Source organism: Archocentrus centrarchus, unplaced genomic scaffold (assembly GCF_007364275.1).
Source record: "Archocentrus centrarchus isolate MPI-CPG fArcCen1 unplaced genomic scaffold, fArcCen1 scaffold_29_ctg1, whole genome shotgun sequence".
Lineage (NCBI taxonomy): Eukaryota > Metazoa > Chordata > Actinopteri > Cichliformes > Cichlidae > Archocentrus > Archocentrus centrarchus.
The window spans coordinates 3,779,548-4,067,905 of NW_022060258.1; the positions used below are offsets into that span (position 1 = coordinate 3,779,548).

The window sequence follows — 288,358 nt, forward strand, 5'->3', positions numbered from 1 at the left end:
GAACCTCCATCAGATGCCACGATGAGGAGGAACTCTGGACCGTTCCTTCTGCAAAAATGTTCAGATTCATTAATACAACTGCATGTCTTGATGGAACGAAGCTCTTTGTGTCATGGCAAATACAGATACAGCTGTGTTAGGTTGAGCACATTTGGTCATTTCAGAACCTGAATTATCTTCTTTTTCAAACATAGTGTTGATGACTGACTCATGCCGCTTTTCCACTGGAACCTGCTCAGCCTGACTTGACTTGGGTTTCAGGGTTTTCCAGTAGGTGGTAGTACCTGGTACCAGGTACTTTTGTAGTACCAACTCAGCCACAGTTCTGAGTGAGCTGGAGATGTGACATGAACAGAATGTATGCCACTGATTGGCCAGAGAGTGATGTCACTAGATGAGTCATGAGAGCGACTCCTTCACAAGAATCAAACCTGCTGTTTTGAAACCTGGCAACAATGGACCTGGCTGCACCCTAACCAACACAGATGATTGGAAGACAGAATCCAGAGGAAGTTAGACTGAGGGACTGTGTTTGTGTCACAAATGAAGTCAGGAGACTTTCAGGCTGCCTTGCTGAGATGGTACTCTACTGTAATGGAAAATGAACAAAACTGAGTAGGTACCAGTGGAAGAGGCGTTATTGTCTTACTTCTTGTCCCTTACATAGATGGATGCTGCCACTGTGACATCTTCCATTGGTGTCTGGACTCCACATTTTGAAGGCCCAGTGTTGGTGTTCTGGGCATCATATCAGTTTTTCTTGAGCCAGACATTACCATATTGAAATGAGACTCCTACGTTCAACTAGTTCTGGTTATCTTGGTTATCCAGCTGCACTCACGGACTGCATGGGAGCATCTTACTGATACAGATACAGGACTTGCTAATCAGTGCTCAGTAATGTCCAAACAGTAAGGGAATACTGTTAAGTCTTCAGTTTCTATGCCATATGTCAGGACAAGATCCAGAGTATGATTAAAGTGGTGGGTGGGCTCCTTTACATTTTGAGAGAAACCAATTGAATCTAACAATAGGTTAAATGCAGTGTTGAGGCTGTCATTCTCAGCATCTACATGGCTGTTAAAATCACCCACTATAATTATTTTATCTGAACTGAGCACTAAATCAGATAAAAAGCCTGAGAACTCAGGCAGAAACTCTGAGTAGGGACCAGGTGGACGATAGATAATAACAAATAAAACAGGTTTTTGATTTTCCCAATTAGGATGGACAAGACTAAGAGTCAGGCTTTCAAAAGAATTAAAACTTTGTCTGGGTCTTTGATTAATTAATAAGCTGGAATTGAAGATTGCAGCTAATCCTCCTCCTCGACCTGTGCTTCGAGCATTCTGACAGTTACTGTGACTCGGGGGTGTTGATTCATTTAAACTAACATATTCATCCTGCTGTAACCAGGTTTCTGTAAGGCAGAATAAATCAATATGTTGATCAATTATTAAAAATTAGGCCTGGCTAGCTACAGGATTTTCCAGTATGCTCCAATTCACTGAGCCTGGCCTCCACAGCTACAAACAGGCTACATTTATTACAAGTACCGTTACTGCTAAAGGAGGCTGAGGAGTAACTAAAGATCTGACACACAGAGCAGGAAAGCACAGGCAGGACGGGAGAAGAAGCCATGCTGCTAGTGAGTCAGCTAAGAGCTAAGTTAATAGCTACACTGAGCTAGCGAATCCTCAAAGATACAATAAGTGAATAATGTGGAGGTGATTCAGCAGAGACTGTGCTTTGGATAAAGCATGTAAATATTACACTATGAGAGCCAACAGTTTCAGTCAAAACTCAGTAAGACTGTAAAAGTTGGAGAACAAAGTTTAACCATTCTGAAGCCTGTGAATAAGTCCAACTGTGTGAGTTAACAGATTTATCAATATCACATATTTCATTAAACTGTTTAAAAGACAGTTTTATTGTTTATTCTCTCAGCTGCAGCCTCGGTGGTGTTTAACACTCCAGAGCCAGTGAAGGTTAGGCTAAATATAACAGCAGGCTTAGTCTGCATGTAAATTTGATATAAGGTCAACAGCTGCTGTGTTTTAGGATCAGATATTAATGCTTAAATAGAACAATAGAACTGCTGTAACAGTCTCTGGAGCTTGAAAAAAGGTGACTGGACTTCTTTAAATTTCTTGAAGACGTTTCATCTTTCTTCAGTTCCAGCTCCAGAGCTCCATGACCTGGATGACTGAGAACTACACTGCAGTCAACAGGGTGCAACAGGCCAAGTGGGGAGAAAAAAAAAAATCAAGGAATGGCTTCACGCTGGACCCTCCAACTCTGACTGCGCAGAGGTCAGAGGGATCCTCCGGGAATGATGACGGTGTTTTCAGAACTATGGGTCAGCAGGCGCTGATTTCGTAAGAAGTAGTACAGAAAACCCAGAGTTCACCCTGAACAGTGGCGGTTTCTGATATGGGCGACATGGGCAGCCGCCCAGGGCGGCATTTCATCTAGGGCGGCATGACCGCCCCCCTCCCCCCAACGCATTGCGATCGCCGCAGCAACGCCTACCGCACTGCTCCACTTGTGGGATAATGGGCGCCCTCTGCTTGCTGTGTATTGCATGTAGCTTTCTGCCATGGTCAGACAGGTTGTAACAGAAGAAAAAGGGCAGGCGGGGGATTCTCTCTCTGTCTCGCTGTCACTGCTTCACTCGATCGTCACACACACAGCGCTGCCCCGCCCCCTTCTCCTCTCAGCCTGGGGTGCGAGTCGAGTGAAGCAGTGATGGCGTGAGAGTGAGACTGTCAGCCGGGTTCATTCATTCATGCCTGTACAGTTTGGGCCTGGTTACAGCCAACAGTAACCGCTGAATTATAAATAAAGGCGACTTTTGCTGGCAGTCTCTCGCCAAACCTTTCATCCTCACGGACACTGCCATATCAAGATTAACGCGAAGTGTATGTCCTAATATTGAAAAGTTTTGCGAGATCTCGCAAAAGTAACTCAGGATCTCGCAAAACTTTTGCGAGATATGCAAAACTGACTCTTTTTTTTTTTTTTTTTTTCCTCCCATGTTCCACAGAATGAATCTGTGCGTCTAATAAAATTAGATGCACACAACTGATAGAACACAAAGCCAATTTCATTTATAATACTGTAAATATGGTCATTAAATCACAGTATTTGTGTGAACCCGAATCCTGATAAAAAAAATAACACAAATACGAATCTAGACAGTTTGGACAAATGTTGGTGGATGGCGCAGTGTTGCCAGATTGGGCAGCTTGTGAACACATTGGGGTGGAATATTATATAGATATTTCTATATAATTATAAAATTATATAGATATATAATTTTACAATAAAAACTTCCTAAAAACCTACCAAATATGGTGAAAAGCAGCCAAAATTTTAACAAGTTACCCAAAGCTTGTATATTTAAATATATATCACACCTGGTGCTATTAACATGAGTTTCAGTGGAGGTTTTGTTGTGTTGGGCTGGCAACTGTCAGTCAGATCTGACAACCCTGGGGATGGGCGGTGGTGGTGGCGAATTGTGGCAGATGGAAAGGAAAAGGTCAAAGCCATCAGGTGCACAGTTTAGGAAAAAGAGAAAAGAAGAAGAGGAGAAACAAGCAAAGATAAAGGTAAGCAGAAGCTGTGTAATATTTCAGTTTCTTCCATGTTTTTTCAAATAAAAATTTAAAAGAAATTCTGAGTGTGCCTGTGATGGTGGGGGGACCTTCTGTTAAAGCCTGTCTGTCAGACCATGGCAGAAAGCTACATACACCACACAGCAGGCGCTCATTACCCCCCCAAGTGTAGTAGTGCGGCGATCGCTATTGTGTGTGTGTGGGGGGGGGGGGGGGGGGGGGGCGCCGGCGGGGATGCTCGCCCAGGGCGCCAAACAGGCTAGGACCGCCACTGACCCTGAAGTCTAATCAGGCCTCTGGAAACGAAAAAATAAATAAATAAATAGATACTCCGTGGAGTTTATAAAATGTGAGTTTAAAAAGAACACTCAATAAATTGTGAGAAATGATGGAGCAGGAAGCTGATAATGAGCCTATTCTGTCCTATTCTTCAGTCATTCATAATAACTGCCCATAATTCAGAGCTGGAGGAGGCTGTTCTTCCTTGTGTTTGTTCGGGGTGTTTTGGCAGCAGGAACCTTACACTGATAATTACACAAACGCGCGTAGGTGGAGTGTGCGCGTGCGTGCGTGTATGAGAGAGGGAGTGGGGGGGCTTGTGGACGGTGGGGAGAGAGGAAGAGAGAGAGCGCGCAGAGTTCCGCTTCTCCGGCTCTGTGCGGACTCATTATCCCGCTTTTCCTTCTTTCATATTCGGACACTTTGTGCGCAGAAACGCGGGAAGCTGCGCTCTGCCCGCAGCGCGCGGCCGCAGACAGGTGACCGCGGACGGAGGCTGAGGGAGGGGGTGAGCAGGCTGTCACACACGGCTCGGCTCTCGGCACAGCGCAGTTATTCTGTGCACTCAGAGCGTGCGGAGCCGCTGTTTCTCCTCCCTGCCTTCAGCTACTGATTTTTCCAGGTTTGAGGAAACTATCAGACCTGCTGTCGTTTTTCCCGCAGGTGGGAACAGGTTCATTATCACATGTTGGTGATATGACATCAGACCCGCGCGTGGGCTGGCTGGGCTTTTCTCTACATTCGGAATAACGGCAGTGCCCAGAGGAGTTAACGGAGTGCTGCTTCTTCTTCTTTTCCTTTCACGCTGGTGCTTCTTTCTTTTCCTCTGAAATCCAGGGATGGGTTCTCATGCAACAAGCGGCAGCAGCGTCGCGCAGCAGCTGCGGCTCTGCGCTCTCTTCGCAGGGATAACGCGCTGTTGAGTCCGCGCTGCTCGGATATTCGTGCTCTACCTGCAGGATTACAGCTCTCTGACATCCTGACGCCTGTTTTTTTCTTTTTCTTTTTTTTTTCTTTTTTCTGTGACCGGGTGTTTTCTCTCTGCGGGGCGCAGGGCGGGGATGAGCTGCTGGATTTCCTAAACTGTCCTGAGAAGTGCCTCCTCGCGCTGCGCGGTGCTTCTGCGTTTCCCGGTGCGTGATTGAACCGTTGGAGCGGAGGCGGCGGATCCAAACATGGGCAGGCGCTCCGATCGTCCCCCCCAGCTGAGAGCATGCCTCACCCTCCGGGTCCTGTGGATGCTCCAGGCTTTCCTGGACCTGGCGGGCTCCCAGGAGATTTACGCACCGCATTCGATCCGCGTGGAGGGCGACGTGACGCTGGGGGGGCTTTTCCCGGTCCATGCCAGGGGGGTCCCGGGGATGCCGTGCGGGGACATCAAGAAGGAAAACGGCATCCACCGGCTGGAGGCCATGATGTACGCCCTGGACCAGATCAACGGCGACGACGAGTTGCTGCCCAACGTCACTCTGGGCGCGCGGATCCTGGACACCTGCTCGCGGGACACGTACGCGCTGGAGCAGTCGCTGACTTTCGTCCAGGCGCTCATCCAGAAGGACACGTCAGATGTGAGGTGCACCAACGGGGAGCCTCCGGTGTTCGTGAAGCCCGAGAAAGTTGTGGGGGTCATCGGGGCCTCGGCCAGCTCCGTGTCCATCATGGTGGCCAACATCCTGCGCCTGTTCCAGGTAGGAGGAGTAAGCTGACCCACAACACCTGAGGGGGTCTGTCTCACCCACATTAACGAATACCGTCACAGATCACCCCCCACACCTCCGTCACAAACCCACTCTGTGCGCGCGCATTTGTGTGTGTGTGGACTCTGACTCCTCCAGACAGCAGAACACGACACCAGCAACCAGCACACGTCACGCGTGTTTCTGCTGGAACGAGTCGTGCAGGGGAAGCTGCGGGAGTTTCTGCGGCTTTGTGTGTGTGTGTGTGTGTGTGTGTGTGTGTGTGTGTGTGTGTGTGTGTGTGTGTGTGTGTGTGTGTGTGTGTGTGTGTGTGTGTGTGTGTGTGTTTCTGGATGTTGTTGGTGTGAAGCTGCTGATGCAGGTTCCGGGTCTGTGTTGGCCTCTTTTCTTCCTCTCCCGTTTCTCAGGCCTGATTTTAATGTTTGGTATTTCTCTCAGTTCAGTCTAACTTCAGATTTATTGCCCGTTTCTGCAGCTGCACACTGTATTTAATCTCGGTTTAGGATTTAGAAAGTGAGGTAAGACATTCATGGAGCTTCCATTTTTAACTGCCCCCGGGGGTTTGGGTTGGGTTTTTATTACATGCTAAAAAATAGGAAAGATGTTCAGAAACTAGAAGATTCCAGGTTTCAAATTGTGTCATAATTTCTTTGCATTAAAGTTTTTGTGATAAAAGAAGAATATGTAATGTCCAACATTTTGGCAACAAGGAGACAAATAAAAATAATCATGCAATGCACAAACCCCAAACACAACCCCAGCCTATGTCTTAGAGGAAAACACACAAAAAAGGGCTTTTGTTTGTCAGCAATGATCACTTAGATCTCACAGGGTTCGACTCATGATGTTTCCCTGACCCAGATCACTTGTTCTTAGTGGCACTCTAACTCTGAGCACCTTTGGTTTGAGGCCGTGTGATGCTGTTTTTCATAAATCCATCTGGCATTTAAACGGGATGTCTCTCTTCTGCCTCATCTAGATCTTTATTTGAGGTTTCCAGGTTCTAATGTTCTCTACTCTGGTTCGTGAGTTTTCAATGAGTTTCTAGTTAGAACAGTTTTAAGTTGGTGGACTGAAACAGGAAGAATCAGTGAAATATTTTCACTTCCCCAACACTAGATGGATGCCAGTGACCTGGTGGATGTTAAGAGGTTAAACGGGCCACATTCAGCTGGCTGTGATCCCTGCATTTGGATGAATGTGGTCGGTCAGATCGGTAACAGAAGCCCTGCAGGTGAAACAGAAACAGACGAGCAGCTGTTAGAAGGAAAAGGTCAACGAGGCTGTAAGAAAAACACCAACGAAGAAGTGCCTCGCATTTGAAGAAGATGTGACAAAACCTGACAGCTGTGCAGGGTTTGAAATGTGTCGCAGTGGGTTCAGTGATTTTTGACTGGATGAGTTCAGGTGCTTTAAATGGATGATTTTTCTGAAAACACCTGGTGTGTTTGCTGAAGGGATGAGAGGCGATGGGCAGAGCGAGGGGCAGCCAGAGGACGTGCAGAGATTTAATGAGGAGGTTTTTGGATTTTGAGGATGGAGTTCAGTTCAGATCTGAAGAGAGAGGGAGGACTGGGTCTGCTTATGGTATAAATCATCCTTTTCATCAAGCTCTCTGCAAGTCCATCTATCCATTCCTTATCTGCTCCTATTGTGTTAAAGGTCTTCAGGACCATCAAAATTCAGCCTTAAAGAGAAAGTAAACCTAACAAATCACTTTACGGTGCTGTTGATCCACCTGCACAGGCTACAGCTCCCTCTTCTTCATTGATTGGTCTGTGTGTCTGACGTTGGTGTGTAGAGGAAAAAATGAACAGATTCATGCTGTTTTTCCTTCAGCTGTTTCTTAATCTTCAGGTCTGTCCTTTCTCTCTTATCCTTTGAGGATAACTGGAAGGTGTCAGAATTATTAGCTTTCTCAGTTTAACTCTGTTTAACTCCGCTTTACCTGACCCTTATGCATTATCCATTCTCAGATACGAATCAATACTAAAAAGTACTATCAGATTCTAATTTGTACCGTATCAGTACCGATGGTATTCTTCTCTTCCAGCTGATACACACCACACTGCCGCAGGCACACAGCCCCTCCCCTCATGAACAGCTGGAGCAGCTGTCGTTCACAACACTGAAAAAAGCTCCTTTTTGAACAACCTTTAAAAATTAAACAGTTATCATCAATGTTACCTGCTCGGTGCACACGTTAAATTATTAGCAATTACCCAATAGCCACAAAACCAGCCTGAAGGGGTCATAAGCTAGTGTCCTCCTACCGTCGTGAGACCATCTTTCTTCATCAGATTAAGTTTGGGCTGTTTGGTCCTGAACGTCAGCTGAGTTAGGAGTTAACACACCTTCAGCTGTCACCATGTTGGTTGTGTGGCTTTAACATGTTTTCAGCTGTTTACTCAGCATCTCTGAATCCTTTGTTCAAATCTAGCTCATCTGATCCAGACTTCTGAAACCTCCCCTGGACTACAGTCCAGATCAAAGAGCTGGACCTGATCTGATGAAGGCGTCATGTTTGTCACCGTTTCAGTCAGCTGATGCGACTGTGGGAATGTTTTCTTCTTGCTCCGATTCTTTTTAGTTCCTTCAACATTTTGCACTAACGGCTCTGCTGACTTTGACTGGGAGACAAAGTCAGCAGAGCAGAGCTGTGAGGGGGTCTGAGCACAGCTGTTCTGCCACAGCAGACTGATGGTTCAGTCACACTGAACCGTACTAGAGCACGGCTAGGAAAAACTGGTGGTTGCATTGAATTTTTTGGTGACTGATTGCAGGTAGTTAGAATGATTGTCTGGTTCCCCAGAGGTTGAAGGTGTTGTATGCTCAACCTCTGGGGAACCAGACAGTCACTCTAACCACCTGTGACCATTTTCGATCACAAGGTGATTGCACAGGTCACCTGGTGCTATCACTCAGACTCAGACTGACTGCAGTCACGCTCAGACAGACTGGTGAAGCAATAACTGCTGTCTAATTCATAAATGCATACAGATTTCCAACAGGCTGCAGTCGGTCTGCAACCCGTCTCTTTGCAGGTGACTCAGCTGGTTGGCAGCTGGTTGGCAGTATTTGAGTGCTGATGTCATTTTGCAGTTAAATTTCCTTCCTGTAGCATTTGCATCACTGTGGGGCAATTTCTGAATTTCTGTTTCAGATCTTTGAGGTTCTAATAGTTGATGTGAATTTCTGTGCACGGAAACACATTTACAACAGATAGCAACATATTTACAATTTCCCCTCATTTATCACAGTTAATCTCCACATCATCACAAACAGATTGCATGCAATTGCCAATTTCACCCCATTAAATTACAAAATGATAACAAACTGACTTTTCTGATTCTTTTTTTTCCTCCGTCTTGACAAACCAAAGTTGCTTTGAAGGCAGCGATTGACTGTGAAATTTGCAGACTTAAAGCAACCATTTGCAACATAATTGCACGTTTATTGCACATGTTGGCAGTAATTTTGGTCATGTCACCATCTCCAGTCACTGCTTCAGTGCTGTGATTGTAGCATTAGCAATGCTGGGAAACACTGGGGAACATGAAGGCTCTTCCAGCAGGAGGGCAACAAATCAGGTTAAAAGTTTTCTGCAGGGAAAGTTGTTGGACCCAGCACAGCAACTCAGATGGACGATTTGGAAAAAATGTAACTCTTAATTTAAGGTTGCATTCGATTCATGTACCACTGTCCACTCGCTGTAATGCTAATCGTTAACTGTGTGGTGGCTCCACAGAGTAGCTGCAGCAGGCAAGCGCAGCAGAGCACTGTGGAGTTTATTTCCCACTTCCAGCGTGAACACAAAGGAACGCGTGCGTATGCCAGCAGGAGAGCTGCAAATCATATTAAACCTTATTTACATATACGATGAATAATTCAGCCGACCCTTATTAGTCGACAGAATAACTGTGCTCTTTGTGCTGCACAGCTCTACAAACGCTGTGGTGTTGTTGGACGGTTAGCGGTAACAGGAGGTTAGAACGTGCTGGAGTAACAGTTTCTTTTCAAATGTTTTTAGCTCTGAAATACTGTTGGCATGTTTAAATCACAGGCCGTGCACTTCATTACACAGTCTCATTGATCATATTGATCATATTGATCGCAGACTCTGCTGTCACAGTTCCCTGAAAGTGAAACTCAGAGCCTCTCATCATTTTCTGGATGTGTTGGTTGTGTTATCGTTGATGTGTGAGGCACAGTTTCACAGCTTAGGAACTTCTTTAAGCTTTTCAGAGCTTTGGCTTTCAGGCTGGCCAAACTTCCACCAGTTCAAAACAGATTTTGAAAAGAACTTAATGGCCGCCGAGCTCAGGATGTTTTTAATAACAGACGCTGAAAAGCTGATTCTCAGTGGGAGCACAAAGTGTTTCTTCTATCTCAAACATTTCACAGCACACAGCAGGAAAAATGCCTCCTGTAAAAACTGGCCTGACCTCAAGTTTGAAGTCATGTGAAGATAAACAGAAATGCTTTTTTTTTTTTTTTAGTTTAAATGCAGCTCAAGGAAAACTTTTTCTAAACAATTTAACAGGAATCAAATGAATTTAAGTGATTAATTTGTCTGTTAGCAAACACAATTCTGCAGGTTTAGCTGAAGATAAATGGGTCAGACAGTAAGCTGACTCTGGTGCTGCATCCTTACACTGCGGCCCTCACTGCAATGAAATGGGAGGGTAATTATTTTCCCAGTGATGGAAAAGTCATCTGTTCTGCAGCTGTTTTCACTTCATTAAACCCCTGATGTTCCTAAATGGTCTAGTTGGCACCAGAGTCACATCACAAACACATTAAGGCTCACTCCCTGGACTGCTGCACCCCTTTGGTGGATCAGGGGTCACAGCTCTGTTTGCCTCGCCTTTATTTCACAGGAAACACTTAAATATAAGCACATGAGCGCGAGGAAGCTGGAGGCTGAGGGTTAAACTGTTCTCACTGAAAGTGAAGCTGAAGAACCGTAACACGATTAACTGCATATCTGTAACTGTAATGGGATTACCGAATTTACTGCAGTACTGTTGTACTGTATTGCATTACAGAAAAATGTGAACAGTAAGTTAAGGTACTGGCAGTACTGTAACTTACAACTTCTAAACTTTCATGCACTTACCGGCGGCGAGCAGCTCTGGCTCTGAGGTGCTGGTTTGGTCTCCGTGTGCTCGACTGCTGCACAGGCTTTGGTTTGTGTACTTCAGAGGTGCCGTATATGAATTATTTTAGCAGATGTTTCCTCTCAAATTAGGAAAGAATATGAAACTAATGAAGTGTTTTTACCACTGAGGCCAAGAGTACTTCCTAAGTGTTACTCCGCACTGTCTCAGAGATAAGGTACCACATACGGCCTGCTGTGTAACCCTTCGTGTTATATGATATTCATTCAGTAAGGTAAAGGTCTTATTATATTAACATTTGAGGGTTTTATATTACATCAGAAGGTATATTGTTGCTGCAGCTTCTGACATGGGTCATTAGCTTCTTCTGTGCTACCTGAGAGAAGCTAACCTGACTGTAACTGTAAAATGCAGCACAGACCGTCACACCGCGCTGAGGTGAGCACAGGTAGTGATGGTGGAAGGGGATCACTGATCTTTGTGCATATGAACGTAACGCTCTTTAATGGAGGAAGTCGTGTTCTCCTTCTCTTTGCTGTTTTTCCACAATAAAACCATCCCCTGCATTAACTCTGACACATGTGGTGGAGTTATAATACAATGCATGTACCTAATGAGCTGTAGCCTGCGTCCCACCCATTAACTCCCATTATCACCACTGCTGGTACAAACAAAACATATTTATCTTTTGAAAGCATCTAAAGCCACCTACCAGGACAATTATCGGACACATATGGAGGGCGGGTAATGATGCCCAATTAGACAAATTGTTTTGTTTTTATTAGAGGGTTCACTTTCACTCAAATTTACGGCTAACGAGGGAGGATAGTCCATAATATGCAGTGACAGAGGGATTTAACGAGCCCGTGCCTTCACTGCACCTGTGCTGACTCAACATGGTCACGGCCAGATGAAGCAGCCGAGTGGGGACAAAGAGGAAGAAGATAAACAGGAAATAAACTGAGAAAGGGGGAGCCGGGAATATCACTGTGAAACTTCCCAGTCAGGCTTCCTTCAAAATGATGCATGAAACGTAACAAAATGTCTCAAAAATCATCAAAGGTAAATATGAATATGAGTAAATTCAAAGTTTGGTCCATGGTTGGTGCCATGAAACTTCTGCACAAGAAGAAATGATGTTAAAACAGAAAACGTGACAGAAATCTGATATTTCTGCTAATTTCATGTGTTGATGAGAGGACGTCAGAGTTCCTCACAGGTTCCGTCTCTCCACACAGTCATGGCAAAACTCGTGCGAGTGCACAAACTGTGTTTTTCATACACAAAAAGTGGATCACAGGAAGAAGTTGGTCTTTGAGGACATTTTTAGTATTACAGTATCATTCAGCCCAGAAGATCACATACAGAGCATTTTACAGTTCATGACAAAGAAGGGTCAACACTTTAAATATGCTTTACATAAATTCATTTCTCTTTGCCGATAAAAGTCTTTGAAACTTATGAAATGCTTATGATTGTTTTTCATTCAGTCACAGAAACATTTAAAAACAATGTTGGACCGGATAGGTGGAGCTACCACGAGGTCACCGTGGGTTTCCATCGCTGTTTTAAAGCCTCACTGTGAATCTGTGCAATCATTGGCTAACAACTTGTCAATTACAAGTCAGATAATCTTCCTTTCTGAGTGAAATTTCGGCTCCATATTTTTCCTTTCACCCAGAATTTGAAGGAAAATTTCTTCTGGAACAGAAACTGTCCAAAATGGTCAATAATAAATAAATAATATGAGTTCAACAAGTATGGAAGTATGTAATTTGACACACAAGTCATTCCTCTGTTCCTCATAGAAAAAGGAGATGGATGTACTGATGTGAGGGTGGTGTCAGTGCAAACCCTTCTTTCAGCTGCACCCCTGCAGCTACATGACAGGAAGTTAGTAATGCAAACCTTTCAGTGAGATAAAACCCGATCGACATGCCGACACAGAAATGACTAAATTAATGCACAAGTATCTGAAATTTCTGCTTTTAGTTTTTTAGATGTAAGTCTTTTATTTTGTCTTCTGTGTCTTTCCTCCTCTGGAGTTTCTGCACCTGCTGCTGTGAGACGTTAAATTTCCTGCCGCATTGCTCAGTCTGCAGCGATACATCAACTTCTTCACCCCTTTCATTTTTCACTACATGTGTTTGAACTATATATAGCAGCAGAGTAAACAGGCAGCCCTTTAGCTTATATGAAAACACAATTTAGCATGAGTCCTCACTAAAAACTGCATGAATGTTAAGTAATTTATCATTTTCAGAGAGGTAATCATGTGTTTTTTAGCTGATGTGAGTGTTGGTGAGCGTTCCTGCTGTAGAGAAAACAGTAATTGTACTGAGTGCCACTCGTCGCCGGCTCTGTCAGATCTGAATGAATCACCCGGTGACTCATGTTGTATCATCTCGCTGTGAGCTGGGAGTTAAGGACCTCAGCTCAGGATGAAGCTGCACAGGTAGGAGAGGCGGAGGGTTTAGCTTCCAGGTTCAGGAGGAGGTGTCAGAAGGAGAGTTTGAACTGCACAACATGCAGAGGCACCATTCAAACACAGTTTGAAGTGCTTAATATGTGACCTGGGTCAAACAGTCACTCATTATTCTGTGTGGAAAACCTCAGTGATGGTGTATTAACATAAAGTGTCAGAGTTTAACCCATCAGAAAGACTCAGTGCCATTTTTTGATGCCTGGCTTGTAGCGTCACGGTCCCTGCGTCCTCACAGGAAGAAGATGTCCCAGTAACTTTAAAAACAGAGTTGACAAAGTGAGCATTTAATGCAGTTATAAGACCAAAAAAACAATACAGGATCAAACTAAGGTAGAAGACAACACAGATGGGACTTCTGTTTTTTCAAATTTTGCATTATAGAAATGCAATAATACGATTAAAGTGAATTATTCCGGCCACAATAATCACATACAGTACCTTCACAGCCCTGAACAACAGCAATTTTGTTGAGAAGTGTCTGTGTGAATGCATTTGTCTGTCAGCCGATTGTCTGCATCCAGAATCTGAACCAGGTTTGTGTGACGTTCCCTCAGTGTGCGCGTTCCACTAAATCTGTTCCACGCAGCGTCTAAACTGAAAGGAAAGGCTCTGCCACTTTCTGTGACTGTGATCGATATTTTTAGATGCCGCACAGACTCATAACTCTAAGACACAGAAATATTGAAAAAGCATCTCTGACCTATATTCACTGAAGTACCACAGCCACAGACTGCTGATTCCTTAAAATTATACTCGTGTTGGCTGTAGATGCCCCCACATTGCATCCATCTTTTATTACTTCTGCAGGCAGGGAGGAAGGTAAAAGTTTTTTTCAGGTCAAAACAAATTGGGCAGCTGTGATTGGCAGGTAGCGTCCTCAGCGTGGTGGCTTTCATCGCACAGGAAGCTCCGGTTTCCTGAGACTGCATGAAAGGAGGTTTGATCTCGGCTCACTTTGTTGCCTGTTGCTGGGAGAACCGGCCCTCTACTGTAGTGAAAAACCACGAGTAATGAATACGAATGACTTGTTTTGGAAAGTCGGTCTGTATGAGGGGACGCTGCAGTAAAAACAGAATCCTGTGGTATTATTGAACAATGCATCACATTGTTTTTGTTAATGAAGCTGCAGCAGGACTGCAGGACAAATCGTCCATCATCACAGCTTCGTGCTCCGCTTCATTAGAGCTGGTAATGAAGCCGTTTGTGTCGTCATGAATAGTGAGACTAATGAGTCATTAACATGATTTTTATTGTTTTTAATGAAGGGACAAACTCTGAAATACCATTAAGAATACCAGCACTTTGGCTTTTTTGTCATGGCTGGACTTTAGTTCAGATTCATTACCCTTCATCGAGGCTCCTCAGATAATTAGCCACTTTCAAACATGCAAGGAAATTCCCCATGTCCTTGGCACAAAGTCAAACCTTTTCAGTGGGTGTTGGACTCCACCAGGGTTGGCCCTTGTTTCTGATACTGTTTGTGATATTCATCGACTGGATGTCAAGGTGTGGCTGGGGTGAGGAGGTTGATGGGAGGTTGATGGGATAGTAGTCAGCACCTCCAAGTCTGAGGCCATGGCTCTTTGCTGGAAAATGGTGGATTGCTTCCTCCACAGTTCCTGGCTTCCCTAAGAGATGGAGTTAGAATATCTCAGGATCTTGCTGGGAAAGTGGAGCATGAGGTGAATCGTTGAATTGGTGTGGCACCAGCAATAATATAGTGGACTTTTGTGGTGAGCAGAGAATGAAGCCAGAAGGTTTCAATGTGCTCCTCACCTATGGCCTCGAGCTATGGATAGTGCCTGAGAGAGCACAAATGTGGATACAAACAGCAGAAATGAACTTCCTCTGCAGGGTGCCTGGGCTCAGATTTATGCTGCACCGAGGCTCCCCACTTAAACTTTGAGGCCAGCGACTGAAGCAACTACCGATGAGCGCGAAGGACACCGCTGTTGACTGAGTGATGAATACATTAGAGGATTACATTTTGGCAACTTGAACAAGTTTTAGGAGACAGGTTTTAGGAGACGGGGAGGAGCTCAGACAGCTGGAGGAAACTCAGGGTAGAGCCATTGCTCCTTTATTTTGGAGCCAGCTGAGGTGTGATCGGGATGCCTCCTAGAAATGTCCACTGGAGATTTTCAAGGGGCATCCAACTGAGGTAGACCTGGAACTTGATGAAGACATTATACTGTAGATCTCATGGGATGGGAGTGAAATGGAAATCATCACTGACAAAATGTCTGGAATACCTACTTAGCCTGCTGCCACTGTAACACAACTTCATCCATTGGTCGACCCAATTCCGTCAACAGAATTCCATCAACAGGAACAAAGGAGGAAAAAGTTGACTTCTTTATATATTAAATTCCAAGTTTAAAGAAACCTCAATGAGCTGTCAGTTAAATCCAATTTTGATGCAAAATTGGTGGAAATACTGAAAAAAATATGGCATAATAAATAATTTCAGGCCACTGGACTGGGTTAGGGTTGGTTTTGTTTTTATTCATACGCTAAATAGAAAAATTTTCAGAAATGGAAAGATGGTACCTTTAAATATGTTGCCTTCTATATCGGGGTATTTATCTTGCAATTTAAAGTGCCTTGAAAGGAACTGTCATACATTCATTTTAGTTTTTCTGTTGCAGTATTTTCCAGTTGGGTGCTCCAAACAGTTAGATGAAAAGGTGAAAGTTAACTGATGGGTTGATGATAATCGAGGTTGAACCCTGAATGAAGCAGCAGAGAGGCAGTGCCTGTCAGATTTCCACTCTTTGTTTCTTCCCTCTTCTCTCCTAATTTCGACCCGCCATCGTTTCACCACCACCTCTCAAAGCTGCAGCTCGTCCTAATAATCCAACACCCAGGAGAGGCCAGTTCCATCTTGGCTGCTTCTTTCTTTGTTTCAGTGCCTTTGTGCCTCCTCTCAACCTATCACAGCTGCTCACTGAGCCTCTTTCTCCTTGCCGTCTTTGGAGCATTAAAGAATTGCTGTGGTCGACTCGGATGGCCCTCGGAGATGCACGCGGGCCCAACTATTACCAGCTGAAAAGCTCCTGTGGGCCCAGACGGCGCTGTCACTCTGCTTCTTGTGTTCGTGGCTACAGCTGTGGATTAAGCAGCTTTGTTTCAGCTTGTTGATAGTGATGGCACATCGGTGCATGTTTGGGCTCACATCTATTTAGTTCAGTGCTTCTGAGTGGTTTTTCATCCTCGGGCTTAAACTGAGCAAATTAACTGTCACCACAGGGCAGACTTCTTCAAACACAGACTTAAGCTGTACACTTGTTCCTGTCTTTTCCTTCAATATATACGCTCACCTCAGTGGATACACAGGACAATGAAGACTAGATGTAACAATCATTTTTGTCTTCACTTTCCTTTTTTTATCTGTTTGGGTTCACATCATTAACCTACAAAGATGGTCCAAAATGTCAAAGTGCTGCAAAGGATTGACCTAAAACTCACCAGACAGCTTTTCTTGTTTTTACAAATGAAATTTTAACCATTAGAGAAAAAAATTATTCATAACCATCTCACAGATGTATCATTAAGTACAGCTACTCTCAATAGTACTGGTATTTGTTTAGACTCTTTCTTTCCGATTGATCATTCGGAGTTAACTTCAATAGTTACTTCAAGAGACTGCTCAAAAAAAGTCCCATTAATTAATGCTTCACTCTTAAATATGATCAGTCTATTGTTATTAATTGGCTACATACCACAGGCCTTCAAGGTGACTGTAATTAAACCTCTACTTAAAAAGCCATCACTGACCCAGCTGCCTTAGCTAATTATAGGCCAATCTCCAACCTTCCTTTTCTCTCAAAGACTCTTGAAAGAGTAGTTGTAAAACAGCTAACTGATCATCTGCAGAGGAACAGTTTATTTGAAGAGTTTCAGTCAGGTTTCAGAATTCATCACAGTACAGAAACAGCATTAGTGAAGGTTACAAATGATCTTCTTACAGCCTCTGACAGTGGACTCATCTCTGTGTTCCACAGGGTTCTGTGCTAGGACCAATTTTATTTATACTATACATGCTTCCCTTAGGCAGTATTATTAGAAAGTACATTTTCACTGTTATGCAGATGATACTCAGCTTTAAGCTGCAGGAATGTCTTAAAGACATTAAGGCCTGGATGACCTCTAATTTCCTGCTTCTAAATTCAGATCAAACTGAAATTCTTGTACTCGGCCCCACAAATCTTAGAAACATGGTGTCAAACCAGATACTTACTCTGGATGGCATTACTTTGGCCTCCAGTAACACTGTGAGAAATCTTGGAGTCATTTTTGACCAGGATATGTCCTTCAATGCACATATTAAACAAATATGTAGGACCGCTTTTTTGCATTTGTGCAATATTTCTAAAATTAGAATCATCCTTTCTCAGAGTGATGCTGAAAAGCTTTTTATTCCTACTAGGCTGGACTATTGTAATTCATTATTATCAGGCTGTCCTAAAAGCTCCCTGAAAAGCCTTCAGCTGATCCAAAATGCTGCAGCTAGAGTACTGACAGGGACTAGAAAGAGAGAGCAGATTTCTCCCATATTGGCTTCTCTTCATTGGCTCCCTGTTAAATCTAGAATAGAATTAAAATCCTTCTCCTCACCTACAAGGTCTGAATAATCAGGCCCCATCTTATCTCAAAGACCTCATAGTACCATATCACCCCAACAGAGCACTTCACTCTCAGACTGCTGGCTTACTTGTGGTTCCTAGGATACTTAAGAGTAGAATGGGAGGCAGAGCCTTCAGCTTTCATGCGCCTCTTCTGTGGAACCAGCTTCCAGCTTGGATTCAGGAGACAGACACCCTCTCTATTTTTAAGATTAGGCTTAAAACTTTCCTTTATGATCAAGATTATAGTTAGGGCTGGATCAGGTGACCCTTAACCACTGAGTATTTCTTCTTCATTCACCTCTTTTCACTCTGTTTATACCCCACTCTGCATTTAATTATTAGTTATTATTAATCTCTGGCTCTCTTCCACAGTGTGTCTTTTGTCCCGTCTCCCCCCTCTCAGCAGATGACCCCCCCTCCCTGAGCCTGGTTCTGCTGGAGGTTTCTTCCTGTTAAAAGGGAGTTTTTCCTTCCCACTGTCACCAAGTGCTGCTCATAGGGGGTCGTTCTGACTGTTGGGTTTTCTCTGTAATTATTGTAATGTCTTTACCTATAACATTAAGTGCCTTGAGGTGACTGTTGTTGTGATTTGGTGCTATATGAATAAAATTGAATTGAACTGAATTTAATTGATCAATCAAAGAGGTCACGCCTCTAATAATGCAAATTTTAATCCAAATTAAACAGGTGAGTTTTAGAAACATACTCTCCCTGTACAGCTGTTATGAAGGGGGAAATTATCCTCAGAGACCAAAGCAGTTTCTGTATCTGGCTGTAAATGTGTTTTTTTCTGCTGGACAGTTTTAACATGGGAGTCTGTGGGGCCTGACTCACTGTGGCGCCTCTGCTGTACTGCAGAGGAACTGCAGCAGTTTTCAGCCCCAGAGGTTGCTGTTTGGTCCAGACAGACTGTTTAGTAGGATGTAAAATGCCAAAACTGTGCATGAAAAGTAAAGAGGAAATAAAAAGCCTATAAAAAGGGAAACGTTTCCATTTAAGTTGCACTAACTTTCTGTAAAGATTAGTGAGGAGTTTTTATGGCTCAGGGCTGTGGCCGACCAGCTGATGTGAAAAACATTAAAACATTATTTAACCGACGCCACTGGCTCCTCCTGACAAACCCAATCAGAGTCTCTCAGTGTCTCCAAACCGGCCCCCACTAATGTGAGCGGCGAGCGCCTCAGCAGGCTGCTGGAGGTGATTTGTTGCCTTTTGACCAGCAGCGAACCTCCTGCCAGTTTACAGCAGTAAAAAGTCACTGTGGTATTTATGGTACATTATGTTTTCAAATTACTCTCAGTCAAAGGTATAAAAAAGCAGAGAGAGGTCACTGCTGTGTTCGCGTTCTTCTTCTTCTGTGCTGGAGAACCTAAAGATGCTTGTTTCCATGGATACCATTCAGCTATATCCAGTGCATGTAGTGCCAGTTAATTACAGTTCAATATATTGGTTTCATAGTGGAACAATGAACAATTAATTAGGCTAATGCTGGAAGAAATATATCAGCAGTAAAAGTACACAAGTATTACCAGCTTCCTGCAGTGAAGGTCTATTCGTCAGATCGGTATTCAGCTGTAAAGAGTGTTTTTCCTCCAAAATGAAGTGGAATTAAAGAATATTCTAGCATCACATAGAAATACTTGTATTATAATGGACATGCAGTCGACTAAATTGTGTGTATAAGCCCCTGAAAGCCTCTCACACAGCTCCCTGTTGGTGTCTTATTTGACTGTGTAGCTCTCCTGCCAACAAACTGCCTATCATCTGTCCTCCAGGAGTCAAAGATCTCTGGGCACGAGGGGCAGGGCTGGGCAGATCTGGGAAAAGATGTTTTCCTGGAGGAGAGAAAGAGGAAGCAGGATTGATGTGCTGCCAGCTCACTCAGTTGGCGAGTCAAGGTCGTTTCAGAGAGACTGTCCGCGCTCGGCCAGCTCGTCACGACTGACCTGCTGCTGCTGCTTCACCACTGCTGGGAAAACTCATTTCAGCTCAGTGTCAAACATCTGGGCCCTGCTTTCCAAAACCATCCAAACACCAAGGCGACGGAGGTGCTGCGGTGGCAGATTAATGACTTTGTAAGGGTCAGGTTCACATCTACCCATTTATGTGGATTGATTTTTTGTTACTATATTTAATTACAGCTCAATATAATCAGTAGTATTCTTTTGAGAAATCTTTGTGTTTGTGGCAACTGTCAGATAATTATAGCCACAACAAAGAAGACATCACCATTATAAACATTCCACAAGTTAATGGAAACAATATCACCAAGAATCAGAGCACCTCAGTGTACAAGAGAAACACACAACTCATGTGACCACCTCACAAAGGTGGTACCCTGTACCTGTACCTGCACCCTGAGGTGGGAAGTCGTTTCCAAATGGAAATATTATTACTGAAAAACTGTAAGACTATACTACACGTCCAGTTTCTGTGCTTCTTTAGCTTCTTGCACATCAGTTTGTAGCTGATGGTTGGCTGCTAGCGAACATTTCAGCTTTATGTGGGTAAGCTTCTGTCATATGTCAGTCAGCAGTAATCTTTGTCCTAAATGGTGGTTGCTTCGTCACTGAAGTCACTGAATGTATTTAATGTGTCTGAAACGCGTTCCCCTTTGAATACATGTCAGATTAGTTCACAGTACCACACACACTTTCAGGCCTTTGTTATCTGTTGTCCAGTCTGAACCCCAGCAAAAATTAGCCTAAATATTCAGCTGATGCTTTAAAAACCAGCTCACAGCCTCTGTTTGCAGGCAAAATTGTAAGAAGGAACTAAATATTATGACGTTTTTCCAGAGACGTTCCAGGAAACTAAAGTTTCCTTCAGCTATTTGCCTTCTGTTTAAGCTAATCGTTTTAAAAATATATTCTGCTGATTCTGTTTCAAAAAGCAGTGCAAGTTTCAGAACCTTATTTTCTGCCTTCTTTGCTTTCACCAGCACAAAATGATAGACGGTAAAACAGGGATTTCTTTTTAAATGCCGGAGCCCTCGGAGTTCCTGGCACTGTAGGAAGCACAGCCTCGGTAAGCTAACTGTGTGCTGCCACCACTTCTTACAGGTTGTATACTCTTTAATATTTAATAGCATATGGTAGCATATGTGATAGCCGGGCGACAGACTGGTGACCTGTCCAGGGTGTACACAGCTAGGGTATCAGCTCCCCCCGTACGCCCCTCGAGATCCTGAATTGGATAAGAGGAAGTAAATGGGTGGATAGACGATAGCGCCACCATCAGTTTAAAACGGCCTTGGAATGTTTGTTCACTTGGAGCACCAAGCGTCCTTCAGCTGACTGCTTCAGTAGCTCTACACCTTTTATTGGGTTTAAAATGAGAACAATCCCAGTCTGACCAAATAAATTCATGGCTGACATGAGGTTGATTTCAGTCACAGTAACTGCCTGAAACCTTTTGCTCTTCGTCCAAATGTAGACATAGAGGGTGTTTCCAAGGCTAAGTCTGATTTGATAACCTTCAAAGATGATCGTCTGGTGCTTGGTGGGTTTAATGTCGGCTGTGGCTCGGGTGGGAAATAATTTCCCCCACAAACTGTACGGCTGATGGTTTGATTTTGTGATCTTTATTGCCACAGTGAGTGTGTAGGCATGTGGTGGCGATGGAGGACAAATACATCTGTAGTCATCAGTACCTGGACTGACGATGGCCGTCCCTACAAGTTGAGATGACCTGGAATTTCCTGTAATGGAAACATACATAAAGCTCGATAGCAGTTGAAACATTTGACTGAAAAGATCAGAGGTGAGGTGAAAGTCAGAGATAACCACGGTCTGCGTGATTCTTCTGAGGAAACATCTTAACCGGCGTCCTCGCAGCCTCGCTGCTAGCTGAGCTGGGAAGCGTTTTGGATTCACAGTTGGAGGAATAAAAGCAGCCAACGTTCAGCCCTCGGCCTGCCAGCACTGCTCAGACCGCTTCACTGATTCACTGAAGCTCTTTTGCCCAAGGTATGCAGCTGCTCTACTTTCTACTTCTTTATTGTATGTTGACTTCTTCTCTGCCGAACCCCCACCAAGCCTTCCTACAGCAGTGGAGAAACGGCTGTAATCTGCGGATCAGTGTGGCGGTATCAGCTCCCGTCACAGCGGACTGGGGACGTTCCAAACCCTCACACAGCCCAGAACAGAATAACTATCTCTGAGTTTTTGCAACCAACTTCTCTCCAGTCTTTTGATCTGCATGGAAGACAAAGAACAACCAATAAAAAGGGCACCACAGAAGCCATTGTCTTCTTTTTTATTACTCCCAGCAGATATGCAGAATAATCATCGAGGACTGAGCCCCGGCTACGTGCTCTAATTAATGATTTCATTATTTCTGTGAGTCAGTGGACCCTGTCTGAAGCCTCTGTTTCTTTTCTGTCTCGCTTGCTCATTACACAGTGATGTCAGTATAATTTCACCTCTTTCTTCTTCTTCTGCAGTTTTTTTTATAGCTTCTTACATAACCAGCATTTCCAGAGCACCACAGTTTGTTGCACAACAAACACTGAAAGCACTGAGGTTAAATTTAATCTGACACCAACTGTGGGGAGTCTTTCTGTGGAGATATGGATACAGTCTTATAGGAATGCACTCAGTCACTACAGCATGTTCATCCATCCAGATTGTGGCTTGTAATTAAGTTTGAAAGTACAATCAAATATTTCAAATATTTACTGTGTGTGTGTGTTTTAATTAATTCTGATCTGCTGATTACTTGGTGATGATGATGATGATGATGAGATCTAGAATGAGTTCAGCATCAAAGAAAATGAAGAATAACTGTGAGTACTGTATGTCACTCTTAAACCTCGTGGCTTTGTTCACTTGTTTTTTTAAATCTGCAGATATTTGGACTAAACTTCAAAGCCTGAGTCAAAAATCCTTCAAGATTCCAAAAAGAAAAATTAATAGAAAAATCTGTTTTATTCTGGGAACTCCCAAATTATTTTTTCCCCTGTAAGATTTAAACTAAAACAATTATCATCTGATTCAGGCTGTAAAAGTAAATCTGTAAGTTTGTCATACAACAGTTTAAAAGGTGTGAATTTATATACTCGTATTTATTTAAGATTGTTATGAATTTCAGCTGTTACGATGTCTCAGAAGCAAAACATGAAATAAAGACTGACACCAAACTTTGTAGAGACAAGGTTTTTATGTTAATGTTTGTTCTATTCTTTTAGATTATTTAATACATAAATATTAAATAATGGCAGCCAGGGGAGCACAGGGAGGTGCAGCAGGTAGTGGATGTTAGACCTCATCACGCATGTCTTTATCCACTGTGGGCTGTAGACAGACAGCAGTCGACCCCAGCAGCACTCAGAGATACCTGCACTGCTGCTGCAAGGCACGTGGGGGGGGGGGGGGGGGGGGGGTGCAGAGGACTGCAGCACACTTTAATGAATTTTTTCAACAAAATGATTTACCGACACATGCAGTGCCTTAACAGGCCACCAGGGGGCGGCCCACGCTGAGTTTATATTCTGCTTCTCCCGTTAAAATTGAGTGATGGCTCTCAGGAAGCTGTTAATGAAGAATCAGCCTGAGAAGATTCAAAATCGATAAAGTACTCCTGTCATGGAGGAGGGGGCGGGTCTCATATTTGTTTTTCTGAAGTTTTGACAGCATCTGCTTCGGTTACACTCGCCTTCAACCCCAGCTCGTCTGTTAGTTCATTATTTTAGTTTGACTGGTTTCAGATCTGCTGGAGCCTTCAAGGGCACATCTACTCCATTTGTTGCTCACTAGCGCCCCTTTTGTGTAGTTTCATTAAAACATGGTGGCAGATGTTGGATGGATTGTGGTGAAACGTTGCTGAGATTCACGCTCGGAGTGGTCCTCTGATGTTTCATGCAGCGCCATCTTCAGGTTTTAGTTTGTCCTGCGGGGTTTTTCACTGTGAGCTGGTGGATGAAGCTCGCTGGCATGATTCGACCCTGTGGGCACGACGCCTCGCTGCTTCATCAGGCAGGATTACTCTTCACTCAGACGAGGATCGGTTGTGACCTTTGCTCTCGCTGCTACAGTTTGCTTTCACGACACACTGCAGCATTTGACATTTTTCTGTAATAATTCTCCTGAAAATCACAAAATCTGATACATTTATGGTCAGAGAGCTCCTTAATCAATTAGCAGTGATTACAAAAACATATTGCAGGAAGTGAACACACGTGAAATGCAAATGCACTCTGGAACTTCACATAAAGACACAAAACAGGATAATTCAGTTTGTCTAAAGTGCTGCCTGTTATTCTGCTAATTTCATCAATAGAGCGAGACTGACAGGTGATGTCAGCTGACAGCAGAGTGACTCAGGAAATACACTGGTCCCTTTATAGTTTGAACATGAAATATTCAAACAAATACATGAGCCGCTGTTTCTGACAGAGGCAGGAATTTCTGCATGTGCAGAAATCTGCGGTTAAATCAGAACATGAGCAGGTTTCAGGCGGCATTCAAACACATGACCGTGTATCATGTGTCAGCAGCAGGTTAGCGAGTATTATAATTTACTTTAGTGGCATTAATGTACATTTATGTGTTTAACACATTTCAGTTTTTTCTCCTATAAACAGCCGATTGTGTGTTTTGTGTTTTCCCTGTGGTGAGTGACCGTAATGAACGGGACGTGTGTGTGTGTGTGTGTGTGTGTGTGTGTGTGTGTGTGTGTGTGTGTGTGTGTGTGTGTGTGTGTGTGTGTGTGTGTGTGTGTCCTTTCCCAGCTGTTATCCTTGTGTAGAGTCTGTGCTGCTGTGTGCTGTCAGCTATGATCAGAGTCTACAGGTACAGTTATCCCACTGACACCCAGAGAGAAAAATCTTTGGCTTCAGTCAGAAAGAACAATCGCAGCGATGGATGAGAACAACAACAGATACATAAATAAATCATATTCAAGCAGCACTTTGAGCTTTTTTCTTACAAAGAGCAGATGAGTGGGAAATGTTTGGTTATTAAGAAAAAGAAGCTCCAAACACTCAGAGAGATGCTTCTGCCATCATCAGCTGTTACATCAGACAGACGCCATGAGTCAGCGGGACACAAAGACCGAGGCAATATGAAGGACGAGTGTCAGATACGCTCTCTGACTCTTTATATCCCAGAAACAGCTGTTCCCTGATTGTTGTGCAGTTATTGTGTTATCGTCCTCATTCGTACGCACAGTGTGTTTGATGTGTTTAAAGACAGCTGCAGGCCATAATCATATTTAGCTCATATTTCACTCTCAGACCAGTAAAAAGTCATGTTTTGAGTCCTTTTATTCTGATTTAATTCAGATAAAATAAATGATTTACAGTTAATCAGTTGTTCCTGGCTAATAGCATGTTTTTACTAGCCTAACCTGTCATCTGTTCACATGTCCAAAATCTGCTAATTCATTGGTGGATATTCCACTGACATGTGTTAATGCACGGATTGATCAGATGATAACATGCAGTCTTGTTTTTTAAGCCTCTGACCTTTAAAAGTGTCAGAGGTACTTTTAAAAGTGTGTCTCACACTCTGTGGAGCAGCCAACGTGTGCTGCTAGCCTCCCAGAGGCTCCGCGAGCCTCCATCACAGTAAAAAATACTCGGAGATGACACGACTCTTACCGTTCAATGGCTCTGGCTCCTCCCCCGCTAATTCAATTCAGTTTTATTTATATAGCACCAAATCACAACAAACAGTCGCCTCAAGGCGCTTTATATTGCAAGGTAAAGATCCTACAAGCTTAAGCTACCTTTCTTCTGATTGGTTGCCCCTCGTAAGCACATGGTTTGAACCCCAGCTGGGTGGAGATTCTTTTCCAGAGATTTCCACATTAGGGGTTTCCCCTCTCTGTGACATCACAGAGAGCCAAGAGCAGAGAACACTGTGTGAAGCTGAGTGTTCAGAGCAGTCTGCAGTCTTATTCAAACCCTGACCTCATTATTTGAACTCCACCACCTTTAGGAGATATGACAGGAAATAAACAGAAGCTGCTGTTTTCACGCTCGGACACTTTAATGAGAGTCTATCTACCAGCTTCCACACTGTGAGGCCGGCTGCAGCTTTGAACTTCTTCATTACAGATGTATAATTTTACAAAATCAGCATAAAGACTATAATAAGACTGCGCTGTTGAAACAAGTTAATTCCACACTCGCATCTGTTTGTTGTCTCCTCGGCTGCAATCACGGCCGATGCCAACACGCAGCCACGTAATTACATACCTGCTTTGTCTGTCATCATTTCACCTCATCATATCATCTCCGTGAGAGTCTCAGCTCCATTACACTCCTCGCTGCTGCTTTTTCTACATGATTTATTTTTCATGCTGCAAGAGAAACACGAGGCAAAGTTACTTTTACCTTTAATATTCACTCATCTGTACCTAAAGAGACAAAATGGATATTCAGACTTTACAACAGCTGAGAGAGCAGCGCGTGTACTGCATTCCTGAGTATCAGGACAATGGCAGCAGAGCTCACCTGGAAGCTACGAGAGTCAGGTACATGGAGTGTAGCTCAGTTGCAGCCTGCTCTCTCGCGTCATCTCAGTTTAAAAGGTTTCTGTCCTCGTGGCGTCGGAGTCGTGCTGGAGCCGCTCATTTGGTGATGTCAGTGATTACTGGACTCCATTTCTAAGCTAACCTTAGCTGGCGTTGCACTCAGGAGGCGTCACCTAGATTTTCATAGATAATTCGTCCTGAGTCCTTCACAGAGAAATCAGTTAGAGGCCACAGAGAGAGTCAGGGAAGGTCGCATTTTGTAAATTCCAACAGTCCATTCACGCATCAGCAATAAATAGTCTTTCCTATATGAAAGAAGTTTCAGAGCGAAGAAGGAAACTCGAAACAAATGACTGAAGCTGCCTGAAACTTCTTTTTACACCGATTTACACCGTTGTCATCGCTGATGTCCATCAGTCCAGATGTTCGTAATCTTGCTGAAAGATCACTGACTGCAGAGCCTTTTCTGCAGTATCGCAGTGATTCAGGCATGTTTCTCTGTACATCTACGATACACTGAAGCTGATCTCACTGCTTTATTTTCAGGAAATGCAAACTAATATAGACCAAAACTTAAGTCTGCTGTGTGTCTCAACTAAATGAAGATGATATTTAAGCTCTTGTGTATTACAGAGACCACAGCCTGACTGACTTAAAGGCCTCTGTCCTGTCAGACGGTGATGATCGATAACCACCTCGACCTTTTCTCATCATCGTGAGATCTCGTATTACAGGACAGCTTTCTCTTTTTTCTGAGGTCATAATTATGTAATTTGTTCTTGTTTTGTGAGTGCGGTGCGGGCGGTGGAGGTGTTTGTTGTGCAGACAGGAAGTGGAGTGTAAATATGTAACATCTGTATGCAGGCTGCAGCCTGGATGCAGTTTGGAAGTGGCAGATGGAGAGCAGGAGGACGAGGACCTGCAGGAACAGAGCCGCCATTCATACGTGCTGGAAAACGCCTTCATGCTTCAGAGGAACACAGCGGTCCGCAGAGAGGCCGCACAGAAATCTGAGTGTTATTGCTGCACACAGGAAGCAGCAGCACTTTGGATTGCATTCAGCATTAACAGAATCAGGCTGTCAGACTCACGGTTTAGTGGTAAAGCTTACTGTTGTTTAATGCTATGCCCTGCTTCTTCACAGTTTTTACTCTTTGCAAAGCCAGTGGACCATACTGGACTCTTTATCAGGCCAGTCTGAGGCCCCACACCATATGTTTGACATCCATAACCTACATTTTTATGGATCTGTGGAGTTATGAGAGCAAAGGAGGCAGATTCTCTTCTTCTGCTGTAGATATATAATTTATGATGTCAGATAAATATTGAAGTTCTACAGTAAGAGAACGTCTCATGTTGACCCATCCTGAAGCAAACCTGATGAGGATGAAGTTGGGACTCAAACTTTTCCACCTGAGGGGTCTCAGTTGTCCCAAGTTTGGACAGCTGTCTTCATCTCAAACACAAACTCATCCTCAGCCTCGTCCGTGACACAAACGGCATCTTTTGCTCGTTCATATCATAAACTTTGGGGTGCTGGGACCTCCCGTCAGCCTGCAGCTGCCTTCTTCCTCGTTGGTGCCGTAACGAGGATTCCCCCCGGGGCGGGAAGCTGCCACAGACTGTTAGAGCATCTCGATGGCTCAGCTCAGTCCTCCAGGTATCAGCTGATGACGCAGAATGACAGTGTAGAGCAAGACACTCCACACGTGTTTCAGCTTTAGTTGGGAGAGGGTCTGAAAACCTCCTTCAGATTTCAAAGCATTCAAATCAGATTAAAGCTTCGCTCTCTGTGGGTAGTTGACTCTTAGTGTTTTCAGATGACTGACAGCCTGCCCTGGGCTCCAGAAGCTGGTCAGGATGTTGAGCTTTTGTTTCCAGCACTAAATGTCATTTCATGGATTTGAGCTGAATGTGATGCGCGCTAATGTGCTTTGAATTCAAGCTGTCAGTAATCTGTGAGGCTTCCTACAGAGACGCTAACTTCCTGAAGAATGGCATTAAAGGATGAACTAGTTAGCAGGTTCCTCCCGCCTCTCTGTTCCTGCAGCTCTTCATGCACACAAGTCAAATCCTACCTCAGTAATAATAGTAACATCCATCTCTCTCTTTAAGTGAGCGTCCATCACAATTAAACTTCTTTTAACCAACCGGCCACCTCCCAGTTTGCTCCTTCTGTTTTTCAGATTCTCCTTTCAGGACCTTTGACCTCTTTCTGAATGGATTATAAAGCATGAAAGCAGCTCCGCTCTGGGTTTAGGTCAGAACAGTGTCTGAAGTTGTCCATCTTACTCGTTCTCATTCCCGGAAATGCGCGCCGTGTATTTAGCAGCTCTGATCTTCCCTGCTCTGATCTGACCTGGGATCAGCTCACAAAGACTCAGCCTGCAGTCTTTCTGCACATACACTGACCTCATTATTGGAAACTTTGGTCTTGTTTAATTTGAACATTCACCATTAGCCCCTCTGAAGAAACTCAGGAGCAGACATCAGGGTTTGAGACATAAAGGTACAATATAAATGTTTGTAAACATTAAATATAAGTAGAATTAAAAAGATCAAAGCATTAATAGATCAAAGTTATAAAAACAAAATCACTTCCTGGTGGTGTTCAGAGTGAGCAGCCATAAAAACACTGCAGATTACATAAATGTAAAAGGCCAAGAGATGGAGACCAAATTGAATTAAGCTGCAGGAAAACTCAAAGGTTCTGATTATAAACTCATTAAATCAGAATTCAGTGAAATAAGCGTAATCAGTTAGTTTGACACTGATTTTCTTTCCATGAGAGCGAGCAGAGGCCCACCTGAGACAAGCAGCAGCGTGACTCTAATCAGCAGCTTTAATGGCAGAGAGCAACCTAATTGGCTGTCGACGAGTCGGACACTGTGCTGGATTCCTCCTCCGTGCTAATGCAGATTCAAGGTTAGGTGGCTGCTGTTTGACTCAAACGAAGGAAACGAGGAGGAGCACTGAGGCAGAGGAAGAATGAGAGGAAGAAAGGACAGACAGATGTTATTTCCTGTATGAGTGTGAGCTGGGAGCTGGTTTCACTTTGAGAGTTCATTTTAAAGCTTTACACGTCGACCTTCCTGCAGCAGCTGTTCTGGGCCGACAGTGATGGCGATGGTTCATCCAATCACCTGCCAAGTAATTCTAGAAAGTGCTGTTTTACACATATTTTCCAAAGATTCTGCTTCCTGGATTGCTCATCAGGTGATCTGCTTGGACCACTCAAGGACATCCACAGTTCTGCTTCATCAGCGGCCGAGCCAAATGATCTTTACTGGGTGGATCAGAGACCAGCCTTTATTTATTTGTCTGTTTTGCACATGGAAAAATCACCATTGCAGTCAGATGATTAAAAAAAATCTATTTTACTCATTGATAAAACAGATTATGTTTGCTTACAAAGACAGTTATTTTTAAGCAGCAGTGCAATAATTCTTGCTATATTAGATAATGACAAATAAAAGAACCTTGAACCTTAAAGCAGATTAGATCAGAATTAAAATGGTAGCTTTCACTGTGAATATGTTCTTACAAGAAACTATAAAAAATAATAAAGCTAAAATATGAAAGCTTGTTTCCGCCACTAAAAAAAGAAACTATATCACCATCCGTAACTTTAAATTTCGAGTTACGTCTCTCAGATTTTTGTGTTAATAACTCAAAATTTCGGCTTAGCTCTGCCAATCAGGAAGCTCTGAGAAAGAGGTCATTTCCTTGCTACCCAGAAGCAGAAACTGCCAGCTCATGTGCACTCAAAATGGGGTAGCAGCAATATCAGTGAGCTAGCAGTTTCTAGCACACGTGAACGAATTGTCAGCATCTTTTTGACCATCAACAGTCAAAATGTCTTCTAGAACAAAACAGCTGCATAAAAGGTAAGGAATCAAGTTTTCATGTCAACCTGTTGGACAGTTGATACCTTCAGCTTCTGGTTAACAAGAAAATGATGTATGGATCACGTAGCTTCCTGACTGGCAGCGCCATGTCAAAATTTTGAGTTATTAATGCGAAAATTTGATAGGTAACTCAAAATTTCAGGTTATTTTATCGAAATTTTGAGTTGTTTTCTCAAAATTTTGGGTTATTTGAGTAAACAATGAATGGATTAAAAAAAAAACATGGATGGTGGTTACTCTATGTAACTCCAGTTCTATGAGTAGCAGGCTTCACAATTCTGTGTGTGGGGTGAACATAGGTTTGGCCTGACTTTATTCTGTAGCGATCAAATCAGAATTTTTACTTTCTTCATATCTGGATTGAAAGCAGTTCCGGTTCTGTATCTGGCCCAGGAACATGTGAACATGCCCATAACTGGAGGAGCCGGGGCTCAAACTACCAACTTTTGAGCATTGATTTGGTGCAGTCCCTGGTTTCCTGTAGAAATCAAGACTTGGGTTCAGATCAAACACTTCTATTCTTCAAAGAGTGCTTCAGGTCTACAGGTGGACTGCAGTAGGTGTTGTTCACCTGGATAATAACTCTTTGTAACCCAGAGGTGCCATCAGCTCATCCAATGAAAAAACAGCACTGCTTACAAGTCTGTGAAATTATTAAAAGTCATTTTTATTTCAATTTCTTAAAGTTTTACTTCAAAAAAGTATTTTCCTTCTTTTTTGAAGTCAGTTCTAAGTGGCTATACTATACTATACTATACTATACTATACTATACTATACTATACTATAGATATGATCTGAAGAAAAGTCTGTCTGATAAAGTTCAGTGATTGTTCAGTTTTATCCTCCTCAGAGTCAGACTGACAGCCAGCAGACTGAACTGAAACCAGCAGCGATGAGCGTTTCACAGGCTGATAAAAAAATACATGATAAATATGACCTCTTCATGCAGCTGTGGGCAGGCGCAGGCTTTCCAGTGACTGAAGAGCAGCTGCGTGGATATCTGGCATATGACAGTGTGACGTAAACTCGTGATCATGAGCAGAGAAAACGTCTCTGTAGAAACAGCTGAGAGCAAAGACTCAGCAGAGACACGTGATCGGCGAGTGAAGGCTGGAAATATCACAGAGGGCTGAGACAGGAACGTCCGTCTGTCCAGATGTTGGAGAGCAGGTTTGAGTCCACAGACCAGAAGGAGGCTGAAAACAGGAAAGATGGAGCAACTGGACCGCTTTCCCCCCTTTGAATGACACAGACCATCATTAGAAGAACATCTGCTTTTAGTGTGGATGAATGGTGATCATAAATAAATATCAAAATAAAGATACAGTAGTGGGAGAGTAAAGTAAAAAAATGGAAAAAAAATTAAATAAAATAAAGCTCAAAATGTATGAAAAGGTCAAAGAAAATCTGACAATAATAAGGGCAAAATGTGCAAACATTTACAATTTTAGTGACTACAAAAATATTTTAAAAAGTAAAAGTTAACATGTCCAGAAATACCAATGATAAAATAAATGAAACATTAAAGTTAAAAAAATTATTATATTTTCAGAAGGAAATGAGTGAGAACTGCTGATGTCGAGGATAAAATGGTGGATAAAAACATTAAAAAGTCTGATAATGAAGTCAGCTGTAGATCACGTAGGATCCTCTGAATCCAGCCTAAAAACATGTGAATGGTTTTCTGGGTGACGTCAGAGTGTGCCGGTGTTATCAGTCCGTCTTTTTGGTGGAAGACTCTATTTCCAAAGGATTTACATCCAATCTAAGAGGAGGAAGTTGCTTTAAAGGTCGAGACAGAAAATCTCCAACGTATTAAGAACCTGGTCTGTAGAAGTGCTTCTCTCAGCCGAGGACATCCAGTGAACGAGCCGCTCGCATCAATTCTCTGCGCATGTGACATTTTCCCTGAGTGGACGTCTCACTGTGGAACAGAAGGTTATTTGGTTTGAACGAGGCAGAAGTGCGGGTTCATCTTCACTCATCTTAGAAATGTGTGAGCACAGTTGGTGAAGAGCTGCTGCTGCTTTAATCCACACGTCCATCTGCAGCCACATGACCATGAAAGAATCCATGCTGACCTTTGAACCCAATTTTACTGCAATCAGTTCAACAGGAAACACAGAAAACAGGCCTCACCCTGTTTTAAGCTCCTCAAAGAACCTGAAAAGGGGAAAGTCTTCTACCAGCCTTCATGCTGCACAAAGGATGAAGTCTGTGTAATCAGAGTTTTCAGAAGCTTCAGTGGAACAAACAGCAGCCCAAAAATATGAGATACCGAGAGAAGAATAAAAACAGGCCTGATGTTCAGATCTGTGGTCCAGGCTCCAGAAACGACTGAATGAAAGCTTCAAGCTGAGTCCGCCATGTGATCGTTTATTAACTGATGGCTTCATGTGTTCAGGGCAGGCGCGTTTGTTTCTGGGCACCCGTGGAGATGATAATTATCACTTTAAAATCATGTGTTTAAAGCTGAATAACATTTTCTGTTTTTGTGTCTGCTGTGCCGTCTCCTGGCTGGGTGGGGTGGGGGCGGCGCTGACGCTGGGGGCGGTGCGGCTGGACTGTGCTCTGCCCCTCCGCCTGGCTCTCTAGGGCATCCTGTGGGTCTGTTCGCTGTCCCTTGACTTGTGCGGCGTTGGGTGCCCACTGCTTCTTGGTTTTTGCTGTAGGTTGTGTCCACCTGGGATCTCTGGTGCTGGTGTGGGTCCTCATCTCCACTCTGCGTTATGGTGTTTGGATTCTGGTGACATTGATGAAAGTGGGGGTGTCCTTACAATCACCACACGGCCTGCTTTGGTCTCTGCGAGTTTCTTCGTCCTTGTTTAAGTGTTTGGTTACTGAGTCTCACTGAAATTCATTTTGCTTCCCTTGAAGCGATTTAGATCCTGGGAAAGATCACATGCATGTCCTCACATGTCCACACAAATGCACACACACATATACATGTACAGACACACACGCACACACACACAAAAAGGGCTAATGATGTATGAAAAGAATACCAGTCAACAGGTATCTCAGCCTCTAGCTGGTTTCTCAGTTTCCTACCTGTTCCATGTGCAGGATCTGTCAATATATTCCTGAGGCCTTAATGAAAACAACAACAAAAAAAAAGCTGGATAACGTCTCATGTAAACATCACAGAACGGCATTAATGACTCCAGCTGAAGGAGACAGTCGACTATTAAACGCATCAACAGAAATGACTCATGTTTATTTATGGGAGCAAAATATAGGACATCCACTACATGATTTTAAAAGCTACGTGTGATTTAAATGAACATGTCTCTGTGATATTTTCAGAGGGAGAACTGTTTTCATGTTGCTCTGATTATAAAAGTTTTGGTGGTGAAGAAAAGTTTTAATTGCCTTTAAATGTGTTCAAATATTCGTTTTTTTTTTTTTTTTTGACCACTGATGATTAAAATAGAATAAAATTCAAGTAGGTTCGGAGCAGATTAGAAATTATCAGCAGATGGACTTAGTGTTCATATCCATTTTCTCATGATTCCAGTTTCACAGATGAGGGGATTTGCCACGTTTTCTGCACAGTGCATGTTTATTTTGCACAGTTCAGGGACAAATTATGGAAGATATAAATGTACCAGAGCCACAAAGACAAAAAGGCAAAGACAAATCATGCATCAAATCAAATTAAACTCATATTTTTGGTTTGTTTGTGTTCCTTTATTAAAGGTTCTAAGTTATTCCAGTTTTGATTCCCTTTACTGACAACGGTTTGTCCCTCACGGCCACCGTAGAGGTGGAGCAAGTCCATTCAAATCTTGTTGTATAAAACTGCCATACTTTTTTTTTTTTTTAATGATCAACGCTCAAGAGATTGTTTTTCCAAAATGTTGCAATGATTAAATAACAATTAGGGGTTTGTTTGTTTGTTTGTTAACATTTTCATGGTTTTGAAGAAAAGAATAAAAGAATACTGTAAATGGCCTAATTTACTTAAAATGTAACAATATTGGATACATTTGCATGATAACTTTTAAAGGTGTTAACATCGAGCCCACTTTAAGCTAAACATCATACACATTATTTTTTCATATTAATAAAAAACATGATTTAATAATTCCTCTGTCATGTCCTGGGCCGGTGGCCCAGTCTTTTATGTTTTCTTGGTATTGTTTCTGTTTCTCGAGTCATGTTTTGTTGTCTTTTGTATTTTTGCCCTCAGTTATTTCTGGTTCCTTGTGTCTCCTAGTGTTGTGACTAGTCTGCGTCTCTGTCCTGAGTCTGTGTGCCTGTTCCCCGTGTTAAGTCTCCATGTTCCTTGGTTAGTCACTTCCTGTTTATTTTGACAGTCTGTTTCCCTGTGCTTTGTGTTTAGTTTTGCTTCCTCTGTGTTATTAGTTTCATTTGCCTCACCTGCTGTGCCCTGCTGTTTCCTCTTCCCCTGATTACCCATTGTGTATTTAAGCCCTCAGTTTCCATGTGTTCTTTGTTGCGTCATTGACGTTTGTGCCCGTGTCTCCCTTCGTCTCCCTTCCAAGGTTTTTGTATTTGGTTTTCCCCATCTAAATAAATACCTTTAAGTTATGCAATTCTCTGGAGTCCTTCGTCTTTGCCCTTCCTCACCATGACATCCTCTGTCAGGTCTAAGATTAGGTGCAGTTGTCTTTTGCATGTGTAATGATTACTGCATCATATGCAAACATTTGAATATTAACATTTTGGCAAACTTTAATCTAAAGTGCAAATAAAAGTGCCCCAAGTATGGAGCCCTGTGGGACCCCTAATGAACATTCAAGGAGAGCTGATATGCAGCTCATATATGTCTTTTTATGCGACAAATAGGAATCCATAAATAATAGTAGATGGCATCAAATTCCTTCACTTTAGTTTTAGACTGTAGACTGTTGATCAAGCATAAAAACCATCTGGAAGTGTCACCAAGGGGGGATATTTTTCATTGATCACTGTTTCTTGATGTTTTACAGCCAGACAGCTGATCGATGAATCCAAAGCAGTATCTGTAGGTAGCTGCAGCTTTTCTTCTGAAGATATTTTAACTGATATGTTTCTCATTTCACACATTTGAAGCTTACTGGCTGTTAATAAAGCTGGCAGATCTTTTCTTCGACACAAACCTGAGTTTTGGTTTGTGCAGACTGTGAACCTGCAGCAGAAAGAAGTCTATTATTGGAGTCTTTGTGCTTTGTGTGTGCACTTAACCTGCAGACACATGTATGAACACACACACACACGTGTGTTTGGGGCTCACAGTGGATTAAACCTAACACAGTGTGATGATGATTCTCTTTGTGATGCCAGCAGGGTGCAAAGTGAAGATGCGAGGGATCATCTGTCCCATGTTTCACACCACTCGCAGAATAAAGAGCGTCTCACTGCTCTCTGGTGTCTGCGCTTCATCTCCTGGAGACGAATCAGATGGTTTCACTCTGAAAAGCTCGGGACTCAGGTGGTCGACCATGTGACTCCTTAGAGATTTATAACAAACATGATCATGGAGGTCTGCTGAAGGACCACATGAGCTCATGTATGATGATAGTTTGGTTGCATTTGTTTAAACTGTATACAAAGGTTAATATCAGTGGATTTTATGACTCTATTCTATTTAAGGGGCTCACTTTTAGAAGCGTAACCTCTGTGTTTTTTACAGTTAATCCACTAACAGCATTAAATGATAGCTGAATTTGTTACGAGCTGCTGTTGTTTGCGGTGTATCACGGATGTACAGATCTCTGGATTACTGTAATACTGAGGATTCTGAGGCAGATTTACAGACATGTTGGGCATGAGCAATGATGATAGACTCTGGAAGTCGGATTAAATCTGAAAGTATGTGTTTCACTTCTGTGTGTTCAGATCTCACTGAGCAAATTGTGGCATTCAGGTGCAAAGTAACATCACTCCTCCGTGACGTGCGTTGTGGAGGAAGCAGCAGATTTCTCTGTGAGCAGCTCCTGTTTTTAATGCACTCGTGGACGTTGAGACAAACATCAGTGGATCAATGTGAGACTGAAGGAAAGCTCAGATCAGACAGATTCTCAGGGAGGTTCTGCACCATCTTTTCCCTCAGATTTCACAGCAGATTTATAGGCGGCTATTTGTGATGATAAAATTCTCCGAAAGTGTAAATCTGATTCAGCTGGGTCACATTTGGCTGAGCTGTGACTCAGAGGAGGAGTGAGATTTTGAACACAGACTGTAGATCTTTATCGTCCTCACTGTTTTCCATTTTAAGCGCCATTCATCAGGAGTGCCTTCAGCTATGTAGGATAATCTGATCCAGTCACAATAAGCTGACATTTTACAGCATGTTTCCTTGACAATGCAGACAGGATATATGATGGTGCTCTGACCAGAGTGCGCAGTGTTTTCAGATTAAATATTAACATTCCCTTCAGCTCGCTGTGTGTTGCATTCGTATTGCAGGATGCTGCTGGAGTGAGCAGATCTGCTTACAGTCCTGCTGCTGCTGCTCCATCTCCCTTTAGGGACAATTAGGGTTGAACTTAGTCTTATCTTGTCATCTCATGTTTTCATTAAGCCTGCTGGCTCGGCACCAGGTGGCCTCGTTAAAGAGCGCGCAGTAACGTCGATGTGAGGCTCAACAGAAGCTCGACTCAGATGAAACGTGAAAGAACGAGCACCTGTCGCCGCTGCATTCGGACCGCCTGCTGCCCGCGGGGTCGCTGCTGCGTCTCAGCTCATACCTGTTTCACTGAGTCACTGTTTCAGGTTTTGAGGCCAGTTTTGGCCTAAAAGTCCCAGCGCTCCGCTTCGGAGCGTGAATTATCCTGTCAGCACTGCTTTCTGTAAGCGTGGCTGAATCACTCAGGCAGTCGTGCACATCCCATCTCTCCACGAATTCTGACCAGCTGCCCTGAGGTGCAGCAACTTTGTCAGCAGCATGGAAAAATTAATTCATGCTCTGCATGCTTTTATTTGAATAGAAATCTCCTGCACAGCAGCTAAAGGTACTTACTGAAAACCCCTGAGTTTAAAAATTGTTTTTCCAAAATGAACTTCCAACAGAATGAGAAGAAACAACAGCTCTGACTTTATGCCTAAAACATCTGTGTGTGTGACAAATATCACTTTGTTAGTTTGTGTGGCATCAGCATCAGTGTAGCCCTTATTTACACATTCTTATTCACAGTGGCAGCCTGGGAAAAGGCAAAGGAAGTGGGGTAGGGCTAAAGAGGGTAATTAGAAAAAGTACCTTTAAACAGAGCTGCTCGATCACAGCAAAAAATTAGACTCATGATTATTTTGGTCGGCACCGAGACTGTGATGAACACTCAGCTTTTGAAACGTCATGCACTATCTGGACGTGAAACCAAAGAGCTGAGCAGGTTCTTCCAGCTGCACTAAACCTGAAGCAGAGTTTGGAGTTTTAGAGAAGGACGAAGCTGCAAAACAGTAACTGTTTAGAGCCATGAGTGCAACTGATTAAAAGCATAACACAGGAAAAAAAAAACTTCACCAGACTGCATTTGATGAAAATTAATAAGTTTTAAAGCACATGACTCTGATCGGCACCAAAATCCTGCAGGTTCCCCTTTTTCCCCGTATTTCACCTCTTCACCAAAATTCACGACATTCAGCTCGATCGCTGTTGTGTGATCCTGCTGACAAACAGTCAAACTGAGCTGAAAACATGCCTCAATGAAGAAACTGTATCAAAAATAAAGAAAAGTGTAAATTAATAAGGCTGCGGGTTTCTGTCTCGCCACAGAAAGCTGATGTGGTGGTGTAAATAGTAAGACTTTCAGCCAGGACACTGAGGTTTGTGTCCTGGGTGGGTAATAAAGTGAGCTTAGAGCATGCTGGATGAAACTTTCAGCTGATCTGCAACACACACACAGGCCTGCGTGCACACACACACACACACACACACACGTTCATTTAGACGGGTTCTCATCACCTGCAGCTCTGATCACACGTGTGTTCAGCTGTGTGGTCTCACAGTTTGAGTTAAAGCATCATCAGCTTCACTTCTCTTATATGAACTTTTATTAGTTTTTATTTATTAGCTTTCTGTTGTATTTTATGATGTTTTGACTTTTTATTTCGTCTTGTTTTTATGATTCTCTTTTATTTATTCTGTTATCATCTTTTGATCTATTGTGTGAACTGCAGTAACCTGCATGAAAGGTTCTCCACAAAGAAGGTTGGCTCAGGTCTTATTATTATTTTGAATTTTTACATTAACTGTAGCTTTATTTTTTTTTAAGTTTTATCAGAGCATGAACCCATCATGAATAAAATCACCAGTCAAATCTGACAAAAAGTGCTTTAAAGGTTTTTGTAGCGTGATGGTAGAAGTTTTACTTTCAGCAACATCTTTAGTCTTAGAGAATTTTCCCACAGATCTAAATTCAGATTTCTTTAAGCTTGCTCAAACCTGATTGGTCAACACAATGCATACTAAAACATAAACCAGAAACCTCCAAAAATATTCAGTTTGACAGCATGAAGAATGACTCAGGTCTCGATCAGCCCCTCCAGCCTCTACCTGGAGAAACCGCACACACCTAAGAGGGAATGATTAAAACGTCCAGAATCTGTGCTGCATGTGTGCAGATATGTGTACTGAGACTACAGTGTGACTGTTTTATGGCCAGTGTTAATCAGCAGCCTCGTCCTGCCTGTTTACGGGCCAGCTGCAGAGTTTCTAACCGATCCAAATCAAAACTGCACCTTCTTAATTTGGATGAGAGCTTTTAATTTGTCCCCAAGGAGTGAAATTAGCCAACACCTTCAACTGTACTGCAGCTTATTCATGCAGGCTGATAATGAGCAGTAAACACCAGGGAGGACTCTTGCTATAGCTGAGACGTGCAATACAGAAGTGGCAGGAGGATCCAGAGGATTAGGAGGGAAGAGAGTAATCGAATTACACTTTCCCCAAACTCAGCGTCCTCCATCAAAGTGCCCCTGAGCAAGGCGAGCATCCCCAGTGTTAAACAGATGGTGACAAACACAACACTGTACTGTGGTTCGACTTGGCAGAGATTCATCCTGACAGGATTTAAAAGCTTTAATTGGTTGCTTGAGAGCAGAGTTACTCTGTTTTTATGGATTTCACATGCTTCCTGACAGCTAGATTTATTTTAGCTGGTCATAAGCTCTGAGCCAGCTCCGAATATGGTTCATTATCCTCAGACTGTGATATCAATGGGACTTCCTGGTAAAATGAAGGTAATAACAGCTCCAAGTCACATCTTAAGACTTTCGAGGTCAATTACAAATCGAGTCTCAATACTTTTTTATATCTCTAAGTTCAGTTTATTTATGTAATGACAGTCCTAAGATGGCTGATCCCAGGTCAGGTTTAAATGAGAGAAAACGGCGGGTAAATCATTTCAGTGTCTGTGGGGCACCTGTCACCTGTCCTCACCTGTTAGCCTGGAGCTGGACTGTCGAGGAGTCTGCAGACTGTTTGTTATGCTGACTTGGATGGACGGCACATCCAAGTCAGGACTTTTTCCTTTCCTAGAACTTCATTTAAAGCCAAGAGAAAACTACAGTAAGCAGATCCGCTCTGTGGATGTGGGTCATCAAGTCAGGTGGAGCACATTTTAGTCTTTCAAACTGGGCTTATCATAGAGATCGGGTCTTCTGCCGGACTGAAAATGTGCTGAAGACATCCATGTTTTATGTTTTCAGAAAAATACAATCTTCGCTGGTCTCATGACTAAAACTTTTCTGAGACTTTGGAGAGCGATTTGTGTGTTCATTTGTGCTCCATGATTCTCTCCACACGGGGCTACATTTCTGACATGATGTTTTCACACATTTGCTCATGCTTTGCTGGACAAACGTGAAAACAGGGACGGACTCGGCCGTTTGTTCCTCTCAGTAAACTGGTCCCAGTATCAGAAACTCCCCGTCAGCACGGATGTTAACTGCAGCTCGGCTGGTTGGTAGAGGCGCTGATTTTGGTTTCTATTCATGATATGCAGCTAATTGAAAACATGAGCGACCTGACGTGCATCTTGTTTTCGCACAGCGTGGCTTCTGCGTGTTCTGCAGACACTAATTAAACAGCAGGAAAAACACGGAGGCAAATTAAAGTGAGAAATATGCAGGAAAGGCTCACTCTTTAAATTCCGTTTGACACGCAGCTCATCGTATCACAGCACAGCGAGCCAATTACAGATCTGCGAGTCCTGACTCAGCCGCGCTGTTAGTACAGATGAAGAGTCATCTGATTAAAAGTTGCCCCGCCGTCTGCTGTGATGACTGAATGTAACTGGGTCGGAGAGGAAGAGACTGATGAAGATGGAGGAAAGAAAGTGACAGAGTGGCGGGCGCTCTGAGCGGCTCAGGAGGAGCGGGCTCTGACTCCTGCCTGGTGTGTTAATGCTGCGACTGTTTGTGAATTCAGCATCTGTTGTTTTTAGGCGGCCGGCCTCGGGGCTCGGCCTTGCATACTAACAGCACCTCTAATGATGATGGCAGAGGAGAAGAGGGAGGACAGAGGAAGGAACAACAAGGGAGAGGAAGGCCTGAGTGAGAGGAGGAAGAATGAAAAGAAGTTTAATGATGATGAAAACAAAAAGAGGCACTAATGTCCGGCAGCTGCACAGACTCGAGGGAGGACGGGGTTCTGAGACCCCGAGGAGGCTGCACGGTGACACGGTGACCTCTCGTCTCATTAGCGAGAACAGGTTGATCACGGAGTGTAAACCAGAGGTTAGTCTGAGCCGACTGTGATCATATGTGAGCCTCTTTCAGCGTAGGAGAGGAGGTAGAGGCAGGAAGAGCAGGCAGAAGCAGGTCAGGAGCTTCACTTAATGTTCACATCAAACGTCAGAGTGAGAGAACATGTCGGAGTGTTTGTAAGGCTGCTGATCTGATGATTTCAGTCTCTGGAGGTTGATCCCAACGCAGAGCTACACAAACCTTCCAGCACAGCTTTACACAGGGCTGAAAGGGAAAAGGAGGCTTTATTTTCTGTGCTACAGCCTGCCGTTCTTTCCAGCTGAGGCCGTGTTGATACTCACACAAATCACAAAGTCTTACCCCCCATAGTTCCACCCCCACACTCAATACACACCTTTTTCTCCTTCACATCCCCATCACGCTGCGGCGTGCAGACGTTTCAAATAGCTCAACAAATATCACCAAACACAAAAACTGTTTTTAATGTGCAGCTGCTGCTGGTGGAGCAGCTGAGAGACAGAACATCACTAACATGACTGCAAGCAAGCACAATGTGCTTATAAAGTGCTGTTCACAGACAGGAGGCACAAAGTGCTTTACAGCCAAAATACAGCAGAAAAATTACTGAAAGAACTGAAGTTACACTGAGCTGAGACTTAAAGAACAAAAAAATATTAAAATAAAAAACTGAAGATGCTAGAAAAACAGGACAGAGGACTCGTAGGGACTTAAGAGGATAAGAAACTTCTTGGTGAAGCCATTCGTGTGCATCCTTCAGGGCATCCAAAGGAGGATGCCTCATGAGGTATGGGCTCATTGTTAAACCTTTGCTGCGTTTCCATAATTCAATTCAGTTCTATTTATATAGCACCAAATCACAACAAGCAGTCAACTCAAGGCACTTTGTATTGTAGGTAAAGACCCAACAGTCAAAACGACCCCCTATGAGCAGCACTTGGAGACAGTGGGAAGGAAAAACTCCCTTTAACAGGAAGAAACCTCCAGCAGAACCAGGCTCAGGGAGGGGGGGTCATCTGCTGTGAGGGAGGAGAGAGCCAGAGATTAATAATAAATAATGATTAAATACAGAGTGGAGTATAAACAGAGTAAAAATAGGTGAATAAGAAGAAACACTCCGTGCATTATGGGAACCCCCCAGCAGCAGGCCTATAGCAGCATAACTAAGGGAGGGTTCAGGGTCACCTGATCCAGCCCTAACTATAAGCTTGATCATAAAGGAAAGTTTTAAGCCTAATCTTAAAAATAGAGAGGGTGTCTGTCTCCTGACTCCAAGCTGGGAGCTGGTTCCACAGAAGAGGCGCCTGAAAGCTGAAGGCTCTGCCTCCCATTCTACTCTTAAGTATCCTAGGAACCACAAGTAAGCCAGCAGTCTGAGAGCAAAGTGCTCTAACAGACACGATGTTTGGAGGAAGTAACTATTGAAGTTAACTCAAAGATCAATCAGAGAAATTCTAAACAAATACCAGCAGTGCTGAAAGCAGCCGAACATGAAGAATAATCTTAGAGATGATTATGAATAATTTTTTCTCTAATGTCTAAAATTTTATTTGTAAAGAAATCCATGAAGTCACTACTAGTTAACGTGAAAGGAATACTCGGCTCTACAGAGCTCTGACTCTTTGTCAGCCTGGCTACAGTGCTGAAAACAAACCTGGGGTTGTTCTTATTTTCTTCAATTAATGATGAATAGTAAGATGTCCTAGCTTTACGGAGGGCTTTTTTATAGAGCAACAAACTCTTTTTCCAGGCTAAATGAGCATCTTCTAATTTAGTGAGACGCCATTCCCTCTCCAGCTTACGGGTTATCTGCTTTCAGCTGTGCGTTTGTGAGTTGTGTGTGTTATTCAGACATGTTGGGAACATGTCTCTCCAGGATTCTGTTCATTACCTTCATGGATGAAGAGAGTGAAAAAAGGTGGCGTGCCCACTCCAGACTGGAGGAGAATTTCTGACCAGGAGTTCAGGTACTGTATCTTGGAGTGTTGTTCTTGAGTAACAGCATATTAGACTCCATCTGTTGTGGTGAAGAAACAGCTGAGCATGAAGGTGAAGCTGTCCAGTAAGTGCTTTATCTACATTCCTGCCCTTCACCTGTGAGCCCGACCTGTGGGTAGTGACTGAAACAATGAGACTGAAGATACGAGCTTCCTTTTAAGGGTGTTGGGGCTCTTCCTTAAAGATAGGGTGAGGCATTTGGTCATTCTGGAGGAGCTCAGAGTGGAGCTGCTACTCCTCCATATCAAAAGGAGGCAGCTGAGGAGGTTCATATGACCAGGATGCCTCCTGGACACCTTCTAGGTGAAGTGTTTTGACTCCTGCTTGGACACATCTCTCAGCTGGTTAGGGAACGTCTTTGTGTCCCACCAGAAGAGCTGGAGGAGGTTTACTGGGAGAGGAAGGTCTGAGCATCTCTGCTTTAGAGTGCACCCGAGACCTGGATAAGAGGTAGAAAATGGATGGATGAATGGAAAACTGAAAGGAAGACCAACTTGGTGTTATAATAAGAACACAGTAATCTGTTAGTTAAATTTGTTCATTAAAAACAAAAGAACAAAACACCAAGTCAGACTGTGTTAAGTCTAAAACCAGTCTGAAACAAAATCCAGGATCCCAGCATCATCAGCTATGCAGTCTGAAAGCCTGACAGGTTATTTATGTTTAAGATCCTAAAATGTGATCTTTTGGAATTTGTTCCAGTGGAGATGAAGAGGAGGATCAGTGACCTGAACGTGTTTAAACACTGAGACACTCACAGCGTTACCGTCTGTGGCTGTACTGTAGCACCGCTGATTTTAAGATACAGTCATTTCTGCGTGTTAATGCTCCCACAGCCCACTTCCTGCTCCCCCCCGCGGGCTGCTTCTCCATGCAACATTATCTTATTTCCTCTTTTTTTTTTTAAATTCTATATTTCCCTGGTATTAAAGTGATTTATCTTCCGTATTACATTTCTACAGCTGTGAATTAATTATAGATCCCAGCCGTGGCTGCACTGTGTGTGTGTGTGTGTACTTGTGTGTTTTCTATCACTGTCACTATGTTCTCTGCAGAGGACTCACCCAGAAAATCAGGTACACCAAGAACAAGTTCATGGTGTCAGAGGAGCAGCAGACCTCAGTGGGTGCAGCTGAATTTACATGAGCAAACAGAAAACTCATTTTCAGGCTTTGCAGCACAGATCTGATCCTAATGGCTGTCTAAAGTGTGAGAAATTACTTTTCTTCCCTTTTTAAATGAATTATTATGACATTAAGCTCTGCCTTTTTGTGCTGTATTATCACATCTTCATATCTGTGCAGAGGTTTGGTCTTGAATTCATCTTGCAGCAGGAGCCCAAACATCCAGACAAAAAAAACATCTTTAGCTCCTGAATGAAACACCAATAAAATCCTGGTTAAATCTAACCTGGCTGCACCAAACCCAACACCCAAACCTGTGTGTGGGTCTCCTCCTCCTCCTCCTCCTGCTTTCTGTGTGAAAGTCAGAGCGTTACCCTCATGACATCACCCAACCTCTGAAGCCTCAGTGTTAGCATTTTCACCAGAAGTGACCATACGTGGATGAGAGGGTGGAGTGCTAAATTATGAGCTAATGCTAGCTGCATCAACAAACTGTACGGGAGCATCACACAGACAGATGATGATGATGATGATGATGATACTTTATTGAGCCCACAATGGGGAAATTACAAGATACCTGCCAATCAGTAACATCCAATCAAAATCCTCAAATTTCACTCACCAATACCTGGAGCTCAGCCTTCTTGGTCTGTCAGCACAGTGAACCCAACAGCAACCGTATTATTGGTCAGATAATTGCATTAAAAAGGCTCCAACAGCACAAACATGGTCCAGAGGTCCAGTTCAGGGACTCCAGTTAGCTGATTAGGTGAGGTAATTATTGAACGCATACACACACACACACACACACTGAGTGACTGATGCTAATTTTATAAACCAAACTACGGCTTAGTGTTTCTTGTGAATTCCTTCATGTTCAGGTGTCATGTACGAGCAGAGGTCACGGTTAATGTGACTTGCTGAGACAGATCCACCTCCATAACATGGCAGGAAGTGTAACTAGACCTCCAACTAATCGATGGAGAGCTTGTGTTTGTTTGATGGCGTTGGCCTGTGAGGCTCTGAGACTTGGTGGCGCCCGATCATATCAGCGACCTTGTTGTTGTTTTAATGGTCGATTTCTGTAAAGAGGATTTGAAGTTTGCTGTAATGATATGCGGCTGCCTCACCTGCATGTGGTGAACATGCTCTTTGTAAGTCTGTGTGAGTGCACGCTAAATAACTGAAATGGAAATGTGATTGCACTCACGCATGCAGAGAGAACAATCGGCCTCGCGGTTTGCATAAAATGCCTTCATTTGTGGATGTGAGCGGCGCCCGTGGTGTTCAGACCCGCAGGGATAAACGTTCAGAGGCAATTTCACACGTCAGTCAGTGACTTCAGCTTTTCTCTCTGTTAGGATGCACGTAAAGATGGAGAGAACTTAAATACCTACAGGCTGCAGGTTAGATCCACATAGGCGCTGCAGTGCATCCATTAACGGGCAGTCAATCAAACTTTATTCATAAATCGAGCAGTACGGGTGATGAACAAACACGCAGGAGGATAAACATGGACTGGAGGAGGAAAACACGGCAATCATAAAGCAAAGTGACTCTGAAAATGCAGAAGGAGTAAATGAACAGAGTAGACAGAAAAAGTGGTTAACAAAGGCTACTTGAAAAGAATGTATTAAATTAAATACAAATAAGTAAATAAAGATGTTAGTTTGTCAAAGTGCTGCTCTCTGAACTTTAACAAACTGCTCAAAAACTAGTAAAAAAAAGCTTTAATCTGAACATTATGATGTTAACCTCAAGAAACCCTGAGACACTGAATCTACTGAAGGCAAAGGCTGATCACTACAGATATTTATCTGTTTTCTACATGTTATACGACACTACATTTTTTATTAAGTAATCCTTTTTCATTTTTTTGTGTAAATCATATTGTCATCTGCATAGAGTTAAATTTACTAGGTCTGAAGCCCCGTGAGATTCGATACATTTGCAGGTATTTTGACAAAATAGTAAAAGTGTTTCCATCCACCTGGTTTAACATGCAAGAACTCAAGACTTTGGGGATTTTAACTGCAAGCATATCATCAAAACTCGACACAAAACCATCAAGGTGAGACAAAATTAAAGACACACAAAACTATAAAGTGATGCAGAATGCAGAAAAATGTTCAAGCAAGAAGCACAAAAAGATACTGATGCAAACACACACACACACACAAGCACACGCACGCACACGCACACTTTTGGTTAAAATGACACAAATATATATATAATATTGCACCGTTGCCTCACTGCAAGAAGGTCGTGGGCCGGGACCCTTCTGTACGGCGTTTGCATGTTCTCCCAGTGTCTGCATGGGTTCAAAGGCATGCAGTCAGTGGGGTTGGGTTAATTGGTGATTCTAAGTTGCCCCATTACACTGAGTTCATGTGGATGACATGATCATCTGTGGGAGCATTTGCACAATGTCTGGGTTTCACAGATGTGTACGGTCACCAGCCGCAGACCTGAAGTTCATCTCCATCGAGCCTCATGTTCCTTACTTAAACTTGCTCGTTCCATGATTGAGTCTCCGTGCTGTGCAGGGAGATGAGCCCTCCTGAATGTGCACCCAAAACATGCCTAAATTTCTCTTATAATCACCAGCATAGCCTCCATAAGTCTCATGCATGAGACAGGAAGAAAAAAAGTGAAGACAACAAAATGTTGCAAAAGGAAGGAAGCAAAGACCTAAACTGCAGCTGCTGATTTAACGGGCTAAAAGCATCACAGGACCTCTGTGTTTGGTGAAATGTGGGAGGTAATTTGCAGAATTCTAACTTTATAAATTATGAACGCAGCAGGTTCACACAAAACAGCAAACTGTGTAATTATTATAAATGACTCAAGGTCCCCACATAGTACTGCTCCCGCATCTCTGAGGGCTTTAGTTTTCATTCAGCACAATATTTATTTTTTAACCATCATTATTTTCTTTGACGCAAACACACATTTATTGGGAAAGTGGTAATAATGCCTTCATGACTGTGGTGATTTTTATTTCAGAGCCTTCTTTACACTGTAGTTTCACATGAATTCTTGAAATGTGAGACTGATTGTCAAACCCAGATCCAGTCATGAGAGTCTGACCACTGGTATCTAGATAGCAGATCATGAGAAGAGCCCTGTCTCAGGTGAGACCACCTGACCTGCTTCAGCAGGTTTCTGATGAGCAGCCACAGCTGGACTAACGTTGACCTCATGTGTCGTTTCACTGTCTAATGATTTCAAACTGTGATAAAACGTCCTGCGCGGCTCAGCTCGCCAGAGGCCGGCTGGTCTGAGGTGTGACAGCCCAATTAAAAGGTGAGGAAATGTGATGTGTCAGAGGATGTCTAATGCAGGCCCGCTCTGACACAAACCCCCACAGCACTAATAACCAGTCAAAATGTCCACCTCGTTGCTCTGCCTCCTCACCCGTCGCCTCGTGGCTCCTCGCCATGTTTCCTCCCATCACTTTCTGACACATCTTCGCCTCTGCCTCCATTTCTCCATCACAATAAAAGAAAGACATAAAAATAACATTTACTCAATTTTCAAAACTTCTAAACATTAAAGTTGTCTACAAGTCTTCCTGCAACAGTTAAAATGCTTCATTGTGTGTGTAAAAAAGGAGTCTGAGCAATAGCTGTGTGTTTCATTGTACTAACACACCGTCCAAGAAGGCTGAGCTCCAGTTTGCTGGGTGAGATTCTGGGATTTTATTTGGATTTGACTAATTAGCGGGTATCTGTGTGTGTGTGTGTGTGTGTGTGTGTGTGTGTGTGTGTGTGTGTGTGTGTGTGTGTGTGTGTGTGTAGTGTGACACACACCCCACCCTTTCATTTAAATATGGAAACAAAAAAACAACATGGCGGCAGCCAAAACACTAACACTGAGTCCAGAAACCAGTCAGCGACATCACAGTGGTTGTGTCCATCTTTCATATACAGTCTGTGTTATGAACTGATTTAAGACACGTGGCCGAACTGTTTATGGGCCCTTAACATGAGCCTAATCACATCAGTACAATAAATTAATACAAAGAGAATCAAAATCGAGTAATAACACTAATAATACACTAGCAGGCTCAGACTGCATCGCTCCACCAAGGCTGCAAATTCCCTTCACACCTGCATGAACTGGATCTAGATCAGGTTCTGATATCCTCCCAGGAATGTCAGATAATGTCTCCTAATTCTTATTCTTCAGTTTGATGTGCATTTATGATGCAAAATGTCCCTTTTTTGTCTCCCAATTGTAAAACATCTGTCCAAAGGTTCCTGGATCCAGATCTGTGAAAGCTCATCACTACGATGACCTCCTCTGTAGAGTTAAATGTATCGTTTTAAATGCAAGTTACAATAATTAAAAGCAATGGTCAATAAAATCTCCTGAAACTTACGACAAACTGAAGATGAAATGAATCATCTGTTTTAAAAGCATTTTAAAAGCATTAGATTTTCTACTGCTTAGATGTTCAGACCTCCTTCTCCTCCGAGCCACCTCCTCAAGGTCTTCAGGTGTTCCTGAAACAGCCAGGAGACAGAGTCTGTCCACGTGTCTCTGAGATGAAGCCTGTATTATGAGAGGGTCCTGGGCCAAGACAGGCTGCTTTAACCTCATGTTTTTCAGTGGCGAGAGAAACCAGAGCTCTCAAAGAGATTTGGAGCAAGCCCGAGGAGAACATACAAACCCCTGCATGAACCAGGATGAACTGTGAGGCTAACCAGAGAGCCACCGTGTCTTCTTTCAAACTAGTGCTACACCCCTCTGTAACTCCTACTGTTCTTGCAGTGGCAGTGCAGAGTCTCTGGGTGGCACCAAGGCTGAATGGCTAACTGTCTACACCTGACTCTGGTGTTAGTCTCCACTTTATGTTGCAGCTTTTAAACAAGATGGTCTCCCCTCTGGTGGGTCATTCAACAGCTGAGAGGCCCAACAGAAATGGCCCAATCACCTTTGGTTTAAGCTGAGGGTCCAGCTGAGTCCTCCTGAGGATCTCAGGTGATTCAGGCTGACAGGAGGTCAGCTGTGTGCCTCTGTGAGCCTTAAGAATGATCATTAAGAGTTTAAAACAGATCAGGAGCTACTGAAGTGATTTTAACAGTGGTGAGATTTGTTCTCTCCTGCATTGCAATAATCTAAATGAATGCATGACTTCCTGTTTCTGAACTCATGGCAGATTAAAAAATATATATTTTTAATGGTTTTTTAACCACAGAGATGTGATTATGTGATGATCTGATGAAACTGATGTTTCTGCAGGGGACGGAAGGAAAACGGATCATCTCAGATTGTTCTGAGTTTAACTTGTGGGTGTCAGAAACAGGAGAAAAACTGAACCTGCTCTCTCACCCTTCAACACCTCCTCTTCCTCCTCACAAGCCCATCATTTTCTCTTCTTCTCCCTTTCTCCATGCCTCCTGCCGGACAGCTAAAACCAGAAGAAACACTAATAGCAGCTTATGCTGTTGACACCCCCATTATTTAATTGTCACGTGTCTACAAAGCTGACGGGCTGCTGCTGCCGAAACACTCGTTCAGCCTGAGATCTGTGCCTCAGAGGAAACAAGCAAGAAGGCGAGTTAAAATCCTGGCGTAGCGGGATGTGACGTTTAGTCCTGACACAGACGAGCAAAACAACAGTTTGAATGAATCCTCTCTGCAAATGGACATCCTTTCAGGTTTCCGAGTACGCTCTGGAGAGGCCCGTGCACTCGGAGGCGACGATGTCAAACTCGCCTGACAGGATGACAGAATCCTTTCAGTTTCAGTCAGCGCGCTGCATAATTGAGCGCCTGATAACGAGCGCCAGCATTCATTGTGTGTCGTCGGTGGCACAGTTTCACCGTTATGTGACACGGGGAGAGGTGCAGGTGAAGTGGGTGATAGAAGCACAAAAGTTTATTCGTGTAATTAGTTTCAGACGGAGCTGTGAAAGAACCGACGAATGGGGGGGGGGGATACTGAATACTTTGTAGGGCTTTATTTTTAGTGTCTATCAATTATCAAAATAAGGATAAAACAAGTATTTCTGCATTAGTTTTTCATGAAGCTCTTGTTTTTACCCTCCAGCCTAAAAGGGCTGATGGGTATTGTCGTTACCCGGGCGGGTGGCCAACCTTCAACTTTGTGAATACAATAGCTCAATAATGATGTCACGTAGGAGGTTCAAACTGATGCCATAAATGCATCCGCTAAAATCTTGGATGACTTAGTTCTTCCCATAGTGATGCTGATCACGGACAGTGACAGTATTCTCAGGGGTTTATATTTATTATGATTTCAGCATTTCTTATTCCTGGTTCTTACTCAGCCATTTGTTTTGGAATTGATCTGGTGAATAAAGTCACTGAAGCTCATACGCTCTCCATTAAGATCTGCTGAGACCTGTAATTATGGGTTTTAGAACGTACTTCAAGAGCATCCGTGCCACCTAAAAGTTCTGCTGCCGGGAAACTGAGGGGGAAGTATTTTTTTCTTGTGTCATAAATCAAGCGCACTCCTTTTGAAGCTTGAGCCAAGATGGCAGAAAGGGAGCTTTGTATCCACAAGATCTAAGTTGAAGGAACAAAGTTTCTGAAGATCAGTTGCCCACAGTTAAGGAAACTTCCACCAGGTCACCAGAGAACACTTGGGGACACAGGTTAGATTAGCCACATGCTAAGCAATCCAAATCTAGAAGACAGCAGCTCTCAGATCAGCCCTCTTATAGTGACTGTCATATAAAGGGTTGATGGATGTTAAAAGTTTAACATTTATTTAAAACAACTAAAGGCTGCGTTTGTCTGCTTCCTTGCCACAGGGGGTCACCACAGCAGTGGCTCCACACGTTTAATTTGACAGAGTTTTTACAGCGGGTGCCCCGACTGACAGCCCCACTGCAAAAACCACTGGATTGTAAAGATTTATAAGTCACCTGGATGCAGTAAATGCAGGACATGGTGTCACAGTTTGAGGGGTTTCTTGGGTGATATTGAATTTGCTGTGGGGGCTTCGTAGTTTATCCACGGGTTTCTGGAAGAGCATACGTAAGCTGCCATGACAGACTGCTGCTTCCGCTGTACGGTTTTATACTTCCCCAAAGTTACAGCCAGAGTTAATGACAAAATTCGGTTACTTTGTGCTGTAACAGGCGGCTTTATTAGTTGGAACATGAGCTCAGGTTCAACTTGTGCTGTTGTCGGTTGTCACTACATCAGTCTGTACATTTTTTAAAATTATTGTATTCTGTAAATTTGTTCTTTTCCCCTAAATTATACTACCCAGTTACACATCCTATTACCGTATGTTTTCCTTATGTTTTAAGTTTTAATGTACAGCCTCTTATTTTTTTTACATTATTTTATTTATAGTGTGACACTACAGCATACAGCCTACACAAAGCTTAAACAATGCCTGCCTTCATGTAAACATGTAGCAGTTATCAGGATGACAGCTGCGTGTCTCCCCGATCACAGCCTTCGGCCAGTCCAGTGTTTCTGTTTCAGTGATCTGAACACTCTGATATCCAGATCAGTGATTTACCTTCCACAGAATAGCTGCAGCATCACTGCATGATTTTCCTAATCAGCGATACAGGAACAGCTGACTGTGTCCTCCACTCCACTTTCCCTTAGCATGACCCACGCTAAGCGCTTAGCTTGGCTGATGCTCTGGCTCGGCTCTACAGCTGCTTTAAGGAAAACAACCTCGCCTTGTTTGTTCAGCATTACTTCATTGATTTTATTGCTTTGAAGGTAATCTGGTGCTCTTATAATTACGTGATTCCTCGCCATCAACACCTTCGGAAAAAACAAGGTAACTGATAATGTGGATGTAGCAACTTCAGGCCATAATTTCATGTCATCTACACAAGTGACGGGTGAGGCTCTGTTACCTCGCTGCTTTTTAAAACATCCTTGCAATGTCTCCACCTCTGATGTGGTACCATTTAGGCCAGGTAAAAGAAACTGCAGTGTCAAAATGTTTCAATGAACGGCAAGTGTGTAAACCCGCAACCATGAACAACAGCACAAATGGAAGGAAACTACCAGCTTCTGCTATGAATTATGGGTAATGGCGCGAAGTCAGGAATACTGTGGCTAGTTGAGCTTTTCTTTAATCCTGTAATCAGAGGTGGGAAGTACAAATAATTACATTTTCAACCAGACTCGTTACTTTAGGTTTAACACATCTGAGAAAAGTTTGTATTTCTGGTCACTGCGCTATCAAACATCAAACGATCTGAGGCAAATCCATATGATTTCTATATCATATATAGAGCTATAATCAGGGGTTACAGGGGGCCGGACCGAGTCAGAAAGTTGTGCTCATGGTACTTCAACATCTTAGCTAGTGAAGAGGAGCGAAAATAAAGACTATAACGTGTGGCAGGTAATTTTAAATGCAACATTTCTAAATGCTCAACAAATATCAGCAAACACAAAAAGTGTGTGCAGTTTGTCACACAGTGTGTCTGCTAGCTAAAAGAAGAGCTGCTGTATTTCAGGGAGAGCAAAGGATGAGCGAGAAGTTCAGAGATGGAGAAAGAGGACAGGAGAGGAAGAAGAGAGGTTAGATTTAAAGGTAAGGACTGCAAAGCAAACTGAAGTATGCTGACTCTGTGTAATTCAAAGATTGTATGAAAATACTGCATTTTAGTGTGTAATAAACAGGTCAGTGTTTTGTAATGTTTTTACAGTAATGCTCTGTGTTGGTGCGCAGAGGGTGTGTTCATGGTCAGAGTTACAGGTTACATCAGTGCAGCAGAGATGAGTTTGAATCAAAGCTGCTGATGCTGAGATTCATTCACTGAATCCAACATTTCAACAGCCTGCTACTTTTACTTGAGTAAAGAAGTTGAACCAGTACTTCAACTTTTACCAAAGTATTTTTTAACACAAGTACTTGTACTTCTACTTAAGTACAGAATGTCAGTACTTTTGCCACTTCTGCCTGTAATTACAATAAAGCTTTTATGGTTATTGTTTCTACTTTCTGTTTAATCTCTCGACTCTGTTTATATTTGCTACTTTTGTAATCTGGTTTGCTTTACTGTTTAAAATACTTTGTATTATTTTATTTTAGTCTGGCCTCCCTATTGTCTTCTGTCATTCTGTGAGTCACCATTTAGTTACTTCCTGGTTTATTTTGGTCATCTGTCTCTTGTGCCTTGTCCTCAGTTTTGCTTCCTTTGTTGTGGTCTTAATTAGTTTCAGCTGTGCCCTGTCAACATGCTGTTTCCACTCTCCCTGAGTGCCTCCTCTGTCTATTTAAAGCCTCAGTTTGCATGTGTTCGTCTAGCGCTCCTGTTGTCCTCCTCTCTGTGTGGTGTGTGTGACTTTATGCTGCCTGAATACTTGTTCTCAGAAGTCTGTGTAATGGTTTGTGATCTGCACTCTGTGACACCCAGCAGCCAGTTTGATTCCAGAGTGTTTAAGAATTTGTCAAATTCAATGACGTTCTTTGGTTTTCTGTTCCTGAACTTGACCGGGTCACCTTTTTTGTGGCCGAACATAACCATGCAGGAAGTGAAGTGTGAAACTTCTGGTTATGTTACTAAGTTACTACTACTAGTTACTAAGATGTATTTGTCTGGTTCCAGAGTTTAGTGTTTTTGAGTTCTGGTTGGACTGAATCTTCGGTTCCTATTCTAGTTATTATTACTCTGGTCTTCCGGTGTTTCCCGTCTGTCCCACTCTGTCTCATCCATGTATTTGTGCCTTTGTCTTCCTGCGATACATCGGTAATTTGTATATCCTCATTAACGCACCGTCACACCATCAGTGTCCTGACCTCTTGTTTTACGAGCTCTCGTCCAGCCAAACAGAAATGACAAATTCAAATGAAGTATTGCTGCTGCACAGCAGCACCTGCTGCAGCTGCTGTGTTTAGGAGACCTAATTAATGGATCACTGACACTGATAGTGATGAAATATTTTTATTTTTTTTACTTCCAGTCTTTGTCATTTTCACCTGCTGTTAATGTGCAGTAGCACCGATGTTTGCTCTCATATTTAGTGACTTGTGTCCATGTAAAAGGACTTTAAACTTTAAAGGGGCAAAAAGTCAACATTTGGGGTGTTGGTGGTTGAGTGAATCATTTTGCTGCTCTCATCAGGGAGCACACTTTGAGTCACACACATCACAAAATAACACTGTAGGTTGTTCATTAAAAAAAAGAAAACTGCTATAATTAAAAACTACTCTGAGCTAAGATAAAAAGGTTACCACTTTTTAATGCGCTTGTTTCTTGGTTGTCATGGTGACACATCTGCTTTGTCTGAATTATGTGGTGCAGACACAAAATCCACTTGATGCTAAAATCTGTGAGTGTTAAAGTGGTGCTGTGACAGTTCATGTCCACGAATGGATGAATGACGTATTCAGGGGTGCTTGATGTTCTGCAGGGAGAGCCGGCTGTATGGGCAGAACCTCGAAGCCTACTGAAGAGATCAGGTGTTTGGGTCGGAGGTCTCGGGATCTCCTCGTTGCTTTTTATAGTCGATGTGCTCCTGCTGTAGCTCCTTCCCAGGTTGATTTGGGCCCTTTGGCCTCATATGTTAAGCCCATAATTACAAATCTGGGCTTTATAATGGACAGTGATTTTAAATTGGAAAGTCAAATCGGTGCAGTAGTGAAGTCTAGCGTCTTTCACTTAAGGTGACTGATGAAGGTAAAACCTATCCTTTCTAGGCAGCATCTAGAAACTGTGATACATGCCTTTATTACATCTCGGCTTGATTACTGTAACACACACTATGTTGGAGTCAGCCAGTCTTCTCTGTCACGTCTCCAGTTGGTTCAAAATGTCGCTGCACGTCTCCTGACTGGAACACGTCAAAGACAGCATATTACACCTGTCCTGGCTCCACTCCACCGGCTGCCTGTGCACCTTAGAATCCATTTTAAGGTCCTTGTATTGTTTTTAAATCCTTAAATGGCCTTGCTCCACCTTACCTCTCTGAACTGCTTTGTCCCTACACTCTAGTCAGAGGTCTCAGGTCATCTGATCAGATGCTGTTACATATACAGAAATCTAAGCGGGAGCTCAGAGGGGACCGAGCTTTTTCCATCGTTGCCCAAAAGTTGTGGATTGAATTGCCTTTTTACGTTAGACAATCGCCTTCACTGTCTACTTTTAAAACTCATTTATACAGTACTCTCTGGCCTTCAACCCAGCATGAGACATTGATCTTACCTGTTTTAATGTATTACAGTTTTTATTTATGTATTTTTTTAATTGCTTTTTTTTTCCTCTTAATATTTTTACTTATTTGGTGTACAGCACTTTGCATTTGCTGTGGCTTTTTTAAAGTGTTTGATAAATAAAGCTTGATGATGATGATGATGATGCTGTGAAACAGCAGAAGACACATAAGATCACTCAGTCATGTCTGAGAGACTCTCTGCTAGTGATATATATATATATATATATCTATATATCTATATATCTATAAATATATATAGATATAGAGATAGATATATATAGATATATCTATCTCTATATCTATATATATTTATATATATATCTAGATAGATAGATATAAATAATAAACATAATGAAGCATTTAAATAACATTTGGGTTGAAGCCAAACATTTTTAAGGCTTTAAGCATTAAAAGGTTTTCAAAGGTATCAAATGCTTCAACAAGGTGAGTCATGGTCAGGTGGACTCGGGTCTAATCGAGTATGATTGTGAATATGTTTCTCTTTGATAAGTGCAGGTTGACTCTCATCTGTTACCTTTAAGCCCATTAGCAGAGAGCTACTGAAAGCTGCACTCAGGGGGGGGGGGTCAGGTATTTCTGTGCTGACTGATTTGGGTTTGGTAGAAACATGAAGTCAGACTGAGATTAACTTTCTAACTGGAACATTTCTCAAATGACAAATATATTTCTGTCTGTTAATCTGAAAAGGTTACAGCATGATGATTTAAATATGTGTCTTTGTCAGGCTGATAGGCTGCTATAATAAAGAGGCGTGAGCTGAAGCATCTCGCACTGTGACTGATCTGTGGACAAACAGCAGATCTCCTTTCTCTGAGACAAAGCCTGTAGCACACACCATAGATCATGGATCTCATTAAAAACACATTCACGCACCATCACGCCGTCGCCATTGGTGTCCTGACCTCTTGTTTTACAAGCTCTCATCCGGTGAAACACGGAAATGACAAATTTAAATGAAGTATTGTCGCTGTACGGCACCTGCTGCAGCTGCTGTGTGTAGGAGTCCTCATTAATGTATTGCTGACATTAATAGTGATGAAATACTCTGCAGCACCATCTGGCAGGCTCTAAGTCATGCATCAAAGCGGCAGGGAGGGGAAGTGGATAAGAAACACCGTTAAAAGGAACCTGTGTTTCTTAATGTGACGGCGACATGGATGTTAGAGAAGATCCGGCCGAGCGTGTCTGCAGCGATCGTGAGACTGGAAGGAAATGTCTGAGTATCCCACTGGGAGTTCTGACTTTGTTAGGGTCCCAGGAGCAAAGAGGAGCGTAAGATGCGAGACAGCACCGGGCATTTCATAGCATAGAGATAAAACATTTATTCATTTATTATAATTTGAACTATGATGCTAGACAGAGATGGTTTCTGCTGAAAATGTTCTAAATTCAAACTTCTTCAGGATCCTGGTACAGACACACACTGCTGTGAAGGCTGCACAAACATTTTTTTCCTTTAAATTTCCTTATTTTAAGTTCAGTTATACGAGTCCATGAAGAAAGAAGCACTGATGCAGCTTTAAACTAAAAATGTCTGACAGTTACACAATATTTAACATAAAAAAAGTTTGTTTTTTAATTTGTGTAACACTTTTTAAAATGTGCACACACAGTTTCACATTTAGAAAAAAAATCTACACATCAAAATTAGTGAATATGTTCTGCTGATTGGGATATGAATAAATAAATACTTCTGTACATTAGATAGTAAAACAGATGTTATTAAAATGAGTTTTCAGCCAACATTTAAAACAAAGGAAGGACGCTCCAAAGTTTAAATTTAATTGAAATCCATATTAATAGTTTTATTATGCCCCGCCCCTTTTTAAAAACTGGGATAAAACTTGACAGTTTCCCAGGAATGACTCAGCTCTTGGTCCCGCTGCAGAGCTGGTTCTGCTTCGGCCTCATGAGGAGCCCACAGCTGCCGAGTCAGCAGTTACAGCTTTGGGCAGAATTATGAAGCAGAGCTGGCGGCAGGTCTTTGGGATCACCATGAGGATTTTTCTGGTTTTGTAACATCAGGGGTGTCCGGGAGCTTCGTGGATCCACCCAGTCGAGGTCAGAGAGAGGATCTGAACTCAGTTTAACCTGAATGTTAAAGTCAGACGTGATTCAGGTCATACAGCAGTTAATATTTCACACCATTTCTTATGAAACATGTCTGTTAACACCTGTGTTTACCTGGTACTGCTAACGAACAGTGTTTGTAATGAACTCTGAGCTGTTTACCTGTTAGAATGAGCTAGAAATACTCCTGCTTAGCTATTAGCTAACACCTGTACTAGCTAACACTGTAACAGGCAGGTAAACCTTCACCTGTGTATCGACACCGTTAGCTTTTAGCTGAATTTACTCATCACTGTTCGCTGGCCTTGGCAAACCTTTACTCTTTATTGTTAGATTTAGTGTGACAGTCTTTTTTTTAAACTTTTTGCTTATGCATTATTTTACAGTTAATTATTTTCAGGGTTTTTCCTGCACAGAAATATTTTTTGGTAGATCTCAGAGGTTTTTTTTTTTTTTAAATCAAGATACCAGACTTAGTTTATTCAAGCACAGCAGACGGCTGCTTATGAAATATCAGAATGTCCTTTTCTGTCTGTTTGTGGATCAGTCCTGCATAATAAATAGATAAAATAAAAAATATTAGCTCCTGCAGAAGTTCCCATGCTGAGAAATCATGAAACAAAAACAGTTTCATTCCATCAGCAAAGACACATCGTGGTTGTTTCATACTGTATGATGACTGTCCTTTATGAAATATTTAACGTGTAATTTTCTCATAAGATGCAGGCACCCAGCTGAGGGCTGTTTCAGCTTCTTAGACATAAAGCTGTAACAGGAAATGACCCTTAACATGAAGACACGCCTGCAGTTATAATGTCCATATGTGTCAAACAGAAATACAATTTATATTAATTTACAGTTCTTACAGTTAAAGGCTTCGTCACACCTTCAGTGTGGGACTAACAGCTGCAGTGAACTTCATTATATCGGCACCTCTCCTTTGGGACTCCTTGCTCACAGCAGCAGCTGATTACTGGTGGGTTATATCACTTTAACTGTATTCATAAAACGTATTGCATCCACTGATTTAGTGAAGCTGGTGACTTTTTGCCTTCTTTTTCCTGACTTTTTGTCCTACTTTAGAATTTTGGGGTCTGATTACATATGGCCATCTATGAAGAAAATGTTAAATTTTAATCTTTTTGTTGCTTTTTTAGAGCGCTGCAGTTTGAATCAGTGTCTTTTTTGTGTGTTGCACTGTCAGTAACGTCAGACAGTTGCTGTATAAAGTCATGCTACATGTCTGCTGTTAGCTTTTACCAAAGAGCGGCTGCAGCAGCAGCAGCATCTATTCCTTCCTCTCCAGCAGTCCTCAGTGTTTACTGCCTGTTTTACCTGCTGGGGGTGATACTGGTGGCTTTCTAGCTGCTTCAGCCATTGTTTGCCGTCCTGTTCATCAGAACAGCGGTCCATCCACAACGGTATCCCCTCGTTCAGACTGACGTCATTAAACATTTTCGGGTCCACAACCTTGACGCTCTGCTGTTAAAAGCATGACGTTGACAGGATTCTTTCATATCTAGTAAAATGATGAGTGTGGCTGTTCTCCCAGCTGCTACAATAAAGTTCTGCATCCAGGTGTCCATGAAGGAAGACTTACCTGAAACCAAGAACACACCAAAGAGAACATCTGAGATCCATCAACAGCATGAGGTTAGTCATTAATACACTGCTCTGCGTGGCTTGAATCACTCACTGTGCAAAAGTCCTGATCCTAAGCTTCATGTCCACAGTGAGAGGGATTCTTTTCTGAAGTATTCAGATATTTGATGTCCGTTACACCGTGAGCCCAGAGGCTGTAGTTACACCGGGAGTGTTTAAAAACTGAGACTAATGATGTGCTGCACATGAACAGAGCTGATAGAAAGCTGGAGAAGCCTGAACCAGAGACACGGTCAGTCCATCAGCAGTCCTGGCGGATGGCTCTGCTCTGACAGACCAAAGTTGGTATTGAAATATTTCAGCAGTAGGTGAGACAGTGTACCACCATTCAGAAATCGTCACCACTTTTTTGTGACCAGATTCTTCAAAGCAAACCGAATTTAGTGGAGAGCATTGGCCTGTGAAGGTCTGTGCTGCAGCCTGTGAGGAGAACACGAGTTTGGGATACGTGCACGAGGCCTCTGCAGGAAATACCCGTGTCCGTTTGACCCCTCTGGCTGCTTGTGTTGCTGTTCGGGCTGTTTGCCACCTCACACAACGGCCCAGCCTTTCACCGCCAAAGGTCTGCAGCAATGAACAGCAGTCAGAGGGGGAATGAATAATTTAGCTGTGGTGGGTTTCCTGGCCAGCATTGCCACCACTAACCCACATAGCAGAGGTCTCAGTGGGCTGCCATCAGTGTGGGTTTGGCTGGAAGGGATGGACCTGCTCTCACAGCCAGTAAACAATTAATGTCCAGGTCTTCATGTGGTAAAAGCTGTCCTAATAAACCTTAGGACAGAGCTCTAAATGTCTTTAGCAATTTTAAACTGCTGCCTTAATAAAAATAACTTTAGTCATGTAGCAGATGGCAGAAAATGTGTTAAAAGTAAAAGTGATGGACAAATGTAGTGAGTCAGTATTAGAGAAGACAAGATGCTGTAGTCATGAGCTACCTCAGCTGACCTCAGACCATCCACTCTTGTATAAAGGACTGTGTATAAAAGATGGATGTAGCCACTGGAAGGTCAACCATGGGACATTTGACGTCTCCATGTTCACATTTTGTTGCCTCCACATTTTTTGGAACCAGCAGCGACCATATTTGGATCAGAAGGTGAAGTGCTAACTTATCAGCTAATGCTACCTAGCTTGGTTATCCAGCTGCATCCACAGACTGCATGGGAGCATCACACAGATACCTGCCAGTCAGTGCTCAGTAAAATCCTAGAATTTCACTCAGGAAAACTGTAGCTCAGCCTTCTTGGACGGTCTGTTGGAGCAAATGGCCAAAAACTTGTTCGAATATAGTTTTCAAATACTTTAAGGTTTCTACTCTTTGAACTTTGCTTTTAATATTTTTATGATTTGTTTTTAATGGGCTGTGTTTTGCCCATGTGTGGGAAAAAATGTGACATAAGATCATTTTCTGAATGTCTGTGGGTCTGAAGGCACGTCTCTCTAATGGAGTTCACAAAATATCTGCTGCAGGCAACTAACCTCTGCTGTTTTAAACCCACTTTTTGCTGTCATAGATGCCGTTTCCTTTGCATAAACCATTAAAATGTTGGTTGCGATGGTTGGGACACCCTAAACTTCTCTTTTTCCCAACTTTTATTCTATTTTAAATGTTTTTCTTCATTTCAAAGACAGCTTTTGTTGGGAAGTTGGCTTTGGTCGACTCACATGGCCTGCAAAGGAGAAAGAAGAGCGTTGTACTTCCTGGACCGATCAGCATGTATGCAGCTCCTCTGTTGGCTGTAATGTTCAAAGAAAGATAACTGAATGAGGAGAAAGACGAATGACTGAGACCCACCCCCCTGTCTCTCCTCCTCCTCCTCCTCCCCCTGAGTCAGGTGGTGTCATAGTCTTTGTGGTCTGGAGGGTTGGGGTGCAGCAGAAGTCATTAGCAGTAGCTGCAGGCTCTCCTGGCAAGTCATTTCAGTTCAGTGTGTGAAGCAGAGAAAATGGCTAACAGCCTCCTTGAAACCTCGCCCTCGACTAAAATTATGCCGCCGCGTGTAGAAAATGCTGCTCCGTGTTCTGAGCTGACAGGCGAGCGTCGGGGCTGATGGTCGGCATAAATTACCTGCGAGTGTGAGAGCCTTACAGATTCAATCTGAGCAGACGGACCCGAGCCGGCTCGACGCCGCCTCGCGGGTTAGATATTTATGAGCCCACATCTGCCACGCAGACCGTGAAAACACAGCTGAGGCGAGGCAGAGCGGGGTGAGACCAGCTGATGTTGGATCAGCTGATCTGTTGCTGATGATCTCAGAGACAGGCTTGATAAACCACTGGAGCGTGCACACTTCCACCAGCATTAAGGCTGGAGAGGGCACCATCGACTGCACGCGCTCTGAGCAGGAAATCAATTCTCACTTCCTGTCCTGGCTTTAAGTGGAGCGTAACTGTCAGTCACTGCACGCCTGTGAACCTCGAGGATTTCTGGGAGTGACATTTTTACACCTTCCTCACAGCTCAGGCCAGTTTCCTGCTCCACGGAAACCTTTGGTTGAACTCGTCCTCACACAATAAAAGCTTATGTAATAACATCTAATTACATCTAATAACTTTACCTGATTTAATTCTGCAGAATTATTAGGAGAAAATTAATGCTATTTATCACATTCATGTAGATGTGCAATAAAATAGCCGGAGACATCCAGAGGTTCTTTGAATAGTTGAGTAGAAGTGGGTCAACACCGAGGTGCCATCAAAACTACGAAGCCTGCAGAACAGAATAAATTCTTCAGCCTTTAGAAACCCTCACACAGCTGAACTGGCCATGATCCGCACCCCACCCTCAGTATAAATCCCACCCATGGGAAACATTTATGGGAGAATTTCCCCAATTATTAAATATGAATTTCCTTTTTCCTGTTCAACTTTCCCCTTTCGGTCCAAGCTGCTCAGACGCACTGAGAGGCTGCATGACGGGTTTGAAGTGTGGTTCATTCAGACCTACTCCAGAGCTGTCCCAATTCAGGACAGGACGGTTCAGCCTATGTAAGGCCGAAGTGAGCAGCTGTTAAACGTGATGGTCAGGCGTGCAAAGTGCTGTTTAGGTTGCCTAGCAACCATGATAATAGCAGCTGGAAACATTTTGTTCAGAGTTGTTTGACATAAAATGAAGGGGACAATCTTCATTTAATCTAATTTAATCTTACCGAGAGGTTTCATTGGTGTGTGACGTATCTGAGGCTGAGGGACCATAGGCCTGTAAACAGCAGACTGGTAAACCCGTCACGCTGACGCCAAGAATCCTGCGAAGGACTGCGGACGAGGGACTGCACAGAAATTTTTCCGCAGTTGGGAAATGTAAACAACCGATTGGGTGCACATTCATGTACTGTGCGTGCACCGTGCGACCTGATAGCGTGTAACACTTGCAGAAGATGTGCAGATCATGTGCAGAGGTGGAAAGTTCTGTGCAGAGGTGGCAGATGTGCGCATGCAGATGGCGGACAGTTGCAGAGAGCTGATGTGTTGCAGATGGCGGCGGATCGCTGTGTTGGTTGGATGTACTGATGTACCGAACACGTTCATTACAGAGCCATCACGTGCACTGCAAACTGCTTGTGAACTCAACACGTGCTCATCACGTGCACTCCCGTCCGCAGGTGAAATAAGGCCGCTCCTTATTTTTGAAAACTCGTTCTGCGGAGCGTCACGGAAGGTTTCTGCATGGACGGTGTTCTGGGATTCAGGCTGCGTCTCCTTAGCCTTAATTAGCGTCAACATTAGCTAGTAAGCACATTGGTAATGTAGTTCATGAGACGTCATCTCATTTTGGCAATATGTTAATAATATATTATGGCCAAGATTAAATGTATGAAATGTTTTTAATTAAAATTTACCAGCATTTTAAATTTAAGTGAGTAGTTTCAAATTCTGAGCTTCAGTAAAATTTCAAGGTGCATTTATTTCCCTTTCATTTCTTCTACTCAGCTTCATATCAGAGACAAATATATTTTAAAGTGAATACATATTGGTGTATTGTATATGATGGTGACATATTGTTTTAATATATTGGCAGCACTACGTTTGAAAGTTTTACTGATATGGGTAAAAATCACAAGCTTTGCTCCTTTTTGCTGCTGTTGCATAATTCTGATAAAATCGAGTCAGATTTGTCCTGGTGTCTCATCGGGGTGGAGAGCCTCAGTCCCGTCGGCACAGATGATCTGCAGCAGTGCGTTTCTCAGTCTCTCTCGACTCTGGACACTTGCAGTTCTCACACAAAGAGAATCAAATGTGTGTTAAGTTGCAGGATTAAAACACAGTTTTAACTTATAAACACATACACATACTTTTTACTTTTCAATCAGAGAAAAAAATAAGAGAAAGTGGAAAAAGGACAGACAAAGGTGAGGGGCTCAGGTGGTATAAATGGCACATAAGAGGAGGAGTATTTCCACATTTACTGTCTCTCTGAGCGGACTGAAATAAGATGAGCACTAAATCAAATGCAGTATCTGTAAACTGGCGAAATGTTTGGCTCCTGTGAATAAAGCACCTTTCTTTAAGCTCAACGAGTGAAACCAACAGAACCAGCTCAGGCAGCAGAACACCCGAGCTCACGTTAAAGTCATCTTCAGCTGAGAAACCAAAGCAGCACTCACAACCTCTCTGCATTTGTCACCGTGTTCTGTTTGTGCTTATATTACTTTATCCATAAAGCCATCACAGATTAGAGTCAACTTTTGAATGGTGTACACCTTAAAGTAATGGTTTTAAATGCAGGTGGAACCTGAAGTACCGACTAACACCACTGATGTCCCGTAACTTTGCCGACATGCAGCCACATGTTTATGTTCTTCGTTACTGGAACATTTGTATCACTAAATAAGTGAGAGAAAAATTACTTTTAAAAGTTTATTATCTCTGGAGCTGTCCATCTTTTTTTTTAATTATTCACGACCACTGCCGAATAATCTGGGAGCATCCAGGCAGCAGCAGGAGGAGAATGATAGGTCTTCACTATCTTGGGGTAGAGTAGACCTTGAAGGACACGCTCGACGTGTCTTTGGAGTCCGGGGAAAAGGAGGACACATTTGTGGGCCGTATTTGAAGGGGGATTTGAAACTGGACTGCCTTCACTGACTTGCTGTGACCTAATCGGCCTTCGAAGGATGCAGCCCCTGAACTGGGACACAGTTTAGTAGAGTCTCAGAATCCAAATATGGAGCCAGACTGACCTTTAATGTGGAGGTCTTGCCCTGTGTGAAGCATTAAGCTCTCTGCCATCAGTAACTACCCAGACTCAGTTTAGTTATGCTGGCATCTCCTCCTGTTACAGTGACTGTGGGGGTTTCTTGAGGTTTATGTGGAGGCAGTGGTTTAGGTGGGGTCATCATTTTCCTCCTGCTGCAGCCTGGACGCTCCCAGATTATTCTTCCTGCTTCAGGCTGCGCTGAACTTCTTTCAAGATTAAAACCCTCTCCAGTTTCCTCGCACACGACGCAAAGTAAAGAGTCCGCGGGTTAGAGGCTCCTGAGGATCGGCTCGAGGGGCCCGGAGGGGACAGCGATAATGAAGACTTCAGACTTTGTTTAGAGAGCTCCTCTGCAAACCGCCGAGCCTCACAGCAAAGAGAAACACAAACAGCCGGATCCAAGCTGCAGGGAAATGTTTAGACTCGGCGCGCTGCAAAAAGATGAAGAAAATTTGACTTCATACTTCAAATCCGCTCCACTCAGAGCACATTTACACACAAGAACAGTGGATCCAGAGTTTTATTGTGACACATGCCCACAGCTCCAGCTGAGATTTAAACATGCAGCAAAAAACGTCACAACACAAATGAACATGGGGAGGATTTATTTATAGCTCACCTGTTTCATCTGGATTAAGGTTTAAAGGTTGCATTACTAGGGGTGTGGCCTCTTTGACTGACAGGTGGATGGTGACACAGGCGGCTGTAGCTGCTAGCTGTCTGCTAGGCTTCAACTCAGCTAACTGGAGTCCCTGAACTGGACCTCTGGACCGTGTTTGTGCTGTTGGAGCCTTTTGGAGCCTTTTTAATGCAATTATCTGACCAATAATACAGCTGCTGTGGCTTCATTGGATGAACAGATTGTCCAAGAAGGCGGAGCTCCAGTTTGCTCAGTGAAATTCTGGGATTCAAGGTGAGCCCAGGACTGATGGCTGACATCATCATTTTTATATACAGTCTGTGCTTCAGAGCAGCTTCACATTGGCCTGAACGTTAGCGAGGTGGCTCGCCAAATAAATGAAAGGTAATCTTACACGACTTTGTGGCGGGTGTTACAGCAGATCGTTACGGCTCCTGTTTGACCTGCGATGTGATGATTACATATTCAGATGTTTTATGTTTATGAGTCTGTTCAGACTGTGCATATTCTCTCTCTGCCATCCACCCTCCCCTCCTGCTCCTCTTCGTCTCCCTCTCCTTCATCTTTAATGTCCTGGCCCTCCTCCTCCTCTGTTTGTATTCTGTTTTGCTGCTGGTGAAGCGGCTCTGCAGGATTTCCATTTCCAGCCTGATATAAAATTTATTGCTTGTTGGCTGCTAAGATCGGTGCATGCTGCTGTGAACTCAGCACAGTCTTTCTCACGAAACCCACGGTGAGAGTCTCTGTAATGCCAGGTGATAAATGGTTAAACAAAATAAGAGCTGCCAACATGCCGTTCTGCTCATTATCCAACCTAAAGGTGTCCAAAATGAGCAGGAAGCAGTTTATAGACCTGAAGATGATGACGTTAAACTAGCTGGGCTTCAAAGCCTCAGTCGAACCCCTCGAGCTGGACTCTTGAGTTTAGCATTCATTTATCATCCCAACAAACGTGGATACTTCATCTTTACCCTTAGTCTGTACAGCATGCCCAGGAAACCACTGCTCTGTAACAAGCTACATCCTTCAGTACAAACACAAGATACATGAACACCTGAGCCACGCTGACGTCTAATGACAGTGGAAGATGTGATTGAATCCAGTCTTTGGCCGTCATTCTGGCACATTAAAAAGTCCTGGTTATTATTTCGGGTGCATTAATATCCATTTTTATTTACATTTCTGTGTGTTAATATCAGCATTATCTATGATAAAAGCCTTTGTATTTCATTTACTCAAGAGCATTCATCTCTGTAGGATAACACTGTGTGGTGTGGACCAAACTGAGGCCTTTGTGGAGTGACTGTGTGTGTACCCCCCCCCCCCCCCCCCCCCCCCAAAAGGCCTCATTTGCTGAACGAACAGGTAAAGAGTAAAAGATTATAAAGTGTCATTTAAAATGATATGACAATGGGAGTAATTAAAAAAAAGGCCGGTCTGAAGGTCTCCTCTTTGTGCGCCTCAGGGCCCGTTTAACGCTACCATTATTTTTAGCCCAATCCATCCAAGTCCCACTCTGAAGCTTTGTCCCTCTGCATGTTAAAAAGGTCCTGTTATGAATGCTTTGTGTGCATTAATATTCAGGTTTATTTATACTTTAGTGCGTTCCTGTCATGGCTGTCAGAGGCCACTGTGAGCAGGAGAAACCCTGTCGATGGATGCTGAATACAGATCCCTCCTCTTGTTCTGGAATAAATATTGTGTATGTAGACTGCAGCAGATTTTAATGTTGAGTGTGGAGGTTTATTTGGGAGCACAGCCCGCCCTTTGTTCCAGCAGCGAGCTCCCAGGCTGCAGAGTAAATGTGGAGGAGACGGCTTAATAAGCAGTCTTGTGGAAATGTATTCACCCTCGGCTCATTAAAACATACAGGTATCCTTGTCGTGTCAGGGCCCCACACAAACAAACCTGCTTTGGCCCCGGATCCAGTTTAATAAATGCAGCCGCGGAGTGAGGAATTACATTTAGCTGCTTGTTAATGCAGCCACCTCAGTGCTCCGCGGCATGACGAGTGATTAATGCTGAGGCTACACATTCCTGGGAAACACCTGCTCTCTGTCCAGGTGAGCTGTCATAGATGCATTTTTATATTTAAAATGCAGCGTGTTATCAGAGCAAGGCTGCGGCGAGGCGAGGGATCCTCATAATGAAACTCTCCAATTAAATCGAGAGGCAGGATGTCGTCCTCGCTCGGGTCAGGGAAAATAAACAGCGGTGGGAGGCCTGCTGGAGAAAACTGGACTCAAAGGTGGATTAAAGTTTCATGAAATTTGAATAAATATGTAAGAGGATTTATTACCCACAGCTCAGGTGGTTTAAAATCATTAGTTTCCCTCATGCAGCACACCTGATCCCTGTTTGTCACCTGTATTAATATTATCATAGCAGTGCAATTAATTTTTTTGGATTACTACAAACCACATTCATACTACCTACAAATTTCAAGTGTCTCTACTGTAAGGGAGCATTAATGCTACTTCACATCAAACCTCCACTTCAGAGCCAGTGTTGGACTAATACTGCAATACATTTATGTATTTACTTCCAATTAGAGGTATTTCCCTTTATTGTGTGAGTCATGACTCTGCAACTGAGTCTCATTTTACACACACGGCAAAAAACAAAAAAAAACTTAAAAAGTTACTTAAAACAATATGAAACTGTATGTGAAGTGTGAACAGCTGCAGTTCCTCTGCAGTCCAGCAGAGGCACCACAGTGTGTGTGTGTGTGTGTCACAGCCTTTCTCAGCAGGCTGTGGAAGCTGAAGCAGTGAGTGGACAGATGGACAGACTCAGACTGAAAAATACAAATCTAAATCCAATCTTTGTCACATAACATCTGTTTTTATGTTATTAATTGTGACAGTTTGTGTTGTGCTGACAGGTCAGTGTTGTCCAGTATTTGGGGATCAATAAAGTTTAAAAAGAAGAAGCCAATATACCAATGAAAGGTGGCGCAGCTGCGAAGCCTGAACTGAACTGAAGGAGGCGCCGCTCATCAGACACTCGTGACGGGTTTAAAGCTCCTCCACGCAGGCTTCGTTAGTGAATGAAATTTAACCCCAACAACAGAAATACATGTTTTTATTCTCTTTTTTTACAGTGAAATGACCAAAATCATATTTACTGCTCTGAAAAACCTTTGCTTGGATGTAACTTTGATTTTGCTTTAAACATTATTTGCATTATTTTATAATGAACTGAGTCATTAAATTTCATAGTTTATCATGTCCTAAACACTTCCGCTGCCAAGCTGTGAGCAGATTATCATCTACTCCCTACAGTCACGGGCGCCGCGGGGGCGGTTAGCCAGCTAGCTCCAACTTTCCTCTGGTTTTATGAAGCTGTGACCTCAAAGTTCACTGAACTTTAAACTGCTGGCTGAACAAAAACCTCAACGACGTCCTGGACTAGTTCATGTTTTACAGATGAAAAAACTGATTTAAAGTCATTTTTAGCTTCAGAGGTTTTCAGGCTGTTGGTGTTTCCTCAGCATCACTTGAATGAATTTCCTGAGGATGCCGTCTGTGTATAAAAGCACTCTCGCTGGCATCGCGTGCGGTGACATTAGCGTGGCCGTGCCCGGTAATAAGAGCAGCTGGTGTGAATGTTTTGGTGCAGGAACAAACCGGTCTGCTGCTGGCCTGCTGCCTGAGTGCAGGGAGGCAGGTACAGATGGCGGTCTCACCCTGGCGGTCCCCCCCTCCCTTCCCGGGGGCCCGCCGGAGCGAATCGCAGCCCAGCAGATCCAATGCAACGAGAACTCAGGGTCACATTTAAAAAGATGGAAACTCTGCTGGGCTCAGTTTTTACTATACGTACCAAAATATAAAGAGCTCGTAAAATATGAAATACCGTCACCTTTGACCTCTGCTTCAGGGGTAATAGATTGATCTGAAGGTCAGAGCGATGATAATGCTGTTAAAACTGTTTCTTACTGCCTTTGTTTGGGTTGGCAGCATTTAGGAAATGATACTGCCTGTGGCTGTGACCTTTCACCCTGAAGGTTGAGAGTTCGGCTCTCAGGCCAGGAACGTTCTGTCTGTGAGTTAATCAGATTCATCCAGTGTGATGTAATTATGAATATTACTGCATTCAGTGTGTATGCAGTACTGCTGTTCTGTGTTCTCTCCACTGTAACCACGCTTCTCCTCCACCTGCTCCTTTCTGCTGTTATAAATAGATCAGTTGGAGCTCAGCATCATTCCCGAGCTTCCACCGGGGACATTCCTCATTTAACTGTGAGGAATTAGCATATTAGCGCCACTTTCGAGCCAATCCCAGGCCGTGATGCTGCCAAGCCTCGTCCTGCTTCCACAGGAGTCGAGCCAAAGCGGGCGGCCAAGAGAGATGGAGGGAGGGGAGGAGATCAGAGAGCGCCACATCTTCCATCTTCACCCAACTCACACATCCACCCACCACTCTCCTCTTTTAGCATCTCTCGTCCTCCGCCTCTCGTCGCTGTGATGAGTGCAGCGAACAAAGGCCTGGAATTCCCTCTGTTGGAGAAAAAGTGGCTGCAAGCGTGTCGCCAGTCTTCGCTTTGTTCTGCTTCTCCTCTGCTGGGAAAGGGAAGCAGGTCGTATACAGTGAGCTTGTTGGGCTAGAAGGTTGACTCTGAACGGCGTCTTCATCCTCAGGATGTCGGGTGACTTCCTGGTGGTCGTACTCGCCTCCAGGCTCTGAGTGACGCTGCCTCCCCACAGCCTCTCAGCAGGCTGTTTGGCTGTTTCATGGATAATCTCTGCCTGAGAGCATCAGAGCGGCCTTCAGCTCGGCCTTCGTCAACACAAAGAGAGAAAAGTGCGATTCTGCTATAAGAAAATGACTCCAGTGCAGGCAAAACAGGAAGATGACCTTCGTACATTTTGTAAGCTTCAAAGACATTTATTCACTAATAATTCAAATGTATACAAAGAGTCAGTTTTTACAGTGTTCACTCGTCTTCATAAGGGCCACGCGTGGAGATCCAGTGTCCTCACTGACCATCAGGAGCAACGTGGTGACAGTCTGTGCATTTTCCAGCATGCTGGAGCTCCATGTCCAAGGCAGAGGTGATCAGCAAGAGGCTCAGAGATCATCACATTTTTGGATCCATGGCCGGGAAACTCTGTGGTCTGGACTGGTTTGGATTTAGGTCACTTTCTTTAAATCTGATGGGTGTGACATTTGCCTTCTATGAGTGCCCTTCAGGTTTTAATGAACTGTGATAAAATACCTGCTTTCATAAAATATTCTCTAACTTTTGAAATCGGCACCTGATAATGAAGTTGAGGTCAGATGATGCAGTTTGACTGAAAGCACAGGAAGCAGTTACACACAAACATCTATGTGACTCCATCATTATATTCCATCATTAATGGAAACATGGGGAAAAATCTCTTACAAGAAACGGGAAGATTTCATGATGATGAATAAATCTGATAATGACTTAAAAATGTGTTCCACGTTTTAGGCACAGCAGACTTTTTAAAAATGTCATTTAAAAAGAGTTAGGCCACCTCTTACATCTGTGATTCATTCCACAGCTTAAATTTTAAGAATGATGTCTGGAGCACATAGATGATCAACGAGTGAAAGACTTTTCTCTGAATAAGACCCTCCTGATTGGCCCATTGCTCACCCTCCTCATCTCCATGACAAATTTAAAGTATTAATAGGGCCTCTAATGAGGTAATTAGTTTGTTGAATTAGTGCCTTCGTTAGCTAATGTTTTTTTTTCCTGACAGCGCACCAGGTGGACCTGGTGGGTGGTATTAATATTAAATTTGTGTTTTTGAACATGAAGGAGACCCAGCTGCTGTGTTGCTTCCTGATAACTGCAAAATTCAGCAGCAAAATGTTGAAAAATGGTCACTTTAAAGAACAAGGTCGGCCTCTGAAAATGTGAAATGCACACAGAGGTTTAAAAAGTTCGAAAACAGCAACCTCACAGTGAAGCAGAGACTTCACCTCAGTTTCCTGTAGTTCTTGTGTGACTCTGCAGACTTTCACACTGAGGTTTTTAAAATGTGACCAGCGGTTTCTCAGAGATGACCTGGGAGGACGGAGCATACCAAAAACAAACATGAGATTAAAATCAGATTTTGCAGGACTGAACCGAGAAGGTTAAAGAAAAGAGTGCACCCACAGCAGAACGCTGTAATTATAACTTTCTGTCTCCAAATTATGAGTGGCACAGCTTATAATTATGAGAAAATTACAAGAAGTAACCTCAAATTATCGGAAATAAATAAGATTGTAATGTGTGCACTGTTTCTTACTGTAGTAACAAAGGCGCAGCGAATAGGATGGCAGCACGAAGAACTCGTTTCCTCCTGCCGTGACGCAGCGCCGCGTTCCCGAGCCCAATGAGGCTCTCGTCTGTTTAGCGCGCTGCTTTGCCCAAAACTCTTCAGTGTTCGTTCTCGGCCTTCTTTTTATCTTTAAAAACTCACAGAGGAACTGAGCCTACGGGCTCAAATACTCAAACGCTTCAGAAAAGGATCCATCAGTGTGGACGTGAAGCTGAGGACCAGGTCACAGCGAGCAGCCCAAACCGCACAGCAGCAGGTTAATGACCAACCTCGTGCTGTGGATGGATCATCTCAGATGGCTGAAGTTTGGTCCGTCTCAGCGTCTCTGCCCACGTTTAGAGATGGTAAATCATCTTTAAACACAGACTTGCAGGCTAACGTCCTGCTAACGTCTAACTCAGCTAAACCTTTAAATCCCCTTTTTCATGGATGCTGGACGCTAAAGCTCATTGCAGCACCTGGACAACAGCCATGCTGATCTGGAGCTGAAATAGTCTGGACATGTTTTCACTCTCAGTGGTGCCTCAGAGGTGGATTTTTATGAACTGAAGGAGGATTTAAAGTCAGAATTAGTTAATGAGGTCAGAATGAACAAGCAGACTGGAACAAATGTGGGCTTTGATGTGTCCCAGGGGCATTCGGGTGACTGGAGCATCTGGGGATTTGTGTTATTTGTCTTGGAAATTGTCTTTAAATTGCAAGAAAAATGAAATAATGGTGAACAAAAGGAAGAACCTGTATTTATTGCGTCTGTCCTTCAGCTGATGGATCCATTTGGCAACAAAACAGTGCTGAATTCAATCTTCTTTAACCTTCACCACATCCTCACTCATTAGCAGCTCTGTGTCAACAAGACAGTTGTAATCAGTGCATCCTGTCATTTCAGACCCATCGCACCGCATCTCAGCACCGCCACAAACGCTGCGTTCTGTGACGGTCCGGGGGTGGGCAGGGTACAGGCTTAATGTGGCCTTGGCCCTGGCAAACCACCGAGGGCAGATTCATTGCTGCGTGGAGCATCTATCTCTGTGAAACACGCCCGGCGCCGAGCCCAGCGACATTTAGAAAGGGCCGCCGAGAGCTGGACGCCGTGGAGAGGGGCATTTATGTGAGAGAGCGATACTGAGAGGCTGGAGCCGATCCACTCACGCTGAAGTGTTTGACTGGTGCTTTTAGCACAGCACCGCGGCTCTTTGCAGCTCTCTGAGACTGAATCCAGCGTGTGAGGACATGTGAGAGGCATCGAAAACAAAATGAATGAATGAGCTGCCATTTTGTTGATGATTGCTGAATGGGTTCCGGGCAGGCGGCGGAGAGTCGAGCACACGGATTTGGCAGAAAGAGACGTTCAGACAGGAAGAGATGCCGAGGGAGTGAACTAAGACGGCGAGGAGCCGAGTGAATGGAAAAGCCTTTGTTTAATTCAGCAGCCCGCTCCCGTTTCAGCACATCACCGCTAAAAGATGCTTCTGCCATGAAGGGAATCATACCTGTGTCACCTGTCCACAGCCATGCTGAAGAAACACATGAAATACTCTTTAAAAAACAGTGAAATTAATCTGCCATTGAAGTAAATACAGCTTTAAAAAAATCTCAAACTCATAAAGACGGCTCAGATTTTACTTTGTGATGCTTCAAACTCATTTATCTCTAAGTCACCTCAGAGTTCATATCTTCAGCGAAAGCTGCTTCAAACGTGATTTCACACTAACTGAGAAACACATTAGACCAGAGTCAGAGAAAAAGCAAACCTCGCTCTCGTTCTTTCAGCTGTGGTCAGACAGACTCCGGCTCCACCGCCATGGACTGCGGCTGCTGGCGGTGGTCCTTCTGCTGTACGAAGGAGTGTTAGAGCCACATTGAGAAAAAAAAACAGAGTCAAAATACTGAGAAGAAAGTCAAAATAGTATTTTGAGAGTAAAGTTGTCATTGGCAGAGTTGATGTCTACATGTCCGCTCTGTACTGCAGGAAGGGGCAGCCATCGATATCCTCACATCCGTCTGTTTGTGTGGTTTTTCCTTCTGAGCAGATGCAGCTTTCTGCACCATCTCTTATCACATCGTGTTTATGTTACTAAAACAGAAATATTTCCTTGTTATAAAACCGATTCTAAAGCATAGCTTCACTAACTCATCTACACAAGACAGTTTGGAGAAGGTATAGCAGACTAAACGACATCTTTAATCTCCACATTTCAACTTTTTTCTCAAAATTTTGACTTTATTCTCAAAACTCCTTCATACTGCTGCAATGTGTGTGTGTGTGTGTGCGTGTGTGTGTGTATGTGGCTGACTCAAGCCCTGTTGAATCTCCAGCACAGTAAATGTTTTCCAGTATGTGAACGTCAGTGTGGGATGTTTTTTGGATGGTTTTCCTCATGATGTTTTTATGGTTTGTGATGAGTTCTCAGACACGGACTGTTATAGAAGACACGTCTGATTCGAGTACTGATTCAGTTTGTTATGACTGTGCTGATTGGCTCAGACTGTTTTGGTCTACGTTCTGTTTTTGCTTTATTTCATTGAAAAATATTTAACTGCTTTATACTTATTCTACATGTTTTTTATGTCTACATTTAATTGCACCTATCAAGAGTGTGCCATATATCATGTTCTACTGTACTCTGCTCTGTGTTGTGTGCTGTGAGTGAGAGTCAGACTAGAACTAGAAAACACAACACAACAGTGGATGAGACAGAGGCAAGCTGACAGCTAACACCAGTTTAATATCATCATCATGCATAAGTCCCGCGTACAATGTTTCTGTGGATGAAGGTTATCATTGTTAAGTACCAATACTGCTGAACATGTCATAATCAACTCAGTGTACTTCAAAAGTGCTGCCCTTCGCGTACTTCCAGCAACAATTACCGTAATAACCCTATGTTGGTTGTGAAGTGCAGTTTCTCAGCTTTCAGAAACCGTTTGAATTTTTTCAACAGGACAAACGTTATTACGGTAATTCAAAGTTCCTTTGACCGGCCGTCTCAGGCTCTGTGCTAACCAGCTGTTCATGGGTTGTAGGGGCAGGTAACGGTGCTTCAGCGGCGATCGCCCGGCAGTATAGGGTTATAATATGTATGCTGTGTGTGCGTTTCAGATGGCTCTCATGTTGCAAAACTACCGCTGCAAACCGTCGGTCTGGGCATTCAACCGGATCTCTGTGTGCCTCCAGTTTCTTGCTGTCGGGTTTTAAAAATGGCACGTTTGATTCTGGTGAAGGAGTTGCTCTCATGACTCCACTAGTGATGACACTCCCTGGCCAATCAGCAGCATGCTGTTCTAACACGTCACATTTTCAGATTGCCTCAGATCGCTTGGAATCCCAGCTGAGTGAGTACTAACAAAGTACCTGGTACCTGGTACCTGGTACTAATGGAAACACCTTCAAACTGCGCCGAGTCGAGTCGAGCCGCGCTGAGTAGATATTAATGGAAATGCGGCTTTATTTCCCACCATATTGCCACAATGTTTTTTCACCCCCTCCTTATCTGGGCTTTGGCAGCTGGTGACGGTAAAACTGTTACAGATGTTAATAGTCACCAGGTGACTGCACATGATGGGAAGGCTGCCAAGAGTGCTGGAAGAAGCCCAAACAGGTCAGAAATGGGCCAAAAGACTATGTAAACTCTAGCGTCAAGTTTCATAAGAGAAATAAAGATATGACATCATAAAAAGGGGGTGTGTTTAGACCAACCCTTAATCAATAACAGTCACAGGAGTCTCTGCCTGTCTTGGGTACCTGCTGACCTGCATGTGCTTAAGGCACAAACCCCGGGGAGCTCTGCTGTTTGCCTCTTTGTGCGGCTGCCATCGACTCTGCAAGTGTTTGATTTTAATCAAGAACTAAAAACCTGGAGCGTTCTCAGCCTAAAAATGGAGGAAGAGTCCTGTTAAATTTATGAGCCGACATCAGGACTGATGGTGTCACTGTCAGTGAAGGCTGTTCAGGCTCAGCTCCAGGCCGTAACGCGGACCCTCTGAAGTGCTTTTTAAATCATTCCAAAGCAAAATAATGTCTTCCTCCCAGCTTCCCAAATGGGCTGAATTCAAACGTTCATTGTGACTGGAAGCGTGCCATTCAATTAAGTGAGGTCATTGAAACTGTAACTGGCAGTGAGGTCATTATTTAAAAGTTAGAGCAGCTGTGGACCGCTCACCCTGCTTCCCTCTCCTCCAGAATATTCTTCTTCTAATGACCTCTCACCTCCTCCTTGTCCTCCTCCTCCTCTTCTTCTTCTTCGGTTCCAGGCGACAGCGAGGTGAGGATTGAGGGCACTGTAGGACAAATGAATTAACAGCATCAGATTAAACAGAGAGGTGTGCCTGATGAATTATGTAAGCACGAGCCTGACCGGACTTAATGGAGCTGCTGTGTGGAAAAAGGCTTTTAATGTGAAAGCAGCTGAGGAGTGTGTGTCTTTGCATGAATTAATCAGTCAGATTTACAATATTTAGATATGCGTTAGGTAACTTTTTCATGAATTAAACACGTTTTTATTGCCAGCGTCTGACAGAGACCTTCCCCAGCTTTAACTGCCTGTGGTCAGATTCCAGTTTGAAGGACTCTGGATGAATTTTCCACTAAAATCCAAAAGGATTTGATGGTTATGCTCCGAGTGCCTCAGTGCCTGTCGTCGGCTCCCAGCATCCACTGTGAGCGACACTCACTGAGGTCAGCTTAGAAATGGAGCAGCCGACAGTTTTTTTGTCTCCTTGCAGTCTTTCTAGTCATCTTGTGTATATTTCTGTCTTCATACCTACTGTGCATCTCATTTTGGTCCAGGTGAGACCCTCAAGGTGAGGTTTCACTCAGATTTTTTGTTTACAACACTGACACATAAAGCACACATTTTAAATGCCACAGCAAACACACACACTCCACACACACAAATAGAATCCCATTCATAAACCATGTGGCACAGGTACCCCGGTTCCACCTCACAGGCCTACTTAATCAGAGAAATGTCAGCGCGCTCACCCAATGCTCCACTTTCATCCACGTCTTTATGGTGGCAAATTAGGTCCTCGCTGATGAGGACTTAGAAAGCAAGCAGGCAAGAAAGAGAGACGGGCGAGGAAGTTTAGAAGAGGTGGAGGAGAGGAAGAGGAGGATGAAGGGTGAGTCAGTCGGGTTTGTCAGACTCCTGTCGGAGGTGAATCACAGTCTAGCTGAATGCTGATGCTTTACAAATATAGTGATGATAACAATGTGCACACACAGTGAGTTAGGAAGTGGAACTGTTTTGCAGCTTGGTGCTTTCTGCTTCATTTAGCCGTCCGTCAGGAGGCTGGGAAAATTACAGCATGTTGATGAATGCATGCGTGCTGTGTGTGTGTGTGTGTGTGTGTGTGTGTGTGTGTGTGTGTGTGTGTGTGTGTGTGTGTGTGTGTGTACCAGAATGTCACCCTGGTCTGTGCATGTGTATCGCCTGATCACACAAAATGTGCGTCTGTAATGAAATCTGTGATTGCTGCACCTCAGGCGAGCGGGGTCACTGTAATTAAGTGTGATTAGGAGGCAGCGCTGCTGTTTCTGATTCACACACAGTGGAGCCACCGCACCGCCTTTCCTCCCACATATGATACATGTGCACGTACATGAGAGTGTGACTCATACCACTTTGATAAAGTGATGACAGTAATCGATGTGAGCTGACATACATGCGACTACTGGAAATGAATGTCTATTTGCAGCTAACGTGCAACAAACATCGCCTAAGAGAACTTTTATATTGGAAATTAAAAATAGTAAGGATCTAATTGGCCACAGTTCTTGCAGTTAGCCTCTTAACGTTCATTCTCCCTGATTAGGGGAGGAGTCAGGTTTCACTGATGATAACATCGTGCAGCTTCTGTGGGTCTCGGGGCTCCAGGAAGCAGGTTTAGCTCCAGCTCTGATTTTCAGAGGGAAACTCGAGTTTTCTCTTCCAGGAAGAGTGTCAAGTTACCGTGGTAACAGGCTCCACCTGCTCGCTGGCCGATTTCTTCATCAAACTCTGGCTCCTCCCCTCCTGCTGATTCATTTCCTCATTCATAAAGCTGCTGTCGAAGCTCAGAGTGGACTGAATTCAGATGCAGAAGTTTACATTTTTTTAATACATTTAATGTATTAACACGAGTGCTTTTCCGCTCCTTCACTGGTCAGTATGTGAGGATGGAGCCGACGATTGCATCACAGATTGATGCACAGTCTGTCAGAGAGCCGTCAGTGAAGCTCAGATCAGGAACATTAAAGCAGAGTTTCTCTGTAAATTCAGCATTTTTACCCAGGAATGGCAGAAATAATGAAATTCTCTCTCTCAAAAAGTAAGGTTGTTACAGTCCATCATTGTGTCATATTTCTAGTGAATAATTATTGAAAAAGTGAAATGGTGATAAACTGCTGCAAAAACAGTTTTTATTTAATAAAATGTGAGCTGAGGGACCCGCGCTGCGTCTGCCGTCACTGATACCAGCGTTTCTGTCAGCCTACAGCAAATCATCAGATTTACATTCAGATGTAAACTTAAGATTCAACTTCATCCAAACGAATGTTTAAAGTCAGAGTTTGTTGAAGCAGCTTCCTGGAGCCACGCTCAGCACAGCTACTGTTAAAAGGTTTGAGAGTGGTCTGGCTTTTCAGAGGCCAGCAGTTACAGGCCTGGATGTCTCTTTGTGGTCCTTTTGCTTCTTTCTGTAGTGATCTGTTTTTTGTAGGCATTTTTGTGTATTTGTAGTCTTTTTCTTTTCTGTTTGTAGCCATTTTATAGTGGTTATGGATCTCTTTGTTGTGGTTTCGTGTCGTCTGTAGTTGTATTGTTGTCAGTAGGTGAGAGTGCATCTTTCTAACTATGAGCACATACATGGGCAGCATGTGTGACAGGAAGAGTGCTGGACAGCATTAAATGATCTGAGTAAAGAAAAAATCTTTTCTAATTTCATCAAAGGTCATCAGAGTTTTAGGGTGATGTTTCTCAGCGCAGGGAGCTGACAGTACCTGTGGATGGGCAGGTAAGCAGCTGTTTATGCAGGTACCCTGCAGCTCCTCGGCCTGGGGAAGCTTTAATGTGTCACTCAGTTACGGCTCGTCGAGGTGCTGAAATCAAAGAAATAAGTTCCCTGAGCTGTTGCCAAGATGGCTGCCGAGTGCTCCTGGACGGACTTCGGTCTCAGTGCTTCCGGGGAGGAGGAAGAGTCGTACTCGTGCAGCAGAGGAAGCCGACGGCGAAGACGAACCAAACTGGATTTTGTGTGGATATGCGACTCTTCATGTGATGAGTGGAAATTAGCCCTCAGATCCTCAGCGGGGCTCTTCCAGCGTCTCTGGTCTGTGCCTTAAGTAATGATCGTATCCTTCAGCCGCAGCCTTCAAAAATGCAAACGTTTGGCTACAGGAGCCCGCTGGGCCCAGTTCAGATTAATGCATTGTTGTACTTTCAGGGAGAATATTGGCTTTTTTACTCTCTAAGTGTGCTGTTATCACAAACATTGCACATCCTGTTGAGACTCAGGTTCCTTTTATCTCACGATTACAGCTCAGTGAAACATTTTCACACACTTTTTATCCCCTCAGCCCAAAATACAGCAGTTATGTTCATTAAAGCGTGCCGTTGAAATTACCAACAGTGTTTGTTCAACTGTGAAGTTTCCAACTCCCTCAGTTTAATATATTTAAGTCATTTTCTTCCTGTTTGATGACAGACTGGAGTCGCAGATCATTTTTTTGTCAATCACAGAATTGTTGTGAGTGATTTAATGTGTTACCTCCATGGCTTTACAACCAAAGACACACAAATCAGCCAACACGAGACAGAACCCCGAAACTGAAAGAGATGAAATAGCTTCAAAGAGCCGCACGAAATGTGCACAAAACATCCAAAATCAGAAAAGCGTAGTGCCACACTTTCAGAGTAGAGCCGGCCGACCGGGCGATTACACTGGTGACTCTTGGGCAAGTCCATTGTTGTGTTGTTTATTAGTGTTTTGCATGCGCGCGCACACACACACACACACACACATGCACGCGCACACACACACTGCTAATCAGTGCTCAGTAACATCACCAAACTGGAGCCCCGCCTTCTTGGACGGTCTGTTCATCCAATGAAGGGACAGCAGCCGTATTATTGGTCAAATAATTACATTAAAATGCTCCAAAAGGCTCCAACAGCACAAACATGGTCCAGAGGTCCAGTTCAGGGACTCCAGTTAGCTGAGGTGAAGCCTAGCATACAGCTAGCAGCTACAGCCGCCTGTGTCACCATCACCTATTATTAGGGCCACGCCCCTAATAATGCAAACTTTAAACAGGTGAGTCATAAACACATCCTCCCCCGTACAGCTGTTATGAAGGGGGGAGACCAAAGCAGTTTCTGTAAAGGTTTATGAACATTTCTCAGCGCTGCAGGTTGATGGCTGACACCAGCAAATCTATCAAAGATCAGCAGTTTTTGGATCGATAACCTGCTGGAGACATTTGGACGTACCACCCAGCCCTGAATTGCACTTTTTTCACAGTCACTGATAATCTTCAGATTTGACACACATTTGCCGTTTCTTCAGTATCACAGTGATCCGGTGACACGATGCACTGTGAGCATCATTCCGATACTTCTGCAAACACCAATTTGGCAAAAAGTGATACGACTTGGTGGAGATGAAGATACTCGGCGTGTGATTGTCACAGTCAGCACCAAACACTGACCTCCTCCTTGGACTCAGCTCGGACGAATCTGAACACATGGACATGAAACACAGTTTTAGATTCAGGTTGATTTAGAGAGGAGCTCATTCCTCAGTCTGAAATCCCTGCAGATTACACCCAAACACGCCTGAGTGGCGTCCGATGTGCCCATTCAGTTCAGAGAGCCCGCCGCCGGCCACTGCAGCAGATGTGGCCTGCTGGGTAATTAATGGAGGATGTAGAAATCTGTCAGAGACACAAGAATAGTGAGGAGATTGTGACGTAACACGCTGACCTCCACAATTACTGTTCTCACACTCAAGCAGTGTTTAATGCAACTAATTAATGTTCAGCACTGCCCCGTTTTTAATTAGAAACTCTGGATGAGCCAGACAGCGTGCAGAGAAAGAGGGCGGCCTCTGCGAGCGAGCGCTCAAATACTGAAATGTGTTTTATTATTTTTGTAAGAAAAACATGAAACTATGAGGAAATTCAGCTTCTTCACCAGGAAAAGCTGCTGTAAAGCTCAAAATAACAAGGACAGAGGCTGGGCACAAATTTCACAGGGTCCTGATGTGGAAACTACCACGACCACCGGGAGGCGCTATTACTGGGTCTTAAATACACGCGGACTGTGCACAGTGCTGCAGAGCCACACAACGAGACACAAAATAGACACAAAGATATGAAACACAGAACTACACAACAGTCACAAATACGGTCAGAAAATCAGAAGAAAAATATATGGAACAACAACCCGATGACCACAAGCACAACCACACAAACAGACACACAATTACTGACATCACATGGAAGGTGACCAAACTGGACACAAAACCAACTGAATAAGGCCTGATGACTAAAAACAGAGTGTGTGGGAACCAAAGAATGACCAAAATTTGATGCAGAAACACAGAAATACAAAAGCTAACATAACTGCATGCACACACGCTGAAATGTATCAAAAACATTCGAACCAGACACAAAAAAGATGCAGAAAAAGAAACAGACCTCAAAGAGACACGAAACAAACAGAATTAGACTCAGCGTAACCTGCAGAACGATCAGTGATGGATGCACTTAAAACAAGATCAAGTTCTAAAAGGTAAAAAAAGATATACAGATATAAACAGATCCTCATAAAATCTGTCAGTCATGCTCCAAAAGAGCATTTTTATCAGTATTGTGATCCAGCACATCGTCTTCCCTCCTGCTTGTTATATCCATACAGATATTCTGACCTCTGACCCCCTGATGGTCCACCTGAAGGTTCAGGTCTCACATGTTAGCCTCAAAGCCTTGAGTGCCACCGTCCTCCCACACAAACTCTCATTAATAGACATCAGCGATGAGCAGAAGGTCAGTAACTTGAAGTCCTCTGCCATCTCCACGATGTGTAAATGTCAGGTGGAAATGCCAGTGAGCGTGGCGGCGCATCGCCGAGGCCGCCACGCCGCTGTTCTCCCCTCTGCGTGACTCTGGCTGCTTCGTATTCCTCTCAGGGCCTCCAATCGATGCTCGATCGCTCCCATTGTCATTCTCGCCCTCACTCGTCCTTCCCTCTCTCCTCGCCTTTCCTGTCTCGTAGTCGTGGCCAGTCATCACCTCCCAGCTCAGGTCTGCGCGCCTCACCTCGCTGTCTCGGATCAATGTGGGTCGGCACGCCGTGGAGCAGGTTGTGTTTTATTGAAGCTGTCAGGGTGCTGACCTTTCCACGTCCAGAGGAAGATGCCAGCAAACTGAGCTGCTTATGAGTCCAATCAGTCAAAGGACAGAGAGGAGCGTTTCTGTCTTTCAAAGCTTCACACTCGTTCCTGAACATTAGAAACATGTCTGCTGTCATCACGCCAACAACTGGATGTATTACACAGGAAGTAACAGGGATACCTGCAGGTGCCTGCAAGGTGAGCTCAGGTCACTAAACATCATCTGATAGAAATGCACCGAAAGCTAAAACTCATAAATACCGTGAGAACATGACTTCACAAACATCAGCACAAAGCTCCGTACTTTCTTTCTCTGGGCCTTAGTGCTGCCTCTCAGACAGACAGCTTTCTTCTGATTGGCTTCCCCTTATCAATATAAGGTTTGAACAGGAAGTGGGCGGGGACTCTGTCTGAGATGACCATATTAGCAGAGGTTAAAGTGGACCGGGTTGATGTGGGACGGCATTCCGGCAGCTGCGTCCTCCCTGTGACGCGTTCATGGTTCAGATGTCACTAAAGTTGTGTTCACGGTACTTCAGAGTCTAGATAGCGTGACAGAAGAGGAGGGAGCATAAACAAAGTGACACAATTTCAAATTTGATGTTTCAAGAAGCTCAACAAACATGACACACAAACTGATTATCTGCCAGCTGAGGGTACAGCTGCTTTAACATTTTCCCTGGATCAATAATGTGTAATAATTTTATCCCAGAGATGCAGGAAGATGTAATGAAGAGGAAGAGAGGAAGATCAGACATGCTTTAAGCTGCTCAGCAAGTTTCATTTGATAAACTGGAAATGTAAAGCTTGCATGTGATATCCTCATTATAAATTTTTCTTAATCTGACTGTGGATCTGTGCAGGATGTGCTGCTGAAGTTATCTCGATATTTCATATTCTGAATGTTTTTGAAAACCCCACCTGCCAAATCCCACTTTAACTCCTCCATGTCAGGGATCCTCTCTGTGACATCATAGAGATGTTCTATTATTATACTGATGGTCTGTCATATGTCGAAACTGAAAAATGAATACTGGAGGTGCTCTGAGGTGTTTGCAGAAGGACTGGAGAGTGACAGCGGTTTGAGTCACTCTGGGAGCTTCAAGCTCAGTTTAGCTTCAGTGTCTCGAGGATGTTCATTAAAAAAAAATCAACCGTGAGGCTGAAAAACCACAATCAGGCTCTCAGTCACATTCACCAGGCAGAAGAAATGCCTTCCATTTCTGGTTTCTCAGCTGAGTTATTTTTGATCTTGATGGACATCAGGAATGATTTAATCCTGTAAAAGTTTGAAGTTTGAAGCTAGCGTGTAATTTTCATTTATTTTAAATTTGAAGCATCTGTTTGCAAACACTTTCCACATGCAGGATTCTTAAAGTTCCTGAGGCTGAGGGAGCCCTTCAGTGTTCGTTCTGATGCTCATGCAGCAGATAAAGTCACACCATCCTCTTAACAGATGCTGCTGGTGAACCTTCACATCCTCACAGACTATCACACTTTAATGAACCGGCACAGAGTCCGTTTCTGGAGCTGGACTGAAGATCTTGTGCAGAGCAGCAGGTCTTCCTGTGTCAGTAGAAATCCTCTCTGAGCTTTAGATTCTTGTGTGTGTGTTTATGATGCAGCATCTGTCTCTGCAGGCCTGATGGATCGACCTCTGTGGCCTTTGAGTCAGAAGGCGTAAAGCTTTAAATGTGTTTCAGCTTTGTTCAAGGTCTGCAGCTTCATCCTGCAGCTTCATCCTGCAGCTTCATCCTGCAGCTTCATCCTGCAGCTTCATCCTGCAGCTTCGCTGCGCTCACAGAACCTGTGATTTCATTTCCTGCTGTCACAATCTCGCCTCATTCTGCTGACCCCACGTTTAATATTTACCCTGAATATTTTCTTTATGCAGGCGCTTCCTGTTTGGACAGTCAATAACTTCAGTTTATATCAGCAGCTAAACAACAGAATGAATGAGCATTAATATTAATGAGGCCTCATTAACCTGCAGCTCAACCCGATAAAGAGCCGAGCAGCAGAAAGTCATAAAATACTCATAAAAATAGAATTTAATAAAATGCCTCATAAACATCAATAAAAAGTTTGGATATTGTTTGAGCAACTATAATAAAATGTTTTAGAAGTGGTCTGATAATTCCTGCAAATGTGGTAAAATGTGAAAAAAAAACGTTTGTTTTTAAAAGGCACCAAATATTATCACAAATAAAATATATATAAAAATTATATATAAAAAAAAAATTAAAAAGCTGACATCTGGAGAAACTCAAAGGAGGTAAAAACAGGAGGATATACATGAAAAGGGGCAAAACATCAGCATTTCACTTTCCCCTCCAATTAAGAGGAGTTAGCAAAATGTCAAAAAAGTAACTTAAAGCGCCAAATTGTCTTATAGTTTGACATCAAATTGCAGGCTGGAAGTAAGGGGCGGAGCCAGAATCGTAAATGTATTTATAACGTTTAAAATACGTTTAAAACGTTTAGAATTTATAACGTTGTGAAGTGATAATTTTGTACAGCTTGTTTAATTGAGACAAAAAATCCAGAAAATTAGTGAATGAAGGGATATTTTTTATTACATTTTGTATTATACTTTCTGAACACTGAGAAAAAGTTTTAATTTGTTCTTGTGTGATCATTTTGTACACTTTATTTACCTTTAAACTTGGCCCAATTCTATCCTGGCTTTTAACTAATTAATGATCCAAAGGGAAAAAAAAAGCACAAAACACTTAAACTTCATGAAAATTCTTCATAATCATTAAAACGTATCAGCATCAGCGATACTGGCCCTGTACTTACTTGGTATCGGAGCCATACCAAATCTTGCAGTATCGCACACCACTATCCCACACACCTCATCTTCACCTTTTCCAGCAAACAGAATTTTCCGTCATCACCAACATTTTCTTAAGTTAAGCTTCAGACTCTTTCTGGTGAATCCTTTAACGCCTTTGGCTGATCGGCGAGCAGGAATCAGGCGCCTGATGCTGGCTGTGGAAATCTTTTGCAATCAGTCCAAGTGAGATTAAGTTAGAGTCTGTCAGCTTCTCTAATTCAGTTACTTACTGAGCTCCAGTCCAAGGAATTCAGGTCCAAGTCAGAGACAGGACTGAATCCTGATGGGATTAAACTGAAGTGAAGAGCAAATAGGCCTGAGTCAGCGTGAAGGCCGAAAACAGGTTTCTGTTCAGGCAGATCTGAGCAGGCCCTCGAAGGACCAGGGTCCACGTGGTGCAGGTCCAAAAGGGTCGAGTCACACACTGTAGATAAAAGATGGTTTGTCCAAACCTCCTTGAATTTTCTTCTATTTTAATCATGACTGACTGAGTAATGTGAGCACAAAAACACAAAAATTTACCATCAGCGCAGCACGAACACCCGTCTGAAAATATCACAGCAACATATTCGCATGCAGCTTTCAAAAATCACGTCCTATATTTCTGCTCCCATAAATAAACAGCTGGAGTCATTAACACCGTTCTGTGACGTTTACACGGGGCGTTATTCAGCTTCTGTTGTGGCTGTCAGAACGGACAGTGTTTTTAACCTAGATCAGCAGATCAGTGCAGTGGTGAAGTCCAGCTTTTTTAAACTCACACAGTTAGCTAAGGTCAAACAAATCCTCTCAAAACAGGACTTTGAAATCGTAATCCATGCGCTCATTAATCACAGCTGGATTACTGTAACTCTCTTTATTTTGGGGTTTCCCAGTCATCTCTGTCCCGTCTTCAGCTGGTGCAAAATGCAGCTGCTCGTCTTTTGATCATATTTCTCCTGTTTTGGCCTCACTGCGCTGGCTCCCTGTTCATTTTAGAGTGCATTTTAAAATTCTTTTATTTGCTTTTAAGTCATTAAATGGTCTTGCCCCCCCCTTACCTCTCTGAGCTCCTACGTAGGCACTCGCCCTCCCGGTCGCTCAGGTCGGCTGATCAGCTGCTCCCGGATATGCCGAGGACACAACGAAAGCTCAGAGGGGACGGAGCTTTATCTGTGGCAGCACCAGGCTGTGGAATTCACTCCCACTGCATATTAGACGGGCTTCTTCACTGTGCATTTTTAAAACCCACCTTTTTTCACTGGCAACTGTTTGAGAGTTGACTTTTATCGACTTTTACTCATTTGTTTTACTTATCAATTCTAATTATGTTTAATGTTTTTAATGCTTTCATATTTTATTGTGTTTTAATGTTAAGAACTTTGGTCAGCAGTTGCTGTTTTTAAAGTGCTATATAAATAAAGTTGGCTTGGCTTTAAACACGTGAACACCCAGAATCAAACCCGCCCTCCGCACAGGAAACCATCTGTTAATAAATGATCACATGGTGGACTCAGCGACCAAATAATCACCTCCAACTTTTGTTTCACCTTCATGAGATTTATGCTGACGGTCTGAGCCTCTTCTTCATGAATCCTCCCATATCCTAATATTTCCTTCTCTTCCTCTCTTCCTCCAGATCCCTCAGATCAGCTACGCCTCCACGGCGCCGGAGCTGAGTGACGACCGGCGGTACGACTTCTTCTCTCGGGTCGTCCCTCCGGACAGCTTCCAGGCTCAGGCCATGGTGGACATCGTCAAATCCATGGGCTGGAACTACGTCTCCACGGTGGCGTCGGAGGGCAGTTACGGGGAGAAGGGTGTGGATGCCTTCATGCAGCTCTCCAGAGAGGCAGGTAAGACAGGCTCAGGGGGAGAAGATGGAAAAGGTCCAAACTGCTGCAGCATCAGGGGCCAGAGGGGTCATGATGAAGGGTTCACCTGCAGCAGGTGGTGGTCAGAGGTTAAACTTTCTTCCTACCTCAGAATTATGTCACAGTATTTCATGGAAATGTGCAAAACCAATATTTATCATGACGTTTTATTGGTAACTGAACCCAATAATTTCCATCCACCGTTTGCTCTTCCTGTCACATGCAGTGCAGTTGGTGAGGCATCCATGGAGTCATTTGCTAACATCTGGGTCTCCAGATGTTAGCGTCTCCTCCCCTGTAGCCTGGTTTTCCTCCACGGTGGGTTTTTGCCTCGAGTGGTGAAGCACATTTATGGTTTCCACCGTTGGCACAAATAGTTTTCGTGCATATTTTGCAAAGTTCTGTTTTGTTGGATGTTGTTTGTAATTTGAGTCAAATTTCCAATAAAAAAAAAAGATTCACACTTTTTGGAAAAGGCAGAAGAAAGAGAGCGAGGAGGGAAAGTTGGAGCGGTGAAAGCAGAAGAAAGTGAAAAACACAGACGGGTCTTAACATGTCGGCACCAGAGCAGCCAAGAATTACGTACATTATTATTAGTGGAGTGGTGGCCTAGGGGAGAAGAAAGAGGGTTCGTCACTGAGAGGACCCTGGTTCAAATCCTCGGGCTGGCATCACTGTGGGTCCCTGAGCAAGCCCACCCCCCCCAGGTTGCTCCCCGGGCGCCCTTTGGCTGCCCCCTGCTCCATGCTGTGCTGTGTGTACTACATACTCCATGTGTGTGATGGGTTAAATGCAGAGAATGAATTTCACTGCATGTAAATGTATGTGACAAATAAAGCTCTTTCTTTTTTTTTTCTTTAATACCCAGCAAACATGCTTCAGACATCTCACAGGTGAAAACAGGTCGCTGAAGCGATGATGGTCGGATGCTGGTGTTTCCATGTAGGACGACGCTCCAATCAGAGCATGTCTCAAAGCTGCAATAATTGTCCCAGATTGTTGTGATTATGAATTTATGTCTTTGCTTTGAATAGGTTCATTCGGTCACTGCATCACAGCTGAATGAAGCTGACGTTTGCTGGATTTCTTTGGCCTTGAAGACTCAGCAGTTAAATCCAAAGTAGCTCATTCAGAAGCAGAAATGTGAAAGTCGAGTTTATCAGCAAGCTTTAGCCTAAAAATCCAACAAAGGTAAAACTCCAAACATCCTGAATCTGACCGGCCCTCTGCCACCAGCTGCTGCATGGAAACATTGGGCTTATGTGGCTCTAATCTGTGTTTGTGGGCGTGCAGCTGGCACAGCTGGATTCAGGTTGTTTGTGGTAGTTTTTCTGTTGCACAGCATCTGCTCGCTCCTCGTTCTGTGACTTTATGTGCAAACCTTCCTCATTAAACTCCCACCAACTGTGTTCTGTACATCCATGATACCGCTTTTAATAACTAAACTGTCAATAAATCTGATGTGCTGGAGGATGACATCAAACTTTACTGTTCTACCTGAAACGAAAGAACCTGCAGACCCGAGCAGCAGAGCAAACTGTTGAGTCAGAGAAGCTTGAAAGGAGTTAATTAGAGTATGCAGTGGTGCTGATTGCTCTCTGAATAATCTCACTGACATTTCCAGCGATCTGATGACTCTTCACAGCTCACCGGTTAGGATGCGTCCTGACATTTATGTGCTGCGGTTTTTAGCGGATTATTAAAGGACACGGCGCTGCCAGGGAGCGTCTTTAACACCAAACAGTTGCCCGATGTTTCCACGTGGATGGAGCCCAGATCATTGATCTGTGCAGGCTTTTGAAGAGCGATCGGATGAAATGAACGGCGCAGCGGTCGTCCAGCATCACCCCGAGCAGAGCTCGCCCTCTTTATCAGCACAGTCTCTTCCTCTAAAGGGAAATCTTCAGGCTTAATCTCCCACAGCCTCCGGCTTTTAGAGGGAATAAAACAATCAGCAGACTCTCACTGTGTGACACCAGGAATTAGAGAACCAGCCTCTCAGCGCCCACTGAATGTGAGCAGATGTTTGTAGTAGAGGTGGGCGATATCGCTGTAAAATATATCACGATATTTCAGTGAAACTTACAATAATGATATTTCTGATGATAGAGGGGGAAGATGCTGGATGGTTAATTGATGCTTGGAGCTCGTGGGCAGAAGTTACCAGTGCAAACAAAATGAATCTCATTTTCCATCTTTCTGTTCCAACGAGCTGCTGTCACTGATGACACACCACCTAATCTGAAGCATGAATGTACTGAAACATGGATGTACTGAAACATGGATGTACTGCAACATGAATGTACTGCAACATGAATGTACTGAAACATGGATGTACTGAAACATGAATGTACTGAAACATGGATGTACTGCAACATGAATGTACTGCAACATGGATGTACTGAAACATGGATGTACTGCAACATGAATGTACTGAAACATGGTGCTAATAGAGCAGCATCACAGTAGTGACACAGCAGAAGTCAGCTGTAAGCACAAAAGGAGCCTCGGCAGTGTTTGCAATGGGAAGTAAAAATAAAATAACTCAGCACTTTAACAGTAACTCAGCCTGTCACTCACTGTCACAGGAAGTGTTTCCTACCTGGGGTGCTGTGTCACACCTGCCGCTGCTCCTGCTTCACTGCCTGGTGGGACTCCATGGTGGTCGTTTCCACTGTTAGCAGTTTGCACACTTTGCGCTGTAATGTACTGTGATTTGCTGGAGGATGTTGAAGCAGCTCCTTTTAGGTGCTAAATGGCCATCGGAGGTTGCCGCGGCGCTCGCTGTCGGACGTACCTGGGCTCGGGTGGTTGTCGTGCGTGCTCGGGAACGTACAGTAAACTCATTGTGTCGCTGTATCATCGATATGCTGAGATGACACGTTTTCTGATCATGTAAACATTTATACCAGCGTTACCAAAGACACTGATATGGCACAGCCGAAGTTTGAAGAACTGAATTTTTCAGTGTTTTTTTTCTTTATAATCAGAGATGAAACTTCCATAAATCTTATAAAATAAGATGTTGTTTCTCACTGCAGAAGTTCACTTTAGGCTTTCTGTACATCCACAGCACTCTAATAAACTTTAACTGACTTGCTGGGCTGTTTTTAGCAAACAAAAATTAGACTTCTCGAGTTGAGTTTTGCTAATGAGCCGTCTGAGATCAGATGAGAAATACTTTATCCCCAAAGCTGATAATTCCTTTGTTCCAAAATTTAAACACGGCCTCTATAAGTAGGTTATAAATAAAAAGAATACAACTCAGTAGGAAAAAGGTGATTCAGATGTTCTGTGAGAAGCATCAGGATTCTTTACTCTGTTCAGTCTGAACTGGATTAAATTTATCAAGCAGATAAAATCAGCTGTGTGTGTGTGTGTGTGTGAGTCTTTGTAGGTTATCTGCAGATTAGTGAGTAATCCTGCACGTATCGATCGCAGGAGCCTCCGTCATGTTCACCTGATCAGCAGCAGATCCACAGACTCTGTTCTCTCTCTCTGGATGTTTTAGTTTCACCAACACGTCGAGCCCGAGGAGGCTCGCAGCACACTGCGTGCACTGGAGGTTTTAAAAGATCCAAAATAGAGCGCACAGGAGGCAGGGAACTCCAACCAACCAAAAGTGAGCTTTAATACTAATTTAAGTCCAAGAAACCAAATCATGGGTTCAAATCAATAACCAACATGGGAAACACGAAGAGCCAGAGATTCAATCTGAAGAAATATCACAGGCACCAAACATGACAGAGGAAGCCCCACTGTACACACACACACACACACACTGAGGGCTGATGGGAAACTGGTGACAGGTGGGGAATGAGACACAGCTGAACATCATTAACAGGTGAGAATAATCAGGACAGACTCAAAGCAGGAAGGACAACTAGAGTGAGACCAGAAAACTAGGGTGTGTTCAAAGAGTCAGTTTTACTTCAGAAGCTTCCAGACTGAGTGACATGAGACTAAAGTCTCTGCAGCCATGAAGGAAAAGGGCTTCAGTGCTTCCTTTATTACCTCCTCTTCCTGGCAGAGGAGACACTGGAGCTTCCTTTATGAAAAACCAGGTATTCAAGTGCATCTGTCATTTGCAGTTAAGATGCCGTCATGCAGGAGCTACACGAGTATTTGTGGAGGAATTTCTGAAATTCAGTTTCATAACTCTGGGGTTCTGGCTGGACTCTGAATGGAAGCTGTTAATGTGAATTTGTATGTAGAGAGCAACAGATCTGCGATTTCTGCTGGTTCATCCAGTTAATCGCCGTGTTATGGTGTGTAATCGCAGCCTGATAGCAGACTGACTCCGTCTTGTCGCCATCTTGCAGAATCAAAGCTGCTTTGAAGACGGGAGCTGGCTGTGAGCGGGCGCAGACCTGGTCCCCGTCTTCAAAACAACCATTTCAAAGGCAGCGAGATTTCACGTGGTCATTTTTGTTCGTGCCGCGGTCTCCAACCACCGTCTTCCCCAGTGTGACTGTAGGATCATCGCTGAACGTTGGTTCCAGATTGTGTTATTGTATCACAGCCTTGAGGGTTAGGACAGGGCTGGGACTGCAGCCAGGACTGGCAGAGACGCTGATGTTCGTTGGTTCAGGGATGCCTGAAATAATCTGAGGAGGAGTTATTCTTTAGAAACTCGTCACACGCTGAGTTTTTGTTTGCTTTATTATAACATGTGAAGCAGCTGTTTGTGGCATCTGTCCCTAATAAAGAGGCGTGTTTATTAATTAAACAGTGCAGAATAAAACAGAGACAACCTGCTGAGGGCTGACATTAACTGACAGGACTGCCATTATTACTGAGGCGGTGCTCGAGATGATGAAATGAGCTGAATGAAAGTTTGACCCTTCAGATGCATTTTTAATGGCACCTTTTCTCAGCGTGTGAAGATCTGCACGTTTCATCTTTCCATGTTCACAGATTTATTAAACACAGAACATGCAGCTCCTCTTCATCAGGACGGACGAGCACTCTTGTGTTCGTCACATGATGCAGCTTTAATTAAAAATAAATGAGTGCAGACCTGCAGTCTGACGCTCAGAGATCATTTCCTGGCCTTTAAGAAGCTCGTCTGTATGAAGTAATAACAAATAAAATGTGAAGCGCACACGTGAGGAAGCTTTACGGCTCCACCGCAGAGTCTTATTATCTCTGAATCAGCAGGATTGTGGAGAAAAATGCTGCCAGATATTTGTTTTCCATCCAATTTCTCGGCTGGCTCCGAGTGCTGACGGGGTAACCGGCTCCTTAATACCGTGTGAACTCTGAACTGGCAGCTCGCAGCAGGAGGAGAAACGTCTCACAGATATCTGCCTCGAGGAGTCTCCCCCCTGCAGCTGGTGTTTGCTTCACTTTAAAGTGATTTCATCGCCGGGTTTCTCACGTGAGCGCTCCATGTCTGTCCCTCTATTTAAAATACATCTGACCGCTCAGATTTTCTGATTTTTTTTTTTAAAGGAAAGAGCAGATCTGCTCCCTCCTTTTTACCCTCTGTGGTTATGAGCACAGGGCTCTGCAGGTCAGTCTCCTGAACCAGCTGCCAACTTGTGTGAAACCTTTTATTTGTTTACGTTAAAAGAAGCTGAATCAGCAGCATCATTTATTCATGACACACCAAAGATAACGAGATCCCGAGGATGTGAAGTTCACTCTGAATCAATATAAAAAAGCATTCATCGTATCTTTAACTTGATTTTTTTTTTCTATTTACATAATATATAATATTATAATATTATAATATTATATAATATTGATGTGTTAGTCATATGCATCAGTTGAATGTAGCTTCTGCATCTGAAAAGCAAAGCTGTAGTCTTTGCAAAAACCAGCAGGGGGCGACTCCTTCATGTGGCACTGAAAAACATCCCGCTGACCTCTGTGACCTCTGTAAACTCTATCAGCGATGACTTCATGGCTCAAACTCGTGTTTCAGGTCATATTTAATAAGAAATGAGGTTAAACTGTAAATTATGGTCATAATTAGGATTAGCCAGGGCAGGATCCGTTGCTAATGACTTCAGAAACAGTCTCACAGTCAGAGCCGTCCCTCGCTCATCTCCACCTCTTGGCTTTAATAAATGATTTTCTCTTTTTTAAAAAAAGGTTTTTTTTCTTGTTGGGTTGGTAACACTTTGAGTTAACCATCATTAATAAATGGTAATGGACCAGTTTAATATATTCTGTGTGGTGCATCTATAAACATGGTTTTAATGGAAACTGGTGTTCATAATAAAAGCTGACAGCAGGTCCATAACATTTATGTTAAATATCCGTACTGTAGTTTGACAGGGACGCTGCAGTTTAACATGCAGAGCAGGACGCTGCTGCAGCCTTTCTAACTGAAGCTCATTTCCAGCCCTAGCAGAGCTTTTATATATGACTGTGGCTCAGGAGGCAGAGTGGGCCATTGAATGGGAAGGTTGGTGGTTTGCAGAGGTGGGAAGTAACGAAGTACAAATACTTCGTTACTGTACTTAAGTAGATTTTTCAGGTATCTGTACTTTACTTAAGTATTTATTTTTCTGACTACTTTTTACTTTTACTCCCTACATTTTTACGCAAGTATCTGTACTTTCTACTTCTTACATTTTCAAACAGACTCGTTACTTTTTAACGTCAGAGAGAAGTTTGCATTTCCGGTCAGTGCGCCTTCAAACATCAAACGATCTGAGCCTAAATGGAGGAATAATAACATAAGAGACAATCGTACTGCGTATCCTCCATCACCGGGGCTTATCTCGTACAAAGGGATTAAATACGCAAACCCATATAATTAATGTCTCATTTATAGCGCTATAATCGGGCCGGACCGAGTCCGTAAGTTGCGCTGCGGCACATAAACAGCTTAGCTAGCGCTACTGAAGAGGAGCGAGCATGAAGGGAGTAACGTGTGGCAGATAAATGCAACGTTTCTAAATGCTCAACAAATATCAGCAAACACACAAAGTGTGTGCAGTTTGTTACACAGCTAGCTAAAAGAAGAGCTGCTGTATTTCAAGGAGAGCAAAGAGAGAGAAGTTCACTCAGAGATGGAGAAAGAGGACAGGAGAGGAAGAAGAGAGGTTAGAATTAAAGGTAAGGACTGGAAAATAAACTGAAGTATGCTGACGTTGTGTAATTCAAAGATTTTATTAAAATACTGCAGTTTAGGTTAGCTTGTTGTACTGTATTTACAGTAAAGCTCTGTGTTGGACTGGAGCACAGTGTTTGTGTTCATGGTCAGAGTTACAGGTTACATCAGTGCAGCAGAGATGAGTTTGAATCAAAGCTGCTGATGCTGAGATTCATTCACTGAGTCCAACATTTCTACAGCCTGTATGCTGTCAGTGTAGGGGATGGAGATCAGCTCAGAGAGCTGTGAAATACTGGGTTACATCTTTGTGAGTTCACTTCATCCACACAGAGCAGTAAACCTCAGAGCAGCAGCAGCAGGTCAGCTGATCACAGCCTGCACACCAACATCATTTACTGCAGCTCACAATAGAAAGCTGTGATTCTTCTCCCCATGCAGAGCCACTACAGCTGATCTTAGGGTTCCTCCACCTTCTGAATCCCACTGTAACCCCTGAGTATCCTCATGTTGGTGTTTAGGTGGAGGCACAGTCACCCTCTACTATGGAGGACACAGAGAATAGAGCTGTGCTTAAATTCCCTTTAACAGTTTGTGTCCTACATAACAGATTCAAGCTGAGTACATTCATTAGAATTAAAATTTAGATTGGAATAACATTTGTATTCTCATGTACTATTTTATATTATTACAATAATATATAATGAGGTTCGGTTTGTTTTACACAAAAATAGCAGGTAGAAACATCCTCCAAAGAACTACTTTTACTTTCTTACTTTGAGTACATACATAACTAATGATTAGCTAAGGTTCAGGTAACTAAACTTAGTGGCGGTAGTTGTAATAAAAAGTTCCTATTGGTTTGATAAAGTCTTCCTCAGTAACTCATTCTGAGTGTTTCAAGGCTCCCCTTGAAACACTCGTAGGTGTTTTTCTGGTTTGTGGTTAACGTCCGTGTGGCCTGCAGTGCTCCAGCAGACGGACTCAGATAACGCTTTTATTTCCATCATTCAGACTGACTCCACGAGTCTGTGAGGAGTAAAAAGCCCAGGATAAGCTCAGGCCTTTTGTCCTGCAGTGCTTTCTGAATGTGTGGTTATTTAATGTTTTGTCTCTTTCCAGTTTGCAGTGATCATCATCGTCTCGTGATGATCCTCTTCCCGTTGACATGTTCATTATTTTATTTTGATGCAGAAATTCTGAAAAACATCCTGATAATTCTGGTTTGAGTGTAAATAATTGTCCTGAAATGGCAAACCTCCACAAGAAATAAGATAATTGGCTTATGTGGATGATAATAGGAGTACTGGACAAATAATGAGCTGTTGGCTGAAGAGCAGAAAGCTGACATTTATATAAAAACAAGTTAGATGTTCACCTTAAACAACAGTGTGGTAGTTACATTTTATACATTCAGTATTCCTAAACATTACTTTTAATTAAGTTTTAAGTTTTGTGTAACGTGAGTGTAAATGACTGTGTCATCTGCATACAGATGTTTCCAAACCTTGATGAGAAACTGTAATTGGACACGTCCTGAGAAAACTGGGGAGCGGCAGAAAACTGTTTGTGCAGACATCAAAAGGAAGTTTCTAGAAGAAGTTATGAGAGAAACAGCATAACTGGGGACATTCTGAAATGCTGTAATGTTTGCAGGATAAGTGCTGTGCTAACGCTGTGCACCAAACATCAAAGACTAGAAGGTTGACACCTTGAGATTAGCTGTCTTTTAATTCATGTAGTAAAAATTGTGGTAATAAACTTTGCACGAATCTTCTTTGAACATTATTCCTTTCTATTTTTTTATTGATGATTTATTCTTGAAAAGCTGTCAGGTTTCATGTGACTGAGTGAATGTATGAATCCTTTGTTAGGATTAATTTCACGAAAACAGATCAGAGTGTAAAAAGTTGTGTCATCTGCATACAGATGTTATTGAACATGCAAGAAATGCCATGACGGGATCTATTCTGATTAAACTCAGAGCATCTGAGACATCATAATCTGACAAAAAAAATTAGCAAACACTTTAAACCATCTGTCAGCTCAGCTGAGAGCTAAACATGTGGCTGTCTGGTGATAATTATGGTCCAGCGTTCTCCAGCAGCAGGCCTGTGTAGGTGTTGCTTCCATGCAGCTGCTTGTCTTCCCGGCCTCCTCCTCCTCCGTCCTCTGTTTGTTTGAGCGTTCGTTAGTCTGCAGAGAAATGAGGAGCAGCTCGGCAGTTAATGCAGCATCTAATCTGCCTGTTTGATTACCTGGGAATCCCGGAAGGCATCCATCAGCCGGTTATTAGCCTCTTCTGCCGCCATAGGCTCAGAGCAGCGTTGTCGCACTCATTACCACAGTGACGCTGCAAAGGGTAGAAATGAAAAGAGAGGCGGGTTTTACTTCATCACAGCACGGCGTGTTACTCAGGGAATGATGGCCAGTCTGAAGCATTTCAGGGAGAGATTCGTCAGACGTTCAGTAACGTGCTTCACAGGCCGGACTAATGTTTTCTCAGCCTATCAGACGGCCATTCATCACCAAACTTCTACTCGCAGCTAAATATTCCACTTTGTCGAGGCTCATCCATCCTTTCTCTCTGTTATTTTTCTCCATCACACCGACCCTGACGGAGCTGCTTTCCACACTTCTCTCTTCACTTTGGTCCAGATTTGATGCTGAAGTCTTTCATTTTTAAGAGAAGTCAGCATGAACATTTGAAGGTGGAGTGTTCAGGTGAGCTGCAGTCATTAACATCTGAAGAGGCTGCGGTTTGCTGTTTTTGATGTGAACAGTTTCATGTTGAGATTGAGGACTCGGAAATGAGAACAGGCGGGAGAGGAAAATCCTGCCTCTGCTGCCATTACTCCATTCTGCATTTCAGTGTTTGGTGCTGATATGAAACATCTCATTTCCTTTAGTGGAAAACAGGAGCTCAACTCTAACAGCCCACTTCAGTGAAAAACCTCACCCTTCATCCTTGTTTCTTCAGGCATGCAGCTGTTTAAACCCAACCAAAGAGAAAGAAGACGGGAACTTTTTAGTTTTCATTTATTTGATTTGTTTTACCTGTCCTGTCCAGCAGCTTCAGCAAGCAAAATTATTGTCTGCAAGAGGAGCTCAACTGCTCGACACCAACTGCTGCATCTGTAACAAAACACACAAAAAACAACAAACAGCACCTGAAAGAGACCAACACAACCGACACACACTCGTGTTCTGTTGCTTGTATATGGATGCCCACGTATGTGTGTGCGCCATGAAACAAAGTTGAGGGTGGGAATGAGGGTGGAAAGGCGCAACAGTGATCCCCGGAGCCAGAGACCGACCCAGGCCTTCCGCGGCCCCCCAAGAGCACCAAAGGCCCGAGACCACACATCCCGAAGATAACCGCGTCCGCGCCCAGACAAGACACAATGAACAAATAAATAAGGTAAAAATTTATAAGGTAATTTATAAGGTAAAAATTAATTTGAAATCAAAGTAAATAAAGAGAAATGTAAATACAAATAATACTATGTAAATTATTAGACATTTTTACCCAAATCAGAAAAAAAATTTATTTACTTTTAATTTATTTTTAACTTAAATGATAAATAAATGATAAAATTGACTTTTTATTAAAAAAAAAAAATGGTATTCTTTGATAACTAGTAAGGTCAATTAATTTAATCATTTAATTATTTAGATTATCTGAATGTCAGAATCTGATGAACGTACTTCCTCATGCAGTGTCTATGTCAATGATTTTATTGTGAAAGGAAAAACCAGCAAGGAGCACATTTATTATATAAATAGAAATATACATGGAATTTAAATGGGACTTCCTGTACAGATAATACAGAGACCATACCACCGGGACAATGCTTAGCTTTAAACCATGTGACCACACTCTCTGGGGTTGCTAATTGGCAGATATGTGTGGCCATTTCTGATTGGTTGTTTGTGTGCCTGTCCATTTAAAATAGGATAGGTATGATGAAGTGAAAACATGTTGTTCAGATAGTAATTATATTAATAATCCATTTGGTTGTGGGGTAACTGGAGCCAGTCTCAGTCTCTCTCAGGGCTAACACAGAGATTGGATATTCACTTTCACACCCACAGCCAATTTAGGATCCAGAGAGAACCCACACAGACACAGGGAGAACATGGAATCTTCACACCAGCTGGCTGTGGCTTCAAACCCAGCGAGAAGGTCCTGGGAGCTCCACAGCACTGTGCTGCAACTGGTCAGATAATAAGGTTGTTGTTCATTCTCCTCGTGTTGCTGACCTTTAACTTCTTCGGCCTTCAGCTGTTTTTCAGCAGAATTTTAATCTGAGTTTTCGTGCTTCATTAAAGGTGAAATAAATCTCATTGATTACAGCGATCTGATGACTCAGAGGCAGGTTCTGAATATGTGCCACACTCGGGGATTTCCCATCGAAGCAGAAGCTCTTCCACAATCGCTCTGCATCCGCTGCGTCTCGAGGCCAAAGAGCAGAGATAAGAGCAGACAACATCCTTTCAGATCAGCCCCTGTTCATTCCTCTGATAAGCTAAGAGGCTTAAAATGGGAGTCAAAAGAGTGGAACTGGGATTAAGTGTTCCCGTATGTCTCAGGGCAGCAGCACTTCCTGTTTGGACACAATCCCGACCTGTGATTCAGCACTTTGTGAAGTGAATGTAAAACAAAAATTCAGTGAAAACACATTTGATCAGCTGATGAAATCAACAAACAATAAAAAGCTGTCGAGGAATGATTGGGTAATAAACCATGGAAAGGAGCTGGAGACATGGAGGTATAACTTTGCTAATCAGTTCATATTCCACAGTGAATCTGCAGTCATACCATCCCATATTAGTCCATCCATCACACTGACACGCTGCTACACAGCCAACAAAACATGTTCGATGAGACGGAGATGCTGCTGAGCTCAGGAAAATGGAAGCAGAAGGAGGAAAGCTGCACATCAAAACTTTCTCCAGGAATCTTTTAAATTGTTACTTAAAGCCGAATTAGGTGCAGATCCTGCTTCCTGTTTCTGCTCCGGATGGTTTTGGTCCTAGAAGGTTTCCCTGGATGTGCACACACTCACTCCACACACTGGAGTGAGTGTGTGCACATGGCTGGAACCTATCCCAGCTGTGGCTTCATAAAGTAAAATATCTCAAATTCAATAATAAAATAGAACGTAATGAATTATAGGCTCACTACATGTAGTAATGAAAATAAGCAGAGCAAATATCTGATGATAAAGTGGATGATGAAGGGCTGAGACGAACATTAACATGAGCGAGCAGCTGACTCCTGATCCTGGTTATCTGGGAGTCCAGTGAAAGAAAAACCTGATCGGGGTTTCACTCTTTCTGAATGTTGCTGACTCCCTGCCCTCCTGCAGTGGCACAAATTTCCAACAAATAGATTAGAAATAATTAGATAGGGAATAATTAGATTAGAAATAATTCTAGCAAATTATGTAGATCCAATTAAGCGGGATAAACCTGCAGCTATTGGAGTGGAGGAGCAGCTCCCTCAGTGGAGATCCAGCATTAATGAAACATCAGGAAAAGAAGCCTCGCTCTGTGTCCTGAAACCTGCATTTACTCTCAGAAATCCAACGAATGAAGTTAGAGTCACAGAAACAGCAGAAAGCTGTTGAATGCTCACATCCAACCGGTCGCTTTAGAGATTTTTATGTTTATGAAAAGCACCAAAAACAAATTTTAAAACTGTTGCCAGTTAACTGATCTGAGTGGGTGGTTTCTAGGCATCATAATAAAATGAACATCAGTAAATCAGTGTGGCTCTTTGCAGCATAAACCCACGGTTTTTCATCCATATCACAAAACTGTGGCACCTGTTGCTGTCGTTCCATCAAAGGGAAATCAGCAGGTTTAGTTTGCTCAAACTGAAGGACCCAGATGCAGGACTCCAAAGACAGGCCTACACCAAACTGTTCTCTCAGGGAAAACATACAAATACCAGCTGGGCTGGACAGGTGCCACACACACACCAACTGGGAAGAAACCTTTCATTGATTCATTATGACCAGGAAACACTTTTGGAACTGTGTTCATCAGCCAGTTCGGACTTTATAACAACTTATGATACTGTGAGTGTGCATGCTCGACTGCATCGTCGCACCGCATAGGTTCACCTTTCACTGGGGAGACAGGACGAAGGACTCAGGCAAGAAGGTGAAGGAGGCGTGTGCTTCATGGTTAACTCTTCATGGGCCACGGATGTCTGTGTCTTAGTAACTCTGTCCAAAGTTAGACCACTTTACCTCCTGAGGGAGTTCACCTCAGTTCTCCTCTCAGCTGTTTACATCATGGGCCAACATCATTAATGGCTTAGAGAACTCTAACCCAGAGGCAGCATTTATCATAGCATATTGATCATAGGTTATAAAAGCAAAACTACCATCTGCACATATCCAAACCAGAAACCTTGGGTAAATAATGGTGAAACTGGTGCTAAGCTCAAGGCACGGACCTCTGCCTCAGACAACGATGAGATGAAGGCAGTAAACAATTGGTGCCTGGTCAACAATCCCTCTCTCATCATCAGCTAAACAAAGGTGATGATAGTGGCCTACAGGAAACACCAAAGAGAAGGACAGCGGCCCATCCACGTCAGCGGTGCTGAGGCTGAAAGGGTCAGCAGGTTCAAGTTCCTCAGGATGAACATCACCAAGGATCTCTCCTGGACTCTTCACACAGACGTGCTCAGAAAGGCTCATCAGCACTTAGATTTCCTAAAGAGGCTTCGGAAGTTTGGCATGAACACCAGCATCTCCTCAACCTTCTACAGGAGCACGATCGAGACCCTGCTGACGGGCTGTGTGACAGTTAGATATGGCAGCTGCTCTGCCAGCAGCCAGAAATCACTGCAGAGAGTGGTGGAGGTAGCAGAGAACATCACTGGTAAGAATCTTCCTGCCATTAAGGACCTCTATCTCCTATCTCCTGTGTAAGGCCCCCCCCCATATTAAAGATCCCAACCATGCAGCTATTCTCTATGTTGCCATCAGGAAGGCGATACAGGAGTGTAGCTGCACAGTCTGACAGTTGCTGCATACCGGACCCCCCCCCTGCAGTTCCCCCACTCAACACCAGTGTACATGTGTAAATACCCTGTGGTTCCCCTGTGGTAACAAATAAAACTAAAATCTGTCACATTTCTCTGTAAGTGTTGCTGCAGGCTTGATGATCACACTGAGACTGTTATGAAATATATGCTCATTTTTTAGCTGCTGAGTTAAAGCTCTGATTGAGTGTGTGTGTGTGTGGGGGGGGTCGTTCATTGGATGCTTCCTCTGCACTTGCTTCATGACAGCTCAGTGTTTGTGTCATTTATCCTCCTCTTCCTCGCTGCTGTGGGAGAAACGAGGATTGCCGGCTGTGCCTCTCCTGACCGTCAGCTCCTCATCATCGTTTCTTGTCAGTAATCAACTTTATTAGCCTTGGTTAGCAGAACGATTAGAGAGGGGAACAGCTGCAGAGATGAGCAGCAGCGCAGCACAGCTACAGGGGTGTGTGTGTGTGTGTGTGTGTGTGTGTGTGTGTGTGTGTGTGTGTGTGTGTGTGTGTGTGTGTGTGTGTGTGTGTGTGTGTGTGTGTGTGTGTGTGTGTGTTTTCATGCACATCAGTGCTCATGTAGTGATGTTTGAAGCCCTGATTTCAGTTTTCCATCTTTAATTTTCTTTCTGTGGTGCACAGATTCATCACCTTCTCAGCAACAGGTGTTCTACAGGTGATAGTCAGCCATAGGCCAGCCAGGAGGAGGAGCTACTGTAGACTGACCTGCAAACAGCCACAGATGTCAGTAACCATTAACCATTAATAGATGGAAAAAGCTTAAACCTGCAGTTCCTCTGCCGTCCAGCAGAGGCACCACAGTGAGTCAGTCCCCATAGGCTCCCATGTTAAAGCTTTCCAGCAGAAATAAACACGTTTAGAGCTGATGCAGAAACTGCTTTGGTCTCTGTAGATAATTTCCCCCTTCATAACAGCTGTATGGAGGGTTCATTTTTTTTAACTGTGCTTAGAGGGTTGAAGTGCAGATTTTTAGTAACCTCAGCAGCTTCTTTTTGCTCTTCTGATGTGTCCCCCTCTTCAGCTCATGTCAGTGTTATTGCCACTTGTGCACACAGCACAGTCTGATGTGTGTTACTGTGAAGCCTCGCAGAAGATTTCTGTAAACTCCATCCAGTCTGATGCATGACACTCGCTCATAATTTCCCTGAGCGCCGTCTGCCAGGGGCAACATCCCGTCTGCACAATACGAAGCCTTCAGCTATACAACTGCAGCCAGGGGCCAATTTTAGCAGGAATGAAAAGAGGATGGGATTTTCAGTGCCAGCACACCATCCCAAATTGATCCCTTCACTCAAACAGCAGTAAATGTCAGTGAGGAGCCACTTGTGCCTTTACAATATTCCAACTACAATATTTAATAATTTTATTTATTTTATATCAGCTGAGCTGTTGGCCATCTGTCACTGTGTCTCAAAGAGGTGGAAAACACGCTGAGGGAAAATGAAACTACATGGAGGAAAGGCTTGAGGTATGAGTCACTTATTCAGTCAGCCTTTAAGTGTGAAGTGCTTTGAGGTACAGGCCTCATTTACAGCACAGCTGAGAAGAAACTTGGATAAAAATGGCTGTAAAATAATAAAAAGGCAAATTAGTTACCATAATAAAACCTGAGGAATAATTAAAGCAATTAAAGTCAAATGACTCAACTAAAACAAGAACAGCTGGAGGTGAAATTAAGAATTTAAACTGCCTCAAGGCTAAAAGTGAGGCCGGCTTTCTAGTGTTCAATCAATTGAATCATCTGAGCATGCTCAGTAAGAGCTGTGTGTCAAAGCTGCTGTGTGCGTGTCTGTTGCATACGAGTGCTTTGGCAGAAAAGTTTGATGAGGTTATGCCATTAAGTGCTGTGACTCCCGGCTCATCGTATTCACTCCGCAGGACGTAACCCAAACCGCCATCCTAGTTCAGACTGAACCGAGCAGAATCGTTTCTGGTGACTAACGACTGACGAAAGGAAAAAAGCTAAATGTTTATTTGTGCTGTAAAGTTTTAACACAGGAGTGTGTGGGCACTGAGTGGCCGTGGAGCCAGCTTTAGATGGTCCTCCAGCAGAGTGAGGTCCATGTTTGCATTCAGCGTTTCTTCTCTCAGCTCTGAACTGAGGGAGAAACTAAATTTAAGGGAGGCTTTAACTGAGAGTCTGAGGTTTGCATTCAGCTCCTTTCATGCCTGTTTTAGTGATCTAAACAGATGATTCTCATCTTCCGAGTAATTGGTGAGATAAATGTGCCCATGTCACTGCGAACTCCTCACGGCAGCACGCTCCTCTGCAGCGTGGTGATGAGCTCCTGGCTAAACAGCGAGAGGAGGCTCGTGCTGGGTTTAATGATGATAAAACAATATTTGTCAAGCACTTTTCAGACATCACATTAAAACTGAAGCACGAAAGCAGCAAAGCACGAGAGAACGTAAAGAATCAACACGCAGATAAAACAAGGGCTGTGTGTGTGTGTGTGTGTGTGTGTGTGTGTGTGTGTGTGTGTGTGTGTGTGTGTGTGTGTGTGTGTGTGTGTGTGTGTGTGAACCAGCCCTTTAAAAAGAGGGGAGAAGAATCTAACCTGTAAAGCTCAGAGTCTTACATAAAGTAATAAAATAAAATATCAAATGAAATCATTTTATTGGCTGATTAAAGATTTCCTAAATATATTTTGAGTTTTACACACTGAGGCAGCACGGTGGCTCTGTGATTAGCACTGCTGCCTCACATCTACAAGGTCCTGGGTTCGATTCCGCCTGGGCCGCTCTGTGTGGAGTTTGCGTGTTCTCCCTGTGTCTGTGTGGGTTTCCTCCCACCGTCCAAACACATGCAGTTACTGGGGGTAACTGGTCACTCTAAATTGCTCGTAGGTGTGAATGGTTGTCTTTCTGTGTTGGCTCTGCGACAGGCTGGTGACCTGTACAGGTGTACCCTGTATAGGCTGCAGCGACCCTGAGCAGAAGAGAATGGTGGCTTTTACTTAGTGTCTTGTTTTTTGTTACAAACACACAAAGACTGCTCAAACATTTCTGATTAGAGAGGTTAGTAACATAATATAAAAACCACCTGTGCAAACACTGCTTTGACTTCAGTTCATTTTTTATGCACCAAATAATTTAGCAGTGAAACTGTGACAGCTCACCTGTCCCAGGTGTGACTCTGAGGTTCTTTGCTTCTGTTGTGGCTCGTATGTAAATGCTCACACGTCGATCCTGTGATGAATATGCAGCTATTAATAAGCCTCAGGGGGCGTTTCCAAGGACCAGTGGGCGGTTTTAGATGGGCGTGGCTACATTGAGGTCACCTGCTGGATTCTGAAGTCCTGTTTTGAGGTCTCAAGATGAACTTCATCCTGTAGCAAAAATCTGGATGTGATGGGGGGGCAGCGACAGACATCGCCATCTGGTGGCTTCTGGTAGAATTGGGGTTTAAGGGATGCAGAAGCTACATCCATGTTTTACTTCTGTCTGTGGGAGACATGTAAGCCTCTAAACACCAACAGCTAAAGCAGCCGCTGAAACTGGAGCTCACCTGAACTCACCTGTACCTCATCCAGCCTCAGAGCTGTTTTTCGGCTCTGGATGTGAGTGGAGCCGCGGGGGAGCCTGAAGCATCACCGCAGGTCACCTGGACCCTCAGTCAGCCTCACAGCTCAGCGAGCTTCAGGCACAGCTGACGGGTTGCTGCACGTGGGGCGGGTTAGTGACCGGACACACAGAGTGAGCAGGTGCAGCAGGTGTGAAACAGATGTTTAGACTGACAGTAAGCAGCAGCAGCCTCTGATTGGTTCCTTTTACGGGAATAAATCCGTTCCCTCTGAACGGTACACAGATGTTTGTTGAAGAGCTTTCCTGTCAGTCTGATTATGGCGACGTGTCTGCTTCAGGACTCAGATTTATTGCTGGTGGTGATGAGAGTGTTCATCACTGAGAGCGGCTGCTCCTCCCTCTGTGTGTGGCCTCACTCCTTGTTTCTTCTCTGCTGTCTGTCACTGCAGGCCCGTACACGGTCACATTTACATTATTCACGCTCACTGCCCCAAAAATTTAACTGAGCTCAGCTTAAGAGGCGCCATTTATATCAGCGAGCTTGTTTTCAGAGGGACGTGACAGGATCTCAACCCAACTTTAAGTTTAATGCTCTTTATACCTTATTTTAAGAAAAGGTCAAGTAAACATTTTATTTTTCTTTTACCTTTATTTTACCAGGAAAATCCCATAGATTTAAATTATCCTTTACAAGACTTTTAATCAAAGCAGTTTGTATAATTGTTTCTTCTCTGCTGTTGGGCGTCCTCATCTCTCGACTGAGTGAAACAGCGCCCCCTAAACGTTGTGGCAAGTTTGTGATGATCTGTAATTGCAAAGATTGGCTCTCTGTTAAATCCAGGACTGAATTTAAAATCCTTCTCCTCACCTACAAGGTCCTGAATAATCAGGTACCATCTTATCTCAAAGACCTCATAGTCCCATATCACCCCAACAGAGCACTTCTCTCTCAGACTGCTGGCTTACTTGTGGTTCCTAGGATACTTAAGAGTAGAATGGGAGGCAGAGCCTTCAGCTTTCAGGCCCCTCTTCTGTGGAACCAGCTTCCAGCTTGGATTCGGGAGACAGACACCCTCTCTATTTTTAAGATTAGGCTTAAAACTTTCCTTTAGGATAAGTGCTTGCTAACAGGGGGGGCGTTTGATTGTTGGGTGTTCTCTGTAACTACTCTAAGGTCCTTACAATATAAAGCACCTTGCGGCAACCGTTGTTGGGATTTGTCAGTATATAAATAAAATTGAGTTGGACTGAATTAATTTAAGTTTCCAAGCTGAGTTTTCTTACCTTGATAGAAAAAAATGGTTCAACAATCACAACCACACTGGGATTAGCCGGGAGGAAGTCGGGCATCCTGTGGCTTCCCACCATCACTGTTACTGCTGACTGAACTGCTCCCAGGTCTTTGTGCGTTTTTGAGTCTTTAGCTGATGTTTCCACACAGAAAATGAGCACAGCAGATGGCAGGTGTAGATAGATAGATTGTGGGTGTTCTCAGCCTCTGCGGGCACTGAACATTTATTCTTTTAAACAATAAAAAGACTGGATATTATTTTTGTACATCAAAGAAATGAAGAAGTGTTTGTGAATGCTGTTTAATACATGGAGCTTACAGGTATTTAATGATGTAAATGTGAAGCTTTAAATGTGACCTGACTGCAGCACTGTGTGTGAGTCAGTACACGAGCATCACTTAGATAACAAGGTGTGTGCACGTCCTGTGTTTTAGTGCAAAATGCAGTTCAATATGTTATTAATAACTAGTCGCTACTCTGAAAAAGTCCAGATACTGCAGTATAAGTACATTTGAGAAACTAGTACAGACTATATTGTTGATATTTGCTGCTGAAAAACCTTGAAGTGAGAATAATCCGCGGTCACGTTTTTTTTCAGCTGAGTCGTGTTTTTGTTCTGTTTCGCTTCACTGAGTTTAGTAAAACAGTTTCTCCTCACTGTTGTCATGTAGTCACAAAATTTAAAAGTGAAAACCAAATCCCATCTGTGAGTGAGCAACAAAATCAGATACAACAAACCCAGGACGCCTACAGAGAGCTCCAGATGTTTCTCTCATGTAAACAACAGCTTTACCATCGACCCATTTCTCTTTTTGGCACCCCAGCGTGTTCCCACGAGACGAGGAAAAGGGAGCGTTTCTCCGAAGCTGAAGGGAGGAGGCTCTGAGCGGAGGTATCCTCCACAGAGGCCGCTCCAGCACACTTTGAAGGGAGGAAACCTCAGGAGGCAGCAGCACGAGCCTCTGAAGGAAGGAAAAGGCTTCAGCTCCTTCCACACACACTCAGCTGAGAGCGGCTCAAATCTATAAGCTGATCAAAGATAAAGACGGGATAACGAGCTGCACTGCTTCCCTCACTGTTTTTCCTGCTTCACCACAGCCATCAGTGATTATCACGTAAACAGGGATATTATTTATGGACATCAGGTTTGAAGTTCATGAGACTGTGAGCAGCAGGGTAACACATCTTCTGCAGAGTGTTGCATTATTCAGTTCAGTTCAGTCACAGTCACCTCAAGGCACTTTATACTGTAAGGTAACACAATAATATGGGCTGCTGAGTATCTTTAGCATGTTTATAGTGAGACTTTCAGCATTAATGTGTTTCATTATCAGCATTTTCTGGTTAAACATACATGCAGACACTTCCTGTGAAAAAAAATCTACTAATGTTCATTAAAAGAGTGACAGCGCTTCACCGTTGACTGAGGTGATCACCGCAAATACTTCTTCTTGGTATTTTATTTTTATTTTAATTCTGACCCTTCTCAGTGTTCTGGAGTACCTAAGGGGTCAACTTTAGATCCCCTGTTCTTGACCTTTATGCTGCCCAATGTTTGCCAGCTGATGTTTGCCTTGAATTACTCCGTGTTGTAAATATGCTCATTTAACCTCATCATAAAACAATTCTGTAAGTGTTCAGGTTCCTGTTGTTGGGTGCACTTTCAGCCCCAGCACCACCCGTGATGTGCAGCAGATGCTCCCAGAGGCTGCTTGTATTTTTCATGGAGAATTCGCTCGTTGGTTTCCAGCATGTTATCAATTCACGATTGCGGCCATTTTCCTTTTTAATGGCCGTGAGCGTGGGCAGTTTGGTTGGATTTCAGCGGGAATTCCCTTTTTCATCAAAATCCTTCAGTATGTTTCGGGCGTCTCACAGGTGAATAGAAGCGACTGGGACGGGTTAACAAGATGCAGGTGTGTGCAGATTTGAACCGATTTAACTTTTGTTTTATCCACATAACAGTTTTCATTTTTACCTTTCAGGCGAAGTGTCATGTATTCATGACACATACAGCATGCACACAAACTGTGCAGTGTGTGTCTGAACTGATGAGACTGTCAGGCAGCATCTTTACAGATGAGCTGGTAATGGGTCTGAACATGTCAGTGTGTGTGTGCAGGTAGAGGTGTATTTAATGTCTGTGTGTGTTTGTGTTTTCGAGCCGCGGGGCTCATTCTTCTCTCTGGCAGTTATTGTAGCAAATTCAGTGTCAATTGATGAGCTCCCCGGGGTGGACGGGTCCACGGAGGGGCTGTTTGGCTGCACTCACGGCCCCCCGAGCTGTTTATTTCTCCCCACTCATCAACAGAAGCACCGGGAGGAAGTAATAATGGCGCGGGAGGAGGAGGAGGAGGGAGAACAAAGGAAAAGAAGGGCTGTAAAATATGAAGATGAGAATGAAGGAGGGAGAGAGAGCTGAAATTTGTTTTGCTCATTGAGATGAGATGAAGAGTCTGACCTCGTGGAGTAATCGGTTTGTCTTACCTGGAAGCTGTTAGCGTTACAGGTGCGTCAGGTCTGTGGACGGCTGCTGCTTTGTCTTTAAAAAGCGCTCAGACAGTAAACACGTCAGCATCCATATTACTCTCATTGAAATGATGTGCATTAATGCAGGCCTGAAACGTGACGTGAGGAGTGAGAGGATCTGCGTCTCCCACCGCTCGCTGCTTCTCCCATTCATCATCTCTAATGAGGCAGAGCGCGCTCAGAGACCTGCCAGGCTGAAATATCTCCCTCAGCTCGGACAGCCTTCGTCCTCACGCAGTCCTCCTCCACCCGTCATGTGTGATGCATTTTCCCTGAGCAAGGCCTCATGGGAAATCTAAGCTGAGAAATGCCTCTTAGCTGTTGGATTGATGGAATCTGCTTGCATAGTTTTCTTCTTTCAAACAAAGAGACACTGGTGAGTCCTCAGGTGGTTATTATGGCCTTTGTTTTAAGGGAGTTTTTCCTTCCCACTGTCGCCAAATACTTGTTCATACGGGGTCGTTTTGACTGTTGGGTTTTCTCTGTATTATTGTAGGGTCTTTACCTACAATACAAAGAGCCTTGAGGCGACTGTTTGTTGTGATTTGGTGCTATACAAATAAAACTGAATTGAATTGAATTGAATTGTGTTTAAGCAGGTAAAGCCACCTCAGAGGAAGGAAAGCAGGAAACGAGAGCAGAGCGACAGGCTTAGACAAACCACATCAGAAACAATTAAAAGGTCATTTCTTAATGTAATAGATGCTTTTACTGCTGATGTGTGAATGGACTGCAACGCAACTCAAAAAATATGCCCTTCCTAACTCTCTGGGTCAATCTAACTGCCTGTGGACTGATTTCTACTCCAGTTTTTCCACTAATCAGTAACATCACCAAACAAGCTGCTCAGAGCCCGGCACAGACTCCACAGACAGCTGGATCACTCTGCTTTGTTCATTAATGTTATCACTAACTTATCAGATTCCTTCAGCAGCTAACGTGATCCACAATAATAACCACAGATTATATCTATCAGTAAATCATGCAATGGCGCACAGCAAAGATGTCTAAAGGTATGGAGGAGGTTGGAGAAATAAAATCATCTGTTTGTATTTTTTCTTCCAGCTGTTTGAGCTTCAGAACTTCCTCATTAACAGTGTTACAGCAACACAAACAGCACAGTTAGGAACCATAGGCTCTCTATAGGAGCCTCTAACGCGGAGAGGCTTTTACGCGACTATCTGAGTTATTTATTGTTTGTGCTGACAGCAGAGAAAGAAGAAAAATATGAATTTTCATGATGTTCCTCCTGGGGAAGCAGCAGCAGTGTGCTGCAGTGTTTGGAGCGAGGAGGGATTTCCAGCATGCTGACATGTTTGTGTTCCCGTGTTACAGAAAAGCTTTGAATGGCTTTGATTGGACCGCACAGCTGTAAGCAGCTGGATTGTCTCAGGAGCCCACAGCAGCATCCAGGAGCTGTTGTTTACCAGACAAAGCCACATTACTGCCCTGCATGCTGCTGTAAAGATGAATCCTGCAGATGATGAGCAGGGATGCAGATGATGGAGGTAAACCTGTTATTGTTCCCATGCAGGCATTAAAGGAGAATTTCAGGGGCTGTGGGGGCTCAGGGCCTCAGCAAGTCACACAACACAATCAAATGGGCTTTAATGAACTTTAACTGTAAAATGACATCATTAATACTGTCTTTTAGTCCCATTAATAAGAGCTGTAAGACTGAGATTGAGAAGATTAAGTGTGTGGCTCAGAGCTCATCACAAATCCAGCATATAAACTGTAACAGACAGTTTTCTAAAATCCTTGAAAAGTGGTTTTCTCAAAAACGACATATATTTTTAGAAAAATATAAATTAATTAGTGAAAAAAAATACGGGTTTAGAGCAAAAAGATCAACAGCTTTAGTGTTACCTGTATTAATAGAAAAAATTACATCCGCAACTGAGAGAAAGCAATATACAGCGGGCGCCTTCATCGACTTGAGGAAAGCATTCGATGCCATAAATCACGGTCTGTTATTGTCCAAATCGTACAACTATGGAATCGTGTCCAGCTCGCTTCAAAGTTATCTCAACAACCAACTAGAGTTTATTCAAATTAATGGTTCAAAATCTGAGTTAAAAAATGTAACATGTGGAGTTCCACAAGGTTCCATTTTAGGCCCATTACTTTTTATTTTGTTGATTAATGACCTCTGTGAAGTATCCCAAATATTACAGTTTTTGTTGTTCACAGATGATACAAATATTTTTCATTCTGGAAACAATTTGTCAGATATTAGCATAAGTATTAGTTCAGAAATGGTAAAAAATTGGGAAAAAACAAAATATATATATTTTTATATATTTTATATATATATATATATATATATATATATATATATATATATATATATATATATATATATATATATATATATATATATATATTTTTTTTTTTTTTTGGTAATCGTAAAAAGAATGAGAACCTGTTGAAGGTACTGATATTGAAAAAGTAAATGAAATAAAATATTTAGGTGTCATTTTAGACAACAAATTAAACTGGAAAGCTCACATGAATTACATTAAGAGTGAAGTTTGTAAAAGTATTGGGGTGTTGTATAAAGTTAAGGACGTCATAGATTATTTTTCTTTACATATGTTTTACAATTCCCTAATACTTCCATGTTTCGGATACTGCACAGAAGTTTGGGGTAATACATATCCCAGTAACACAAAACCTTTGTTTTTGTTACAGAAAAAAGCATGAACACTCTAACACCGTTAGTCTGGACTGTTAGAATTTAAAGATTTAGTTGATTTAAAGATTTTGATTTTTAAATGGAAAGCTAAACAGAAAATGCTACCTATAGCTGTACAAAATGTATTTACTTTTGTATCTGAAGAAGATGGCCATTGTTTTAAAACTGTTTTTGCACCATCACCACACTAAAGCAGATGTGTGTGTGTGTGTGTGTGTGTGTGTGTGTGTGTGTGTGTGTGTGTGTGTGTGTGTGTGTGTGTGTGTGTGTGTGTGTGTGTGTGTGTGTGTGTGTGTGTCCGTATGTGGAGTTAAGCTGTGGAACATCTTGTATTTTATATTTAAGTGTTGTACCAGTGCTTGGAAATTTAAGAAAATGTATAAGGATAAAAAAAAGGAATATTATACAACAAATTATGCTAAATAAGTTTAAAAATATGTAAGGCAGGATATTATTATATTATTACTGTATACTATATATTTTGTGATTGGTAGGGTAAGGAAAGGAGAAAAAAGAGAAAAAGAAAAGGACAAACTGCTGTATTTTGACATGACATGAATGAAATAAAGAATTAAAGTTAAAGTTTAAAAAGTTTAAGTTTTAAGAGGATTTAGGCAAGTGAACAATATCATGCTCATTGTGCATGTCCCATTAAAAAATAATGTAAAAGATCAAAAAGTTCTCAGTTTTCAGAGCCTAAACCTAAGCAGCTCCTGCTGTGTGGCACGTTAGAAAAGGACACCTTCAGACCAGGTCTGGGTTTATTGTTGTTTATAGAGATACTGGGAGGTTCTGCAGTTATGAAGCAATAACACTGACAGTGGTAATTAAAGGCTGCAGCCCTCATATTTCATTAATCCACAGCACCAGTTAACTGCTGGTTCTCTGGAGTTTATGTAGCCTCCTGCCACTAGTTGGCAGCACCTCTATCTCTGTGGTACTAAAAACACAAAGTTCAAAGTCATACAGATGATGTTCTGCCGGACTTTGGTGTACGAGCTTGATGATTGCATGTTGGCTGTGTCAGCTGGAGCGGTGCGTCCCCACGTTCAGTGGTCCTGAAACGCTGCCGTAGTTTCACTGCCTGCATCCTGCAGTTTAGTCATCACAGCAGAAAGGAGTGAACTTCCTCAAAGTTTCCACGAAAAAACTCAACTTTAATCATTTTACACTTTGAAACTTGGTTATAGTTCCATAAACCAGGACTGGATGAAATTCAGAGGATCAAAAATACAAATTTTTTTCCAGGCTTGATGTTTGTCAGATCTGCATCTGAACCGATAACCAGAAGATGCTCCAGCAGTCCTTCAGTCCTGCTAAACCAAGCAGACAGCCTCCATCTGACAAGCTGCTGCTGAGTGTGGCTCAGATAAACAGTTCATCAGGAAGCAGAACGAAGACGTTTCCAGCATCTGCAGCCACAGAGACGCCTGAGTTCTGATTTTTTTTTTAGGTTCATTTATCCACTGATCTATTTTCTGCTGCTTCTGTGCTCAGTTTGCATGAAATCCTGAGTGAAACAGATGCTGTTTATTTAGTCTCTGCTGGGTTTCCATCAGGTTTGGGATGTTATGATGGTGAAAAGCGGGTTAAATCATCCTGAGTAGGTCAGACCTGGACTAAACTAAAACTTGCTCCTGTCACTTCCTGCTATCTCCTCTTTTTTTCCAAACCTGACTCAGAGTGGCTCAGCTTCACAATTTGTCGTTAAAACCACTCAGCAGAGGCGAGCGGGCAGGAGAAGATGGAGAGGACCGATGGTGTGATGGTGGGGGGGGGATGATGAAAGTCACAGTGAGCGTGCTTCCTCAGCGCGACAGGAAGAGGAGAGGCCACGATCCTGACGGTCAGCTGTCTGAGAGGTTTGAAAGGAGGCCCAGACACAGCTGCTCACACTCAGAGAAGATCCATCAAAAACATCCAGTCATCACAGCACACACACACACACACACAATAAAAACCAGCGATAAACACACTCAACATGTCTGTTAGAGCTGAAGCATCCATGGTGAGGACTTATTGATAGGATTGTGATCTCGATCAGCTGCTGAGCCCTCTTCTCCTTCACTTTGACTCTGACTGACGTGTTTGGAGGCTACTTCATAAGGACGGCAGCATGCCGACCCCGGTGCATCACCCGCTCATGCTGTCACTTTCCATTAATGGCCACCGGGGCGTGTTTGAGCGCCGTGATGCTTCACGACCGCCATGAGCTTTGATTTCAAATTGGAGAGGGGACAGTATGATTGATGACTTGTTGGTGGTGATTAGATGGCTGAAAACTGTCTGGACTGCAGGCTAAACGGGGCGGGGGGGGCATCAGCACAGTGAGATTCACATTCCTACTCACAAATAACCGGACGAGGCCGATCACGGAGCACAAGGTGCTGTTTTTGTTCATCCAGACTCTCAACTCAGAGGGATAACTGATCAACTTTAACAAATACTTCATTTACTGTTAACAGGCTAATTATGCTTGCAAATTATTATTGTTTATTAAAGTCATTAGTTTGAGAAATGAGATGTGAAATGATATAATGAAAGAGAAACATACGAATATGTTCTTTTATAGAATAGAATGCCTTTATTGTCATTATACAGGATGTACACTGAGATTGGAGATTATGTATTTTTGATGGTTCAGAAGACACAATAGCAGCTCTATTATCATGACACTGTCACATAAAACGCTATATATATATATATATATATATATATATATATATATATATATATATATATATATATAGTTTCAAAACCAAAGACAAAAACAAATGTTATTGTCATAAAAACCAATAAAAGCTTCACTGCGCATCGGTGAGCCCACACTCACACCCCGGGCTTCTAATACTGCCGTTTAGTTGAAGCTGCATCAGGTACTGATGAGGTGTCACCTGTTGTCATGGCAATAAGGAGACTCATCAGACCAGTTTTCCTAAACCTACAGAAGCAAAACAAGGATATATGACATACCTGCTCACAGCTTAAACAGCTTCACAGTGACAATCCGGATCATTGTTTACATAATAATTTTTAGCCATGAATTAAAAACACACATTTATGTCCTCCATCTTTCTCAGCCGACCCGCTGCCTGTTCTTCCCAAAGGCTGTACATAAAAGATGGAGGCTGCCTCTGCAGCATCATCTGCAGGCGGTTTTAGACTCATTTTGAAGCCTCAGTATCAGCATTTAGGCCTCTGCCATGCTGGGGGGGTGTTTTGGAGCCAACAGTGACCATATTGGGAGGAGAGGGTGGTGTGCTAAGTTCTGAGGTAATGCTGGCCAGCTTGGTTATCAAGTGGTCTATCAAACATAGAGGGTATGGGACACAGATACCTGCTTAACAGTAACATCCAAGTCAAATCCTCAAATTTCACTCAACCTGGAGCTCCGCCTTCTTGGACAGACTGTTAGTCCAGTGAAGCCACAGCAGCCATATTATTGGTCATTAAAAATGCTCCAACAGCACAAACACAGTCCAGAGGTCCAGTTCAGGGACTCCAGTTAGCTGAGGCGAAGCCTAAGAGGCAGCTAGCAGCTACGCCCACCTGTGTCACTATCCACCTGTCAGTCAAAGAGGCCACGCCCCTAATAATGCAAACTTTAAGCTTTAATATTAACAGGTGAGTCATAAATACATCCTCCCCCGCACAGCTGTTAGAAGGGGGACATTAGCTACAAGGTTAATTTTTCAGCCTGTGTGGATTTTTGGTTTGTCCGGCTGTCGCTGCAGTACATCATCTAAGGTAGGGGTCGACAACCCGTGGCTCCGGAGCCGCATGCGGCTCTTTCATCCTTATTCTGCGGCTCTGCACGGCTTGGCCCTAATTTTGTTAATTCGATTTATGTTGTAGCTCTAAATTGGAACATTATTGTGATCCTGAAATATTAAAATAAAATTATTTTATTATTACTTTTTTATTTTTCTGCTCTCAATATACGTGTGACTCTAGCGGCTGCCGGCTTCCGGGAGTATTTGTGGCTCTCAGTGTTTTCTTTTCCATGGAGACCGGGTCCAAATGGCTCTTTGAGTGTTAAAGGGTGCCGACCCCAGGTCTAAGCAGACCTTCACTGTGTCAGTTAAACAGAAGAAGGAACAGATGGGCTTGATGATCGAACTTTCAGGATTCTTAAATTCTCCTTCCACTCAAAATGAAAATGTGAAACCAGAGTGGAAGAAGGTGTGTGGGCACAGAAGCAGCAGAGAAACTCAAAGGGCATCCATGTTTTAATCATTTCAGCCCAGACAAAACTTCTCTCCTATGGGAAATGTGCTTGTTCCGGTTTTTTGGCACTGCAACATTAATTTTTCACAGTTCAATCTCACAGATGCTTGTTGTGACACAGCAGAAAGGCCTCGCACTGAGAGTATCTGATGAGTCTGACAGCAGGCTGCAGTCCTACGCTGGCACCGACGAGCCAAAAATACACGAGCTGCACTTCTTCACAACTGATTTCACAATTAAAGCATTCAGGTGTTCTCATTGTGGCTTTATGGTTCATCATAACTTTGCAATCTCCACCTCCATTGTGGAAACAATAATTTACAGAGGACAGTGATTTTAGGGCAAAAAGCTGAATAATTTTGAGCCCTTTTGAATTTTTTCATGTTTATAAATGATACAAACAGAACTAAGGCTGCACTCAGTGTTTCTACTCTGTGCTTTGGAAATTTGGAGAAATGTTTTGCTTCATCGAAAGCATGAATTCCCTGCAGCTTTTTTAATGATTTTACCCAAAGCCTCCTAAATTTCTTCTGCCTGACTAAGCAGAAACACAGAAATTAGCCACCTTGAACATTTTCTGCATATTTCTTTTACCTCAATAAGTAAAAAAAACAACAGAACCTGGAAACATCCAAGCTGTCTGCTCCACAGCAGAGCCTCAGGACCGTTTGATGTGTGGCTGCAGAAATATCTACTGATCATAACTGATGGCTTAGCACGGCGATGATGAAGCTGTAAAAAGTAAAAGTTATGAGACCTTGTAAGTGGTTTTTAATCAGATTGGTTTTGATCCTTTCCTTATTCAATCAGGCGGAGGCTGAAAACACAAGTACTGTGATCAAACACCAACACCGAGAATCCCCATTTTAATCTAATTTAGTTCCACCTTCGGTCGTGCACCTTCCTCCCTCTCAGCTCCGGTCTGCTCAGGTTTTGCTCCACGTTCAGCTGTATTGAGGCACCTTGAAGCGCCTTGAGGCGACTGCTTGTTGTGATTTGGCGCTATATAAATAAAATTGAATTGAATTGAATTATTCAGACGCTCTGACCTACTTAGACCGGTCTCTGAGATTTACTGCCTCTCCAGCTCCTGATTTATTTTCCAATTGGCTGCTTTCTCTCTTTCTTTATGGCCTGTTGTGTCTTCTTCACGCCTTCTGTCAGCTGACCGCCTCAGCTCAACATGCTGTCATCAATTACTCTGTGAAACCATTTGTTTTGGTCCGACAAGTTCACATTAACTACCTTCTTATCCTAAATTCAAGATGGCCAGATGAAATGTAGAAAAAGGAGGTGAGAACTCTGGTGATGTTTCAGTCATGCAACGAGCTTCAGACCGGAGAAGATGAACCTAAAACCTAAAAGCCAAACAAACGTGGAAACTTTGAGCGAGCAGTGTTACAGCGGCTCATCGGTCCACGGCTTTGCTCTAAACTCAAATGAAACTGTTGGATGGATTGTTGTGAAATTTTCTGCAAGCATTCCTGGTCCATGGATGATGGATGATGGAATAAACTTTGGTAAACCTCTTCTGACTTCTCTCGTTCTACTACTTTATGAATCTTCAACACAACGACTGATGGGATGCTAACGAGGTAAACGTGTCCTACAAGCTAAAGATAAGAACAAACAGCACCGTGAGCCTAAAGGTCACATCAGGTGTGTCTGTAATCAGAAGCACCGATAAATGCCTGAACGCTGCAGTGTGCTGGGTTACACTACAAACAGAGCTGAGTGTGGACTGAAATCTGAACCTTTCAGGGGGAATAAAAGTAGATGGTGGTAATAAAATGTTACCTGGTATTAGCAGGAAGAATGAGACTCGGTACGTCCACGCCTGAAGCATCAGTCAAACGTCCAAATGTCAGTTTCAGGCTGTTCAGTATGCTGCACCTACACAATATGAAACATGGACGTAGCTTCTGTGTGAAGCCAGCGGAAGTGCCTTAAACCTGCATTCTCTGTAATGGCCAGCAGGGGGTGACCGCTGTGGTTGCAAAGAGCCTTGTGGTCCTATAGAAGTCAGCAGACTCAGGTTTTAATGTTTTTGACCTGAAATGAGTGACGTTTTTACCGTGTGCTCATTAGATAACAACTTGTTAGTCCCAAATCATTAACCGATGGGTTAACAGTGTCACGGTGAGAGCTGCTCCTTGCTCATCGTGTCCAGTTTCATAATGGCAAAATTGCAGCAACAGAAATACTCAGATTGAGACTTCAAACTGGGATGAATAGATGACGTCACAAGGGCTGTGTCCGTCTATTATATTGTGAGATTTATGCCTCTGTGTTGAATTTACGACACAGCCTACACCAATGGCTGACTCATTTGCCAGCATTTGTACATGCTGCTGCTGTTGCTGGCTGTTTCATCTCTTCTTGTTAAGTTGGGCCAATCACAGCTGTTGAAGGGTACATCGTGTGATATGTAGTTACATTTCTAGGCAGGTGCACATCAGGTTACAGCATGTACTGTATTACAGCATAGGGTTTCAGAAGGGTTTATGGTTATGATGTACCTACAGCTTTGATTTAACGCAGAAGCATGCATCCTGCAGAAGGCTGTGACTTTTAATGATAACTCAGAAAAGCTGTGAGTAATATAATTATGTTTCCAAGCACCTGTAGTTTAACAAAATTATTTATCTGGCTTCATAAATATAGCCGTGTATCATCTGGATAGCAATGAAAATTTATGTAATGTTTTCTATTATCAGAAAGGAAATGGGAAGCATGAATAATGTAAATAAACTTAGCAGCAAAAAGTCAGGAAATGTGTGTTTGGTGGATTATTTCTTTGTTGCTCCTTGGCAATAAACTCTCACACTGTTGGAAAGCCTGTTTATTTCCCCTTAAATGGAGCCACATTTGGAAGGAAAATGCATCTGTGGGTTGAGCAGCAGAGTTGAGTCTTCTCTGCCAAACAGCTGATTCTGCCACTGACTCTGTTTGGAGCTTCTGGTACCCCGTGTGCGGACAGTCAGCCTCGTCATCATTGGAGGTAATCTCAGTGCAGAGATATCGAGATGAGGTTCTGCAAGCAGTCACAATCCCATATCTCCACAGTCTGGGACTGAACTCTGTCCTCCAAGATGACCACGCTCGCCCCCACAGAGCGGGTTTATCAGTGACTTCCTCCAGAATTTGGGAGTGGAGAGGATGGGATGGCACTCCCTGCAGATCTGATCTCAATCCCACTGAACACTGGTGGGATCAGCTTGGGCGTGCTGTTCCTGCCGAGTGACCAACACAGCCACACTGGCTGACTTGTCACAAATGCTGATTGAAGAATGGGATGCTGTCCCACAGCAGTGTGTGACCAAGCTGGTGATCAGCATGAGGAGGAGGAGCCAGACTGCTGTGGCTGTGTGTGGTTCTTCCACATGCTGCTGAGACTCCTGATTTTTACATGAATAAATTGTTAAATTGCCAGCACGTCTGTTTCTTCAGACTTGAACCATCCAATCAAATAAACGACATCAACCAGAGTCAGTAGCACCATCAGCTGTTTGGCAGAGAAGATTTGGCAAGTTTTTTGTGTGCACAGCCCACATACTCACCTCTGCTGCTCAACCCACAGATGCATTTTCATTACAAATGTGGCTCCATTTAAGGGGAAATAATCAGGCCTTCCAGCAGTATAAGATTTATCTCTAAGAAGCATCACGCAAAAAAAGAAATAATCAACCAAACACAAATTTCCTTATTTTTTCTACTGAGTTTAGTATTGTCCCAGCACAGAACCCTTTGGAGCTCCATGACTAACTTTGGTGTATGTGGACAGCTCCTCATTTACACGAACAAACTGGATCTATCAGACAGGTAGGATTCCAACCAGCATTTCCTTGGATTCCAACACTGTGTTCTAATCTCTGTATTAAAAAGTTGTGATTGGTATCAAATGACCAGAGTAAGTCTCTCATTAGACATCGTGTTCTTTGAGAATTTTAGGGCCAAAAACAATATGTTTGAATTTCAGAAGTAGAAAATTACAGAGCATCCAGGTGTTTATGCCTTTCAGAAATGCCTGAAAGTCCTTTTTTACACATGAAGATATCCTATGAAACATCCAGCCTTGAAACATAGAGACAGTATTTCTGGTCCAGCTCTTCAACCAGCTGAAATTTATGGTGGTATTATATTCTTTTAGTCAGGCTCCTGTGTTCGAGGGTTTCTCCTTTATGTGCTGGTACCTGTCAGACTCTTTTCCAGGTGCTGCTTATTTAAATCGATCGTTATCACACGTTCTCCCTGTGAGACATCAGTGTTTGGACATGCTGTAAATTGTCACCGAATGCTGTGAGGTGCGGTATGCTAATGCATCTGACCCCAGGTTGACCACTGCTGCTGCTGCCTCCACTAATAAGCTTTCCCTGAACGTGCTCACAAACGCAGCACTTTGATATGCTGCTGCTGGCCAGAGTGGAAAACGCCTCTGATGGTGATGAAAGCATCTCAGCCTCTTTCTGATTCATCCCCTCTCGAAGCAAGCCATTTATATCTCATTTGATCAAACACACTGAAATATGCATGATGTTTCTGCATGCTTCTACATTTCTGAGGAGACTTTTTTTTAATCACATGGTTTCAGGGGTAACGTCTGAGCTCTGTCTTGGTTTAATCCAATCGGCTTCTCAAACACAATTTAAATCACGACCCCAGAGCCAGTCTGCGTGTTTCTACAGCTCGGTGGGGTGAAATTATCTCATCTAATATCATTGTCTCTAAAAAAAAAATGTGTGTTTGGTCTGAAGTGGCAGATTCGGGTTTAGGAGCAGTGTTGAATATGACTGTAGGTCAGTTAGATGGACTTGACTGAAGTATCTCTGTGATGAGCTGCTTTCTGCTGGCCTGATGTGTTTGGTCGTCTGTGTAAACTGTTTGGAAAAGAGCAGATCCTTAAAAACTGACAGGCAGGATGAGCCGACTCCTAAGACTTTAAGATATCAGTGGTCTGAACCAGAGCTCTTAAAGTTTTGTAAGTTTTGATTAGTTTTGGTTCTCAGTTTCAGGTGGTTTCCACAGTGGGTTGTCTCATTTCAGCTGTGTTTGTGGGGAACATTATGAGAAGTTCAGAAAACAACACAAACACAGCACTTTCTGGAGGCAGTGGACTCACAGTCATGTGGAAATCCCAAAGTCTCAACCAGAGCCTCATCATCGTGGACTCAGCTGCATGACCTCACCCACCGCCGAAGCCTCAAAATGAGCGTTTTCACCGTCGCCATCTCAGTTTGAAAAACAGGAAACAAAACTCCACATGACAGGGAGGGCCGGGTCTGTGTGAAGCCACTTATCAGTCTCAAGTTCTTAGCCAATGAGCATACCCGAGATAATCCTTCATTTGGAAACATGGTGTGAAGGTATGAAAGTGTTCATACGGCAGTTTTCATAGACTTATAGAGGACTGGAAGTCTTCTACAACCACAGCTATGGAGGTGGCTGTAGCTCAGGAGGAAGAGGAGGTCACCTACCAATTAAGGTTGGCGGTTCGATCCCTGGCTGCTCCAGTGTGCACATCAAAGTATCCTTGAACAAGATACTGAACCCCGAGTTACTCTCTGATACACCCATCAGAGCGTGAGTGTTAGATAGAAAGCGCTGAAGCTTAGAAAGAAGTGCTTGTATGAACGTGTTCAACACAGAGTAGAAAAGAACCGGTCTGGTGGCCTTCAGGTAGGAGGCACTTCTGCAGCGGCTTCTCTTCTCCGGCCCATTAGCCGTGTTTCGTACTGTCTGTGGCTTCAGGGCCAAGTCAGCTTTGTTGTCATGGTTACAACACAAAAGTTGAGGCTTCCAAATGCCAGCGTCCATCTTCATCGTCTGTAAGAGCAGCAGGAAACCTTTAAGCCCTGAATCGCTGTATTTTACTAATCTTCACGTTAAATATGAAAACTATCATCAAATTAAATGAGGACGGTATAGAGCAGGTCCTTCCTGTTACTCCACCTTGTTTCCTTTCTCGTCTCTTCCTCTTTGTGTCTCCTTGACTCGGCAGAATTCCTGCATCAAAGTTTCAGCCCTCCAGACTTCATCGGCGTGTCTGAGTGTTTGTGTGAGCTGATTTCTTCTCTCTGAGACTCTCTGGTTTGGAGTACCACCCAGTCTCCTTTCAGAGAGAATGTTTTCCTGCAGGAACCTCGAGCAGGACTGTTCAGAAACCACATCAGAGGGAGTTTAAAGAGTCAGATCAGTATCGGTCTGTAGGCAGCATCCCCGGCTGCCACACGCTCCCCCTGCCTCACACTTATTTGAAGTCTTGTTTTTTTTACCTTTTGGCTGAGAAGATAAAGTGGTGGGTTGTGAGGTCAGTGGGTGCTCAGGGGACCGGCGCTGCTATAGCTGAGATCCTGCTTCTGCCTGTGCTTCACTGAAGGTGGCATTTAGAGCTCCTACAAAGACATAAAAGTCTCCATCCTACCTGAGGTTTGAAGTCACACAGCTTCCTGCCTTTTTATTTTTTTTTTAATTGATGCTACTCATTGTTCAGCAGAAAAAAGAGCGACTAATGAACCACGTAAACCTGAAGCTAAACAACATCCAGACTGTCAGGAGGCTGAAAGGCTCCAGGCTGGGTTTAATTACAGGTAGAGGATCCTGAAAGATTCATTTTAATGTCTTCTTTCTTTGTTTTTGTAATATAAGCTAAAACAGATACAAGATTCACCAAGCCAATATTTAGTACCTTCTCATAAATATATTCATGCTTAATCAAGTTACCAGAAACTAAACATTGATCACTAATTAGTACGAGTAAGACAAAGAGAAGCTAATCAGGTCACGCGGGACACTGATATCCCCCCTGATAACCCAGCTGTCCTCCCCCTCAGTCCAGCCGCCTCTCGACTTGCAGTCAGGACGACGGCGGTCCACAGATTACGTCCAGTAATTTAAATCTGTGACTGTGGCAGATTTATAAAATAGATGCTGAATTAACATCACGAAAAAAAAGCATCACAGATAAACGGATTTCTTGATTTTGAGTGAAGCCTCCTGAGTTTGTTTTGGTCTTTACTGCTGTTTTCTGGGCTCCTCCCAGTCAGTCAGTCAGTGACATCTGAAATGCCACTGACTGACTGACTGATCGGTCCTGCAGGCAGCCTTTCTTTCTCCCTGCTGCTCAGAGCAGGAGACGTACAGGCTGTAATGATGATGATGATCTGCTGTGGATATTTACTCTGATGTCATCGTCAGCGGTCAGCCTCGATTTTGAATTCAAAGGTTTTGGATCCCAGCGAGTTGGAGCGCAGTGAGGCCGTAACTCAAACCGTAGACTCAGACCGTAAATCAGTCGTTGGCCGGCGTCACACAGAGTTTAGCAGAAGAAAGATCACCTGGATCGATATTTCCCACCTCAGACCTTCTGAGGTGGCTCTGAGTGAGGCGTCAGTGAGGAGGAGGAGGAGCCACTGAAGAGTCCAGATGATAAGAAAATTAAAAAAGTTGAAATTAAATTAAAATATCACAAAATTATGAGAGAAGTTTAAAAACATGATGAAAAATGTTGAAAAATATTAAAAATGGACAAAAAATAAGAGAAACATCGAAATTAGAACAAAACTTTATATTTCATATAAAAATATGATGAAAGGCAAAAAAAAGCTTAAAAAGTCAGTCTTAAACGTTTCTGAAATTGGAAAGAACATTACAAAACAAAAACAATTCAAAAGCAAAAAAAAAAAATCTGAAAAAATTAATCAAAAAGGTTTTTCAATAAATTAGGATAAAATTAATAAAAATATAGTTTGAATAAGGTATAAAAAAAAAGTACAAAAAAGGGTTGACTAAAAACTAAATAATGTGTTTGTAAAAGATGAAATAAAGAAAATTGTTTCGAAGAATAAATCTGTTGAAGTGTGAAATTATGCTGATATTGATCGATATTTATGTCTCTGAAGGGGCTCTGACTGCAGCTAACCTGCCCGTCGGTCCGCAGCACGATACATTTCAAAGCTCTGAGCAGGAGAGCCGAGCGCTCGCTCCGATGGCTGAGATTCTCATGAAAGCTGATGTCTTTAATTTGGTGCATATTATTGGCATTTAATTTTCATACTTCTTGAATAGACGTGTGCGAGACCCCCTCACCTTCCTGCAGAGACTCCACATCAAACCAACCAGCTGCTCTTTTTGTTGCTTTGTCGTTTCTTTGTGGTGCGTTCAGGCTCTGCAGATGTTTGTGCTGCTTTCTGTGATCCCGCAGATGTTTTGTGATGTTGGAAATCTTCTCGCCGTCGCGTCTCTTCTTGGGATTTTTTAAAAATCAGTTTTCCGACTCTCTGCGGTCATTTGTGATATTTTGTATCCAGTGGTGGACAGTAACGAAGTACAAATACTTCGTTACTGTACTTAAGTAGATTTTTCAGGTATCTGTACTTTACTTGAGTATTTATTTTTCTGACAACTTTTTACTTTTACTCCCTACATTTTTACACAAGTATCTGTACTTTCTACTTCTTACATTTTCAAAACAAGCTCGTTACTTTAGGTTTAATGTGTCTGAGAAACGTTTGCATTTCCGGTCAGTGTGGAGCCGGCTTCTGATTGTGAGCGGGTTTTTCTTGGAAGTCGCAACAACAGGCTGGGAGGGAACAGACACCCCACACGGTAGAGGCAGAGGCTCCTGCAGCGCTCGCTCGGAGACCGGAAAGAGCCAGAGGAAGTTGCGCTTTACATAGAGGCTGCACGCCGGTGTTACGTCGAGCCGCGTTTCCCCATCAGATACGGTTTCCCCAGCGTCTCTGCGCCGCCCACGCGGCAAAAAACGCGCGTGCTTGTTCAGCGCTCGTAACCAGCGCACCGTGCTTGCGCCGCAAGAAAACTACGGACACCGTGAAAGCTCAAACAACGTGTTTCGGCGAAGTTGTCCCACTTTTTGCAAATGCGCTCCCATCAGATACGTGCGCTCTCTCTCTCTCTATGTTTAGATGTTTATCGATAGATAGATAGATAGATACTCCATATAGCCCATGCGGATAGCTCTATATAACCCAAAACTGGGTGAACACATCTTGATAGCCTAATAACAGCCATCAGAAACCGTTCCCCCTGTGTTAAACTGGGGGAACGTTTCCTGATGGCTGTCCCTGGGCCATCAGGACGCGTTCCCCCAGTTTAACACAGGGGGAACGGTATCTGATGGCTGTCCCTGGGCCATCAGGACGCGTTCCCCCAGATTAACACAGGGGGAACGGTATCTGATGGCTGTCCCTGGGCCATCAGGACGCGTTCCCCCAGATTAACACAGGGGGAACGGTATCTGATGGCTGTCCCTGGGCCATCAGAATGTGTTCCCCCAGTTTAACACAGGGGGAACGGTTTCTGATGGCTGTTATTAGGCTATCAAGATGTGTTCACCCAGTTTTGGGTTATATAGAGCTATCCGCATGGGCTATATGGAGTATCTATCTATCTATCGATAAACATCTAAACATAGAGAGAGAGAGAGCGCACGTATCTGATGGGAGCGCATTTGCAAAAAGTGGGACAACTTCGCCGAAACACGTTGTTTGAGCTTTCACGGTGTCCGTAGTTCTCTTGCGGCTCAAGCACGGCGGTGTGGTTACGAGCGCTGAACAAGCACGCGCGATTTTTGCCGCGTGGGCGGCGCAGAAACGCTGGGGAAACCGTATCTGATGGGGAAACGCGGCTCGACGTAACACCGGAACGGTGAGGAAAATAAATGACAGGAAACGTAGAGGACAAAAAAAGTGTGTGCAGTTTGTCATACAGTGTGTCTGCTAGCTACAAGAACAGCTGCTGTATTTTAAGGGAGAGCAAAGAATGAGCGATAACTTCACTCAGATGGAGGAAGATGTAAGAAAGAGGTAGAAACGTCCTCCAAAGAGCTACTTTTACTTTCTTACTTTGAGTAGATTTCAGAGCCTGTACTTTTTAACTTTTACTTGAGTACAGAAGTTGAACCAGTACTTCAACTTTTACCAGAGTAGTTTTCAGAGGTGGGAAGTAACGAAGTACAAATACTTCGTTACTGTACTTAAGTAGATTTTTCAGGTATCTGTACTTTACTTAAGTATTTATTTTTCTGACTACTTTTTACTTTTACTCCCTACATTTTTACACAAGTATCTGTACTTTCTACTTCTTACATTTTCAAACAGACTCGTTACTTTTTAACGTCAGAGAGAAGTTTGCATTTCCGGTCAGTGCGCCTCAAACATCAAACGATCTGAGCCTAAACGGAGGAATAATAACATATAAGAGACAATCGTACTGGCGTATCCTCCATCACCGGGGCTGATCTCGTACAAAGGGATTAAATACGCAAACCCATATAATTAATGTCTCATTTATAGCGCTATAATCGGGCCGGACCGAGTCCGTAAGTTGCGCTGCGGCACATAAACAGCTTAGCTAGCGCTACTGAAGAGGAGCAAGCATGAAGGGAGTAACGTGTGGCAGGTAAATGCAACGTTTCTAAATGCTCAACAAATATCAGCAAACACACAAAGTGTGTGCAGTTTGTCACACAGCTAGCTAAAAGAAGAGCTGCTGTATTTCAGGGAGAGCAAAGAGAGAGAAGTTCACTCAGAGATGGAGAAAGAGGACAGGAGAGGAAGGAGAGAGGTTAGATTTAAAGGTAAGGACTGCAAAACAAACTGAAGTATGCTGACTTTGTGTAATTCAAAGATTCTATGAAAATACTGCAGTTTAGTGTTTAATAAATAGGTTAGCTTGTTGTACTGTATTTACAGTAAAGCTCTGTGTTGGACTGGAGCACAGTGTTTGTGTTCATGGTCAGAGTTACAGGTTACATCAGTGCAGCAGAGATGAGTTTGAATCAAAGCTGCTGATGCTGAGATTCAATCACTGAATCCAACATTTCTACAGCCTGTATGCTGTCAGTGTAGGGGATGGAGATCAGCTCAGAGAGCTGTGAAATACTGGGTTACATCTTTGTGACTTCAGTTCATCCACACAGAGCAGTAAACCTCAGAGCAGCAGCAGCAGGTCAGCTGATCACAGCCTGCACACCAACATCATTTACTGCAGCTACAATAGAAAGCTGTGATTCTTCTCCCCATGCAGAGCCACTACAGCTGATCTTAGGGTTCCTCCACCTTCTGTAACCCCTGAGTATCCTCATGTTGGTGTTTAGGTGGAGGCACAGTCACCCTCTACTATGGAGGACACAGAGAACAGAGCTGTGTATAAATTCCCTTTAACAGTTTGTGTCCTACATAACAGATTCAAGCTGAGTGCATTCATTAGGATTAAAATTTAGATTGGAATAACGTTTGTATTCTCATGTACTATTTTATATTATTACAATAATATATAATGAGGTTCGGTTTGTTTTACACAAAAATAGCAGGTAGAAACATCCTCCAAAAAGCTACTTTTACTTTCTTACTTTGAGTACATTTCAGAGCCTGTACTTTTTACTTTTACTTAAGTAGAGAAGTTGAACCAGTACTTCGACTTTTACTAAAGTATTTTTTAACATAAGTACTTGTACTTCTACTAAGTACAGAATGTCAGTACTTCTGCCACCTCTGGTAGTTTTTAACATAAGTACTTGTACTTCTACTAAGTACAGAATGTCAGTACTTTGGCCACCACTGTTTGTATCTGAATATTTGATTGATCAGACATGTATTCACTGTGTAGGTTTTCAGTTTTCAGGTAATTGTTTTTAATTATGGAAATATCTAGCATCACAGCTGATTATCAGCTTTATCTAATCCCCCACAGAAGAAGAAGAAACTCAGAGATTTTCTGTTGCCTCTAACTTTCTCGACTATTAGCTGTCAAGTCTTTGAGGCGACCCCAGATCCTCGATTCATCCAGGATGTTTTGCGGGCCCAGCCCCCCCTGACCTTTGGAGCCCCTGAACCTGACAAACTGGATCAGTCTTCAACCAGAAAAGTCCTCCGGTCATCGTTTCAGGATTTGAATGGACAGTTTTCTGCCTTCAGCCACAGGAAGTCTGTGGATGGAGGACTTCACATTCAGATATCGGGGTTTGTGCAGAACTGACCTCACATCAGCTCTGCTGCTGCTGCTGACGGTGATGGTAATGGTGATGATGATGATGAGCTGGCTCTGGAACAATCACCAGACCAGTTTGTTGGATTTCTTAAACTCGATGAACTGAAAGCTGCTCCTGTGGATGTTTGGAGACAAACAGCAGGAGGAGATTCTCTGAAATCCTTTAAGAGATTAAAATGAAATATTTAGATGATTACACACAGAAACACCTTCATGTTTTGATGTTTAACCGCTTTTTTAAAAAGTCATGTAGCTGAAACTCATGCGGCTGTGCTGGTGTAATGTGCTCCTGAAGCAGAGACGTGCATACAGTATAAATGTGAGCTGTGACGGCTGCTGTGGAGTCGGCGCCTGAATACCAAATGCCAAATGTTTAATTCATTTGTTGAATAAAATGTGGAGCTGCAGCAGATCTCCTCCTCCTCCTCCTCCTCCTCCACTCGCTCACTTACATTTGTGGCAGCAGCTGAATGTGAGATGAGGAGAACAGCTTCAAACAGACTCTCCTGCTTTACCTTCATCCTTTCCCTCGTCTTCATGAAGCTCAATCAATGAAGGAACGACCCTCAAACATTACTGCTGACGACCTCTGATTAGAAAGGACTGGATTTATGATCTAACAGAAAGATCAGGACAAAGGTACAAAACGGTAAAAAAACAAAGTAAAATGAGTCAATTACAAAGCATTTATCTCAGGTCAGCCCTCGAGTCAAGCAATCATAAGGAAATCAGAGTAATTAAAAAGTGAAATTAAGAAGAAATTGAGGAAAAAATGTATGAAAAATTACAAAAAATTAAAATTAGAAAATAAAAATCCAGAAGTGATTAATTAAAAAGTCAAAAGTGTAAAACAAAGTAAAAACTATGTAAAAATTGTGACATAAAACTGAAGAAAACTGTTAAAGGGGATAAACGGTGAGAATGTGGATGAGAAAGTTATTGAAAAGAAGTGAAAAGATTAAAAGAACAAATCCCAAAATAAGTAAAAAAAAATTAAAGTAAACAGAAAAGTAAATATGAGAGAAGTAACAGAACACTGAGACAAATGGTCAAAGGTCAAATTTTGATGATGAAGCATGCGATGACTGCAATTAGGTAATACAATAAAACAGCTTTTAAAACTTTTTAAACCTGTTTTTTTGGAGACATGTAAATGTGCTGGTCTTCTGTTGTTTAAATGTGCTGTATGACTGGACAGTCAACACAAAGGCTTATTATACTCAGACATTTTTCATAGTCCATGTTCTTCCAGAAGCACATCTGTGAGGTCAGACACTGATGTTGGAGAGAAGGCCTGGCTCACAGTCTCTAATCCATCCCAAAGGTGTTCTATCAGGCTGAGGTCAGGACTCTGTGCAGGCCAGTCAAGTTCTTCCACACCAAACTGGCTCATCCATGTCTTTATGGAGCTGCTTTGTGTGCATTAAGAGTTCCTTTCACTGGAACTAAGGGGCCGAGCCTGGAAAACACCCCCACACCATAACCCCCCCCCTCCACCAAACTTTACCCTGTCCACAATGCAGTCAGACAGATACCGTTCCCCTGGCAACCACCAATCCCAGACTCCTCCCTCAGATTGGCAGATGGAGAAGTGTGATTCATCCCTCCAGAGAACACGTCTCCACTGCTCTAGAGTCCAGTGGCGGCGTGCTTTACACCACTGCATCAACACTTTGAGCTTGATGATGTGAGGCTTGGATGCAGCTGCCATGGAAACCCATCCATGAAGCTCTCACTGTTCTTGAGCTGATCTGAAGGTCACATGAAGGTTGGAGGTCTGCAGTGACTGACTCTGCAGAAAGTTGGTGACCTCTGTGCACTATGACCCTCAGCATCCACTGACCCCACTCTGTGATTTTACGTGTCCTACACCTTCATGGCTGAGCTGCTGTCATTCCCAATCGCTTCCACTTTGTTATAATCCCACTAACAGCTGACTGTGGAATATTTAGCAGTGAGGAAATGTCAGGACTGGACTTGTTGCACAGGTATCATCCTATCACGGTACCACGCTGGAACTCACTGAGCTCCTGAGAGCGACTCATTCTTTCACTGATGTCTGTAGAAGCAGTCTGCATGCACAGGTGCTGGTTTATACACCTGTGGACATGGAAGTGACTGGAACACCTGAACTCAATGATCTGGATGGTGAGTGAATACTTTAGGTAGTACAGTGTATTAATTGAATGTCTCATTATAGTCTATGGGTAATCAGTCTGCTAAAATAACAACTATGATGACCAACAACACTTAAACATTAACTAATGCTGAAGAATCGGCACTGAAACATCGCTTTCACCACTAAATGATCTCCCTGGATATTCTTTGCCTCTCTGAACGGACCAAGAGAGTCTCTGTCCTGGAGGTCTGGGTCTGTCTGAGGGATTTCCTTCATTTTTCATGGTCTTTGTTGGGGTCATTCTGCTGGTACTGCTATCAGATCAATCCCATCATGCTAGTATCGATCTGATTATCATGCTAGTATCGATCTGATACCAATACCAGCATCGGTATTGATACTGTTGATATTTGGATGGATCCGCCTACCCCTGGTACCGTCCTGTGTGGACCAGGCGTGTTAATACTGTGGGATGCTGTCAAAAAATGAAAAGTTGAAGAAAAAAAAGAGAAGACAGATGCTGAAAAGGAGTGAAGAAGGTCAGCAAGCAGCAGGATGGAGCGGAAACATTCGGTGAGTTGCCAGCATATGTGATAGGATGAACCTCCCCATGAAAATTGAATCAACCTCCAGTCACTGGGACTCAGCAGCTCCCAGCTGGAGGCCACTGGGGTCCATCATCGACAGATGGTGGCAAAATTGAGCCGTGAGTTTGATGTTCCCTGCTGAGGAATAATGGACTTGTGTTACTGCACAAGTACTGCCTGGAGCTCCACTCTCTGTAAGCTTAATGTCACCTGAGGAGACGACCCCCACCGCCTCTGCTGGCCTGTTGGAGCCTTTCCTCTGCTGGAAGTGAAAAAACGAAGCTCTTTAAATGGACCAGTTCTGCTTTTCTTTTTTCTGTCACATATCAAAGTTCACATGAAGCAGTTTCAAATGAGGTGAAAACTCCTCACCAGCTTCAGGCTGCTCTAAAGACTCTGTTTACACCTTTTTCCTAAAGGGGGAGAAGCTGAAGCAGCTTGTTGCAGACAGGATGAACTGAGGTGCTGCACCGAGGCCCAGGATGAGATATAGAAGGATTATTTTGAACCGTGAATCATGCAAAGCGGCTGTGGTGAATACCTGAGAATATCTGCTGCATACCGAAAGAATCTCGGCTGATTGCAGAGGAAACGATCGCTTGCCTGGCACAGCTCATTTGTGCTCTCATAAACTGCACTGTCAATAAATATGGATCAATTTTCTAGTGAGAACAGCAGCCAGAAATCAAAATGAAAATGAGCAGCAGGGCTGCAGATTGAGTACCAAACAGAGAAATATCTTCACGGCAAATTTAATGGACAGATAATTTCTCGATTCCTCGCAGCAAAAATTATCTGGTTTTTTTTTGTTGTTTTTTTTTTACCTCATTTCATCACATTAATCATTGGTTCACAGCGTCCTTGGGTTTCTTGAAAGGTGCTATATAAATCTAAGTTATTATTATTATTATTATTATTGTCTGTCTGTGTTTAAAATGTAGCCAGATCTGACCTGCCAAACCACCAACCATTGCTCTGATAGGCTGCTGGTGGATGCAGGTGTGTCCGGCCTGGTCTGTGCCTGTCAGTAATGCATCATGGAAATCAAGACCTGATGAAGAGTTTCCAGAATAACTGAACCTTCCACAAACTTGTCTGGAGATGCCAGGCTAATGGAGAAAGAGGCCGGATGCTGCTGAACCAGCTAGAAAAGCTACATTCAGTATGACCTGAGGAGCCGAAACTCGAACCATCGACCTTCCTTCGAGTAGACAAACTGTTCCATCCCTTCAGCCATACGGTAACATATCACCTTATGATCCGTCTGCCAAAGAAGGCACAGCAAAAACACAAAAAGATACAGAATGATGGAAACATCTGCAGGAGGCACTGACTCACAGAACGACTGCAGACATGACTGTGCTGTAGGAGACTGACGGCTGTCTCACACACCCTATCCACAGAGCAGACGTTTCTCCCTTCAGAGTTTGAATTGATGCTGACCCCGCCCACTCGAGATGGACCCTTTACAGCGGCTGGTCTGACTGATTCACGCCGGCAGTCAGTCACTTTCAGGACCGTCAGATTCAGCGAATTCGCTGATCTGTGTGTACCTGGTAATCTAAAAAGCATTAAAAAAAAACAGAACTGAGCTTTTCTTCGATGTTTGATGAATATAATCAATCGCATTTCAGTTTGTTTGAGCTGCTCCTGCCCCGTTAAAGCTGCTGTGTTATGTTGTCTATATGTCCTCAACACTTCCTGTGTCTGTTTCACATTAAAAGCCCTCTGAAGTCTTTTAGTAAACTTAAATCTGTGAGTTCTTGGTGAGACTTTTATTATGCAACATTTGGAGGAACATGATGTGTGAAAGTCCAAACCTTTTTTAAGAAAGATGGCACATAAGCATATCTGTGCCTGGAACAAGAACTCTGACACCAGACAGTCGGTGTGCGAGAGGCTGTGGGCGGCATCGCCAACCAGCTCGAACCTTCAAAAACCAGAAAGAGGAAGTGAGGAAGAGCAGCAGAGCATCCTGCAAGGAGCGAGGGGACAAATTTAATGAGAGCAGCTGTGAGACAGATGAATCTGTTCAGAAATTCATCCGTTCTCACTTACAGTGGAACGATGTATGGAAACTCCCCCTGTGGTTACACAACCTTAGAAATGAGCCACACCTCAACCGTGTGTCAGCTCTTAAACACACAGCTCCAAACGTCCCTTCACACCGAGGACAGTCAGAGCAGCTCCACAGCATCTTCTCCCAGCTGTGAAACAAACTCGTGAGCACCAAAACATCTCATCACATTCTTAACTCATCACAGTAATAATGCAGCCCGTCATCCTCCTGGATGGTTTTGAACCTGCAACCTTCAGATCTGTGCAGCCTTCAGACGTTTGCAGTAATATCAGCATTGCAGCTCTCCTTTTGCTCGATTTGAATACATGTTTGTAATTTTGGCTTTAATAAAATGTCCTGCAGCTATTTGTGCAGTTTAAAGAACTCGGTCATGCTGCAAAGGTTTAAACTGATAGAGGCACAGAGGCTGTTTCAGTTTGGCTGCTTTTCAACCTGATCAGCGTCTTAAAGAGGCCATAAAACAAGTTCCTGTAAACACTTTAAGCTGCAGCTGGAGTCCAAAGTCTGCATCAGAACTGAGCGGTAAAACCTGAACGCAGATTAAAGATGAAATCCACACGTGAAAGCAGCCGGAGCCGTGATAAATACATCAGCTTCATTAAAACAGGACTAGATTAAAAGGTTCAGATGCAGACGAAGCGGTCACGAGAGTTTCATCCTTCTTTTTTTTTCCGTGTTGGCGTAAATTAAATTCTCGCCAGCCTGTAGTTTTATTATTGGCTCCATCAGACCGCTCTTCTGTCTGTGTGACTCATCTGAACTGTTCCAGCATTAAAGAATAAAAGTCAGACAGCCTCGAGCTCTCACTCACAGTCTGAGTAAACTGCTCTTCAAACAACTGCAATGTATAATTTTAGAATGGTGAGTTTATGTGTGTGAAATGTGACGCACAAATAAAACTGATCTGAGCTCAGGAGTCACTGATCTCTTCTCTTTGAAGCTGCAGTGCAAACCTGTGTGTGATCAGCTGGATTTCGTGTGGACTCAGTTCATCGTGTGTGTTCTAGTAAACTCCTTTACCTCATATATGCACGCTGGCAGCCTGTATCTCTGAGCGATGGAGCAAATATTGTTTCTGCCACAGATGGACGTAGCCACCACTTGCCTCAAGAATTTTGCCATCTTGATATTTTTGATACCCAGATGGGTTGAGCGAGGGGTGTACACACCTGTGAACCCACCGTACGCCTTATTGGCTAACAACTGCTCAGTCACAGTTTGTTAGCCAATGAGCATCCCCGGATAATCCTCCTTTCTGAGGGTGATGATGGACTTGGTGTTTCGTTCAGTATGGCCTGAAACCAGCAACTGAGCCCACAACCTCAGCAGGAAGGTCTGCACAGGGGCCCATTTTCCCAGAGATTTAGGACCAGAAGACTTTTTGCAGTCACAGGTATCGCTCCCTGGTGGCCATTAAAGGAAATGCAGGTTTTAAAACCACGTCCTGTTTTACTAAGAGAGGAACTAACAGCAGCAAAGACTCACACTGAGCTGAATTTATTTTACTAATGGATACCAGTGTTGTGAATGTATATTTTTGCATTTATTTATTTGTCACATTTTGCTTTCCAGAGTTAGTTTCTTAGTTTCTGTTTCTGATTTCTTGTTAAAATGCTGCTGAGTGACTCATATCATTTACTTTATGGTTTGCTGTGTTTGGTTTCACAGTGAAGGCTTTTGCTGTTCCTTCGTTAATTCATTCTCAGTAATGTAAAGTGTTTATCGGTCTGTTCAGGTGAGCTGAAGCCTGTGAAGCAGAACAAATGTGTGATTAAAAGCTTGAGGAGAAGAAAGTGGCCGAGCTTCGACTGAGAGCAAAACTGAATGTTTCTCTGTGAGTGACATTTATTGAAAGCAGCGGCGTCACAGCCTCCAGCTCTCAGACTTTTAAGACGACTGTGCACAGAGATGTCGGTGGTTTCATGAAATGTCAGGAGAGCAGAGTCCTCCTTCTTCTTCTGCACTTTCCTCCTGTCAGACTTTCAACCTTTAGGACGAACTCCAGGCCGAACCTTTAATAATGCTGTTTCCAAAAGGTTAAAGCCACTGTCGATAAAACGGATAAATTATACTTCTCGAACCTGGTGAGGTTCAGGAAGCTGATGACTCTGAGTTAATTTTGCCCTTTGTTTTGTCTGCTCAGGTGGAATCTGCATCGCTCAGTCCTTGAAGATCCCTCACGACCACAAACCCTCCGACTTCGATAAAATCATCCGCCAGCTGCTGGACACTCGTTACGCCAGGGCGGTCATCCTGTTCGCCTCCGACGAAGATATCAGGTAATAACAGACGTGCTGGTGCAGCTCGATCTGCAGTCCACTTGAATACAGCAGCTGAAATAAAACAGGCACTGGGAGGATATTTGAAAGTTGAGTTTGTCCAAATAAAAGTTGAATACATGACCTGAATCATCTTCTTCACCTCAGTGTTGACGAGAGAAACCTTCCGGATGGATGTGCTGACATGGTTTTTGGCACTGTCGGCTCCTGAAGGTGTTCCTATATCAGTAACAACACCAAACAGGATTTTTAAACTGCTGCGCATCACGTCAAAGGACCTTTTCAGTGACATGTCAGCAAATTTTAAGCCTTTCGTTAATTTACCAAATACAGTATGAATAAATGGATTAATTTACTGTGTTTAATGGTGTTATCTTCAGTTAAATTAGCTCAGCACACCAGGACTCCTGTAGGCATGTCTGTTGGTACTCTCCATCCACTGTGAGGAGAAATGTAGAAATAAAAAGGTTTGGGGGAAAATGCTGTACTGCGGGAGATCCCAGGACAGTCCAGGAAACGCTGAAGAGATTACATCTCTTGGATGGTCTGAGAACACCTGGGTGTCCCGGGATGAGCTGGAGGAGGTGGCTGAGATTAGACTGCTGCCCCCGTGACACGGATACACTTTAGAAAATGGATGGAGAAAAAAAAACATGGTTTTTATTTCCTGTCTCATTTGGATCCAACCTGTGAATTCAAAGTTCCACAAAGTAAACTGTGAACTTTATCTGTGCAAATTCACATCTGCCCACAAAGAAGATAAAATATGTAAGTGGACACCAGCTAAAACTCATCAGCACACTCAGGAGCTGTTGGTCCAAAACACCTGAGAAGTTTCCTCTCGAGTAATATGAAATTATTATTAAGAAATCTGCCCACCGACACAAAGACACCATCTCTGTTAGTCCAAATGTCCTCATCAAGCCCCATCAGACTTTCCCATGGCGCTCTTAGCCTTCAGACGTCGGCTTTGGTTATCATCCACCCCTTTTCCAAATGAAAACTGTAATGCTAAAACAAATAATGTCTTCGGGTTTCTGAAATAAAACCAATCCTAGAATTCCCAGTGGGAATCTCTCTGGGGTTAAGCTCTTTATTGGCCCAGTCAGTAAAAGAGAGTGTTGGTTACTGAGCCTCTCTACAGATAACAGCATGAAGCTCCCTGGCCTACAGTACTAAACGATCTCGGTGTAAGCTGATGAACGTGAGGATAGGGGCGGTCTTCGGCATTGGTTGTGACTCAGTGCCTTTGGGCTCTGTTTGCATGCAGGGGCATCCTGAACGCCAGTAAGCGAGCGGACCAAGTCGGTCATTTCCTGTGGATCGGCTCCGACAGCTGGGGCGCCAAAAACAGTCCCATCCACCACCTGGAGGACGCCGCGGTCGGAGCCATCACCATCCTGCCAAAGAGGGCCACCATCAGCGGTAAGCTCATCGCTGGCTACAGTTTAATGTTGCTCTCTTTTATTAGAATATGTGAGCTCGAAGTTTACCAGCTCGCTGCTACATGAAGAAAAATTAGAGCTCGGTGTTTGTCTCCTTGTCTGCTTCTTTCTTGTTTTTTCCTCCGTGTTCGTTCTTATCTCTGAAACTGACTTCTGGTTTTTGACTCCACATATTCCTGAATAAGCAGAACTTCTGAAAACTCAATCATCCTGGGAACATTCGCTGTCTCCCATTTCTGGGTTTGCTGTGACACCAGATTGCTCAGGACTCTCGATGATTATTATTATGTCATGATTATTCTGCTTCTATCAGCACTGCAGAAACCTCATATCTTACCCAGGCACGGAGGGCATTTATTAAAGGAGACCTTTTTCTGCTTTTCCTTTTTTTCTGTCAGATCTCTTCACGTTAGTGTTCATATGAATAAAGAGAAGCCAGTCTAAAGTAACTTCTTTGTAATTTTATGAGTTTTAAAGAAGGTGCAGAGTTTAGCCGAACGCTGTCCAGTTATTAAAGTCAGAGTTTTGCACCAGAGCACAAAGATGATCATATTTTTGATATTTTTGTCTCCATACAATCAACGTGCAGCCTATAAGCTTAAATTCAAGGTGTTAGTCCAAAATATTAAACTGTTGAGTTATATAAAAACTGTGAAAATGATGTCTCCACATTACAGGAGCTCACCCTCATCCTGAACATTTCCTTAAGTGTCTTTAGAGAGGAGGAACACTTCCCGTGATGAACTCAAAATAGGATTTAATTTCTGATGTTGTAACCTCCGAGTGTAAAATTAAGTTCTCTGAGTGGAACATTTGCTGTTTCCTGAGGATATCAGAGGTGACACGCAACGTTTGGGCATTCTTAACAAAGTGATCTGATTGGCTGGATCAGGTGAGCCGGAACTACAGCACCTTGTGGTGCCTGTTGTGATTTTAGGGCTATATAAATAACACTGAATTAAATTTTGGATTGCAAAGGTGTCACCCAAATAACTTCAGCTGAGAACCTTAAGACTAAAAGTTAAACATACTCATTTAAGCGTGGACATTGTTTGCATTTACAGATTACAATTCAATTAATGGAATTAATAGATATTAAAAAATAACTGCTGAAATTATGCTTTTAAGTAGAGATTAGTGATTGACAAAATAGTTGAACTTAATCAAAAATAATCACTTGATTCTAATCAAAAAACAGAAAATATTTCAGTATTTCTGACTCTCTCTGAATCTGCTGCATCACCCTGAACATGTGTTTACAGTGTGGCCGTGCTGAACATTTACCTCCTGACAGAAAAGCAAAGACAACTTATTTAGAAAAATCCCGGACTCTCCCTTAGTGCTGGAGTCTTTTGCAGTCTTCACTTTGAGTCTTCTTCAGAGGTGTGACATGCAGAGAAACGCTGCCATCACAACGACACTGAAACTCCAGATCAGAGGGAACATAATGGTAGAAAAGCCGACCTCCTTATTGGTGCTGATGACAGCGTTTAGATTACAGCGCGTGTAGTAACAACGCTGAGTGCGGCTGTCGAATCAAACAAAGATGGTGACAGGGATATTCAGCTGCGTTTTGTTGTGCCACTTCAGACTCCGACTTCAAATAAAATATGAATTCTTTGTTCTTCTTCTTGTTCCTCTGTACACTAACACTTGTGTCAGGAGCCAAATGAAAGCAGCCACGGCACGTTTTCTGTTTCTGTGTTTGTAACATCACTTTCTGACCTTTTCTTCTGCTGGGGAACACGAGCCGGTCAGCGCCTGCAAACTCAGACTGTCACCTTGGATCTGACGCTCATAAACTCTGTCCTCTGATGAATGATTTATGGAAATGGAGATTTTCTGAGCATAAAGGCAGTTGCAGAGAACACTGCAGTATAACTAAGGGTGGGGGAAGTCAGGTTTAAGGGCAACAGTCCCATTACACCAGAGGGCACACTGCAAGGAGAAGACAAAAAGGGTGATGGGGAGAAATTTAGCTTTATGATGAGAGTGACAGCCAGATTAACCTTGTGCAGAAAGCTCATGAGCCCGTCATTCCTCCCCGTCTGTGAAGTCTGATCTGATGACACAGTTTACACCACCTGACTGATTCTGCGTGTTTGGACTGATCTTTAAAAAATGAATCATCGTGACTCATTGTCACCAATAATGCCTAAACCAGCAGAGACTGTCAGACAATATGAGTAAACACAAAGTCCTTCTAGAAGCCAGTCTCTCCACTGAACTTATTATTATACAAGAATAATTTAAATAGATACATGTAGGCGGGAGAAAACTGGATGCATGGACGGACCGTGAGCCTTTCAAAGATCTTCACCCTCTCGAGAATATTGAAGGGTTTTTGTGGGAGTTTGTCCAGCCTGTCTGTAACTTGCAGACCGCAGGACTGTGCCCTTCAGGTTGGCTCTTGCTTCAGGAGTGTGGGGTATCAGACCTGTTACAAACTATTCAGTTCTTTTATAAGTGCAGTCAGAGCATGGTACACACTGGCAGCAGTAAGTTCCAGCTGGGTGTTGGAGTTCGGCAGGGCTGCCCTTTGTCACTGATACTGGAGCAGCCAGCCGGCAGAGGCTGCATGCTTCAGTGGCCTCTTACCTTTGTTTGTTGTGGATGATGTGTTCCTGGTTTCATCGAACAAGGTTAGCAGGTGAGTGAGAACTGGCTGGGATGAGGATGAACACCTCCTAGTCTGAGGCCGTGGCTCTCAGCTGGAAAAGGGTGGTTCCTGCTCTGGGTCTGGAGCTCGGTCATTCAGGGGGGGCTGCAAGTAGATGCTGCTTCTCTGGATCGAAAGGAGCCTGTTTATGTAGTTCAGCATCCTTAAAGCTTCCTAGGTGAGGTTTTCTGGGAGCATGTGCTACTGGGAGGAGGGCCCGGGGAGACCCAAAACGTCCTGGAGAGATTATATCTTTTGGCAGGATGTGGCTGAGGAAACGGAGGTCTGGGCGTCAGTTGTTGGGGATTAACTTTGGCTATATAAACATGAACAGCATGTGGATGCTGTCACTGTTTTTATGTACGTATCAGTGCAGCAACCAGGCTGCAGTAACCATGATCGATGACTGTGATTGGTGAGTTCTGCTGACTGACAGAAACATGAAATCTGTAGGTCTGAGGTTCATCCAGGTGGAACAAACACCGTTTTCTGCTGTCTGTAAATGACTGAAACATTTAAGAAATGACAAAAAAGACACTGTTGTGTGTTTTCCTGTTCTGAAAGGTTATATCTACATGATTTTAATATGTGGCTCTGTCTGACTTATAGACTTGTCCAGCCAAATGTGTGCAGTGACAGAAACGGTCCTCATTTATGCAGACATCAGTTTTCTGTGCACACTCTCCCCCTGTGTTTCCTGGCCTCCCCGTCACAGCGGCTGATATCACATACATGTTAAAGACACGGAGGCTGATTATGAATAAATCAAATCCTCATTTCAAATCTCCGGTGAAGTTTGTGGTTGCGATCCCGGATGGAAGAGGTCAGCTTCTCTTTCATTTATTGTCTTTTCAAATCTCAGAAAATAAATCCAGCTTCTATTTTCATGTAAATCGCGGAGCTGCATGCCTGAACACAGCCCTGCTTACCATGCCCGATAATTGCTGAGACTGAACCCCAGAGAGGAAGTGAGACAGAGGGGGGTAGGAGATGGAGAACAAAAGATTTTGGGGAAGATTTGTTGGGAACAAAGAGAGACCGAAGAGGAGCAGAGACAGCAGAAGAAGAAGAGAAAAGTTGAAAATGAGGTATCAAGCTGCAGGCTGCAGGCTGTCGAAGTTTTCCCCCCATGACAGAAGATGCCTGCTGAGTCTGCAGCCTCCAGCCGGGATGGATCCACTTCCCAAAGTCAATTACATCTTCTAATCCACAAATCTGAGGCATTTAATGTCAGACTTCTGAGAAACTGCTAAACCGACTGACTGTTCATACCAGAAGCCTGCAGGTGACACACTCAGTGTTTCCTGAAAACATCTAAAGTTCAGGTTCTGGTCTCTCAAAACTTACACGTCAAACTCAAAACCTGCAAGTTTGCAGGTTTGCTTTCGTTGTCACTTTGATGTTTGAATGTCTGCAGAGAGATTAAGTCACGGACGGGAAGCAGAGGTTTCAGAAAGTCACTGAACTCAAGAGACATGCAACCAGTCTGCCTTACAGACGGACCTTCAGGGTCCAGGACTGTCCACAAAGTCTCAGCTGATTCTGCTGACACACTTTTACAAGTAAAAGCAGAAAACATTTTGTCTAAAGACTTTGTGAGTGTGTCAGTGCACCTGCAGAGGAAGGTGGACACAGACCATTTACAAGCCACAAGTCTCACTGAAAAAATTATTCCACTTTTAGGGACAGCAGCTCCTGGACTGACCAGACTAACAAAACCAACTTTCTGCAACCCAGGAGCAATTTGGTCACAATCTGTGCATTTTCCAGCAAGGTGGAGCTCCGTGTCACAGTGCAAAAGAGATAACTTTGTGATAACGTGGCCTGGAAACTCCACAGATCTTAAACCAAAATAGAGTCTGTGTCAGTTCTTAAAGAGCAAGCAGAAACCCACAAATTGTGCTCAGCTGTAAGCGCTGATAAGGCAGGAGGGGATCTCAGTCGATGAGGATTTGGTCCAGAACTGGATATCCAGGCTACAGAGAACTGAAGAAGAAGAAGACGACTGTAAATACTGACTGCACACCTTTAAGCGTCTTGAGGCAAATTGAAATTTAATTCCTTTGTCAGTTATATTATTTGAAACTTATGAAATGCTTATGATTGTTCTTCATTATAATCATAGTAACGTAAAAAATAATCTATAAAAAAATAAATAAACTGAAGCGGGAACACGTGAAAACACACCGCAAAGACTTTAAACATATCCTACAGCGGCTATGTGTGTTTGGTTCTGTCTCCTACGGTGTTAAAAGTAGAAGTCTTATCAGAAATATTATTTAATTCGATTTAGAAATTTGGAAGCTGCTTTATAAAGGGTCTCTGTGGGCGCTACGGGCAGCACACTCTGTGCTCTCTGGTGATTTGTATCAAAACCATAGGATCTATTCCAAGAAGAGTGACATCAGGTGACAGAGAACATGAATGCCTACGTTTTGATGTAAATATTATAGATTGTGCTTGTAGACTGAAAGGTCTGAACATGGAAAAAAAAAATGCTAAAGCAGATTTTTTTTCAGAATAATTTCCAGTGATGCTGTCATCACTCAGGAATTGGAAGGAAGAGGAAAAGTTGTTTTTTTTATAAAAACCACAGAAGACATCAAAACACTGAGTCACTGAAAGCCCAAAGCTTCCTGACCCATTTAAACTTTTCATGATGTTCCTCAGATAAACGATGCCTGAGAGCCAGGTCTCCAAAGTGGGCGAGGTGTTTCACTCTTTGACATCATTCCCAGTGCATTTCACTGGGGTTCTTTCACATTTTTTTTTTAACAAATTTCAGAAAGACCATACAGTATGACAGATTCCTACCAAAGGTCATATTCTATTCTACTATTCTACTGTTCTATTCTACTATTCCCGATTGTGCTGCACATTTTTATATAACTTTGTTGAAGTTCTCTCAAAGCTGCAAGACTAGTTACTTGCCAAAAAATCTTGATGCCTGATGAAAAGTAAATAATGTGCTTCAGTATTTACCATTAACAAAAACAGTGAAGTTGCAGTTTGGTGATGAAACATCCACAAAAGTCACTGGACTAACAATTAAGCTCAAGCTAATTATTTAGCCTCATGGTTTTAGTGCAGCTGCAGTACTGGAGAGCATGACTGGGGGCAGCAGTCAGTGGAGCTGAAATATGAGAACTGATCATCGTATCAACATCAGACTTGCAGTGCAGTTAATCATGTCCTCAGCAAGACACCCACCAAATCTGAAGCAGATCAGATGGAGGGCTGTCGAAGCAGACAAGACAGATATTTCTTGAATTATTAATTCAATTCAGTTTCATTTATATAGCACCAAATCACAACAAAAAGTCACCTCAAGGTGCTTTAAGCTAAAGGTCTTGAATAATCAGGCCCCATCTTATCTCAAAGACCTCATAGTACCATATCACCCCAACAGAGCACTTCGCTCTCAGACTGCTGGCTTACTTGTGGTTCCTCGGATACTTAAGAGTAGAATGGGAGGCAGAGCCTTCAGCTTTCAGGCCCCTCTTCTGTGGAACCAGCTCCCAGCTTGGATTCAGGAGACAGACACCCTCTCTATTTTTAAGATTAGGCTTTCATTCACCTCTTTTCACTTTTATACCCCACTCTGCATTTAATCATTAGTTATTATTAATCTCTGTCTCTCTTCCACGGCATGTTTTTTTGTCCTGTCTCTCTCCCCTCACTCCCAACCGGTTGCAGCAGATGAACCTGAGCCTGGTTCTGCTGCAGGTTTCTTCCTGTTAAAAAGGAGTTTGTCCTTCCCACTGCCACCAAGTGCTTGTGTAACCGGTGGCTTCTTCTACAGCTCTCTGCGTTGTGTGGATCAATGATCAGATCAGGCCACCGACGTGATTTGGAGGCGATCTCCTTTTATTTCTGACGACACACTAAACAAGTATCACAATCTGATTGGTGACGATCGCTGTAAGCCCCTACACAAACAAAACACATAAAGACATTATTGTCTAGTACAGCCGGATTTACGATTACTAAACTTTCGCTCACCGCTCCCGCCGAATGCCACAGGAAGAAGGGGGAGAGTGGAGCGCGAAACTGCTCCTTATAAGGAGTTGTCCCAGAAAACTAAACGTAGGGGTACAGAAACAATAATAAGACAAACAATAAGAAAGGTTCCACACAACCAACCGGAGCTACACAAAACAGTCAGGTAAATTAAATAAATAATTTTTGTGAATTCTACATACCGTATTTTTCGGACTATAAGCCGCTACTTTTTTCCCCACGTTTTGAACCATGCGGCTTATAGCCCGTGGCGGCGTTTCTGTGGATTTTCTTTAACCACCAGGGGCTCTTTAGCAGGATATGAAATCATGGGACGTCAAAGTTGGAAATCAAAGAAGAAGCGCCAACAAGTGCTAGCAGCAGGCACAAAAGAGATTTTTTTCAAACTCCCTCATCATGGAAACCACAAAAAGAACTTCCTATGATGCCGCTTTTAAGTGAGGGCTAATCGACCTGGCACTACAGGAGGGAAATAGAGCCGCTGCACGTAAGCTCGGCGTGAACGAATCAATGTGAATTGACTTGGTTATACTAAATTGGGGTTGTCTGTCCCCCTCTGCTGAGTGCCGAGTAAATTGGCGGAAAACCGAGGAGCGGCGGAGATACCAGCGGCTTAGAGCCCGTTGCGGCTTATATATGTACGTTTCCAGTTTTTTCCAAAAAATTTGTAGGTGCTGCTTATAGTATGGTGCGCTCTATAGTGCGGAAAATACGGTAAATAAAATGCGGGTGGTGGGCCTACAGGAGGGCGTGGCCCACGTTAACCTCTTCGGGCTGTGCTCGGCCAGGCAACACGGCAAACACGCCCTCCTCTCGAGCTCCCGCCCCAGGCCTGGCTCCATGGGTGGGCCCACGGTAACCTCCTATCCGGGCAGGGTAAACTGTTCACGCGTTGTTGTAGACCAATAGGGGTCTTCTGAACCGCTGTTTGTCTGGACCTGGGCATCTGATTAGGATGCCTCCTGGGTGTCTCTTGGGTGAGGTGTTCCGGGCATGTCCCACCGGGAGGAGGCCCGTTGGTAGACCCAGGACACGCTGGGGAGATTATATCTCTCGGCTGGCCTGGGAACACCTTGGGGTCCCTCCGGATGAGCTGGACGAGGTGGCTGGGGAGAGAGGAAGCCTGGACTTCTCTGCTTAGGCTCCTGCCCCCGCAACCCGGCCCCGGATAAGCAGAAGAGACTGGATGCATGGATGGATTCAGCAGATATGGATAAAGCACATGAAGATTGCACTATGAAATAAGTTGTTGTCTAAAGATTTATAATTAAGCTACAAGATTAAGCTACACAAAAAGCAGCGTGCAATGGAAGAGGAACAGGAAGTGGTAGAATAGCGCAGTGAGAGAACCATCTCTCATTATTATCACCTTATTATTATTGTCACCTTCAAGTCAGTTGCTGCTGTTGATTAATTGTAATGAAATCTAAACTGTGGAAGGCAGAGGCGTAATTTTACTGTATGAAACAATGAATGCCTGAGGCTCCTGTTTTTAATTGTTATCATTCTGATAGCAAGTCTTTTATTATTTTTCATTTGTATTTTTCATTTGGAGAGCTCTCACTAATTAGAAAACAATGGACAACATCATTCATTACAAAGCATAAATTTCATAGACTGGAGTCACAGTGAAGCAGCTTTGTGCCGTCCAGGAAACAGAAGTCAGACTGCAGGAGCCCCCCCCCTCCACCCACTCCTCTCCATCTCCATCCTCTTTGAAACACTGAGCTGTTGGCTTCAGCGTGCCCATGTGTGTGTGCAGGAGATACGAGGATACGGATTTTAATCTGACTCTATGTTTAAAACATGATCAGACCAAGACGGATGTCCTCCCTCACACAGCCGAAGACAGGAAATGACTGCGAGTGTAGAGTTACACAAATTTTTCATCTGATGGATGTGAAGCTGAGAAAAATGAACTGCGGCTTTATTCGACTCCACTCATGACAGTTTCCATGAGGACTGCATAAACACGGAGGACAGCATCACTGAGCTGAGACACCGAGTAAAGACACCAAATCCGTCGACGCTCCACGTTACAACGATGCTTTATTATGAGAGGTTATGTACCTGCTCTCACTTCCTGTGGTTCATGCTTCCACCTGAACGTGTCCTCCTGCTCTGCGTACCGCTCAGTGTTTTAGATGTCAGTCATGTTTTACAGTTTTGGCTTTTACATCTTTAAATTTTTTTATCTTGTTTTGTATTATTTTATATAAATGAAGTGAACTGCAAACCTGACCTGCTTTGACCTGTCTTGGTAACTCCACTGTGTGGAGGATAGCGCAGCCTGAATCTTGAGTAACTGGTCCGAATCGCAGGCCTGTGTTTGTTGCAGCGCTGCCTGGATGTCTGTTTCCTGGACTCCTCTAACTCAGCGGGATGCTCTCTGGCAGCCCGTCACGCTGAATTCATTTGGCTGTGCTGAGAGACGAAACACTAATCTGACAAACGGCAAAGAGATGGGAGGAGGAGGCGCTTAGCTGCTGACACTGATCAGGCTAAGCATCCTTTCTCCCGCTTCACACCAACGTTTTTGACTCCTTTTCTCGCAGTTTTCCTTTCCTCCGTCTCTCTCTTGTTGTTGGGACAGAACCGCCCTCGTTACTCCCGTCCTCTTCTCCTAAAAACCCTCCAGGAGCACCTCTGTCCACCACCATCCCCTCATCCACTCTGTTTAAATGAAATAAGACATCAGATCATTGTGTTCTGACATGATGTATGTTCATATACTGACAATAAGTGTAAGACACATTTAAAGAGCCTCTTTTATAGCTAAATGCAGGCTCATCTGGGGGAAAATGGATTGTTTTATATAAATGAAATAAAACAAAAATAAAAGTAAAAGAATTTTTAACTCTGAATGAAAGTAAATTTAGATCATGCTTCTTCCGAGCTTGGCGGGTAAGCCTGCTTTCCTTTCATTGGACCGAGTTTGATCTGAACGTAGAAGTGATGTGAGATGGCAGCTTCTCGTGGAGGTGGGCGAAAAACCAAGCTGTGTGCTCACAGACAGACCCCAGGTACAGTTACAAATGACATAATAGGACACAATAAGCCTGTAATTGTCTCAAACCATAAATTCACCTGTTTCGTGGAGCATTTTGTTTTTGAAAGTGGTTCCCCAAAGCGTGTAATTTCCCTCAGTCGCTCATATTTGTGCCTTGCCCGTGTCTCCTCTGCCGTCCACCTCTCAGGCCTCTGCTTTCCTTTCAAATTAAGGATTAGTCTTATCTTAAATAAGGCCATTAAACGACTTTTTCCAATTGTTTTCCCCACTCAAGGCTCAGCTAAGTAAGGGTGCTAATTGACATTTTTCTCTTGTTTACTGGCCCCGGCCCCGGCAGCAGTTTGGGCTGTGACTCAAGCCGCCGGCACTTACTTTTAATTTTGGCCATTAGAGTTGGAGCTTGGCTCCAGCTTGAGCTGTGACCCCAGATGGCTTCGCTTTGTTTGTCCTCTTCTTGTTTTTTGTACTTTCTGGATGTTTCTGTCCAGCAGAGGAGAAATGTGTGCTACCAGGACACTTTTTGTTCATTTGAGAATACAAAAAGCTCACAGACCGGAAGACTGAGCTCATTTCAGAGGAGAAATTCATGCTGCTGCTGCTGCTGCGGGGAGGCGTGTGCATCAGCCCCGCTGCAGAGGATTTCTGTGCGCCACAGCTAATATACACTGTAAATACAAGCCCTCACTATCAAATACTACACTGCTGATGATGTTCAATCATTTGACGCCCACAGTGATTACAAGAGGCACAGAGTCAGCATCAAATGTGAGCTGAGAGGTTTTTTTGGTTTTTGCTCATTTGGATTTTGTATGCTGATTTAAAGCCTGGCAGTCCCCCTTCCCTTTAGCCCGGAGGACGCGGAAGCCATGATTCCCAAACAGAATCCCAGGTTCTGATTGGTCGGAGCCAGAGCCGGCCGAGGCATAGGCGACATATGCTGCTGCATAGGGCCCCCTGACCACCAGGGGGCCCCCAAGCTCCCCTACATTTGTGATGAAACTTTTTTATTTATTTATTTTAACATGGCAGTGTCCTAAAAGAAAGAAGAAGCTATTCCAAATCTTCATATTTGTACAGTTATAACAACACTAATTTAATGAGTAGGCCTCTTGCTCACTGACTGCGTGTGCATTCAGGTAGTTTGGCATCAGCAGCTGTGACCTGATGGTCCGTCAGTTTCGGTCATTTGAGGATGAAGCTACAAAACAGAAATGTGACAGAAAGGAGCTGTCCCTGTGGGGCAGAGAGGAGGAAGAGGAGACGATTCGAGGAAGAAAAATGTTTCCATGAGCAGTTACAAAACCAACTCCAAACGTAGTTAGCTATCGCTAGCTGGCTAGTTATGGTATTTATCTATAAACAAACACAACCTGTCAGCCTGTGTGTGTTTATAGTTAATATATACATTTTTCTTGGATCTTGTCATCATGGTCGTGGGTTTATGACCCAGCGTTTTTAGTTTTAGGACTTCATTTTTGTATTGTTTAAGGTTGCTGTTTGATTCCTTTGTTTGTGTTTTTGCAGTTTTGAATTTGGTCTTTTCTGCTAATTCTCGTTTCGCTTCTTAGTTTAGTTTTCTGAGATCTGTTCTTGGTTTCATTCACTTTCTATTTAATCCTGTTTCAGCTCTCAGGCTTCCTGTGTTCCTGTTTGGTGCTGGTGCATCCTGTGTGGATGCAGTGATGAGCTGCGTTCCTGTCCTTGCAGTCCTGGTCTTTGTTTTTTCCACAGACCCTGGTGTTGTCCTCTCCACTCCATTAATTTGTGGATTTTTATCCCTCGGTTCTTGTTTTGCCGAGTTCCTCCTGCTCTCCTGTCTGTCTGCATCTCTTTATTGTCCCTGTGAATTTGTCCCCTCTGGGTTTACTTCACTTCCTCTTTTATTTTGAAGGTTAGATCATTATGTAAATGTTTTTCTTCTTTTTTCTTTTACTTTCTTACTGTTATTTCCCGCCCTCAGTAGCATCTGGTTATGCTCACCTGTGCCTTATATTGCTCCCTATCTGCTGTGTTTTCAGCGAGTTTCAGGGCCTTCTGTCTGAAGGTCTTTCTTAGATCCTCTTGGGAACCACTTCCAAATTCCACCACAGAAACTGCTTTCAGAGCAGTGCTGATGGGCTGAGCATCAGTTTCCCCCCCATCTGCAGGGAAGCATCACCTCTTTGAGTCGTCGCTGTGGCGATGTCTTTGTTGGTTTCTACTTTGCTCTGAAGTTCCTCTTTTCCACGTTCCTCCGTCTGTATCATCCTGTTCGAGTGAGCTGCTTTATTTTGAAGGGTGCTTCCTCATGTGGGTTTCTGTTTATGTTGCTCCTCTTTTCCTTTTCCTGCCTTTGTTTTAGTCTTGATTGAGCTCACCTGTTGCTCCACAGGTTGTGTCACATTAAATCCATTTTAAATAAAGTCACACAACTCTGATCAAATTAACAAAGGGTAAAATTCTCTCTCTCCAACTTACAGAAATAATAGTTAAAAACTTTTAAATGAAAATTTCCCACTAACCTCTAAATTTAACTTTAAAAATGGAGTTTTCTGCAGCTTCTTCTCCTCCCAGCCTTTCCGCAGCTTTCAGGCAGCCGCTGATGGAAACGTTTCCTCCCGATGTTTCATTAGCACCCCGCTAACATGAGACGTGTCCCAGGTGTTGCAGATAATGCTGTTTAGAGTGTTTATGTTAAAAATAAAATGGGAGAAGACGTTAAAATGCCCCCGAGTGAGAGATATTTTCATTTGAAAGGCGCCGCCTCCTCCTCCCCCCTGACAGCGGCAGCTACATGGCTCGTGGTGGCGATGCTGTGATACCTGCACTTTGTGCGCCTGTGTGTAAACCCCACGTTGCAAAACCCTGAGAGATAAATCACATACCCTGCAGCACCAAACAGCAAACACAAACGTACACCCACCTGGAGACCCCCCCCCCCAAACGCTTCACAAACCTCAGAGCAACGCCAGGATCTTTGATTCTGAACCATTAACCTCACAGATACCAGCTGCATATATAGCATTTATAGCACATAACAGCTGCTATAAATACACGTCACTGTTTCACTTCCTGCAAACATTTATCATCACTCCCTAAAAGCTGCTGGTTAGCTTACAGCTAAGTAAGTTTCCAAGAAAATCCTGCAGTTTGGTTCTAATAACAAAAAATAAGGAATGGAAAAATAGGAAATTATGCATTAGGCAAGTAAAATATTCATAAACTGGTGCCAGCATCCATCAGTGTCTGAGAAAGACGAGACAGCTGGACTGATTAAAGCGGACGTGTTCCGATGGAGAAAACACAAAACCTCAAGTTTAAAGTTTACAGATGTTAAATGTGTAAAATTCAATGTGGAAAAAAATGTTTTCATGCAAAAACAAAAAAAAAAACTGAACAAAAAGTGAAATCTGAAGAAATTATGACTAAAACTAACCACGGCCTGTATATAAAAGATGTTGGTACGCACCCTGACGTCACTCACTGATTGCTAGACTGCATTTTGGAGCCTTAATATTAGAGGAACTAGTGCTACATAATATCCAAATAAAATCAATCAGAAGAAAGACACAAAGGTGAACGCGTCCATTTTAAGAATCTAAATACTCAGAAACCATCAACAGCCTCCATCTCTGGAGTGACATCAACATCCATCATCGACACTGAGAGCGTTGCGCACACCAAGTAATGGTGACCTTGGTTTGTTTGTACCAGCGTGCTCTGAAAGAAGAGGACGGTTGGAGCACCTTCAGCCTCTCAGGCTGAAATGATCAGGGTTCCTTCTGAAGTTGTTCTTTATTTTTCTGGGTTTTTGTGCTGATGAAGAGCTTGAAGAGGCCTGTTGGCAGGTGAGCGTACTGAGAGCAGTCGGAGAGGGATGGAGATGAATGGCGTCGTTAAAAAGAAGACTGTGTTTTACACGAAGACGTTTATTTGTGTGAGAGCAAGAGAGCGCGTGCAGAGGACAGAGCGAGATTTCAGCTCGATATCCAATCAATGGCTCCGCAGCAGAGAGTCCAACTCCTCCCGGCTCTCTTCAGAGGCTTCTCCATCATCCTCGTGCTGTAATTACGTGACGCCCGAGAGGAAATGTAGCTGCAGATGACTTTCAGATTAGTTATTGTAATCACAGGGTCAGAGTGGCGGCTTCACACCTTCACAGGTAATCCTGAGCTGCTGTTCGCTCAGCATACCTGCGCTCATTACAGCCGCCCTCACCTTCTGTTTGTGGTGCATTTATTTCTCTTATTGTCTTCCGGTTCCTTCGTCTCTGCTGTGGGACAGAGGTTCTCTCGGTTTGATGTTTCAGCCTCTGGGCCGGTAACACTGCAGTTCCTCTAATGTCCACTTGAGGCACCAAAAGTGCGGTTGACTCACTTTTTAGAGGAAGTCCAGTTTTAGGTGCTTATTTTTTCAGGCTGCTTCACCTGTGTTTTACCTGTACAGGTGTCTGTAGTCTGAATGCTACTGAGCCATACGGGAAAATATCTTTGCATCTGCTGCAGGCTGTTTCTGACAACGCTTCACATCGTTTGATAAAGTTATTCAAAAAAGGGTGAAAAACTTTGTCCAAACTGTGACTCGAGGACGTTTCTCAGCAGCTCTATGTTTTAAGAAGTGTGTGGCAGAAATGAGCTCCTGCAGTTTATAATGCATTTAAATGAGAATTATTTGAACCCCTCTGCGCAGCAGCGCCCCCTGGTGTGTGGATGCCACCTCCTGCAGTGTATTTGCAAGCTGCTCATTAACCCACACTCAGGTCTGTGTTTTCAGAAGTGCTGAGCAAACTCATGTTAAAATATGGAATAAATGTGCATTTATTACTGCCTTCATTTGGAAGTCAGAGGGGTTCTGAAAATAATTCTGCACGTATTTTCCTCCTGCAGCTGATTCCCATTTTTTTTTAGAAACAAACTGTTTTCCAGCATCCCTGAAAACAGCTGCATGACCTGCAGAGGAAATGAAGCAGTTCATAATGAGGGAGAAAATCTGAGAACAGAGGCTCTAATGATGCGTTTGAGGGAACATTTCTCTGATATTTTCCCTTTTATTTCATATGCAAGAACATGTTTTTGAGTTTTGGATTTCTGCTTTGTTTCAGCTAGAAATAAATTTTGATTTGCTCTCAGAATTCACTCTGAGAATAATAAAAATCACATCCAAAGTAAAATGAAAAACAAGCCATAAAAAATGAAAGGGCGGCGTGTGAGTGACAGACTCACAACAGACTCAGTCACGCTGTCTGACCCCAAAGTCTCGTCTGGCAGCGGCTGACACGCCGGCGGCTGTAATTCACCGGGATAACGCGTCACGGCGGTCTGACACGCTTTACATCGTGCTGTCACTGAGATCCGTGACCCAGAAAATCTGAACACGAGCTGCAACAACAAACTCCAGAGAGGTGAAGCGTTTCCCACCACGTGCCTGACACAGACGTTACCGCTGTCAAACATTTCCTCCCAAACGAACACGTGCACGGTGCACTTCACCTCCACAACACAGAAAGATGCTGCGGCCTGTTTCCCTTCTGCTGGTGATGAATTAAAAGCAGCAGAGCTGTCAGCGAGCAGCTCCCGTCCACTGTGTGCCAGGATGTTCAGACGGAGATCACTGAGAGTGTGTTTTTGGAGCTTTATCAGCTCTGCGTGTGCTGGGTTGCCTCGCTGGATGTCCAGATCCTGCAGTTTTACAGCCTGGTCTCATGGAAAACATCAAATGATCACAAATTGCCTTTTTTTTCATCGCAGTCAGTGTGAGGTTAAAACTAATGTGTTTCAATTGGCGTTCATTACCTCGCCCACTGATAGGTGGAGAGGTTATGTTCTCTTTAGAAGAATGTTTTGTGCGTGCTGCTCGTTGGTTTGTGTAACTGCTGCATTTGAACCCAAATCATCAACGATTTGAAGCCCTAATGAAGTCGTTTTGGTGCCCACACTTAACCAAACAGCTTTATCGCTCAAATCTAACCAAAGTGGCCCTGAAAGCAACAGCAAAAACAAACTGTTTAAATCTACAAGTGAAACCAAAGAAACGGCTCTACGGAAGTCTCTGCCACGCCTCCACATTCCCGGCGTGAACTTTAAACTTCCACGTCAATCAAAAAGGGCCAGAAAAAAAAACTCACCAGGATTGAGATACAAATCTTTCACCGTTTTCCTTGAAGTTTATTTATTCCAGCATAAAATGATTTGTCATCTATTAAATGCCCAGCAGCAGGGCTTCTCTCACCTGTACTGATCTTGGTTGTCCGTCCACTAAAGTTTCATTTTAGTTTAAAATGGACAGAAATATCAGGACAACACAAAGTTACACAGACTCACAGATCTGTGTGGGTCCATCATGCATGTGTGTTAGTCACCCCCCCCCCCCCCCCCCCCCCCACACACACACACACACACTGAGTTCAAGCAGGAACTTTGTCATATACATTTATTAGGAGCACCGCATAAGAAGCTCTCAGCCTTTTTATACTTAAGTAACCTTTTATATTTTTTTATCTTGCACTGCTGTTTCCTATTTTTATACCATAAATATTCCTATGTACCCAAACCTTGCGTGCGACTGAATCCTGAAAACTGTGTTGACTTCTGTGAAGTATAAAGCTTCATCCAGTATTAAGATTTTATCCCCCCGCGGCTGCTTTCTCAGTCCACCGTCCAGGGTGGCCTCTTCAGTCACAGTTAAGCACTTTGAGTTTCAGACATGTTCATACAAACAGCTTCTTCCTCTCTCACAGGAAGCAGGCTGGATGGTATCCGAGGTGATGGGTGCACGCAGTGAAGGCTGTAAAGCTGAGCAAAAAGGCTCGAGCTCTCGACGTGTCGATGCGAATCCTCTGTGATCCCGGCGACGTGTGATTATGCACAGAAAGCAGAGAGAAACCTGAGCTGTGTAGCACATTAATAAAACAGTGTGTTCTTTGTGTTTATCAGACAGTAGTGGGGGTGCTTGTTATTCTCTTCAGTGCCTCTGCAGCTTCCCCGTGGCACCCCGAGACAAACCCTGAGCTGACATTTTCTGCTCCATAAAGTAGGCTACGTCCCGTCAGGGATTCATATAAATTAAGATCAAACACCAAGTCGGCCCTCAAGGTTCCATCCAGATGCAATTATTGTTGAATCTCCGCAGTTTTTCTAATGTATGCTCTGCATACTGTTGCTCTAGTGCTTCTCTCCTAAGAGTAATTACAAGGACATCTCTAATTTAGTTTCCTTTCAAGCTGCGAGGAGATGCTGCAGGAATAATCTGCCCCTCATTTGTTCTCCGTAGCTCTGGAGCAGGATCAGCTCGTGTTGCAGAGCAAATGCATGTAGACTCCTCTCACTGTTACAGTACCTCAGCACATCCCTCCAACAGCTCTTCATGTTTCCCTTTTGCTTTTCCAGCTTGTTATTTGAAGCATAAACCTCCAAATCAGAATGCGTCAGCGCTCAGTTTCTATTTACATTCATTATTCATCATTAAAAAAAAAACTTCTTGAAATAGATGGCGGCAGCAGCACAGCTGTCCCTCTCCAGCCCGTCGAGACCAGAACTGCTTGTCAGTCAAATACCTTGAGAGTCGGCCATCATGCTTGTCCTACTTCGAGCATCCACACTCCCTTTCTATTGCATCAAAGCTGCGGTCGCAGTGAGGAGAAAACCCTGCGTTAGTCACGCAGCAGAGACACAGGACGGATGATTTGTTTGTCCTAAAGTCTGTAATTTCTCTGATTGGCAGAGCTGCCGGGACCGCGTCCACATCCAGGTCCACGGAATAAAAACTCCAGAGAATTTATTTCCTGAACACTCCGAGCAGGCTGGTGTTTCCTTTAAAGTTAGGCGACCCCTAGTGGCCAAAAATACGATGACGTAAACTTTAAAGTGAGCCCAGCGGAGCTCTGATCTCCTGGTTCAGGTGTGTTTTTGCCTTTGATACCCTCCTAAAGTGTCAGTCTGCTGTGCTTCTGTATGGCTACAAGCAATACACTGTGGGTATTCAAAAAGCTGAGCTGCTGCACTCTTCAACAGTAGTTATGGAGCTAGAGCAGTAATGGGCAGAGTGAAGTAGTGGTTAAAGAGCTGTCCCCGAACATAAATGACCTAAACCCTCACCGGCAGCTGTGCGCCCTCTTTGTGATGGAGGTCAGTCCACAGGAACCCGTTCGGTGTTGAGGAGCAGCTCCCTGAGCTCATGTGACATGTGGGACCAGCAAGGACCGGAGCAGGAGAGCTGCTCCCCGTGTCTGAGAGCAGCTCCATCTGCAGCGTCTTCACAGCCATCAGCAGGATCACACCTCCAACTGAATTATGAATTACATCTGGCTGTAATGGAGTCTGTTCAACTTTTATATTCTTTGATGTCTGCCCTTAACCCCATCACCCCCCACAGGCAAGCGCCGACGCCTCCCGCTCTGCTGACTCGAAGCTCCCCGCTGACAAACCTATAGAGGTCAGGATCCTAATTCTAGGCTGTCAGGAATTATTAAAATGTATGCGTCTGTGGCATCATCTCAGGGTGTCAAGGACATCTGAGCGGCATCGGTGACGGACTCGACTGCCTTTCAGTGTGAAGGCGATACTTGTGGGTGAGCAGGGGGGATGATTAAGTGCACTTCTTCAGATAAAGGACTCGTCTCCTTATGACTCCATTTCCTGTACTGATGATTGTCAGGCTCTGGGTGATGGAGTGGAGGAGACAAAGCCATCAACAGAGAAATTAATGAATTCTGACTCCACTGCTGACGCTGGGTTTTTTTTAGTTCTCTTTTTTTATTATTATTCATTTCTCATGCCTGCAGCCTCAGACTGTCTGTCCTGTAACAAGATGATGTGGAAATCTTTTCTTATGCATATGTGAAGGGTTAACAGATACTTTAAGGTTAGCACGCATACATCAGGCTGTCAGGATTCAGCTCACATTTTGATGCTGTTGAGTCAAATTAATAAAGCTGCAGTCATACAGGTAACCGTGTAGCAGCCACTGGCTGTGAGGGAACGGTCCACGTTCCTCGACTGGTTGGTGAGTGGTTGCTGCTCCGTGTGATTGCTTTGGTCGCTAGCAGCTTCTCGCATCTGCAGTTTGCATAGAAGCCACCGCCTGTCTGCAAACACTCGCCGACTATTCACTCAGCGGTTGTGAAACTCTGTGTGATGGAAACAGGAACAGTTGCCTTCAAAGTAAAAGTTGCGACTTTTGAAATGTGTTGGCTGAGGAACAACTTTTACTTTGAAGGCGAACGTTCCCCTTTTCCTGTTTATCAGGTTTGACTTCGGGCAGTCTGCCAGAGCAATCACAGGGAGGATTTCGGTGCAGCGCCCTCTTTGTGACTGATCTGACCTACAAAGTGCCGTCAGCCTCCAGGAACGGCTCAGCAGCCAATCAGGGAATTCACATTTTCCCCATCCAATGAGGCGGACGAGCACAACGTCGCGTCAGATTGTGTTGAAGTTGTAGTTGTGTAATTAAGAGTTCACTCTGATATCTAAGAATTGGCTTCATATGATAGATTAAAGTTTGTCAGTTTTTGTTGGTGGTTATTAAAATGAAAAGAATAATAAAACCAGAATAATAAATGGACAGATCAGATGTATAAATAATAAAATGTGCTGCTGATGTTGCTGCCAGCTTCCTTTCATAATGCCTCGATGCTGCTGCTGCTTGTTTTGATGTTCGATCACGTTATTATTCGGATTATTTGTCAGCAGATGAATAAAATTCTGTTTTTGACCTGTTTCCTGTTTTGAAGTCTGTTTTTCTTCGTGTTTCAATGATAATCTCTTAATTTACTTATGCGATTAGAAACCTACACACCACCTTCCACAGCTCTCGGGGCCTTTGTGATTCGTGCAAAGGTTACATGGTTTGAGCTATTTCTGGTGATCCACAGCTCCATTTCTATTCATCCCTGTGGAATTTCCTTTTCTTGCCAGGAATGCTATTACCATATGTGAGGGTTTTGTTGCTGTTGCTGTCTTGGCATATGTTCGGGCAGCGTTACACAACATTTTGAGCTCTTTAAACTGGAAGGAAGTTCTCTAAGGTATCTCTAACTCTTACTGTTGTTAGAGTGTCTACATTACCGCCATACTTACGGCTGTTGTTGAGTTTCTATTTATTCTTGTTGTTTTCCTCGATGGCAGCAGAATGAAGTGTTTCCTGAAGAACTCCCCTCTGACAGCACTTTAGATGGATTACATAAAAGGCCTGATTAAAATGCAGCACAGATGAGCAGATAAACACTTACATACATTAGGAAACACGTCCTGTTTGCTCTGACTCTTCATGCTCGAGTGCTCGTGGCTCTCGGCGTCTAATGAATGAACCTCTGTTTTGTTTTTCCGACCTGCTGCCGGATGTCTTTCAGGGTTTGACGCCTACTTCACTTCGCGGACTCTGGAGAACAACAGGAGGAACGTGTGGTTTGCCGAGTACTGGGAGGAGAACTTCAACTGCAAACTGATGAGCTCCTCCAAGAAAGACGAGAGCAGCAGGAAGTGCACAGGTGAGGGTTTGTGCTGTTTGTTTACCTGCAGATGTGTGTGGATGCAGAATAAATTAAACCGTCCTCACCTGAGATGGAGCCATGACAGGTGCAAAGCAGTGAGTCTGAATTTCTCTGTTACATAAACTTATTGAAGTAGTATTAATGCAGCTCCAGTTTTCCTTGCACTGATTTTCTGCATTCATGCCCATCATGTGCGACAGGTCTGCAGTTTGGACCCCTCATTGATCACTGAAACCATCTACCCAGTGATTTTTATTCATAATATTATATATGATTGTTCTGAAAGTGTCTCAGCGTTCCTCGGAGACTCCGGTCCATTCATTTTAGAAAGCTCCCACACACGGATCTATGCCAGTAAAGGTTTTAAAAAAAGAAAGAAATAAAACAACCAGCGGATCTGAATATGATGCCTTGTTTTCTGACTCGTTGGGTGTTTCATCTTTTGCCTGAAAGAACTGAAACGGAGCGGTGGTCGATGGTAGGTGATGGAAATAAACCTCACACAGCAAATGACAAAAACAGAAACTAATGTTGGGCTTATGTGCTGATCAGAGCTGTGAGTAAAGGCTTGAAGTGGTTTCAGAATGGCTCGTGGCTGTCTCAGGTGAGGAGAACACTGAGATATTCATGCTCACAGAAACCTGCCTGCAGCTCTCAGCAGCCAAAAGAAAATTCCTCCTAAGAATGTATATTTATTGACTTTAGCTGGTCTGAGGTCTGAGAGCTCTTCCAGGAATGCTGACGCTATTTTCCAGAGATCCGACTGGTCAGTAGGTGGTTATTTTGTACCTGGTGATGATCGTTACAGCAGGTTAGGTCTGCAGCATCAGTTACCAGGGTGATTTACCCCTGCATGAAGCCTGAAAGCACAGATGCTGCTGTGATCTGACCAAGGTCAAGTCTCCTTTTAATCTTTGCTGTTGAAATGTTAAAATCTGTGCAGCGCAAATGCTGCAAAAACTGAAATCTCTGAGCACATAACCTCAGTGTGGTGTGAAGGGTCTGTTAGGCCAGGCCTCTGTGGGTCACATCATTGCAGTCAGATCTGCATTAAGTAAAGAAGTTGTGACTCTTCTGCACTCTGACTCATGTAATTACTTCAGTGAATACTTCTGCTTGTTTTATTCAGCAGTGTTTTTGATGAGGCCTTTGTTTAAATGGCTTCTTTTAATCTACTTTATGGAAGTGTGATGATATTTAAGGTCCTATTTACACAGAAATATAGAGATTCTGTGAGGCTTCGCAAAGCTTTACTCAGCTATTTGTTTGGGTCTTTAAAAAAGTCAAATATGAGGTAAACGTGTATGAAACCATGAATACGAGTAGATTAGTGTAAAGTCTGAATATTTCCCAAATCTGTGACCCAGCGCGCAGCTGAAGGCTGCATGCATCAGGAGCAGGCGGTGGCGTGTGTCAGTACCAGGCGGTACTGTGATTGGATTCGAGGTGCTCAGGTGGGGACGGCTCCCTCCATCTAATGAACTCTGTCGCTGCTTATTGACTCGTTGCTGTTCTTTGGGAAAATATTGCTGTGTTTGCAATGCTAAAGAGAGACTCACGAGCCTCTCTGGACCACGATCAATAACGCATCGCCGTTAGTGACCCCGCATGATGGTGCGAACGGGCCTTGAACACTAATGAACCCGTTCTATTAGGCATATTGATCAAAGCCACAGGAGAACACATTATCTTGTCTGACTTACTTTTCTTTTCTGCTTCGCCTCGTTGCGTTCCTGTTACCTTTTATTTCCCGCTCGGTTTGGCTGATTTTTAAAGACGTGAACCTGCGCAAACGTTCATCCGGCCTCAAAAATAAAATTTCACTCCTTAATCTGCTGTCCCAGCTTCCTGCCATAATTCGAGCCGTGGAGGTGCTGGGATCATCTCTGGCCCGTAGGACTAAACCTCCAATTATTTAATGAAACAGCCTTGTGTGCTGACTCCGGCTAACGGCTTCATCTGTGACACGACAGGAAAACTCACGGCTGCACGGCGGTCAGAGGCATCGCTCCGCCGCACGTGGGAACACGTCAGATGACGTGCTGCAGGTTTGGATGATTTCAACAGGTCAGCCGCTGATCACAGGGCTGCTGGCTTGGTCCCCACATCCTCCTGACCATGATTGCCCTCTGCTGCATTCTGTGTGTGTGTGTGTGTGTGTGTGTGTTTTCTGCAGGGTTTTTTTTTTTGTTCTACAGTTCAATGAAGATGCAAACAGTGTCTTAACTTAAATGCGCACATTTAATCGGCCCCGAGAGCTAAGGGGTGGCTGTAGCTCAGTAGGTAGAGCAGGTCACCTACTGATCGGAAGGTCAGCGGTTCGAATCCTGGCTACTCCGGGCTACGTGCCAATGTATCCTTGGGCAAGATACTTAACCCCAAGTTGCTCTCCGACCGTTCTGTCGGAGTATGAAAGCGTGTGAATGTTAGGTAATTAAAAGCACTTAGCTTAGTAAAAATGGAAGTGCTTGTATGAATGGGAGTGCATGGGTGAATGCAAAACAGGTTGTATAAGCGCTTTGAGTGCTCATACTGAGTAGAAAAGCGCTATATAAGAACTGGTCCATTTACCATTTACATATTGCTGTTTATGTTATGTTAAAGTTGTAACTATTTAAACGTTATGACATCATGTCCGGCTAAAGCAGAGAAATGACCATTAAAGAAGAGTCAGGACGGGTAATGTCGAGAGAAAAAAACTTAAATTAATGTTGATATCTGTCAGTATCCATCTATCCATTCGCTTCCACTCATCCTGTTCAGGGTCGTGGGGGCTGGAGTCTATCCCAGCTGTCATGGGGCGAGAGGCAGGGTACACCGTGAACAGGTCGCCAACCTGTCACAGGGCCAACACAGAGAGACAAACAACCTTTCACACCTATGGGCAACTTAAAGTAGCCAATTAACCTAACCCCAGTAAGTGCATGTCTTTCGAATGTGGGAGGAAACCCACGCAAGCACAGGGAGAACACGCGAACTCCACACAGAGAGAGGGAGAGGCCTGGGCCAAGGTGGAATCGAACCCAGGCCTTCCAGATGGGATTCTGGTGAGGCAGCAGTGCTGACCGTCACCGTGCTGCCTGTCTGTCGATGTAAACAAGAAAATAATTTTACTCACAAATTTGATCAATTCTGTTGTAATTTTGGTTTTTTTCCTCATAACTTTCCAGCGTTAATAAAATATTAAGATTATTGAAGGTTTTTTCCAGTGATTTCTTCTCTTCATAACTTAATCTTGGAAAGATTTTTTCTCTTTTTGATTTATTTATTTAAGAAGAGCATATTTTCATCGAGCAGTGGTTTAAACCTTTATCATGAGTGTTTTAATTAGAGATCCAGAAGCAGAGCCGAAGTTTAGCCCAGCTGAGCTGCTCGTTAACGTAAACACGTTTACAATAGTCCCTTTAATGAGACATTTGGCTGTTTTCCTTCACTCACTCACTTGTGGTTAAAACTGAGACGATGTTCAGCAGGACGCTGGCACCCACACCTTTCCTCCAGGGTGACCCTTTTTTTTTTTTTAACAGCCCTGAACACGATGTTACTGCCATAACTAGGGCAATTATTTGTGTTATTAACCCACTTATTCAAACTGCAGGGGAGACAAGTTACAGAGCACTAAAATTAATGTGACATCTGCTTCAAATTATTTCATCCTGATGCCTCAGACCTCCTCCAGATGAGGATTTTTTCCTCTGGTTTGAAATGACTGCAGCGTCTGACTTCAGTTTGGATGAGCAAACCTCAGCTGTGCTGCACAAACGCTTCACTTTCCCACTCGTATTACAGACAGTGAACTAAGCACACCGAGGTTTGGTTTGTTCAGGGTGCATCATGGGTAATGTAGGCACACCTCCAGCTCTGCTGCTTTGATGTTCACTGATTTTCTTCTCTGAATTGCTGTCCGGGTGAAAAGTGGAGCCTGTGGTCTGTTTTAATGTTCCTCTGTCTCACCTGCTGCAGCACCTGCCCTGCACTCCCTGTTGTGATGTGTTCAGGGACTCCTGTGGCACTAACAGGTGGTTGGAGGGTAACGGCCTGCGGTGTGGACAAGCTGCAGTTACGCTGTCAGGATAACATTGTACTCGCGGTGCCTCTGAAGGCTGTTGTGCAGATAAGATTATGCCAGCAGCTCCGATGGGTGTGTGTGAGCGACAGCGGGATGCGAGGTGGTCATAGAGAGGGGACTCCTGTTCATGAGATAACATTAAGCTCGGGGTCGTTTTGCCTCCGTCTGAGAAATATGGAGGGTTACAGAGAAGAGTCGGGCCTCGGGAGGATTTAAGAACAGAGATAGCGCGATGCCATCAGCAGCTGCTCGGAGCTGCGTCCAAATGGCAGCAGATCCTCGGGGTAATAACTGGTGCTGTCAGTGCAGGGAGCTCACTGATAACTGAGCTGAGAACAGCCGCCTCACAGTAACTCCAGCTCAAAGTACAAACCGGCAGCAGGACTCAGGTCACATTACAGACTGCTGTTTTCTGGGCCTCTTCAAGCACAGTTTGTCTGGCCAGTGAGCTGCATGCTCACCTTCTGATGACTAAATTTACATCACTCGGACCCCCGTACCAGGTGTGAGCATGAAGTTCAGAAACTTTATCAGCTTCCAGTGCACCGATGCTCTGCCTGTGACGGGATTATCCTGAAGCTGTACTGATCAGGTGTCTCCGTCCTTCAGTCATCCTCGGCCGCGCCGCCTCTTCTGTGAATTTTGCTCTCATCACTGCTCATCCCGAGCTCCTCGCTGGCCTGCAGATGGAGGTGAATGCTCTGAGCCACACTGAACTGAATGTAAATGCAGGTTGTTTGCTGCATTCATTCCAGCCTCCCTGCATCATCCTTCAGCAGCTCAGCGTTACTCCTGAAAACTGGATTCAGATTAAAGTCTCAGTTTGTGTGTTTTCTTTGCTGTAAAATATCGGCTAAGGCTGTAACGGCGAGGAAATCGCTTTACACTTTAGTGAATACAGCACATCAGCAGCAGCAGCTCCAGGTCTAAATACACTTTATTTTCTTCTGTTTTCATTCAGATCAGTGGAGCATTTAAGATGCAGTTGATGTGCAGACTTTCTGCTTTAATTTGACGGGTTAAACAAAAATGTTTCCATCTGCCTTTTTACCCCCCAGTCCCTGTTTTTAGAGGATTTAAAGCTTCATGGGCAGCTGTGTAGAGCTGCTCCTTAATTGTTTCTTGAGCAGGTAAAAAGTTTGGAGATGATTCCATGTGTGGTATTTGTATTTGAAGATGTTTCTGTGGGGTGTAAGAAGCTCTTAGGGTTCAAACGTCAAAAGAATCTACCAGAGAGCGCGGGAACAGTCGCACAGGATAAGCCGACAGTTTGGTCCATTCAGAGAACCGAAGAGCATGAAAAGGCCTGAACATCCACAGGGGATGACAGAGGGGGATGATCCCGGGATTCTTTCCTTCATCACAACATCCAGCCGAATGAGGAGTGAGGAAGACGTCTCAGTGTCCAAGTGAAGAGTTCACTGAGCCAATCCAGAGGGCTGAGGGCAAGCTGCCAACATTCATCAGCTTCAGACTGTAAAAAAGACCAAGCAGCTGGAGCAGCAGCAGAATGATGAAGATCAGAGGATGGAGAAAGACCAGGACAGCTCGTCATCTGAAGCACGATGAACATGTTATTTGGCTAAAGCCTCAAACAGAGCAGTCAGAGAGAGAGAGAGCAGTGTGAGGAGCCCGGCACATGGCCAAGTCTTAACAAGAAGGGAAACAGACGAGCTCAGTAACACCAAAAGGCCTCAAAGCCACAGACAGACAGCTAAAGTAGATCCGAGGATCCTTTCCTTCATGTCCAAAGCTCCTCAACAACAGAGTCAAATGAAGAACGTCTGCAATCAAGACACACTTTCATGATTATAAAAGAGTCCAGAGGAATGTAGAAGACTCCAGAGGACTCTGAGCATTCCTCGGACACATGGAACTAAAATCGACCTGCAGCAGAAAGGTGGGAGGGAAAAAGCATGGAGAAGGACTGGCCTTGCACAATCAGAGTGATGCATGATGGTCACTGTCTGCTCACACCTTGAGATGATTGTTTGTGGTGAATTGGTGCTATATAAATAAAACTGAATTAAATTCAGCCAATGCAGCAAAGCTGACTACATGCTGCTTCAAAGTACAGATGGAGCCCAACCAACCAGAGTCACAGCAGCAGTGCTCCTGAGCGGCATACTGTGAGGTAAAAACCCCAACGATCAGGTGATCTCCTGTGAGCAGCACTTGGTGACTGTGGGAACGAAGAACTCCCTTTTCACAGGAAGAAACCTCCAACAGAGCCAGGCTCAGGGAGGGGCAGCCGTGTGGTTGGAGGGCAAGGGGAAAGAGAAGAGGAAAAAGGAGAGTGCAGAGGACAGAACACAACGTGTGGAGAGAGAAGCCAAAAGGTAACGACGTGCAGCGGTGGGAACGTGGTGGGTGAAAAGAGCAGAATAACACCTGAAACTGTGATGACACAAAGATACCTCACAGGGGTGGGGCTTCGTGGTCCTGGTTGGCGATGTCCTGGGGTTGCTACTGTTATGGCATGGGTGATGGCCTGCTCCTCTGGGGGTTGTGGTGCGGGGCAGCTTTGGCCTCTTCGGTGTGTGTCTGTGTGTGTGTGTGTGTGTGTGTGTGTGTGTGTGTGTGTGTGTGTGTGTGTGGGGTGGGGGCCCTGCGGGGTGTTGGGTGCCTCTCGGACTCCTGGGGCCCCGGGGTCCGGCTGTTGGCCTGCACAGGGGGCTGGCCTCTGGCCTCTCTCTCTGGCCTCCTCGTTGCCTCGGGTTCTCTTGGGTCCTTGCCACTCGGCTGGGGGAGGGCTTCATCTGGGACCTCCCTCTCCCGTCTGCTGGGGTGGGCATGTGGTTGGCATTAGAGTGTGTGGCCAAAGACTAAAATTGTTCTCATTCGTTTGTCAGCTCACTTAACTAAGAATCCTGAACCTCAAATATCGTTCTAGTACTTATAAGTTTAGCTGTACGTTCAGGAGCAGATGATTTTTCTCTGTGTTCACATATTTACACACATCAGGAGCCCCTAATGACGTCACCAGTGTGGCGTCCCGTCGGTGTGTCTGTGATCTGGCATTAATGCCAATAAAGCTGTGCTTCTCCTCCCAGCACAGCCTTCACTGTGAATGATGTCGGCGTCTTCTCGGGTCATCTGTGTGACCCCTGACATGCAAACAGAGTAAAGGAGGCGCTCAGTGCAGACAAACTCCTTCCAGCCTGCGTCTGAACAGTGACGCCAACCTATTCACGTCTCTAACCGTTTTTCTCCACTCGGCGACACACCCGCCGAGGAACAAACTCTGGTTATTGGTGACTCTGTTTTGAGAAACGTGAAGCTAGAGACACCGGCGACCATAGTCAAATGTCTTCCAGGGGCCAGAGCAGGCGACATTCATGGAAATTTGAAACTGCTGGCTAAGGCTAATCGTAGATTTGGTAAGATCGTTATTCACGTCGGCAGTAATGACACCCGGTTACGCCAATCGGAGGTCACTAAAATTAATATTGACTCGGTGTGTAACTTTGCAAGAACGATGTCGGACTCTGTAGTTTTCTCTGGGCCCCTCCCCAATCAGACCAGGAGCGACATGTTTAGCCGCATGTTCTCCTTGAATCGCTGGCTGTCTGAGTGGTGTCCAAAAAATGACGTGGGCTTCATAGATAATTGGCAAAGTTTCTGGGGAAAACCTGGTCTTGTTAGGAGAGACGGCATCCATCCCACTTTGGATGGAGCAGCTCTCATTTCTAGAAATCTGGCCAAATTTATTAACCCTCCTAAAAACTGACTACCCAGGGTTGAGACCAGGAAGCAGAGTTGCAGTCTTACACGCCTCTCTGCAGCTTCTCTCCTCCTGCCATCCCCCCAAAACCCCATCCCCATAGAGTCGGTGCCTGCTCCCAGACCACCAAAAACCAAAGCTAAAATCAGCAAAAAGCTATTTAAGCATAAAAATTCAAAAACAATAAATAATACAGCTTCATCAACTGCACCAAAGAATAAAACAATTAAATGTGGATTGTTAAACATTAGGTCTCTCTCTTCCAAGTCCCTATTAGTAAATGATTTAATAATTGATCAACGTATTGATTTATTCTGCCTTACAGAAACCTGGTTACAGCAGGATGAATATGTTAGTTTAAATGAATCAACACCCCCGAGTCACAGTAACTGTCAGAATGCTCGAAGCACAGGTCGAGGAGGAGGATTAGCTGCAATCTTCAATTCCAGCTTATTAATTAATCAGAGACCCAGACAAAGTTTTCATTCTTTTGAAAGCCTGACTCTTAGTCTTGTCCATCCTAATTGGGAAAATCAAAAACATGTTTTATTTGTTATTATCTATCGTCCACCTGGTCCTTACTCAGAGTTTCTGTCTGATTTCTCAGACTTTTTATCTGATTTAGTGCTCAGTTCAGATAAAATAATTATAGTGGGTGATTTCAACATCCATGTAGATGCTGAGAATGACAGCCTCAACACTGCATTTAATCTATTGTTAGATTCAATTGGCTTCTCTCAAAATGTAAAGGAGCCCACCCACCACTTTAATCATACTCTGGATCTTGTCCTAACATATGGCATAGAAACTGAAGACTTAACAGTATTCCCTGAAAGCCCCCTCCTGTCTGATCATTTCTTAGTAACATTTACATTTACTTTAATGGATTACACAGCAGTAGGGAATAAGTTTAATTACAGTAGAAGTCTTTCTGAAAGTGCTGTAACTAAGTTTAAGGATCTAATTCCTTCATTGTTATGCTCTTCAGTGCCATGTGCCAACACAGTGCAGAGCAGCTACCTAAACTCTGCTCCCAGTGAGGTTGATTATCTCGTCAATAGTTTTACATCCTCACTGCGTATAACTTTGGATACTGTGGCTCCTCTGAAAAGGAAAGCTTCAAATCAGAAGTGCCTGACTCCGTGGTATAATTCACAAACGCACAGCTTAAAGCAGATAACCCGAAAGCTGGAGAGGGAATGGCGTCTCACTAAATTAGAAGATGCTCATTTAGCCTGGAAAAAGAGTTTGTTGCTCTATAAAAAAGCCCTCCGTAAAGCTAGGACATCTTACTATTCATCATTAATTGAAGAAAATAAGAACAACCCCAGGTTTATTTTCAGCACTGTAGCCAGGCTGACAAAGAGTCAGAGCTCTGTAGAGCCGAGTATTCCTTTCACGTTAACTAGTAGTGACTTCATGGATTTCTTTACAAATAAAATTTTAGACATTCGAGAAAAAATTATTCATAACCATCTCAAAGATTATTCTTCATGTTCGGCTGCTTTCAGCACTGCTGGTATTTGTTTAGACTCTTTCGCTCCAGTTGATCTTTCAGAGTTAACTTCAATAGTTACTTCCTCCAAACCAGCAACATGTTTGTTAGATCCCATTCCTACTAGACTGTTCAAAGAAGTCTTTCCAATTATTGATGCTTCAATCTTAAAAATGATCAATCAGTCTTTATTAGTTGGCTATGTACCACAGACCTTCAAGGTGGCTGTAATTAAACCTCTGCTTAAAAAGCCATCACTTGACCCAGCTGTCTTAGCTAATTATAGGCCAATCTCCAACCTTCCTTTTCTCTCAAAGATTCTTGAAAGAGTAGTTGTAAAACAGCTAACTGATCATCTGCAGAGGAACGGTTTATTTGAAGAGTTTCAGTCAGGTTTCAGAATTCATCACAGTACAGAAACAGCATTAGTGAAGGTTACAAATGATCTTCTTACAGCCTCTGACAGTGGACTCATCTCTGTGCTTGTCCTGTTGGACCTCAGTGCAGCTTTGATACTGTTGACCATAACATTTTATTACAGAGATTAGAGCTTGCTATAGGTATTAAAGGTACTGCACTGCAGTGGTTTGAATCATATTTATCTCATAGACTCCAATTTGTTCATGTAAATGGGGAGTCTTCTTCAGACAGTAAGGTTAATTATGGAGTTCCACAGGGTTCTGTGCTAGGACCAATTTTATTTACATTATACATGCTTCCCTTAGGCAGTATTATTAGAAAGCACTGCATCAATTTTCATTGTTATGCAGATGATATTCAGCTTTACCTATCAATGAAGCCAGATGACACACATCAATTAGTTAAACTGCAGGAATGTCTTAAAGATATTAAGGCCTGGATGACCTCTAATTTCCTGCTTCTAAATTCAGATAAAACTGAAATTCTTGTTCTCGGCCCCACAAATCTTAGAAACACGGTGTCTAACCAGATACTTACTCTGGATGGCATTACTTTGGCCTCCAGTAACACTGTGAGAAATCTTGGAGTCATTTTTGACCAGGATATGTCCTTCAATGCACATATTAAACAAATATGTAGGACCGCTTTTTTGCATTTGCGCAATATTTCTAAAATTAGAAACATCCTTTCTCAGAGTGATGCTGAAAAGCTCATTCATGCATTTATTACTTCTAGGCTGGATTATTGTAATTCATTATTATCAGGCTGTCCTAAAAGCTTTCTGAAAAGCCTTCAGCTGATCCAAAATGCTGCAGCTAGAGTACTGACAGGGACTAGAAAGAGAGAGCATATTTCTCCCATATTGGCTTCTCTTCATTGGCTCCCTGTTAAATCTAGAATAGAATTTAAAATTCTTCTCCTCACATACAAGGTCTTGAATAATCAGGCACCATCTTATCTCAAAGACCTCATAGTACCATATCACCCCAACAGAGCACTTCGCTCTCAGACTGCTGGCTTACTTGTGGTTCCTAGGATACTTAAGAGTAGAATGGGAGGCAGAGCCTTCAGCTTTCAGGCGCCTCTTCTGTGGAACCAGCTTCCAGCTTGGATTCGGGAGACAGACACCCTCTCTATTTTAAGATTAGGCTTAAAACTTTCCTTTATGATAAAGCTTATAGTTAGGGCTGGATCAGGTGACCCTGAACCATCCCTTAGTTATGCTGCTATAGGCCTAGTCTGCTGGGGGGTTCACATAATGCACTGTTTCTCATTCACCTTATTTACTTTGTTTATACTCCACTCTGCATTTAATCATTAATTGATATTAATCTCTGGCTCTCTTCCACAGTTCTCTTCCCTCAGCCCAACCGGTCGCGGCAGATGACTGCCCCTCCCTGAGCCTGGTTCTGCTGGAGGTTTCTTCCTGTTAAAAGGGAGTTTTTCCTTTCCACTGTCGCCAAGTGCTGCTCATAGGGGGTCGTTTTGACTGTTGGGTTTTCTCTGTATTATTGTAGGGTCTTTACCCACAATACAAAGCGCCTTGAGGCGACAGTTTGTTGTGATTTGGCGCTATATAAATAAAATTGAATTGAAAATTGAATTGAGGACAGGAAGGTGTCGTTTGCGTGAGCGAGACGCAGTAACATTAAAGTGTTTCCAGCACCATCAGCAGAGGCTTGATGTTCATTAGGAACGAGGAGATGAAGGGAGGAGCGGTGAAATGATGCAGGCTCGGCTGGCTTTCATATTTTGAAGTCTCTCTCATGAAGACGAGATACTGCGTAAACACAAACCAGCAGCTACACCTGTGTGTTTGTGTGTGTGTGTGTGTGTGTGTGTGTGTGTGTGTGTGTGTGTGTGTGTGTGTGTGTGTGTGTGTGTGTGTGTGTGTGTGTGTGTGTGTGGAGATATGCTGTAGCGTTTATGGCCACGTTTCTGTTTCTGCTGTGCACATGTGCAGATATATTTAATAATAAAATAGAGAACAAATAAATGAATGTGGATGAGAGGACAGTTAGGCTGAAGCAGAATGCAGTATTTACAGATTTGCTGAAGGGGCAGAACAGGAACAGATTCACTGAAATGAGATCAGATTACTCGGTGGGATTATGTTTGCATAAAGAGCGGCCTGCTGAGACAGTTTCATTGTTCCTCGGGGAGATGATCTGTGAGTGCAGAGGGATGCGGACTCTGAGCCTTTTACATTAACCTCTCCACAGACCATAATCCCACCTGTAACCACGAGAACACAAACACGGTGACATCTGCAGCCTCAGCGTGCTCCAAAGATTTGAAAATTAGAGTAAAATTTTAGCTGGCTAAAAAGCAAAATGCATTTTTAAATGGGAGCAGCCATCGTATGTGGTGATGAGTTTCGTCATCCTCAGACTCTCTCACATCGCTACCTGCAAATCAGTTATTTGAAGTCACCAATGTAAAAATGGTTTAAAGTGGAATATTCCCAATCTTATGAAAGCAGCAACACCAAATAGAGTGCTGACCTGTACGGTGCTGTGCAGAAGTCTCAGGTCACCCCTCAGTTCTGTATATTTTGCAGGAAAACAGAGTTTGTAAAACTGTAACAAGCTTGAAGCCCACATTTGGTCTGATCACCTTTGTTCCTCATCACAGCCTGAACTCTGAGGCAGCTTTTAACCTCGGTTCACTTTATGGACTCGGGTTAACCTGAGTCACCCAGTAATGTGAGCTGCTTCTCTTGAGTCACTCATTTTCATTTAAATAACAGCTGCCACTCAGGCAGCCACAGTGGCACCAAAAACAGTCCATTAATGGCCATGGGGGGACGCGCCGTTACACTCCTTAAGTAGAGTCCTGAAGGAGCCTGTAAGCATTCGCATTTAATAAGAATATAACCATAGTTTGTTGTTTTGCTTACAGGGAAATATGCTACATTACTATTCTATACCACTTCTACTGCTACTACTAAAAAATAGAATAATGATAGCATGTGCATAAATTCATCCACATAATGAGCACCAACGTATTTAAGTACTTAATTATTGGAATGTTTAACTTATTATTTCCTTAAATCACTGACTGGAGTGACATCAGTGACCCGGTTCAGCCGAACGACCTGGGTGTGAGGTGTTTTTGGTAGGTCTGCTACGTCGCTGTCCACTCTCACTCACTCACTCACTCACCTTTTGTAGTCAGAGGACTCATCTGATCCGGGTTAGTGGAGGATTCGTGAGTCATGATTCAGTAGGAAGATTTGACACACCCGGGTGATTCGGGAACCGACCAGCACTAATTTCTTTAACCAGTCTTCAGGAACAGTTCTCCAGGCTTCTTGAAGAACATTCAAGCTGTTCTTTGGATGTTTTTGCCTTTGGTTCTGTTCTCTGTCAGGATGATCCCACACTGCTTCAGTGAAGCTGAGGTTTGTGCTCAGGGGAGGCCGATCCCTGACTGGTACAGCTCACCTGTGTGTTTATATCCAGGGATGCGTTTACTGCACTGACAGTGTGTTTGGGATCATTGTGATGCTGAACAATGAAGCTGCTGCCAATCAGATGCTTTCCAGATGGTGCTGCATGGTGGATCAAAAACACCAGCGGCTGAAATGAAGCCCCAAACAAAGACGGAGCCTCCACCGTGTTTCACAGACAGCTGCAGACGCTGACCTCTCCTGACCTCCTCGTTCATACTGACGATGATTTGAACTTAAATGGTCAAATTTGGATTCATCGCTCCATCAGACATCGTGCTCTGTGTTCATGTACGGCCCTCCATCAGTCCTACCCTATGAAGAACCACAGGACTCCTCTCGGGGCCTTGTGGGCGTGAGCGGTCAGTAATGTACCTACAGTAGGTGCAGACAGTCCCAAAGCTGGTGTGTTTTATTTCACCACCTTTTTTGTGGGTTACTGAGTGGGAAGGACTCCTTGTCCAGTATATTTTTTTAATTACTCCCAGCTCATCATTTTTCCAAACAAAGGGGTGTATGAGGGGTGTGTGCTAAACCAGAAAAGCTGGGGGTTTTTAGCACCTAAAGCAAACAAAAGAAATCAGAAGTGAAAAAAACACAAACAAGTCATGAACCACGGTCTCCCGGCTGATTCCACCACCTCACCCAGCTCCTCATGTGGACTTTGTGGGTCTCTGAAACGGGGCTGTTAACTCTCAGCAGCCACTCTCACCGTGGCAATGGGCAGCCTCATCTTTGTTTAAGAAGGGCTGGAGTAGGCCCTGATCTGGACCCTCAGAGGAGGAGGAGGAGACACAGACCTGTCTGTCTGCCCAGGCGAGCCGAGGTTAAACGTATTGTTTGGAGGAGGGAAGGGTTAAATACATCACAGGAGATCATTGCTCCAGTTTATGCAGTCGACAGTGTCGGTTAATGAGCTCCCAGCTGACTGAGTGACATATTAGTGTGCACGTTCAGCACTGACTGAGCCTCCCACGTCCCCACAGACCCAACAGTTAAAGCTGGAGTATCACTCTCATTCAGTGGATTCAGTAAGTGGGTCTTTATTTACTGTGTGTGGTGATGGTATTTGAAAAAACTGGAATTTGAGCTCATTGAAGGAGGAAGCAAGTTTTTATTTCAGGGAATTATTCCAGCAGTAGCTGATTAAACTCCAGACTCATCCTGATTAAAGCTTCCATCTGCTTTTTAAACATCGTACTCCTTCTTTTAAATTAGTGTGAACAGGCCACTGTTCTTTAAATCTAACGAGCTGTTTTTACTTTCTTTAATCCTACACCAGTGGACTAGACTTCACTCACTTCGATCATCACATTTCAGAACGATTTCAGATTGTGTTAGTTTCAGTTTGCTGCCTGTTGTGTAGATGTTTGCAACTCAGAGTTATGAAAAGTGCTTGATCAGTAAAGATTATTATTGATTGATGTCTGTGTTTCACATGATCGTCACTCTCATATTGCAGAAGGAAGTCCTGCAGGGCAGCTGCAGTTCCTCTGCAGTCCAGCAGAGGCGCCACAGTGAGTCAGTCCCCATAGACTCCAATGCTAAACCTTTACAGCAGAAACAACCGTGTTCACAGCCTGATACAGAAACTGCTTTGGTCTCTGGAGCTAATTTACCCTTCATAACAGGTATCTGTGGCTGTGTGATGCTCACATACTGTCTTTGGATGAGCATGATAACAAAGCACTGGCTGATGACTTAAGGCTCCACGCTCATGTCAAATATGGTGTCACAGTGGCTGCGTCCAGCTTTTGTATTCAGTCTATGCAAACAACAAGCCACATTCATGTATCCCAGGATGCATTTGCAGTCAACAATAAAGTTATTTCAGGCGTTTCAGACTGGTTTAACAGACCGAGGCAGCTTCTGGGTCTGAAAAGTGACGCCAACATGGACGTACTTTAAGGACATGTAACTGACAAACCAGTTATTCCAGAATAACACGGCCCATTGTGCTCAGTACTTCCAGATTTTAGGGTTTAAAAGTTCAAAGCTTACTGAGAAATACATCTTATGAATGTCTTCTGTTAAAGTTTCCAACCTCCTCTTTCATTCAAACTTGGTTTAAAATTTGTTCTGAGTAGAAACAGGAAGTGACACATTGGGTCCATTCAAAACCTAAAACTTTCTCTGGTTTTGCAAAGTAGAATTTGGTGTTAACTAAAATGAGAGCCATTTTTCATGGTTCATGTTTCCAGATGTGGCAGGTAAACAGGTAAATGTAACGTGAGGTTGTGAGCCCTGCAGCTGCTTCACACAGTTAGCCTTTTGCTGCATAATGCTCGCTCCTCACAGTGAAATGTGATGCTGCAGGCTACCCCGCTGTCTCTGTGATTGTCTGAATTTATTTGCATGTTTGCCTCTCATTGTCATCACACACATTTAGGGAGCGTAATCATCACAGGAGCTGGAGTGTCCATGTTTTTCTTTGGTAAACTTCCTGCTGTCAGTGGAAGCAAAAGTTTCAGAGAGAAGGTGAAACAGCTGGAGATGAAAGTCAGACAGCTCACCTGAAGAAACATCCTGCACGAGAAACAAAGAGTTAGAGCGAAGAATTCATCCTGTAGAGGCACAGGAAACACGCCACAGTTTGTCTCTGTGTTAATATAACAACTCATCAATAATATATTCTGTAAAAACTTCATGATTATTGACTTCAGCTGAAGGAGACTCTTGTTCTAGTAAATAAAATATGTGAATTATGCAGAAATAAATGACTGGAAATTGCTCCAGTTAGCTGAGGTGAATCCTAGCAGAAAACATCCACCTGTCAGTCAAAGAGGTCACGCCCCTAATAAACAGGTGAGTTATAGAAACCCTTCCCCCACGTACAGCTGTTATGAAGGGGGAATTATCCCCAGAGACCAAAGCAGGTTCTGTCTCAGCTGTAAACATGTTTATTTCTGCTGTGAAGTTTTAACAGGGGAGTCTGTGGGGACTGACTCACTGTGGCGCCTCTGCTGGACTGCAGAGGAACTGCAGGTTCACTTCAGTTTCAAAGGTTTGATGCTTGATGCCGTTTATGGATGCAGCTTGCTAATCCAGCTAGCTAGCATTAGCTGGTACCTGTGCACTCCACCCTCTCATCCAAATATGTCTCTGAAAAAACAGCATGGCGGTGGTCAAAATGCTTATGTTGAAGCTTCAAAATGGAGTCCGGAAAGCAGTGGGTGATGGCACCGTGGTTGTGTGCATCTTTTATTTACAGTCTGTCATGTGAACCCTTTTTGGGCCTTCAGTTTATCCTTTTTGACTCATTCTCATCAGCATCACAACTTCAGCACAAAAGTCACACGAGCATCAGCAGATGCTGTCCGAAATGTTTTTTTCTATTGCAGACAAAGACGAAAAAGCTCAGACACAACAGTCAGCAGCTTCCTGTTTGTGCCGTGAGTTATCCGAGTGACCCTCTGTCTCCTTCAGGTCAGGAGCGCATCGGCATCGACTCCAAGTACGAGCAGGAGGGGAAGGTGCAGTTTGTGATTGACGCCGTGTACGCCATGGCCCACGCTCTCCACAACATGCAGCGCGACCTGTGCCCCGAGACCTCCGGCATCTGCGCCGAGATGGAGCTCGCTGGAGGAAAGAAACTGCTCAAGTACATCCGCAGCGTCAGCTTCAACGGTGAGTGGACTGATGGCCGTGTCCTTCTGCAGCACATAAAAGCTGATCGTACAGCATATATCTGCGCTTTGAGCTCCAAGGCCAACAAACACATGAGAAAAATACTGAATTCAGCCCTTCGTGAAAACAACCCGGTTATAAATGGCTGTAAAACTGACTCATAAACTTCCTTTTATCAGTTTTTCTTTTTATTCTCCATCATAACCCTCTCATCTTACAGTGAGATGTTTGATACGGGGCTTTAACCTTTTCTCTTTTTAATGAGATCCAATGAAAACACATTAATGCTGACTGTGCACATGGAGCAGGTGAGAGTGGATAGATTTTAAAGCATAGATCATAAATGACACAGAATAACCACACAGACTTTTATTGTGATATTGAATAATTAAAAAAAAATAACCAAGACACAAAAATTTCCTGTTTCTTCAGCCGAGACCTTTTTGCTTGTGGATGGGAGGGGCCAGCAGGGAAAGTCAGCTGACTCCTCCCATCACTGCAGCCGTCAGCTCTTCTAGTTCACTCCATGCAGGAAGGAAACCCCATCAAAGACACAGCACATCCAAGTGAACCACGGGCTGTAAAACATGACTCCTCAAGGAATCCCATTTAGATCCGGTTTAGATCAAATCTGAAAGGCTGCCAAACATGCAGCTTCATAATCCCTCAATACGACGTCCTCGTCCTCAGTCAGAGTCGTGGCTTTTTAAAACATGCTGGCTGCGGCCGTACGGCTCAACTTTTATTTTGAAGGTGAATATTTTCCATTTCTGGTTTGTGTTGCACTTTTTCACGTTTTCAGTATTTCTGAATCCTCCTCAGCGTTCGTGTCACGTCCCACGCTGTCTGACACAAACACGCTTTTTAACCCGTGTTTACTTTTGGCATCTGGTCCCTGAAGTCCTGCTGAGTAAATTCATCCTTTGCTTCATTTCTCCAGTTTGCAGTGTGCAAAGAAGTACATCTTCCTCCACTCGTCTTAGGGTGTTGCTGTGCTTCAAGCACCAAAAGCTCTTCAGTCATCATGCTCGCCCTCTCTCCACGTCGTTAAGCTCAGTCTTTTAAAGAACTACAGCCCACAGGCTCATGGGTCCAGAGCATAATCCCTCTGAGTGTGGACCTGAAGCTGAGTTTCGGGACTTTTTGCAGTGAATAATCCACAGCAGCAGGTTAACGACTGACCTCATGCTGTGGATGGATCATCTCAGACCTTCTCTGGGCTGAGGTTTGGTCCATCTTTGGCGTCTTCTTCCTGTCATACAGTGGCGTTTGCCTCTGCCCATCAGGAACTCTCAACATGAACTTTTACTGAGAACAGTTTAAACCTGCCCCCCCCCCCCCCCCCCCCCCCTCCCTGTGCTCATGAGTTTATATTAACCACAGCTCTGCAGTTAGACAGCACTTCACTAACCGTCCAACCTTTGCTGATATTTAGTTTTTCATCTTCACTTCCATCCAAAGTTCTGTCTGAGGTTTCTAGAAATCCTTAAGTCACAATGTGGTGGATCATCTTTAGTGAGCTTTCATGGACTTTATTAAAACAGCTGGAGAACAGCTGGAGAACAGCCACACTGATCATGTTACTGCAGCTGAAGGAGTTTTTGACTCCCAGCCTCAGAGTTTGATTTTAGGATGTGAAGCAGGATATGATGCATGTTCGTGACAAAGTTTAAGGATTCAAATATCAAACGTGTCCTGAGCAATTGTGTAAATATTACATTATTCAGTTTTCATAATGAGCTATTTGTAATTTAACCCGTGGCATTCATCATCATATTAATCTGCACGCTGTTACAGATTTAATGCAGGAGTCGGAGCCCCACAGAGATTCTTTTATCAGGTAATTAGCAAAGCTGCACTGAGCTGATTTCTGATGAAAGGCGTCTGAACTGCTCGTGCACTTCATGAAGAGGAGAGCGGAGCATCGAGGCCTCAGCGTTTCTGCTGCTGCTCAGTTTGTGTCGGTCTTCAGGAACCGATCGGATCTCCGACACTGAACTCGATCTGATCGCAGCAAATTAAGAAATCGATAGTTAAAAAAATAAAGATTCACACTTTCCATTTTCTACCAGACAGACATTTTCTTTCAATTGTTTTTCTTTTTTTCAGCGTCTTACTGAAGCAAACGTGAGCCAGATATCGACTGAGAGACAGAATCCATTTTCTGTCCCGAGGCCGGCCTCGTGGTTCCCATTAACCCGAGTATTGATCTGAGGCAGTTGTCCGGTGACAGCGGGAATAACTAGCTAAGCTGCGGACAGCAAACGCTTTCAGACAGCTGCCACCAACAACAGTCAGCACTTCCTCATGCTTTTTCACATTAAAAGCCCATCTTAAAATGCACAGGGCTGCAGGACATTTACTTTGAAAATCCTGGAGGATGGGAGGAGGTTGTTATTGCACTGATGAACTGCAGCGTACATCCACTGGATTGTGCCAGCACTGGTTTGACACCTGCCTCAGATAATGAAGGAGGATATTCCTCATTTCCTCCAAGTGAGGAAATAAAATAAAAGCAGTCACGGCTCCAACATGATCCTGATATCCAAAATATCCAAAAAATAAATGGACTGCTTCCTAAACAGCGCTTTTCTACCTGAGCACTCATAGTGGTTTATACAGCATGCCTCATTCACCCATCCATACACGCACTTTCACATTCCGATGAACACATCAGCAGCAACTTGGCGTTCACTGTTTTGCCAAAGATAGGTGGAGCAGCCGGGGTTCGAACCACCACTGCTCCACCTCCTGAGCCACAGCCACCACAAAAAAAGGAGACTTTGCTCTAACTTGTTCTGAGCCTGTCCCACATAGTGGTACGAGCCCTGAAAGTTTACCCAGAATGCACTTCAAGTTTCCTCCAACAGACCAAACATCCAGGATCCCAACGCTGTTCCTGCTGCTCTGCGTCACAGACAGGCTGATGCAGTTTATTCAGACTGATAGATCCATCACACTGATGCTTGCTTACAGAAAAACTTAAAAACAGAGTTTATCTTCAGACCCTTTCATTGGGTGTAAAATGATTTGGTTGCACTTTTAACACAGCTTAAATGTGTTTTTCAGCCCTGAAATTTTCATGTGGATATCTGCTGAATATCTGCTGAACTGATGAAGTTATCCGGGCTCAACAATGCTGGAAAAAGAATCAAAAAGCACCAAATTTGGACCCATGCTGTGTGAACTGAGGGTCTGAAACTCTGCAAATATTCAAAGGCCAAATTTGCATGATTTCATTAAATATACTGAAGTTATGATTCTGGGGATCAGGTGGAAAATAACTCTTCATAACTTAACTCTAAACAAGGCTTTTATTGTCAAAGGTTTGCCCGACCTGAGAAACTCAGACTGATTTTCAGTGGCTGAATCCTCTGTTTATGAATCCACGTTATTACAGGGAGAAACCATGAAGCTGGTCAAACAGCAGAGGTGGAGATCAGGCTGAGAGACTCATCTCAAGCACACTGAAGCTCCACCCACCTCTCGTTCTATTTGTGAGGGGCAGCCAATCAAAAGGAGGTTGCCTAAAAGGGGAGGGGCTAAAATTGCTTGCTCAGAGGGCCTGCATCAGATAGAGGAGGATTATTCTGAACTGTGAATCATGCAAAGCTTTTCTCGGAGAGTGCAAGAACAGAAACACTGAGATGGAAATGAGCAGATCGGGTCCACTTCAGGTGATGTTCTGCGGCCGTCTTGTGAAGCTTATTTTAAGGCAGCGCCTTTGTGCGTGTCGCCCCCCCTTTTAGGACTCCTTTTAGTGTGATTTACTGGGAAGGAAACAGTAACTATGTTAGTGTAGGTGATACTGAGCAACCTTGAAAAACTGCCAGGTGGGACCGAGCAGATGCAGGATGTAGAATTTACCTTCTGCATTTTTGTTGTTGTGATGCACTCAGATTTGAATGGAATTAAGTTGTTGAGAAATTATGACCTTACTTCACGAGTTCTGTTTCCACAGGGGATGGAAACGAAGAGGCGGAAAGAGCCAATTAGGGCTCATTTATATAAACGTTGGCACCACCTTGCACCTCCCCGAAGGTCCACATGGACAGGAAAGGTGATTCTTCAGAGCTTCAGAGCTGATTTGGTGACATTTGAAGGACCAACAGCATCTCAGTATAACTAGCAGCAGGTTTCTAGCCACTGTTTTATTGCACAGTTTAACTTTGAAATTTCCAGCATTTCCACTTTGATTGTGCAGAGGCTGATAACGCTAATCAATAAAAACAAAATGAAAAGTTTCACATTTACTTCCTGAAGATGCAGAAGAACACAGAGAGGATCCATTCTTACCCTCGATGGCACTTACTTTGCCTGCATTATGCAGCTGCTTCTCATGATGCATTCATCTCACCACAGACAGATTTATACATGGACCCATGCTCTTATGGTCTCCATGAATAATACTTCATGCACCTCTGGCTGATTTACAGCTCATATTATGACTTTATTCAAAATAAAGATGTGATTAATGGAAATTGTGACAGAATATTCAACAGAAATTTTTCAAAAAGCAGTTAGTGATGGTGTCAGTGGAGACTTTAAGCTCCAGCGAGAGGAAAAAAATCTGAATAAAGAAGCTGCACATTTACTTCTAAACGTGACAATATCTGCATATTCTACATATTTCACAGTGAAGCGCTGCAGTGATCTCTCCTCGGTCTGCCAGCCTTTCCCTGCTCTTTTCAGGCTCCCCCTAAATTTAATACGGACATGAAAGAAACTCAAAAAGCACGATGAGCAAATGTGAGTAAAGCCAGAGAAGGAAAGACACAACCGAGCATCACCCTCCTGCAATAACTCACCTGTTTAACGTTTGCATTATTAGGGGCGTGGCCTTTTTGACTGACAGGTGGATGGTGACACAGGTGGCTGTAGCTTCTAGCTGTCTGCTAGGCTTCACCTCAGCTAACTGGAGTCCCTGAACTGGACCTCTAGACTGTGTTTGTGCTGTTGGAGCCTTTTTAATGCAATTATCTGACCAATAATACGGCTGCTGTGGCTTTGTTGGACTAACAGACTGTCCAATAAGGCGGAGCTCCAGTTTGCTCTGTGAAATTCTGGGATTTGGCTTGTATGTTACTGATTAGCAGATATCTGTGTGTGTGTGTGTGTGTGTGTGTGTGTGTGTGTGTGTGTGTGTGTGTGTGTGTGTGTGTGTGTGTGTGTGTGTGTGTGTGTGTGTGTGTGTGTGTGTGATGCTCCCATACAGTCTGTGGCTGCAGCTGGATAACCAAACTAGCAAGTATCAGCTGATAATTTAGCACTCCACCTTCTGGTGTAAATACACCAATCAGCCATAACATTATGAGCACTGACAGGTGAAGACACTGATTATCTCTTCATCACGGGGCACGGACGTGGAGAGTGAAGGCTGGCTCGTGGTCCGATCGCACGGATGAGTTATTGTAGGTCAGATTGCTGAAAGAGTTCATGCTGATTCTGATAGAAAGGTGTCAGAATACACAGAGCATCGCAGTATGTTGTGTATGAGGCTGCAAAGCTGCAGACCAGTCAGGGTGCCCATGCTGACCCCTGTTCACTGCTGAAAGCACCAACAATGGGCATCAGAACTGGACCACAGAGCTATGGAAGAAGGTGGCCTGGCCTGAGGAATCATGGTTTCTTTTATATCATGTGGATGGCCGGGTGTGTGTGCGTCGTTTACCTGGGGAACACCTGGCACCAGGATGCACAATGGGAAGAAGGCGAGCCAGTGGAGGCGGTGATGCTTTGGGCAATGTTCTGCTGGGAAGCTTTGTTGCTCTCTCCCAGAATGCTGTGTTCCTTCCATTGAGGTCAGGACACAGGACCGAGTTACTCATTCTTTCAGACAAACAACCTGACACAGCACACAGCATCTCTGCTGGCAGGTAAGCATGGCAGAAGTATAATGATTATAACACTCGTAGACTTTTTCCAACAACCACCTACCTCAGCACTGTTGTAGACCATTTACTCCCTTTCATGGAAACAGTATTCCCTGATGGCTGTGGCCTCTTTCAGCAGGATAATGCTCCCTGCCAGGAAGCAAACATGAGGAGCACAACAGTAGGAATGCTAATGTGACAGATTAGTCAGCTGCTGGTTAGCTCAGTAACAGCTAGACTACAACCACGAGAAGAAGATGGAGGACATTGTGATCAGAGCTGTGTGTGTGTGTCCTCTGCAGCAGGGGGCTGAATTAAAATTTAAGGATTTTACGGATCTTTGGCGTTTGTGTCTGAATTTGGTTCCTGAATAGCTACATATCTTTTAAAATTTTAAACATTTTACACTTGTCTCACTTCGCTGCACTGTAGGACCACCCTCTTCTGTGGGGGTCAGCCCAGACTCACACAGTGCATACCTGGTATTATTGGTAGTACTTTCTTGCAGTCCCGTTCCAGCTGTTTCCTTTCTTGTCTGTGTTTGTTCTCATGGTGTGGGTGATCCTGTGAGAGAAACAAATGCTGAAGTCTTTCGTATATTGTTTTGACGGTTAAACTCGTGCCCCTTTGCTCTGTCAGCTCTGTTTTAATAAAGCCTGGATTTTACTGTCAGTCCATTCCGTTTCACTGACCAATCAAGCCTCTGTTTGTCCTCCACAGGAAGTGCTGGCACGTCGGTGACATTCAACCGTAACGGCGACGCTCCCGGACGCTACGATCTGTTTCAGTACCAGTGGAACAACGTGACCGGGCCAGGCTACCGCGTGATTGGACAGTGGACGGAGACGCTGCAGCTCAACGTGAGTCTAAAATATTGAAGATCAGCTGCTGTAAATCTGCACTGAACTGAACTGCAGCACACTGACCCAGCTGGTTTCTTACTGATAGTTTCCTCACATCTCATTGGCTTACTTTTTCAAATGAATCAGCAAATCACTCCGTGCTGTAAAGCCTCTGACTAAAACCTCTAAAGGAAAGAGACCAGTGTCCTCTCTGAGGTGCTGTAAAGTGATGGAAGTCAGTTTGAAGGACTCGGCACTTTAATTGTGGGATTTTTACTCATGACTGTACAAACTGTGATTTTGTAGAGTAATAAAATCTTGACCTGTGAGCTCACAGGTCATTTAAATGTGACCCCTCTCAGGTTAATCCAGCATGTTTTTGGCACAGTTTGAACAGAAAACAGCATCATTTGTACTGAAAGGAGGTCCATGAAAATGCAGGCAGGTGTAAATACAGAGACCCTGCCTTCACTAATTACATGTGATGTGGTGCACTGATAACTGAGAACACCACAAACACCCCCTGACTTGCTGAGGGTGAGATTTGCAGAATGTGCATCTAACGGTGTGGATAAATCCCCCCAGCGTCCTGGCTGTTTTCCATCTGACTCAGGCTGGGACTCGCTGCAGGATTAGCCGGCCAGTTTACACCAGATTTGGCCCTGCACACAGTTGCTAATTGGAGGCTTGGTCAGCACTGATAGGCAGAGGAGATTATCTGATGGTGTGAGTGGTTTACAAATTTATTAGGCTGTTTAATTCAGTCAAATGGAGCTCGATAAAGCAGAGGGGATACGGCAAAACAAAGAGGGTAAGGAGCAGAGTTCAGACCTGTTTACACTGATTACAGTTCTGCAGCCTCTGAAATGTTTCTTCTGTTGAAGGTATCGATGTAAGAGCCGGATTCTGTCAACTTTCCTTAATGAAAAGCGTTCACTGAGAGCGTGAGACAACGGTCTCCTGCGTACTCGCTCAGGCATACTTACTGAAAATGACTGGATTTGTTTGAGGAAAGGATGGTGGTCTGGGTTAACCTCTGCTGCTCCACAGCAGTGAGCCTTCACTATGAAAAATGATGAGTTGCATCATAACCCAGTGCGCTCGGTCACCTGAGGCCACTGACATGTTCCACTGGCCTTTCCAAACGGGATCATATCAGCAGCTTTATCATTCTGAAATATCAGTCATGTTGAGTTAGCACTGCATAAACACTGCCTGCCCTGGTGCTTATTAATACTTAAGTAAAGACCAGTCTGGTTGTTGGTATCCATCCCCAGAAGAAAATTTACCATCGAACCAAAACATGAATGATTTCTTTTCCCTCTCGCTCGTCTGTTTGTTCTCATGTTGCTGAGAATCAAAGTTGTGGCCGCTGGAAACTCTGTGACTCATGTGTCACACTTTTCATGTTGTGTTCTCGGCAGGTAAACCGGAAGCAAGTAGCTCCTCTTCTTCCTCTGCATTCAGGGCCACGTCTCTGCTTCTTCACAACACTAAATTATTCACCTCCATAGCCCCCGGTGTGCCAGATGTGGCAGAGCAATTGCCATTATTCCCCCCATTATTGCTTCGTTCTCTCCATCCTCATGATTCCTTTGTGTTTGTAATGTGTTTCTCTTCGTGCTATGAAGGGGAGCTATTACTGAAACTATATGTTCAAGCATGACATATGATTCAGAACACACAGTTTCACATGGAAGCATGAAAGAGCAGTCAGCACATGGGAGACTGGTAACAGCGTCGTAGAAGAAGAAGAGTGTGGATCCTGAAGCTTCTGCTGTGTGCACGTATGGATGAATTGTCCAAAAGAGTCAGTCCATTATGAGCACATAGAAAACCAGAGGCGGGAGTTTTACTCGACTTCCTTTGACTGGGAGAACCGTGGAGAGCATTTTCTTCCCCCTCCTCTCTGGCTGCAGTTTCCCTGCTGGCACGAGGCTCTGCTGCAGCTTAACGGGTCAATCAGGCTGCGATTCGGTCTGATGGGTCTCTGTCAGGGTTTACATGGACATAATCTGCACCAGGGCGACTCTCTCAGTCTGTGCTGGAACCCACCCAGGACCAGTCTGCAAAGTTTGCAGCAAAAAAGTGTTCAGAGCTAATCACATTGAGTTGGATTCAAACACATCCGTGTGTTTCTGCTTTGACTGAGTGAATCAGCAGCACTTACAAATGAGCTTCCTTAAATGTGATTTCCCAACAGTAACATTTCTGAAATGTTTCTGTCACAGACATCAGAAATCTGTGTGTGTCTCACCTAAATGGATCTCAGTTGGCTCAAAGTGATGATCTCTATGTTGCTCACAGCTGCTTTAGCTCCTAACAGAGCAGCACCTACTAAAACCAAATTATCAACACAGTAATCACTGATTATTGATTGCAGTCACTGCACCATCTCCAGTGTTTTCATGGGAGGTTTTCAGATGAAGTGGTTCTGATTCTGGGCAAAGTTCTTTAAAGCTCAGTCAGTTTCTGGAAGTCATGGCTTAAGTCTCTATCAGCCAACAGAGGCTCCTCGTGGATCAGTTATGGGTCCTCTTTTATTTTACTGTTTACATTTTGCGTATTTAGCAGGGAGAGTACCAAATACATAGATTGTACCAGAAATAGCTAAAAGCTATAACACACAACTCCAGGTGCTTTGTGTTATTTTAGCTAATTACAGGCCAATAACTGATCATCAGTCTAATAGACTCCAATTTGTTCATGTAAGTGGGGAGTCTTCTTCACACACTAAGGTCAGTTATGGAGTTCCACAGGGTTCTGTGTTAGGACCTATTCTATTTACATTATACATGCTTCCCTTAGGTCACATGTGTCAGACGGCCGTGAGATGATTTCATATAGCTATGATTAATGGCCCGCAGGTAAATAGCACTCCCACCACTTATACTACAAATCCCACAATGCCCTGCAACAGCTGCCGTGAAGGCCAAGACTTGCGCACTTCATTGTTGCCAGTGACACATTGATCAGTGATCAGCAGAAAAAAACACCGGTCAGTACTTTTTACAGTAACATTTAAGCCTGCCTCATGGCCAAAAACGGCCAAATGAAACGTGGAAAACAGGGATTTTCCAAACAGGCAAGGCAAAGGACCTGATCGCTGACATCGGAGGTAAACCGTCTGTCTGTTTTCGTCGCCTGCGATGTGCGGGGAAAAGAGCGGATTGGTGGGACAGATACGGGAGAAGGTGCAGAGGGAGACCTGCACAGGTGAGCTGACAGTGCATCACTGCGTCACACAGCAGGAAACGCTGCGCAGCCCGGCAGTTTTGGAGGAAATAGCTTCTGAATTTGGTGACATGCCTTATCACAAGGGTGCGATGAGCTACCTGAGGAAATCTGTCAGTTCATGGAAAGTTAAGAAAAAGTCTCAGCAGGGCTCCGGGATGAAAGGTATCTGTGTGAGTCGGCCTTCCTCTGCAACATAATGAAGCATCTTAAAGTGTTCAACCTGCAGATTCAGGGACCACGTGATTACGCGTGTGATTGCCAAAAAAAAAAATTCAGAGCAGGTCTCCACCGCTGTGTTTGCAGTTGCACTTTTTGCTGATGAGCAAAGTGGTGGGAGCGCTATTTACACTGCAGAGTTTACTCAGTGTTTTCCTGACTATGAAGCGCAGAAATTCACATCATAGCTTTTACCTGAAAAATTTGCAAATTTTCATCACCTTGAAATGTTTTCATTTTTGCTGATGTTATTTTTGAAGAAAATTATAATTTTATATTTTATTTAATGTGTTGAGGAAAAAGTTGCTGTATTCTTGCCATTCAAATTCATAGTGCTGATTGAAACTATTATTTTTAGTCCTGTTTGGCCCGTCTTGTGGCTGAGTTTGACACCCCTGCCTTAGGCAGTATTATTAGAACGCATTGCATACATTTTCATTGTTATGCAGATGATACTCAGCTTTATCTATCAATGAAGCAATCAATTAGTTAAACTGCAGGAATGTCTTAAAGACATAAAGGCCTGGATGTCCTGTCTCTCTCCCCCCTCAGCAGATGACCCCCCCTCCCCGAGCCTGGTTCTGCTGGAGGTTTCTTCCTGTTAAAGAGAGTTTTTCTTCCCACTGTCACCAAGTGCTGCTCATAGGGGGTCGTTTTGTCTGTTGGGTTTTCTCTGTATTATTGTAGGGTCTTTACCCACAATACAAAGCACCTTGAGGCGACTGTTGTTGTGATTTGGTGCTATATAAATAAAATTGAATTGAAGTGAATTGTTAAAGAGGTGATTTCCAGCAGAATGAGGCTCAGGGAGGGGGGATGAGACCATGGATGTGATGGACAGATTACAATATAAGGTAGAAATCAGTTGTTGAAAATCAAATTTGACACATAACCGCACGTTGACAAAGGGGCCACGCCCGTAATAATGCCAACTTTAAGCCTTAAAATAAACAGGTGATTTATAAAAACACTCTCCCCCTGCACAGCTGTTATGAAGGGGGAAATTAGCTCCAGAGACTAAAGCAGCTTCTGTAAACATGTTTATTCCTGCTGGGAAGTTGGGTTTTGGTGCTTCAGAGTTGGTTTAATTTTTCAGCAGCAGATGTTGGAGTTTGGATGTTACATCTCACGTTGGTCTGCATTGCAGAAAAGCTGAGTATAATCCATAAAGAATAACAGCTCTGTAAAAAGAGAGGATGGTGTGGACGTTTGACTGGAATAAGAGAATAAAGGCAGAATGACAGAATGATGTCACCCCCAAAAAAGCCGTGGACTGAGAGAAGTGGAAAACAGCAAACCCTCAACAGACCGGGAAGCACAGCAGAAAAGCAGGAAAGGCTCTGACACACATTTAAATGTAAGTCTGATACTCAGACCAAAGGAAGCAGCAGCCAGAGTGTGAGTGGGTAATCAGTGGGAGGAGTGAAACCATCACAGTCCTGCTCTCAAAGCCTTTCAGACCTGCTCGGTTTGTCTGCTCCACATCTCTCCATCAGCGAGGAGGAGGCCTGCGAGGGATTTCTCTCCCAGAGATCAGGGTCACATTTCATTACTCCTAATGAGGCTTAGCAGCCATCAGGATCTGTGCTCTCTGCTTTGAGACATGAAAGACGAGTTCAGAGACTCTGCAGTCACTACAGATAAGGAGAGACGCCATCGTCTCTCCGGCTGCTGCTGCCGGCTCCGAATCACCTTTTTAATTGTTGAGCGCTTTCCCCAGAGACGCCTTTCCTCCCTCTTAGAAAACAGTTTGATATTTTTGATCCGCAGCCCCTGAAGGGAGAGGACAGACGACGTTTTCTGCAGCGATTACAGCGAAATATTCACTATGAAAAATAAATACATGCTTTTAAAGAAACTTTTCATTTGAAGTAAAAATAGAAAAGCTTCAGTGTCTTTTCAGGAATAACAGAGTGTGTGAGTGTGTGTGTGTGTGTGTGTGTGTGGTCACATCGCTCAGCTGTTTCCTGTCTGTTTGAAGAGTGTGTGTTTCCTTCGCCGCCTGTAAGCAGAAACTCGATGAAGACTAAGCTGACCAGGCGCCGTGACATCACAGCGTGACATCACAGCATGACATCACAGCGTGACATCACAGCGTGACATCACAGCATGACATCACAGCGTGTCCTGCTTATGTCAGCTTTGGCTTCATGATATCAGCCTGATAACAAAGACTGTCCTGTCTGCTGGGACGCTGTGATCTGACTGCGTGCAGCGTCGGCTGTTGTCCACCATAAAACCCTCGGCGCTGGGATGGCGGTGACGCGTTCTGGGTTGAACATGTTTTTTTTTTTTCTTCGAGTTGCGACACCTACAGCACGCCTCAAGTATGAGGACAACTGATTCTGCAGGGTTGGGGGAAGTGGCGTGATGCCACAGTTCCCATGAGCAGTGACTGACCGCAGCAGCATTGGCAGTTTGGTGCGGTTCACGATATGATCCAGTTTTAGTCTTTTTTTTGTAGTCGCAGTGCAGGCTTATGGTGGGAATGTGGCGTTCAGCCTCGCTAACAGCACTGAATGGCCCTGCTGATGTTTGCACATGTGACAGTTGTAACTTTGGTAGATAATGTTGCCTCCATGGCATGTGGTACTCTGATGTCTGATATGACGTCAACAAGTTAACGCTTTAAGAAAATATGACTTTATTAAGGCTTAAAGAAAATATAAAATTAATGCAGATATAAAGTTGTTCCTAAGAATCTGTTTCTTCATTTTTGCTCAAGACAAAAACTGAAGATGGTCTCTGAAGCAGTTTGGGACATGCTGATGTCTTATCTGTGTGCAGCATAAGTTACCATGATGATGAAGTGAACCACCTTCATAACCGTGAAAACACAAAGTTAAACCTGAAGATACCCGACCAAGCCTCTGATCCTGCTTCACAGCATCACCGCAACATTCAAAGCACCTCCCTGTACCGTGGAGCTCCTGCTGGAGGATGAACACCGGCCCTCCAGGGCTCCCCCTGTGTGACCCCCAACTGTAGCAAGGTTACATACTGTAACCCAACAAGAATCCCTCCTTCATTAAAAGAATCACAGATTGAGGATAGATTGGGGGGATGAATGAAGGAGCAGATTTGCTGTGAAGTGCAATGTCTCAGCTTTCAGAAACCACTGGAATTTTTTTCTGATGGGACAAATTACGGTAATTACAGTAATACAAAGTGCGTTTGCGTCGTGTCTTCATGATACGCTCAGTGTTAAAGGGTTAAAATTTATCAATTGGAGATGGAAATGTTTATAGAAATATGACTTTCCTTGTGAGGAAGAAGCTCTGTAGCACGTCGGCTGTATTAGCTGCAGTCATCGCCGACATGCCTGCAGCATCAGACAGCTGGAACCTTGCTCCCTCCCTCCCTGCTCCCTCCCTGCTCCCTCCCTCCCTCTGAAAAGTAACTGAAATTAAAATGAATGTTGGGGAGTTTCTCTGTGAAGTGCAGCAGTACCTCCTGTTTAAATCCTCAGATATGACTGCAGGTGACCAAACTGCTTTTGTGCCTCACAAACACAGCTGTGAGGAAGGCCGCCTCCTCCTCCTCCTCCTCCTCCTCCTCCCATTCAGTCGACACGTGTCGGTATCCTGAATGCACAAAGTATCGCTCAGCATGCAGAATCAATTTGGCCCTCTGAGGAGACCAGGCTAATACACGAGCCGTTTACTGGCTGGAAGAAGAAATTACAAGTGATAAATTGAATTAATCTCAATTGAGGCTGGGAATGGGATGAAACGGGGTCTGTGGCCTGGAGAGGATTAACAGCAGATGTCAGGAGAGAGGAGGGGAGAGAGGAGGAGACGAACAAGGGGAGAAATATTGTCTGTGTCCTGTGGTGTCCTTCCTTTTAATGATTTTAAAGGAGGTAATGTTTCCCTTTCTGGAGACGTGGAAACAACGTCAGGGGAACAACACAGGCTTCTAAACTGCCATAAAACTTTTCAGTTAAAATGACAGAAAAACTTCTTCAGCCACATTTCTTCAGCCTAACATGAAGACAGGAGGTAAGCAGGACAGCTAGCAGGAGGGATGCTGATGAGGGTCTCAGAAGATTTTGTCGAGGCGGATTTATGAGATACTCCCAGACCTCTCTCTTTCACTGAGGTGTTCCTAATCCAGCTGAGAGATCCTGAGTGTGTCCTGGGGTGTACTCCCAGTTGGACACGAAACACCTCACAGGAGGTCAGATGCTCAACAACCTTAACTGGCTCCTTTCAGTGTGGAGGAGGGTAGAAATGCAAAACAGTAAATTGACAGCTTCACTTTCATACTTGGCTCTTTCTTCGCTACAACAGGTCGGTTCAAGCATCACTGCAGACGCTGCACCCACTCCACTGTCACGTGTGAACAAGAACTCCTCTACTTGAGGCAGAAACTCATTTCTAACCCAGAGTGGGAACCACTTTTTTCCAGCTGAGAACCATTTCCTCAGACTTGGAGATGCTGCTCTTCATCCCAGCTGCTTAACACTTGGCTGCAAACCGCTCCAGTGTGGGAGATCTTCTCTAAGTCCATAGAACAAACATCACATCCACAGTGAGCTCATGCCATACATTTAAAATGAATATTGAATTATTTATCCTGAAGCTGACGAGAGACATCTGATCAGCAAGCGCTTTATTAGGAACACCTGTGCACCTGCTACATGGAAATGCATAAATTGTTCAGATTAAAACCATCCATCTATCTAGTCATGGTCAAAAAGCTCCAGACTTCACATTTAAAATTTAGCTTATTCTATTTTTTCAGGCTGGTGAAATCCTCAATTTTTTATTTTGTGGTTCAAGAAAAGAATCAAACATTCAGACGCAGCTTGTCTGAGAGCTATTACCTTATGTATGGCCATAGTTTTCCTCCACCCTCACCTTTAAATGGGGCGGGACTCATCATCCTGGTAAAACCCACTTTTATAACATGTCTGTAAATGCTGTGAAAGGGACTATTTTAAATGAAGATGGAGTCATTTGATTGGTTAAGGCGTGAAAGCTTTCATGGTGTCAGTCTCCTGGCCTGACATCATGTGTGCTTGTCTCTGATTTTGGACCTTGCTGCTCTTTTAAACAGAAATACTGGTTAAACTGATCATTTCAGACCTGTTATTGTTCAGTTAGGACCCCGGGGGGGGTATTTATTATTTTTTTTTTGGTTTGTTTGTTTGTTAACAATATTGCAGCAAAGCTATCAGTCTGATTCATACTGACTTTGCAGGAACAATGGCCAGTGACTATTAGGTCACTTGGTTAAATTTTTGCCATGATTGGGTCAAGGTCAAAGGTCAAGTCAGTCAGCAGGATTCTAGCCAGTTCAGTAAATCCATAGACATATGCGCTGACGTATCTCAGCAACAGGCCCACCCGCTAAATGCAGCATCTGCAAGTACACAAAAAAGACCCACTTCTGCTATTAAGGTCACGTGACTTACAGTACAGACCAACAGCTAGGTACTCTCGGGGGTCCGGGCGATGCCAAAGCATACGAACAGATGCAGTACGAAGGCTGTATGTACACAAAACATGGCGACAGCGGAGGATTTCAGGTTTCCAAAACTCTCCAAAGGTCATTGATGTCACCCGAAAAGTTGCTAAATTTGTCGCTAGTCGCTTTTTGGAAATAAAAGTCGCCAGCGGGGCCTGAAAAGCCACTAAATCTAGTGACAAAGTCACTAAGTAGGCAACACTGCCATGCTGTCACTTCCTGCATGATTTATGAGTGAAGCGGAGAGAGGCGGGGCAGTGTGAAGCTGTGCAGAGACAAACTGGGAGAAGAGAAAGGTGAACTGGTGGAACTACAAGTATGATTGTAATGCGACATAGACTATATCGATATAAACATATTGTCTCATCTTATATCGCGTATGAAAATATATCGATATTTTTTAAAAACTCGATATATCGCCCAGCCCTAGTTTGGAGAGTGACACGTCCGGCGGGGGCGGGGCTTGCTGTGCCCGGCCCCACTTGTTTTTACTTGTTAAAAAGGTTTATTCAAAGTCATTGGAGGACTGTTCAAAGGTTTAATGGCTTTGTGGGAAGTGTGTCATGTGTGAGGATGTTTGTTGTGGAAGCAGCATCACATTCAGCAGTTCATTAACAGGCTCGAGTCCTGATTGATTCCAGAAGCAGGAGGACTCTGTTGGTGTGAAGGTCGGCCTCTGTAATCTTTCTGTCTGAAAGTCGCATCAGGATGAATCGTGGCCTCAGCTCAGTGCTGTGGATGTTAATAGGAGAGGTTTTTATGGCTTCTGTTTGTTTGCCTTTTCCATAATGAAGCTGGTAATCCTGTACCATGCATGCGGATAATTTAATCCATGCGTATGAATTCCAGAGCACGGCAGCTGTGATTAGAAAATACTTCCCTCCGGATTCACGGCCAGCTTCTGTGCAGTTTTTCTGATTCCACTTCAAGAGGCTGTCATCTCATCACATTGTGTTTTAAACTGATGATGCCGCTGTTTCTGCATCTGATGTCATGGAAAAACATGCATGCAAAAGAAGAATTTTCTCTGGGATCTCAGTAATTGATTACTTTCTGCGTGCTCAGTCGTGAGTGTGTCTGAACTTTCTTTGTCCAGAGTCTTGCCTCTCATCATTTCTTCTTTATTAAGCTAAACAAAGAATAGTTTGCAACAACAGAACCTGCAGAAACCTTCACAGTATGTCTGTTTCTTAACAATCTTCAAGATAAAGGATACAGCTAGAGTCTCCGAGTTTATCACTTCCTGCTAATATGAAGCCTGTTAAACTCTGGGGAGTGAAACAGCCGGCAGCGACACAGCAGCAGCAAGTCAGCAGGAGAGAAGGAAATCCTGCAGCTGAAGTAGACCACCATGCTGGGGAGGCATGTTTGGTGCCTGATGTGAGCAGATTGAAACAACCTCTGCTTTTCCACGAGCTCCAAACAAACAGAACAACACACAAAAATGTGACATCACAAATGGAAAAAACATGCATTGTCTCTGTTTTTTCTGCTCTTGGATTGGGATGATGTCATAGAGAGGCCATCTCAGTCACAACAAGCCCCACCCACCTCCTGCTGGGTCCTGGGTCCATCCTTCTTAGTCATGTTTTAAGGTCTTCTGATCATCATAAAATATTGATTCTATCAGTGATTAAACCCCCTGTTGATCCGTGTAATTTGCAGAACCCATTAGATGGTGAGTTTGGCTGTACTGGAGCACAGTGCAGGATGACCTCTTTGGTATACAGCTGCAGGTATTGGCTGTGGATCACATCCAATGTCTGGAGCTGAAAAGCAGGCAAAGAAGAGGAGGAGATTGACACGCTATGAAAGCCGGGTCTCGGTGGTGCAGTCAGAGTCTCGTGGTGCTGGAGTGTTTGCTCTCTTTCTCTGTTTGCGTTCAGTGAACCGCAGAGGAAAGCAGCCCGAGGGAACCGTGATGAGCGGTGAGGCTCCTCACAACTCCTAAAATGAAGAGTGGTCTCTGGCCACAGCGATTATTCCCTCTCTCCCCTCAGATGTACATTTGACCAGCAGGAAACTGTTTGTCGGACACACTGAGGTGGGGGTTGTTTGTTCTCCCCGGTGTCTGTCTCAAATGCAGCTGAAAGAAAGATAATTATTCAAATTTCCCAGTTTTTTCCATCTGTAGCTTTTCTTTGAAGAAGGGTTAGAAGTGTGTTTATTCAACACCTGAATGAAAGAACAAAGGCACTCAGTGTCTCACCTGTGGAGGGAAAACGCTGCGCTCCCTCTCAGCTAATGTACACACTGCTTTTATTCTGTGCTTTATAATAATCCTGAGTTGCAGAAGGTCATCCCAGACTGCAACATTTTAGTCTGAAGTGATGCTGGAATGAAAAATGCTGCAGTGAAGTGTACTTCGCATGTTGCCCCTGGGATTACGATAAAGGCTTAAGTGAGCTGAAGGTACTTTCCTCGCAGCTTTAAATCACTTTTAATCCTCGCTGCTGTTCATGTTATCACTTTAAAGAATAACAAAAAGCTGCAGAAACTTTGAAACTCTGCATCCAACCCAAGCTTTTTCATGCAGTGCTGTAGATAAAATAATTTTAAAACAGCCCACCTGATGCAGCTTCATGGCATCCTTAATGAGGACATTCACATGTTTGGGCTTTTACAGACTTTACTCCTGACTGATGGAGGAAGTTTCTCCTTCTGACTCACACTCACTCACACACAAACACGCACATACACATCATATAGCAATAATCAATAATATCGCTAGCATCACTTCAGACAATTGATAAGAGCCAGCTGAGCTGCCTCTGTGTTCACCCAGATAAGCTGGGGGAGGTGAATGTGGAGAGGGAGGTCTGCGTGTCTCTGCTTGGGCTGCTGCCCTGTGAGCTGGCCCCAGATAAGCTTCTGATCAGCACCATGGACAGCACCTGTAGTTTGTTCCCTGACCAAACTGTTGCATTGTGGACTGGTTCACAGGTATTTAACACAAATGACAGAGAGCAAGGTCAGGAAGTACTGCCATCAGTACTTCTCAAAAGAAGGATTTTAAATCAGTGGAGTATAAATAAGTGAGTATTTGGAGCTAAAATTCAGTTCATAAGGAAAATGTAAACTGCATAAATAAAGTTAAACTTTGGTTCACAAGAACTCTTAAAATCTGTACAGTTTTAAATAAACAGCGCCTGTATGCAGGGCATTAATGCTGAGTGGGCCCCTTCTGCCCTCTGGGCCCCCAGGGTGCTGCCCTGCTTGTGACATGCCCTCAAACAAAGGTGGTGATGTCACAGTCAGTGAGATGAGCTTTCAGACTGTGTATCAAAGGTGAAAGTTGTGCCCACTGGTTTGTAGACTGCTGTTCAGAAAAGCCTCTGATTTGTTGATGGTGAAAAGAGGGTGGCGCTAAGTAGTGCAGCGATGGATAGTTAGCGCGGTTAGCAATATGCGATATTGTAATATTAAATCACATGCTAATTTCAGTATGCAGGCTGAAAATAAAACTGATTTTACAGGAACACTGAGCAGGACACTCTTTGGAGTCTTTCTTTCCACTGTTACACGCAACACAGAACATCTGTACAGAAGGGACAGAGCAGGCTGTACTTCCTGAGGAGGCTGCGTTCTTTTCACATCTGCAGATGTTTTATCAGACTGTTATAGCGAGTGTCCTGTTTTACACCGTGGTGTGCTGGGGGGACAGCACAACCAGGAAGGACACATCCAGGCTAGACAAAATGATCAGGCTCTGTAGTCGGCATGAAGCTGGACTCTCTGGTGACGGTGGCAAAGAAGACTATGGACAAACTACTGGACATTATAATGTTTTTGTTATTATAATTATAATGTTCATTATAATGATGCCAGTCACCCTCTGCACACGGTCATCAGCAAGAGGAGCCAGACTGCTCCTATCCCAAGTGTAGGACCAACAGACTGAAAAACTCCTTTGTCCCTCACGCCATCAGACTGTACAACTCCTCTCTGGGGGAGGAGTTGTATCTTTGCTTATTATTTATCTATTTATTCTTTTGCTTGTATACGCTTGTATATTTCTGACTGTATATTTCTGACTGTATATTCTTGTATATTTCCAACTGACAATATTTCAAACTATATCTCTGCTTCTGTGACTATAATGTAAAAAGTGCTGCTGGAACTTTAATTTCATTGATGGAACCCTCCCAAAGGGATTAATAAAGTTTAATCTAATCTGTTACAGATCAGCAGCATCCTCTGTGATGATACCTTGCACATCATCATAGACAGTAATAATACAGTAACAAGAAGGGGAGAGGCTGAAACCTCATGATTATTTATAATGAATAACAACATTAATATTTGAACACCAAAATATGAAATCTGATTAAAAAATAAAAAAACACACATGAATGATTTGCAGAACTCATAAACACAGTGAAATATCCCATAAGAGACATGCCTTCAGGCAGCTGACCTTCTAAGACATCACCTGTGTCGCCATCCACCTGTCAGTCAAAGACGCCACACCCCTAATAGTGCAAACTTTATTTAAACAGATAGGTTATATTGGGACTGACTCACTGTGGCGCCTCTGCTGGACTGCAGAGGAACTGCAGGTTCATGTGATTCTTGGTTCTTTGCTCATAGACTCAGTCCTAACCCTGTCTTGGCGTAATGTGTAAATCATATTCCCACATTATGGAAATGCTGGTTTCATGAAACGTGTTTGGAAACTTTCTGTAAAACTGATTTTAAAAAATGGTAATGAAAGCTTTACCTCGTTCCAAGAGGCAATAATAAATAAATAATACTGTCTGAATTTTCTGAGCAGTGCAGTCTGATGAGGCTGGAGCAGTTTTACATGATACGCTGAATCATAATCAGCTCATCTGGATAATTTTTTAATGCTCGCAGTCTTGCAGTTTTCCGGTTGAATAATTAATTGAGGCAGGAAGGATTTCAGTCACCAAACCTGCTTCTTAATGAGCGAACTGATCACGCTCACAGTTCATCCACATGTGACGTATGGCTGGTTGTGCTGTGTATGTTTGTAACATGAAGTATGAATGACGCAGCCATCGGGGTGATCCTGGTCCAGGCGGTGCCGGGTCTCTGATTAGTTTCCCGTTCTCTGGATTTCTCATTTGGTTTCTGTCACTCGAGCCTGCTGCTAATCTGCTAACTGTGAACATTCAGCTGCACTCGGCCTCGCCGGGACCCGGGGGACTTATTTCCTTTTCCGTTCAATTAATCAATTTAATCATGATCCGCAGTCACTGAGTTAATGACTGTGGCACACAATAATGGGAAGGAAACCAGACGGTGTTTGTGTGTGAGACTGCCTGGTGCTGAAGTCTCCGTTGACTCAGCCGAGAGATCCTTGAGTTTCAACCACTTTTATAATTAACAGAGACAGTTAGTCACGAGCGACGGGAGCCGATACAGCGGATGACTGTACTACAGAGTCTGAAGGTGGAGAGTCACACTCATCTGCATGTTCACACAGAAAACCTGAATTCATTTCAGGCAGGAGGATGGAAAGAAGGCGGACATGAAATCTTTCAGTGGTTCTTCCTGACGACAGCCGACAGCAAACACACCCCCAGGAAGCTCAGTTTCATTCAGTGTCACAGTGATCCTGATATTTGATAGATAGATAGGATTCATAAAGATACTTTATTAATCCTGAAGGAAATTTAGGCATTCAGCTCACCAACCAGTCAGTAAACAGTTGTGAAACTGTGAAAGTTGCAACGCAAAATGAATGGAGAAAGTTCACCTTTGAAGGAAAAGCTGCATCTTTTGAAACGTGTTGCAGTCAGAACTTCTTTCCATGCAAACTACAGGCGACTGCAGCGATATGCTCGTGACCAAAGCAATCTCAGCACCCTCCTTGCCACTGATTTCACCCACTGACAGCCAGCAACCTCTTTCAGCTACTCGCCAACCAGTCGGGGAGTACATGTTTCTCACTGGCACTGACCGGTCTCATTACTGAGGCCTAATGCACTTTTAAACACTGTTCTAACTATTTGGACCAACTCTCGCAGGCAGCAGAGCAACAAATAGTACTGCTATTTTTTGTTGTTGTCACCTGGGATATTTTCCCTCAGTGACACTTTAGTCCTGTTATCCTTTTTGGTCCTCTTTCCGCAGAGACATTTTCTCAGAGATTGCACTACAATGTACAGATTTCATCTGAGGATTTTCAGTCCGGTGTTCCTCAGTGTCATTTTAGTCCAGTTAATGTTTATTAAGTTTTTCTATGTTTCTAGCTGTTTCCATCTGTGTGTGCAGTTCCCATGGTTATGGGTGTTATTCTGGTTTGTGGCGTGGTGAAGGTTCAGTGTGTCCCTCTGCTCTGCTGTGATACGACAGATGGATTCTCCTCGCTTTATCCCGTATATCCATTTAAAGAGACTGCACCAGAACATGAAGGAGACGCGAAGCAGGAGTTCAGTGAGCTTCCAGACGGCTCTGGAGTCGGTTTGATGCTGAATATCGAGGCGGAGTAAATTAGCCTCGAGAGGCATTTCATGACTGCTCGTTACTAATATTAGGGAGGACATGAACCCCTCGTCTCCCGCTGTGCTTATATGCCTCATCAGGAATGAAGATAAAAAGAAGGCAGGAAAAGAGAGATGTGTGAGAACAAACAGGACAGAGGAAAGGCAGGAGCAGACAAATTCTCCAGCATGTGTGGGCAGATGAAGGAAAACAGGCAGAAGTCGTGTCTGTGAAGCAGTTTTCCTGCAGTTGCTGTTGGGTGATGAACCGAGAGCGTCGAACGCACAGTCAGAAGGCGGGGTGGTGGGGGTGCGGGGCAATAAAGACTCAAGGCCAAAAAAAAAAAAAAACAGGTATCCATGACAACGATGCAGAGATCCCATCACTGCGTCCCTCAGAGGTTTTTACAGCGAGACTGGGAGCTGGAGCCCCCTACAGACCGCACAGTGAACCGCAGCTGTGAGAAAGATGGTGGAGGAGGAACTAATGAGCGCCTGGATTAACTGCTCCCAGAAAACCCCCGCCCCCTCCTTTCAGACACAACCCCCATCTGATTAGATTAAAGCCCAGGGAGCCGCCCGGGCACATTTCTGTTATTGTTGATTTATTATTGGCTCTTACAGGCAAACAAACGCTGCTCCCCGGGTGATGCTGTGAGAAACAGTGAATACATGAAAAGAGACAAACAGGGAGAGGCTGAGCACTGAAAGAGATGCATTATCTGCAGAGCCCGGACAGCTCGGTCTCTCTGCCTCCTCACAGGTGCTGTTTGTTTTGGACACTTTACAGCATTTTCATTCAGAGCCACGCTGACACCGGCCCATTTCAAGGGCTCACCTGACCCGCAGCCTACAATGGCATCGAGGTAGGCAGACGGTTTATCGACGGAGGAGTCTGACGGCAGAGCAGAGGCAGGCGGAGGAGCAAAGGTCTGCCCGAGACTGATAAGACTAACAGGGAGGGAGGCAGAGAGAGGCGGACAGGAATAGAAAGAGAGACGATGAGAGATGAGGAGGAGGTTGTGTTCAGAGAACTCTCGCCTCCACTTCTGCTTCTTCTGGCTTTTTGTTTTTCATTTTACACTTTGTGAACATTTGCTTACTGCCTCCTCGCTCTGCTTTTGTCTCCTTGCAAATCTGATCTTTAGTAGTTTCATTTAAAGCTGCTGTAGCAGAGATCTGCAGACTCCTGTCAAAAATGACAAACCAGATTTGTTCATGTGCAGCAAAGTGTAATGAAGTCATCTATCAGCTGCAGGAAATATCAGTCAATATTACGCGCTTCATTATTTAACTTTAAGTGTGGAGTGTGTAAAGCTCACCCAAAGATTATAGGGCAGATGTGATTATAGGGCCCCAGGGTCTCCTACAGAGGACAGTTTCATGGTATGTGGTAGTACAGAGGTGTGGACACGTTTATTGTTGCAGGCGCAGTTGTAGGCATTTCTTCTATAAAAAGTGCAAAATCTGGAATAGAGGGTATTTGAATGAATCATACAATGTAGGCATTTTAGTGCTAATTCTTCTTACTGAACACCAAAAAAAAAGGCATGTAGTGAATCATTTGTGTCTTCTGTGGATGTCATAGTTGCTGCTGGGGCTGTTAAGTTATTCCGAATCCCGGGGAAGACGGTTTTAGAACAACTGCAGAAACTCCAGGACTCTCAGCTGTGAACGCTGTACCAAAGCTTCAGGTTCCTTCCTCCAGGACTGGTGTTTTAGCAGAGCTGATCTTAGAGGCAGGGTTAGAGGGTGTACCCTGCCTCTCACCCTATGTCAGCTGGGATAGGCTCCAGCCCCCCCGCGACCCTAAACAGGATAAGCGGAAGTGAATGGATGGATGGGATGGATGGATGATCTTGGAGCCTCAGTGGCAGTGGAAGAGGCATGCAGGTGATGCATGCGTTAGATTTAGTAAAGTCACTTTGTACAGTGAGTGGAGCAGTTTGCAGTTTCTCAGGTTTTCTTTACTTTCAGCACATAATGAGAACTACACAGTTCTTCAACATCACACATCAGTTTCCATGTAGGTTGTTCTGCCTCTTTAACCCTGTGAGGTCAGAGTCATCATCATCACACTGTCCTATCAGAATATGTGCACTCACATTAAAATCAGAGTTTTCATTGGACACTTTTCAGCTGGACAGACGGCCTCACGTGTGCCTCTAGAATACTTTGGTATACGGAGGAGTTCACGCTCCACTCAGTGACCGCAGGGAACCCAAATCCTCATCCCTCCACCACCGTGCTGACAGCTGGTCTGACATGTTTGTGCTGATGTGCTGAGTTTGATTTCCTCCAAATATGCTGCTGTGGACAAACATCTGCACTGTGGTCCAAAGGACATTGTTCCAGAAGTCTTTGTTCAGATGCAGCTTTGCAAACCTAAGCTGTGCTTCATGTTCTTTTTAGAGAAGAGAAGGTTTCTCCTGCAGCCATACTTGTTCAGTCTGTTTCCAATTGTGCTGTCATGAACTTTGACCTTTAACATACTGACTGAGGTCTGTAGAATCTGAGGTGGAGCTCTTGAGTTCTTTGCAGTTTCTCTGAGCGTTGCACGGTCTGAGCTTGGGGTGAATTTGCTGGGACATCCCCTCCTGGGAAGATTATTGTGTTAACACACGTGTGAACACCTGAATGCTCCAGAGCAGCAAACTGCTGAGACCTCTGCTTTTATAGAGGTGCTCACACTGGCTGAGGATCAGTTATTCAAGTACAGTTGAACGGCAGCATAAACGGCGGGGGGTTTGAGTTGTCACAGATGATGACAGACCCCACAGGGTTCGTGCTGCGTCCCTGTCTATTGCTCAGCTGCTTAAGTGATCATTTCTGATTTTGCAGAAACAGCAGAACGACTGACGTCCTGTTTGTTGCTCACAGTGTCAGATCCTTTATTTTGACTTTAATACCTGCAGGAGAAGTGCTTCATATCGCCTGCCTCTCTCATTCTGCTCTGAACCGACTTATTCTGTATCATATTTGTCAGATGACACGTAGCTGAGTCTGTGTTGAATATGTATAAACTCGCACCCCTCACAGGTCTTCTTTGTGACCCACATGCTCATAGAGGATCATAAATAACAATTTTTTTCCTGATTTAATTGCAGCAAAAAGACACTGCACCCCAAGAATGGATGGATTCTTTCACATTTAGTGTCACCATTTTTTGTTTTTTAGATTTCTTCCTGGCTGAAAGGACACATTACCTGGTGTGGGTCAGCGGTATCTAAAGATCGTGTCTAGGACATGGAGGAGGATAATTGGGACCTGGCTGACTCGGGTCAAGTCTCAGTTCCTGTAGGATCCATGAATACCTCAGATACAGTGAGGTGGTGGAAACATAATGAGCAGCTGTGCTTCTCTGTAACCTTTACAATGAAGACAGTTCTCCTCATTTTATTTTGTCTGTTGGACAAAGACTGTGGGAGCACAGGCTGAGTTCAGGACCTGGAGACTCAATCAGCTGCTGAGGCTGTAGGGAAGGACATATGTGTGGGCTTTGCAGTGGGTTAGCAGACAGAGATTGAAGAGCAGAGAAGCCTCTTGTTGGGATCTCTCTACCAGCTGTGACACTTCTTCAAAGCTCAGAGTGAATTATTGAGCACGCCTCGGCGGCAGGCAGCCCTCCTGACCGCTGTGAAGGCCAGAAGACAGATGGGGTTTCCATTTAAATGACTGGCCCGCCGTCGCTCCTGGCGATTTGAATCCCATTTGAATGTCCAGCCAGATTTCTGTTTGCATTAGTGAGGCTGTGAGTCACTCTCAACAGTCTACAGAGAAGCTTGTTTCTTATGTGACGAGTCAGATTTGGATGCATTTCATGTGTTAAACGTGGCGGCAGATTCACCTGCCTGTGAGCTGATGGCGAGGAGGAGCGGCAGGGATTTGTGTCAGCTGGTCATGTAATTTTGATGATGCTTGGCATGCGCTGAAAAGGTTGGATTGCATGTGGGAGTGATGGATGGATGTGTGGAAGCAAATGCTGATTAATGTAATCAGAATTTCATAATAGGGAAAAATGAATTTAGAGACAGGAGATGTGTGGGAGGAAGAGATGCTGCTTTTCCTTCCCTTCAGAGCTGGACTGCCGCCTTTTTCAGGGGGGGGGGGGACAAGATTCCGGCCTTCGACACAGGCTGTTAGCCCGATGCAGCTTTTCATCCCGGGTCATCCACTTGGGTGTTTGGCAGCGTGCGGGGAGCCGGGGGCAGCCTGGATCGTGGTGGGTGGTGATAACGTGCACTATCAATTTTGGGCCTTTTTTCCAGGTGCTGCTGCCGGCTCCTGGAACCAAAGGCTCATTCAGATCGGCCTTTGTAGATAATCTGTTTGAGGATGTCCTCAGCACTCTGTAATTGATCAGCTCTGGGTCGCAGTAGCATTTGAAATCCCTCCAAGTCCTTTCAGATCCTTCAGACAGAGAGCAGCTATCTGCCAAATTCATCAGCACACAATAACAAACACACAACATCCGTCAGTGCGCGCAGCTCCTTCCAGGGTACGGGCAGCGTTTCAGGGAGGGCCTGGAACTCATTTACACACACTTCAGCTCATTTCCCTCTTCACACAATGTCATATTGAAAACTGTATATTCAGAATACGTCGCTGGCTGATTGAATCTGAGTCGTTCTAATGGAATAAAAAGACACTGCGATGCTTTTTAAACTCTGAATGTGTGCGTGAAGCTGCAGACACAAACAGCTGCGTATTAATAGCACAACATTTACGCTCATCAGTTCATGGATTAAGTTTCATTTAAGTCACAACAAACGACAAAACCGAAACTCATATTCATGCAGCAGCTGACACAATCTTTATCATTTATTACAAGTAGTTTCAAATGTCTTCACAAGTAGCTGCAGCCCCTGACATATGCAGCTGCACAGTTACAACACATCTTTATTTCTGTGGGTAAATAATCAACACACTAGCATCAGTGTTTTTTTATGGTGGGACAAAAGCTACCAGAACGTTTTCTGATTTTATGGATTTATTTAATGTCTGGGTGCCAGAAACCTTCTTGCAAATGTGCTCAGTGCACTTTTCACTGCCAGTGTTTGAATGTAAAGACCTCAAAACTTCACAGCTCTCTGAGCTGCACTCATTCCAGTCGGGATCAGCACGTGGTTCGATCATGGTTATCCATGACGTGGTTATCTGTCAGTCAGTCCTGTAATGCACAAAGACGTGTAATTAACCTCCACGTCCTGCAGTAAGAGCCGGCGTGGGGCGGGTCACCAGCTGTACAGCATACATGACACATCAGAGCAGCCTAACAGAGCAGGACAGTCTGTGTGTGTCATCACTGTCCTGCACATGCTCACAAAGTGCGATCATGAGCTCATTAATAATAAATCACTAATAAATGTTTCTGTTGTGCTGAGCTCTTTTCGTCTGCTGTTTACCTGCATGAAATAAAAAGTACAGTTAATGATATGATAGATAGATATGATTCATATTCCTTTAGGTTTACAGTTCAGTTCCCGACCCGTCGTTCCTTTCCTGCTCATCACTTTGTGTCTTTAAATAAAATAAGGATTGAAGTTATTTTCATATGAAATTGAGTCACTGAGCAAAGTCCTTCGTTGGTGCTTTTAATTCTGAATTGCTGTGCTGTTTGTTGTTGAGTCATATTGTATGCGATCTTACACGATCACATTATGAATGCACTGCATGTGTTTCAGCACATGAAGATTATCTAAACATGTCAGACTGCCCCTCCAGCTCCACAGGAGTGAGACGTGCACTCGGCAGAGCTGCGATCCAGGTGGAATTTATCCATATTGATGTTCCACTAACAGAGTATTCATCACTCATTAGCAGCAGTCGGCCTGTCAAATCAATGGGACTTCTACTTGAGCAACAGGCCAAAGCAGATCCCCTGCTCAAGAGCAGCGCCAAACTCTCAGCTGCAAATCCGAGCCTGAAACCTCGGCGTTCACGTCCGACAGCATCGTTACTTCAGATGGGTTTCACAGCATGATTATTTCCCCTCCTTTACTGAGCGATCAACAAGATGATCGGCATGTTGAAATTTATCACACGTGTTTTACAATCTGTTCTTTTAGGATCTTTTAAGGCACAGTAAGAACAAAAAGGAAGTTTCAAGTTGGCCAGTTTTGGTTTCAGTTGAATTCATTTATTCATAGAGCACCATATCAATCATCTCAGTATGATTTATATCGTAAGATAAAGACTCGGGCCGTTCTCTTTCCTGGGTTAGCAAATACTGAGTAGTTTACAGTTGTGGAGCAACTATTTTACCATAAAAATAGCATCAACCCCCAGAGATTAGAGTATTTACCCCAAAATATGACTATTTCCCCCAAACCTAACCAAGCATTTTAGTGTCTAAACCATCCGTCTGTCCGTTCATTTTTTTAACTACTTATCCAGCTTAGGGTTGCAGGGGGTGGGAGCCTATCCCAGCTGTCTTAGGTTGACAGATGAAGTACACACCGGATTGGTCACCAGAACATCACAGGTCTAACTTGTACCTGAATCTTACCAAACAAGACAAAAGAGGGCGTCATAATCGGCATAAATGGTGGTCTTTGACAAGAACTCTTGTTATCTGGTTGAAGGTGGTGTGATTGTGTCGTCCTGTACTCCACCTTCCTCCTAACATAGATTTTTATTGTCAGTCCTCACATTGGAAATCAACACAAAAGAATTTTGTACCTCAGAAAATCCCATAGTCCCTCAGCTACGAGGGACACCTTGTGTTAAAATATGAAGAGAAAGGTTTTCTGACAAGAGTGATGAGCTGGGAATGAGAATATGTTGGAGCCGCTGAGCTAATCCTTCATTGTCTCTGTGCCCTCTCTGCAGATGGAGGACATGCAGTGGCCTCGGGGGGAGCAGGAGATTCCCACCTCTGTGTGCAGCCTTCCCTGTAAAACTGGTGAGAGGAAGAAGGTGGTGAAAGGCATGCCCTGCTGCTGGCACTGCGAGCCCTGTGACGGCTACCAGTACCAGCCCGACGAGTTCACCTGCAAGCTGTGCTCCTACAACATGAGGCCCAGCGCCAACCGCACGTCCTGCCAGCCCATTCCCATCATAAAGCTGGAGTGGCACTCGCCCTGGGCAGTGATTCCGGTTTTCCTGGCAATGCTGGGCATCATCGCAACAATCTTTGTCATGGCTACATTCATACGGTACAACGACACGCCGATTGTCCGGGCATCCGGCAGGGAGCTGAGTTACGTCCTCCTGACTGGGATATTTCTGTGTTACATCATCACATTCCTCATGATTGCCAAGCCAGATGTTGGCGTGTGCTCGTTCAGAAGGATTTTCCTCGGTCTGGGTATGTGCATTAGCTATGCCGCCCTCCTCACCAAAACCAACCGCATCTACCGAATCTTTGAGCAGGGCAAGAAGTCAGTGACGCCGCCGAGGCTGATCAGTCCCACCTCGCAGCTCGCCATCACCTCCAGCCTCATCTCAGTCCAGCTGTTAGGAGTGTTAATCTGGTTCGGGGTGGACCCGCCCAACACCATCATAGACTATGACGAGCAGAAGACCCTCAACCCCGATCTGGCTCGAGGGGTGCTGAAATGTGACATCACGGATCTCCAGATTATCTGTTCGTTGGGTTACAGTATCTTATTGATGGTGACGTGTACTGTTTACGCCATAAAGACCCGCGGGGTCCCGGAGAATTTTAACGAGGCCAAGCCCATCGGGTTCACCATGTACACCACCTGCATCGTGTGGCTGGCCTTCATCCCCATCTTCTTTGGCACGGCGCAGTCAGCAGAAAAGGTAAGAACCAACAAATATGTGGTTGGATGGAAGGTGAGGCTGAAGTTCTGGGTGACTGGAAGCTTAACTCTCCATCGTTATTATCATCTTTTCACAGTTTTTCCTGTGATGAAAGCATAATTTCCTGACGTCTCAAACACCAATACTGTAAAGGTTTTATTGTATTTATCACATCATTGAAATGAACTCTGACTGATGTCAGGAGGTTGAAAGCACTTGCCTAATGTCTGAAAATAACAGCTCTGCGGGGGAGTCACACCCATATCTCCTGGGTGAAAGTCTTGTGTCAGGGTCGGTTATGATTGAATGTCATTGAAAGCTCTTTATGTGGCACGTGACTATGAGGAGATCTGAAAAAGTGAACTAGTTTGACAAGTTATCAGGTCAGACTTTAAACTGCATTTTGATTGAGTCCAGGTATCCTTGTAATACCTGAAGCTTTGCTTTGGAGCCTTAAACAGCGCCAGAGGCTGGGATTAGAGGCTCCCCACAGGCCCCGGAGGAGGTGAGAGCTCTGAGGTCTGACCTCGAGCCGTCACATTGGAAACACTAAGCCGCTCGGAGCAGCAGAGAATGAGGCTGACGGAGCCGCGTTTGCTTCACACAGAGACTCTCGTCCTCTCAGACGATAAGCTGCCGACCTCTGAGCTGCCCGTAGGTGCACGGCGAAGATCCTGCAGCAAAACACCAAACGCCTCACCGTGACTCCGAGTCACCTTTACTGGGAAAACGATCCACAGCGGTCGTGTGATCGTGATCATCAAACACCCTGAGGAGAAAGGTCTGAAACAGGAGGGTCACTCCTCACCTCAGCGCTGGAAGAGTTTCAGTGTCTGAGAAAGAAATGAGGAACATAACCCATGAAGTCATGTTTGAAGGCCGTTTGGTTTTTGGCTCTTTGTGTTCATTTTTGTTCACATTTTGAGATTCGTTTTGCTTTGTGCCCCTTTTTGGGTATTTTTGTATGTTTTCTCACTTTGTGGGCCTTTTATTGCATGGTTTAGCTTCATACTGTGACTCTTAAGATATTTTGAATATTTTATACAAAATGTTTGTCAGTTTGTGGGTTTATAGGCTCTTTGTGTTACTTTGTCATAGCATGTTGGTCATTTTGTGGAAAATCGTAGTTGTTTAAGCTGTTTTCACTCTTTTTTTTGGCTTTCTTTGTTTCTTATATTCAGCATTTTGTGCAGCTCAGTTGTGTTTTGGCTTTTTGTGGTTATATTTTGTGTTGCTTGCTGGACATTTTTACCTTTGTGTCTCTTCAGCCTCTGACTTTGGCTGAGTCTTGTCTGGTTGCTTTTGTTGGATTTTGTGGTTTTCTTTTGGCTCCTCGGTGAAAAATCGTAGTTGTTTTTTTGTTGGCTTTTGTTTTTGAAGTCTCATTTTGCTTCTTTTGTCCTTTTAGTTTCCGTTGTGGTAATTTTGTCTCAGTTTGCCAGTTTTGGTCATATTGTGTTTTCTTATGGTTGTTTTGTCTGTTTTTATGTGTACTGTTTCTATGAATAAAGACTTAATTATGCCTTATGCTGACCACAGGTCAGAGGTCAGTGTACCTGTGGCTTCTCACCTGTTACATCAGTTTTTTTCTGTTTTTGTGCTCTACTGCAAAACAGAACAAAGAAGAAACAACCCAAAGAGAAACACTGAGCTCTGCTGATGTTAAACAATTTTAAAATCACTCTTTATGAATCAGAGATTCAGACTAACAGGAAGCTGTGAAGTGCGAGTCAGGTTGTTGTGCTTCAGGTGTTTGTTAATTAATTGGGCGCACATGTGAGATAAGGTGAAGCTGTTTGCTCTGCACTCAGCCGGACCTGAAATGGGAAAGGATCATAAAAACCTGCAGCAGGCAGATAAGAGATGTGAGATAAAGCAGCAGAGCGCAGAGACCTGTGGCGGGGGGGGGGGGGGTGAGAGCGACGTGAGGAGGAGCCGAGAGCGAGACGTGGGTTTGTGGAGCATCAGGAGCCGATCCTTCACCTCCTCAAACCACCAGAGAAAGGTCTGACCTGTGAAAGCTCATAATAGCCTATCTGGATTTAACAGCACGACTTCATTTCATGCATTTTTGTCCTTATTAAAAAACCAGAGTGATTAAACTTTTGTTTTTCATTAAACTAAATCCAGCGTTGCTTTTGCAGCCCCAGTTTTAGTTCCCTAGAACACATTAACAGCTGCAGGTGCTCCTGACATTAATCATTTAGATTTTTTATCTGGCTTGTTCTGTGCAAATATTCTGATAATCATCAAAATGGATTTAAAGTTTCTGCCTCAGACCTGATGTTCAGTGATGGGATTTACAGCTTCATTATGAAAAAGATGCTTACAGAGCATTACCTCTGATTCTGCAGACATCCTGTAGGTGCTGCTCTTCCCTTTTAGCTTCTGTTTGTTTTGTTACATCCTTAACAGAAAAACCACAGTTCAGTCTGTTTGTAGCTTTCCTTCAGATCAGTGACAGTTAATCTGAACATCTGTGATTCACTGCAGGCTCACACAGAGTTCAGCTTCACTACATATGATCAAAAAAGACTAAAAACATCCATGAAAACACACGTTATTCCTCCTGTTTACATGCCTCAAAACATTATGGGAACTGTAGGCTGAAGTGTAGTTTGGGTGGTGGGGGGGTAGCTGTTAAAGGTGCCATGATATCTAAAATATATGTAGAGCAGCAATATCATCATAATCTGGCCGAAATGTTGCAGAATACATCAGCTAATATTAAAAAGGGTCACGTCTGTATTTTTGAATCTTTATGGACAAAATTATTCCAAGGATCAGAAAAATGAGCCTTCACACACACACAACACAACAAAAAACAAACACAGGTGAAGAGTGTGTGTTTTATCACGTGATTCACACGGCTTTAAAAAGAATCTGAGTCCTCACAGAGACAGACGTACAAACAGGTGTGTGCGTGTCTGTGTGTCTGTGTGTGTGTGTGCGTGTCTGTGTGTGTGTGTGTGTGTGTGTGTGTGCGTGTCTGTGTGTGTGTGTGTGCGTGTCTGTGTGTGTGTGTGTGTGTGTGTGTGTGTGTGTGTGTGCGTGCGCACAGAGGCTTGACATCACCTGAGTGCAGCAGTAACATACTGGCCTTTGCTGCTTGTTATTACCTGCCGGCTCCGAGTCGAGCAGAATACAGATGAGGAGAGGAGGAGGAAAAGCTGCTCACACACACAACGACTCACACACACACACACACACACACAAAACCTATGGACATACACATGCACGGACACACTGAGGCACCCAATTTCAACATGCAAATACAGATTCAGGCAGCAGCGAGCAAGGCGTGGAGTGATGTAATGAAGGAGTGTGTGTGTGTGTGTGTGTGTGTGTGTGTGTGTGTGTGCGCTCTGGTTTCATTAGCGTCTGTTACATTGTTGTGGGAGGACGTTTGTTCCTTTTTGTTTTCTGTTGTTTTTGTGTTTTGTTCTTCATGTTATCGTCCTACACATCCCCGTCCCTCAAACACACTCTCTCTCACACACACACACACACACACACACACACACCGACCACAGAAACACACACACACTCTGCTGATCAGCGTCTGTGCAGATTTATTTGTTGTACCAAAGAAGCAGCAGCAGGGTCAAACAGGGTTCACGTGGATGCATCCCTTCTATGGCAGACCGTTTTAACAAAATCTGTTTGTCTGACTCTCCATAATTACATTTAAGATATCTAAAAATGCGTTTTGACTAGACAAAACTACATTTTGACTATCCAGAATGTTATTTAAGATATCTGCAATTACATTCTGACTAGTAAGAATAATAATTCAAGATATCTTCAATTACATTTTGACGAGTTAAAATTCTTTGCGGGTGTCATTATAACAGCAGCCAATCACTCACCAGGAAAGCTAGCAGCGCTTCCTTTAGCCCGAGCTAAGCTAGCTGCCTGTGACCACCATGCATGTCTGTGACGTCACATCCCTGCTGCAGTGTTGTTGGTCCTTCGCACGGCGAGCGTCTCGGAAGCTTTCACTGTGCTCGGGTGTCTTTTATCCGGGGGCTCCGTGTCAGAGCCGGTGCATCCCCAGGTTGCTGTGTTCATGCACAGCAGGGTGAAAATGCACCCCAGTCATTACTTTTGTTTTGGCTTTGAAGCCCAGCTGCTCCAGCAGACGCCTCCCATTCTCAGTTCAGCTCAGTATGACAAGGTCAAAGACAGGTGAGAGCGTAAAACACGTGACTTCCTATGTGTCCGTTACAAGCCACGCAGAGACGCGAATCAGCACCGGGCAATGCAAACACGGATCTGCACAAGATAACGATACTGAAATAAACTAGAGAGTTGGTGGGAGGAAGTGCCAGGATTAGTAATTTCCTCTTATTAATTAAAGTGAGACTTTTGTCTCACTTTAATTAATAAGCTCATGTTTCAGGTTATTTCTTTGCCTTCTGGAGCCTCAAACTTTACACCCTGTTCTCTGCAAACACACAAATGTTCAACAGCCTCCGACCAGCAGTGCAGGGTTTATGCTGTGGAAAAGAGCAGAGGGATCAGCCTGTGTGTGCTCAGCAGCGGCCCATTCTCATGATGATAAAAGCTGTTTGCTGGAGCCTGAAGAGGGATTTGATGCATCTGACTGTAACACAGGTACATTGTGCGTTTTCTCTGATGTGAATGACTCATTCAGGATTTATCAATGAAAGAATACTCTTGATGTTCAGAGTCTCAGGTGACACGAAGCGTACAGTGGATAGATGGGCAACGCTGGAATGAAATGAGAACATCCTCCCTGAAGAACGGTCAGGCTCACTTCACACAGCACCAAAATGAATTTAAATGAGCTACAAAGAGTAAAACAGCCAGAAGTGACAGGCTACAGCGGAGAGACCCAGACGGAGCAGAAATCCTGCCTCAGGTCAGCTGCTGGTGATGAAGAGCCAGGCTCATACTCACTTCTTATTCTACAAAAATGAGTTTAAACATGTCATCAAGAAGTACAACAACCCAAAAGAGACTGAAACAATGCCAAAAGCGCACAGACACAAAGAAAATCACACACAGATGACCAAAAAGATGAAAAATGACCCCAAACAAACACAATGAGAACCTGCACCATATACCAAGAGTCCGAATGAGCACAAAATGACCGCAGTGAGATGAAGACGATCAAAAGCCTCAAAGAAAAACCAAAAGCCAACAAAAAGACTCAAAGTGAGTACAAAGAGATAAAAGAACGACAACAAGACCCAAAATGAGCAGATATCCTGCCTCAGGTCAGCTGGTCATCCTCTGCAAAAGAGTCCCCTCGAAGAGATGAAAAGTGGCTGCAGACAGCTCTGAGAGGGCCCGGAGATCGAGGAAAACAAAGTCCACGAAGAACGATCTGACACCCGACCGCTCTCTCTGTCAGCGGTCAGAACTCATCCCCACGTGCACGCAAACAGGAAGCAGCTGTTTTAGCTCCACAGCGTCACCCTTTAACTACGTTCCCACCGATGGAGGAGTCGAGTTATGGAGAACTCTCCTGTATGTGACGTCCTGAACACCATTTCAGCGTCACCGTCGTGGCTCCGCCTCCCGCTCAGACGTAGAGACGGGTCTGCTACCACGTGTCAGCACCTCATGAATAAATCCAACGAGACTGTTTCTTTCCCCAAACCCACGAGCATCACCCAAACACCAAGGTCAAACCGCCATCACAGGGAACTCAGCCACCGCCGTCCGCCTGATTTTCACATATGTGGAGGCAGGACGGAGACACCAGGGAGGAGGCTAATATTTGCAATGCTGATGTCTTCATGCAGCATGGATTTTATGGCATCTATAATATTTGTGTTTCCACCTGCTCTCCTCATCTGTCATCGCTTCTCCTCGCACTGATACAGTACATCTTCCTCCTCTCCTCTTCACCTCTGCATTCACTCAGCCTGCACTGACTAATAAGCATTGAGTCAAATACATTTATGACTTTGAATGATTTATATTGTAATTTGGTAATACTCTGCAAACATTTCAGGTGCTGTGCCGATTATACTACGTTATATGATCCACAGACGCACATTAGTTAGTTAAACTGCAGGAATGTCTTAAAGACATTAAGGCCTGGATGACCTCTAATTTCCTGCTTCTGAATTCAGATCAAACTGAAGTTCTTGTACTCGGCCCCACAAATCTTAGAAACATGGTGTCAAACCAGATACTTCCTCTGGATGGCATTACTTTGGCCTCCAGTAACACTGTGAGGAGTCAGTTTTGACCAGAATTTGTCCTTCAATGCACATATTAAACAAATATGTAGGACAACTTTTTTGGACTTGTGAAATATCTCTAAAGATCAGTCCACTGTTAGTTATGCTGCTGTAGGCTCGGGCTGCTGGGGGACTTCCCATGATGCAGCATTTCTTTCCCCAGCTCCCTTCACTCCCCAGGTGTTCATACACCAGCTCAGCATGGCAGTAACTTCTGCCTTCTGTGCATGGTGTGCTGTTGTTCGTGGTCTCTCTATGCTCCTCTGTTCTCTTGGGTTCTGTTGGACGTTTCTTCCTGTTAAAGGGAGTTCTTCCTCCCCACTGTTGACAAGTGCTGCTCACAGTGGGTTGTCTGATTGTGGGGGTTTCCTCTCGCTCCAGTAGGGTCTTTACCTCACAGTATAAAACTGTTTGAGGGGAATTTTGTGGTGAACTGAACCGTTTTCTCCTAAAGTTGCCATTGTGAAAGCTTCTTCACTCTTCTGCATGTTATCGCAGGCGGATCTCCTGCTGTCCTGTCATCGCTTTCTTTTGGGAGAAAAACCCTTTCTACCTTTTGATGAGTGGAGTCTGTTCATTCAGTTTCCTGCCTTATAAATAGAATTTAGTTGAACGCTGAAAATAATTCAGCAGCTTGGTGTCTTGTGAGGCTCGTTTCCCGCTGCCCTCGCTCCTCCCGCTGTAAACATTGTTCTTTTTGGTAGAAGGTACCTGAATCACACCTTTAGCCGTCGTGCTCGGTGCTTTATCTGCAGCAGCAGCTCCGCGCTCTGTCACTTTTTAACAATGTGGGGAAACTGGAATTTTAAGTACACACATTTTCCAGTAAACAAGTCATCCGCCCACAGACTCACACGGGGACATTTTTCTGATAAACACTATCATGTTTCCAGAACCACAATTATACGGTGGCCCTGAGAGCTCAAACACAGCCTCAGAAACAAATGCAGACAAATCAAACACAGTCTCACATTCACGGGTTGGAAACCGTTGTTTTCAGACTCATTTTAGATGTTTGTGACCTTCGTCTCTGATGTCTCCCTCCTTGTTCCTCCTCCTCAGTGTTCTCACGCTGCAGAGATCCTGCATCTTTTTATCTTCTTTACATTTTGTGTTTTCTAAGTCACAGCAGCCCTAAAACTGATCTTTGAAGGCCACCGCGCACACTCCTCCGCTCAGTGAGGCAGCCTGCACGAATCACTGAGGTGTCACATGATGCTGCCTTTACCTCACGGTTACCCACATGAGGCCTGTTGGCGTCGGGGCCGTGGTTGGTGAGAGACCGGCTCAGAGTCCGGAGTAGGAGGTTGGATGGGTGGAGGTTTATCCGTCAGGGTACGTGATTCATTTTGCCTTTTCAGTTTTTTACTCTGTTTCGCTGGTTTAAGGTTCTTAAAGCGCTCAGTTGAGCTCAGAAAAAGACTTCACTGCAGTAATGCTGAAAATAAAAAATGATGTGTTTGGAGTGACAGCACGACACACTGATGCCATCACCCAGTGTGTCACGTACCGCTGCCAAAGCTTTAATAACTGCCATCCTGTCACGCCTGAGCTCAGACTGTAACTGTACATCTGCCGAGCTGTCAGATTTCTCTGAAGACAACAGCAGACAGAACTACCTGTGCAGGTGTTCATTTCGCTGTAAACATTTCTGAACTTTCAACAGTTTAAAGATCAGTGATGAAGATTTGAGTCTCAGACTCTTGTTTTCTTGGTCCTGTGCACCTTCATGTTTGTCCTGCACTTTTATTTTTAGGAGGACGTTCATATTTCTCTGAATCGAGCTTCTTCTTTAGCTGGATTCGTCGGGTCATTGTTCCTGTTCTACGTTTCTACATTTCACCAAACAGAAAACGTTCGCTGCTCTGCTGCTGCTGCATCTACGCAGCGAAGAGCGTCTCCATCCTCACCGCTGAGAGGAATTCAGCATGTTCCCGACTGTGTCGCTGAGGAAATGTAAGGAGCTCTCAGCTGTTGTTGTAATTGTTGAGGTTTCAGCTCTTTCTGAGCTCCAGGCTCCTGGTGAAGACTCTGAGAATCACCTTCCACCAGTTCCACTGCGTTTTGTTTCCTTCTGTTTGTGGAAGTTTTCTTCATATTCGGCTGAAATCTGCTGAGCTTTCAGTTTTCCACGCTGGGCAAAAAGGAGACCCACGATGGCAGCTGTTCTTCAATGAAGACCAGGCGTTGGGAGAGCGTCTCTCACAGTGCTGACTTTTGAAAACCAAAATCAACATGTGAGAACACTGTTTTAGGATGAAGGAGGATTAAAAATAAAACCTCTCCCACTTACAGAGCGACACTCGTCGCCCTCGGTCTGCGTCACCGCAGGTAACACCACAGCTTGTTATCCTCTTACACCTCCTGTAGATTCTGAAAATGTAGAAATATAACAACAACCAGCAAAATGTTGCACATCTGCAGCTGAATATGAGTTTAAAAAATCTGATAATGAGCTTTATTTCTAAACATGAGTTACAAGATTTTCTACAAAAACAAAGCAGCATTAAAACAATAAAAGAGGGCCACAATAAAATATTGAGAAGACAACAGTGAAGGCTGTGAGATCAGTGGAGCTGCACGACGCAGTGATTTAAATCAGTAATGCTGTGAGGGCTGTTTGTCAGGAGCCTTGCTGCCCTGCTTTGGACTGGCTGAAGCTTTAAAACCACGCTGGTCACCGCGCTGCAGATCTGAGACCTCTGCACCACACCTGCCTCTGAGGCAGATCTGGGATGTCTGATGGGATCGACATGAAAACACATGACTGCATTTTAGAACCAGATGACGCAGAGGATGCGTCAGCCGATCCAGCGCTGAAAAATAAATCAGGAGATGTGCTGCTGTGTAGGAAGCAGAGTTTTCTAGCAGCTTTGGAAGGATGAGGGCCGGAGAGGAGCGAGGACCCCGAGCACTCAGCGAGAAGGTGCAGTGAGACTGAAGTGAGACGACGTTTGCAACACAACAAATGAAAATGTGAAGGAGGAGGATTGGAGAGTCTCAGAGAGCTCTCTGATTGATGAGCAGCACTCTGCAGACTCTCAGAGAAGCCAGACCGGGAGTCAGACATGCTGGAAAACTGCAGAATAAAACAAACAAGTTACTGTCAGCGACGGGGTCAGCTGACAGCTCTGTGGTTGTGTCAGCGATGTGCGCGACCCCGAGGTCTGCACACACAACGAGCTGAAGCCCTTTTTACAGCATAATTAATGAGACTTCTGCAGAGCTGCAACAGCGGCTGAATATTAAACGCTTACCTTCTGATGTCTCAACCTGCTGAACTTCTCAGGAGAAAAATATGGAAGCAGCTCAGTGACTGAGCGTCTTCCTGCTCACAGGTAATTAAGAAACATCATAAAATAATAACACCTGTCAAAATCAGAAGACTAAATTGCATTAATAATCTTTAGAAAGTCAATAAGTAAAGTCAGAGGAAAGTTGGCTTAAAGGCAGCTGGACATGAGCAGCTGTGAAGAAACTGTGACTATGAAATGAGGCATCGACTGAACGTCTGTGCGGCTTTCCAAGAAAAATCAATCAGTATCTCCCACCTGAACTCCCAATCACATCTGTTTTTAATGAAGCTGTGCAAAATTTGACCTTCCGCAGTACACAGAGGGTGGGTGCAGCCTTCATAGTGTCATAAATACTCTGAGCTACAAACACATTTAAGCTCTTTTAAAAAGTCAAAGAGCCACAATCTGAAGACTGAATACGTTTTTGTTGTGTGAGCATCAGTGTGATGATCCATCACAGTCTGAATGAACTGCAGCACTTTGATGTCCGTGACGCAGAGCAGCGTTCGGATGTTTGACCTGATCATTCACTGGAAAAGCTCTGAAAGGTGCATTCTGGGTAAACTTTCAGGCTCATACTACCATGTGGGAGAGGTGCTCAGAACATGTTAAAGCACATGAAAAGTATTTTACCTCTATTTGATACCAGGATCTTCTTCTAGCTGTGATTCCGTGTGTTCCTGAGGGGGTCAGGTGGGAACCCATCTTTTCCGATGGAGGCCTGCAAAAAGGCAAAGCCTCTTCAGGAAAGAGTGGGAAGAAAGAAATATCAACATCTAACAGAACAGAAGCACACATACAAAAACAAAAAAATCCTGGAAGAGCTCCTTCAAAACACAAAGAAGCAAAACTGGGTGTTCAGGGGTCGGATCAGAGCCGAAGAAAACAAAATTTAAAATGTAAATGTGAGCAGGCAGCATGAGGATGAGGACGCCCTTTGACCCCCATCACTTCACCTCCTGCTCTAACTCACAAATGAACACGAGCGGCGCGCCAGCGTCACTTAAAGCTGCTGTCCAACACCGTGTAATCTGCTGTAACGCAGTCGTCAACATCATCCCCCCGACGCGCTCCGGATAAGCAGTATTGATTATATGCCACCGTGTGTGAGTACTGTGTAGCTCCTTCTGCCAAAGACTCACTGCTTCAGCTCTCCTGCAGGTCATAACCTCCATTTAAGATGCACACCGTACACGGTCACCGATACTTTCCAGGACGTGAGCTCAGACTGTCTCCAACCCCACAAACAGCTCCATGAAGACCAAACTAAACGTCCTCACAGTGCACACGTGTGAGGGCTGCTCTTCATTTACGCTCCCCCTTCATTAGCCTCATGAACAAAAATCATCGCTCATGAGCTCATGTTGGTTTTTTGGGGGCCAGAAGAGACCATCCCTGAATGAGAGATGCAGATACCTGCTAATCAGTAACATCCGAATCCAAACCTGGAATTTCACTCGGCAAAACTGGAGCTCTGCCTTCTGGGACGGTCTGTTAGTCCAATCAATCCACAGCAGGTATATTATTGGTCAGATAATTGCATTAAAAAGGCTCCAACAGCACAGAGGTCCTGTTCAGGGACTCCATGAGCGGAAGCCTAGCAGACATCTAGGAGCCACGCCCGCCTGTGTGGCACCTCTGCTGGACTGCAGTTAAACTGCAGGTTTTGATTTACATCTTGAATATATTTATTCCAATTTTTTTGTTTCTTTTTTAGTCTAGTTATTATAACCCTGAGGTTTAATGAAGAAAAGCCATGAATGCTTCATGATTGTGTGAGAAGCAGCCGATGATTAAATGTGTGAACTGTCGCTCGGCTTTCCTCAGTGGAGTCGCTCACTCAGACGTGCGTGGACAAACAGCTGTAAACTGCCTTTTGCTGCTCGACTGCTCTCGTGCAATGAAACAATACAGTGTGGGTGCTGCTCCTGTGTGCGTGCACACACACACACACACACGTGGGCGTAGGTGAGTCTTCTTTTATGAATGATGTTTCTGACAGAGTCGGTTTATTTTGGATGCTTTAGTTTTCTGAGATTGATGCTCTGAAGTCAGACAGCAGCAGATAACAGCTGTGGACGTCCTCCCGGGACTGTAACAGCTCCTGTTCCACCTCTGGATGTTCATCTTAAACTAATGAGATCAGTATACGTACAGTAATCACTGTGAGCCCAACGCTCAGGCTGCAGGCCTGTTTTTCCTACTCTGGGAGCGGTATGATGTCACAGAGCTGGAATATTCATATGTGGACGGATTTCTATGTGATGGACTCAAATTTTCCACTAAAAATCCGAAGGATGCGACGTTCAGCCAGCTAGCTGCTACCCTGGGTGCTTAGGAACATCCATGTTAGCAGGTTATAATGATGTCATAGTTCAGCTGCATACCTGCTAGATCATGCTTGACATGTTCGCTTAGGGGGGCAGAGGACAGGGGGCACGTGATGATGTCACAGTTCAGCTCAGCTTCACCATGTATTTACTTTCCTTTATTTTCAGTGTGATTAATATTTACAGTGAAATCATCTGTGATTCAACTCTTGGCTGTAAAAGGATCTTTAACATGAAATCATCCTGAGAGGTCAAACAGGAAGGTGATAAGGAACTGTACACCAGTGCAGTGAATTAAATATGAATGAATCCGCAGACTTCAGATCAGTTCATCAGATCTCATCAGACATGGAGACTTTGCAGTAACTCATTGCTGCTTGTTGAACAATAAGCATCTTCTCTGGATGAAAACATTTTAATGTTAAATTTAATTTGGGATCAGCTGATATAACGAGTCTAATCACTGAGAACGTCCAGCTTTCTAAACTTCACTCACAGTTTTTTTCTCGCTCCTGCGACACGCTCACCTGCGATTTTGTTTGAAATGCATTCTGGGATACTTGGCTACACGCAGCTCTCTGAGGATGAACCGAGCAGCCGCACAACAGAGGAGGATTATTTTAAACTGTGAATCATGCAAAGCCGCCCTGGTGGAGTTCCAGAGTGAGAGAATAAGCAGAATCGCTCCACTTTAACAAACTGATCATTAGAGATGTGTCTGCGACTTTATACCATCATCTCTCTTTAAAATGCAGATGCCGCCTTTGTTTTGTGGTTGGGCTGTTTCAGAGAAGCAGATGTTGCTGCCTTTTTTAAGCAGCGAGGATAAAAGAGTCGGGCTGAGCCTCCGTTTCCTTTCTGTTCGTCTGACTGACATCTCCGTGCAGCACAGACTAGATGAAGCCCTCCCGGGGGGAAAGTAAAAGCTGCTGTAAATATATTGTGACTCGGCTGCACTGAGCTCCATAATCATCACAAGCTCTTATTTAATTCTCCAAAACCTGACAGCACAGCGTGGCTTCAGAGGCTTCAGCAACAGTATCACCCCTGTAACTTCCACTCAGTCAGAGGCTCGTACGGGGAAGCATTCACAGTGACTTCCTGCAGTCACCTTCATCTGCTTGATTAACATCCTCTCAGACAGAATTCCCACAGCTGGACTTCCAGGACTGATCAGTATTGATCCACTGATCACAGACTGCCTTTGATCCCTGTTGACTCTCCCAAAGCCAACTGGGACTGCTTGCATAATTACTGTTCGCATTTCCTGAGCTTTACCTGCAGTTGACTAACACCGTGTTAAAGAAGTCACTGGCAGGGCTGCAGTTTGTTGGACAGTCAGAAGGTTTGGGGAGATGAGGCTAGCGGGTAGAGGACAGTCCATATGTGTGTGGCATGTTTGACGGATGGCTTTCCAGGTTCTTCAACCACAGTCTCGGTCACTAGAATACCCGACCTTTCACATCTGCCTCGCCATCGTATTTCCTCTTCCTCTTATGTTGGAGTCCAGCGCTACATCGACCCAACAAAATAAAGCTTCTAATTTCCCAACATTTCCATGGAATACTTCAGAATTTCAGGGTTTACAATTTTCAGCACTTTAAACAACAGTTTTAAAGAAAGGCAAGTTAGGCGACTAACAAACAGCCTACACCCAAATAATACTGTGTACATTACTGTGTACCCCTACTCTACCTACAAGGTTAATTATCCATAAAATCTCCACCACCTCGGTAAGATTCTGTTTGTCTGCTCGTGTTTTAAAGTAAAGGCTTTAAAGGCCTGCAGGACCTCAGCTGACACATAACTTCACTGCAGTTTAGCTCCAAACTTCAGCTTTTCAGGATCTTCGTTACTTTAACGTTTAACTGCTGACTGAGTGACTCGAAAACGCCTAAAAGTTTATTCCTCGCCCACATCTCTTGGACTGTCCATCATTTTTTGGAGAGAACTATCCACCGGCATACCATGAATCTTGGGATAGGGCGGGACACAAAGGATCCACCCAATGGCTCCTTCAAAAGAGGACACATCTGTGAGCCACGTCTGGAGGACCCTTCATATTGGGACAGCCTTCGTCGCCTCGCTGTGACATCATCAGCCTCCAAATGCAGCCTTCGAAGGACGTCACCCCTGAAGGGGGAATAAACAATAATCTGTAAGGAAGGCTGAGCTTTGTATAAATTAGTTAACATAATCGGGAAAGACTTGGAAAGCGTGGTTTTCATGTTTCTACAGCTTCAAGCTGCTGATTGTTTCCAGGTGTACCTGCAAACAGACGCCACAGGTATCACAGAGGAAACCAGCTCGTTACAATTTTTCAAAGAACGCTTTGGTTCTCTTTGCTCACTTTTACTTTCCATCACTCCCCTCCAGCTCTGCCTCCCTCTCCACCTCTAACACGTCCTCCTCCTCCACTCATCCACCCCTCACCTCTTTTCTATCAGAAACTCTCTAACGTCTCCATCAATCTTCCACTTGTGTCCGATGCCGTCTCTAAACTTTGCAGCCTCTCCTCGTCCCTGCCCTCCTGTTCTCTCGCTCCTCGCCTCATCTCTCATTCATTCATCATTTTCGGCTCTCTCTCAAACCTCCCGCTGTCTCATCCCACTTAACCTTTCCTGCCCGCTCTCTCTCCGCCTCTTCCCCTCCTCTCATCCATCTCTCTTTGCACCATCTCTCCCTCCTGCACCGTTTTCATGAGCTCTCTGCAGCGATGATGTTTCATTTCTCTTATTTCATGTCTCTCCACTTTACACCATTTTATTCCTTCGTGTGGCGCTAAAACGGTGTTAGCATAACTTTTATCAGCGTCTGGAGGCGACGAGCGGAAACTGTAGCAGCAGTTTTTATTGAAAGGGAGCTGAAAACGCAAAGAGCAGCTCCAGCAGGAATAATGGAGGAACCACTTCAGCAGATTACACACGAGTGCTTTTTGGAGAATTTACGGCACTCAGCAGTTTTCTCTTTCAAACCTGTGGTTCAGATGCTTCAGAGGAGTCCTGTACTCCAGCGGCTCTGAAGTACAAAACACTACATTTCAGAAAGCACTAAAGCCTGGGATTTTTTTTAGTTTTGGAATGAACCCAACCCAGCTCGCTCCGGTCTTCAGTCACAGATCGGTGTCATTCCTGTTTCTGTACGCCTCTCATCAGCGTCCTCGCCAGAACTTTAAACTGAGTCATGAGGACTTATTTTCACAGAGGACGTTCATAGGATGTATTTCTCTTTGGAGAGACGGTGACATTAAAATGTCCCTTTGAACCTTGGAACAAAGGAAGAATCAGGACTGAGACAGTAGCTGCTGACCTTGTCACATGACCAAACATCCATTATGATGCGTTCACAGCAGTTTTCATGTGGTGCATTTGCAGGAGTGAGGCAAAGTGATCCAAGCTCGTGTCGGGCGATCCAAGTTTAGGCCAATCTGCATTCGTGCGAGTTAAAATATTTCAACTTTGGCTAAAAGTTAGCATCACAAAAACCCGTCAGCTGGGATTCTCCCAACACCACCAGCAATCAGATATGGAGGAGGAGCTCATTCACACCCTTTGAGAGTAGTCGGCACTTCACTTGGTTGGTTCTCCTCCTCATCGCGTTGGCTATTAGAGGCGAATATTTTCAAGCTCCCAACACGACTGTTTTCACACAAGTAACGCAAGGTGAAACCTGACTTCATATTTGGTTTGAACACAGTTTAAAAACTATGCAGCATACTGTTGACTGTTTTTGTGGATTCTCAAACTGCAATGATCTGTTTAACGTGACTCAAAGTGACCCTGGAGAGTCAGGACCGAAGTGGAACATCTTCATGTTCTTCGTTTCAGGTTGCATTTCCTTTTCAGCCTCTTCCACCTGCTCCACTGCAGCTCTTCAGCGGCCCCTAATGTCACTGAATTCAGGTCAATGAAGAAGAGTTAAGAAGGTAATAAGTCTCCAGTGTGATTTAGGGACCTGCTTACAGTCATCAGCTCTCACTGAGGTTACAGCTCAGGATGGGACGTCATTTCTGCTTATCGTGCAGCTCTTGAATTTTGTAACTTGACACACGCTGCTTCATGGTTGAAGCAGTAAGGTCTGCGAGTCTGTTGGTCTTCACCACCATTTCATCTGTCAGAGGAGGAGCTCACAGAGGGAGGTGCTGCAACAGCTGGAAAAGACGAGCTGTCCTGAAGGTTGAAAAACTTCTGTGATCGCTTCACTTCCTGCTTCAGCAGATCGTTCAGGATGGCCTGTGTACACTTAGCAACCAAACACCAGATGTGGTGGCCCTGAAGAAGGCGTCAGGGTTCAGGCGTGGTCCACACGTTGAACAGTGTAGTTCATGCAGCACGATCACATCTGATGGGTTCAGGTCATGTTGATAGAATAATTATGTCATTATAGTTAGCCAGTTGTTATTATACCGTCTGGAAGGATAAACACATCCATGAATTCACATATGGAAAAGAATGTTTTAAATACATATAGTGCCTTCCAGTTTATGACTCAATCATTTTGACCATGAAATTATATGAATTTTCTTTCTGTGTTGAACTTGTGGAGGCACTCCTGACTTCTCAGTATCTCCACCTTCAAACCGGAGCTGCCGTATCGTCAGAAGGAAACGTGACTGCGTGACGTTTGTCTCTTTAAAGCTCTGACATCATCACGCGGCTCTCTGATGCTGTGCAGCAGCTGTTATTTTTCTGCAGCATTGTAGTTTATCTCAAAGCTTTTTCATTTCCCTACTTCTTCTTCTCAAACAGGCTCTTTGAAGCTCATCAGTGAAAGAGGGTAAAGATATAAAGTTGAGCTGTCAGTGAATATTCGAGCCGGTTGCCATAAATCTAAACACAGATATGGCCGCAGAGCGGCTGTGTCCTCAGGGATCCTAATTAGATATTATTAATGAGCCAGGGGCCACAGTTAGAGGTCCTCAGGGATCATCGCATCAGACCGTGAAAGACTAAACGGGGCCTCAGAGACCCAGTCCAGGCCCCGAGGAGCAGCAGGAGGAGTCTCTGAGGAGACCGAGGTCAGAGCTCCAGGCTGCATGTCGCCCTCTGCTGGTGACATTTAGAACCTGTGCAGAAAAGCACAGCTCTGCAGCTCCTCTCAGACCTTCATGCTCATGTGACGGCAGGTTGAAGTGCTGCTCTCTTTCTGGAATGTACAGATGGCTATATGTGGCTGTTAACTGCACATGATCTGGTGTTTATGAAGGAAAACTGTGTGAACCTCACTCAGACGCAGGCCCAAAGCTTAAAAGTAGCTCTAAATGATGAAAGTCTAAGAAAACTTTTAAAGTTTTGGACTTCATTCACAAAGCATCTTAAAGAGCTCCTCAGGTAAAAAAAAAAAACTGTTAGGAGGATGTTAGAGCTACAGGAGTGCATTAGAGAAAAGCTGTACTCTTCTTTTCTCAGGAGGAAATATCATATTTGCACTGACATAATATGTTTCTTTATTAATGCAAGGTAAATGTAAATGATGTGTAACATGGTGTACATGCTGCAGCTCTGCGCTCCTTAAAACAACCTCTTTCATTTTTTATTTTGCCTTTATCAGTCAGTGTTATTTATATTGAGAAGACTCTCAGATCGATCAGAGACCAACTGATAGAGATCGGTTCTGTGCCTTTAACTAAGAACATCCCAATCATGAGATCCCTGTCAAGCTCACTAGGCCGCCGGGGGCCCCGTGGATTACTGTCCCTCCCACGTGGCTGCATAGATGGTGCAGAAAGAGGAAACAGCAGTGAGGCTGCAGAGCGGTCCGTCTTTCCCATCGACCACTATGAAGTTACTCCAAGATGGAGCAATGTGCTATTTCCCGGGAAATAACCTGTCACCTCCACCTGCAGATGTGCATCAGAGAGTCCACTCGAGCCATTTTCTGTGCAAAATTTCCTGATGCTCCTTGGAGAGAACCCCAATGTGAAAATTAGCAATGTGAAATAACCTCATAGATTGCTGTAGAAGGCAGCCCCCTTCTCACCATGTCTACAGCTGCTTCAGGATGTGGTTCTGAAGCCGTCCTAACAGCGCTGAAAACCGTAAACCGACACGCATCAAATCAAAGTGAGCAAAAAATATATCATTTGTTTAGCATTAAACAAATTAGCATTAAAATTTAAAAAAAAACATCAGGTTTTTGTTTTTTAATATCATTAATTAAAAAAAAACGAATGACCAGAAAGTACACTGACCCTACACCTAGAACAGCCAGGCTGCTGTTCATGGACTACAGTTGGGTGTTTAATACCCTCCTCCATAACAGACTGTTTTCCAACATGTCCAATCTCTGAATCACTGTCGGATTTTCTTTTCTGCTCTCAGCTGAGTTTGGAGACATTCTCAGGTGTTTGTGGATTCAGGCTCGGGTGTACACACCTGTCAAAGAGTCACACCTGACACAGTGAAGTGGTGGAGAAGAATTTAAAGACAAAAACAGCTGATTTCACACAGCTGTTATATACTTTCTGTTTACACCAACCTGCACCTATTTGTGTAGTGCATGTGTGAGTGTGCAGAGCAGACCTCAGCCCTGCCTGATGCTCTGCTCCCTCTGTGTGAACTCTGACCTTCATCATGAACCCTCTGTGATTTTTCTCCTGCCTTTTTTTTTCCTTCTGTTCATGATTCCAGAAACACACATTTGCTTTTCTTCACTTATCAGCAGACTGGAGGTTCAACCTGAAGGCAAACAGTAAAATTAGGGAGTGTCTGCGTCCCTTCATGGCTACAGATGAGATGGAAATGTGGGTGATGAAGAGCAGCTTTTATAAATATGATGACGAGCCTCCCTCTACACTTTCCTGCCTTTGTGTTTTAGATTAAGATTAAGATAAGATTAAGATAGTGTTTATTTGTCACATGCACAGTTATACACAGTACAATGCACAGTGAAATGTATTTTACATGCAGTTTTAATTGTTCATTTCAATCAACCTTTATGTGTACACCACCTTTCAGGTAGTATGATTCAAAGAGGTTCACAGACCACAAAATGTAATGAAACAAAACCATAAAAATTAATATGCAACTTCCACTAAATGAAACAGTAAAACAGTGAGTGAGCCCATGAAATGAGGAGCGATTAAACAATAAACAAAAATGAAAACAATCCTGACCCCTGGCTGCACATTTGAGAAGCATTTCTAAGCTGAATTTTTACTGCACGCGCCGCCCAAAGAGCTTCACAGATAAAATAACAGCAGAGAAAATCTGATCAGAGTTTTCCATCAGTAAACCAACAACATGTAAAAACTGCACAAGTTAAAAAGAGACTTTTTCTGGATCACAAACTGCCTCCAAATCCACAGAACACCTTCACACTCCCAGGATGCTTCACAGTGAAATAAATGTGGTGCCATGAGAAGCAAAATTTTCCCTGTGAAATGTAATGGAGTAGAAATCTAATAAAGCCTGAAATGTGCAGAGTAAGTCTGTTTTCATCGATCACGATGACGCGTCACGTCCACTGAGCCTCGTTTCTCCTTCATCTCTCCGCTCAAGTTTTCCTCCCAGCTCGATGCTTCACGTGTGCACATGTGCAGACGAATGTGAGTATTAGCCACCTTCGGCTGTGTGTTTAGCTCAGTGAACACAGGTTTCTTTATGGAAATGCAGTCGAGGAAACCCGCGGGGCTCGTCCCGCTGAACGACCTGCAGCAGAATAAGAAGGCTGCATCACAGAGCGGTCTGTGTTTTAAAGCACATGCAAGCAAAGAGACTAGATAAGCCTCGTTATCTTCAGTGCAGCGGAGTGCATCTGCACTTTCAGACTCTTACAGCCTGAAGCTGCAGTGAGTTCAGGGCGACAGCTAAACAGTCCAAAAGATGACCTCCTACCTTCTTTTCCTCATCACTTAACAGAACACAGGAGTAAAAGAACAAGGGCTGTAAATCTATTTATGACGTAGTTGTGTTGGAAGTCATATTTATTTATGGACGGGGCAACAATGTCTCATTCAGCTAAATGCCAGCTGCCTCACCTGTGGAAGGAACTGAGACGCAAGGAGAGGAATCAAGGATGTTCCTGGGTCTGTGGAGCAGTGCTTTCAGTTTTGGACCTTCGGTTTCTTTTATTTAGTGTGTGATTCTGACTTTATTGTAGCGTTTGGAGTTTGTATTTTTCCTTAGTCTTTCAGTTTTGAGTATTTAGTCCTCTCTTCCGGTGTCTGTCCTCAGTGTCCTACTTCCTTTGTGTTTCTGTGTCTGGGTTGGTCCTCGTCTCTGTGCCCTCGTGTCCGTCTTGCCTCTCTGCATTTAGGTCCTATTCCTGCCTGCCACACGGCGTACCTTCACAGTTCAGTTTAGGAAATGAGAGGGAGGGGATGTGGTGAGGGAGGGTCGGTTGGATCTGACTGCTCACAGGTTTATAACTTCTGAGTGAGAAATCGTTGGCCACTGACTGTATCCTGGATAATTCTCCTTTCTGACTCCATAATTTCCAGAATGAAAACCAAGACTTGAAACTAGTGACAGAGACCATGAAGTCAGCAGGAAGTGTTTACTGAGACCAAAGACCTCCTTGTGATTACTTAGCAGATTGATGCAGTCTCCCATAGTTTGAAATGAAGACTCCGACTTGTCTGCAAACCTTTGCCAACAACCAGCACATTTCAAAAGGCAGCTCTGAAACTTTTACTTTGAAGGAGAACAGTCTCCTTTTTAGTTTATGTCGCACTTTGGAAGCTGCACTATCACCTGGTGAGTGTTTGCACACAAGTCTGCTCTTCCATGCAAGCTAGTGATGACCACAGCAACTTGCTAGCAACCAAAGAAATCATGGGGAGGCTTTGGTGCGGCACCATAAACCTCAGTGCTACCAACTTTATCAAGCAACAGGAAGCAACCAGTTGAGCAACACAAATTTTTATCTCACAACTGGAGGTTGTTAGATAGTCGCACGCTGGTCTCTAGGCTGTTTTTCGTACACTTCTATATAACCACAAGTATCACCCTCTGGTGGCCGTTAAAAAGAATGCAGTCTAAATCAGTTCTGGATTGGCTTCAATTTTAAGATCTTGTAGTTACGTCTGAAATCGAACACGACAAATAAAGTTGCAGGGTTTCACCATGACTGTTGCTGTATTTGTGAACATCTGAATCATGCAGATGTTTTGCTTTTGGCCGTTACCAGGCTTTTTGAAACAAAATAGTTCAAAAATTGATCTCCTACATCCTTTTCCACTGACGAAAAGCCCCTCTCAGTTCTTGCTGTGTTGTTTCACGCAGGTGAAAAATACCACTTCATTACTGAGGCTGTAGTTTTAAATAAACAAGAATATTTATTTAAGGCAAATGAAATGTTTGCTCACTCCCTTCGTCTCCTGTAGCACAGATGATCCAGGGTCAGTTATTATTTATTAAGGGCTTTTTCCTGTTCATCCCAAAAGCTGCAACACAGCCAAGTGAATGATGGTTCACGTTAAACTCGCCCTGATCATTTTAATAGAGCTGGTCATCATCTGATGGTAGGAACCAGATTTCCTCTCAGCAGTGACATGTTCAGGGTTCAGCTGTGATTTTATCAGCAGGTTATTGATGAACATTTCCATGAGTCTCTGATCTGATGGTGTGTCACTATGAACTGTGGGGTGGATTAATCTCCTTTCATAAAGGACGGTCCAGTGTCTCCTCTGCTGAAGATACAGTTAAAGCACTTCTTTGGGTTTAGAGAATTCACCCAGCTCTGACTATAGCTGCAGAAACTTCAGGGTCATTTCAGTCAGTTAGAAACCTTCTTCAGAAAACCTGAGTATTCAATCACAGTCCAAATATCTTCATCTCTGAGGTCCAGCAGTTCTTCTCCTCTGTGTCCTTCGCTCCTGGTTTCTTTGCAGTGACACACAGACCCTCCTCCACCTGCTGGTGTTCAGATGTTTCTTCTGCTTGAACTCCCTGAGGCTTGGATGTGGGCTCTAATGTGGACTCTAATGTGAGCTGCTGGCATCTCTCCTGTCTTTGGTGTTTTAATGTGATCCACACTAGTGTGTCCCAGCAGCAGCAGGACGCTGCTGTGTCCTGCGGTACAACTTTATTTGTACCATACACACTGTGAAAAAAATGGAGCTAGCTTCCAAGCGTGAAAAGTGTAACTTCTGATCCCATTTAGAGGAAAAACATGAAGTCTGTGGTTCTGGGCTGTTCGTGCCCTGATGTTCAGACGTGGAGGGAGAGTCGTGCCTCCCCCTGACGGAGTCTGGAAAGCAGACCTCCGTTCTACAAGAAGCTGTCTGAAGCCTTCGCTCGCCTCAGTGAGACGTCCATCTTTGATGTGATTTCAAAGATCAGGAGCACGTTTTCATCAGCAAACAGAGGTTAAAAGCAGAGTCTGTACAACTCATCAAAAGGCTTTCACGTCCTCATCTGTCGGTCTGAAGGGTTAGTCTCAGAGGGGCGGGGCATAAACGGAATCCATTAATGAGACATCTTAGGTAATAACTTCATTTCTTTAACACTGCAGGTCCTGTGTGGCTCGCTGTGCTTCAGCTTCTGAAGATAAATTACGGACCTAACCTGCCCGTGGTCCAGCTCTCAGCTTCAGCTGCTTTATTGTCTGATAACAGCACTCAGATCAGCCCTTGTCTTTCTGCCCCTCTGATTCTCCTTTAGGATCACCATCTCTCTCACAGACGTCCTCCCTGAAGCTGTAACCGGAACACGTGCCTTCAAACCTCAGCTCCCACTCTCAGAGATGGAAATGAACAAAGCACGTGACCTGATAAGATGACTCTGAGCTGCTGCTGTTTCGGCTCTATCAGACGTGTCATCTTATCGCCGCGCTGTCGTCTTATCGCTGATTAATATCAGACTCCAACAAACTACTGACTTCATGTCTTCCATTGTGCTGCTGTCGGCTGACGGCAGATACAGACTCCCAACAGACAGAGTGCAAACACTTATTATGAAGCAGCAGGTGGGAAAATGCTTTGCTGCTTCAGAGGAACTCAGAATGGATTCAGGTATCTACAGAAAAACTGATTTGGATCATTGTCACAGCTGAAGGTCAGCAGCAGCAGCTCTGATCTGCTCAACTTGCTTCCACGCTGATGTTTGCCTTCGTTTGCTCGTAGCTCCACTTTCATTTTGTTTCTGCAGCAGCTGTTTTTTTACCTCTTTATAATCAGCCAAACATCATATCTCTGTGAAAGCTTGGTTCGCCTTGTTGGCAATAAAGCAGAGTTTGCCCTTTTATGGGCAGATTTTCTAGGTGCAGTCAGGTGGCTGAGGGCGTCGAGTTAGGTGCTCTCAGGATCTCAGCTCCTCCTTTTGGATTATGTGGTCCTGCTGGCTTCATCGAGCAATGACTCCAGCTCACACCGGAGCAGTCTGCAAATGAGAATGAGCGCCTCCCAGTCTGAGACCACGGTTCTCATCAAATCAAGGTGGAGGTTCATATATCTCAGGGTCTTTTTCAGAAGTGAGGGGAAAAGAGAGCAGGAGACTGATGGATTGATGTGGGGTCAGCACTCAGATCTACGTTCTACCCCCACCTATGAACACAAGCTGAAGCTCGAGGAGGTGGGAGATATGAGCTTCCTGTAAAGGGTGTTTGGGCTCAATCTTAGACATGGATTGAGGAGCTCAGTGAAAGCACCTGAGCTGGTTCAGGATTTGACCAGGACACCTCCGGGATGCCTCCGAGGTGAGGTGTTACATGTCCATTCAGGAGGAGCATCAGTGGCTCCAACTGTCTCACAGATGTAGTGCAGCAGCAGGTGCTGCAGTTTTCCTCTGAACTGTAGATGAGAAGAAGTACACAAGTAGCTGGAGTGAAAATACTCGAGTACGTGGAAACCCTGCATGTAGACTTGGAGCAGGTAAATGTGGCAGGCTCGTGAAATCTGCATCACTTTGTCATGCAGGGCCTCGTGTTCGTCGTTTCCTCTCGATGGAGCACATGAAGTGAAAAGCTGTCTGATCCTTTCTGCGGTTTGTTCCGGTCTGAATACTCTCCCTACTGTTTCACTAATTCTCACCTCCTCCCCCAGCCTCCCCTCAGCCTCCTGTGCCTTCTCTCTGTTAATGGCGTACCTCAGACTGTGACAGCAGGGCCATAACACATAAAGACAGTGGGCTGAACTCTGTGAAAGCCACTCCGGGAAGCCCATTACAGCACAGCCGTGCCTCTTTATGCATTCTTCCTGGGCCCATATCAGCCCTCTATTGGGTTCACAGGGCCATGGCTTCGGACACAGGGGCAATATACACAGTGCATAAAACATTAATGGCATGGCTCGGCCGTCTGCTGCTGCTCTCTGCTGTAGGCGAGGGTCGAGAACACACCGGATAATAAAAAACAATCCTTCACTGGCTCATAAAAAGTGTCAAGAGTTCGGTTCAGTGTGAGCTGAGTTTCCTGAGTCTCTGAGGCCCTTTATGTCACTGACATGACCGACAAGCGTGAGGAGGCCGTTAAATTATACTGACGTACACCGCATCGAGTGAGCGTGACCCTCTGTCTCATAAATACACCTGTCACTGTGGGGTGTCTTTTCTGTAAAAATCACAGGTAATAAATGGTAACCTGTTAGTTAAACTTGAACTGATGTTAAGCATACTTGTCTTAAAGAGTTAAAGGTCAGAGGGCGGCAGCAGTGGAGATGGATGAACCTGGAGCCCAGCAGTTTGTGTCAGGCTGCTCAGAGATGACATTTTGGGTTCACAGCGTTTAGCTGCACGCTAAAAAGTGACCCGGTGTGTTACAGTGTGTCGTCTGTACCTCAGTAACACCGAGATACAGTGTTACTGAGACTCCAGGAACGATCAGCAATGAACGCTTTATTACAAAACAGCATTCAGTGTGTAACAGTCTGGATAAATGTCACCAGTGCCAATATCATCAGAATGAAGTTGTTGTTATTAAATAATTAAATAATTCTTCAGACACAACAGTGATCAGTAAATATGATACATTATATCACTGATAACAGTAAGATCACTAACTTTATTTACTGACTAAATTTTATTATTAAAGTAACATTTATTATAGAGATTTTCTAGAGTCTTTTCTTGTATTTCTGACACTTTTGACCATTAGCAGATTTTTCTTTCATGATCTTTCAGTATTTATGAGATTGTAACTTTAATTATTTGCTTTTATCTTGAAACTGAAATTATTCCAGGTGATTTTTCTTTGCAATTATGAGATGATAAATGTTAGATTTGGCCCTGAGATGATTGGCTTGTTTCCCGTTAACTAACCTCCGTTCTCCTCCCTCTGTCCGGCCAGCTGTACATCCAGACCACCACGCTGACTATCTCCATGAACCTGAGCGCGTCCGTCGCTCTTGGGATGCTCTACATGCCCAAAGTCTACGTCATCATCTTCCACCCGGAGCTCAACGTGCAGAAGAGGAAACGCTCTTTCAAGGCCGTCGTCACAGCCGCCACCATGTCGTCCCGACTCTCGCACAAAGCCAGCGACCGGCCCAACGGAGAGGCCAAGACGGAGCTGTGCGAGAACGTCGACCCCAACAGTAAGTACCTCACCACGGTGCCCTGCAGATAACCTCAGTGTTCCTGCTCAGACACACAGGTGGTGTTCAAAAGGAGCCGAAGCCGACAGAAACGTGAAGCAGCTCCTTTTGCAGCCCAAAACTCAGATTTTACTTCACATACAAAACAGAAAAATTAGATTTTTTTAAAAATTATTTTAAAGTTAATGTTGCTCATTGCTGAGCAAACATGGATGCTCTCTGAGCTCATTTTATCAGACTTTAACGTTGGAAACTACAAGAATATTAGTCCTGCCATCTGCCACGGGGCCACCTCCCTGTGACAGCTGGGATGGGCTCCAGCCCAACCACAACCCGGGACTGGATAAGCAGAAGAAGATGGGTGGATGGATATTAGCTTTCCCCTGATGGCCTAATTTATTTATTTTCCTTGTTGGTGCTTAAACTGATCCTCGCACACTGTTGTAACTCTGAGGGACTGAAGTTACTAAGATTAATGATACGTTCGTCTCAGTCTCTCCCACCTGAGGTGCTTCAGGGCAGGATGTTTAAACTTAAACGTGGCTTAAATTTAGTTTTATGTGCTCCGTCATAAATCTAAAACTCAGAAGTTTCACTTTGACCAAAAAAACATCTTTAAATTCTGCAGCAAAAACATTTGTTTGAAAAATGGAACAAACAACAATTTTTGTTTTTCATCACCTGAAAAGAATAATTTGCATTAATTTGCATAAAACAGAAAATATGAGGGAGGACCGTTTGTTCCATTTGATTCTCTGAGGGATTAAAGTTGAACCTGCACATTATTTTTTTTAATTTCCCCTTGAATATGTTTCCGGTGCCACCGTTTCCTCCCTGTGGTGCTGAGACACATTTCCATTTGTATTTATCTGATCAGGAACATCAGGCTGACTCAGACTGCATGTGATGATCCACAGATCCAAAAAACTGCTGGGATGAGTTCATCAGTGAAGCAGCTGGTCCGTTTCCAGTCTTCACGCTAATCCAAGTTTAGCATAAAGACTGGAAACAGAGGAAGAGAGAAGAAGAAGAGAGTCTTATTAAATGTTGAACTGTTCCTTTAAAAATGCATGAGTATATCAGCTAATCATGTCTCTGAATAACAATCAGCTTTTACATTTTTTACAGCCCTGTCTCCAAGAACTAATGTTTATTTGGAGATATTCAACCTGAATTTAAATCTGCATAATGAGGAGTTGGTCATTAGAATAAATTAACAGCCTCGTTAGCGCCACTCGTCTCTTCCAACTTCTGAAATACATTTAAACTCTGATTTTCAGGGTCTGTGGGACGGATTATTGGCTTATCTCCATAAAAAGGAGTTTGTGTTTTAATGAACACTGAGTGGATCAGGCTGAATTAATAACATCATCATGTGACAGCATACAAATTTCAGTTGCACCCAAGAAACAGATTTAATGTAAATGTTAAAGAGGATCTGTTGTGCCTTTCTATATTATCAGATATTCATTTTAAAGATGGCCAAAATTTTAATTAATGAGGTAAACGTTTGTAAGAAAAGCACACGCAGTACGGCTCACGCTGCCCCTCAGCGGGCTTCCTAACGTCAGCTAATCTAAAAAAAGCGGAGGGGGACCAAAGGGAACTAAAACAGCTCGGTTCAGACATACACCCCCACCCCCCGGACCACCTCGCCACCACACAGCGGTCTTCATTCAGTCCAACACAAACCGACATGTAAGCATCATTTCTGGGAGACAGGGTTGGTTCTCATTAACATGACGATGGCCTCTGTTCGGGCCTCTGAGGACTTTTTACACATTTCTTTACTTCCACAGACGCTCTGACATAATTAGTTTGATCATTCAAAATCAATCCGATCAATCACATTGATCACTTTGACACAGATCCATAAAAACTGGATCTCAGCAGCAGCTTCTCTGCTGTTTATGTTTGCACGTTTTGAATTGTATGCAGAGTTTTTCAGTATTTCCTGACATTTTATTGTTGAACAAGCACCAAGCAGCTCTTAAACAAAATGCCTGTCAGAGGTATTGATGATGAAAATAATTGCTGGTTGCAGCCTCACAGTTCTGTGATGGATCAATACGACCGTTCTCAGGTTATCTGTCTGTGAATCCTGACAGAACAAATGAGCTCAGGATGAAAAACAATAATTCTCTGTACGACACAGTTGAGTGAATTTTCTGTTGAGTTTGCAGCTAATTAAACTGTGCAGGGATATTGTGGTGGAGTGACCCTGGGGGGCTGCAGCCAGGCTGGGTGGTTAACAGGGGACCCATTCTGCTCTCGCTCACGTTCTGCCTCCAACGTCACGTTTGGGTTTTCACCAAACAAACTGTAAAACTGAGGTAAATCTGTGCAGGAGTAATCCATCTGAGCTCAGTCTCAACATTGTTTCTACTTTCATGGTAAGCTGATGTCACCTCATCATAAGATCATCATCTGCAACCACAGCAGCCTGACAAAGCACAGGAAGTACAGCTTAAATGCACTGTAAGCTGCCCCTCTGTAGGCTTCCTGATGTTGGTTTCCACCTAAACATGATGCACCACATTCTGAAATGTCTCTGCTCAAACTTTGGATGGAAACAGAGGTGGAAAACTAAACAGCGGCAACATCTGGAGGGTTGATGAAGTCAGGTATGCTCAGGCTAATATGAACACATCAGCACAGGGAAGATGGAGGGTGAGTCAAGTCAAGTCAAGTCAAGTCAAGTTTATTTATAAAGCACGTTTAAAAACAACAGCAGTTGACCAAAGTGCTGTACATTTAAGATAAATAAAATAACTTAAAACACAATGTAAAAGAGATAGTTAAAACAGGAAGCATAAAATTATAAAAACAAAAATAAAAATAAAAGAAAACAACAGGGTTAAATTGTTCTTAATAAAAGTTCATCTTCAGGGTCCGTGATCACATGACATGAAGAAGATGCTGAAAACAGACCAAACTTCAGCCGAGAGAAGGCCTGAGATGATCCGTCCACAGCTCGAGGTTAGTCATTAATGCTGCTGCATTAATGCTTCTTCTCTGAAGCATTCAGATATTTGGTGTATGGGATGCTGAGAGCCATGGGCTGTAGTGACACTGAGACTTTAGGCTGAGCTTAAAGACGTGCTACACATGAATAGAGCTGAGTCAGCCGTTGTGAAGTCACCTACGTGTCCTCCTCAACCTGATCGTAGTGGCTTTGTGAATCACGCAGAAAACCGAAAAGAGCTGGGAACGAGCAGAATGGGTCCCCTTCGACAAAAAGGTCAAAACTCCACGTGCAGGATGAGGAGGTTTGAGCTCCTTTGGTTGTACAGCTGTGATGATGTTCACCCCACGGTGCTGCTGAGGAAAGCCCCTGTAACAGCACACTCACCAAAGGGCTGCCTCACAGGAAACAAGAAGAGCTTCAACTCGCATGTTCCCACAAATGCAAAATGCACAAATTGAAATGACATGGCTGTGTGATCAAATTACCACCTCACAGTGGGATTCGCTTTGGGACGACTCACCAAATCATGTTTTTCTCCCCCTGACAGGCTAATTTCATAATTTATCAGAGGTAAGAGCAAATTAATCTTCTGCTTCTGCTTTGCTGTCCCAACCTTGATCCATTTTCTTCTGGAGGTTTGAGGAGGAGGGGAGAGAGAGAGAGAGAGAGGAGTGAGGAGGCAATGTAAAATTAACGTCCTCGGCTCTTTATCGCCCTCTTTCAACTCGCTCGTAACTTTTACGTGAGGAGGGTCTAATGTGACCGCTTGACTGGCAGATTTACGGCCGTCCTCTGGCGCTTTAACAGCACGTCTGACCCCCGGTGACCTCTGGTGTTACTGCACCGTTCCTGAACTCATCGGGACATAAAGAGTGCAGCTGGAGAGTCCCTCCTTCAGCAGTCTCAGGAGACAGATGTTAAACCTGCTGTGAAATGCCCACGGGCAGCAAAAACCAACCACACCACTGACAAACGACCCGAACCTTCATCCAGCTGTGAGCTCTGCACACACTAAAATCCTTTACTTAAGGAAAAGTACCACAACAGCAGGATAAACATACAGTGTTATTGGTTATCACCAGCATGGAGCCAGTTCTGCTTATTTTTAACCTTTATTTAACCAGGAAGTGAAATCAAACATCTCTATTGTGAGACTGTCCTGTTAACCAATCAGAGACGGCCCTACAAACTCCATGTAGAAGGTCTGTGTCCACTGTGCCACCCTCCTGTCGGGCTTTGAGAAGCTGCCCACGTTTCAGCAATTATTATTATGTAGATTTACTAACATAAGTTGGGATAATTTACTTATACTAGTAAATCTACATAATAATAATTGTTGTAAGCTGGGATAATGGGGCAGCACGGTGACGTGGGTTTCCTCCCACAGTCCAAAGACATGCACTTACTGGGCTTAGGTTAACTGGTGACTCTAAATTGCCCGTAGGTGTGAATGTGAGCATGAATGGTTGTCTGTCTCTGTCCCTGTGACAGGTTGGTGACCTGCACAGGGTGTAGCCCTGCCTCTTACCCTATGATAGCTGGGATAGGCCCTAGCGATCCAGCGTGTCATCTGCCAATCACTGTAGCTCCTCCCACACCGCAGACATCAGACTTATGCTTCATTAAATACTTGCCACAGCTCTGAACCCTGTACTGCAGCCTGATGTGTGTCTTCCCAGGAATATAAATAGGAATGGCAGCGATAGGTCTGACTGACAGTAGCATTGTGGGGTACACGCAGGATATGGATTAGCAAAAATGAAAAATTGTAACAAGCTGTTATTGTTGTGTGACAGCTCAGGTTCATGATGTCAGATCAATACAGGGGGGCCATAAAGAACTGCAAACAGTGACATCACCCAGTATGGCAGGGATTCAACACAGGACTATAACTAAAGATTTAGAACCAGCTTCTTGGTACTGGTACCAGTCTGTAGACTGGGAAAAGCAGTATGGAAAAATAAAAGTCACTTCTACCATTATTCTTCAGACATACAGAACAGAGTAAGAATAAAGTATGAGCAACAACAGTACAAAATGATAAGCAGTGACATTAAAGGACTGCTGACCACGTCAGCTGGTTGTTGAGTTCAGATTCTGGTCCAAAACTGATTAAATCTGGTTAGGATACCATAAAGACATTATCAGAGGGAGGATGAGGGTTAGATGGTTCTCAGTGAAAGCAATGCTTCGCCGAGTCTCTGTTTCAGCATTAATCAAGCATTAATCACTTCAGGCCACGTACCAGTTTGTAAATTGTGTTCATAGACAAAGTAAAACCAGAGTTATGATCAATAAATTGATCCATGCTTACGTCCAGAAACAGTAAGAACAGGATATTCACTAACAGGAAGTGCTTATAAATAAAAAACAAACAAAAGAAATCACAACATCCCCTTTCTTATTGGTGGAAAAATGCATCACATCAACCAGTTAAAAAATTAGATGGCAGCATGTGGCGTTTGGTTGCTGAGGAACAGGTGAAAGGGTGGCAGTGATACTGATGGAGAGTTTGACCTGTGATGGCGCCCTCTGTCTGCGGTGCACAGGAACTGATTTTTGGCGTGTGGCATCTTATCATGACGCCTGATGGTTCTGTAATAGTTGTAGAAAACAGCCTGAGGCCTTTCCTGCATCTTAATGTAAATAGCTGTATATAACTTGCATACGTTTTTAAAGTTTAACACATATTTGTATTTTAAGTTATGAAAATAGTTTGTTAAACATGTTTATGGTTGTCACAGTAAAAAAAAAAAATCGAACTTTTATGTTTTTGTGTGATTTTAGGTCGAGTGTGTCAAAATGAAAAGATGACTGTACAGTCACATGTGAGGTTGTGCTGGAAACAATGTTGCCAAAGGCGAGGTAAATCATTTTTAAGGTGAAATATAAAGGTAAACACAAAAGCAGCCCCAAACAGAGGGTTAAGAAAAATCATCTTTTCAGCAACATGTTTGGTGGACGTTTGTGTTTTTGGAGCTCTGGCTTCTAAATGTTGCCGTAGCTCCTCCTGACGTCTCCTCAGCTCCTCATAGCTCACAGTGGTGTGTTGGAGCCCATTTGTCTCCGAGTATGAAGGAGCCCCCGCAGGAACACGCTGCATTTTTCCACAGTCTGATGAAAGGCGTGTTAAATGTGAGGCTGCAGTGCTGGAGCAGAGGCTCGCTCGGGCGTGACGCCCTGACTTTAACTATAAATAATGAAGTCCCCACGGAAAAACCTCTGTGGTGCTGCCCATGGCCCCGTCATATTTACCGCTCATCAATCAGTCCAGTTAGTTATAGCGTGGCGGGGGTCCTGGTAGAGGAGCTGCAGCTCATTCAGGACTCCCTGAAGACCGGCAGAGCCATCTGTCGGCCCGGCCCGACCCGGCCTCGCAGCTCCGGCTCTCCTCTCTCATTCGGCCTCAAGGTTTTCTGGCACTCTCCTCCTCCTTCAATTTTTAAAATCCTCTCTCTTTTCAATCTCACTTTCTCACCTCCTCCTCCTCACCTGCCCCCCATCCCCAACCCCCCCACCCCACTCTCTCTCAACACTGTAATAGCCCTCAGACACTTCAGATGGCTTCATCTCTCCTCCGTCTCCATCCTCTCTGCTCCTCCAGCCGATTCCACAACAAAGACTTTTTTCTCCTTTTCTCTCCCTTCTTTTGACTTCAGCCGCTCTTCAAAGGCCAAATCTCTCTGATTCTCCTCTTATAAGGCCTCCCTGCCTCTCTGCACAGCCTGATTTCTTACACAACAAAGGCGTCTATATCTCTCTTTAAACTCATACGGCGGCTCTCAGAACGAGTCCTTACAAGCTCCACCCCCCTCTCTCCGCGCTGCCTGCAGAGGTGAAAGACTTCTAGCATATTTATTTTTGGACAGATTTGACTTTCTAACTCTTCCACACACAGTCTGTAACTCAGCAGCCTCCAAATTATGTTTTGATGAATGGAAGCTGTTTTTATCTACTGAGAAAAATGACAGAAACCTCCCGTCAGTACAATCTAGTGCAACAGCACCACAATCTCAGTAAAACATTTACAATAAGCCTTCGTGGGCAGTGATGTTGAAGTAAAACTCAGGGAATAAAGCTGTGTTTACCAGGCGAGCAGAAAGGAAAGACTTTGGATCACTGCCCAAGATCAGGACACTGATGAGACCTACTGGGTGATTTGGAGGACTGACTGCTGATAAAAACAGGCAGCTTGTCATTTCTTTCTGTACTCTTCAGGAATCGTTCTCCAGGCTTCTTGAAGGACATTCAAAGCTCTTGTTTGGATGTTGGCTGCCTTTTGTTCTGTTCTCTGTCAGGATGATCCCACAGTAGTATTGAGGTCTGGGCTCTGGGGAGGCCAATCCATGGCTGATAGCACTGGCAGTGTGTTTGGGATCATTGTCGAGGACTGGACTGAAAATGAGTGAAAAAGCAGCCAATGTCCAAAGAAAGTCTGGAGAACTGTTGTTTAAGAGCACTTTAAAAATTACAAGTCTGACTCCGTGGAAGCAAAATATAAAGGAATGAGTGGTGGCTCAAGACTTTTCCACAGTATTATTAATACCATTTTTTTAAGTTATATTACTACAGATTCAACTAAAGGTATATAAAGCTCTTTCTGTTGGCCGGTAAAACCCTGAGCTGCTGGCCTGGAGCCGGGTGCTTTTTATTTTAAAATTGAAAGTACGTTGTTATGTGATTTAGCCAGATCACATCTGCTCAGGAAATCTGCTTTCCTGCATTTGTGCATGAAATGAGTTAATGTGTCACTGAAAGGTCCGGGCCGTTCCTCAGGGAGTCCTGTAAGACCATTTTGTGAACCCGTCGGCGTGTCTCAGAGAGGCACAAGGCGCCCTTTGGCACAGGGTTATTACGTCTTCAGTGACACGTGTCCATCACTCTCAACTCAACTGTTTTAATGGCCTAAACTGAAACTGAGAGTACAGAGGGGGGGAAATGAAACTAAGTGTAAAGCTGAAGGTCCAAACAGGACACAAGCCAGTCTGATAAACCTGCCATCAGTCAGGACAGAAAGGCCACAGCTGATCAGTTTATTAAAGACACTTATCTTATTGATCTAAAGTCAGGAAGTCTCGGACTGCAGCTCTCAGCTTCACAGACGATGCTTCAGACCAAAGACGAGACAAAAACAGACCAGTTCCCTCAGAATAAATGTGACTGTGCTGCTGATCCTTCATCCTTGCTGACACATATAATTAACACATGAGTAATGAGTATTAATGTACATAAACCATAAATAACCCACAGATAAATGCATTTCTCAGATGCTTGATTTGTGGAGTTTTTCTAAGAAGCATTTTTCTTTGAGACAAAGTAAATCGTCTTTTTGAAAAGGTCAGCTTTATTGAAATATTCAGCTCTATTAAAGAGGGACAAATTGTCATTTAATCTGGATTCATTATTTTTTATGCTTAATTACGGTCAGACTAATGTTGTTTATTTATTTTTGTCTGCTCATTAAAAGCTGATGATCTTCCACATAAGCGAGACACAGAGCTGAGGGTGGAGATGTCCCCGGGCATTTCAGAATTACCACAAACTTCTTTTATTTAGATTTGGCTGCAAACAAATGAATCACCTGATTCGATTATCAAAGCACACAAAAGCAAAAAGAGAAGAATCGGGTTAAATTTGCTCACCTGCAGCAGTTCATCAGGACTCTGCTTTTTAATCTCAGTGGCTGTCACGAGTGTTTGAGATGTTGCTCCTGCAGAGCCCGTCTCGATTGGACGGGCAGCCCCCATCCGTCGACTGCTCCCCGAATGTGAATAAGACACAAAGTCAGAGAGGTCTGAATATGCAAACGCAGACGTTTTCTCTTTTATCTCCCGACATGATTGATGACGGCCTTTTGGCTCGAAGCCATTTGTCACCGGATGAACGCCGAGGGTCAAGTGCCAGCGAGGTGGGCGGCGTGGCTGCAGCAGGGAGATAGGGAGGTGGTCAAACCACAGAGGACACCTGTTCCACCTCCTCACTTTATAAAACTGAGGATATTTTTGCTTCAAAGCAAAGAACGCACTGCACAGAGGTCTGCTGAAAGATGTCACTGCTAAGCTTCAAACAATCACACTTATCCAAAAACGGATGATTCGGGAGACGAGCACTGACTCTGCAGAGCTGCAACAGACACGTCATTATTACAGGAGCTGCTTCCACTGCAGCTGCACCTGCAGACCAGGGTTTGTGTTGAGTGACTTTCACTGAAGCAGAGGCAGAAAAAAATATCCTTTAAGTAGCTGAAGTTAAAGTGCTTATTATGCGGTGTGTACCTGCATTCCTCCAGGTACACACCAAAAGTTGAAAGTCCCACATCAGCCTACCCCACAGTGTATAATAGGGCAACACTTAACCTCCACCAGTGTCCTAAAGTGACTGAAAGTGAGCACGTATGCTTTTCTAGTCTTATACTCAAAGCACTTTACACTCTACACCTGATTTTTAACAATGAGGTACAGATCCCTGTGACCTCAGTCTCTGCCATGTTGGATCACGGGACAGAGTTTCAAATATTTTAAAGGCCACAAAGGTCATCAAATGGATTTGAGATTTTTAAGCCCATTGGAAGGCAGTAGTAGGTGGCACGAATGCTCTGGAAGTACATAATTACAGGTCTCAGTAGATGTTAATGGGGAGCATATGAGCCTTAGTAACATTATTCACCAGCTCAATTCAAAAGCAAAAGAACCAGGAATAAGAAATCACAATAAATATAAACCACTGAGAATCGTCACTGTCTGTGATTGTGGCAAGAAGTCGTCAGATTTTTAGTGGATGCATCTACTAAATAAAGTGGAACATCCTCGGTGACATCGTTCTCGAGTGATCGCAGTCACATGATGTTCAGAAAACTCTGTCTCCGACTCCGACTTTTAAAGTCGCCGAGATTCGAACTCAACCAAGACTTTTAGTAGCTGCACCTGCGGTGTGAATTTGAGCATCCTACCTCACATTGTTCTCGAGTCATCATGTTCACAATGTTGAAAGTTGCATGAAAAATCCACAGATTTGGTTTCCTGAATCTTTTCATCAGCTTTCATATTTCCATCTTCAGCTCTTCGGCGCCACCAGTAGGTCAAAGGTTTGTTAGATGTTGACTTTTGTGCCAGTGCCTCTTTTTTTCATCTCAGCAATGGCTGCCATTTGTGACTAAATTCAAAACAGATCATCTGCATATGGAGCCCACAGATCCCGTCCACCACGTCTTCCCCAATCCAACACCGTAACTTCAGATATACAACATTCAAGTTCTCAAAAGACACCAAAGCAGACCTGGATCCACAGCGGCCCACTTCAGCCTGGTAGTAACGAGTCAGAGTAAAGAAACTGAGGTTACTTCGTTTTAGATAACCCAACACTCCTTTTGTTTCTTCTTCTGCTGCTACAGATGCTTTTGCTTTTGAATCATGACCTCTCAAACACCTCAAAACCTCTCATCCCTACAAACCACTGAGTTACATAAAAGAAGTGATCATCAAACTGGCCTGTCCTCACTCTTGAGAGTTCATAATTCAAGCCTTATTTAATTGAATTCACCTCTGTCATTAAACCATTTCTCCTCCATTATTAACCTTCATCTCTAATCTTAAAACAGCTGTGAGGACTGAAGCTGATCTCTCTTTCTGTTTCCTGCCCGTCACCAGGTCCAGCAGCAAAGAAGAAATACGTGAGCTACAACAACCTCGAGATCTAACGGCATTCCTCCACCTGAACGACAGACTGCAGAGAGAGATGTCTGATCTCCTGCAGGAAAGATACGAAACGAGAGAAAACCGATGAAGAAGGACTTTTTATTTTATTTTTTTGGTCTCATGTGCTTCACTGCCCATCAGAGACGTTCAGGTGCAGAGTCAAACTGGAGCCTGGTGGTACGACCTCTGAACTCTGACCCGCACTTGGTCGAGGAGAAAAGCTCCAGAAATTAAAAAAAAAAATCTAATTGTTTTGTTGTTAAAGTGATGCCGATGGTTGTGAGGTCGAACACAGCGGATGCATCAGTGGACGCGTTGCAGCCTCTGGGTTGCGGCGAAGACTTGGCGGCGCTCACAGGGCTCCACGCCGCTGTTGATGTCAAACGAAGCAGCCGCCTCAGCCCGACTACGAGCCCAGCTCCTCTTCTCTCTTTATGTACTTCCAAACTGCAAGTTCTCACCTTCCTGTCAGCCGTGTGTAGTTCTTTATGGCTTATATGTTGGCCTCTTTCAGTTGGTTTCATTTCTGTTGGTTTGTAAGACAGCTACAGTTACCATGCCAACAGTGGATCTATTTCGCTTCTCGCTTCTCAGTTTGGTTTTATTGAAGCCATATTCTTCTTCCCTTTCAGATTTGAAGGGCTTTGCTCACGCTGCCACCTGGACTCAGATTTTTGTCATGCAAATATAAAGCAGCAAAAAAACAAAGAAATGTTTTAAAGCCCCTGAAAACTGCGAAATGTGAACAAACCCTTTTATTAACCTGCAGTGGAACTGAGTGAGGTTCACGCCAACATTCGCTCTGCTTCCAGGACAAACGGTCAATCTCTCTGCTTGGGCGACAGCGCTCTGAGTTTTAGGACAGCACGTCACATCCCACTGTGGAACGCATGCAGGAAATGCATGTCAAATGCAAGTCAAGCAACTTGTCATAAAAGTCATAAAATTTAATAACCACATTTAAGCTGTTTTTACATTCATATTTAGTCTCTGAGGTATAAATAAATACACTATGTTAACCCAAGTCCTCTTACCCCCCCCAGCATTTTATTCTTTCTCCCTCCAGTCAGTACTTAGACTTGATTTGCTCCTGTCCTACTTCTCCCAATGTATACACTGGGATATACTGCCTCACAGTTAGAATACCATCTGGAAGGCCTGGGTTCGATTCCACCTTGGCCCAGGCCTCTCCCTCTCTCTGTGTGGAGTTCGCATGTTCTCCCTGTGCTTCCGTGGGTTTCCTCCAGGTACTCCAGTTTCCTCCCACATTCCAAAAACATGCACTTACTGGGGTTAGGTTAATTGGCTACTCTAAATTGCCCGTAGGTGCAAATGAGAGCATGAATGTGAGTGTGAAAGGTTGTTTGTCTCTCTGTGTTAGCCCTGTGACAGGCTGGCGACCTGTTCAGGGTACACCCTCTCGCCCTATGACAGCTGGGATAGGCTCCAGCCCCCCCGCAACCCTGAAAAAAGATAAGCGGATGGATGGATAGATGGATGGATGGATAGGTTGTTCAAAAATATATAAAATCAAAATACAAAGTGGAAAAAGTACAATAAGGTTATCGTAAAAGATATATTGTCTAATAAATGTATGTTTATTAAATTTAAGATATAAAACCTGTGATAAAAACAACAGTTAAAACAATTAAGGCCTTTTGGGGATTGTGAGTCTGTGCGACATTTTTGACAGAAATGTATATATTTGATTATTTTTGATGAACAAAAATGTCATTTATGCTTAAACAAAACTTCAATCATCATAACTGGTTAAAAAAAGGTATTTTGGTCCTTTGGGGAGTGCCAAACCCTCCTCTATGTGTGGTCATACAGGCCTAGAGACCAGTTGGCAACCCCTTTGCAACCACAACTTGCTAGGGAAAAATAAGTATTCCTTGACCTGTTGGCGAGTCGTCGCTGGAAGCCGCTGGATGTTGCTTGGTGAAAGAGTGAACTGAAAAGCTCGCCTTGTGATTGCTTTGCTAGCAGATTGCTTCAATCACTCATAGATTGCATGGAAGTTGCTGAGATGTCTGCAAACACTTGCTGACTCACCACTGAGCAGTAAATAAAAAAAAGCAACACAAACCCGAAACAACTGTCAACTGCAGCAGTCTGCTAGCAAAGCAATCACACTGGGGTTTTTAGTGAGTGATCTCTGGGCCTGTGTGACAGACGCGTTGGTCACTAAAAGATGGGTATACCCATAGTGATGTCATCCATCATTAGATAAGTTTGGCCGTGAAGCGTTCCTTTTTGGAAAGAGACACATATCGGCTTTTATTAAACGTCACCAAAGCCCACCTGCAGTTTCACAGCAAACTCTGAAGCTACCCAACGTGGGGGGAGTTTCACATTATCTGGAGGACTTGAACAGGAACATTAGTGGGACATTCATTTTTATTAACTTCACCGCTTAGTGGGAATAATTAAAGGAGAAAATTGAGTACTTGGTGAATGTAAACTGAAGCACTGGTGTGTTTATTTTCTGTCATTCTCACCAGTAAAAGCAGCAGAATCAACCATCAGCAGCTGCTTCTCTCTGCTAAGCTTCATACAGACACATCACTTAAAATAGCAACGATTGTCAGGAAACTTCTCGCAGATTAATGGAGGTTTTTGTGGGGGCATCAGAGACGATACCTCTGAAAGGCGTAGGTCAGCACTGAGGCTAAAACTCAGATTTGACTGAGTTTGGGTACAAACTACAGAACCTAACTCTATGTACAGCTGTCCTTGTCTCTGTGTTTTGGAGAAACGGTGGCATTTTCAGGGGCTTTAACTGAAGTGGGTTTTCTGCAGATGAGATGTGAAGCTTGTAAAACTTTTCTTAAATCCATCCAAAAATCTGAATGGTCAGCTGGCAGTGAACACAAAGCCAAAAAGAGTTAAAAAAAATGTGTTTTTAAAGACGTTTGTGGTCACATGATGAAAACATTCCCATCCCAACATGCGTGTTCCTTCTCCACACACTATTTCGTAGGTGTTTGATGATGATGATGGTGGTGGTGAAGATCCTTACCTGTGTTGCAGAGGGAGCCTTCTTCGGTCCAGGCTGAATATCTGCTGATTTCATGGACTAAAAAACGACAAAAGGTGTTGATGTCGAGGTTGTCAATGCATGCCTGATATGTTTGATGTTGAAACCGAACCAGAAAAAAAAAGTTCTCTCAGCACAGTCGATCCCACCTGTCTGCTCTGAATTGTCTGTTCTTCAGTTCCTTTCCTGTTGATTCCTCAGAAACGTTCTCACACAGCAGAATATGGCTTTGATTGGTTTCTTATTTTCCTGCGGGAGAAAAACATGAAGAATATATATTTAAAAAAGAAAAACTCTTGTTTTAAAAAATGGAAGCATGTATGTTTTCTACTGTTTGTACTTGGTATATTCATGTTGCCCTTGCTGCTTATGTGCCAATGTTGTGGGAGAGATTTACATTTGGCCACTCATGCAACTATTCTGTGGTGTTGTCCAAGAATGTATCAACATGAAATAAAAACATTTGGTTATTTTTTTTAATACGCCCCGGAGATGCAGTTTGGTTTGTGTGTCGTTGAGTTCAGGACCTCCATCCTGACCTGAAACATTCACTCTCCATTTATTCTCAGTGAGATTTAAAGAGCAATGTGCAGGCTGCCACAATTCATTGTTTAATGTGAACAAAAATTAAGCAGATATTTAAAATATTTGCACTTCTGTGCACTAAAACCTTTACAGTCCTCCTTTTAACTGAGTTTACACCCACCTCATCAGTCTCCACCCACTTCCAGCTCCATATTTTCCTTCATGGCCACAATAATGGCCGCAATAATCCTTCTTTATCTTCCAGCCCGTCAGTTCATCCCATCTAAAACAAGCTGTTTTACTGCCTTTCTCTTTAAGCACTCCCCCAACTTTCTTCTGATTGGCCACCTCTCACAAACGTGACCATATAAGGATTTTCTTTTTCTTTGACATCATGCAGATCCAAGAGTAGAAAAAAACAGATCCACTTTGTGTTTGGAGCAGTCTGAGCTTCAGGCTCACGCCAGCTTGCCTGCTAAAAAAAAACTGAACTCTTAGGCTGATTTTCAGAAAGCTTAAGAGTTCAGAAGCTCTCTGTCTTTATTTTTCCTCACAGAGGACGTACAGATCGTGAATGCACAGCACAGATAAGCCCACACTCACCTGGCTTTTGTATGTTTTTTAGAAATCTGCTGCTGGGTGGAATAAATGTGGAGGATTAGGAGGTCAGTGAGATAACTGGATCTGCCTGGCCATCAGCCAAGCATGGAGGTTTAGGGCAAGGTCAGAACAGTCAGGGACTGTGAGACCATCTCAATGTGGTCCGATGGTCAGAGGTCTGTTACTGCAAACACATCCGACTTCAGTTAAAATCAAGTCAGAAAGTCACAGTTTAAATGGACCAAATGTTGAGGAAGTCTACTAAAGTTATTTTCTGTTATTGTCTGGTTGCAGTGTGGAAACCGGCTGCAACACGAAGCGCATGAAGGACGCGTTCTGGGTTCATCTCTGTGAACAAACCAAACCTTCGATGTTGTGGTCATTGGCAGTTAATCTGGGGTTAAAGCCAGCAACGCCTTCCAGAGAAGTGATCCGGGTGTTAAATCAGCTGAATGCACAAGGCAGCAAACTCACAACTTAGCAACTTCTACACAGAGTACTGACAGACACTGAGCTCCCCTCAGAGTCAGTTTGGGGTTTGCTCTCTGAACACAGCTTATCCATGAGCGGCCAGCTCCATGATCAGCTGCTTTTAAAAAAAAAAAAAAACTGAACTGTTTGCCCACAGAGTGTGAACCCTCCCCATCTTTACTGCTGAAACATTCAGCTTCTCTGTGATGATCTTTATACGTCCGATCATGGCACTAAGCAGCCTGTGCTGTCTGATGTGATGGAGGTGGATTCAAGCTGTCCTACCATGGTGGAGATAGGAAGAGAAATGGAGTAGGGTAAAGAGTACGTGAATAGTGTTGTGGTGGTGAAGAGTGTCAGACAGGATCGTAAGTTTGCAGCTGGAAATTGAAGGAATGATGTTGAATGGTGTCAGTGTGTATGCCCCGCAGGTTCAGTGCCAGAAGAGAAAGAAGAATTCTGGTGCAAGTTGGATGAAGTGAAGATTGTTTTGTTTCTTGAAGACGTTTCGTCCCAGAGGCTTCTTCAGTTCTCAAACCAAAGGTGGAGAGACCCAGGTATTTACCGTACACCAAGTGGGCATAGTCCCCTGGAGGTGGTTATAACCCTCTATTGTTCATGTTCATAATCACATGTGCCAAGGTGTGAAAGGAGGCGTGGGTCATTACACTCGGCGGTTTCAGGTGAAACCAATTTGGGGCTTCACCCCATTGTGTCAAGTAACCTAATGAGGTCACCTGAACAAAGGTATGGGGGGGGTTGAGGCACCTGGGGAGGGAGCTCAGGACAGTAAGCGGGGGAAAGTTGGTGACGTAATCCACCTGCTCTGTTCAATGATGGTTGTTCACAGTGGACATAGATGCTTCTTTTACAAACCATCTGTCTTCTCGGTCCAAAATGTGAACAATGGCATCCACAAAAGAGTGACCTTTGACCTTCAGATGCAGATGTGCAGCTGAGCCTTCAAGAAACAAAAAGAATTCCAGTCGCCCTTTTTTCAAGCTGCAGTGACTCCTGAGACCTGGGTGGCTGAGAACCCACACAGACTACAGATGTGATATCTGCTCTGAGAGTGTTGATGGAGAAGTTAGAGAAGGTCAGAAAGAGCTTCACTGTGTCTTTGTGGATCCAGAGAAAGCAGATGATAGGGTTCTCTCCACTGCTCTGGAAAGAAGAGGAATGAAAGTCAGTAGAAACAAAGCAGAATCCATGTGTGAGAATGAGAGGGAGGCAGGTGGAAAGGTGACCATGAAGGATCCTGTATTCATTTTTCAGGCGTCTGAACTACTTAAAAGAAGTCCAGCTGAGATGCTACAGCCTAAACATCTCACAGGTTCACCGAGTTTACTGTGAATCTCTTCTACCTGCTCTGAGATAAAAAGATCTCCGTGAAGCATTGGGCAGCTTGTGCAGTAATGAATCAAAGCCCACAAGCTTGGATACAAAGTGTCCCAAATAAAGCAGGGAGGAGGGCACAGTGTCAGCTGGGGACAGAGCCTGTGAGTGGAAGATGACAGATCTGTTTCCTGCTGATAAACTTCAGGTTTATGAATAAATTCAATGTAACAAAAATGAAACATATCCTACTGAGGGTGTTTAGTTTCAGGGCAAAAAGACTAAAATGTGCTTGAGAAGGCAAAGAACAGCTGTGACAGATGAGTGCAAAATGACCACAGAGAGACACAGAATGACCAACAACAAACAAATATACACAAAAATACTAAAAACAGACTCACAGTAATCACAAGGAGACATGAAATGTCCACAAAGGCATGTGAAACAAATACTAAGAGATGCTCAATCAGTGGATTCAACTTCTGATCAATACACATGATTACAGTACAATGCTGATTATTCAGCGACAATGTAATCAGCTGACTGACAGACACTGCAGGTTGCCAGAGACAAATAGCAGATCACGAGATCCTGACCGATTATTAGCAGGGCCGATATATCACTCAATATTTGCTGGTACATCAGTATCGCCATTCATGAAGACAGATAACTGAACATTAAATGTAGAGATATGAAACCGTGTAATGAGAGGCCACTCTGCAATTTCCCTTTTGGAGACATGTTTGGAACGCCGTGAACGACAACCAGCTGATCTGAGCAGAGACGGATGTGAACGTGTAATCCTGGGGAGGAAATGCTCTTTGTGTTTCGTGGCTTTTTAAGTCTCTGAATATCAATATGAGTCCTAAAAATCAAATCGAAACAGTTACAGAGCATAAAAAGGCTGAGGTAGGATATTAATGTCCATGTTTTCTCTCGCCCAGCTGGGATAGATTTCAGCCTCCCTGCAGCAGTGAGCTGGATCATGAACTCTCAGAGGAATCAATCACATCATTACATAAATGAACGGCAGCACTCTCCAAATGTTCTAACTCCACATGAACCCAGCAAACACGGGGAAAAGAGTAACAGTGAGCAGAGCAGTGGTGGGGTGATGGAGATCCCAACCAGCCACAGAGAACTTTATGAAAACAAGATTCTGCCAGATGTCTAAGCATTGCTGAGATCTGATGAAAAACTGCTGAGTCAGGCTGCCCTTTCCATCTGAATTTGGTTGAAAAGTGAACTCAACAGATTCAAACCCAGATCTTTCTGTCTGCTACGAGGCCACGCTGCTAACTGCTGCAGCCCAGCATGAGGGCACATCCAGGTGTACGTACAGATAAGCTCAGCGTGCAGCACACACTGAGACAGAAACACGGGGAGAGGTGCAGAAATGGCACAAACATGTTTTTAGATTTAACAAATGGACCTCAGGTAAAACTGGTTTGTGTGCCTGGAGTGGACATTTGTGGCTGACCACAGACAAATTAAATGTCAATCAAACATTGGATTAAAAACAAAACGTGTGTTTTTGAAACAGCAGCTAGGGTGATGTAGACATCTGCTAAATTCAGTCTTTTTATATGTCTCAGAGTAGACCTGCTACCTCTCCACGGCGAAAAGAGCTAGCTGACGTGGATGCTGTGGTGTTTCAGCCATGTCAGGGAGGAGGTCCAAGGGCAGACCCAGGACTCAAGGAGGAAATTTTGACTCTTGGCTGGCTTGGGAACACCTCAGTGTCCCCCAGAAGAGCTCGAGGAGGTGGCTGAAAAGAGGGAGGTCTGGAAACTGCTGACAGAGGTGGATAAGCAGCAGGGGATGGATGGATGGATGGATGGATGGATGGATGGATGGATGGATGGATGGATGGATGGATGGATGGATGGATGGATGGATGGATGGATGGATGGATGGATGGATGGATGGATGGATGGATGGATGGATGATGGATGATGGATGGATGGATGATGGATGATGGATGGATGGATGGATGGATGGATGATGGATGATGGATGGATGGATGGATGGATGGATGGATGATGGATGATGGATGGATGGATGGATGATGGATGGATGGATGGATGGATGATGGATGGATGGATGGATGGATGGATGGATGGATGATGGATGGATGGATGGATGGATGATGGATGATGGATGGATGGATGATGGATGATGGATGGATGGATGGATGATGGATGGATGGATGGATGGATGATGGATGGATGGATGGATGGATGGATGGAAGGATGGATGGATGGATGGATGGATGGATGGATGGATGGATGGATGATGGATGGATGGATGGATGGATGATGGATGATGGATGGATGGATGGATGATGGATGGATGGTGCTGTGTTATACTGAAGCTGTGATTATAAGCAGAGCGATGAGCTTCTGTTTAAGGCAAAGAAAAGCAGAAGAGAATCCTTCAGGGAATTCAAAAAGACAAAGTTTGTATCTGAGACAAACTTTTCCTCTTCAGTCTTTCTGTACAATTTACACAAACATACCCCCCACCCCACCCCCCCCCCACACACACACACACCGCACCCCCCACCCCCCGAATCCCCTGGAAATAATGATAGAGCAGGAAAGTGGTCCTTGGTCTCCTCCCCGTCGTCTGAGCCTCTCTCTGAGCCGTAGATAAGAGCAGCTGTGGGGAGGGCTCGGCTCTGTGTGGATTCACATAACTAACCTTCAGTGTCCAATTAGATTAGCCGCCGCCAAACCAATTAGTGTCTCTGGGAGGAAGGATGAGATGCCAGCAGTCGTATTAGGACTGATATCCTCGCAGCAGGAAAACATGCTGACAGAGCTCTTCAATAGCCAGTGCAGTGGAAAATGCAGCTTCTTTTTTCACTCGCATAATAAGAGAAAAAATATTTTAACTTGGAACAAAAACAGTGTGAGGAAAACATTTAGCATTAATGAGTCAGAGGAGCCTAAAAGTGATGCTGGGTTCATTTCCTGTCCTGAGAAAACAGCAGCCCGAGGAAACACAAACACAGCAGATCCATTAATGAACTGCACTTTTTATTACTTTTAAAGCCTGCAGCTCTGAAAGCACATGAAAAAAATGAAATATTTCTGACTCCTTTAAAGCCACCAGGACACTGTAATCAGAGCCAGCTTCAGTGTCACAGCTCAGAGCTCTTTGGGGCGTTTTGGGGGAAGTAAACAGGAAGTTAACACTGCAATGGTTCAACAAACTGGTCCCCAAGCAGCAACTTGAATCCTGCATTATTCAGATTCAATGGTACAGTTTTACCTGCTGCCTCGGCCACATCTGAGCCAAACACAAGCAAGCTAAACTTTATTCGCACAGCGCAATTCGTTCAGTGGAAGAAGGAAGCCTGAGCGACCAGAGGACACAGCCACGACTCTATATTAATACTGTAAAACTAAATCCACAGACAAACATAAGCAATTAATAAAATAATTATCACCAATAAACCAATCACTTGGAAAAACAAAAACAGCACATTGGGATCTTAAAAACACAATAAAACCCATCAGTTACATCTATAAAAGTAACACAAATTAAATAACAAAAAAAACCAACAAGAGACCCAGAAAACAATCAACAGTCAAAAATGTTTTATTTTGTTTTGGCTTCTAATATTATTGTAAGTCGCTTTGGATAAAGGTGTCTGCTAAATGTAATAAAGTAAAGTAAGTAAAGTAAAACCAATAAAAGTAGAAATAAAAAATAATAATAAAGCTCAACAGTCACCCAGTAAAACTTATAAAAATCTAACCAATTTAGATCAATAATACAAAGAGGCCACACCCATAATAATGCAAACTAACAGGTGAGTTATAGAAACATCGTCCATCATACAGCTGTTACTGTATGAAAGGACAAATTATCAAAGCAGTTTCTGTATCAGGCTGTAAACATGTTGATTACTGCTGGAAAGTTTTAACATGGGAGTCTATGGGGACTGACTCACTATGGCGCCAACACCGATGCCGGGCGATGTTACGGCTATGACAAGAGCTCGACTTTTTCTTCAGCCGAGCTAAAAACAGACCATCAGGCAGCTTCTTCATGATGGACATCAAAGATAATAAAAGTATGAGTCACTCAGAGTCTTACTCGGTTATAAATCTGCTGCAAGAAGTTGTAGCTGTTTCCCAAAAAAGGGGAAAAATATATCAATATTTCAAACCGAACTTGAGGCTCGAGGAAACTTTGGGGAAAAAGCTGTTGTTTAGCAGCTTTTTCTTCTTTTCCAGCCAGTTAATGATCATGCAGCCTCATTCGAGACTCCTAAAAGATGCACTCACTGGATGACTGTTAGAGTCGTTAATCAATACCAGTGAGTCACTGATTAGTTTGCTGAGTGCAGACTGCAGTTCAAACGAAGCCAAACACAGACAGAGAGAATGAAACCTGCTCTGTATTGCTGTCCTGCTACGAGTGAATGATGGGAGTCTGTTCACTCTGATTGGAAACAACAGAGGAGATACAGCAGGACAGCAAATCACTGCTTTCTGCTAACTACCACCACAAACTCACTCCTTCTCCACCCTTCTCCACCTTCCTCTCAGCATTCACGTCACAGAAAAACTTCAGACTCCTGGCTCTGGGTTTGAGAAAAGAAACCGAAATCATCTACAGTTGATTAGTGCTTTCATTGTTTCCTTTATTCTTAATGATGACCAGCACATTTCAAACTGTACAGCTACTACAAGAACCTGAGGAAATATGCACTTTCAAAGCTCTTCTGACCTTCATTCTCATACAAAGCACTTCAGAAATTACTGGCAAAACCACACAGAAAAATAAGAGCAAATATTCATCCTTCTGCAACTAAAAAGCCAACATGGATCATCTGTTCTCCAGCCACATCACACACCCATAAAACCTCTTCTTCTTTCCTTCATTTGCCCAGCAGCTCAGTCTTCAGCATCTTCCTCCCAGCGTACCCAGCATCTCTCCTCCTTGTGCCCAGATCATTCTCACCTCCCTTAATGTGTAAGAGTTAAACCAACAAACAAAGCTATCCTGAGTTTTTCAAGCGTTTCATGGAAAAAGAACTCTTCATTTGTACAGAAAACAAGACTGAGTCAGCTACATTTGAAAAGATGGAGGGGCACCGGCCCCAGGAGTCGAGCTCAGCCTCAAGAGAAAAGCGAGGTCGGTCAACCGAGGGTTAAATCGGCCGTGTTTCTGTAGGAAACGCCTCTTCTTATGAAAGTGGAAGTGATGTCACCAGCTCTTGTTTAAGGCAAACAGTCATAGATCAGATGGGGCAGGAAAACCAGAAGCATCAGTCACAGGTTTGATGCTGTGAAAAGTGCAAACATTCGTGTAATTGTGGTCATTGGTAAATCTCCCCAATACATCACTGAGAAACGAGACGTGTGCTGAAGAAAAAACTAAACTAACTCAGCGTCTGAACTGAGAAATAAAGATAATTGAATGCTGGTAAATAAACAACAAGCGGTCAAATTAACAGCTGCTGATGACATTCAGCATGAAGCTGATGGCAAACATCCACCTATTAAAGTCCAAACTGCTGAATTCGATTTTGCTCCCTCTTAGCAGACATTCATTATGAATTATCTCCCTTTTCTGACAAAAAAAGGCCGGTAATGACAAATATTTCAATATTTGAATGTATAATTTGAGATAAGCCCAACCTCGTGGTGAGCCAATTAAAAAAGCATGAATGGAAATGGACGGCTTATCTTCAGAAAGCATCGAGGTCGGCTCAGAAGTGACGGAGCTACAGAACAAAACTCCGAGATTTGACACGGTGACGATGCAGGATGGAACATATTGCTCTACACTGGCTTATTTGGCTCCACACCATCAGCGTCTTTACACTTGATGAGGTCTTCCCTGCTATCGGCTCAGAGATAGCAGGTGTCAATGGAAACCAATTTAAGGCGTCCACAGCAAAGCAAGTTATTAACCTGCCTGCCAAAGAACTGTATCTTCCCCTCTCCCTCTCTCTTTATTTTGGGAAGAGCGACAGAATGAAAGAGAGAGACTGCAGAGAAAGAGTGAGCGGCTAGAATAGCTGTTTCAGAAGTCGATTAGCGCTTTGACATTTTGTCTTTTTAAACGTTCGAGTTAGAGGCTGAAAAACTAAAAGCTTCCCAGAGAAGACGGAAGCAGCAGCGGCGAGAGAGGAAGGAGAACCGCTCGTGCCCTTCAAGTGAAAAACTCAATCACTGTGATTGACAGTGGCAAGCAAAAGTTTAGGCACCCATCATCAGATTTGTGTCCTTTGTCTCGCTTAGATCCACTGGCAGAGGTGTCGAGGATGCTGTCTCACACTTCCTGTCACAGCATCCTGAGGGACTTCTGTGATCTGATAATCCCATCCTGCCATTCCTACTCATTTACCATTTTAAACGTTACTGTATCTGGTTGGTACAAGGTTTAACTGCTAGGCCACAGTGTGTGAGAGTAGCTCCAGATGTCAGAGTGGAGTTGAGAGTTTTAGCTGATTACTTTATTATTTTTGTTTTTTGTATGATTTTAGAGTGTTTAAAAAAAGGAAAGAAGCACCATATCTGGAAACTGCAAGCAGCTCTCAGATGCCCACCAAACACCAGGTGCCCATAGACGTTCTCTGGGCTAAATCTGAACAGGCATCTCTTCATGTTTAAATGTGGATGAAAAGTGAAAGATAACACTGTCATTTTTCAGCCTGTTATAAAGAGTTGAATTTAACCTGATTTGAACCATGAATTCATGTTTACCTGCTCAGCAGTTTTCTGTCTCCATCACACCTGGCTGTGAGCAGACAGCCACACAGCGTCCTCTACAGGTACACCCCCGTCCATCCAGTTTCTGCTGCTTATCCAGGTCTTCAGGTCCGGGTCGCAGTTGGACAAGGCTGAGCCCACAGACCTGACAGAGGAAGCTCGTTTCTGCCGCTCGCAGGGTTCTAGCCAGCAGTTGATCGCCCGGCGCTGTGCCATGCTGAGGTCGTCTTGCGCCGGGCTGAGAATTTCAGCAGTTCGCTGTCGGAACTCTTCGCTATCACTGCAGTGAGCAAGAGGGCGCGCACCCCGCACCCTCACCAATACCAGACTGATTTTTTTCTCTGGCTAGATCGCTGCACTATAGTATTATTTCACATTCATTTTAGATCGCAATTTGCAATCTACCACCGGGCATGGCCAGTTTATGTGCATGCGCAATCTCGCGATGGTCCTGTTCACGCTTGGTTTCGCGGGGCTACAAAAAGCAAAATGGTGACCAGGGGGAGGAAGAGGAAAAAGAGAGCTCAAAGGACAATTTCAGGCTTCCTATTAAACATAAAGTCCCAGGAGCTGTGAGAGGCTCTGTCATGCTGACAACGTGATGGCAGATATTCAAACGTAGGAAGTGCTGTTAGCAGCTGATCGGATCGATAAAACGCCTGGATTATGATGTTTTTGTTGTGTACGCTTTTTACGGGATTTCTACATTATTGGTCACTTTTAAATCGATCACGCACACAAGGCGAGGGCCTTAACCTTGATTGACAGCAGTTGTTACAGGAAGGCCGCCATAAGGTAATGAGCATCCATTGCTAGCAATATCACTTTAGCGAGAAACAGGATTAATGAAATAGATGTATTTTATTTTGACTACAGGCCTCTATAACATTCACAAATGGCATTGGTTTCGAAGAAACAGTTGTGCAATGTTGCCTAACAGCTGCTGTCAATCAAGGTTAAGGCCCTCGCCTTGTGGGCGTGATCAATTTAAAAATGACCAATCATGTGAGGGCTTGTGAATCCTTTGGGCTCCGCCCCGGATGGTCAAAAGTCAGTTTCCTCGCTTGCGTAGAATTTTGTTCCACGCACAGAATCACCCGCGAGCGCGTGAAACTGCTGCTGCATCAACAAACTCTGCACCAGAGGGTTTACATGAAAATCAGACAAAAGCCCGATAAATGGCCAGCAGGCTGAAGAAGGTAAAAACTGAACTTCCTGCCTGCAGTGAGGAAAAAGTTTTGCACCAAAAGAGGAAAAACAGAGATTCACCTGTCCACCAAACAAAGAGCAAAGTCATAATGACTGACAGCTGAGTCACTGATTGGACAAGAGCATTAGTGATGTCATCCTACATCATCAGCACTGCAGGGATCTTCAGAGGAACATCTGATTAATCTCTGCAGTGATCAATAAATGGCTGATTGTCCTTCACAAACAGCTTCAGAAACAGGACCAAGATGCACTAATTTCAATGATTTTCTGCTGAAATATGAAAACATAAATTATACATGATCTGTGGATCTTTATTTCTGCTCAGCATCAGCAGTTTGGGTTTTGAATATGGCTGCTGTTTGGCCAGAATCAATGTGTTCTGACTGAGTCTCATTAACTTATTTATGTTTCACTGACATAAAATAAATATGAGTCTTGTGTAAAACACTTTTCAGAATTAAACTCAGAAACTTGTGCAGTCTCTCAAAGACAGAAAGATCTGTATGGGGCTGTTATTGTACTGTGTGTGCTCAGTCCACGTGTGTGTGTCGCGATCTGTGTGTAATCAGATGTGTAAATAAATCTGCAGCGTGCATATTTATTAACGGTTGAAAAGTCTTAAAGTTTTGCTTGAATCACTGAAAACACAAGTTGTCAGTTACAGTCACCCAGCCTTACAACTGGCTCTCTTTACACACTGACTTCAGCTACACTTCCACCGCTCTGTGCAGCGATTTGTCTGTAATCCAGGGTTCATTCACCCTGAGCTCAGACTCACAAGCTCAGCATGTACAGTACCACCAGGTGGAGTATTGCTCAGATCGCAATACACACACGTGGATTGAGTTACGCACACACAAATAGCCCCATAGACCTGAACACAGATTCAAGCTGAGAGACTTTCAGTCCTTCATTTCATATCAGCACATCATCCTGAAATGTCCCCTTACTGTCGAGCTTTGTGTTGTTTTTGATGTTGGCAGGACGCCTTTATTACCCTCCCCTGTCAGAACATTGGAGACATGCTCAGATTTTCACACTGGCCAATCCAGGAAAAAAAGATAAATTTGGAGGCTTAGTGTGGACCTCATTAAAGGGTGAAGTCTGCAGTCAGACTTCACCACACCACGTCAGCCCACACAGAACAGATGAGACACTTTCTTCTGAGTTGTGTTTTTATACAGTGTTTGGTCAGATTTGGATAATAAAAACTGTTTTGTCAGGTTTGAAAACAGGTTAAAAATAAAGCATTGCCATATGTTAAAAGGCTAATTTTCTTGGTTGCGCTCACACCTTCAGAGAAAGTCAGAAGACAGAGGATGTTGTAGCTTTATTGGCATTCAGTACATGTTTAATTTAAATGATATTTGGCCTTTCTGCTTCCTCTCAAAGCTCACTGCTCTCAGAGAGATGTTCGTATTCATTTTCAGATTTCACACTTGATTTAGAGCCAAACCAGCAACATTTAGAACTCAATCAATCTTCCTACTTTACATACAACCTGAAACAGCCGTAATTTTCCAATCAGCCTCAGCAGTCGGTGCTGTCACTTTCAATGTATCGCAACATCCCCCAAAACCTTGAAGACTGTGAACAAAACCCACATCACATTAAAGCAGCATGCAGCCCCATTTCACTGCACACACTTGGCTCTTTCTGCTCTGAACATCCAAATTGGCAGATTCTCCCACCGTGCAATATCAAGCCAGCCAACGCCTCACATTCTCTGCAAAAGCCACTAAATCTTCCAACAGAACCACAGCATCAGCCAACCCCGCTTCATCCCCAGCACTCCATTTTTGGTTGCTGTTATTAACATGAATATCGACAGACTCTCCCAGCGAGGTGCATCCAGCTCGCCGGCGGCTGTGGCGCCCTCATCCATTCTGCTATCCTCCCTGTGCACACATCATCTGTTTTGGGCTCCTGGGCCATACATCAATGTGGCGGGGCAGAGAAAAGCTCTTTAAGTTGCATAAACACAATGTCGCCCGGGCACCCACTGGCTGCCGGTGATGGATGGGGACCGCACACAGAAGAGGGAGCCAGATCCTTTCAGGAGCTGACAGTGGAGCAACCCGAGCGATGGTCATCACTCTTTACTTTAAACTGGAGAGGCTGCTGTGGTCCCTGCTAACGCACAGCTCTGCAGGCGTGAAGAGGCCTGAGCCACACAGAGGAGATTAATCACACATGCCTGAACAGGGATCCGAGGGGAGCCTCTGGTAAAAAGTACATTTACTCAAGTACTGTACTTCAACTACTGCTATTTTGTGCTTCTCAAGTTTTTGTTTTTTCTGTGTTAATCCTGGTAAGGAAACCTGCACTGATCAATCAGCTGGTTGGCTGTGCAGACTGCAACAAGTGTGATTGTTCTGCTTGCCACAAAAAGCACTATAAACTTCAGGTCAATTTACTTCAGTTTTATTTATATAGCTCCAAATCACAACACCAGTCTCTTCAAGGCGCTTTATATTATAAGGTGAAGACCCTACAATAATACAGAGAAAACCCAGCAACGACCAACTGGGAGCAAGCACTTGGCAACAGTGGGAAGAAAAAACTCCATTTTAACAGGAAGAAACCTCCACACGGCTGTGGAATCCATGAATGTAAATTTAAATGTTATTAAGAAATGAGCAGATAAAAGTGGGTTTTCAGGGATTATAGTTAAGACTTCAGTTTTTTAACTAAATCAGTTAAAAAGAGAAATCAGTCAGAAACTCTGAGTGAGGACCAGGCAGACGCTACATAACAAATAAAGCTTTTTTTTTTTAGTTTTCCAACTAAATGGACTGGTTCTTATATAGTGCTTTTGAACTCTACATGAACATTCAGTGCACTCATTCATGCAAGCTCTTTTTTCTATGCCTAAGTGCTTTCTATCTAACAGCCATACGCCAATGAGCACATCAGAGAGCAACTTGGGGCTCAGTATCTTGTCCCAAGGTTACTATGGCATGCAGACTGGAGCAGCCAGGGATCAAACCACCAACCTTCTGATTAGCAGAGGACCTGCTCTGTAAAAAGGTGAAAAAATCAGGCTCTTACACCAAATGAATTAAAACGCTGTCTGGGTCTTTGATTTATTAATAAGCTGGAATTGAAGATTGCTGCTACTCCTCCTCCTCGACCTGTGCTTCGAGCATTCTGACAGTTAGTGTGACTCGGGGGTGTTGATTCATTTAAACTAACATATTCATCCTAATGTAACCAGGTTTCTGTAAGGCACAATAAATCAATATGTTGATCAATATTGTAATATTTAAAAATATTATAGTGATTGATAAATAAATATTGCTAAATATATATAATAAATTAAAATATTTATATTTATTTCAAGAGGAATATTTTCATGTCAGTAATTATGTATTTGATACTACCAGTTAGAAAAATCATTGATGAAAATAAACTGACTGCAAGCTACATTGTTCAGGCCTTTATCAGCTGATCACTGTGTTTGCTGAATGGGTTTGTATGTACAGGGACACACCTGGAAGTGTCATCTTATTGTGACACCTGGCTGTTCTGTACAAAAATGCCTGAAGCATTGCCTGCATTTTTATATAAATATAACTTTGTTGTTTACTAAATGTATACAGAAATGTACACATTGCTAAATGTACACATAAGGTTTTAAAAAAATTTTTTTAATTTATATTTTTTAAGTTATAAAAATTGCTCACTGGACACGTTTGTGGTTCCACAGTAAAAAATTAACTTTTTCTAGTCTGGTTTTATGTTTTTGTGTGATTTTAGGTGCAAGACAGTAATGTCAAAATGAAAAAAGAAAAAAAACTACAGTCACATATGTGAGGTGGTGCTAAAAATTTATATCAAACAAGGCAAGACGAACAGTTTTTAGAGTGAAATATAAAGGTTTAACTCAAAAGTAGTCAAAACAGGGATACATACAGGGATTATGTCTAATCCTGGACTAAATACTTTTTCCTGTTGTGGTCTTCATTGACTTTTTCCTTTTAGTCTAGGACCATGCTTAATCCATGACTGGGAAACCGGCTGAAAGAGAAAAACCTCAAAGTCATCCGAGTTTTAAGGTGGGATTATTTTTCTAATCCATACAGTTTATACCTGTTTCCTGACTCTGCTGTCAGATTTCCCTCATTAAAAGTGTAGTCAGTTATTTTCAGTTGGTCAGTGTTTGCAGAGCCGCACTGATTTCTTTGAATATTTGGTTACATAAGCGAGGACTGGAGGCTGAGCGTCCTCGAGCTCCTCACTGTCTGCTCCTAACTGGCTTAGAGACTCTGATGTTTCCCTCATATGAGCTCAGGGGGAATTACAGCACAGCATCACCTGCTGATGGGTAAATACTCTGAATGCCGCTGCTGTTAGATCAGCACGAGCGGGACACAGCTCAAATTAAGAGCCAGAAAGTGTTCATGAGAAAGTTCACATCTTCAGGGAGGCTATCCTGGTGTGGCACTGAAACAAGGACACAGTTTACATCCGCCACAGCATCAGCACGCTACAGAACAACAACAGCTCCAGGTTTAGACACGTGCCTTCATCCTCAGTTTGTCTGCTCTTCCTGTTAATCAAACTGAACTGTTAACCAAATCCAGACAGATGATAACAAATGATGCTTGTTTCTAATAGAAGCAGGCTGTATCGGGGTGGGGGTGGGGGGTATTCACAGTGGTTCGTGGTTAATTTACTTCACAGTTGAAACTTCCAGCAGGACAAACCCAAACCCAGAGCAAGGCAACGGAAAAATGTCTAAATCTTCTTAGAAAGCTGAGAAAATGCTGCTTCAGAGGTTCACTGAGAATTTCAGTCTCAGTGATTCAGACATGTCAGTCTGAATGTCCATGATACTCTGCTCAGCTCAGCTGCTCCTAATCTCACAAACACATCACTGAGCTTACAGAACCCTCTTCTCCACACACTGACACGGGTCCTAATCTGGAACCAGTTCCATGCAGTTTCCAAAGACTGCTGCTGGAGCTAAAAGTCTGAACCAGCACCGGCGTGTTCGCAGCTTTGGGCCGTTTTCACACCTGTAGCTCTTTTACTGGTCTGATGGTGATGAGTTTGTGAACTAGCAGTTCTTTTCTGTGGTTTGGTCTCTGATGCAGAGAAAACTTGTAAGAAAAAGGTGATAAAGGTGGAAACAATCAAAACAAGTGAGTCATCCTGCTATAATTCTAAGGCTATATCATCACCACGGATGTCAGTGGCTGTGGGAGGAGCTACAGCAAAAAAATAGTCAACAGATTATTGGTATATTCAAACTGCTCAATTACAGCAAAAACCCAATCACAATTATTTTGGCCATTATTTATACTGTAAAGATAAGGATACAGAGTTGGTTCTACAATTCACTCCAATCATGCACGAAGGGAACAAACTGTTCGTCGCCCGGGACCTCTCAGCTGAGACCATTCGGCAGGGACGCAGCAACGGATCTTTCTGTGGATCCCAGTATAACCCATGAAAGATCCTCCACAAAATACATCTGTTTAGAACACAGGAGATTTCCTCTGTGAACATATCTGAGAAGTTTGACCAAGACAGCAATGAGACCCATTTGTTTTCCTGATGACAGATTTACTTGTTTTATGAATATGGATTTTTTTTTTAATTGCTGGGGTAGATTTAACAGTTCTTTTTTCACTGTTTACATTATGTGAACAGTTTGTGATTGTCGTCTAACTGATACACTGAATCCAAGATGACTTTATCATTAAGCTTGTTTTCACTTTATCGTGTCACTGGCAGTTCAACAGATACAAGATGATACTAAACGGATCCTAGAAAATATATTTTTTTATGTATTTATATATTTTTTTTCTACAGTTCAGTTCTTACTCTTATGTAACTTTTATACCATGTGGTTAGAATGTATGATGTTCTAATACATAAAGTGTGAAGTTGATGGACACCACTTGCTGCTCCTCTATGAGCGGATCAGCACAAGCCCCACGTTTCTTATATTGAATAAGGGGAGGGGATTGCAAGTGTTTTTCAGTTTATTTTGTTTATATCCACCATGCACTCAGCACAACAACATCCTCAACAACTGTTCTTTGTAGAACTGATAAATACTGTATATGGAACAAAGCACAACCCAGAATCCTTATGACGAAGTTAAAAGCTGGAATGTGAGGGGGGATGAGGAAGCTAACAAAACTGAAACAGGATTAAGCAGCTCAGATCCAAAATCTCCCATCTGGCAGCCTCAGATATTAAACTAGTACAGAGAAGGTGGTCCTGTCAGGTTATCAGTGCATCATACAGTAATTATGCTAGGGGTATACTTACTCTTATTCACAGACTGATACCATTTGAAACCATAAAAACAGTCCAAGACCCGGCTGGAAGAGATGTCATCACACAAGGTCATATTCTACACCTCACATTAAATTTAGTTAGTGTGTGCAGCCCAAACGAGCATAATCCTAATTTAATAATTTATTAATAATTTTTTTTGAAGACCTTTTTATGACTCTGCCCAAATTATGCATTTTTTATAGAACTGGGGGAGATTATAATTGGGTTCTAAATCCAGCAAAGGACCAATCTACAGGCTATGACACCTCTGAGGCTCAAACTAGGAAATTATTAACACCGGACACTGGGGATTTAATTTTGGTTGAAGTGTGGAGGAAACTCAGTCCCAACAAAACAGAACACTCCTGTCACTCCAGCTTTTGTAAATCCTGTTTTCTTAACTCGAGTGAGCTTCTGCCTAATGATTAAAGGTTGCTGGTATGATAGCACTGTAATAAGTGATCATGCAGCTATGGTATTAAATATTTATATGGAGAAGTTTACAGTGTGGAGACTACAAGCTACTGTAGATGGTTACAGAATCCTGACTTTGGTAAATATGTGGGAACTAAAATAGATATGAATATATAGACATTCAGGGGATGTAACAAGAAATCAATAATTGGTTTAGAGATTTATATGAACATTTATATAAATCAGAATACACTCAAGCTCCAGAGGATAAGACAAATTCCTATTACAATTACAGACATTGGCAGAAGCTGTAAAAAAACAAAAAGGCGGCCCGGACCTGCAGCAGCTGAACCTCGCAGAGTGAAGAGGTGATGAACTAGCGTGGGAGAAAAGGTACGAGAGCAGCTTTGTCACACCAAGGCCCATTAAACACTCACACAGACGAGGCTGCAGATGGAAAAACTCACAGAAGCTTCAGACTGGATTAAAACCACTGAGCAGAGCAGTTACTGTAAAAATCACCCTGACCTCCACACACTGAAACCTCTGCATAAACAATAGTTCTGCACCATCACCTCCTCCATCTAATGTCTTCTCCTCACAACAGGAAGCAGAGTTGCAGTCTTACACGCCTCTCTGCAGCTTCTCTCCTCCTGCCATCCCCCCAAAACCCCATCCCCATAGAGTCGGTGCCTGCTCCCAGACCACCAAAAAACAAAGCTAAAATCAGCAAAAAGCTATTTAAGCATAAAAATTCAAAAACAATAAATAATACAGCTTCATCAACTGCACCAAAGAATAAAACAATTAAATGTGGATTGTTAAACATTAGGTCTCTCTCTTCCAAGTCCCTATTAGTGAATGATTTAATAATTGATCAACGTATTGATTTATTCTGCCTTACAGAAACCTGGTTACAGCAGGATGAATATGTTAGTTTAAATGAATCAACACCCCCGAGTCACAGTAACTGTCAGAATGCTCGAAGCACAGGTCGAGGAGGAGGATTAGCTGCAACCTTCAATTCCAGCTTATTAATTAATCAAAGACCCAGACAAAGTTTTAATTCTTTTGAAAGCCTGACTCTTAGTCTTGTCCATCCTAAGTGGGAAATTCAAAAACCTGGGCTTCTCTGCTTAGGCTCCTGCCCCCGCGACCTGGCCCCGGATAAGGGGAAGAGAATGGATGGATGGATGGATGGATGGATGGATGGATGGATGGATGGATGGATGGATGGATGGATGGAAAAACCTGTTTTATTTGTTATTATCTATCATCCACCTGGTCCTTACTCAGAGTTTCTGTCTGATTTCTCAGACTTTTTATCTGATTTAGTGCTCAGTTCAGATAAAATAATTATAGTGGGTGATTTTAAAATCCATGTAGATGCTGAAAATGACAGCCTCAACACTGCATTTAATCTATTATTAGATTCAATTGGCTTCTCTCAAAATGGTAAGGAGCCCACCCACCACTTAGTAACATTTACATTTACTTTAATGGATTACACAGCAGTGGGGAATAAGTTTTATTACAGTAGAAGTCTTTCTGAAAGTGCTGTGACTAAGTTTAAGGATCTAATTCCTTCATTATTATGCTCTTCAGTGCCAACACAGTGCAGAGCAGCTACCTAAACTCTGCTCCCAGTGAGGTCGATTATCTCATCAATAGTTTTACATCCTCACTGTGTACGACTTTGGACACTGTGGGTCCTCTGAAAAGGAAAGCCTCAAATCAGAAGTGCCTGACTCCATGACATAGGTGTAGGAACTAGGGGGGAAGGAGGGGACATGTCCCCCCAATATTGGAGACAGGCACATTTGTCCCACCCAAAACTTACACCAAGAAGGAGAAAAATACTTGATTTTGAAATCTTTAATTTGCGTGCTTTTATTTTGAAGATGCAAGATAGAGTCACGTCACTGCGCTCCCCCTGCCCCCCTCTGAATGGCTCTGAGTGTTTGGGAGGAGGGAGACAGCAACAGGAGTCAGAAACTCTTGAGTTAAAACAGTCGGAACGTTGCTATGAACAGAGCCGGCCTGAGGCATAGGCGAAATGTTGCGGCCTAGGGCCCCCTGACCACCAGGGGGCCCCCAAGCTCGCATACATTTGTAATGAAACTTTTTTTTTTTGGAACATTCTAGTGTACTACTAACATTTGTTTATTCATTGGTAACATTTATCTGTGCACTGGTAACAATTATTAGTGCACTGGTAACATTTATCAGAGCACTGGTAACATTTATCTGTGCATTGGTAAAATTTTTGTGTGCAATGGTAACATTTATCTCTGCACTGGTAACATTTATCTGTGTATTGGTAACAATTGCCTGTGCATTGGTAACTATGCATTGGTAACAATTATCTATGCATTGGTAACTATGCACTGGCCACATTTATATATGTATTGGTGAAATTTGTCTGTGCTCAAGCCAGTTTGCCCATGTCTTATGATTAGAAAACATATACAAATGTAAATTATACATGCAATAATGTAGGTGTACACAACACTATTTTTCCAAGAAACATTTGAAAAAGAAGAAATTAAAAGATCAAATAGCATTTTTTATTCTTTGCTCAGAGTATTTATGGATCTGTCAGGTTTCCGATATGTGTCTCCCCCAATACTAAACTCATTCCTACACCCCTGCTCCGAGGTATAATTCACAGCTTATGGGTTATCTGCTTAAAGCAGATAACCCATAAGCTGGAGAGGGAATGGCGTCTCACTAAATTAGAAGATGTTCATTTAGCCTGGAATAATAAGAACAACCCCAGGTTTCTTTTCAGCACTGTAGCCAGGCTGACAAAGAGTCAGAGCTCTGTAGAGCCGAGTATTCCTTTCACTTTAACTAGTAGTGACTTCATTGATTTCTTTACAAATAAAATTTTAAACATTAGAGAAAAAATTATTCATAACCATCTCAAAGATTATTCTTCATGTTCGGCTGCTTTCAGCACTGCTGGTATTTGTTTAGACTCTTTGGCTCCAGATGATCTTTCAGAGTTAACTTCAATAGTTACTTCCTCCAAACCAGCAACATGTTTATTAGATCCCATTCCTACTAGACTGTTCAAAGAAGTCTTTCCAATTATTGATGCTTCAATCTTAAAAATGATCAATCAGTCTTTATTAGTTGGCTATGTACCACAGACCTTCAAGGTGGCTGTAATTAAACCTCTGCTTAAAAAGCCATCAGTGACCCAGCTGTCTTAGCTAATTATAGGCCAATCTCCAACCTTCCTTTTCTCTCAAAGATTCTTGAAAGAGTAGTTGTAAAACAGCTAACTGATCATCTGCAGAGGAACGGTTTATCTGAAGAGTTTCAGTCAGGTTTCAGAATTCATCACAGTACAGAAACAGCATTAGTGAAGGTTACAAATGATCTTCTTAGAGCCTCTGACAGTGGACTCATCTCTGTTCTTGTCCTGTTGGACCTCAGTGCAGCTTTGATACTGTTGACCATAACATTTTATTACAGAGATTAGAGCATACTATAGGTATTAAAGGTACTGCACTGCAGTGGTTTGAATCATATTTATCTAATAGACTCCAATTTGTTCATGTAAATGGGGAGTCTTCTTCACACACTAAGGTTAATTATGGAGTTCCACAGGGTTCTGTGCTAGGACCAATTACACATGCTTCACTTAGAATCAAGAATCAATTTATTATCATTATATGTCAGACATGTAATGAACAGAAGTTCCAGAACACCCATCCAAAAAGACAAACAAATCAAACAAACAGGGAGATAAGTGTCTGAGGCCTTGCAGCCATCAGAGGTGCTGCCATTTTACAAAGATAAGAGGGAAACAAAGTGAACAATAGGATAGGTGAGGAAAGAAAAAAAAAATCTCATATTTTGCCCCATAATGGGGGCACATAATGGAGCCTATCCCAGCTCACATAGGGCAAGAGGCAGGGTACACCCGTACAGGTCGCCAGCCTGTCACAGGGCCAACACAGAGAAGGACAACATCCACACTCACATTCACACCTATGGGCAATTTAGAGTTTCCAATTAACCTAACCCAGTAAGTGCATGTCTTTGGACTGTGGGAGGAAACCGGAGTACCCGGAGAAAACCCACACAGACACGGGGAGACCATGCAAACTCCACACAGAGGGAGAGAGGGGCCTGGGCCAAGGTGGAATCAACCTCAGGCCTTCCAGATGGTATGCTAACTGTGAGGCGGCAGTGCTAACCACTGCGCCACCGTGCTGCCCCTCTGCTTGTCCTGTCTCTCTCCCCTCAGCCCCAACCAGTCACAGCAGATGACCCCCCCTCCCTGAGCCTGGTTCTGCTGGAGGTTTCTTCCTGTTAAAAGGGAGTTTTTCCTTCCCACTGTCACCAAGTGCTGCTCATAGGGGGTGATTTTGACTTTTCTGTAATTATTGTCTTTAATAAAGCGCCTTGTGGCAACTGCTGTCATGATTTGGCACTATATAAATAAGATTGAATTTAACTGGCAGAAGTTTTGCTGATTCAGATCCTGAGCCCTTCATTCAGTAGATTCTTTGATGAAGCGGATTTTCTGTGAACTTGATTTGTTATCCTCTGAGGGTCTCAATATAGGTTCTATAGGTTCTCAATAGGCTCTTCTTGTTGATGTTTTAACCCTTTATTTTATTTATCTGAGTTATTTTTCCACATACTATGTAACAGCCAGAGCTGACAGGCTGAAGAAGAGGAAAATAAAGAGAAGAAAAAGGGAGAGAGAAAGGGAGCAAAAAAAAAAGGGGGAAAGAGCACAAGTCTATTAATCAGATACTTCATCACTTTAACATATAAAAAAATACTATCAATACTTGCAAAAATAAATTTGTGTGTGAAAAACAAAACTAACAAAGCATGTTACGCACACCAACAATTTGGTTGAGTTGTGATTGAGTGGGCGTTTGTGTCTGTGTCATGTTTGTGTCTGTGTCATGGAACGTACTTACCAATGAGGGCAAAATGCTGCAGCTCCACCCATCAGAAGCCAGAGGCAGGTACGGAAAGCCCCCGGAACCCCAGGCCACTAGCAGCCCATCAAGAGCCAGGAAGACCCCCGGCCACTCAGTCCAAAGACAACCGCACACCTACCCCAGCGGACGGGAGAGGGTGGTCTCAGACGGAGCCCCCCAGTCGAGGAGCGAGGGCTCCAGGGAACCCAAGGCGATGAGAAGCCAGCCCCCCCCCAGCGGCCAGCCCCCTGCACTGGCCGGCGGCAGGGCCCCCGGGCCCACGGCACCCAAGGACCGCCCGACCCTCCACAGAGCCCCCCCCCACGCCGAAGAAGCCAACGCAGCCCCGCACCGCACCCCCAAGGGGGGCAGGCCAGCACCCACGCCAGAACACCCAGCCCCACCCAGGAACCCCGAGGCACCCCCATCCCAGGGGGGCAGGGGGGAGGAGGCAACCAGCAAGGAGCGGCCAGGAGGCAAGGCACAAGGCCCAGACCCAGGTCCAGCCATACATACAAACACACCCAGACACCCGTGTACACATTTATGCACAGATACTCATACATGCCCATACATACTTACCCACACACAGATATGCCATACATACACATTCACTCACCCACCCATACTCACGGAGACGGTGACAAATACACAAAGACACACATTCATCCATAGCTACCCACCCTCTGAAGGCGGGGCAAGTGGAAACCACCCCCGGGCCAACAGTGACCCCAGGACTCCACCAGCCCGGTCCCCAAGGAACCACCCGACCCCTACCCCGGGCGAGACGCAAGAAATCGGGGTGTAAGATGACCCATCCACCCCTCCTCCTCCCCAACTTGTAGGTCTATGTGTTAATGTTTGTGAGTGAATGAGGGAGAGAGGGGCCTGGGCCAAGGTGGAATCAACCTCAGGCCTTCCAGATGGTATGCTAACTGTGAGGCGGCAGTGCTAACCACTGCGCCACCGTGCTGCCCCTCTGCTTGTCCTGTCTCTCTCCCCTCAGCCCCAACCAGTCACAGCAGATGACCCCCCCTCCCTGAGCCTGGTTCTGCTGGAGGTTTCTTCCTGTTAAAAGGGAGTTTTTCCTTCCCACTGTCACCAAGTGCTGCTCATAGGGGGTGATTTTGACTTTTCTGTAATTATTGTCTTTAATAAAGCGCCTTGTGGCAACTGCTGTCATGATTTGGCACTATATAAATAAGATTGAATTTAACTGGCAGAAGTTTTGCTGATTCAGATCCTGAGCCCTTCATTCAGTAGATTCTTTGATGAAGCTGATTTTCTGTGAACTTGATTTGTTATCCTCTGAGGGTCTCCTCTGTTTCAGAGCTTCATATTTAGAAACCTTCAGTTCAGATCTGACTCTGAGGAAGCTCGTCTTTGTTCAGAGTACCAGTCTGACTTCTGACTCTTTCACCATATGCCTATTCTCATGGTTCTACTCACTGATGTTCTGCTGCAAGCTGGAGGTCATATTTCTAACAGAAGAACAGTGGCTGCAGGTTGATTTAGAGTAACGTGCATTCACCTGAGTGTCACCTGAGCACTGCTTCAGTGACCATGACGCTCTTACTTTCTGTAAAGCGTTACCATGGTCACTCTGAAATATGTCTGTCTCCCTTTCTTTCCTTCTTCATGAAAAAGAAAATTTTGTTCTTCTTAAACACGCTCTTAGATTTTGTAATCCACTGTACTCAGTTCTGTACTCAGATTACTCCTCTGACCGTTTCATAGTTACTTTTCCAGCTCCATCTTTTTACCAGAGAAACTTTGCATGATTCACAGATCAAAATAACCCATATGGATGTTTACACAATGAAAAAGACAGCCTTCCAGCTGAGACTGAAAAATGATGAACTTGGTGATTGTGTGAGTCATGATTTGTCTATCAGGTAGTTTGATAGTTTCTGTGTTCTTGGTGTGTAAGCTAATGTTTCTTGTTATGATCCTGGTGATTTTGATGTTTTTAGTTCTTTACTGTTTTTATTGCCTTTTTAGAAAAAAGAAATGTCTGAAAAAATGTTTAATCTTACCAATAAAAGCCAAACACGCACATCCAGCAGCTGAAGGGGTGCAGGAACAAAGACGACATCCACTTCTACCTCATCTGTTCCTTTTTTGTCCACGGTAACTTCACAAACAGTCAGCGAAAGAAATGCAGGAGGGGCAAACGCCCCCGAACACTTACCTTAACAGACATTGAAGAACAGATTGAGGTACAAAACGTGATTAATTTGTCTAAAAAAAACTCTCTCTGATGCTTGTCTTTCATTGTTAAGTAAAGGACTATCTTTTGTGCCCACTACTTACGGTAGGGACTTTGATACATTTATTGATTTACAAAAGTTTTTCCGTACGCTCAGACTGAAGGGTTTTTTTTGATAAAAATTAACTCCATCGCTATTTCTGCAAATACAGAGTGTCCTAAGCCTTCTGATATTGTACAAATCAGTAATGTTAACTTGACAGAATCTAGTTCTAAAGGTTGTTTTAGAACAGGAATACTCTTTTATGCTGGTAGAACAGCCAGTTATTCCTGTTTTTTATATTCTCCCTAAAATCCATAAAACTTATACATTGTTCCCTCCAGTTCGCCCAATTGTAGCTGCCATTGGCTCTCTCACAGAGAATATTGTTGTTGATTTCTTACTTCAGCCCTTGGTGGTAACCTTACCTTCTTACATTAAGGATACGATGGAGTTTCTTAATATGATCCAGACCATAGAATTGTCTGATACTACCCATTTTTTGGTCACTATGGACATTATTTCCTGTACACCCATGTACCTTTTCAAGGTGGTATAAACGCAGCCCAGTTCTTTCTCGAGCAACGTACTGATATGACACCTTCAACAGCCGCAATTACGGCTCTTATCGAGATCACTCAGATCCATCTCTTAAATGCCTACAGGCATCTCCACGCTTCGTTTATAAGAGACCCCCTAACTTGAGGAATTTTTTAGTTCATTCTTGTCTCCCGCCTCTAAAAACGAGCCACTTCCTCACGAATATTCCCCCAGGTAATTACCAATGCGAGCAATGTACACAACGCAACTTCACCCATAAAACCAATGTTTTTCATCATCCTCGGTCTGGGAAGCCCTACAAACTAAAAGGAGTCATTTCATGTCAAACCACCAACGTTATTTATTTACTTAAATGTCCGTGTGGTTGGCCTACGTAGGGAAAACAACAAGACCCTTAAAAAACAGAATATCTGAACAGCGGTCCAACATTTGGAACCATGACAGTAAGAGTTCAGTGGCAAGTTGCCACTCCTACATTGTTCCATAGTTTCAGTTTAGTAGTCTGTGTGTCAGTCTGTATGTTAATTCTCTTCTTTTTTGATCTCCTCATTTTTGTATGACCATTTTCGTACAACGATATTTACTTCTTACTATTTATTCATATACTATTTAACATATACTTTATTATTAAGACCTTCTCTTCTGTGCAGTTCACATGTATGTATTCTGTTTTTATATGCTATAATCGGTTTAGTCTATTTATCACCATCTTTTATCCCTAAATGTCTTTGGGCGTTGGAGATTACTTTTAGACTCTCCACTTGAGTTTTTTATAATTTTGTATTTCCTTTTTGTATATACCCCTACATGTCCTTTTCCTTAATCAGACATGATCATGTGATAATTTTGAATGGTGGGCGGGGTATATATACATGTGTTCTGCATTCAGTCATTAAGTCTGAAGAAGGGCACGGATGCCCGAAACGTTACTTCACCTTGAAGGCAATTAAATGTTTTTCTAGGAGCGTTCCGGTGTGCGGACTGTCTTTTTCCATGGATGTAATCTTACCAATAAACCATAAAAGTCAGATAGAAGCAAAGAAAAAAAAAAGGCTTGGTACAACCTCTCAGCTCAGCATCTGTTCTGACTGGCTGCTTGAGATATCCCCTCTGTGACATCACACAGATCCCAGAGTAGAAAAACCTGTGAGAAGCAGAGTGTTTAGAGCAGTCTGCAGGGATCAACTGCACATACACTGACCTCGTTAGTAGAAACTTTATGTTTAATATGAACGTCCACAATTGGAGCAGGAGCTATACATCTGCTATAAAACATTTATGCTGTCTGTAGTTTTTCCTTGGCTGGGCATGAAGTCTGTCTCCAGCTCCCACATTAAACCAGACTCTTATTTCTCCTGCTCCACTCTGCTGCTTTACTTTAAGGCCACTAAAAGGAGAAAAAAAAATTCTCAACTTACTTCAAAAACATCCAGGATCCTCCTCAATTTTTCTGCCGAGCCCTGCTCTGATTTTTATCGCTGATAAGGGCAAAAAGCCTGAATATTTTCTGGCGGGAGCAGGCTGTAGGTGTTTCGGTGATTCACAGCAACAAGAAAAGAGCAGCTCCTGCTTCCCCTGCCAAACGCTGCAGAGTGGGAATCATGGGTGCATTTGCATGTGTAATACAGCTGCCTGCATGTGACAGGCTGAGACGGGCAGTTATTTAACAGGCAGATACCGCAGATGGATGTGACCGAGCCAGAGACACAGGCCACGTTATCCGAGTGCAGACTGAATAATTTATCTCAGAACAAAACGGGGAAGTTGAGACACACAAAAAAATTAGACTTGTGTCATTTACTACCAGTGAAAATAAAAGAAAGCTGTTTCTGTCTCACTAAAGTTTCAAATAATCAGAATTCAAATGTATTCACTGAGTACAAAGAGAACCAGATTTTACCACTTTATAACCCAATAATCATGTAAATGAGGCTCCAATTATTGGAAGCATCACAGTAATTGCCTTCAGAGATCTGATAAATGCACACGATGATGCTACCCGCTGATGTCAGGACTTTGTATAGGTGTGTCAACCCGCCATTACTGTCTAACACGAGGCTCGTCTTGGATGTCGCTGTGACAGTGCTCGCTAAACATCCACGTCATCAACTGGTTATTTCAGAGTATTGCACAATCACCAGACTTCTATACAGGAACTGATGGCAACAGTGTTGCCAACTTAGCGACTTTGTCGATAGTATTATTGAGTTTTCAGAACCCTCTAGCACAGTGGTTCTCAAAGGGTGGGTTGTGACCCCCTAGTGGGCCACGAAGGTACTGCAGGGGGCCGCAGCTATAACAGAAATTCAGTTTGAAATTACTCACAAGTATACATAGTTACATATTTATATGCATTTATTTACATAAAAAGTGAATCAAATATGATAAGAGGCGGTTATTTTGTGATATTACTCTGACCTAAATTTACTGCTCTTGTATTGAAGTTTGTGTCCCAGTTGCAGGTGGGTCACATATTGACATTAGCACTTCACGTATACCTGAGTAGCTTTAGGAATTTATAACCAACAGCCCGTGTTGTATATGTTTTTTGTATAAAATTATTAAGGAAACATCACTTTCTCTTGTATTTTCATTAGAGTGAAGATTTAAGATTGGGTGGGCCCGTGGGATTTTCTGGGCTGCAGCACTCTTGATTTTGGAAATGGCTGCTTTAGAAACTCTTTTCTTTTTTTAGACGATTAGTGACAAATCTATCAACTTTTTCCGTCACTATTGTCTCTTGGAGACTGGATGTGAAAGGCAGCACTGACAGACAGTCAGTACTTTGGCCTCAGAGCAGTGATAGTGTTCTAGCAGGTCTTCTGAAATCCAAGGGGTTTGCAGGTTCAGTCTTATTGTTTTGTATCCAGAAGTGACCACATTTGGACAAGAGGGTGGAGCACTAGGCTACCAGCTAATGCTAAAATCCACGGAGAGGATGGGAGCACAGACTAGATATCTGCTAATCAGTAACATCCAAATCTTTGAATTTCACTCAGCAAAACTAGAGCTCTGCATTCTTGGACGGTCTGTCAGTCCAATGAAGCCACAGCAGCCATATTATTGGTCAGATAATTGCATTAAAAAGGCTCCAAAAGCACAAACATGGTCCAGAGGTCCAGATCGGGGACTCCAGTTAGCTAAGGTGAAGCCAAGCAGACAGCTAGCAGCTACAGCCGCCTGTGTCACCATCCACCTGCCAGTCAAAGAGGCCACTCTGCTTATAATAAAAATTCAAGGCCTTGATTCCAATTTAAACAGGTGAGTTATAAAACATTCTTTGTTTCCCCCCTTCCTGATTTTTGCATATATGCCACACTTATGTTTCAGGTCAAACAAACTAATATTAGTCAAAGATAACCCAAGTAAATACAAAAAGGCAATTTTTAACTGGCAGTTCCATTCATTAAGGGGAAAGAAACCTACCTGGCCCTGTGTAAAAAGTAATTCCCCCTTTGTTAAATCAATATCTAAGCTGATGCAGTGATCTGGCAGTGACTGATACCTCTCTTCAGCCTTAAATATTCAGCGATGATGACCACATGAGGAACAGCTAAGTTCATCACAGAATCCCTCCTAGGTGAGAGCTTGACAGGAGGGTGGAGAGACCAGAAGCGACACCCTTGGAAACAGGTAAGAATACTTTACACACAAACAAAACCACAGATGGAGGAGAATACTGAGAGATAATGAAAGGCAAGCCAGCACAAGAGGACCCTGCTCCCCGAGACCCACCAGGCTGACAGGATGTCTAGGTCTAGGATGGCAGACCGAGACACTTGTGATTGCTCTTCCAGCCCATACCCCCTCTGCAAGATACTGAAGGCCATGGTCCCACCACCTAACATCCAGGAGTCTCCAGACACTGTAGGCCATCCGTGGCCCAGGTGGGAGGAAGGGGGTTGCCTAGAGGGCACAATGGGCTGGGCTTAATCTCAGACACAGAAAGAATCATGAATTCTCATATGCCTAGGTAATTTCAGACAGACAGTGACCAGGTCAGTGATAGCTGAGATCTGAAAAGGTGCAATGAAACTGAGAGACAGTTTTCTTGACTCGGTGTGTAACAATGTTTTTGGTGGATAACTAGACTTTCTGACCTGGAGAGCATGGAGGTGTGGAGACACGATGGTAGTACGCTTGGAGTTTGTTCTGAGTAGAACTTTTCAGCGTGGCTGCCCTGCTGGTCTTCCAAAGGCAGAGATGGAGCTGGACAGAGGGAACAGAGTTCAGTCTCCAGTATCTCGCCTGTCCAAGGATGTTAACACCTTAACATCCAAACTTTAGAAACATTTCTTGCCCAACATTTTATCAGAACTAAAATTTAATATCTGCATTTGGGATGCACCGAGCCAACTGTTTCCAATTCATTTTTAATATTTATACCTTTGCTTTGGATATCTGCTGATACCAGTCTTATATGTAAAATATAGAAAAATGCATTCAAGAATTAAAAAAAAAAAAACACTGAATCAGTTTTTATTCCATATCTTGCTTTTATGTGAAAAACTATTTTTAAAAATACCTCAAATCTGTAACCCTTTCTTCTTGCTATGTTATGGTGAGCGTACATCAGAACAGCTTGAATTGAGCTATTTGAGGAGCAGACCTATGTCTGACCAGGATGTTGCTTCAGTGCTTCCCTAATCTGCACCAATGCTGTATGAATTGTTAGTGTTTACATAAACTAAGTTTTGGTATTTCATAAGAAAAGGTTTTGGACAAAAATGTTTCTGGGGGGAAAAAAAGTAACACATTTATCTGGTATTCTGTATTTTTAATGAAAGCTCTCTGCAAAACAAACAGTAATCAGGAAAAAGACAGAAGGGGGTCAAAGGGCACCAGTTTCCTGCCACAGTACAGAGTAAAGAAGCTGGAATAGAATGAATAGAATAAAACAAGCCAAGGATAAAAATATCAATTAGAGCAAAATTAAATATTTTACCAACTAGAATTTTCAACTTGAAGCTATGCAAATAAGTTGTTTATGATGTAACATCCTTCACATTAAAGCAATCAGGAACACAAAAATTAGAAGTTGCAAACAAATGAACTTATTCAGCGATCTGAAAGAGGACGAGTGAGGGTGGAGCTGACTCACAGGCTAACGAGTCCTCGATCACGTTTTGTTAGCTCCTTTTGACACTGAGGATGATTAAAATTTACAAAAGTGTCTGAGACATTAAACCCATCAGGAAAGTGTTTACTGAGGCCAGTCTGAGCACCGTTTATCAGTTCACTTTTAAAGGACTACAAGTCTCTGTAACCACAGGTGTCGCCCCTGAGCGATTAGCTGTTTTACACATTCATCTGCAAACTCAGACAGTTTGCATTTGTACCTGAAGCTGAAGAGGGAGGAGCTGACCATCTAAAAGAAACATCAGCCACCGATCACACCTGGAAGCAGGTAAATATTTGATCTTCCAGTAGACAAGCTCTCAGATCCTGATGTTCATCTGTGGACTGCAGTTCCAGGCCCTCTTCAGCAGGCCAGAAAGATGGAAACAGCTATAAAGAACTGCTTCCTGTTTAATGACACAAAAGAGGGCTCAGCTGGTAGCTGAGGGACCATCAACTGGAGAATAAGAAACTGGATGGATGGATGAATATTTATGGATTTCTTTAAATATTATCCCATCTTATCAGTTTTCACTGAACAGATCAAAATAACCAAAGCACTCTTTGGCTAATGCGACACCCCCTCAGCTGAGCTCTGAATGCTCCGTATAACGATGACACGCTTCTGTATTCACTAACAGCATTTAACAAACTTTATTATTAAATGGAGCTTTTGACATTTAGTCTCCGATATTTTGTCTTCAGCTTGAGTCTCCATTCAAGTCAAGGTTCAACTTTTCTTCTGTTTGCATCAAATTCCATGTGAATCAAATCAAAGTGTGAATCAGAGTCCACGAATATCAGATTCTAGAGGAAACATGGAAACTGGAGTATTTACACTGAGTAGGTGCCTTTGTTCTCTTCAATAAAACTCAGTTGAATTTACCAGTTTGATTGACAGGACAGATGATCAGAGGTGCAGAGTTTTTGCCGCCATCATTCAGATAGGGACTGAAGAATGGGTGGAGTTTCTGAGTGAAGGAGCAGCCAGTAAAGGAGTAGATCAGAGCTGCAGCATCTACATCATAGAAGGAGACCAGACCCTCCTCATAATCCACAAACACCCCCACCTTCTCAGGACCAGACTGAAGACCGAGAGAGACTGGAGGGCTAGAATTACCTTCATATCTATTTCCATTTCTCAGCCACACAGTCCAGAAACCACACCGAGGACTCACCGTGAGTTGTCCCTTCCTGTTGATGGACTCTCTGGCCACTCCTAAATCCCAGTCAGTCTTTCCTTTAACCTGAACCTCAAGTAAAATCTGCCTGAAGAGAAACTCTGCCTTCCTAAAACATTAACACACTGAGAAAATCTCTCTGGGTTATCTGGAAGTTTCTTCTTCACACCACTATGATTCACTTGTTTCCCATCATCAGACAGGATGAGTTTAGGATGTGCTGTATCAGGATCAAGAGTCACATCCACTGCATACTGCTGGACCCTCCTCAGCTCAGCCTCAAACAGCTTCTTCATGTCTTTCCTGAGTGTCTGCTCCAGCTGAGCCACAGCTCTCACCACAGTCCCCTCATATGATGGTGGATGGATGCTGACCTTTGTCCAGTCCTTGGTGGGTGGAGCAGCTTTGAGGGATGAGAAGCTTTGGAGGAGGTGGAGGTGGTCTTCAGAGCGTGAGAGCTGCTCCACCTCAGAGCTTCTCTTCATCAGCTCAGAGATTCCTGTTCCAGATCTTTGATGAGACCTCAGCCTGTTTCTCTGTTGCTTCCTGTTTGTCTTTGACCTCCTTTATGAGCTCCTTCAGGCCTCTCTCAACAGACTCCATCAGAGCAGTGAAGACCTGAACACCTTCTGCTTCCTCTCTGTCTGCAGCATCTTTGCTCATCTTCACTGACTCTTTGAGCTCCTGAATCTTCAGTCGTCTCCTCTGGATCATCTGCTGAATTTCAGCCTCCGTCTTCCCCAGCTCTGCCTTCTTTTCTTCATATTCTTCTCTCAGAGGAACAAACTCATGGTTCTTGTGGTCTAAAACAGAGCAGAACATGCAGACACATATCTGGTCGGTCTTACAGAACAGCTCCAGAGGTTTATCATGCTTCATACACATCCTTTCTTCCAGGTTCTCCACAGGCTCCACCAGCTGATGTCTTTTCAGACCTTTCATGGTCAGATGAGGCTCCAGGTGAGTCTGACAGTAGGAGGTGAGACACACCAGGCAGGACTTCAGGGCCTTCAGTTTGGTTTCAGTGCAGACGTCACAGGGAACTTCTCCTGGTTTGACAGCTTGTTGCTCTGAGCTGCTGCTGCTGGCTTTCTGTTGAGTTTCATGTCTGAACTGAGCGACCATCTCAGAGATGAAGGTGTTAACATGAAGCTCAGGTCTCATGTTGAACACCTTTTTACACATGGGACACTGAGACCTCTGATTCATGTCCCAGTGCTGAGTGATACAGGTCTTGCAGAAGTTGTGTCCACATGATGTGCTGACTGGATGAGTGAACACATCCAAACAGATGGAGCACAGAAACTGATCTTCAGATTGCACATTGCTGGCAGCAGACATGTCTGCACTCTGAGGGAGAAAGGAGAGAAAGAAAAAGTAAATTCAGTTTTAATTTCATATTTTAAAAAGAAACGAGTATCAGTATTGTACTCTAGAGTACAATACAAGCATGTAAAGATCTTTACATGCTTCTATGAGCAATTAGAGTTATTGATGCTCTGCTGTGATGGGATTTATATTCTGGTAAAAAGCAGAGCGATAAACAGCTGAAGCAGTTTAACCCTCTGGGCAGAGGTGGCAAAAGTACATTCTGTACCTAAGTAGAGTACAGATACTGTGTTAAAAAAAAAAATATACATATATATATACACACATATATATATATACACACACACACACACACACAAGGCAAGTCATTCAATAATTTAGGAGAAACAATAGAGAAAGCCCTGTCCTCTCTGAGCTTCCTTCTTGATCTCGGCACCTCCAGGAGCAGCTGGTCTGCTGACCTGAGAGACCACAAGGTATGTAGGGGTGAAGAAGCTCAGAGAGGTAAGGTGGGCAAGATTGTGCAAAGATTTAAAACATAAGAATTTTAAATGAACACTAAAATATACAGGCAACCAGTGACGTGAGGTCAGGACAGCAGCATTTTGAACCGGTGCAGACATGAGTAGCGACTGATTAACTCCACATAAAGTGAGTTACAGTAATCCAGATGAGATGAAATAAAAGCATGGATTCGGTGTTCAAAGTGCTGCCTAGAAAGAAAAGGTTCAGTGATTCCAAACGCCTTAAATGATAAAAACTAGACTTAACCACTGCTCAAATTTGCTGTCCAATTTAAAATCACTGTCCAACTTAAAACCAAGATCAGTAATAACAGATTTAAATATACCTCCAAGGGTCCCAGGTCAACAGAGGACTCACGGGAGCCACTGGGTCCAAACACAATCACCTCTGTTTTCATTAAAATTTAACAGTTTGGAAGATTTGTGTGGAACAGGAAATGTGATCAGCTTGCACTCACCACTGTTGCTGAGAAGAACCTGATGGACTCTGTGAATGTGCTTTTAGAGACAACCGGACTCGACTGCAGCTCTGCTGCTCTCACACTTTAACTTTCCACTTCTGGAAAATGGCATTGACTCATCTTTCAGGTGTTGCTCCTCCTCTACCTGCAGCTGTTTGTCTGGTTTTGCTGCTTGTCCGTTTGCAGTAGGAGGAATCAGTTACTTAATATAATCAGTTACTTTGGCAAGAGACTGGTGACCTTTCCAGGCTGGACCTGCCTCTCACCCAGTATCATCTGCAGCAGGTGGGAGGATGAGGAGTCATGTGTATTATGTTTTCCTCTTTACCTTATAATATAAAGCCCCTTGAGGTGACTGTTGTTGTGATTTGGTGCTTTAAAAAAAAAAAAAAATATTTGAGGAGTTTTATTCTTGCGAGAAGGAATTCAGTGAGTACAGAGCACGCAGCAGTGGAATTCACAGGAACAAAGTGGACAGACCTGTTTTATACAGCAACTGTCGTTGGGGAGAAGTCCAGTTACCCTACACAGGTCAAACATAGTTCAACATGTGCAGCAGACAGAGCAAACAAGTCTTACCTGTTTGGAGACGAAGGCGAGGGCAGAAAACAGCACCAGTTGAGGAGTGTTAGGTTCAGACCACCGTTAAATAAAAGAAGACACAGAAACCCGTAGTTGACCTTTTTACCTGCAGGGAGAGTCTCCGTCAGCCAACACGCCTGTGTGTATGACTGAGGAAGAGTCTGAACTTCTTCCTGCTTGGCTCTTTATTTTAGCATTAGTGAGTTTACACAAAGCTCAGGTAACAACATCGCTGACTTGTGTGTGTGTGTGCGTGTGTGTCCTCAGAACAGGCGTTACCTGCATTCCTCACCTGGGGATTTGGGTATGTATGAGTATGTTTTGTCCTTACAATCAGTTTTTCATGTGCATGTTTATGATGAACACTTCCAACACATTGTGATACATAGAAAAACAGTTAAACGTTTATCTATTCTTACAAGGAGGTTCTGCATGCTCGCACCTCTACATGCAGGGTCAAAGGGTTAAGCATAAGACAAGAGAAAGAAAGCTGAATCTTAGGATATAACAAACAATCCTCAACATTGATAAAGTTGACACAGTAATGACAGAATGAGAGCTTCTGGTGGTCACATGTTTTTTTTCTGAGCTGAAATGATGGTTTAAATGGAATATGTTAGAAATTAATTCTTTAACCCTCTGAGATTTTCTCTTCTTCCAGCCTGCTTCACATACTCTTTAGTTTGCTGTATCCTCTGTCACGGTGCGTGGGCACAGGCCGTGTGGTGTGTGAAGGTGGAGAGGACCCAAAAGCAGGACGCCAGAGTAGGTGGTTACAGATGAACCAAAACGAGTCTTTATTACAGCACCGAGACATGAAGGACAAAAATAAACAATGCAAAAAAAATGAAGCAAAAGGAAACCTAAACTGAGGACAAAAGCTAAAGAACACCAGAGAGCTGGAGAACATGGAGGACCACAACCACTGACTACAACAAGACTCTGATATTTGCCAAGGGGAAACCTGAGAGAATAAATACACAGAGGGAACGAGGGGGGAGTGGAAACAGCTGGGCAAACAGGTGAACACAAGACACTAAAGAGACTCAGGGAAGTAAAAAAACCACAACGCACAAGCGACGGGGGATGTCAAAGTAAAACAGGAAGTGAGAAGACTGATGCAAACCTGACACCACATAAAAAGGACGCAGACAAGAGACAACAGCAGGAGACAGACACTGAAAATTAAACAAAGGAAACTCCACACAGAGGAAACACTTCAGGAAGGAACACAGAGAGAACTATGGTGTAAAGCAAAGAGAACTAACTAAGAATACATAAGTGGAACACATGAAACAACATAACAAAACCAAGCAAAACAGTAACAATAAAGGTAACAAAACTACAAAAGACCATAAACTAAGAAACAAGGGGCCACAGACCCAGGACCGAAGATTCAAACTCAATTAAACCCAAAATATCCAAAATCTCACTGGGACGAGCAGGTTCCAGTGCGGGCTGTTTATTAAACATATTAGTTACACACGACACAGACAAAAACCAAGATACAGACAGTAACATAGTTAAGACTAAGATACACACACAGAGAGCAGAGAAGAAGAGGGGAACACTGAGACAGAGAAAGATGCAGAAAGGAAAAAAGAGGACAGGAAAGAGAAAAGCAAATAGAGAGAGGTAAAAGTGAGACAACTTTGCACAAGCCATAAAAGTGACGCATGGTACCTAAAATATGAAAATAAAGTATGAAGGCCATATAGAATATAAAAATAGTCTCAGCATAAGTAATAAAAGTAAAGATAGTGACAATACAAATAACATTGGTGACCAATAAAGGTAGATAGATTCCCATATATCTGATGATAAATGAAAGTAACAATGACTCGTCAGAGGCCCATAGGAGCAATACCAGTAATTAGCCATGGGGAGAGTAAAGTATTGAGATAATGGATGGGTCCCACCTGGCAGTGGAAGAGTGGCCCCTCACAGTACATAGTATGGAATGATAGATGTCCCCCTGCTGTGGGCGGAGGAAAGTCCTGCCCAGTATATGATGCAAAGAGTGTGTGGCTACTGCCAGTGGAAAAGGCCCAGCCAGTATATAGTATGAAATATTGAATAGGCCTCTGACTGAAGGGGGAAAGTACAGATGATAAATGAAAGTAGTAAAAATATTCCTACAGCACCCTCTGTGCTTGTGTTAGAATAGACTAGAACTTATTGTCATTATACATACAACGAAATTAATCGTCATACATACAACGAAATTAATCTTCATACATACAACAGAATTTGTTCAGAACAACCATCCAAGAGCAGGACAGACAAGACTAACATAGGGGAGATGGGCGTCTGCAGCCGCAGCCACTATGGGCGCCGCCAGCACAAATCAGCTGTTTTGTGGTAAAACTCTGGTTGAGACACGATCCTGTTCCACAAAGTAGATTTAGTGGAAAGTCTGACATCTGATCCAGAAATAGAGTTGAGTCAGTTACAGTGGTAACAGACTGAACCTCACCTGCTCTCTTTCAGGTGTTCCCTCTGACTTCTTCCTTCCTGTTGCACCTGAAGCAGCTCCTCTGATTGTTTCGTTTCCTCATTCATTTAGTTGATATCTAAGCTCATAACCATCCTTTGGATGGAGGATGTTGAAGATGATGTTCTTCTTCATCCTGAAGGAGAATATCCAGCCATCAGTTCGTGCCCTGAAGCACACTTGGGTTATGCAGCAGTTCAATGATAAGATAAGATAAGATAAGATAGTGTTTATTTGTCACATGCACAGTTATACACAGTACAATGCACAGTGAAATGTATTTTGTACCTGCAACCATATATACACACACATATAAATAAGAAGAATAAAAATAAAAAAAAGTAATTCACACTATACACTATACTCTATATACTATACACTATACACATTTATAAATTATAATATTTACACTGTGCAATAATGGTCCAGTTAGGGCTCAGAGTTGAGCAGACGGATGGCTTGTGGGTAAAAACTCTTCTTCAACCTTTCAGTCTTAGCCCTCAGGCAGCGGTAACGCCGGCCTGATGGGAGCAGGGAGAAGAGAGAGTGTCCAGGGTGGCTGGGCTGTTTTAGGATCTTCATGGCCCTCAGCCTGCACTGCTTGGTGTAAATGTCCTGCAGGTTGGGGAGGGTGGTTCTGATGGTCCGTTCAGCTGAACGAACCACCCTTTTTAGGGCCATGAAGTCCTGCTTGGTGCAGTTTCCCATCCAGGTGGTGATGCTCCCACGCATGATGCTCTCGATGGTGCAGGTGTAAAAGTTCCTGAGCACCTTGAGTGGGAGCTTGAAGTCTCTCAGCCGCCTGAGGAGGTAGAGACGCTGTCTGGCCTTCTTCACAGTGATGTTTATGTGATGAGTCCAGGACAGGTCCTGTGAGATGGTCACTCCCAGGTATTTGAAGGTGTCCACTCTTTCCACCTCAGCACCACTGATGACAAGTGGATGGTAGTCCCTCTGCTGCTTCCTGCTGAAGTCCACGATCAGTTCCTTTGTTTTGCTGACGTTGAGCAGGAGGTGGTTCTCCTGGCACCAGTTCTCCAGGCGGGAGACCTCTCTCCTGTAGGCTGTCTCCTCATTGTGAGAGATCAGTCCCACAACAGCAGTGTCGTCAGCAAACTTGATGATGACGTTGGACTCTGACGTGGCCTCGCAGTCATGGGTGTACAGTGAGTACAGCAGAGGGCTGAGCACACAGCCTTGGGGGGATCCAGTGTTGAGGGTGAGGGAGGATGAGGTGAGGTGACCCACTCGTACCACCTGTGGTCTGCTGGTCAGGAAGCTGTGAACCCACCTGCACAGGGATGGGCCCAGGCCCAGGTCCAGCAGCTTAGAGACCAGCCTGGAGGGAACTATGGTGTTGAATGCTGAGCTGTAATCTACAAACAGCACTCTCACATAGTTCCCCTTACCAGTGTCTATGTGTGAAAGGGTCTTGTGGAGGAGGAAGGATATGGCGTCATCTGTGGATCTGTCTGGCCGGTATGCAAACTGTAGTGGGTCGAGGTGGTGGGCAGTGAGGAGGTGATGAATGTCTTGATGAGTCTCTCAAAACACTTCATCACCACAGAGGTGAGCGCTATGGGCCTGAAGTCATTGGGGCTGCTGGGGTGTGGTTTCTTTGGGACAGGGACTATGATGGACTTTTTAAAGCAGGTGGGAATCACACACAGTTTCAGTGAGAGGTTGAATATCAGCGTAAACACAGGTGCCAGCTGGTCAGCGCAGGTCTTAAGGACACGTCCACTAATACCGTCTGGTCCAGCCGCTTTCCTGGTGTTTACACGTCTAAACGCCCTCCTCACGTCGCGCTCCGTCACAGTGAGTGTCTCCGCCCCTCCGGCCGGGAGCGCAGCGGGCTGTCGGCTTCCCGACTCAAAGCGCGCAAAGAAGATGTTGAGTTCATCAGCCAGAGAAGCGTCGCCACTCACCGGGTGTGTGTGTGGTGCTTTGTAGTCCGTGATGGTGCGTAGTCCCTGCCACAGTCCCCTGGGGTCAGACTGTTGTAGTTGCTGTTCCAGTCTGCGGCCGTAGCGATGTTTAGCCTCTTTCACCGCTCTGCGGACGTTGTATGATGCAACCTTGTAGTCCTCCATGTTCCCAGAGGCGAGGCCGGAGTTGTAGGCAACGGTGCGGGACCTCAGGGCGTCGCGGACAGATTTATCCACCCACGGCTTCTGGTTGGGAAAAGTCCTGATGGTCCTCCTAAGTGAAGTGTCTTCAACAACTTTCCCAATAAATCCCACAACAGTTTCCGTAAACTCCTCGATGTCTCCGCCCGCGCTGCTGCGAAACATGTCCCAGTCGGTTGAATCCAACGCACCCTGCAGAGCGGCCTCTGTTTGATCAGACCACTGTGTCACTTCTCTCACAGCAGGGGGTTCCTGCCTGAGCCGTTGTTTGTATTTCGGCATGAGAAGTACAGAGGTGTGGTCAGACTTCCCAAAAGGCGGAAGAGGCTTTGCTTTGTAGCCATCTTTGAATGGAGAGTAGCAGTGGTCTAGGGTCCTCTCTCCTCTGGTGGGGCAGTCGATGTGTTGAATCAACTCCGGTATCAGCTTTTTCAAGTTTGCACTGTTAAAGTCCCCGGCTACGATGAGAGCCGCATCACGCTGGTTAGCCTGATAGGTGGAAATAGCCTCATGTAGCTCGGATAGTGCAGTGTTTGTGTCCGCCTGAGGTGGAATATAGACGGCGCTGAAGATGACCGAAGTGAACTCGCGGGGCAGGTAGTGGGGACGGCATTTCAGGGTTAGGAGCTCCAGGTTAGGTGAACATGATTGTTTCAGAAGGACAACATTCCTACTGTCACACCAGTTATTAATCATTAGGCACACACCTCCTCCTTGATTTTCCAGACTCACTCGTTCTGTCCGTGCGATGAACACTGAAGAACTCCGACGGCTGTACGGCGTGGTCCGGTATGAGGGGAGTCAGCCATGTCTCCGTGAGACAGATGATGTTGCAGTCCCTTATGTCCCTCTGAAACTGTATCCTGGCCCTGAGTTCGTCCAGCTTGTTATCCAGTGACTGGACATTAGCCAACAGGATGCTCGGCAGTGGCGTTTGGTGCGCTCTGCGCCTCAGCCTCTCTCTTACGCCGGCTCTTTTCCCTCAGGGCCTTGTCCGTGACCTGGGTCCTTTGTTTGAGCTGGCCCACTGGAAACGCTGGATCTCCCGAGGCCAAGTCGGGTCGGGAGAAAAAGGTGTCAGAATACAGCCAGAGTGCTGTATTCTGATATTAAAAAGAGTCTGTCTGTCATACGTGATATGACACAGAGCAGGCGGAATTATAAAGTCCAAAATTAGAGCTAAACCTAATATATACAAACAAAGCATAGGAGCAGGTACGACGGCTGCTGACCTCACCATCTTGTTAAATTGTTAAATTAATTTAACAAGATGGTTAAATTAATTTAACAAGCTCTTAATTAAGCAAGAGCTAATTTTCCCACAGAGCCGGGCAGGTTTGGAAAGCTTTTTTTTTCCCTTAATAAAAGAAATCACCAGTTAAAAACTGCATTTTGTCTTTGCTCAGGTTATCTTTGTCTAATATTAGTTTGTTTGATGAGCTGAAACATGTAAGTGTCACAAATATGCAAAAAAGTAAGGAAGGGGGCTCCAGCACATGCAGGCCTGAGGGGAGTGAGGAGGTGGGCAGACCAACACAACAAAGTTCACAAAGAGAAATCACAGATTTACAGATGCCATGAAGCAAAGCAGAGGTCAAAGTAATAATGTGGAATAAAACAAGTGAAGTAAATTTTTCAGTGGTTGATGTTTGCTTCTTGTTGTCGGTATAAATCGTCTCCTCCTCCTCTGTTTCCTTTAAACGACACATTTGTGTGTTTTATTTCCACGCAGCAGTCTGAACCTCTTTATCTTCGTTTGTGTTCCTCTAATAAGGCTGAATTTTCACTTCTGAGTCATTTATCTTTATTTTAAAAAATCATAAAAATCATTGTAACTTCTCTGTTAGTGTCGACTCATTTGTCTTCCTTCCTCTGCTGTTCATTTGTCTTCCTTATTTGGTCTTTCAGAACTTTCTGCTCTAAATTCAGTGTTTTAGCTTTAAGCTGAGGTCTTTGTAGAAGCTTCAGCTCCTCATTCAGTGGCCTGTGTTCAGTTTATGTAGATGTGAGTGAGCATACTGAAGGTAAAGGAGGGCCACCCAGTGTTAACCTGGAAAATGTTCCTGAAATATCCCAAAAATGACCAGAGCAGTGTTTCTATAAAGGACCGATGGAGCCACCATGGTGGCTGTCAGCTCAGTGTCTTCTCCTTTGCCATCTTGGTGCTTTAAAACTGGACACGGTGAGCCAGAAGTGGCTCTGACTGAACCTGAAGGACACATGACCTGTGACTGACAGGTCGTTAGCCAATGAGTGAGCACACCCCTGCTACCTGCTCCTTTGTGACTGTAAAGGGACCGAAGTGAACGTGATGTTTTATCTGGTGAGACTGAGGCCATGAACTCATCAGGAAAGAGTTCACTGAGCTCAGAGATCAGCTGAGCTCGTTTGCTCACAGATTTCTATCCAATCAGACTTTTCACATTGGCTTCTTTTTTTTTTTTAGATCCAGAAATTCTGTCACTTTTGTCTTAACAGGGAAACTTATTTGTACCTTGTGGTTTATGCCAACCTCAGAACTCTGACCTGCAGGGGCAGAAAAGGCTGTTTCTGAGAGTGTGTAACTGCTGTGTGGTTTGTCTCCATTGTGAGTCTCTTTCAGTGGGGATGGTACTATTTGGTGGTATTTGGATGGTGATGTGGAGAGCATCCCAAAGCTCTCTGCTGTTTAAAAGAAATTGAAATCATATAATTGTGCATCCTTTGTGTTTACATGACAACTTTATACTACAGTTATAAGAGCACTTTTACAAAGTGAAATTGTTTGTATGTGGTGTGTGTCTGTGCGTGTGTGCATGTTGTGTCTGCATCTGTAGGCGCCTCCACCAGAGGAACGCCAATCCGGCCAAAGACGGGCGTCGCTGTGAGACTGCAGAGCTCAGAGCGTTTAACAGTTCCTTTGTACCAAAACTGTACACTGAACTGTAACAAGGTTAATGCTTCATTATTATATAACACCTCTTCTTTTTCATAGTTTTGTTGAATGTTTGGCACAATAAAAAAATAATCTTATTCTGATAATTTTCTACTCCTCAGGGAAAATAAGTTTGAAAGAATAAAAGCCAAATTTGTTGTATAAATGTCACATTAACAGCATCAGTGAGCACAACAATTTTTAACTTTATTAAGACTGAATTAACTAGTTCATCCCCGCAGCATCGTCTCAGGCCCCAAACACTGCACCATTACTGCCACCATGTGGACACATCATCATCATCATCATCATCATCATCATCGTCATTATTGACTATGTGCTGCCCTGCAGTTTACAGTCTGTGGGTTTGTGATTCTTTATTTTAATGGAGAGTGATTTAAACGTCTTCAGGCTCCTCCTGGTTCTAAAATTTTATCAGGTTATGAAAACTGAAATTTTCTTACCTACAGTATAAAGCCTTAAATCACAGCCTGCATCTTATTTATAATTTTTATAACATAACTCCTGGGATCAGTCCTACATGCAAAAATCCCCACTGCAAAAAGATGGAGATTCGTGGTCTCTACATTCCCACCCTCACCTGTGTGTAGTGAGGGTACAAGCAGTAGAAATCAGCTTCCTCTGAGGTGTCTGGAGCTGCTACTTCTCCACATCAGTTGAGGTGTTTTGGTTAGCTGACCCGGATGCCTCCTGGATGAACCTAAATGAGATGATTCATGTTCAACTGGGAGGAGACCCAGGACACACTGGGGAGGTTATGTCTCTCAGCTGACCTGGGAACGCCTCCATGACCCACCAGAAGGGCTGGAGAAGGTGGCTGGGAGAGGGAGGTCTGGGCATCTCTCAGCTTACACTGCTGATGATACATGGACCTAAATAAAAGGCAGAAGATGGATGGATGGTCCTATGTCATCTTTATTCTTAAGTCAAGCATGAGCTGTGCTTTTAATAGACTTTTATGGAATGATTTACTGATTTTACTCACTTGAGATTAAATTGGGTTGTGTAAATTGAGCTTGACACCCCCAGTTTAGATTGTTCCCCCTTAAACATCAGCACTTTCAATCATGATCACAGCAGTTCATTAACAGCAGAATGAGTCCAAACGAGCCTGAGCCATAAAGAACCCGGGACCACACAGGTCCAAACAGAACATGACCCACTGTCTCCTGGGTCATGAACCTAATTCTCCAACCTCTGAACATGAACTGCAGGTCTTTAAACTGGATGGCCAATGCATCAAGACTCCAGCACCAAAAAACATCTCATGCAGCCTGGGCTGAGGAACTCATTGTAACTGATCCCCATGACCCTAAAATCCACAGAAGGTCTGTGGCTGTTTCTTGAAGATGGTCCCAAAGCAGTCCAGAACCAGTCTGAAACCTGTCCCAAACCAGTCCAGCCCAGAGGAACTGTGGGTACTCGGATCATCCTTTCTGCTGCAGACCTTTAAAACTGTGTCCACTGTGACTCTGTGTGTGAAATCTGTGCACATCTTTGAATGTCTGTGTTTCTGCTCATGTTCATGTCTGACTTTCAAGGTGCTCCAAACCTCCAGGTATGAGGTTGGGGCGGGGGTCACCGAAATCCCTGAGAGCAGCTACAACGCTGCAATTGAAACTTTATCAACACAGAATGAATAAATCACCAAATCTCCTTCCTCTCCTCTCTTCCATCCTCTCACTCCTTCCTTCCTTCTTTTCTCTCCTCATCACCTTCACTCCTTCCTTCCCTTCTTTCCTCTCCTCCCTCCCTTTTCACTACTTCCTTCCTTCTTTCCTCCCTCCCTCCTTCACTCCTCCTTCCTTCTTCTCCCTCATCACTTCACTCCTTCCTTCCTTCTTTCCTCTCCTCCCTCCCTTCACTACTTCCTTCCTTCTTTCCTCTCCTCCCTCCCTTCACTCCTTCCTTCCTTCTTTCCTCTCCTCCCTCCCTGTCTGTTTCAGTGTTCGGGGTTACTCTCCGGTGGTGTTCGGCTCCTCCTCACTGTCTGCAGATAAGTTCTGCTGTTGAGCTTCAGAGTAAAAGATGGTTTTCTGGGATGGAGCTGCAGCTGATGACTGATCTGAGTTTTAGAAGAACAAAACCCAGGAGGTTTGCAGCGCTGCACAGATCCCCCTCTGCCTCTCTTTCTGTGTAAATAAGCGTACATCATTGCTGCTGCTGCTGCTGCTGCAGTTATTTTGGGTAACAGATGGCCTGAGCTGCTCACAAGTTTGATAAGACTTCTGCTCGCAGCTTTGCTGTCGGCAGGGATTTTTCTAGGCTACATTAAAAGGAGATTTACTTTACAAGAGAAGAACGTTAGAAAGCAGCCTGACTCTGCTGGTAGCTTTATGCTCATTTACACACAGAGAAATAAAATGAGTCAGCAGTTGAAGCTGTGCTGTTAGTGTTGGAGGTGAATGTGTGTGTGTGTCTCACAGGTCTTCACCCCGATTATCACCTGCAGTGTTTCACTCAGGTGAGCTGGTCGTAAAATTAGGGGGCTTCAGATGCCCTGAGCTGAGCATATCAGCCAGAGGAAAATGAACAGGTGGACCGAGAAGCACAAAGTATGAAGGTCTTAATCAATAACTCTAAATTATCTCAAAAATAATTCTTTGTGGAACTCTTCCTCCAGGAAAGAGAGTCAGGTTCAGTTTCATTAAAGGAGAATGACGTATAAGTTCTTTTCAGGTACATTTTGGTTATAAAGCCCATAACCAGTCTACAACCAGTCTACAACCAATTCACTTCAATTCAATTTTATTTATATAGCGCCAAATCACAACAAACTGTCGCCTCAAGGCGCTTTGTATTGTGGGTAAAGACCCTACAATAATACAGAGAAAACCCAACAGTCAAAACGACCCCCTAGGAGCAGCACTTGGCAACAGTGGAAAGGAAAACTCCCTTTTAACAGGAAGAAACCTCCAGCAGAACCCGGCTCAGGGAGGGGGAGTCATCTGCCACGACCGGTTGGGCTGAGGGGAGAGAAAGACATGCTGTGGAAGAGAGCCAGAGATTAATATCAATTAATGATTAAATGCAGAGTGGAGTATAAACAAAGTAAATAGGTGAATGAGAAACAGTGCATTATGTGAACCCCCCAGCAGCCTAGGCCTATAGCAGCATAACTAAGGGAGGGTTCAGGGTCACCTGATCCAGCCCTAACTATAAGCTTGATCATAAAGGAAAGTTTTAAGCCTAATCTTAAACATAGAGAGGGTGTCTGTCTCCTGAATCCAAGCTGGAAGCTGGTTCCACAGAAGAGGCGCCTGAAAGCTGAAGGCTCTGCCTCCCATTCTACTCTAAGTATCCTAGGAACCACAAGTAAGCCAGCATCTGAGAGTGAAGTGCTCTGTTGGGGTGATATGGTACTATGAGGTCTTTGAGATAAGATGGGGCCTGATTATTCAAGACCTTGTATGTGAGGAGAAGGATTTTAAATTCTATTCTAGATTTAACAGGGAGCCAATGAAGAGAAGCCAATATGGGAGAAATCTGCTCTCTCTTTCTAGTCCCTGTCTAGTTTACCAGTTTACAACCAGTCTACAACCAGTCTACAACCAGTCACAGATGGGCGTCTTTACTAGGAGCACTAGAAGTAAAGGACTCCATCTATGTCCACATGGAGCTGAACTGAGGTGGTGGCCTACAACACCAACCATCAACCACCTGTGACACAGTCCTGAGGTCCCCTCCAGTCGATTCAACCCCACTCAGATTTTGACCTGTATGACCTTCATGACCCACTCCTTGATTCGTGCTTTGGTTCATGAGACCCACAACTAAAATAAAATAAAAATACAGGAGGAGTTTCATCATTTGTTAGCCTGATGAGGCATTGATGGACATGTTGAGACTCTGGATGTCAACAAAACTGTGAGTCAACTGCCTTCAAAAAGTTCTGTTTTTATTGTAATACTTGCAGATTTTCCTAAATCTCACCTCTGATATGTACCCTTCATACAATAATAAAAAGATTCAAAGTAACACTGAAACAAAAAAACTAAACTTTTTCAATAAAAACTAAACCAAAACAAGAAAATCCAAAAGTCAAAATGAAGAAAAACCTATTAGAAAATACAAAACTCTAATATCTCTGTGACAGAGGGTCAACAGACAGACAGACAAACAGTTTCCTTCAACTCAAGCTCTGCAGACTCTTTGGCTACGTTCACACTGCAGTGACCCAAATCCGATTTTTTTCGCCCTCATGCGACCTGTATCCCATCTTTTCATGCCAGTCTGAACAACACAGATCTGATTTTTTCAAATGCGACCCAGGCCACTTCGATATGTGGTCCTAAATCCGATACGTATCCAATCTTTTCAAATGCGACCTGAGTGTGTACGGCCAGGTCGCATTTATCCGACCTGCAAGTCATTGATACTCGACAAACGTCATTATTCTGCATTACGCGGACGCGGGAAGGAAAACGTGTGACTTCCGCAAACATTGCGTGTGCTCGCTACATGTGACGTTATCGCGTCCTCTACTGTGCATGCGGGACACTTTCGGGTCCGTCTGCTGTTCACACACAGATCACATCCAAATCGCATATATTTGGAAATGTGAACGACCATGGGTCACTTCAGGCTGCAGTGTGAACGTAGCCTGAAAGCCTCAGACAGGCTGAGGCTCTCCTGGGCGTGAGGACCCACAAACTTGCCTTTGTGGGTCTGTGTTAGCTCGAGGCTGCAGTGGAGGCGCTCCCATCTGATTAGCCTGATGTGCACATGGCATGTGTGACTGCCTACCAATATAAAGAATTTGTGGGCTGGATTAAAATGTGTGAAGGGCTGGACTGGCCCATGGGCCTTCCTTTTGACACGTGCTTTAGAGCCATTTATTGAAACTGCAGCCATATTACAAACTTTATCAACAAAAGGATAACTGCGGCAACTGTTCCAGATCTTTTTACCCCGCTGACATGACATATTATGTTTCTACCAGCTGACGATGACACATTATGTTGTTGTGCCTTCGTGTCAGTTATGTCTGCAAAAGAAATGCAAAGAGTGAGCGAGGAGAAACGATCTGGCTTCCAGCGATTTGCTGGTTCCAGTGTCAGCGTGGTGACCCACATAAACATGTCTGGTTCTGCCTCTGGGGCTGCTCTTTAAAGCTGAGCCCACACCTGTCATCCAAAGTGAACACCTGACTCTATTTACACTGTACTTTACTGATAGTCACAGAGGTTCACACACTTCTCATCAGCACAGATATGTAATAATGAATCCTCATAAATAAATGATTTTTGTGTGATTGATGCTGACAGAAACGTTCAAAAATCTCTAAACTGTCCACACATGTTTGTGTTTGTGTTCTGGTTTTGTTGTGAAGCAGTTTTTGACACCAGCAGTTTAAAAGTTGGAAAAACCTCCACCCTCCCAC

The 288,358-nt window shown here is 43.8% G+C and overlaps 1 protein-coding gene and 1 pseudogene across 1 annotated transcript; one reads left to right on the forward strand and one right to left on the reverse strand.

Annotated features, from left to right (window-relative positions):
- The first annotated feature begins 5,059 nt into the window (after positions 1-5,059).
- Positions 5,060-238,001, forward strand: grm7 (glutamate metabotropic receptor 7). Its single transcript, XM_030723843.1, has 10 exons — positions 5,060-5,587; positions 85,898-86,114; positions 133,482-133,617; positions 134,888-135,042; positions 155,076-155,213; positions 171,802-172,002; positions 178,596-178,735; positions 200,923-201,858; positions 226,927-227,173; positions 237,788-238,001. Exons 1-10 carry the CDS (start codon positions 5,075-5,077, stop codon positions 237,835-237,837), a joined length of 2,733 nt encoding a protein of 910 aa, XP_030579703.1. The 5' UTR covers positions 5,060-5,074; the 3' UTR covers positions 237,838-238,001.
- A 33,965-nt stretch (positions 238,002-271,966) lies between these two features.
- On the reverse strand, positions 271,967-274,907 carry LOC115776236 (E3 ubiquitin-protein ligase TRIM21-like; annotated as a pseudogene).
- Positions 274,908-288,358: the final 13,451 nt, after the last annotated feature.

Bases quoted from the DNA above. Each gene is read 5' to 3' on its own strand.
- grm7 (XM_030723843.1), top strand. From the start codon at position 5,075: ATGGGCAGGCGCTCCGATCGTCCCCCCCAGCTGAGAGCATGCCTCACC. The intron at 5,588-85,897 runs GTAGGAGGAGTA...CTCTTCCTCCAG, and splicing joins ACATCCTGCGCCTGTTCCAG to ATCCCTCAGATCAGCTACGC. The intron at 155,214-171,801 runs GTGAGGGTTTGT...TGTCTCCTTCAG, and splicing joins GAGCAGCAGGAAGTGCACAG to GTCAGGAGCGCATCGGCATC.